The sequence below is a fragment of the Pinus tabuliformis genome, chromosome X, assembly GCF_031772625.1.
Source record: "Pinus tabuliformis cultivar Carrire ecotype Pingquan chromosome X, CPIR1, whole genome shotgun sequence".
In the NCBI taxonomy this organism is placed as follows: Eukaryota; Viridiplantae; Streptophyta; class Pinopsida; order Pinales; family Pinaceae; genus Pinus; species Pinus tabuliformis.
The window spans coordinates 515,322,835-515,611,192 of record NC_142308.1 but is presented as its reverse complement, the minus strand read 5'-3'; the positions used below and the strand labels follow the sequence as shown (position 1 = coordinate 515,611,192).

Genomic DNA, 288,358 nt, shown 5'->3' with positions numbered 1-288,358 from the left:
TAGGTAGGATGGTTTTGTCCATCAAATAGACAAAATACTTCCTTCGCTTTGTCCGCCAAATAGACGAAGCTGAATGGTGTCTCAGACCAATCACATAACCTACAGGGAAACTTATCTTTTCAGCCGGGTTCACCCACCAAATAGACAAGGGTGCATGCCCCCTAAGCTTCGTTACATTCACCAAACTACTCGTGGTAATTAGGTGGATGAAATGAAGGTTGAAGAGACATCGTGGATATAAAAGGACCATTTAGGGATGATGATTGACTTGGAGCTATGCTTGAACCGGGAAATGAAAGCTGGTCAATGGTGACAATTTTGCCTTCATACAGGAAACACATCTTTCGGAAGAGTGTTGAAACAATAGCTTCCATGTTATAAACATAGTCACGTCCAAGGAGTAGATTGTAATCTAACGGTCCTGGGACTATCATCACGTTTAGGTGAACAGTTTTCCATCCTAAAGTTATCGGTAGCTTAGGAAGGATCCCTAATGGTCGATTGGTTCCTTTGTTAAAGCCTGACAAATTCTGTGTAATAGGCATAAGCGATGGCGAACCAAGCACTTTCCAAACAGTTGAGGAAAGGATACTCACTGATGCCCCTTCATCTATGATAGTGTCGAACACGATCATTTTGTAAACTTGTACTATGATCCGGAACGGTACATAAGAAGGAAGGCGGGATCTTGCTAGTCGATTCCAATCAAAGGAGGTGACTAGACTGCTTGGAGGGGGTACCGAATAAATGGTTGAATTAACTCTTTGAGTAGCGGGAACTGGGGGATTCTCTTCCTGTTGTGAAGGAACGGGCGGATTGCCCCCAAGTTCATCAGACTCTGAAGTAACAAAAAGAAGTTGAATGGTATCGTTCTCACTCTCTTCGGGAAGGATATGATATTTTCAAGGTAAAACTAGGTCAACTACCATCTCGACTTGTTGAATTTGGTCCGGTATGGACTCAGAAGATTCACTTTCAGCGATAGGTGTTTCGACCGACGGTTCAGTTAAGTCCGTCGGTTTTTCAACTAGTAAAGGACTTGGGGAGAGTTTCCTGTATCCAACTGGAAGTCACTGTGGTGAAGCAAGATGGTTATGCAAGACTCTTTTGGCCTCACCCAAAAAAGGACAATGGGGAGGGGTATGGTTCCCTTCACATAACTCACATGGTACTTTGACCTTTCCTTTTTGTCCATGGACTTCATTATCACTAGTTGATGGTGTATTATCAACATGATCAGCAAAGGTTGATGACACCTGGTTGTGTGAACGGGGGGACCATTCTCTCAAGATCCGAGGGAGGCACGGACAGTCTCGATGAAAATGGTCTCCTCTACAGATTATGCATGGAAATCTGGGTTTAGGAGCTTTAATGTGCAGATTTTCACCAGCTGATGTATCCAAATATATGGTTGCTTGGTTGCCCCCTTGCTGAATTGACTTCTTCTTCTTCTCCTTACCTTTATTCTTCTTCGTAGCCACCTGGTTATTAGCATCACTACTTTCACCAAGTGAAGAGGAAGAAGGGGAGGGAGAAACAAACAAAGAAGAAGGCGAGGGGTCAACTTTAGTATCAACTGGATGGTAATTCGATTGCTGAGGAATCATGTTATTTTGAACCACAAAGGTAGAGAATAGCCATACTGGTAGGCCAATAGTAAGTCTCGGAAGGGACAAATTGGCCATATGAGGAGCACCAATATTTCCCCAAGAAGTAAAAGGACTAGGATTCCCCTTGAGAGGGATTCCTTGATTGGTGGACTCCATTATCTCGACTTAAGACCAATGAAGGAATAGGGATGTTATTCCAAATTTAATAAATTTTAATGATGCTTTGACCCAACTTTGCTTTCTCAATTTTTAAGATTCAAGTAAAAGCTAAAGATGACACTAGTCTCCTTCGAATTTTAATGAGCCTGAAGTGACAAGTGCTCAGATGGACCTTTTCTTTTAAAGAGTTGAAAAGGAACAAAAGTGACTACTCTGGAGATCTAGACCGAGGGATTACCAAACCAATCGCAAAACTGCAAGATACACCTTGGTGATAAATTAAAGAGAAATTACCAAGGACTTATGTACGGCAGTCAATCTTCCCGAATGTTGTGTTTAGTGCATCGCGATCGATAGGGCGGCAGACACGGCTTCCTATGGATAAAGGATATAAGCCTATTGTGGTCTCCCAATATATACGCGACGGTACGGGGACCACAAGTCCGTGCTAGCACCTGTTGTATCAAGGAGGAGGACTCACCCAACCTTCAATGAAAATGATAGTTACTAGATTTTACGATGCTGAAACACGTCTCTAGCCTAGACCTCTAGATGTGTTGCATTAGGTTCCAAAGTGTTGTTAAGTTCATTGAAATTTATTTTAGAGTTGATCTTGTTTAAAAGTTTGCCTTTCAATGCTTCACCGTGTGATGTAGATTTAAAATTCCTAAATATGAAGTGTACGATGATAAACAATCGTTGTTTATTTTGAGCAATGAAAATCCTAGCTACTAAGGAAAGAAAATTACGATTCTTTCAAACCAAGAGCAAAGAGCATGCAATAAATGCACTTTTCCTAAATCATTTTTCGCACACAGTCTAAATGCAAATGCAAATGCCTGTATTTGTTTTTCATTCCCCTTAATGTGAAAAATTCCAAAAAAGGAAAACTAAGTAGAGCAAAGATCTGAAATATTTTTACTAAAAACGACATTTCGACAATTTCCTTTTCAAAATAGAAAGGAAGACTAAACGACGCTTTTCGATTTCGAATAGAAAATACTTTCGACACTTCAAATATCAACAAATCAAATAAAGTACATGACAAAAAGTTCAATTGGCTATCCAAGGAAGGAAGACTCAACAACACTTCTCTTTTTGACACAAAACAATAGTTACGACACTTTTTGTACCAAAATGACAGATTGATTTAAGCAACTTTTCGACAAAGGATCGTAAATGATAGACAAATACATCAAATATCTGCTAATCCTAATCATTGGAGGCTACTTTATCTGATGCAAGGAGGCTTCAGTAATGAGGTACTGTTCATAAGCAGCCAAACAACTAAATAGAGCTGGAAACAAGGACAAAACCACCAAATTTCAAGAAGGGAAATAGGCTCAGTCAGCCATCGCACCTAGGCTTCACAGAAACTTGGATGCATTGTAGTTTTCAGGCTCGGGAGGTGCGAAGCATATTGGTAGACAGTGACAGACAGTGCGATGGGCCAGGGAGCGCAACTGAGATGGGTTTTGGCTGAAATTTGCAGCTAATTTCAGTAAGTTAAGATAAGCTATGATAGACAGTCAAAAGCAAAGTACAGAGGTATGATCTTGAGAGGTTACTAAGCTACCAAAAGGGCATCTAGAATGTTTGTAAGTCAAATGTTCAATTCATAAACTAAACTGGAGATTGATTGAAGCAGCATTCATCTACTATGCAATTACAGAGCAAGAGCAGTTCGAAGGCTATCTGGCTAACTTCAGGCTCCGTCTATAGTTTATAAAACAAACAACAATAACAAACAAACATCTATTCGCTCCCCAGTGGAGTCGCCATTTTGTTTCTGGGAAAACTAGTGTCTTTTCGATCGACTAGCCCTCTAGGATTGGCAGCTACCCTAGAAACAAACAGTTTAAAGAAATTTGTGATTTCCTCTATGTATAACAGATAAGAGAGAGGCAAAGGAACCAACCTGGATCTTCCGCTTAACTCCTTGCTTGATCTCTCTCCCCCTTGACAAAGCTTGCACCTCCTCTCCTACTTATCCCGCTTAGAGAATACTTGTAGAAACAAAGTAACAAAACACCATCAAAGCATCTTGATCTATTATATCATAAGCATTGCAGAATCAGAAATACAATGAACATACAATGGCATTCACAAATAACAACATTCACAAATACACAATTGTATGGAGGAAAACTCAAAGAAATTTATTAAAATAGAAGGGAGAATTACAACCCAGCTGTCTGATCCAGCATCATCCTCCCAGCATCAAAGCCCTCTTCACCTCATGAAAAGCAAGATCACCCAACAATACAATGCTCTTTCTCAAATACAAACTATCAGCACTTCCTTACAAATTTCCAAATTCCAGCCTCTAGATCTCTCAGATGAGGGATCCATTTATAGATGTATGCAAGGGTGTGAGTCATCTCTGGGTTTTTGATTAGTGTCATTCCACTTGTTGTTTTTGGTTCAAAATCAAGAAGGTGGCCACTAAACCTTTAAATAATTATGAGGCCAATTTCATCTTAAATTTTTATTAATGTAACAAAAAGTAAAAAAATATAAATAGTTTTTTAACTACTCAAACATGAATTCATATACTTAAAAATAATTGACCTACTCAAGATTCATGATGAAAAATCCAACCATAAGATTATTGATGGAGATGGTGATGCTCACATTATTGAGTTAAAAATTAGAGCCTATGCTAAAAGGATTTGATATCATGTTTGAAGTTTAGCATGGTTATAGGAACAAATATATAGAAATCTCACAAATGAAATTGGATATTATATGGTTAAGCCCTTGAAAGGGAGACATCCATGAAGCAAGGGAAAATATTGATTATTCTCACATCTCAATAATTGTAGTATAATGAGAATGCAAGTTCAAATTATAGAACAAATGCTTGCATGCTCGTTATTCACTTATTTGCAGTTCACTAAGCCACATTTCAACTAGCTACATGTAAAATATCAGGACGCTACATGTAAAGCTTCCTACAATGTGGGATCCATCAACAACGTAAGTCAATATTATCTTGATAATTTAAATGTATTGATGACAATTGCAAAGCTAACATTTTGCATAATTAATTATTATCAATGACCAAGTAATTAAATAATATGTGCAAATTATTATGCATCAACATATCTAGGGAACCTTTGATAATGGGGTTGAGAGGTGTGAAAACCTAGTGGAATATCTAGAATCATTCGATAATCCTTTGACAATAAGTAGGTTTTAACCCTGTACAAAAATTACCTGCATACGAATTCTAAAACACAGAAAATAAACAATACGAGAGCATAGCACATAAAACACATATATACAGAGATTTTCCCCTGGATCCCAAAACCGGGACTACCAGCTTGATTTTTCATTATGTTCCTTTCAATGTTACAATACATATTTATACATGTCAAAGCATCTAATACCATGGACTGAAAACCATCATGTACAAAACCATGTGCGAAAATCATGCACAAAACATAGGTAGGTCCACCCAACCTAATATAGGGTCAAAAAAAAAAAAAAATCGGGGCTCTGCCCCGGACCCCATAGAGGGGGGTTACCTGCACCCCTCAAAGCCCCTGTGACCCCCCCGGTACGTAATCTGTGCAATGAAGATGGGGCTCTGCCCCCCTTTAACCCCCCGGTTAACTACGTGGGCTAGTCGTGGAAAGAATATAACACAACCCAACATTCTCCCACTTGTTGTTTTCTTTCCACAGGGGGCCACAAGAGAGCTTAGTAATTTATCCAACCCTGCAACACCCATTATTTCTCTACACCAAGGGAACTTCTTAGAGCTCACATATTTTGTCAATGCATCTGTAGTATTCTTCAAAGTGTCCACCTTTACCAGCAACACCTTTTTGTCTTCTATCATATCCCTTACAAAGTGATACTGAACATCAATGTGCTTTGTCTTTGAATGATATGTAGGGTTCTTTGCCAAGAAAATTACACTTTGGCTATCACAGTCTATCCTTATAGCTCCCTATACTAACCCCATACTTGAACACAATCTCTGCAACCAAATTTCTTCCTTGCTTGCATGAGTGGCTGCCATGTATTCTGCCTTTGTAGTTGATAGTGCCACTACATATTGTTTCTTACTCATCCAAGTGACTACACCTCCAAATAGGTTAAACACATACCCACTTGTAGATTCTTTGATCCAGATCTCTAGCCCAGTCTGCATCAACAAAGCCACAAATATCCAACACTCTGTCCAATCCTGGTATTCCTTGGTAGCACAAACCATAATCACTAGTGCCACGCAAATACCTGAAAACTCGCTTCACTTCTGTCTAGTGCTCCTTCCCTGGTTTTGACATAAACCTGCTCAATACTCCCACTACATGTGCAATGTCTGGTCTAGTACAGACCATTGCATACATCAGGCTACCGATTGCACTTTCATATGGAACATGGGACATGTCCTCTTCCTCTTCTTGTGTCTTGGGACATTGTTCAACAGATAACTTCACACCTACCGGAATAGGAACCTTCACCGGTTTACTATCCTACATATTAAACCTCTGCAGCATTGTTTTGACATACTTCCTCTGGTTTAATCATAGCTTCCTCTTTGTCCGATATCTTTTAATTTCCATGTCTAAAATATAGTTTGCAGCACCAAGATCTTTCATGTCGAATTTGGAGGACAATTGGGTCTTCAAATCCTGGATAATTTCTTTTTCATTTCCAACCAGCAACATATCATCCACATACAAGACCAGAAAAAAAACACAGTCACCAATTAATTTAAAATACACACAGTGATCTGCTTTGCTTCTGGTGAAGCCAAGTCCCCACATAAATGTATCAAATTTCTGACACCACATCCTTGGTGACTGTTTTAACCCATATGGAGACTTCTTTAACTTGCATACTAGATCGCTCTTACCCTTCATCGCAAAGCCTTCAGGTTGCTTCATGTAGATTTCCTCTTCAAGATCCCCGTGAAGAAATGTTGTCTTCACATCCATCTGTTCTACCTCAAAATCAAAAGCAGCAGCAACAGATAAAAGTAATCTAATAGAAGTTACCTTGACAATAGGAGGAAAAATATCACCAAAATCAATTCCCGGCACCTGGGAATAACCTTTTTCTACTAACCGAGATTTGTATTTCTCCACCTTTCCTTCTGCATTTATCTTCTTCTTGAACACCCATTTTCTGCCAATGGGTTTCCTTCTAGCCAGCAACTCCACTAGATCCCAAGCCTCATTTTTGTGCAAAGATTCCATTTCATCAACCATGGCCTCTTTCCAGAGTTTTCCATCCTCTGAATCTACTGCTTCCTTCATAGTTCTGGGATCATCGTCAGTAATAGATAAGGAAAATTTGAATAGAAAGCAGATGGACTATACCTTTCTGGCTGCCTTCTTTCTCGAACTGATCTTTTCACACTGGGAATTTGTGGTTCTTCATCTTCTGATTCCTCATCTATTGTAGAGTCTGATTCTTCCTCCTTAAGTTCAAACTCTATCTTCTCAAGTTCCTTTGGTTGGACTTCATGTTTAATAACATCTTTTACCTCTCTGAACACCACATCTCAGCTATACACACAACCTTCCTTGTTACTGGGTTCCAAAGCTTATAACCCTTTAAACAATCCTTATACCCAATAAAGATGCGCTTTTCAGATTTACTATCCAACTTGGTTCGTTTCTCCTTTGGAACATGTACATATGCATCACATCCAAATACCCTCAGATGTGAAAGAGAGGGTTTCTTACCAGTCCATACCTCCTATGGAGTCTTATCCTCCAACGCTGATGAAGGTGATCTGTTGACCAGGTAACATGTTGTCTCCACCTCCTCTGCCAAAAATTCCTATCCTAACCCGACACCACTGAGCATGCTTCTTGCCCTTTCCATCAACATCTTGTTCATTCTTTCTGCAACTCCATTTTTCTCAGGTGTGTATGGAGTAATCTTCTACCGTGCTATACCACACTTCTTACATAATTCTTCAAATTCCTTACTGAAAAACTCTCCACTGTTATCTGTCCTCAACACCTTTATCTTCTTCTCTGTCTGGTTTTCCACTAGACCCTTGAATTCTTTAAACCTGTCAAAGACTTCAGATTTCTTCTTAAGGAAATATATCCATGTATTCCTTGAGAAGTCATCTATAAATGATACATAGTACACAGACTTACCCAGTGATGGAACCTTCACAGGTCCAAACACATCATTATGCACAAGTTCTAATATCTGTTTTGCCCTCTTACCACCAGAGGGGAAACTCACCAGATTCTACTTCCCATATACACAATTTTCATAGAAATTAAAATCCAGATAGCTATTACTCATACCTTCTACCATAACTTTAGCATGAAGTATTCGAAGGCCCTTCTCTCCAATATGTTCAAGCCTTTGATGCCACGGCATGGTCTTCTCTCCAGAGACCACTAGATTTTCTACTCCACTTTCAGGAACCATAGATTTGTTGCACCCATCAACAACAGTGCTACCTTGCAGCTTGTACAGAGTTCCAATCCAAACTTCCCTTATCAATACCAGTGTTCCCGGAACCATCTTGTAGGTATCCTTCTCGAACACTATTTTTACACCTACATCATCTAGCTTGCTTACAGAAATCAGATTTCTGGTCAATGCAGGAATATGCAGAACACCTGGAAGTGTTCTAACCCTTCCACCTTGCAACTTCAATTTTACTTTTCCGTGACCAACGATTCTAGCCTTCGTATCATCCCCTAAGAAGACATCACCACCATTGTATTTTTCATACTCACAGAACCACTCGCTATGGGGAGTGAAGTGAAGGATGCACCTGAATCAATCAACCATGCCTCATGATCTACATGTGTACTTCAAGAAGCCAAGTACACATCCCCACCTTCATCTGAGGTGGTTTTCACCTCTACAAAAGGAGCATCATCAGATCCCTTTCCTTTATCGGGAGGTTTAGATTTACAGTCCCTTTTGTAGTGCCCTTCCTTTTCGTATTTCCAACACACCACCTTTATAGGTTTTCCTGGAGATTTAGATCTCCCACTCGATGACTTATTTTTGTTTCTGTTCTAGACTGTCCTCGTACAGACAAGGCATCACCATTCTAGCTCTCCATATTTTTCCATCTCATCTCCTCCGTCGGCAAGGATAATACTATTTCATCAAACTGCAAGGAAGTTGTATTGCTACCTATTGCAATAACCAGACTATCCCACGAATCTGGTAGAGAACACAACAAACTGATGCACTTATCTTCATTTGAAATTTTAATATCAACAGATAAATTATAACTGACTTACCACAGTATTAAATGCGTTTAGATGCTCTGTCACCGAGTCTCTATCTTTCATCCTCAGGTTATACAAATTTTTCCTCAGGAACAGTTTATTCACCAGAGACTTAGATTGGTACAAAGTCCCTAACTTGTTCCACAAAACCTTCGTCGTAGCTTCCCCTGATACATTCAACAATACTGAATCTGAGACACATAGTCGTATTGTGCTCTTTACCTTCCGATCCAACTTCTTCCATTCTTCATCGGACACTCCCGTTGGTTTAGTACCCGGATCTACCATGATCCACTGATCTTTATCCACCAACAGATCCTCCATCTTGAGTTTCCACAACTCAAAACTCTGACCATTAAATTTCTCGATCTCTATCTTTCCACTGCTCGCCATCTTCTTTCACCACCAAAATCAATCTCGTAGATCTCCCACTGAACAGGGTCTACCATAGGCCCGAGCGAAACCCCTCAGCAACAAAGGTGTCCCCTTGAAGCCAAAACAGCTGTGATACCAAATGTAGGTTTTAACCCTTTACAGAAATTACCTGCATACGATACTAAAACACAAAAAATAAACAATGCGAGAGCATAACACATAAAACTCATATACACAAATATTTTCCCTTGGATCCCAAAACCAGGACTACCAGCTTGATTTTTCATTATGTTCCTTTCAATGTTACAATACATATTTATACATGCCGAAGCATCCAATACCATGGACCGAAAACCATCGCGTCCAAAACCATGTGCGAAAATCATGCACAAAACCATAGGTAGGTCTGCCCAACCTAATATAGGGTCCAGAAAACAAAATTTTTTGGGGCGCTGCCCCAGACCCCATAGAGGGTGGTTACCTGCATCCCTCAAACCCCTGTGACCCCCACACTACGCAATCGGCGTAATGAAGGGGAGGCTCCGCCCCCCCTCTAACCCCCCGTTTAACTACGTGGGCTAGTCATGGAAAGAATATAACACAACCTAGTAAAATAAACCTCACGAGTGTCAAGAAAAGAGTGGAAATGACCTTGTATAATTAAAGTGGTGCACTAGTACTTCTTTTTCTCTAGTGACTTTCACTAGTTTAGAGAAAAAAATTGTATGAGTTTTAGAACAAAATACATCTAAAATCTAGTATGAAATTAAAAATGAGAAAATTATATGACATTGGATAGAGGATTGAATGATGAATCTACAAGCACCAAGTATGCCACCTTCCATGGAAGAGAGGAAAAAATTTCAACCCTTTGAACATGCAAACCCATTCAAACTTGCAAAAATGGGAAGGTGTTTTGTATTTTAAACACTCAATCAAGGGTTTCTATTATCTCAATAAAAGGATTTCATAAACCCTTAATCAAGATAATATTTTGACTCAAGCCATTAACCATGGTTTCAAACTCTTAGTTGAGGTTTTACCTTAATTGATTTAAATCCCTTGAACTAGAATTTAGATTAACTTGATTGAGGCTTTTAATGATCCTTAATCAAAGCTTAATCTTGACTTAAGCCACTGACCATGGTTTTAGAATCTTGATTAAGGCTTTACCTCGGCCAATATTTTAAGCCATTGGTTAAGGTTTGAAACCTCGATTGAGTACTTACAACTTGATTCAAGATTATTTCTTAATAGAAGGATTGCAAAGGCCATTTCCACTCTCCCATTTTGCCAAAAATTGCGACATTGATTCATGGATTTACCTAACATATTCAATCTCGTAAGTAAGCCTTCCTTCTAGTTTCAAGAAAAAACATATTTGTGAAGATTATTATTAGAATAAAACCCATGAATTCCATAACCTCAAGTAAGGACAGATGTTTATGTAGGAATTTGAGAAGAAATTTACGGAGCTTTTGAGGTATGCCACATATCATAAGGAGGATTGACTATAGGTGAACCATTTAGTAGGTCCAACTCTTCTTTTACAAATATGATCGCAATAGCACATCACCAAACATTAGATATAAAAATAATAATAATAATAATAATAAATAATAAAATAAAATAAATAAAATAAATAAATAATTTAAAAATGTGGAATTGTGAGGAGAAAGCACGACATCAACAAGAATTTTATAAGATGTGGAAAGATAAAAAGAAAAAGAAACAAGAGAAAATAAAAACAGACATCAAGATGTCCTTCCACTTCCAACGAGACAGTTTCCCAACTTAACCAACATACTCAAAGTTGAACACAACCCATAATGTCACCAATAAATAAGCCATGGCCATTATTTTACTTCATATTGGGAGAAAGGAACTATGGTAAGTAATTCTCAAAGTAGATATAGGAACATAATCCTTAGTAATTTGCAAGGAGCACTAATCATTGAGACTATGATAAGAGCACCTAGGATTTAATAATTATTAATTATGGAGCACTAATGAATTGAGGCTACAATAGGGGCACCTAGTGTAGTGTTGTTTTAATCAATCCTAATTGACCAAGACTACAACCATTTAATTGTCAACCCAGGGTAGGTCTTGTTGTTTCAATGGAGTTTGCACTATCTGTGTCGATACACTACAGCCAAGAATGAAAATATAAAACAGTAAAGAATGTCGCTGAATCAATTGCAGAAATTAAATCATTCATGCAAAAATTAAAACACTCTACAAAAATTAAATCACACTTCATGATTACCAGAGCAAGGGCGCGCCACACACTGAACTAATAACTACACCAGCTGGTCAACTACCATACTGCTTAATCAAATCAGTGTAACAACATAACATAATTATGGAACTGAAGCAGATATATTCTACAATTTATACAGCAACAACAGAAAACCATATAAACAATAAAAGAAACAATAATATACAACTACTTCTACTGTTGCAATCCCTGCTAAAGAGGAAGGCCCTTCCTCCCTAGCAAGGGCGCAGGAATGAACACTAGATTAGTTAAAGAATCAAATGAGAAACAGTAATAGCATCATCGTAGTGTCTTCGATATTAAAAATAATTAAAAGTTACAAGATCAAAATAACAGTGCTCTTTATGTCGCCCCAGTACATGAGAGATTAAGTTTCTCTTATAGTTATTACATACCCAAAATTAGGAATAGACCAGTGGTGAGAATCTCATGATTCTCATGCTGATCATAAAATAGAAATCATTATAACATTTTCATAAATACAAATTCTATTCAAATACATTGGTTAAGATCACAACCACTTAGATCTATTACTTTCTAAATAAACAATTCATAACTTATGATAATTGTTGCATGCAATAGTACCCACAACTTTGCCAGCTACGGTGCAACAACATCCTATGGTCAAATGACGGTTTGGGATGTAACAACAATCACTGGGTAACAACATCCTTGTAACGACACCCGAGGTGTAACAACGGTCACCTTTAACAGCATGTGGTGTAACAACAACACTTGTAACAGCATACAGAGTGTAACAACAATCTATAACAACATACAAAGTGTAACAACAATATGTTCCATTCTGCTTTGAGACCGATCAGCATGGATTTTTCACTCCATAACCTCATTCTTGCAAGCAACACCTAAAAAAGAGGAGAGGATCCAAAAGACTTCTCCAATGCTTACCCTAGTTAGCCACAAAAAGGAATATTGCATCGTTATATTCAACAAAAATGGAAAAATAACATGATGGTGAAATAGGTTGTTTATAATAAGGAAAAGGTGATTAACATGTGAAGTTTCATTGGCCTGGAGGGAAAGAGGATCAAAACTGGGGAAAGAAAGTGTAGGAAATAGGTATAAAAACTACACCCAACATCTCCCCCCAACTGAAGCAATTTCATGTCCCCATGCAGAACCTCAGCTTCTCCTGCTATACCTCTAATGCAAGTCTGTAAAATTATAGGCACCAACAGTGTCTTCACCAAGAGCCCTATACCCCTGAGTAGCCATCAGCTGTCATGGCTAGGATTCTTCTTCATAGTCGCACAAGTGGTAATCCGACTGGTATTCTTCCACTGGTAACCAAATCAGAGGAAATTTGAATCTAAGTCTGATCTAGAATGCTCCCAATGTCTGCACCACCCGAGCATATTCAGGTACTTGTGTAACAGCAACCATGAAATTCCTGAACTCAAAAGGATCTCCTTCTTGTAATCCAACACTACAAGCCTCAGTGCACTTAAGGCACCCTGTTAGCGCTCACCTTTTCATTTGTGCATACAAATTGAGGTAAATCCCCACAATCCTTTTTCTATACATGGATGATTGTTCCCTGATTCCTGAGGTACTCAGGGAAAACTTAAACTCATGTCTCAGTTCATAAACCATTCCCAGTTCTTCTCTGATCCACAATGTTGCCCTTTCTTCGTTGGTCTCAGCTGATTTCATGGCCAGATGCCATTCAATTTAGTTTCTCATAAAAGAAAGGAAGGCCTGCAACTAAAAATCCCCCATATAGGAGAAAACACTTGCCACCATCTTTGTACTAACATATTCACACATTATGTTATGCAAAAAAAACTCATGAAGTATGCTCTATTCATCAAAATTACAAGTACAAAAAATTTCGAGAAAAGTACGGGTAGAAGAACCCAAATAAGGTTTGTTTTCAAAGACTTATTTTAACTAAAACAAATAATAACGTTGCCAAAGTAACAATGGATATAATGGGGAAGGCCTCCTGCATCCTAGCAGGTTCAAGGCAAGATCATGAAGCTTTGTCTTATCATTTGTTAGATCTAGAACCTGCCACTGTAACAGCTGCAGATGTTCGTCCTTCTTCTTCATAGCTTCCTTATGTCTCCTCTCTTCCCATTCTCTCTCCCACTTTTCCTTTAACCATTTCTCCCTGAGTGAATCCATCATCTTTTTATGTGCCTTTAGCGAGATCATTCCCTCTTGTAGAGAGAGTGCCTATTGCTTCCATTTCTGTAACTCTGGTATCAACAACGTTCTTTGAGAACACCATTCTTTATCAGGACCTAGTGTTCTCCCACATGCACTAAAAATTGAAGGTGTTACGCTCTTGACCTGCAAGAAATTCCAGAATACCAAATATGCGAAGAAATACAACCCATAACACATAACAAAATGAGAAAAACAAGTATTTGATTATTCAGAGATGAAAGCAATGTTCACTTGCATGTTCAAGGGGGCAACCTCCAGTAGAGTAGAGCTCGATTACAAAATAAGACTCGATATTCCTCAATGGGGAGTCTTTATCCTTTATATAGGATTCATACATACAATACCATGGGTCATTAACATGGTTCTCTCAATACCATCTATCTGATACCCTGGCCCGTTTGCAACTAATTGTGGTCTCTTTCTTAAATGTGGGTCAACCACTTACAATTATTAATACGGGCTTTATTGACTCTTTAACTAACTATAACTATGACTCGACCCTATTACATAAATAAAGGGGTTAGGTTTGATGAATGTAAACTTTGAAACAAGAACTATAAACTCAAAACGGGAACTCTAGCAAAAAAACCCCAAAAAAACATCAAAAACAGTGCTAAAAATGAAAAGTGTGTATACTGGAACGATGATTTTATTTTTTAGGGGTCAATTTTGAACATGTTTTAAAAATGGCAGTGACTACGAAATTTACTACGAAATTTTCATGCAAAATATAGCTTCAAAACGAAAGTGATGATACTGGAACAATGATTTTTTTTAGGGTCAATTTTCAAACTTTTTAAAAAATGCTAGTAAAACCAAATTTTTATGTGCCAAACAAAGTTGTTTATGAGGAAAAAAACACATTAATGTTTCTGGTAGAATATCATTTTTCTTTCTTAAGTATAAATTCAACATGTTTTCAACCATAACATCCTAGATACAAAAGAAATTGAATTTTTTTCAACTATAAAATTAAAAAACCATGACATTATAAACGAATTACATCACTAAATGAATTCAAAAGTCATTATTTGTATATTGAATAAAACATACATTATATCTCTAATTTAATATTGCATTGTAGATATTTTAAACAATAAAAATTATCATAATTAAGACATATAATCCAACAACATAAAAATGTCTCATAACTTCTTATTTAACACCATATGGAAATCATTTATTTTATTTCAAGATACGATGCATACATCAGTTATATAAACTGTCTTAAACAATTATTCAAAATCACTCATATTTTCTTGCACACCATCATAATTCACATCTTCATATGAGTGACTAGATGCTGACGAAGATGTTCCATATTCTTCTCTTTCATCAACTAGTGCCCCATCTGAGTCCACATGCATGCCCAACACTTCAGGTTTCAAAATTCTTCTAGATCTACGACTGGTTTCAACAGACTCCCATCTCAACATTGTTCCTTCTGGTAACAACCTTTTCAGAATCTCTATTGTCTTGAAGTGAAGAGTTCCTCTCTTTGTTAAATTGAAGTCATAAACAAGTATGTCAACATCCTCCAATTTTAATATGTCTGTGCGGCGGCGATTTATATTTGTACCCTTTCTTTTTCTCTTTCTGCCATTTTTTTTGTCAACTACCATCTCTGGCTTATACACACCATTGAATGGGTGTGTATTTGTGGCATACCAATGTACTTCAACACTTGTAACATCCTCATTTTCTGTAAAGACCTTTATAACTTTAGCAACCCAGAATGGATAGCCATTGGGATCTCCATTTGCTAGCACTGCAATCATGCAACCCTCCTTAATATCATGTACTGAACCCCTGTAAAGGTCTTCCATGGCTTCACGTTGTGCACGAGATCTTCTGGAACCAATATACATCTCTCTTTCCTCTGCCTGTGAAGAATTAATAATACCTTGAGATTGTTGCTGTTCAACAATGTTTATTTCCTCATGTTCATTTGACACATTTTGTGGCCAAATAAATGGATTTTTCAAAGGTATATCTTCATTTGTTGTTGTTGAAATGATATCACTTTGATTATTGAAAAATGACTCCCACCAAACTGAATCAGCAATGTCAAAGTACTCATATGTATATCTAATACATTTTTTAATTTCTTCCAGGCAATCAGAATAATTTATATCTCTATTTTGTCTGCGTGCATTCTAAAATTCACCAACTGATTGTAATAACAATATTTTTGATGCAAACATTGGATGATCTGGAATGAACTTCAAAAATTGCAAACCTGATGATGGTGCCCATTCTGCAGTAGTTGAATACTTCTTGCCCCATATTAGTGTTTTGCCATCAATTTTTTTGATACGAAATTGATGTTGGAAGCTAATGTCATTAAGTTGTTCAATGCATTTCCCCTCACCATATGATCCCAGAATAAACCTTCGCATGTCAACAGTTTCTTCCAACACATCAAAAGTAGGCTCTGGCATATATGATTTCTTAAGACAGTCAATTAGTGATGGCAAGTTCCCAACTTGCTTCCTCCTCAATATGACTGAAAAACGACTGAACATCTGATCAATATGGTCATGAGTGTGCCCAACAAGAAGGAAACGAACATTTACCTTTTGAAAAATTCTCAATTCAACAAGCATGTTTAGATATCCAAAAACAACCTGATTTTTGTTTTCACGGCAAGTGTTGTCCAATTGTAGATACAAAACTTCAGGAAGAGTACCAGACCAATGAGAAATCACATCATGAATTATGGTTATGGTCAAATTTGCATCATTATGAATATTTGGAGCTATGAAGTACACCCTTGGCAACATTTTCCCATTGAAGACCATACAACTGACCAAGTGAAACTGAATAAAATTTTCCTCTTGTAAATTTTTGGGTGTGCGAACAAAATGTGGTAAAAGTATTTTCTTCTGGTCCATACCATCAACTATCAAACCCAAATATTTTTTGGATTATCATAACACTTCTTTGGATGCTTCTACAACTTCTTCCTTTCGTTTGTTTGTTGTTTGTGACGATCCTGAAGTTCTTTGACAATTAAATCTACACAACATAAAAGAAATTCAGTAAGAAATATGTTTTCATAGTTGATGACTATACAATTTTAAAAGTTAAAGGTATGAATGCTTACCTCTTTCTGACCCTTCACATTTGTACCTTTTTTATTTAAGAGAAGCACATGTACTGCGAATCCCCATCCTTGTCTTCTTAAGAATACGGACATTGTTGAATTCTTTCTTCCATACTTTCACAAAATATTGATATGTAATAAACTAGCCATGTCCCTCAGCACCTTCTGCATATTCTTTGTATAAGTTGTAGATTTCTCATCTTGAAAAATTATCTGGAATATGTATTGTCTCTCTATTTGGCATACACTCTCCATGCTTTCAAAAGAAATCTTTCATCCATGACATTGCAGTATTTGATAATGGCCCAAATTGTCTTTTATGACGTACTTCTGAATAAAATGTGGGATCCTTTTCCAAATTTTCTTGAATTCTCGAGAGACGAAAATTCCCAATCGAATGAAACATTTTGAAAGCTTTTCTACAGATAAATAAAGTCCCAATATGATAATCATAACCTGACAATGTAGATTGCATGCACCCAACTAAATATGAATTTTGCATGCTTTTATTCATTGAAAAATATCTCTTCCTGCTTTCTAATGAAAATTTGAAATCCATATGTTTCAAGAAATATTTTTGGCAACATTCACTTGAAATGAGAGCACTGATAGAACTTCTTCTCGTCAGATATTCTGCTCTACCCCTTTTATAACTAGAATAGCTTGCATTGATACGAAAAGGTCTGCTCCTACTCCTCAATACAATATTTCTTGGCAACATCTTCATCATTGGATCATCATTTGTATATGGATTTTCATCATCATTAAGAGGAATGTTATCCACACTATGATCAGCTCTGCTTTTCAAATATTGACTTGGAGGATATTCTTCAGCTTCCACTTCTTTAGTGCTACTGTCGTAGTCCTTAGAATTCAGACTGAATGGAAAATCTGATTTGATGTTTAATGGATATTCTTCCTCATGTGCATTGTCAGTGCTACTGTCATAGTCCATAGAATTAGGACTACGTCGAAAATGTGACTATTTACTTATTGAAGATGCTACATCCTATCCTTTTTCATTGCTACCTTTATACTCATTAGAATTAGGACTAAGTGCATCATCCTGTCCTTCATCACTGCTGCTCTCATAGTCCTTAGAATTAGGACTAAGAGGACACAGTGACACTCCATTCTTTTGAAATTCATCATCACACTCTTCATAACTATTGCTCTCATAGTCTGCAGAATTAGGACTAAGTGGACACCGTGACACTCCAATCTTTTGAAATTCATCATCCCACTCTTCATCACTGTTGCTCTCATAGTCCTTAGAATTAGGACTAACTGGACACCGTGACACTCCATACTTTTGAAATTCATCATCATGCTTTTCATCACTACTGCTCTCATAGTCCTTAGAATTAGGACTAAGTGGACACTTTGACACTCCATTATTTTGAAATTCGTTATCATGCTCTTCATCACTGCTGCTCTCATAGTCCTTAGAATTAGGACTAAGTGGACACTGTGACACTCCATTCTTTTGAAATTTTCCATCATGCTCTTCAAAATTGTTGCTCTCATAGTCCTTAGAATTAGGACTAAGTGGACACCGTGACACTCCATTCTTTTGAACTTCACCATCATGCTCTTCAAAACTGCTGCTCTCATAGTCCTCAGAATTAGGACTAAGTGGACATCGTGACACTCCATTCTTTTGAACTTCACCATCATGCTCTTCATCATTGCTGCTTTCATAGTCCTTAGAAGTAGGACTAAGTGGAATCTGTGACTCTTTATTTATTTGAAATTCTCCATCCCCTCTTTCATCAGTGCTGCTCTCATAGTCCTTAGAATCAGGACTAAGTGGAAGAATTGACTTTCTATTCATAGTGGAAGAATTCCTGCTATATTCATCAATATGAATAGAGTTGTTACGCGATGAAGATGTTGATAGTGTATAAATCGAAACTTCACTATCAGAACAATCCATCCCTTTCAAATAGAAGATGTTGAATGATACAAATGGAGAGTCTCCTAAAGATATTATTAGCTTAAAGAATGAAATGTTCCCTCCAAAAAGTTTCGCGAAAATATTTCCCTCCAAACATTTTTGCGAAAATATTTCCCTCCAAAAATTTTGTTAGATTTATTTACCTTCATTATTTTATTCTACAATTTATTGAAAAATGTAAATTAATTTTTTAAATGAAATAAATCATTAAAATTAAAATTGTAAACTACAACTTCTACATTAATTATTTTAATAGTTAAAGTATATAATATTTACTAAACAATTGATTTTTTTATTTTATTTTTATAATATATTCTAAAACAAATTAATCCCACATTCAACCCGTTGTAAAACAATTCTACAATATTCGCTTTATAATATGTTAAAACAAATTATCCCGCATTCAACCCGTTGTAAAACAATTCTACAATATTCGTTTTATAATATTTTGAAACAAATTATCCCACATTAACCATATGGTAAAACATCTCCGTAATTTCACTTATATATTAGAATGTCATTATCACTATTACTCACATCACATCCAGGTTTTCTAAAAATCGTTGAAAGACTCATGAATTTGTGGAGCAACTACATCGCTATCAACAACATATTCAACGAAGAATTCTCGCAATTGAAAAGTAAGTTAATTTTTTTCCTTGAAAATTTTCATATTAAATTAGTTTAATGAAAAAAAAAAAAAAATTGTTTTTTTGTTTTGTTTTTTTTTGTTTTGTTTGTTTTTTTGTTTGTTTGTTTGTTTTGTTTGTTTTTTTTTTTTTTTTTAAATTAATAAGTTTTCTGAGCCAAAATAACAATTACATCCGTCATGAGCATGGTAGGCCCGATTAAACTCAATCGCCCAATACCTGTGGGTGGGCCACCGTGGTGTTGCAGGGTGGGCAGGGAGGTCGGGCGAGCAAGCGAGGTGTGAGGGCGGTAGGGGCTGTGGGGGCGGCCCAGCGGCTCACCCGCCTGTTGCGGGTGAGCTACCAGGGTGGGCACCGCAACCCGACTCGTCCCTACCTCCAACCCCTCCTCCCGACACCCTCACTCCCTTCACCCACACCCCGCGCCCCTTCCCCCTTAACCCCCTCAACGCCACCCTCATCCCTTACCACCAACCCCCCAGACCCCTCACCCCCACAACTCCACCCTCACCACCCCCTTCCACCTCCACGCGCCCACGTCGCCCTCCCCCTCATCCCTCTACACCCACTCGCCCTCCCCCTCATCCCTCTACACCCACCCAACTGCACCCCACATCGACCGCACCACCCACGCCGCCGCCCTCCTCCTCACCCGCTCTCCCCCTCACCTCCTTCCCACCCACGTGTCCTCCCCGTAACTCACCCTCGCCACCCTCTCACCCCCTCACCCGCATGCCTTACACCTCTCCCCTCTCCCGCGCCCCTTCCCTCACCACCCCCTCAACCTCCCCTTCCCCCCTCAACCTCCAGCGCTCATCCCTCCCTCTCTCACCTCCCCTCGCCCCACTGGCGCCTCCACCTCCCCTTCCACTCTCCCTCCCCCAGTGCCCTACCCCCCCGGGGCGCCCTTCCCGCTCCTGCGCCCATCCCTCCCTCACCCCCCTCTCTCACCTCCCTCCACCCCCCGAGCGTCCTCCCCCCTCCCACACCCATCCCTCCCTCACCCCCCTCTCTCACTTCACCCCACCCCATCGGTGCCCCCACACCCAACTCCCCCCCAAGGCGTCCACCTCCTCCCGGGCGCCCGCCCCACACCCAACCCCCCCTCTCCCTCCCCTAGCGCCCTCCCCACGGCGCCCACCCCCTCCCTGCCCAAGCGCCCTCCCCACACCCAACACCCCCCCGGGCGCCCACCCCCTCCCTCACCTGGGCCCCCCCCCCCCCCCCCCACCGGCGCCCTCCCGCCTCCCTCCCTCCCCCGGTGCCCTTCCGCATCCCTCCCTCCCCCAGCCCACGTCCCTGCCTAACCGGCGGCAAGGTGATTCCGGGACGCCCCCGCCCGACCGGTGGCAGGGCGATTCCGAGAATCGCCCTGCCGCTAGTCGGGCGATTCCGGGAATCGCCCTGCCGCTGGTCTGGCGGGGACGCGGGCCGCCGGGGTGGCGCCTGCCTCGGCCGCGCCACCCTGGCGATCCGCGCCCTTGCCCAACAGGCAGCAGGGTGATTCCGCACCACCCCGGCGGCCCACGCCCCCACTCGACCGGCGGCAGGGCGATTCTCGAAATCGCGCTGCCGCCGGTCGGGCCCGGGCGCGTGCCGCCGGGGTGGCGCTGGCCAAGGTCAAGGTGGTGCCTGCCTCGGCCGCGCCACCTTGGCGGCCCCCGCCCCTACCCGACTGGTGGCAAGGTGATTCTGGGAATCACCTTGCCGCTAGTCGAGCGGGCGTGCAAGCCGCCAGGGTGGCGCCTGCCTCAGCCGCGCCACCCCGGTGGCCCGCAGCCCCACCCTACCGGCGGTAGGGCAATTCCTGCAATCGCCCTACCACCGGTCGGTCGGGTGCGCAGGCCGCCAAGGTGGCGCCTGCCTCAGCCGTGCCACCCCGGCGGCCCGCACCCCTGCCCGACCAGCGGCAGGGCGATTCTCGGAATCGCCCGGCCACCAATTGGGCAAGGGCGCGAGCCGCTGGCCGTGGGCAAGCCGTGGGAGGGAGAGAAGGGAGGGTGGAGGGGGATGAGGGACGGGGGACGGGGGAGTGCGTAGGCTAGGGGAGGGAGGGGGCAGGCGCCAGGGGAGGTGTGGGGAGGGCACCGGGGTAGGGAGGGGGCGCGCTCTGGGGGAGGGGATGGGTGTGGGGATGGCGCCGAGGGAGGGATGGGGGGGGCGCCCGGGGGAGGGAGTTGGGTGTGGGGAGGGCGCCCGGGCGCCGGTGGGGGGGCGGGCGCCGAGGGAGGGAGGGGGCGGCGCCCGAGGGGGGGAGATGGGTGTGGAGAGGGCGCCAGCGGAGGGACGGGGCAGGCGCCGGGGGAGGGACGGGGCGAGTGCCCAGGGGAGGATGGGTGTGGGGAGGGCACAGGGGCGCGCGCCCGGGGGAGGGTTAGGTGTGGGGAGGGTGCCGAGGGAGGGGGGGTGGGTTAAGTGTGTGGGGGGGGTGTGCCCGGGGGAGGGAGGGGGGGGAGGGAGGGAGGGAGGGGGAGAGAGTTGGGTGTTGGGAGGGCGCCCGGGTGCCGGGGGAGGAGGTTGGGTGTGGGGAGGACGCCTGGGGGAGGGAGTTGGGTGTGGGGGCGCCGGTGGGGTGGGGGGAGGTGAGAGAGGGGGGTGAGGGAGGGATGGGTGCGGGATGGGGAAGGGCGCCGAGGAAGGGAGAGTGGAAGGGGAGGTGGAGGCGCCGGTTGGGGGTGCCCGGGGGAGGGAGTTGGGTGTGGGTGCGCCGGTGGGGTGCGGGGAGGTGAGAGAGGGGGTGAGGGAGCGATGGGCGCGGGAGGGGGGGAAGGCGCCCGGGGGGTGGGGGAGGTGAGAGAGGGGGGTGAGGGAGGGATGGTCGTAGCAGGGGGAAGGGCGCCCGGGGGGGGTGAGGGGAATAGGGCGCCGGGGGAGGGAGAGTGGAAGGGGAGGTGGAGGCGCCGGTTGGGGGGAGGGGGGAAGGCTATGAGGTTAGGGCGGCGAGAGATGGAGGGGCACAGGTGGGGCGGGGGGAGGTGAGAGAGGGAGGGATGAGCGTTGGAGGTTGAGGGGTGAAGGGGAGGTTGAGGGATGCACCCCTCTCGCCCACACTCACCCAGCCCGCCCGCTGACCCCGCCCGCCCTCACCCGCCCGGCTGCCCACCCCGCCCCGCCGTCCCTCACCCGACCCCCTGCCTGCCGACCGACCCACCCGCCCACCCGTTAGGGGTGGCTGGGCGATTCTGATCATACAAATAAAAAATTTATGATATATTTTCGTTGTTAATTTAAGTTAATATGTTTTTATTATTTACTGATTTATGTGTTTCTATTTTTCAGGAAAATAGCATCAAAGAAAATTTCAGTGAATCTTTCTAGACCAAAGACTCTTAAAGGTGCATCTTCAAGAAACATTGGTGAACGAACTCCACCTGAGCTCTTTCAAGTGCTTCAAGTGATAAGAAGATGATTTCAAACTAAAAGAATTCGAAAGAGGTGAAATTTCCATCAAGAATCTGGTATGTGAAAAAAGAGAAAGAACAAATGTGAATATATATCTATATTTTGATATACCGAATGATAATGGAATTTTTGAGGTGATGGGAAGAGACATAGATATGTGTTCGGTACCGGACACTGAAATTGTTTACATACTTACAAAAGCTCCCAAGTCACATGAAAGGATTAAATACCAACTATCATATTCATTGTATAACACGAGAGAGGTATCTACAAAGTTGTGTAAACAAATCGTAAATGAGATGACACGAAACATCATAAGTATTGTTATTTATATTTGTATTTTGTGTTCTTGAAAGTGTCTCGCTATATTTTTTAACTTTGTTTTTTATTGACATATGATATTTTGTTTGGCAGAATTTTGTTGAAAGTTGTTCAATTAGGTTGGGAGGCATTTATTCATAGAGCATAATATCATGAAAGTTGTCAGCAGTTTTTACTCAGTGTCAGAAGAAGATATGGAAAACAAGAAAAATGTAGTAATTGATGATGCTACAAAACTACATCCAAAAAATCAGAAAAAAAGGCCTCTGGTGGATAAATCTAGCAAGGGTAAACAAGTTACTTTCGACGATGATGAAGTTGAAATTGACAGTGAGCATATGTTGCCATTACTGAAGATGACATTGGAGCTAAGAAGAGTCGTAAAAGACCAAAAGTAACAATGCCCAAGAATAATTCTGTTGGGAATGTTATGACCAAGAAAAGTAAAGTTGAAGATTCTGTAACAGTCATTACCAGCAGTCAAGAACCTAGTGAAACTTCAAAAGAAAGCAGAGAAATCATTACACCAGGATCTGATTTAGAGGATGTCATTATCAAAACAAAACAAAATGTCATTCGAGAGAATTTGACAAAGAGAAACTTAATTGATGGTGGTCGTACATTTCAGCTTAATGTCAGGCAAACCTATAAAGCAAGTGAAGGACAATGTCAATATCAAGTTAGAAAGCCACATCATCTGCATGTTCAAAACTTGAAGACATTGATGAGGTACAATCCATATGCTCATGTGGTTAGTTATGTGCTTCTTGTTGATCCACTTCAAGTTCCCAACAAAGAAGCATTTGATAAGTCAAAATGTTTTGAATACAATTATTATGTGTTTGGGGGGAACCATTCTATAGAAGCTCAAAGACAATTGATGGAAGAATATCCTAATAACCCACGTTTTGAAACAATGAAACGTATCATTTACACTTGTTTATCAGATACAGAAGCAAAGTTAATGGCATGGGATCATAATTCAGATAATGAATATAGGATGTCTATGACTTTCATCCAAAGGGTTAGATTTATTCATAGTGAATTTGAAGAAAAATGTGGTGGGGATAGGATAAATGTTACTGCAGATTTCCGAAAGGAATTTTGTATGCAAATAGGCTATCAAATTGAAGAGAAAACCAATTCAAAAGGTGGAAAAGGCAAAAAAATAGTGATTTATTCAGAGGTGTTGATAACATTTTCCAATTGGCATTTAAAACTAGAGATGTTTGGAAGTTGATTGATGAGATTTTTAGCATGTGGGAAGACATTGCCATTAAAAACCAGAGGGTCAAAAAGTCTAAGCCATTGATATGTAGCAACAGTAAATCAGCTCCTGAAATGAAGCAACTTCCAGACGATATGACTATCACACCTTGGAGGGCGATGCAAGGAGTGAAAGATGAAAAAATTGTCAAAACAATATTATCTCGTGTGAGGTCAGGGGAATTATCATTGGAGGAAATGTCTGAAGAATTTCAAAAGTAAGTTTGTTGAATTATTTTTATTTATTTCTAGATTATAATTATATTTTAAATAAAACATGTTGTTCTTGGTAGTATTTGTTATACATATCATTATATTAACTTTTTGTTACTTTATCTATGCAGTCACAAAGTTTACATGAAAATTCAATAACAAATGGTTAGATTGTTGAATGAAGATAGTTGGGATGATGTTGTACGCAACTATCCAGATTCAAGTTCTACAACAACATTAAAAGCTTTTTATCTTGCATTTAAAAAGGTATCTTTATTTATACATTCATTTTTATTCACCTGTGTACTATTTTTAATTTATAACTTACACATATATTTGTTTATTTTATAAAAGATGAGGAAGGATGATAATGGAGTGCCAGATAGTTTCAAAACCTTTATTGAAAAAATAAAGATCGAAAGACTGAGGAAGCAACGTATTAAGAAAGTTCAATTTGATCCAACTCTTAATCATTTCATTTGGAATGGGTTGGACACTATTCAATATCAAGTAATACAAGGCGATTGTGAAGACATTACTAAACTCATACCTAAAAGGGATTATGCCCTAGTCATTGCAGATATTCCCCATGGTTTCAATATTCCAAACATTGACTATGATAGTGACCCTTATACTTATCAAGCTCTTAGTAAAGTGGTTGCGGGATTTGTAGAAGTCACGTCATCACCATTATGGAGATTTGTGACATTTTATTCAGACACACAATTGGCAATGATATTGTCAAGCTTCAAGGGGAAAACAAATTCAAGGATGCAGCTTACATGGTAAGACATTTAAAATATATATTTGATTAATGTTGAAAAAATTATTTATGTACAAATTAATTGAACTTTTACTATTTCATGTAGTCAAATCTTCTTAACAATGAATATCAACAATTTATAAATGATTGTGAGTTCATTCATATTGATAGTTGGGCAAAAGATGATAACCAGATGTCTATGATTTTTAATCGGGTAGACGGAAAGAGTCATAGCCAAATACTGACTTATGATGCTGTTGTGAGAAAACTAACATATGAAGACAAAGAAGCAAAAGGAGAGATAGTTAACATTTATCAAAAACCACAATTATTGATTAACTATCTTATAGACATTTGTTCAAATGAAGGAGATTAGGTTCTGGATTTATTTTTTGGCTCAGGTAAGTTTTATTATATGGAATTGAATTTCAATATGTTATTTTTTAATTAATATGTCATTGTACTAATTTAGTTCATTATTTCTTTTGTGCTTGATAATTAGGTACAACACTAGCATGTTGCCTTCAAAAATGAAGAAATTGCATTGCAATTGAAAAAGATCCAGTACAGTGCAATTTCATTCAGCAAAGAATTAATGCTCTTCAATTTCTTCCAGATGCAATGCAAGAAATTGGGTTGAATAAAGGGGACTTTAGTGAATCACGTGGGGAAAAAAAGGCAAAGGAACCCGAACCACCATTACATGGAATGTTTGGAAAGACATACATTGGGAGATTCGTAGACATCAAAGATCCATTAGAAAAGAAAAATGAGCAAAAGGAAACAGAAAATATTGTGGAAGAAGACAATGATGAAACTCTAGAGGACGAAGAGTTTGGATTACGTGACATTGTTGATTAAATTTAAGTTATGCTTATAAATCAAGCTTTGCAATGTTTTGACTTTGACATTTTATGAGAAGAATAAACACTCAATTAGGGTTGTTATACGTTCAATATTTGTAATATGTGATTTTCGCATTGATTTTTAAGTTAATCATAATTTTTTGAAGAAAAAAAAAATGATTATTATTATTTTTTTGACATGAAATTCATAAAAATAATAATAATAATAATTTATTATTTAACCATTTTTAGTTAAAATTAGAATATAAAAATTGTGATTTTGACATATCAATTCTAGCAAAAAATTATCAAAACGTGTAGTTTTTTAGTTATATTTATGTTAAAAATGGTTATTTTTATGTCCATTGTTAAAAAATATTGTTTTTTAGAAACAATTATTTCATGTGGATTGAAAAATTAATTAAGGATGTATAAATATGTAGAATATCGAAAATTCTAAATATCGACCTTCTAATTTAAAAATGCAAAACAATAAAAACCTCACTTAAAAAAAAAAATTAAAATAAAAAACAAGAAAATATGAAGAAAATGACCACTTCAAAATTATCAAATTTACAAAATAATTATTTACATTTTATACATTAGAAAATTTAAAGCCAAAAAATAGGTCTTTTAAAAAAAGGGTGTGATGCAGAATACTCACTTTTTTAAATCAACATGAAAATTACTACCATTCTAAAACGTAATGTACATAAAAAAAATTAAAGTGCCAAAAACTATGCTCTAAAAAAAACATGTGTGTTCTGCATCACCCCTTTTCAAAATCAGGTCACTTTTTTGCTATCTCTACGAAACGGGTAACAATATTAGTTCCCGTTTCAAAGTTTACATTGATTTTGGACCCTAACATGCCCTCCCCCATAAAAAGCAGCCTTGTCCTCAACGCTAAAGCTGCGGAAATTGCTGAAGAATAGTGGTTGGTTCCCAAGACGCATCTTCTGGAGAGGTGTCTTTCCACTTTACAAGGACTTTGTTGATCGTGCGGCTGCGCAGATATCGTTCTCGCGTATCGAGGACCTGCTCAGGTTGGAGCCAGAGTGAACCTTCTTCATCCAATTTAGGTATACAGGTTTGAATTTTGTAATTATTCCCCGCCACTTTCTTGAGGCATGTTACATGGAAGACTGGATGGATTTTTGAAGTTGGTGGCAAGACTAGTGTTTAGTCAATTTAGTATGTTCTAAATTGCTACATAAGTTATCAATCCGGGAGTCATAAACTGATGAAGTGTAGTGCATTGTATGTGTTAGACAACCCTTTTCTTACCTCATTGTTTTTAGTTTTATCTTGTTTTGGGGTTTTGTTCTATTGGTCTCCTAAAGTGGTTTAATGCAATGGAAATCCTAATCTGTTGTTACAGCAAAAGTTTAAGAATACTTTTCAAAGATCAAGTGTGGATGTAGAGTTGAAGACAAGGTTTATCCTCTTGCTTCTTGTGATAAGTTCCAAACTTTGAACTTAGGAGATCTTAAACATGTTGTCTACAAAATCAGAATTTGAATGAGAGTGTGAATATGCAGCTATATAAACCAAACTAAAAATGAAGTACTGAAAATGAGATTACTATCTCTACTGTTCATCCTAATTGCAAAATTGAAATCTAATATATTTCTGCAACTTAAATCAAAAAGTAAAGAAACTTGAAACTAATGACTAGTCAATGATTTCATCTATAATCACAACATTTCGCCAATTAACTTCTAAAGTGGGGTTAAGCTAAAGGCTCCAGAAATATTATCATATGGCATGAAGGAAATGACATCTAAATTATCTAATTGCACATTAATGAAAGCAAAGCCAATTACTTCATCTATAATCACAATATTTTGCCAATTAACTTCTAAAACGGGGTTAAGCTAAAGGCTCCGGAAATATCATCATATAGCATGAAAGAAGTGACATCTAAATTATCTAATTTCACACTAATGAAAGCAAAGCCAATTACTTCATCTATAATCACAATATTTCGCCAATTAACTTCTAAAATTAGGTTAAGCTAAAGGCTCCGGAAATATCATCATATAGCATGAAAGATCTAACATCTAAACTATCTTGAACAGTAAACAAATCTCACAAAGTAAAAGCATAAACAACTGAAATTGAAAACTAAGTTTCAGCAGAGGAAGTAAGTCTCAATAACACCACTTGATGCAAAAATTACACTAAGAAGCTCGAGCATAACCAGACTTAAAGACCTATTCTGAAGTGCACCTATCAGTGTTATAAGAAATGTGGGACGCTGCAAAGACATGTACAAGGTTAGAATGATTAAGATCATAAGAAAAACATGAGAAATATACAATTCGAATGAGAGAAAATATACATGAAAACTATACAAAAACAAAAGAAGGACCTCAGCTACCCAGGGGCCCTCTGCACAAGTTTGGACTAGCACATTGTTACTTCAAAACACGCTCAAACAGCCATGTGAAAAACAAAGTTTTGTATTATGAAACAAAGTAATATGTCTCTCGATTACAGAACAGCAAAATAACACTATAACAACAATATTAAGAATGTCATATTTGCCTTGCAAATGCTTATATTTATAGAGAAAATGGATAATTTCATCTCAGAAGAATTTCTTCAACGATAGACACGTGAACAGGTCAAAATCCGAGGATTCAGCCTCTCGGTTGCTATGAGCAGTAAATCTATGCGAGGTGGATGTTGGATTACATTATATAGATGGCATGCAGGTGGTAAAAACGGATCCATGAGTTCAGGAATGGATTCGGGCTTCTTTTACGTGCAGGAACAGAGTTCTAGTTGGAATAGAACTCTCTGTTGACATCCCTTTGACCGAGACCTTTCCTTCCGAATCTGGCTAAGTAAATAGGACCTCATCCACATGTGGACAATTCTTGAGCTACCCATGTGTTTCATTCCTCCTCTTGACACCTATAACCTATAAAACAATGGAAATGGCTGCGAAATTACCAATTAGTTGCAGAAAGTGGCTACATTATGTAGCTGATAAACAAAACCTAGATCAAATAGCACACACAATGATATAATTTGAAAATCACTCAAATACACTCCTGAAATGAACATGTAACAACTTTTGATAGCTTAGGATGCACTGACATGGGAAAATAGAAGAGAAAGGATTTAAGAAAATGCCTGGAAGAGAGGTAGTTTTGGGGCTCAACATACCCCCACTGTGAAGATGTTGCATGTCCTCATGCAAGAAAGATTGTAACTATCCTCCCTTCAATGCATCTACTCTGAAAATTCTGCTAAAACATCCAACCTCTTCTTTTTCTTTCTTGTTGTCACTGTCATTCTAGGCTTCATCATAAGACATCTGTACTTGAGATTGATGAGGGCTCTACTCAACCTCCTATTCTTCTTCTTCAGTTTTCTATTTTTCTTATGCCATAATCCTAAATGCAGCATGGTATTGTCATGGATAACTTTGTCCAATTTGTTTTGCTCTTTTAAGGTTTCATTCTCCCTTTGGATATGTCTGTTTAAGACTTCTAGCTCATAAATTTCTTACTTCAATGACTGAATTAAAGTTTCTTGAGTTGTACCTAGCTGATTGGATGAAGTTCCTTATTCTGCTGTAGTTTTTTGTTGTTCCAATGATTCAATGAAATCATATATCTGCTGCTGGGATTGATCAATTTCTGGAGTTGTTTTCCTTGGATTAGTTTCAAAATCTAACTGAGGAGAAGGAGAATACTGTGGACTTTGATTAGGTGGAGTGTTTTCTGGTGACTAATCTGGAGTTTCACCTCCCAGGTCTATGAATTGAGCTCCTTTAATTTGCGTTTTCTTCAACTTGCCCTTCAATCTAAAGCTTCTTCTTAGACCTCGTGAGATTATGTCTCCCTTTTCTATGATTTGTTTCTCCTTTCCTTTTTGTTTTGCTTTAGTTGACTGTTCTTTAAGATGAACTAATCTTTCAGAAAGCACTTTCTCTTCCTCTGAAGAAGGCTCGGGAGTTTGGTAAATGTCTTCAATTTTCCTCTTTCCTTTCTGTTTTTCTTGTTTCCTAATTTCAGTTAATGTTTCAGAAGGAAATTCTTCTTCACTGTTTTCCTTAGTCACACTAGTAGGAGTATCTTGGATTGTTAAAGTTGTTCTTTTCCTCCTACTTCTCTTTGTTGAACTCCCCTCAGGCACTTCAGGAGGGTCTTGGAAGAAGTTCCTAACTAGGAATTTTTCCCATGTATCTTCCCTCTCTTTCAAATGATTTTCAACTAAGACCTTGATAAGGTCGTGATGGTAGAGATGAGGTTCCACATCATCTATACTTTTTTGCACAGTAGTAGACATTTTTCTCAAACTATTCAACAAGAAGTAAGGGAGGTTGATAGTTTCATTCTCCAAGAAATACATTGATAATCTGATATGATACATATACATGGAGCCATACCTACCCTCGCATGTAATGAATTTATGAATGATCAACAACAGACTACTCCACTTATCTTTTAAGGCTGAGATAGGAATTCCTCGTTTAAAGATTGATATGTCCATACCTAGATTACGAAGAATGACCCTCTAGACCTTTTCATCGAAGTCCTTGTTCTTAAACCATCTCTCTCCTTCTTGGGGAAGCTTTGTAGCTGATGCAATTGATGATTCTGTCACTGGAAATTTGATGTCTCCAATTTCAATTTATGTACCATTGAAAGATCTTGCAAACGTTTTTGTGACCTCCTTGTGATGACCCTTGAACTTCTTAATGAACTGCAACCATCCTACCTTCTTCAATGTGCTCTTAAGCTGTAGGTATCCTTCCATGAATTTAACTCCTTCGGGCTATGTTCTCACTATAAGACCCATTCTTCCTTCTCACTGTGAAGACACCTGTGTAAATGACAATTTTACGGAAGCAGAACGGTTATGTGCACAGAAAATAGAAGAGGGCCGTGGAGAAAATCAGTGGTTACGAAATGGGGAGAGTACTGAGCATGAAATGAAAGAGGGTTTACAGAGTAGAAATCTGTGTAAACAAACAATGACATGAAGACTGTAAAAAAACTGGTGTGCAAGCGTGGAGGCAGAGTGTCACTCGTGAAAATTTGTGGGACTGAATGGAGTTTATGATTTTGAGTTCATAAAAAGGCTGCAGAGTGGAACGTCGGTGGAAGAGAGCCGTATTCAATCATCTCACGTCTACATGATTAGCCATTTTAACAAATGTAATGAGGGTGTACGACTAAGTACGAGTTAAACTTGGAAATAGATTATGAGACTGTTAGGATTAATGCAGAGGATATGGTGGAGTTAAGGCAGCCATCAAGTCAAATCATTACACGTTAAGGAGCTATGATTTACAAACTATACAAATTATGCTTTTGAAATGCTATTTGAAACGGTTTTGTCCATACCTTGGAATCATACCTCTTTCGTTTTGCTAACTTTTAATTGTCTGCCTCTGTAGGTGATTTTCACATGTTGATGTCTTCAAATATCTTCTCCTTCCATACCTGTATCTTGCTTTTATTATTATTATTTTTGGCTAATCACTTGATAGTCACTGCAGAGTAACAGGATTAGTTGTGGAATCAGAATTCAGTTGCGAAATTGAAAAACAACTACGGAAAATGACATTGTGAATAACATATGACTTAGCAAATGAATGGAAATGAAAAATGACTGTATGGATGATACATGGAAAGGTGAATATGAAGAGAAACTGAAAGAAATTTTATTATGGAATGTGGTGGCGAGATGGAGCAAAATGAAATGAAATGGAATGAAACAAATTATGAGTGAAATGAGAGGTTTTTTGGAAAATATAGGGCGTCATAATCTTCTGATTTTCACCCTGTATTTTCTGTATAAGAATGCCAATCAGTGATTGGTTTTCAAGCTTATACATTTTTTTTTTTAGATGATGATGAAAAAAAAAGACTAGGCTAGTGGAGAAGAATGATTCTTCTTCACCAGCCTCATTGCAGAGTTATCTTGAAAGATTTTGATAAACTCTTCCTTTGAGATTGGCTTCTGATAGATCTTCAATCTATGACCATTCACAAGGAGAGGAGTTTGGTGCTCATCAATTGTTCTGATTCTTACTGCTCCATTGCTAAAAACTTTTTCAATCTCATATGGCCCAAGCCAATGAGTCTGAAATTTACCTTGAAAATCTTTGAACTTTGAATCAAATAGCAATGCCCAATCTCCTTCTTGAAACCTTTTGTCCTTGATGTATTTTTCATGCCACTTAGCTCTCTGCTGCTAAACTAGATCAGTTCTTTGAACTGCTTCTTGTCTGATCTCATCTAGTTCATTCAACTGCTCCAGTCTATGGTTTTGAACTTCTGATAGATCCATTCCCAACTAAACTGCCATCTTGAAGGCTTTAACTTGGAACTCAATGGGGAGCAGAACTTCCTTCCCATAAACAAGTTCATAAGGAGTGTGTCTCGTTGTGTTCCTCCATGTAGTTCTATAGGGCCATAAGGCTTTAGGAAACCTTTCTGCCCAATCTCTTCTATGTAGATGCACAGTTTTGGTAATGATTCCTTCAATTAATTTATTTGTGGACTCCACTTGACCATTTGCTTGCGGATGATAAGGAGTGGATTTCTTATGCTTGACCTTGTACTCTTCCATAAGCTTCTCCATTATTTTGGATGTGAATTGAGTTCCCTGATCTGTCATAATTTCCCTTGGAACACCAAAGCAAGTAAAAATATCCTCATAAATAAAATTAACTATTGTATTTTCATTAGCAGAAAATAATGCTTTGGCTTCTACCCATTTAGTGACATAATCAGTACATACCAATATATACTTTTTCTGCTTTGATGGAGGATTAATAGGTCCAATAAAGTTTAAAGCCCATTTTTCAAAGGGTTCGATGAGTACCTGAGGTTGTAATGGCATCTCATTTGAGGGGGTAGGTTTCCCTACCCTTTGGCAGCTGTCACACCTTTTGATATTGTTTTGCATCTTTGAAGAGGGACAGCGAAAAATATCCTAAAGAAAGGATTTTATAAGCTGTCCTCTTGTCAGAAAAGTGTCCACCACACGGTTCATCATGACATGCTTTGAGAATATCAGGCATTTCATCTTCCCTAACACATCTTCTGATCACAAATTCTGGCCCTATTTTATACAATCCGTTATAAATCCATGAATATCTTGAACTATCCTGAATAATCTTTCTTCTTTCTCTACGAAATAAATGTGGAGGTAGTTTCCCTGTAACCAAATAGTTAGCCATATCTGCAAACCAAGGAGTTTTAGTAGTCACTGTAAATAAGTATTCATCAAGAAACTTATCCTCTACAGGAGAGTCTTCTTTGATATTCTGAATCCTAGAAAATAAATCAACAACTGTGTTTTGTTTCCAGGTCTATCTAACACAGTAATATTGAATTCCTGTAAAAGTAGGAGCCATCTTGTAACTCTGCCATTAGTAATAGGTTTGTTCATCAAATATCTAATTGCAGAATGATCAGTATGAATAAAATTTTCATAGCCTGTTATATAATGTCTGAACTTATTAATTGCATGAACAACAACTAAGAACTATTTTTCAGTCACAGTATAATTTATCTCAGTGGGAGTCAAATTTTTACTTGTATAGTAAATGGCATAAGGAATCAAGTCTTTTTGTCCTAGTACAGCTCCTAGAGCTGTATCTGAAGCATCGGTAGAAATATGGAAAGGAAGTTTCCAATTCGGTCCTCTTAAGATAGGTGCTTCAGATATTCTTGTTTTCAAGGCTTCAAATGTTGATTGGCAATCAAGATTCCACTTGAATTCACAGTCTTTTGTAAGCAGTTTGAAGAGTGGAGATGCTATTTTGGTAAAATTTTCTATAAATCTTCTATAATATCCAGTAAATCCTAGAAAACTTCTAACATCTTTTTGACAATTTGGAATAGGTAACTTGGAGATGACTTCAACTTTGGATTTGTCTACTTTAATCCCATCCCCTGAAATATGATGTCCCAAAACAATACCTTCAGTAAACATCATAAAGCATTTTTCATGGCTTAATGAAAGGTTTGTTTCTTTACATCTTTTGAGGACTTTTTCCAAATTTTCCAAGGCTTCTTCAAATGTATTACCATAGACTGTAAAATCATCCATATATACCTCTACACAATCATGGATTAGATCAGAAAAAATTCCTAGTACTGCTCTTTGGAATGTTGCAGGTGCATTACATAATCCAAAAGGAAGCACTCGGTAGGAAAAAGTTCCCCATGGACAAGTAAATGTGGTTTTATCCTGATCTTCAGGTGCTACCTAAATTTGATTATAACCACTAAAACCATCCAAAAATGAAAAGTACTTTTTGCCTGCTAATGTATATAATACTTGATCTATAAAGGGAAAAGGAAATTGATCCTTCAAGGTTTCTTTATTCAGTTCCCTATAATCAATGCACACCATCCATTTACCATTCTTTTTCGGCACTATCACCAAGGGAGAAACCCATTGGCTATCTGAGATTGGGTAAATGAAGTTTACATTGAGTAATTTTTGGAGCTCTTCTTTCACAATCTCCCTAAGATTTGGATTCATCCTTCTCTGAGGTTATTTGATTGGTCTACTGTTTTCCTCAATATAGATATGATGGATGCAAGTCTTAGGGTCAATACCTTTCATATCAGTATACTCCCATGCAAATGCAGCAGAATGTTTTTGTAAGATTTTGGTTAGTTCTTCTTGTTGTAACTTTTCCAAGTTTTTGTTGATATTCAATGTTCTACCTGGAAAAATTTCAACTGCAGAACTGCCAAACTCTTCCATAGAGTAGAGAGACATTTGCCTTGATGACAAATATTCAATATCAGAATCTAACTGAAATTGTGTGTGATCATATTCTGAAGATGTTTCAAAATTTTCTAATGTGTTCAGGATTTGACTATCATTACTAACTTCAGAAAGAGTAAAGATAGGTTGTATAGCATCTTCGTCATCGACCCATTCATTGTCTCCTACTTCTGTAATTGCTTTTGCTGGATGATACAAAGTAAATTTATTTGTTGAATTACCATCAGAAATGTACATGTCACCAGATCTACAACTAATAAAAGCATCAGTTGTGGCTAGCCAAGGTCTTTTTAAGATGAGTGGGTGTCCTCCTAGATTATTCTTGGGAATCAAAATCATGAAATCCAAGGAGACCAAAATATCTTCTAGTACACCATCTGGTTTGATTACTGATCTATCTGCAAGTTGAAGTAAAGTAGGTGTGAAAAGAAGATTAGGAAGTTTAAGCTGTTCCATAGTCTGTCTACGCATAATGTTTATAGCAGCCCCTAAGTCAATCAATGTATTTGGAATTTCCATTCCATTTATGTGTGTTTTGACAATTGGACTTCCTGGATCCACATATTTCTACATGGTAATCTTTCCCATCATGATATCTACTATTTTTCCTACTAGGTGGATTCTTTTTGTGTCTCTTGGTTTCCTACCTGGTATTTTGATACTCAACTCCTTTATTGTTTTTGCTAGAATATGAATTTCTCTAATGGATTGTAGCAAGGGAATCTTGATACAGAAATTCTTTAATTCATCTAGGAAATCATAGTCAGGCAACAAGATTTTTTTTTCCACCCCCCTGTCAATTTGTAATCTCTTAGGAAAAGGGGGTGTAGATGTAGATATAGGTTGCTCAACTATAGGAGTTGTGTGGATTGACATTTTTTGTTTTTTTTTTAATGGTTGGGTTTTGAATGGATGCTTCTTCAAAACTTTTATTGACTTTCAGAGAATCCTCCTCAGAAGCATCTTGCTCTTGAATATCTATAGAAGGTTTTTCCTTTTCTAAAATCCTACCAGATCTAAGTTGAACATCATTAAGATCTAGAGGAACAATCATGTAGGTAGGAAATGGTTGTCCTTCTACCATGTAATCATTTTAAGGGTTTTTGTTGTTGGGATTTGGTAATGGTTGGGCTGGTAGTTGATTTGGCTTCTGTTGAAATGGAAGCAAGAGTTGAGGATTTTGATTTTGTTGAGGAGGTTGTTGTTGTGGAAATGGTAATGAAAGTTGTGGTTGTGGACTTTGTTGTTGGTTTTGTGGGGGAGGATAACTCTGATAAGATGGAGGATATTGATAATATTGAGCAAATCTCCCATAAGGATTTTGTACCCCTTGTGCCCATGATTAATATTGATATTGATTTTGAGGTTGAGGCCAAGATTGTTGCCAAGAATTCCGATTTGGTGAGGGCTGAAAATTCATTGGATTGTTAAATCCTTGATTTTGTTGCCCTTGCCAAGGTCTTCTTGAAACAAAGCAAAGAGGTTCTACAGAATTTGGAACTACTTCCTCCTAAAAGACAGCTTTAAGACCTGGGATTGAAGGACAATCCTTGGTCTCATGACTTTCCGAGCAAATCATACATGTTTCTACAAATTTTTCATCTAAGGGACATTCTCTTAGAGCATGTTTCTTTCTACATTTTGGGCAAAAGATGGCTAAGGCATCAGCTTCTATTTTTTGCTTGTTTTGAATTTTTAGGGTGTCTAGCTGTTCACTAAGGCTCCCTAGAATGTCAGTTTTGAACTCATCAAGCATATTGCCAATTTCTGCCCTACTTATTGTCCCAGTTGCAGATTTGTTTGCTCTAATAAGAGAAGGATCTCTAGGCCCTTTTCTAGTTTTAGATTTTCCTCTTGAGATATGGACACATAGTTTTGCTATGTCACTTAATGGAAGTTGAGAGATGTCTCCCTTCCCTATCATGTTTAAAATAACTATCCATTCATCTCTATTGGCTTTCAATAAAAGGGCTTTCAATGTTTCCTCATCTAAATTGTTCATTTTTTCTCTCTTTAAGTTGTATTGAAACCTCTCAAGCAAATCCTCTAAGTTCTCATCTTCTTTTTGCATCATTTTGAATACCTCATCCTTATGATTGGTAGGCATACAATAATCCAAGTATCTATCCAAAAATCCCTGCCTCATATCATTCCAAGTCCTAATAGATTGAGTGACTAATCCCATAAACCATTTCAAAGCAGCCCCTTTCAATGTTGAAGGGAACAGTTTGAGTTTTTGAGAGTCTTCTAGATAGTCATAGGTTCGGCATAAGACTTCAAACTCAAATAGAAATGTTTCAAGATCCTCACTTCGCAATCCATAAAAGTTTGGGAGGATGGATGGTGAAATGTTTTTCATTGTTGTATGGGTTTCCTCATCTACTATAGGGAATCCAAATGAGTTATCTCCTTCCCTATTTCCTCTACCTCCTCCATTGTTACCTCTACCTCCTCCATCATTTCCTCTACCTCTACCTCTATCTTCCTCTGCCATGATAGTTTCCTCAGAATCTTCTGGCTCTTCTATTAATGGCTGATGAGAGAGAGTTTCTACCTCCTCTTCTTCTCTAGGTAATTCTACTTCTTCAACTGCAATAGGCTCCCCTATGGAGGTGAAGAAGGGTTCTTCTCCTAGGTCAGATTTAGTAGATGGAGTGGGAGAATCTTCTAATTCAGTTGCTGCCCCTTGAATTCCAAGAATCCTAAGGCTGGGAGTATGAGTTTGGGATGGAGGTGTATCTTGTTTATTCCTTGAAGTAGTTGGAGTTGTAAAAATCAAACTTTTGCCCTTAGCTATAAACCTTCCCCTAGAATTTCTTTCTCTATGCATGTCATTTTTTTTTGTTTTTGGTGATTTTAATTGGGCTAATAATTCTTTTTCTAATCCTCCAGATCACACTAGATGCAGGAGGAGAGCATACTCAAGAATCTGATCCTCCAAATCACACTAGGTGCAAAAGGAGAGCATACTCAAGAAATTATTAATTTTCCCCTTTTTTTTTGAATGTAAGAGATAGGCTACCTAGTTCAACTTCCCCGGCAACGGCACCAAAATTTTTAGTCAATTTAGTATGTCCTAAATTGCTACATAAGTTATCAATCTGGGAGTTGTAAACTGATGAAGTGTAGTGCACTGTATGTGATAGACAACCATTTTCTTACCTCATTGTTTTCAGTTTTATCTTGTTTTGCGGTTTTGTTCTGTTGGTATCCTAAAGTGGTTTAATGCAATGGAAATCCTAATATGCTGTTAAAGCAAAATTTTAAGAATACTTTTCAAAGATCAAGTGTGGATGTAGAGTTGAAGACAAGGCTTATCCTCTTGCTTCTTGTGATAATTTCCAAACTTTGAACCTAGGAGATCTTAAACATGTTGTCTACAAAATTAGAACTTGAATGAGAGTGTGAATATGCAACTATATAAACCAAACTAAAAATGAAGTACTGAAAATGAGATTACTATCTCTGTTGTTCATCATAATTTCAAAATTGAAATCTAATAAACTGCTGCAACTTAAACCAAAATGTAAAGAAACTGGAAACTAATGACTAGTCATTGATTTCATCCATAATCACAACATTTTGCCAATTAACTTCTAAAACGGGGTTAAGCTAAAGGCTCCAGAAATATCATCATATGGCATGAAAGAAATGACATCTAAATTATCTAATTGCACACTAATGAAAGCAAAGAAAATTACTTCATCTATAATCACAATATTTCGCCAATTAGCTTCTAAAACGGGGTTAAGCTAAAGGCTCCGGAAATACCATCATATAGCATGAAAGAACTGACATCTAAATTATCTAATTGCACACTAATGAAAGCAAAGCCAATTACTTCATCTATAATCACAATATTTCGCCAATTAACTTCTAAAACGAGGTTAAGCTAAAGGCTCTGGAAATATCATCATATAGCATGAAAGAACTGACATCTAAACTATCTTGAATAGTAAACAAATCTCACAAAGTAAAAGCATAAACAACTGAAATTGAAAACTAAGTTTCAGCAGAGGAAGTAAGTCTCAATAACACCACTTGATGCAAAAATTACACTAAGAAGCTCGAGCATAACCAGACTTAAAGACCTATTCTGAAGTGCACCTATCAGTGTTAGTAAGAAATGTGACAAGCTGCAAAGACATGTACAAGGTTAGAATGATTAAGATCATAAGCAAAACATGAGAAATATACAATTCGAATGAGAGAAAATATACATGAAAACTATACAAAAACAAAAGAAGGACCTCAGCTACGCAGGGGCCCTCTACACAGCTTTGGACTAGCACGCTGTTACTTCAAAACATGCTCAAACAGCCATGTGAAAAACAGAGTTTTGTATTATGAAACAGAGTAATATGTCTCTCGGTTACAGAACAACAAAATAACACTATAACAACAATATTAAGAACGTCCTATTTGCGTTGCAAATGCTTATATTTATAGAGAAAATGGATAACTGTATCTCAGAGGAATTTCTTCAACGATAGACACGTGAACAGGTCAAAATCCGAGGATTCAGCCTCTCGGTTGCCATGAGCAGTAAATCTATGCGAGGTGGATGTTGGATTGCGTTATATAGATGGCATGCAGGTGGAAAAAATAGATCCACGAGTTCAGGACAACTTCAGGCTTCTTTTACATGCAGGAACAGAGTTCTAGTTGGCATAGAACTCTCCATTGACCTCCCTTTGACCGGGACCTTTCCTTCCGAATCTGGCTAAGTAAATAGGACCTCATCCACGTGTGGACAATTCCTGAGCTGCCCATGTGTCTCATTCTTCTTCCTAACACCTGTAACCTATAAAACAATGGAAATGGCTGCAGAATTGCCAGTTAGCTGTGGAAAGTGGCTACATTCCATAGCTAATAAACAAAACCTAGATCAAATAGCACACACAATGATATAATTTGAAAATCACTCAAATACACTCCTAAAATCAACATGTAATAACTTTTGATAGCTTAGGATGCATTGAAATGGGAAAATAGAAGAGAAAGGGTTTAAGAAAATGCTTGGAAGAGAGGTAGTTTTGGGGCTCAACAGCTAGCTTGTAGGCTACTGCTCCAATGCGTTGAAGTATTTGATAAGGTCCGTAGAATTTTGGAGCTAATTTTTGGCAGCCCTTTTCTTTGAGCGATGTTTTCTTATATGGTTGCAGCCGCAGGAATACCTGATCCCCTTCTTGAAATGTGCGCTTTGAACGATGTTGGTCTGCTTGTTGCTTCATGCAATTCTGAGCTTGATGGAGATTATCTTTGAGACGAGCTAACATGGCTGCACGGTTTTGTAGGAGTTGATCCACTGCTTGCACCTTAGAGCATCCAGGGATATAAGAAGTAGGTGAAGGTGGGAGTTGACCATACACTGCTTCATATGGAGTCATCTTGGTGGTTGCATGATAGTTAGTATTATACCACCATTCAACTAGAGGTATCCATTGTACCCATTGATGTTGATTTTCTGAAGTGAAGCACCTTAGGTATGTCTCCAAACATTTGTTGATTGTTTCAATTTGACCATTAGTTTGGGGATGATAGGAAGTACTTAGTTGGAGTTGGGTGCCTTGTAGCTTGAAAGGTTCTTGCCAAAAATTACTGGTGAAAGTCGGGTCACGATCAGACTTAATGGAAGTGGGCATGCCATGCATTTTGAAGATCTGGTCCATGAAAGCTTGAGCCACCAAAGTGGGGGTAAATGGGTGGGGTAGAGCGCAAAAATTAGCATATTTAGAAAGTCTATCCACAACCACCATGATGACTGACTTGTTGCCTGACTTCGGAAGACCAGTAATGAAATCCATAGAAACATCCGTCCAGATTGAGGCAGGGATGGGCAATAGTTGTAAGGTTCCTGGTGACTTGATTGTTTCTCCTTTGTGGCGTTGATACACATCACACTCAGCTACAAAATTAAGAATGTCAGTTCTCATGTCTATCCAAAAGAAAGAACAACAAGTGCAAGCATAAGTCTTCTGAAAGCTTGCATGGCCTGCAGTGGGAGATGAGTGCAACTCTGCCAAAATGCGCGTTTTGAGGATGGATGTTGGTGATATAACTACTCTATCCTTGTAGCGAAGAATCTCATCCTTCCAAGAGTAGCCAACTGAGGAATTAGGATCTGCTCTCAAGTTATTAATGAGTTGGGAGAGAGAGGGATGTGAAAACCATTCCTTGCAGGCTTCTTCAATCCAATCTGGTATGAGAAGAGAGATTGATAGCAAGGTGCTTTCATCTTCAAATTGGTGTGATAAAGCATCCGCTACTACATTGTCACACCCTTTCTTGTAAATTATCTCATAATCATATCCTAGCATCTTGGCCAGCCATTTATTTTGCTGGGGCAAGGATAGACGTTGCTCCAAAAAATATTTGAGGCTTTGATGGTCTGTGCGGATTTGGAAACGTTGCCCCAATAAGTATGGTCATCAAGTATCTACTACATGTAAGATGGCCATCATCTCCTTCTCATAGGTAGATTGTCCCATATGTTTCCCACTCAGTTTTTGGCTAGTGAAAGCCAAGGGTCGACCTTCCTACATTAAGACAACACCAATACTGGTTCCTGAAGTATCACATTCAATCACAAAAGATTTGGTGAAGTCAGGTAGTGCCAATATGGGAGTGGAACACATGACCTATTTGAGAGCCATAAACGCCTATTGTGCTGCATCAGTCCAGAGGAATGAATTTTTCTTGAGAATGTTAGTGAGGGGTCTAGCAATGCAACCATAATTGCAGACAAATTTGCAATAGTAGCCGGTGAGACCCAAGAATCCCCTCAAACTCTTCAAGGTTTTTGGTTGGGGCCAATCTTGCATTGCCTGTATCTTTTTGGGATCCACCCGGACACCTTCACGACCCACAATGTGGCCCAAATACTCGACTTCTTCCATGCCAAAAGAGAACTTGGACAATTTGACAAATAATTTATGATTCCGAAGCAGTTGCAAGAGCAGGTCTACATGCTGAAGATGTTTTTCCCAGGTGAGGTTGTAGATGAGAATGTCATCAAAGAAAACGAGGACAAATTTTCGGAGATATGGTTTTAGCAGGTGATTCATGAGGCTTTGAAAAGTGGATGGGGCATTACAGAGACCAAATGGAATGACCAAGAATTCATAATGGCCTTCATGAGTTCGGAAAACAGTCTTGGGAATGTCTACTTCTTTCATGCGTATTTGGTGATAGCCAGAGCGAAGATCTAGCTTAGTAAAGAATTGAGCACCATGTAGTTCATCCAGCAAATCATCAACAACTGGGATAAGGAATTTTTCTTTGACCGTGAGCTTGTTGAGGGCCCTGAAGTCTAGACACATGCGCCATTCCCCATCTTTCTTGAGCACCATGACCACTGGTGATGAATAAGGACTGATGCTAGGACGAATGACACCGGCTTCAAGGAGTTCCTTGATGATTGTTTCGATTTAATTTTTTTGGGCGAAAGGATATCGATATGGCCACACATTCGGCGGTTGTGCCCCTGGGACCAAAGTGATGTTATGATCATGTTCCCCTCTAGAGGGTGGAAGCTCTTTAGGTTTGTCAAATACCTATTGGTGTTTATTCAAAACCTGTTGCATGTTAGGATGAATATGAATAGTAGTGGGCTCAATGGCCTGGATGGCATTAAACTGGGTGATAACTCCATGATGGCCCTTTTTCAACAACTTTTCCATGCGGTGTGAGCTGACGATAGAAGGAGCACCTGCCTAGAGTCCACGGAGGGTATGCATGTGGTCATTCTGCTTAAAGATCATTTATAACTCCTGGAAATCCATGGTGATTGGGCCTAGTGTGCAAAGCCATTTAGAACCCAAGACAATGTCACAACCACCCATGTTAATCGCAAACATTTGGGTCTTTAGGTGGTAGTCTCCCATCTGAAGTTTGATATTTTCGCAGCAGCCTTCACATTTCATTTTCCCCCCATCAACAATCTGGACTTGGAAATTAGAGACTGCCCTGAAAAAATAATGAATAGCTTCAGCGACTAGCTGATGGATAAAGTTATGAGTGTTGCCACTATCAATCAATACTACTACAAGGCAATGTTTAATAAACCCTCTGATTTTGAGAGTTTGGGGCGCAGAAATGCCCGCCAAAGCATGTAGCGAGATAACTGGTTCCTATGGCGTAGCTAAGAGTTCATTTTCCCACTAGTTTTCCTCAACTTCATCCACTAGCCCCTCAAGGGGTGGGGTTTCCTCAGATGAGTGATGATCAGTAACATCAATTTGAAAGAATTTGGATTCCATGCACTTATGCCCCGAGGAGTATTTTTCATCACAGTAGTAGCACAATCCTTGTTTTCTTCTTTCATCCATTTTTGTTGGAGACACCTTTTGAACCTTAAGTGTTTGGGTAGGGCCCTGAGCTTGGGTGGGGCATCCCTTGGCTATGAAATTTGGACAAGGAGACTAGGCAGCTAAAGCACGTTCCACTTCGATAGCCTTGTTGCAAGCGTCTATCCATGTAGGTGGGTGGTGCATCCGAACATGTGCTTGGATGGCTTCTTTGAGACCACTTATAAAACATTCCAAGTAGAATTCATCTCCTAGACCTTCTGTGTGGATGGCCAATGTCTCAAAGGCTGCAATGTATTCTTTTACTATGCCTGTCTGTCGGAGCTTAGTAAGACAACCCAAAAAATTAGAGTCTCTATCAAAGCGGTCACAAAGAGATTTTGAGAACACCTGCCAAGTTATGTTCCTGGGATAGCATTTCTGTTGCCATTGCCACCATTTCCATCTCTCTTGGTCCAAGTAAAGGGCTCCCACATGTAGTTTAGTTTGATCATCTCAGATATCATTTAGAAGGAAATAGTGTTCCATTTGTGCTACCCATACTGTCGGATTAGAGCCATCAAATTTATACATGTCTAGCTTGGGTGGCAGAGGGTGGGAATGTTGGTGATTTCTATGGAAGTGAATATGATGGCTAGATTCTCCTTCAAGGTCTTCATTAAGACCATGTGTCTCTAGATGCAACCCCGACGTGCTCACTTTGAAAATTTTTCATGAATTTTTGCATCTATTCTGCTAGTTCCTTGAAATAATCCAACTGTTTTTCAAGGCACTCAATCTTCTTGTTGGCCATGGCTTGAGCTTTAGTTTCTACCATACACAGATTTTGGTCACTTGTAGTCACTTTGAAAAGAATTGGGACCGCCCAAAAATTGAAGCTGACAAGTGAATGGTACCATTGTGATCAGCTCGTCGTCCTGATTCTTATGGGCTAAGTCTCTTATAGTCACATTTTTTTTTTTTACTCTGAATGGAGTTTTACTCCCTGCTTATCAATACTCCAGTGGCCAAATTCCAAAAAACTTGATCCTTCCCAATGTCCTGCGAGAATCACCCCAGGCTATAAGAGCCACAAACCTCACTACGCAAATGGTCAGATTTGCCTGCGAAACCCCCAACTATTGAATGTGAGTTGGACTGCGGTGACGACAGAATCCCAACTGCTGATTTGAATGGTACTGTGGCAATAGAACCTTAGACTGGTGGATCTGATTGTTGTGGCGGCGACAGAACCCCAACTGCTAGATCTAATCTGGCAAAGAAGATAATGGGTGATCTTCATAGAGTCGAGGGAACTATGGTCTCAAAGGAGTGTCAGGTGTTACAGATCACAATATACATAAGGGTCCAACAATAGTACTCAGCCCAATCTTTCAGGGCACTAACTAAGGAGGATCAACCGTACCCTTAGTCGTACTACCCGACTACCCTATCGTATGTGTGAGTAATCTCCTCGAGTGTTGTTCTCAGTGTATTGTAGTAGCAAGACGGCCGACGATTTATCTAAGGTGAGGCTTCAGGTGAGCCTAGGGGGCTTCCGATATACCCAGAGTGTACATGGAAGGCAGTCTGTGCGCAGTTCTGTCTAATGCACTACTACTCGAAGGGGTACCCACAGGGGTTACAAGGGAGTCCAACAAGCGTGACCACTTCTTGTATTTCCTGCATGCATGCCTCCCAAATCCGCAGGTTTATGTGCTCAACGACAGATCCTGTGGTTTAAAAACACTAGCACATGTCTCTAGCCTAAAAACAATATGCCAAAAATGGACGTACCACCATCCATGGAAAGTGCTCTGATACCACTTCTTTTTCTCTCTGATCAGCTTCCGCTTCCACTGTTGCTTCTTGTGTAACAACAGTGTCATCCATAGGTTCTTGTGTATCATTTTCCCCTTGGTGATCTTATGTTTCCACTACTAGTTCTTGTGTAATAGTAATGTCAATCACGGGTTCATGTATATTAGCTTCTTCTTTTTCCCCTTGGTTAGCTTCTGTTTCCACTGTTGGTTCTTGTGTAATAGTAGTGTCAACCAAGGGTTCCTATGTATCAGCTACCAAATTACTTTCTGTGGAATGCTCCGTCTCAGCTGTTGGTTCTTGTGTAACAACAACGTATTCAATGGATTTTTGTGCATCAGCTTCCTAGGACTCAGTTTGTGTTTCCCTCGAAATGGTGTCCATTGCACATACTCTATACCCCACTACCACTAGCTCCTTAGCACAGGCCATTCACACAGAAACTAGAACATTTTCCTCCTCGGCCCTATCCACAGCCTCAGCCAAAGTATCTAACCTTGGAGCCCTTGCCTCTACCTTATCCTCTGCTAACTGCTTCCTTAGCTTTTCATTTTCTCTTTCTAAACTTTCAATTTTAAGCAACAAGGATTGGGTCTCATTCTTACCTAGTGAGGAAGGTTCCCCCAGCCGATCCTTCTCTTCATCTCCCTACCTTTCTACCTCCTTGTTCTTCTTAGGCATGGATGGGGACTCTGGGTGCCCACTAACCCTTATTCTTTGTTTTGGCCATTTATCACCAATTGGCTTGTCAACTGGTCTCTTTCCAACCCTTACTTTCGAGGGCTGGGGTTGCTCCTTGGTTTCCGCCAAAGCTTCCTCAGATGTCCCAGTTTACTTCCTGCAGGTAGTCCTAGCCTTCTTTCTCATGAATTCATCCCAGCTCCTGCCCTGGTGACTTAGGACATCTAGCACAATTAGCTTGATGAGGTCGTGGTTTGTGATGCAAGTCTCTGGATGCGCAGCTATCTTCACGGTCACGGCCATATGGCTGATGTTTTTGAGCAAAACGTACAGGAGGTTTATCAACTATTGATGTCAGAGGTGATTTATCAATCGAAAGTGGTAATTGAATACAATTGTTTCCCTTCCCTCACAGGTAATATACTTGATGAGGTAAAGGGAAACATCGGGCCATGGTTGGGAAAGCAACAACCTATCAATCCCCCTTCCTTTCTTCACTAGTCGTTCCTCCCCTTGGAGAAAATCCTCCTTCAAGGAGGGGTCATTAATTTTTCTGTTAAACCACCTTTTACCTTCTGTTCGGAATGTCGTCACACGGGCAATTACCTCTTCTGTAACTTCCAGCTTTAATCCCCTGACTCTGTTTGCTTCCTCTTTAAATTCTTCGCAAATACCATAGCAATTGCCCCGTCTGATCCTTCTAGCTTTTGGACAAACTAAGACTAGCCCACATCTTTAAAAATTTGGCATGCTTTGGAGCATTTTTCCAATGCCTCTGTTGATCTTGGTTCATGTCGAATTTATGCCCCACCCATTGCTACACAATTTCAATGTTGTTCTCCTCTCTTCTTCCCCTTAAGAAGTTCCGAAGAGGTCGGCACAATACTCAGTTGTTCTAGCCCTACAATTGTTCTCCTCCACTTCTATCTAAGAGCTCTGAATGAGGATGCAACGCTTTAGCAGTGGGTAAATGGTAGGGTGATGTAGGCAGGAATTTCAAATCATGATTTTCAATTAGGATTTGTATTGCGCAATAACGTTTCTTTATTAATGCTAAGTTATGGGAGGTATAGTCTAAGGTACAATTCCCTTTTTTGGCATGATCGATCATTAAATGATAATGATTACAAGATCATCATACTTTGGTTGCGGTTTTTAAATGCTCACAGGTCATGCAAAGGTCATGTCATCATGTAATCCCCCTCAGCTTAAATGTGATGGTCAACCTCAGCCGTCAAAAGGGATATTGCGTTAGATTGCCATAATTACTAAATAAAAGAGGATAGCGATATTACCATTTTATGACGTACCTGGTGTGACGTGGAGAGAAGACATTGGTGATGAGGTGCGCAAATTTAATTCCGGCGGTCAAGGCAATTGCTCCTGAATCATGGTGATGCGTGTTGTGTATCACAATAAATAATTTACTTGGATTATTTCTAGAAGTCGTCGGTTGTTACAGATGTAACAGCCAAGACGACTGTTATGTATTATTGGTTTCCACAAAAGATAAAAGAAAATAAAAAAAAACAGTTGTGTAACAGCATTATTGTAGGATATGATTGAAATAACAAATGTTGTTACAGAGTGTGTAACAACCGCCATAGAGTGGTTTTCAACTATTACAGAAATTATCTATTTGTGCCCAAAAAAGGTTTTCACAGCCAGATTGTTTTATTTCCTTATTTTTGTTTATATATATATATATATATATATATATATATATATATATTATAGCAAGTGTAACAACAGTCGACAGAGGTTGGTTTTCAGTTGTTATACTTATTGAAAAACTAGAATTTTTTTGGGTTGTGTTATATTCTTTCCACGACTAGCCCCAGTAGTGAAACCGGGGGGTTAGAGGGGGGGCAAAGCCCCCCTTCGTTGCAATGATGCACAGTGGGAGGGTCACAGGGGGAGTGGAAGCCCCCCTGTATGGGGGGTTTGAAGGGGGCGATTAACCCCCCTCTACACGGTTCAAGGCAGCACCCCAGGGAATTTTTTTTTTTGGACCCATGGTTTTGTGCATGGTTTTCGCACATGGTTTTGGACGCGATGGTTTTCGGTCCATGGTATTAGATGCTTCGGCATGTATATATATGTATTGTAATATTGAAAGGAATATAATGAAAAATCAATCTGGTAGTTCCGGTTTTGGGATCCAGGGGAAAATATCTGTGTATATTTGTTTTATGTGTTATGCTCTTGCTATTGTTTATTTTATGTTTTTAGAATTCGTATGCAGTTAATTTCTGTACGGCGTTAAAACCTACAAATTTTGGCAGCACATGGGGGTTTTCCCCTGCTCCTGTAATCTAGAGATCCAAATTCGTGACAATGTTAACAAATGAATCCCTTGAAACAAGTTTATGATATAACCAAAGACGTTGCCCATTTGCAAGCAATGGTGTCCTCGCACTATCAATGGTAACCAAATTCACAGTCCCATTGTTAAAGACTGCATCTACCACATAGGGACCTAGCCATCTGGTGCATAGCTTACCCTTGAAGACCTTGAATCTTGAATCATATAAGAGAGCCCAATCTCCTTTATGAAATTTCTTCTTCTTGATGAACCTGTCATGCCACTTAGGTCTCTGCGGTTGGATAACCTCTGTTGGTTGGATAATAGCCAGTCGTTTCTCCTCTAATTCATTGAGTTGGTTCAACCTTTGCTTTTGTGTTGTAGCCAAATCCAAATTCACCTGTAATGTTGTTCTCAATGTCTTGATTTTGAACTCAATAAGGAATAAGGGATTCTTACCATACACAAGTTCGTATGGTTAGAACAATGTTGCACGAAGCGGGGGCGAAGCGGGGGCGAAGCGGAAGCGTTTTTTGGAAGCGAGGACGCGGAAGCGTCATTTTCCAAAAATCTAGGAAGCGAAGCGTCCGCGGAAGCGTCTGCTATATATATATATATATATATATATATATATATATATATATATATATATATATATATTTATATATATTTATATTTTTTTGCATTTATACTCAAAACAAACATCCCAAATAGCAAATTAATTGTAGAAGACATGAAAACATGCATATTTTTGCATAAATCAAGATAGATATAACATCCATTGTACATTAATGATTAATTATTCGAGCATCAACCATTTAGATGCATCAACCATCTAGAATCTAGATTCTTCTCCTCTTGTCTAGCCTTTGCCTCTACCTCGATTGTCTAGGGATATTAGTCAACATTGCCCAATTTTGATCAAACTACCTAATTCAAGACTTAAAATATGGTAGAAAAAGCTTAACATGCTCGATCGATGATTTTGACTTGATTGAAAGGTAATTTTTTGCTAAGGGCATGCCACGTGACAAAGGAGTTCAACAATTAACACCACCAACACTAGGGTACATATAGGGCTTGGTGGTCTTGATTAAATGCTAATCGCATACCTTCATACTTGATATAATCTAATGAAATGCCACAATCCCATTGATCTTGAATTCCTGAAAACTGTTAAGTCTGCTGAATTTTGAATAGGATATGAAATTCTATTTTCTCCATATGAAGTCCAATGAGGCTGGAACCACTCTCAAGCATCCTGAGTCATTTCATGGTAATGTTAAAAATTTAAGTAAAATTATGAAAATGAAAAATAAAGGAGAATGTCACTTTTACTTTAAGAATTTAACATTACCATGAGGGAGCATCTGCTATATTTATATTTTTTTTTGCCTTCATTCATCACCCTAACCCAAGGTGGACCCACCCCCAACAAGCAAACTCACCTAAAATTAAAAAAAAAAAAATTGAAAAAAAAACGATTTTCTAAATGCTTTTCCAAAAGCTTTTACAGAAGCGTACGGGAAGCGTACGCTTCCTCCTCCGAAGCACCACACTTCCGATGCCCGAAGTGTCGTACGAAGCGCGCTTCGGAAGCGGCGCTTCCGTACCACGCTTTTGAATTTCTAAGAAGCGGGAAAAATTCGGAAGTGGCGCTTCCGGCCAAGCTTCCTAGGCGCTTTCGTACGGGACGCGCTTCGGGGCTTGGAACCGTGGGGGGGGGGGGTGCTTCGTGCAACATTGGGTGAGAATCTCGTAGTATTCCTCCACATAATTCTATATGCCCGTAGCACTTTTGGAAGTTTATCATCCCAATTCCTTCGATGACTAGCCATAGTCTTGGTAAGAATCCCCTCAATGACTTTGTTGGTGCTTTCCACTTTGTCATTCGCTTGTGGATGATAAGGTGTTGTGATTCTATGATGCATTTTATATTTTTCAACCAAATTTTGGATCATATGGGATGTAAACTGGGACCCTCCATCTGTCACTATCTCCCTGGGTATAAAAAAAGGGATGAAGATGTCTTCAAATAGGAAGTCTGAAATAGCCTGCTCTGTGGCTCTGGTTAGTGCTTTTGCCTCAACCCATTTTGTGACATAGTCAGTGCAGACCAAAATGTAGGATTTCTGTCTAGATGAAGGATTAATTGGTCCCACAAAATCCAAGGCCCATTTCTCAAAAGTTTCTAAGACGATTTGAGGTTGTAACGACATCTCATCTGATTGCAGTGGTTGGCCCATTCTTTGGAAACTATCACATCCTTTCACGAACTTCTTGGCATCCTAAAATATTGTTGGCCAATAATATCCTGTCAAAAGGACTTTGTATCCTGTCTGCTTGTCTGTGAAGTGCCCTCCACAAGGTTCCTCATGACAAGCCTTAAGGATGTCAAAGATCTCATCTTCCCTAACACAATGTCTGATCTGGAAATATGGTCCAGTGTGATAGAGATTCCCATCTATCCAGGTATAGGTAAAACATTTTTGTATGATCTTTCTCTTTTCCTTGGAGGACAAATATTGTGGAAACTTCCCTACAGCAAGATAATTAGCTATATCTGCATACCATGGTGAGTAAGTAGAAATAGCAAAGAGATACTCATCAGGGAAAAAATCCTTAGTATGAATGCAATTGTCATCAATAGTTAACCTAGAAAGGAAATCAGCTATTGCAATATCTTTTCCATGTTTATCGACAATTGTGATATCAAATTCCTGTAACAACAATAACCAGTGTGTAATTATACCATTGGTAATTGGCTTATTCATTAAAAAATGAATGGAAGAGTGGTCAGTGTGTACAAATACTTGATACCCAATGATATAATGTCAAAATTTATTGATGGCATGCACTACTATTAAGAATTCCTTCTTGGTCACTATGTAATTGAGCTCAGCCGGAGTGAAATTATTACCTACGTAATAAATAGCATAAGGTTTCATGTCCTCTAGTTGGTCCAAAACAACACCTACAGAAATATTAGATGCATCTATAGCTATGTGATATGGCAGTTCCCAATTAGGTCCACGTAAAACCGAAGTTGCTAATACACAAAAAGGCCTACTCACACTTTCTTGTTCGCAAAAATTCTACATCTTTCATGAGTAAAGAAAACAATGACGATGCAATTTCTGAAAAATTCTCTATAAACCTTCTATAATACCCTGCGTGTCCCAAGAAACTACGTACCTCTTTTTGCGTCTTGAGAGTTGGAATTTTCATAATTACCTCTATTTTCGCAGGGTCTACCTTGATCTTGTTATCAGAAATGTAGTGTCCTAGCACGATCCCTTCAGTCATCATCATGTGACATTTTTCGGTGCTCAAAGCAACATTAATCTGTACACAACGTTCCAACATTTTTTCTAAATTAGCTAATTCTATTTCAAAAGCATCACCATAAGGTGTAAAATCGTCCATGAAGATTTCAAGGTTGTCATTCAACAAATCTAGAAAAAAAATCCCAGTATTTCCCTCTGAAAAGTTGTTGGTGCATTGAAAAGTCCAAAAAGAAGTACTCTGTATGCGAAAATTCCCCAAGGGAAAGTAAAGGTCGTTTTATCCTGATCCTCTAGGGAAATCTGTATCTGGTTGTAGCCACTAAACCCATCTAAAAATGAAAAAAAAAAATCCCAGAAAGGGTGTCAAGGACCTAATCTATGAATGGTAAAGGAAAATGGTCCTTTTGAGTGGCCTTATTGAGTTCTCTGTAATCCACACAAACTCTCCACTTTCCATTCTTCTTAGGGACAATGACAAGCGGAGACACCCATTGACTGTTAGATATCAGATAAATAAAGTTAGCACTCAGGAGTTTTTGTAATTCTTCCTTCACTACCTCCTTCAGCGTAGGGTTCATGCGGCGTTGCGGTTGTCTAATTGGTTTGCAGCCATATTTCAAATAAATGCGGTGAGTGCACAGGTTGGGATGAATCCCTTTCATATCCATATAGTCCCATGAAAATTCCTTCTTGTATTTTTGTAACAGTTGTAACATCAGTTTGTTTTTCTCAGCAATCAGGTTGAGGTTAACGTTCAGAGACTTTCCTGGTTCTATTTCAGCTCGACTGTTGTCAATATGCAAAGTGGTTCTCATTTGTTAAAATTTTATATCTTCTACCTCCTCTTCCTCCTTTGAATTTTCAATAGAAGTGACAGAAAGTGAGTTACTAATAAATCCATTAATGATATCATCTTTTGTATCATCCTTGAAATATTGGGCTTTTCCTAGAGTCAAGAGCGGTAGGGAAAGATCTGATTTGGGTTCAAATTCATCCCACCGGGGATTGTTCAAATCCATATTTGGTTTTGGGGGCTAAAGATTAATGTTCTTTGTAGCCTAGCCATTTGAGATCATCATAGATCCAGGTCTTCATCCTATAAATGAATCTGCAGTGGCCAGCCAACATCTCCCTAGGATCTAAGGATGTCCCCCCAAGTTGGATTTGGTCTGTAAGATAAGAAAGTTAGTCGAATACCTCCAAGAAGCTATTGTGATTACTATGTCTTCTAATACCCCCTCGGGTTTAACACGGGACCTATCTACTAATTCAAGTACAGTAGGCGTATGTCTAAGCCCATGTAGCCCCAGGGTGGTAAAGAGGTCCTTTGTCATCACATTAATGGCAACCCCAAGATCAATCAATGTATTAGTTATGGGTTGGTCATTAATATAGACAGTAACCGTAGGGTTTCCCGGATCATTATACTTGGTTAGAAGAGGCTGAGCAGTCATTAATTTGGACAATTTCCCCATCACATGTATGGTAGCAGGGTCCTTAGGATTCCTTCCAGGTTTCTTAAGGCACATATCTCGTTCTATTTTGGCATAAATAAGTACTTCCTTAAGATCTTGCAGCAACAGAATTCATACGTGCAGGTTTTGCAACTCCCTAACGAAATTCGATTCAAGTTGTGAGGTCATTCCAGTCTCAGTTAATCTCTGAGGATACAGAGGATTCTAGTCATAGTAGTCGAATCGGCTGCTATAGGTGTGTCATCCTTACCTGAGTTGGTTGTTACAGGAGTAACAGTTCTTCTCGGGTTGGTTGTTACAGACATAACAATTTGCTCTATATCGGTTGTTACAAGTGTAACAACCGCCTCAAGATCTACTGTACCTCCTCTGGAAGGTTCACATTCCTCCTTGATAATGATAAGGGAGTGATTTGGTTTAATTACCTTACCCGACTGTAGTTGAATTTCATTAAGTCCAACAGGAGTGATAAGGTAAGTTTGGAAGGTAGTCAGAGCCTCTATGCTCTGGGCTGCTTTATTATTCAGGTTAGGGTTAGGTTGCACAGGTAGTTGGGGTCACACAGGTGGTGTAGGAACAAGAGTTTGGAAAGGGGGAAATTGTAGTTGTTGTTGCATTGGTAATCCAGGTGGGGCTGTACTCTGGGCATTCCCCCTCCAGTTCTGATTCCAAGGGTATGGTTGAGATGGAGGATATTGAATAGAGGGAGAGGGGACCACTGGTTCCAGGGTGAAGGAAACTGTGCTAGAGAAGGAGCAGAGCATTTCCATGGATATTGTTGAGCGTTATATGCATTATTCCACGATTTAAAAGAAGAAAAGTCTTGGGACATACCTAGAGGTCATGGCATGGTCTCCTATATGCGATGCAATAAGAGGATTGAACTTCTTCACTTGACTCTCTAAGTACTGCTTTCAGTCTGGGAAGCTCGAAACATTGCCCTGTAGAATGTTCCAGCTCACAACTATTGCACAAGCTGATGTTGTTCATTTCACACTCCCTCAAGGGGTGTCTCTTCTGGCAATTCGGACAGAACACAACTAGAGGTATATAAAATTCTCCTTGTGTCTTCTCGATCCATGTTGTCGCTATCTGGGCAGATAGAGTACTGAGGATGTCGGTTTTTAAATTTTCAGATAAATTCCCGATCTTTGCTCTAGTTACTCCTCCACTTGCATATTTTTGTATTCGAGCATAGGCAGATCAGATTGTGCTTCTTCCCTTCGACGATCCTCTAGAGCATCTTAGAAAGAGATTTACAATTTCGTCGAATGGAACCTGAGATATGTCCCCTTTTCCTAATAGATTCAAGGTATCAAGGCAGTCGTCCCTCATTCCTCTTATAAATATGGTCTTCAATATCCCGTGATCTAAATCATTGTGTTTAGACCTATGCAAATTATAGTGAAACCGCTCTACGTAGTCCTCCAAACTCTCATCCTCCTTCTATGTCACCCTGAATACTTCCTCTCTTAATTCCCTGTTTCTTCAATAGTTTGGATACTTTGATAAGAGTGTCTCCTTCATATCGCTTCATGTTCGAATAGAAGTAGAGCCTAACCCCATGAACCATCTCAGGGTTGCTCCTTTTAGAGTAGCAGGAAATAATTTTAATTTATGAGCATCTGAAACATAGTCATAACTCCTACATAAGACATCAAATTCAAATAAGAAGGTGTCAGGGTCTTCTACAGTCATTCCTTGAAAGTATGGTAAGGATGATAAAGGAATATTTTTCATGGGAGCCTCGCCTCTGATATCCCTAATTGGGAACTCAAAGGTGGTGACAGTAGCATCTGTTTTAGTGTTGTTATTATTGTTGTCCCCCATTGTTAACCCTTATAATCCTTGATGTAATAGATGTTCTTCAAATTGTTCTTATGATTGTCTTGCAGGTGAAATTGATGGCTCAGGCGACTTCAAGGCTAGTTGTTTCACTGCGCTGCCTGAATCTGGATATTGATAAACCAATAGGTGCTCTCTTGTTTCAAGTTTTTGATGTCCCCCTTTAATTTCCCCTTGTTCCGCGGTCCTAAGGTTCTGGTTACTAGCTTCCCCCTGTTGTTTCTGGATTGGGTGCTTAATCTTGGGAGTATTTTCGCTAGCTTTAGAATGGTATGGCCCCGATACAGAGGAATCAGATGTTTTTGTCCTTGTTATGGGAGTAACATCTTTTTGTGGCCTTGTTTTCCTTGCGTCCCTTTGAGATTTGACTATTCTTTTTCTACCTTTGAGATCAGTTCATGGATAAATGTTTTCATTCCCAAATGTACACTCTTCCTTTCCTTTTTACGACCTGTTTTTCCTGTGACTAATTAGAGTGGAGGGTATTTTTGGTATTTCTATGATTCCTACAGTTGCACACATGGACCCTATGTGTATTAATTCACACCCTATGTGTCTCAGTCTTCGACAGTGATGAGCCCGCCTAGGTATGTTAGAGTGATTCACGAGTTCTTACCTCTCGTCTTACCGCCCAACAACTGAAGAGCTGAAGACACGCTTTAAGAAAACACCAAAATGCCACACCCTAAGTTCCCTAGTGATCACAACGGTGAGCCCGCCCATGTATGTTAGAGTGATGCGCAAGTTCTTACCTCTCGTCTTACCACCCAGCAATTATGGACTAGGAACACTCTATCATCAAACAAACAACTTGGTTGATTGTATCGTTAACTTCCATCCTTGAAAACGGCACCAAAATGTAGTGTTGTTTCAATCAATACTAATTGACCAAGATTGCAACCATTTAATTGTCAACCCAGGGTAGGTCTTATTGTTTCAATGGAGTTTGCACTATTTGTGCCGATACACTATAACCAAGAATGAAAATAGAAAACAGTAAAGAATGTCATTGAATCAATTGCAGAAATTAAATCATTCATGCAAAAATTAAAACACTACAGAAATGAAATCACACTTCAAGATTAGCATAGCAAGGACGCACCACACACTGAACTAATAACTACACCAGCTTGTCAAGTACCATAGTGCTTAATCAAATAAGTGTAACAACATAACATAATTCTAGAACTGAAGCAGATATATTCTACAATTTATACAGCAACAGCAAAAAACCATACAAACAATAATATACATCTACTTCTACCACTGTAGTCCCTACTAAAGAGGAGGGCCCTTCCTCCCTAGCAGGGGCGCAGGAATGAACACGAGATTAGTTAAAGAATCAAATGAGAAATAGTAAAAGCATCACCGCAGTGTCTTTGATATTGAAAATAATTAAAAGTTACAAGATCAAAATAATTGTTCTCTCTATGTCGTCCTCGTACATGAGATATTAAGTTTCTCTTATAGTTATTACATACCCAAAATCAGGAATAGATCGGTCATGAGAATCTCATGATTCTCATGCTCATCATAAAATAGAAATCGTTATAACATGTTCCTAAATACAAATTTTATTCAAATACATTGGTTAAGATCACAACTGCTTGGATTTGTTGCTTTCTAAATAAACAATTCATAACTTCTGATAGTTTTTGCGTGGAATAATACCCACGACTTTGCCAGCTACGGTGCAACAGCATCCTGCGGTCAAATGACGGTTTGGGATGTAACAACAATCACTAGGTAACAACATCCTTGTAACGACACCCGAGGTGTAACAACGGTCACCTTTAACAACACGTGGTGTAACAACAACACCTGTAACAACATACAGAGTGTAATAGCAATCTGTAATAGCATACAGAGTGTAACAGTAATCTGTAATAGCATACAGAGTGTAACAACAATATGTTCCATCCTGCTCTAAGACCGATCAGTGCAGCTTGTTCACGCCATAACCTCGTTCTCGCAAGCAACACTTGAAAAAGAAGAGAGGATCCAAAAGACTTCTCCAATGCTTACCCCAGTTAGCAACAAAAAGGAATATTGCATCATTATATTCAGCAAAAATAGAAAAATAACACGACGGCAAAATAGGTTGTTTATAATAAGGAAAAGGTGATTAACATGTGAATTTTTGTTGGCCTAGAGGGAAAGAGGATCAAAACTAGGAAAAGAAAGTGTAGGAAATGGGTATAAAAACTACACCCAACACCTAGGATTTAAGATACATTAGAGGAGTTTATTTATACAAGAAATCTCCAATTTAATATTTAAGGAGTATGTTAATATCACGTATAGGTTAAAAGACACATTAGAGTAATTTATGTATACAATGAATTTACAATTTACAAACTGACCTCTCTCGCCATCCAAAGTTTTACAATTCACAGTTTATCCTCTCTAACCTTCTAAGGTTATCTAGATATGGTTTTTGGGTTTTAAGACGAGAATGGAATTTTGAGAAAATGGTAACTATATTTATAGAAACAAATATATCTGGAAAATAGTAAATAGTAACTATATTTATAGAAGCAAGTATATCTAGAAAATGATATTAATATATCTATAATGAAGTGATTTTCATAACTTGATTTAGTATCAATTGAGATTTACTTTTTATTTAATGCATTTATGTGAGCGTGTATACTTTCATTAAAATGAAGTAAAAACACCGATCATTTATCTTTCAAATTTGAAAGAATATACTTGAACTTCAACTTCCCATAAAAGTGCATAATACAATTTACATATAAATTTATGTGCTCAAAAGTTACAAATATATAGTGCAAAGTTGTATTTTAATATATACATCTCAAAAAAATAAAAAGAATATGAAGTTGTATGTGAATTAAATAGAGTTACTCAATTATTTATATAGGATTTTTAAACTTATGAAATTAAAGATTACAATTTTGATTTTATCTGTAGGGAACGATTACACTAAAAAAAAGTAGATATTACTTAAGTATTATAGCTCAATATTTAAATTCTTAAATTTATAAATAAGCATAATTCAATATTATAGCTCAATATTTAAATTCTTAAATTTATAAATAAGCGTAATTCATTTTTTGTAAAAATATATTGGTTAACCAAAAAAAATATACATGAAATTTGATTTAAACATATTTAAATTTATTGAATAAACCATAACAACATTATTGCCAAATGTTTAATATATATTTGATGAGTGCTTGATATTTATATCCAACGTTTATTTCAAATTATAAATATTCCTAAGATCTAAATTTGACATTTTGAATTAATAAAAGAAAACATCAATGTAAAAGATTGCACTTTCCTAAAAGTGTAAAAGTTTAAAAATCTATATAGTTGAATTGTCAAGTATACATGTACAATGAGTTTATCCATACAAAATACAAAATCAAATATTCAATGTTGTGAAACTTTCATACAAAATGCATAATAGTACAAAAAGTCTAAACAACTAAATAATTCAATGTTGTGAAACTTTCGAACAAAATGCATAATAGTACAGAAAGGTCTAAACAACTAAATAATGTTATTAATTTAAGAAAATACAATACAAACAATTTAAAATATTTATTAGTAGACAATAATATCTATTAGTTTTAAATGTAATTTATTTAAGGAGGATTATGTAGCACACTCTTATAATAAGAGGGGGTGAATCAATATAGCACATTTTCTACTTATTTAGACATTCTTGAACCATAATAAAACAATCACATATGAGATCTATCGATTGCAGGATGGAACATAATAATAAGAGAAAACCATAAATTTTCATTTTATAATTATTTATGGGCACTAACCTACTAGAGACACCAATCCACACTAGTACAAACTATGGTAGGCACGAACTTAATTTTACATATCTTTGTAGACATCAATCTGCTAGAGAGACCAATCCCCACTATTGTAAATATTCATAGGCACCAACCTAATAGAGACATCAATCCCAAATGCTAAGAACCAACTTAGCAAGAGACACCAATCCCTTTCTTTGAGAAACAACCATCAATTAAAAATTATATTTAGTGCATATTACTCCTTCAAAAATGATAACATTCACATTACTTTCATCGATTCTACTTGCTACTTCTACCTTCATGAAGTCTACTTGTTTCTTCTTCCTTCATCAAATTTTTTTATTGCTTCTTCTTTCGCTAAGTCTACTCACTATTTCTACCTTCACCATATCTAACCAAAATTTGAATCTCCAAATCAAATTTATGGTAACTCTCCCAAAGCTTGTTATTTTTTTCCTCTTACCAATAACAAACATGTATGACATGCCACATTTCCAATTTTGTAAATATAATTATGAAATTTTACTTGAGGCACTTTTATATCTCTCATCATATATTTGAAAAATTCACAATCTAAAAGTCCCATGAAAGAAGTTACAACGAAAATTTCAAGATGACATTTTTTAAACTAATTTCAAGGCCATTTACAAACCTTGACTTCCACAAGGAACTTCTCCAAAAGTATAGTGAACCAAAGTCTTAAATTTTCACCTGAGGTATAAAGATTTATCAGAGCATTTCACAGTCTGAAATTTCCCATAAAATAAGTTACAGTCAAAATACCAGACTAATCTATTTGATATTGATTTCAGGAGAGTTTGGTAACCCTAACTTCCACTAGGCATATCTCATAAAGTATAATGGACAAATGTATAAAATATTAATCACATTTACCTATATATATCACCTCCATCTCATCAAAATTTAATGATCCAAAACATCCCATAAAATGTTATAACAAAAATTATAAAATAACATATTTAAAACTAATTCCAAGAGCAATAAAAACCCTCACTTTCATAGGGAATATATAAGAAAGTATAATGGAATAATGTCTAATATTTTGACTATATGTACCAAGATATCTTCCCTTCATTTCCTAAAGTTTCACGGTCTAAAACATCCCAGAAAATAAGTTATAGTGAAAACCCCAAAATGGCTTGTTTGAAACAGATTTCACGACCAATCACAAACCCTAATTTCCACATCATATATCTAAAAGTATAGTGAACCAAGATATGAAATTTTAATCATATTTTCTCCTTAATATATTCTCAATATGTTCAAAATTTTACCATTTGAAGCAGCCCAGAAAAAAAGCTATAGCAAAAATGAAAAGATGGTTCGTTCACTCCACAAATTACATTTTGCTCACACACAATTTCCTTCCAATCATTTCTCTTTGTATACATTATCATACTCCATGAAAATACACATCAATTCAAAAGGTCATATAAATTCATTAATTATATAACTAATTCTTGTTGCTATTTCATTTTTCCAAATACCATGCACCTCCTAAGCCATGGGTTTGAAACAACCATTTCACTTGTTGACTTCTCTTTCCCCCCTTTTAAATATTCTTAGATATTTATATATAATACCCATAATATAAGCCCTTTGAAATCAATACTGACAATTTTTCCAACAAGGATAACTAATCTAGTGTGGTCATATTCATCAAATGATCTACTAAGTAGTTAGTGTAGGTATTTACAATTTCTTATATACGTAGTTGCACCATTGAAGCACTAAGTGAAGAAAGGCCTATATCTTTTCCCTTCTCCATCACTCAAGTGATTAGTGTGAGTTTTGACAGCCTTTGGTTTTTCTCAAGATACTATATTCATCATCCTTTCTCGGGTCGAGTAAACAAGTTGTCCCCCCCCCCATCAAAGAGATAGCTTAGGTAAGGTTATCACTTGATTTCTTCCCCTCTCCACCATCAAGGAGCTTTGTTGTTGAGGTAATAGTCTTAATAAACCCAATAAGGTCTTTATCAACTACCCTTCTAACACTAAATAAACCCTACCAATATGATCCTTAGAAACCCTTCTATTTTCAACTTGAAAACCCAAATACACAAATCAAGTTATAGATTCAATGTAAGAGCTAATTGATCCAGTTAGAGAACCTATTAATTTAATTGGTCTCAATGATTAACTTGACCCAATTAAAGAAACAGAATCACCAGTGACATCTTCATATCCAATTGAAAATCCATAAACATAGGCAGTTGACTTTAGTGTCTCACCAATTTTAGAATAAGCATCTTGAGTTCAAATGGTACATCTTCTCACTCTATTGTTTCTCTCTCTATTGCCTTTGCCTTAAATGCCTTAAGTGTTGTTTATAGGAAAGCTTAATCTAGTCCTGATGCCACCTTTACCTTTCAAGCTTAGGTGTTTTCCCCTAAGGCTAGTGATGCCCCTACCTCCATACATTATGCATATGTATTTGGATATCGATACGGAGCATAGTGAAAAGCTGGTATAGGAAGAGATTCCATACGGTATGGAAAATAATGTGCTCTAGTTACTTTTGGATATTCATATCGATCCTTTACTATTCCATTCATCAACAAATGATTCTAAACTTTTGGGATCAACTAGGATTGGCTCAGCTCTTTTGTATATAGTGTTGGTTTTTCATCATCTAGTCATAGGTCTCGGTTTTATGAGAATGTTAGAATCAATTATCTCGTTTATGTTTTCTCACTCATTAATTAAGGTGATGTAATTATACCTACCAAATAAGACCCACTAATACATTGGTGGGAAATAAATATGATAACCAATCATAGTTGTCTTAGGTCTATTGAAAAGTAACTAGGTTCGGTCTTCATAATGACATGTGTAATAGTGATTTTATGTCATTGATGAAAAGAAGAAAAATAAAATTATTATTGTAGTGCTTGTCTCATGGGCTTCATGAGCAAGAGATTTTATTTTTTACTCCCATTGTGATTCCTTAGGACTAGTCATAAAGTCAAATTGAGTCAATGTCATGTATGAAGGACCCTTCTTGGGCATGTTACATCTTGTATGAGTCATTTAATAAGTATGTAAGCCCTCCAAGACCAAGCACAAAACCTCTCCTTGAAGTCGGCTACAAAATGGAGTATATAACCTACTTAATGGACATGTCGGCTCACCTGCACTCATGTTGGCTCATTATGCTGGGAAACAACTATTTATTGGCAGCTTGGATTCCATTCTAGACACATATTTTTGGTCTTGGGTCTGAAGTACAACAGAAAGTGCGAGAAAGAGAATTAGTAGCCTCTCATCCAACGTGGGAAGAAGGAAGGAAATATGAACTAGTTTGGCACTGTTTTTGGTTATTTGTACTCACACATGTGACTGATATTAAGGGCTCTGCAGTAGGGTTTACACAGTCAGCAAAGAAGTCAAGAAGAAGGTCTTCATACCAGCATACATGCTAGCCGAAGTCACAAGATTAAGTCTCCTAGTCAAGCAAAGAAGAGAGTTATCTCCGAACAACCCACATGTGTAAATTGCAAGGGTACTTATAGGACGAGAGTTGCAGATCCGTGGAAGAGATTGAAAATTCCATAAGTACAGATAGTTTGAATTGTGTTGACTATAGAAGGAGGAAAGTGCTACAAGGTTGTTTCAAGAAGGATCTCATCAAGGAAGGTTTGTGGCTTGGTCTTGGAGTGGCAGATAGGTCAAGGGTCTTGGTCTTGGTATTCGTCATTTGGAATCTCTATAAGAAGAATTTGTTTGGTTTTTCCTCTCAATGAATGAGAGGTTTTGGCCCTTGATGATAGCCTATATTTTGTGTCTCTTGTCTCTTTATGGTTTGTGCATTGGTAGATGTTTTATGAAGAAGAAAACTAATAACCTAAGCAAAAGAAGATCCTAATCTAAAGAAGGTAAAAAGAACTCACAAGAAGTTACTAATAGAAGAGAAATCACTTAATCTCTATGCCCTAGATTTCTCAACATGGTTTCAGAACAAGGTGACTAAGTCAAGGAAGGGCATCTTATCAAAGGACACTCAAGGATCAAATCTCAAGGAAGGCATCAAGGCAAATATCATCTTGAAGTCAAAGGAAGCATCATAACCATAGATCAAAGAAGTATTGGGATCATCATCAATAAGGATAAGTCCAAAACCCTACATCTACTCAAAATGTTTTAAATATTATTCATCCTAAGGATTTTAGATCAAAATGTGGTATCATCTCACTCTCTGTGGGATCAAGGATCATTCTTGAAGAAAACTACCTTCGTCAAGGAGAAGTTTTTTTATCCTCTATATCATCATCAACATCAAGGAAGAAGAAAGAAGAAGGAGCATCCTATCAAGTAAGTATATTTATGTCCACATCTAAATCTGTCAAAATGTCCTTTTTCAAGAAAAGCAACAAATTGGTTGGGGCGTCAAACTATTTTTCATGGAAGAAAAGGATAGATCTGAATCTCATTGAAAATGAGGTTATGGAACACGTCAAATGATCTATCACTAATCCAAGAGAGGAATATGTTAAAGCTCTTTCCAAATATATGAAAGGGGAAGTTAGGGCTCAAAGGATTCTCATAGAATCCATCAAGGATCCCCTCATCCCATATGTATCTAAACTCGAAACTTCAAAATAAATCTATGAAAAACTGATAGAGTTGTATTCTATAAGAATTGTTGGAGAAGTCATATCATTAAGGAAAGAACTCTACAAGATGAAGATGTCTAGGGAAGATGGAATAGTCTCATACTTTATGAGGATATATAAGATCTAGGATCAACTACAAGATCTGGGAGAAGTCATGTCTAATAGTGAAATCAATACAGTTGTATTAAATGCACTACCGTAGGAGTGGGGTAATTTTACTTCAATTATTTATGGGAATAAAGAAGCTACTCCATTCGAGGATCTATGGTCACTATGCAAGATTGAAGAATCTATATTAAAGGCCAAATCTGATGTGGGAGCAGGTGAGAAAAATCAAGCTTATGCTGCAATGAAAAAAAGAAAGGGAAAATTTGGAAAGTATGGTTCTTGGAAAAAGAAAAGGAGCATGTATAAAATTCAATTCTATGGGTGTTAGGAATATGGACACTACAAAAGATATTGGCCTGATGTTAAGAAGGGAAAAAAAAGAGGAAGAGAAGAAGCCCATATCGCCAAAGAAGTAGAGGAAGATGAAAAGAAGTCCAAGAAATAGGAAGTAAGAGATCTCTATTACTGAGATAGTATTCCTCACCTAAGTTCCTCTCAAATTCCTAAATCTTTTGTTGTAAGATATGGCTATCATGATTCACTAAATGGGATGCATTTGAAGGCATCATAGAAGCATTGAAAGCAATATCTCAGGACATCATCATAGAGAAGCATGAAATATGGTTAAAATATATGGAAGTCAAGGATATAGCTCTTGGGAATCTCATTGGGAACATTAGTGGCAAGGTCATCTAGTACAAGGTTTATCATACGTCTGTCAAAAGGAAACATATGTTGATGTGGATACTCTAGATCCTCAAGATTCTTTGATAGAATCTTCATCGAAAGGTTCACTGATCATGAGGAAAAGCAAGTGTTTTAGCAAGAATTCCAAACTTGTGGAATTCATGGGATAATGCTATGATGACATAAAAGTGAAGCAGATCAAGGGATTGAAGCTCTTTCAATCAAGGAAGTTGTTGCAGGAAGTCTAGATGACCCAAAGGAAAAATGAGGTACGTATGCTTACATTTGATATTGTGGAAGTCGTGTCATATGATTGCAGGTAACATAGATCAATGCTCTATCTCGAGAGCATAGTCAAAAGAAAGGATCTCCTACCTCAAGGGAATGCAGAAATGCATGGGTCACACAGTCACTAGATGAAATCAACATAATATGTCCTCATATAAAGTATGAGGTGGTTGACAACAATTGAGGAACTCTTATTGGAAGATCCTGGTAATGTTACATGTGAAGAAAAGAAGGAAGATATCATGGAATATGCAACCATGGTAAAGGAAATCAACATCCATAAGACCAATAAGATTTGACTAGGATATCTCCATGAAAGATATGAAGACTCTGATGGAGTTTGAAAAAGACAAAGACCCTTGACAATATATATCATCGGGAGATGTGTCAATATGTATGCAAGATTCTGATGCAAACTAAAAGATGTCATGATGAAAGACCATCACAAAGGTAATGTTGATTTTAGTGTTCATTCCTTTATTTTTTAATATATGGATGGGTTTATGCAGGGCTTCCAAGCGAAGATCTATGTATGTCTTCTACCACCGATGCACATGTAGTAGGATGAAAGATCCTTAAGTAAACATGGCATGAAGAAAGCAGCATGGCATGAAGGAAGGCCAGATATGGACTGATGGATCACTTTCTAATGATGACATCGCTGACTCATGGATGAAAGTGATGAATGATCGATGCACTATGTAGAAGTCCTAAACATGAAGACTCCTAGATAACGATATGAAGTTCATGACATCGTGAAGAGGATTTCTTCAAGTAGTTGGTTGTCCCATTATCTCCACCAAAGGAGCTGTTGTAGGTCCCTAATTAAGAGGGAGCCTGGAAACAAGTTTCTTGGAAGAAACTTGGAAATTCCTAAGCGAATAGGGAGCTTCGGTTCATTCCTTCCATAGGAATGAGTGCATGCCTTTATTAGAATAAATATGACCTCCCTAATTAAGAGGGATAGATAGACACATCATTCTTGTTGACACCTAATCATTTGGATTGGGTGAACACCTGTAAATAATTTAAATAGTAAATAATGGAAAATAAAGATCCATCGGGAGGTGAAGCCCAAGAGTCACTCCCTCATATATATAACCATGAGTAATATTAACGAATAAACACAATTAGTTTTGGAGGAGTTAGCTCCTGGCCTGACATGGTATCAGAGCACAGGCCCCAAATTAGTTTTCTGTAATGTAACTCCTGTCAGATTTCTCTGCCATATTTTTTCCCTCTATTCTTTTCCCTATCCTCTGCGTCTGCGTTATTTTTATTTAATGCAATATTGTTATGCGTTGAACTGTGCATATTGTTGCGCCTCCACGAAGGACTAAACGTTGATGTGAACTATGGGTTCGTGCCTGCCTAGTGAATGTTACCTGAGTTCTATGTTGGCATGGAGGCTATGAGTGTGTGTAAACAATACCACTGGTTCGATGTTGTCGTGGAGACTGTGAGTGTGTGTTTTATTTCAAGATTGTTGAAATGCGGTATCTATGCATTCAATCATGCAATGAATTTTTATGAGTGTACATTTTAATATCGTTGGTATTTTTTTGTGTTATTACTCCTTCCGACACATCGTGGCTATACCATACACCTTCCACCTTCTGGTTCATCACTCCATACCACCGCAGGACCACACAACCGACTCTCCCATATGTTTCCTCTGCTCCATTGTTCAACTCACACCCCTCCTCATTGCGCTATCGTTTCCATACGCGGCCCCTGTTACACAGTCGGCCCTCCCTCCTGCACAGTCGGCGCTGCCTCCCTCCCTCCTGCGCAGTCGGCCCTCCTGCACAATACCGCATCGTTGTTGCTCCATACGCTCCACCATTATAAGACTATGCTATTGTGTGGTTTCACCGAATCACTACATTGTTTAATACCTCCCCTCCGCTCTACTCCCATACGCAGACCTCCAATACATTGTTCCTACGTTGAATGCCCTTCCCCACATATACATATGTTGCCCCTATGTTGAATTCTCCTCCATATACATACACTCCCTACGTTGAATTTCCTTCCCCATTAATACCTCCCCAAATATTCCCTTCCCCATATAACCCTTCCCCCCCCCCATTAATACCTCCATATGTTGCCCCTACGTTGAATTCTCCTCCATATACATACGCTCCCTACGTTGAATTCCCTTCCCCATATAACCCTCCCCCCATTAATACCTCCCCATATATTCCCTTCCCCATATAACCCCAACCCCCACCCCCACCCCCACCCCCCCATTAATACCTCCCCATATAACTGTTCCCCACATAATACCTTTGTCCAAAAATAAAAATAAAAATACACCAGAATAGAAGTGAAATTTTTCACAGTATATTATCAGTAGAGGTGCAATTTCTTATAGTCTATTGGCAGCAGAAGTATTTTTTTACAATACACAAATTTTAAAATGCATTCACTGATATCTATTGTGGGAGTGGTTTTCATCGGGAATGAGAACTATCCTGAGTGGTCTCGGAAGATCAAACACACTCTCATTTTCAATGAGTTGTGGAAAAGAGTTTGTGTAGGAGAAGGAGATAATGAACCGACAAAGCTTACCTCAGACAAGGAATTCTCCATTTGGAAAAACAAGAACAACAAGGTCTATGCCTTAATTGCAGCATCTGTAAATGAAGTGGTGAGTCACCATATTTCACCATTTTCAAATGCTTTTGAAGCCTTACAAAAATTGAAGGAACTCTAGGACTCAAACTCTGCATTTGAAGTTGTCCAATTGATGATTAAATTGTTCAGCCTTGAATTACAAAATGATGATCCTCTTGCTCTTGCATCAGAAGTAAAATCTATTATGCATGATATTAAAGTCACTAATGTTGAACTAGACATTCCTCTGATAGCTTTTTCCAAGGCACTTTATCCCACTTATTCAAATTATCTTGAGCCATTGCAAGAAAATGGAAACCTCAAATAAATTACCTTTGACTCCCTTGTAAATAAATTTGTTGAGAGAGAGAAAGCTTTTGGAAAGAAGACAACTCCTCGGTATTCTGAAGAAGTTGTGTGTCTTACAAATAGAGAGAAGAAACATGTTCAAGATTCTTCCAGAGGAAGAGGTGGTCGAAGAGGAAGAGGAAGAATAAATTTCAGAGGCAAGGGGAGAAAACGCTCTCAAGGAGAAAAGTCTAATCTTAATTGCATACGTTGCAATAGAGATGGATCACATGATGCATCCACATGCAAGTTGCCTTGGGACAGAATTTAGCAGGAAAGAAATCAACCCAAAGGTAAAACCAATGACAAAGAGAAAGGTAAACCACCTGAATCCGCTCACAATGTTGTGCCACATTGTAATATTGGAGTAAATGAAGACTTGTTTAATGCTTCACTTGCTTCTTGGAAAAATGATTGGTTGCTGGATTCAAGAGCAACTTTTCACATGACTTTTAGAAGAGATTTTTTTGAAGAATTTACTGACATTGTTGATGGAGCAGTATATTTTGCAGACAAATCAAAACTCAAGCCATCAGGGCTTGGCACAATCAAGCTCAAATTGCCTCGTCTTCCATACTTTCTTCTGCATGATGTTTTATATCTCCCAAAACCTGAGGAGAAACTTGTTGTCCTTGGTCCACATCTGCCAATAAGGACACTCCATTCATATGTTTTATGGCAAGGTTGAGGTGAGAAAAGCATCAAATCACTCACTTGTCTTGATGGGGAGAGAAGAAGAAAGACTTCTCAAGCTGCAAGGTACCTATGCTCATGCAAAAACTTTCTCATACAGTTCTCATTATGATGAAGGTACATTTCCATCAAGTCTTTTATGGCATGCTAGATTTGGACACTTGAACTATGATAGGCTTCGCTTGTTGAAAAAAAATGGTGTTACTGGTTTGCCTACAATTCCTAGGAAACTTAAGCAATGTGATGCTTGCATTCTAGGAAAGTATAGAAAACAATATTTTCATGATTCACATTCCAACACACATAGAAAACTTGAACTCATTCATTCAGATTTATGTGGTCCAATGCTTGTTCCTTATGCAAATGGAAATAAATATATGATGACATTTATTGATGATTACACTAGAATGTGTTGGGTTTATTTATTGAAGAACAAATCTGATGCTTTTCAAACATTCAAGAACTTTCATACATGGGTTGAAAATGATGTACAATCTCATATTGACTCTATTCGAACTGATAATGGAAAAGAATACACTTCAAATGAATTTGCAAACTATCTTCGCCAACATGGGATCAGACATCAAACAATTGTGCCTTATAATCCCCAATAGAACGGAGTAGCTGAAAGAATGAATAGGACAATCTTAAAGGTACGTTCCATGATGTTTTTCAAGAATATAAAATTGATGTTTTGGGTTGATGCAGTTCTATGTGTTGTATATGTAAAGAAAATATGTTCATCTAATGATATTAGAAGCAAGGCTCCTTATGAAATGTGGTATGGCCACATTCCTTCGGTAAAGCATCCCAAGGTCTTTGGTTCCACCTGTTATGCCTTGATACCAAAGGTACATAGAAACAAACTTGGTACAAGGAGTCGTAAGTGTATCTTCTTGGAGTATTCAAATACCTCCAAAGCTTAGTGCCTCTATGATGAAGTTAATAAAAAGTTTGTTGTATCTAAAGATGTAATCTTTCTTGAATCTTCCAAAGCTGACAATGTTGTTGAGCGGCAACTTGAGCGCTTAGATAGATTCGAACATGCAAAATCATTTCAAGAATTTGATAATCAGATTCCACATCTTGAAGGGGGGATTCCTATACTGGATCAATATGTGGAATCTTCTTCTGAAGCACACTTTCCCCCACATCAAACTCCAACCATTGATGATACTTTGAGGGATGTGATTGACAGAATTGGGAGACTCAATCGTGATTCAGTCCCAACTCAATCAACTGAGCAACCTAGACCATCTCAAAAAGGTCCCCCAAAGTGGCTCACAAAGACACTAGAAAGTGTTCATCATGATGAGGTTGGAAAGACAAGAACAAGAAATTCTACCAGGCAAAATGGAAGTGATGTAGATGATTCTGATTCACCTGTTCATATGGATGTTTCTTATGATTGTAAATTGAATTTGTCTACAGATTTTGAACCAACTTCCTTCAAAGAAGTCACTTCTCATGATGAATGGAAAGAAGCGATGCAAAAAGAGTATGATGCCTTGATAAAGAATAGCACTTGGAAGCTAGTTGATCCTCCATTGGGAACCAAACCAATTGGTTGCAAGTGGGTCTACAAGAACAAGTATAAAGTTGATGGCTCACTTGACAAGCACAAATCCAGGCTTGTGGAAAAATGTTTTGCACAGAAGGAAGGGGTCGATTATGAGGAGACTTTTTCCCCGACAGCAAAATGGGATACCATCCGGACACTCTTTTCCTTAGCAGCTCATAACAATTGGAAAGTCTATCAAATGGATGTAAAAACTGCTTTCTTAAATGGATATCTGAAAGAGAAAGTTTTTATGTCCCAGCCTGAAAGATTTGTTGTGAAGGAACATGAACATAAAGTATGAAAACTTGTGAAATCCTTGTATGGCCTCAAGCAAGCACCGCGAGCTTGGTATGAAAAGTTAACTGGGCATCTTCTAAAACTCAACTTCAAACATTATGATCTTGATGATGCAACTTTGTTTGTCAAGAAAGTTGGCAAAACAGTTGTATATCTTGTGGTATATGTAGATGATATTTTGATGACAGGGAACAATGAGAGCTACATTGCATCCATAAAGAAGGAATTGAGGAAAGGTTTTGAAATTACTGACTTGGGCTATGTTCACTACTATCTTGGTATTGAAGTAACTCAACATCTGAAATCTATATTCCTCTCTCAAAAGAAGTACATTGAAGATATGTTGAACAGGTTTGGCATGGTTGAGTGCAATCCTCTAACTACTCCAATGGAACAAAACATAAGGCTCACATCCATTGAAAAAAAAGAATTTGAGGATGCAACAAAGTATAGACAGCTTGTAGGAAGTCTCAACTACCTGACTACTACCATACCATACATTTCCTTTGTTGTTGGAATGCTCTCCAGGTTTATGCAAAAGCCTTGTGAGGAACATTGGTCTGTTGCAAAAAGAGTTCTAAAGTACTTGAAGGGAACCCAAGACTTTGGACTTAAGCATACACAGGTGGGCGAATTCAGCTTGATTGGATACTCTGATTCAAACTTTGATGGAGACAGAGAAACTGGGGTATCTACTTCAAGTTATGCTATGAGTCTTGGATCAGGAATTGTCTCGTAGAGATCACGCAAACAATAAGTTCCAACAAATTCCATAACAGAGGCAGAATATGTGGCAGTAGCTGAGGCAACAAAAGAAATTGTGTGGCTACGGAAAATTCTAGAAGATTTGCAGGTAAAACAAGTACATTCAACTGCACTCATGATTGCAACACCTCTGCAATAAAGTTGGCCAAGAACCCAAAGTTCTATGATCAAACGAAGCACATCAATACAAAATTGTGGGTCATCTTATTCATGGCTAATAATATGTTCATTAGATTCCTCTCGTCGAGAGGTGTAGGATTGATCTAAAGATCATCCGATTATGATAAGTATTCATGGAGATATGAATTTATTTTGATTATGGAATTATTATCAAGCCGACCTACAATTCATGTAGGCTCAGAAGCCCAACAGTCGCATCTATTCAAACATCAACAGTTGTGTATAAATACAGGAAGACTTTTCCTCATTTGCACTCTCTCATCTCATCACATCTCTCTTTCTCTACTGCGGAGAAAAGGGTCTCTCCCTCACACATGTGAAGCCGGAAGCTACTGAAACTGAAGCTGCAACTGCAGAAGTAAATTTTGGCCTACGTGGACCAGAAGATCTCCTCATCTTAACTGCATTGTAGGTTCATCTGAACCTCATCTGAAAGCCACAACTTTTGGTGGTGGAATCAAGTCAATCCGGCGAACGGTTTGCAAGATATCGACTGCCCTAGTTTGAAGGAAGCTGTTGAAACTGAAGCTGCGACTGCAAAAGAAAAGTTTGCCCTGCGTGGACTAGAATATCTCCTCATCTGAACTGCATTGTAGGTTCATCTGAACCTCCTCTGAAAGCCGTAACTTTTGGTGGTGGAATCAAGTCAATCCGGCGGACGGTTTGCAAGATATTGACTGCCCTAGTTTGAAGGAAGCTGCTAAAACTAAAGTTGCAACTGTAGAAGTGAAGTTTGACCTGCGTGGACCAAACAATCTCCTCATCTGAACTACATTGTAGGTTCATCTGAACCTCCTCTAGAAGCCACAACTTTTGGTGGTGGAATCAAGCCGATCCGACAGTCGGTTTGTGAGATATCGTCTACCCTAGTTTGATGATGAAGCCGCTAATGCTGATGCTACTGATCTAGGGTTTGCTACTGCTGATATAAATCAGATTTATTGTATTATTTCTCTCTGCTGAATTATTGAAGATAAAAGAAGATTTGATCAAAGGGTTTCCCCACACATTGTGGGGTTTGTCCCTGGCTAGCTGCCACATCTAGTGTCTCTTGTCTTGGCTTGTTTTCTGTCAATCGTTTAATGTTCTATCTGCACTTTACTTTATGTACATGTGATTGCTACTCTGTGGAATATAATAAGGAAAATAAGTAAACTATTATAAGCATAGAACATACCATAACTTAACATGGTATCAGAGCTGAGGTGAAGACAAAGCCCGAGTAAGAGCAAGAGCAATCACTGAAGAGAAGATTGGCAAGGCTATCCTAAAAGAACTATGGGGTCCTCAACACTCTTTCCTACCGAAGACAAGCTCCGTGAGAAAGCTGACTATCACGGATGGAAGATGTCTATCGATCTAACCCTAGAATATCAAGGAATGTTGGACCATGTAAGAGGCAATATTGTTGAGCCTCCATCAAATGCATTCGCTGTTGCCTAGAAGAAATGGAAAAACGGAGAAGTCAAAACAAAGAAGATCATCCGGGACTCTATAGACAAGCACTTGGTGGCCTACATCTCTGAACTGGACACCTCCAAGGAAATCTATGATAGACTGGTGAGTTTATTTAAAATTAATGATGCAAATCAAGTTTTGTTTCTTAGAAATAAGCTGAGGTAAATCAAGAAGGGTAAATATGAGAGTATGCAAGCATACTTCTTAAGAATCGTCGAGATCAAGAACGATCTCCTATCTATTGGGGAGACTATTACGGATAGGGAAATGGCACTCACGACTCTTAGAGGATTACCATCTGAATGATACGTGTTCAAGACTACTCTTCTGAACAATAATGTAATTCCTGGTTTCGAGGAATTAATGGCCTGATGCATTCAAGAAGAAACAAGGGTAGAAGAGCAAGAAATGCCCATGCCTAAAGGTCCTCCTACTGCCTTTTCTTCTCATGCTAAGAAAAGAAATAATTCCGAGTCTAAATCGAAAAGAAAGGTTGGACCTAAGGGTGGAAGAAAAGGACAATGTTACATTTGCAATAAAGCAGGTCACTATGCAAGGGAATGCCCTGATAGAAAGGACTCTCACCATGACGATGATCAAAATCCCTCTCATGGTAATCGAAGGGATGGAAAATTCAATAGCAAAGGTAAAAGGAATGTTGGAAATCAAGGAAGAGGACAACCATTCAAGAAGGCTAGAAATTTTAGGATGTATTAAATGCACCTGACCTCCGAAAGAACCTAGTGTCCATCTTGGCAATGGAAGACAAAGGCTACAAGGTAACCTTCAGTGATGGCAAGGTACGTGTATCAAAAAATAATGTTAAATATGCCTTTACTCTTGGGTTTCGTGTTGATTTATTATATCAGGTCGATGAAAGTCAAGTAGCTGTCATGTCTTATGACACATCTCTTTAGTTCGAACTTTGGCATTGGAGGTTTGCCCACCTTCATTACAAAGATCTACCTGATGTAAGACATATGGTAACAAGGATGCTTGAATTCCGAGTAGAAAAAGAAGGTGTATGTTCGGGATGTGCCGAAGGAAATCTCAAAAGGGGACCATTCCCCTCAAGCCTAAGCAAGACCTCCGATATATTACAGTTGGTTCACTCAGGCATTCCTGAGGTTGGCATTAAGAGGGAGACTACTACACATACTCCAGAGCAGAATGGTGTGGCACCGTACGATTGTGGAAGCTGTCTCTATGGGTAGATGATGTAACAATGCCTGATGTGGAAGAACCGATGGATCCTATTTATCCACCTGAGCCTTCCTCTTCCAGGAAGAGGTCTTCATGGCTTAGGGGGATACTTGATGATGCTGAAAGACATGCTGCACCCCGAGGAACCTTTCGTGAACGTAAGAAACCTAACAGGTATCAGGGATACTTGACCATCATGAGCACGACCATACAAAATGAGCCTTCATCATTCTCAGATGCCATCAAGCATCAAGTATGGAAGGATGCTATGACCAAAGAATATGAGTCTATTATGGAGAATGATGTCTGGGAAGTAGTTCCCATACCCCAGGACAAGACAATTGTCACTTCTAAATGGCTTTACAAGATAAAGTTGTAGCAAATGGAAGTACGGAATAGTATAAGGCTCACTTTGTTGCTCGTGCTTTCTCCCAGAACGAAGGTATAGACTATGATGTGATATTTGCACCTGTTGCCAGATATACGACCATCCGCTTGATTAGCCCTTGTGGCTTCACAAGGATGGAACCTACATCAGATGGATGTCAAGACCGTGTTCTTGCACGGTTCGATCAAAGAAGAGGTCTATGTGGAGCAACCCGAAGAATTTGAGATTTATGATTGAAAATCTCATGTATGCAAGTTGAAGAAGGCTCTCTATGCGCTGAAGCAAGCACCCCGAGCCTGGTATGAGAGGATCGATAGCTACTTGATGACGCTGGGATTCACTAGGAGTGAAGCCGATCCTAACCTTTACTTTAAGGTTGAAGATGACAAGCCTCTCATACTGGTGTTGTATGTGGATGACCTCTTTCTAATAGGTGCATACCCTCTCATTCACAAATGTAAGAGGGAGTTGGCTTCTAAATTTGAAATGAAGAACCAAGGACTTGAAGTGTGGTAGAAGCCAAGGGAAATTTTCCTATCTCAAGGAAAATATGTGGTGAAGATTTTGAAAAGATTTGGTATGGTGGACTGCAAGCCTGTGACTACCTCGAGGATCTTAACTTTCAGAAGTTATATGGTAGTGATGTCGGACCAGATTTGGGAAATGCCTGTGAGTTTCAAAGCTCATTCGCGTTGATGTTCTTGGTGAACCTCCATCTGAACATATGTTTTGCAGTTAGCATTGTGAGCTCATATTTGGTTGAGCCTCACTAGATTGGTGCCAAGAATCTTCTGAGATGTCTTCAAGACACAATCTCTCATGGATTGAGATACACTGCCAGAAATATGAAATTGCATGATTATTCAAATGCTGATTAGGCAGGTGGTGTGGAGGATCACTAGAGCACTTTTTAATGTTGTTTCTATTTGGATTCTGCTTCGATATAATGGATGAGCAGGAAGCAAAAGTCGGTTGCCATAAGCACCACCAAGACCGGATACATATCTACGAGTATGATCTCGTATGAAGCTGCCTGGTTGGGGAAGCTCTTCAGTGAGTTGTTTGAACACATACCACTGTGATTCTCTGTAACAACCAGAGGTGGGATTCGATTATTGAGGAATCTCGTATTCGTCGATTGCTCCAGCATATAAACATCATCTAGGATATGGTAAGTCGATGAGCAAGGAGGCTCCATCGCATTAAGATGATGTACAGGTCGATACACCTTGTCAAAGCCCCGAGGAAAGATCTAATATGTGATTTTTCCAAACGACTTGGAGTCGTCAAGAAACCCTTGTACAAAGGTCCTGCATGTTGCATACATTGAGCTCTGGGAGCTCTGAGGGCTTGCGGTTCTTACTGGAGCAACATACAACCACAGGGTGACTCACCCTCCCTTGGTGGTGCACACTGGAATAAGATGATTCACTCTCTTGTGGGACAAGAAGATTCGCTCTCTTGTGGAACAGGATGATTCGCTCTCCTGTGTAGCAAGATGATTAGTTCTCCTGTGAGGCCTGGATTGATGTGTTCTCTATGGCGATTATAGCAGGATTGATGTGTTCTCCTGTGAGGCCTGGATTGATGTGTTCTCCATGGCGATTATAGCAAGATTGATGTGTTCTCATGTGAGGCCTGGATTGATGTGTTCTCCATGGCGGCCTGGATTGATGTGTTCTCCATGGCGATTGTAGCAGGATTGATGTGTTCTCCTGTGAGGACGAGATTGATTAAGTTCTCCTGTCGAGACATCCTACCCATGCAGTCTGGGACTCATGGGAAGTACCTCTCATCTGATCAATGAGCAGGGAAATGAAGTTAGGGACCATAGTAGTACCGATGGACGCATCGTTGTATCTACCGTACTCCCTACGCTAGGATGACCTCCATTGATCTGGGATCAATGATACTGGTCTAGGACCAGTGGTAGGAGTGGTACATTCTATGACACTGACTTCGGGTCGGTTGTTACTAGTCTGGGACCAGTGGTACGCACTCTGACACTGACTTTGAGTCAGTGGAGGATGTTAATAGTCTGGGACCAGTGGTAGGAGTTGTACTCACTATGACGCTGACTTCAGGTTGGTTGAGACTGCTCTGTGACCAGTGGTACATACTCTGAGACTGACTTTGAGTCAGTATGATACATCCTCAATCATTTCTTATTCTTCATAATTCGGACAAAAGCATAGCAGAGTGTAACAAAGCAAAGTCGTACAGATCAGTACAAGGCAGAACAAGACAAAGCAGATCAAGCAGAATCGAGCAGAGCAGGGCAAGGATCAGGCTGTACAGGGCAGTGCATTTGATGGATGAATAGTAGCAACCGACAAACAGATTGCAGATGAAGTTCTCCCTAGTTGAGAGGGAGTGTTAAAATTGGCAACTAGGGCCAAACTTCATGTGGGTCATCTTATTCATGGCTGATAATATGTTCATTAGATTCCTCTCGTCGAGAGGTGTAGGATTGATCTAAATATCATCCGATTCTGATAAGTATTTATGGAGATATGAATTTATTTTGATTATGGAATTATTATCAAGCCGACCTACAACTCATGTAGGCTCAGAAGCCCAACAGTCGCATCTATTCAAACATCAACAATTGTGTATAAATACAAGAGGACTTTTCCTCATTTGGACTCACTCATCTCATCACATCTCTCTCTCTCTCTACTGCGCAGAAAAGAGTCTCTTCTCTACTGCGCAGAAAAGGGTCTCTCCCTCACACATGTGAAGCCGAAAGCTACTGAAACTGAAGCTACAACTGCAGAAGTAAATTTTGACCTACGTGGACCAGAAGATCTCCTCATCTTAATTGTGTTGTAGGTTCATCTGAACCTCCTCTGAAAGCTGCAACTTTTGGTGGTGGAATCAAGTCAATCCGACGAACGGTTTGCAAGATATCGACTGCCCTAGTTTGAAGGAAGCTATTAAAACTGAAGCTACAACTGCAGAAGTAAAGTTTGACCTGCGTGGACCAAATTATCTCCTCATCTGAACTACGTTGTTGGTTCATCTGAACCTCCTCTGAAAGCCGCAACTTTTGGTGGTGGAATCAAGTCAATCCGGCGGACGGTTTGCAAGATATCGACTGCCCTATTTTGAAGGAAGCTGCTGAAACTGAAGCTGCAATTGCAGAAGTGAAGTTTGACCTACGTGGACCAGAAGATCTCCTCATATGAACTGCGTTGTAGGTTCATCTGAACCTCCTCTGGAAGCCGCAACTTTTGGTGGTGGAATCAAGCCGATCCAATGGTCGGTTTGTGAGATATCGTCTGCCCTAATTTGATGATGAAGTCGCTAATATTAATGCTGATGCTGCTGATCTAGAGTTTGCTACTACTGATATAAATCAGATTTATTGTACTATTTCTCTCTACTAAATTATTGAAGATAAAAAAAGATTTGATCAAAGGGTTTCCCCACACATTGTGGGGTTTGTCCCTGGCTAGCCGCCACATCTTGTGTCTCTTGCCTTGGCTTGTTTTCTGTCGATCATTTAATGTTCTATCTGCACTTTACTTTATGTACATGTGATTGCTAATCTGTGGAATATAATAAGAAAAAGAAGTAAACTGTTATAAGCATAGAACATACCATAACTTAACAAAAATACCATATGATTTGACATCATGTTGAGGCCAAGACAATCCATCTACGCCATTGTTCCACTAATGAGCAGATTGCAGACATCTTCACCAAAGCACTTGGAAGAGAAAAATTTGAAAGATTCAAAACGATGCTTGGACTCGCCAACATCCCTTCAGATTAAGGGGGGAAATGTTGGCACCTAATCATTGGGATTGGGTGAACACTTGTAAATAATGTAAATAGTAAATAATGGAAAATAAAGAGCCATCATGAGGTGAAGCTCAAGAGTCACTCCCACATGTATATAACCATGAGTAATCTTAATGAATAAAAACAATTCGTTTTGGAGGAGTTACCTCCTGGCCTGACAATTCTTGTCTTCACTTCGGAAGACAGAATGAAGGATTGGGTAAACATTTGGCATCTGATGCTCTTTGAGGGATGTATTGGGGCATCCAAGATAAGAGTAGTCGTTAAGGACCAATATTCTTTGAGGACTAGGAATCCAAGATAAGAATAGTCCTGGTGGAACACACCCTAAGGACCCGGGTGGGGTATGTTCTGGGAGAGACAATGATGAGGGTGTCTATACATCATTGATCTCGTCGTCATTGTGCTCTGATAATTCATAAAACTGAGTTGTATTTAAAAAGTTACAATCGTTTTCCATTGTTATCTCAAAACCCCAACTACAAAACAAAGATTCACTTAAAAGTAAGCTACTTATTCAAAATATGGTTCTATTTTTGAGTTTCTCCAAGAAAAGATTTTATAAGAAAATTTGATGGTCCTGGTATTGAAGAATTTATAAAAGCATATTAAGTCAAAAACACTCCTTTGGAAACTCATGTAATCGTTTGATTTAAGGAATGATGTTTTCATATGGCGAAAGTTGCCTAACCTTGGGATGATATTGGGCCTTCCAAATAAAACATGTCAAAAATATTTGGACAAGTTGTATTGAGCACTGAAAATACATAAAGAGAAACATAGGAGTTTAAATCCCTACTACAAGTTCTTGGATGTCCTCAACAAGAGGTCATTATTTTTATAAACCCTAGCAGTGAACAAAATTATTATTAATGTTGACTCGGTTAAAATAATGCAAGCCCCCACAAAGCATATCCAAAGCACATGGATTGAGGGTGAGAATGTTCAAAAAATCAAAGATTTGAAGGCCAATCTAGATAAATGTGTTTTGAATTCAAAGCTTCATGCTATAGATATAGGTGTTGTGGATACTATTTTTGGATATTTTTGGATGGATACATTGCATACAATTAGTATTAATGTGTAAAAGAAATTTATGAAGCTTTGTAAAAGGGGGTGCAGGGGCAGGGGAAAATCACATTGCAAGACAACTCTTTTATTAAACAAGAAGATTCCAAGGCAACACATGTAAAAATCATTGTAGGGAAACTCATTGCAATACCTACAAACACATCAAATAAGAAATTTGAGGTTGAATGAAAAGAACCTACAAAAGCACTCAAAGGAGAGTCTCGAATAAAGCATTAAAATGACGAAGAATCTATAAAGCAACATTACTTAAAGGAACCTTTAGGTGAAGAATCAAAGAAAGAAGAACAAATAGCCAAGGTTGCCACATACTACCATTGGCACCACCATGAGAAACAACATTCATCAAAGCAAAATGGTGAGCATCAACATACCTACTATGAGCCTACATGGAACTAGAAATATAGTAGTAAATGGAAGAATAAAAGTAATGAATGAGGATATCAAAATAGCATAGCTGCAACAAAGAACCAAAGGAGTAATCATAGTCAATGTTGAAGTGACAAGGAAGAAGCTAGACACCATGTCCAAATATCACTAGTATGGATGGATGCTCATGTTTGAAACTAGTGGAGTACAATGCTTAACAAATCCACTTATATGACCTACACTCATGTTTCAAGGATAAATCATGTGAAGAAGGATGCAATTGAATGTACCATGGGACGATAATTAATGTAATGTTAGGTACATATGGAGTATAAATAATGTAATGTGGTGATATATGTGGAATAAGACTCAATAATTAGTTATTGTGAATTTATTATTAATTTAATGTGACCATATTCACTGAAAAAAAGTCTACTAAGTAGTTGATAGATAATAAATGTAATTGGCATAGGTCCCTTTGAATACTTGTAAGGGAGTATTTATATACACATGCATATTATTGTATTGAATATGTTGGACATTGTATTGTAACAAACATGATTTGTGGAGTGATTCCTTCCATAAAGAGGAATTGATGATGTTGTCCTACCTTAAGGGTATTCTCTATTTGTTATCGATAGTGTTGACCTACCAAAAAATAGAGAATGCCCTTAACATAATAAAGAAACAAATAAACATCTTAGAAGTAGTGAAATAAAACACCCAGATAAGTGATAAAAGAACAATTTAATAAAATTCTTTAGCAAGGGTGAAGCATGTGATCTAAACAAAAATCAAAACCTTTGTATAAAGATTATATTCAACTAATATGATGCCAAGAATAATGAGAATTGGACTTCAAACAAATAGCATTATATCAAGGTATATGAATTATCAATCGATCTTTAAGATCTTTGGTGCAAGGCTAATTGCCCATGCAAAAGTGCTAGATGGCACTAATCTCTACACCTTTATATGTAACAAATATGTATTCTTATAGTAATTCAAGGCAAAATATTAAGATAAATGTTAAGATGTTAACAAAGTGTACACGGGATCATCTTATAACATACTATGATAAGTGCCAATACATTAAATTTGATATTTTACCAGAGAATACATCAATCAACAAATGGGTCTAGCCATTGAGAATAATAGACTAAGAAGATACATAAGACTTACAACTCTTCACTCTCATGCTGTACCCAAACTCTTTCATAAGGGTAGTGTTGTTGATGCTTCTTTGAAAATTATAATTTATTTCACTTAGCGTTGCTTGATACAGTTACAATAAAGTTGGATTCATAGATTAGATTCAGGTTGTGATATTCTAAAAATAGTCAACTGACCTTTGTCTACCACCCCCAACAAGATCAGAACAAATGGAAATGAAATGTGGCATGTGTCCCATGATTCCACATGCTCGTGTGTCATATCACTAAAAGTTGTCACAGTTTTGACAATTTTAACTTTTCAATATATCATGTTTAGTTCTGCTGGCTTTTTATATTTTTAGAGAAGCATCTTCATTATGCTTGCAATTATGTCAATTGCATTATTTACTAGCATCTCATTACACATTCTCCATGTGGTATTTGGCCTAATATAATAGCCAGATTTTTAGACTATTCTATCTGCATAGCAAATAAATAAATATTTAGTGAATGTGTCATCAGCTTACAAGCTACAACACAATGTCATGTATGACTAGATTTCTACATAAAAATTCAAATGGCTGCAATAATCTTGCAACAGATAACAACCTGTCATGTCGTGGATGAACTTCAAACTTGATTGCAGTCGATAGATAGTAGAAATAGACTTTGGAGATTGTGTAGATACAAATACAAACAAGACAAGAAACGTGTGTTTTCCTCTTGTAGGAAATTTTCAACCCTTCAAATTGAAAAGAATTTTTTGCTTGAATTTATCAAGTGTGGATACATACTACTGAATCACATAGAACCTAAGTCCCCTGACACGGGGATTCGGGACACGTAGGATTCGAGATTCGTGGTGTCGGATTCGGACACGTTGACCCCCTGGAACAGGACACGTAGGATTCGTTATATATTATTTTATTATATATATATATATATATAGATATATATATATATATATATATTAAAAATTAGATATTTCTTACACAAATTTTAATTAATGATACAAATTTATTGATTTCAAATATAGATCTTCATCTATAGCTATTAGCATGCATAGTACATACAAAATTCAAATACATGTCAATCTATTATCTATTTCTTATGCTTGGCCCTCTTGCCACCACGAGAAATGTCTAATTTTTTAGTCTTGTTGGAAAATCAGGATCTTTGTCATTAATATCACCCTCTAAGCATTAATATCCAGAGGTATCTTTGTCATTACCTCTGTATCTGTATAGGGATCTTTGTCATTAATATCACCCTTTAAGCATTAACATAAGATAGAACAAGCAAAACATGTCAAGTCAAGATTTTGTTTGAGTGATGCGTACATTTTTAGGAGGGTCATGAGACAGGAGTTCGACAACCAATGTCACTAACATCAAGGTACATAGAGGGATTGGTGCTCTTGATTAAATACGAGTTCCATACCCTAATACATGACAAAATTCAATGGAAACATTGCAATCCCCCAATCCTAAAATCCTGAAAAACTGATAAGTCTGCTGGATTTTGAATGAAATCTAAAATTCTATTTTCTCCATATGAAATCCAATGAGGCTGGAACCACTCTCAAACATCCTGAGTCATTTCATGGTAATGTTAAAAATTTAAGTAAAAGGATACTAGGGCCTAGACTTGATCATTAAGCTGCCAAAACGCTTGCCAAATGAAAATATGCGTGGTTGTAATGACCAAATGCAGCCTTTTCATACCCGTGCAGGTCACTTTTGCTGCCTAACGAATCCTGAAAAACAGGACACGCTGCCAAAATTGTGACACGACCTCGGGTTCGACGAGTCAGGGAAGGACACGACATGTCATGGTTTTTGGACACGAATCAGGGCAGAATCGCGTCGGACACGCTGGATTCGCGATTCGTGGGGCCTATCGGACGAATCCGGTTATCTAGCATAGAACACTTCTACATATGATGAAGAAAACATTAGAATTTCGCAATATTTGTCCATAGTGTTCTACTGCAATAATGAAACATATCTATAGACATTGGACAAATGAACTTGGAAATCAGGACCTTTACCTTTATTTAACTTTTTGAAGCTTGTCTCACAGCAGGCACCTCACAAAGAAGTTAACTGGGAATAAAATTAAGGATGAAATATGGGGACCAACTATACCTGAATTCAGATTCAGCTGCATACATACTTTACTGGAAACTGAATTCTTGTTTCCAAGAAGATCTTCATGTCATCATATTTGTCACTACCATGTATCTTGCGCAATATAACAGGATCTAAAGAAGAGTGAGGATATTTGAAAAGGAAGAAAAAAAAGTCATGAGAGTTGACACCTACTACCAAGGAGTGACAGGAAAAATCCATAACTCTTCAAATGATGGATTCCACACATGCAACTGAGAAACATTTCCATTAGATATTTTCTCCACCATAAACAACTGTACTAACTAGTAACATGCTGTTCGTCTTCAAGAGGAATGGTTGGGCGCCAGGTTGTACCACTGGGGTCATCCATCAGGGCAATGCCCAAAACAGCTAGTTTTCTCCTGATTCTGTCTGACTCTGAATAGTTTTTAGCATCCCTTGCATCTGCCCTTTCTTTTATGGTTTGCAGCACTTCATCTTCAGTAAGCCCGGCCCTTTTTAATGCCTTGCTTTTCAATTGCAACAATACCTATTGGTTCAATGTGTAAAAACTCGTAAGAGAAAATATGCCTTCTTTGAATAATGTTTTGTACTACTTGGAACTTGCCTCTCAGGAACTCTTTTTAAGCTGATTACATTTAATGACATACTAACATGCTAACTATTTCAATATACCTCTGAATAGCTTGGAGACAATAGCCCGAGATCACTCAATATATCCCTGATTTTCACCTCCAAGGCATCCAAAGATTCCATTCTTAACTTTTTTTTACGACCCTGCACAAGTACCACAAATATTTGGATCATGTTTGAAAAAGATAGATCATTGTGGTATCAAAAAAAAATTAATAACAGAGAAGGAAAACATAGCTTTATGAATTACATTTGAGGACTACTAAGAATATGCTTTAAAGATTTGATTGACTTGTATCCATATTTACATATGTGCAATGAATAGGAAATATTCTCCAAGAATATTCGTTTCAGATATCTCATAAGGGAAGCATACTATCTTTATCTAGCATCGCCTAGAAATCAATTAATGTTAGTATGCATAACTGCATAAAACATGAAAATGAATGTGAACCTGGCGAGTAAACATTATATCGTTCATAATCTTCAATGGTTCTGATAGTGCATCCAAAGCCATGGCTATATGCAAATCATTTGACATTGACGATGCAAAAGCATTTTGTATCCTGTTAATGCAGTCTTCGATATCTTTTGGGATAGGTTGAGCAATGCTTTGCCTGACATGCCCAGACAAGCATCCTTCACAGTCCTTCAAAGTCTGCAACTAAGTTAGGTGCACAGTAAGTAAAGTAAATTGGAAGGAAACCATATGAATGACAAATGTAACTTGATAAACGCTACATAAGAAATTCAAACAAAAGAAGTATAACAGATTCTCACACCTGGTAGATATAAAAAAGGCGTTCCGATGCATTCTCTAACTGAGATTTTGAGTAGTTAAGTTGAGAACGGTAGTGTGTGCCACTTAAAAATAGTCGCAAAGCCAACGGATGATAGGATTCTAGGACCTGTAATTCATGCCTTTTTTTTGTGAACAAAACGTTCTTTTGCAATGAAAACTAACTGGTAGCTGATCATAAATATGCACAAGTATGTTCTAGCAATTGGCCTAAAGAGACAAGAATCTCCAAACATATTAATGGCAAAAGATATATCTGTATGAACAATGCTTCTTACCTCACGAATTGTGAAAAAGTTGCCCAAAGATTTAGACATTTTCTCAGCGTCAACTGTTACAAAGCCATTATGAATCCAGTAATGTATATTGCTGTCATTACAAGCAGCACAGCTCTGAGCTATCTCATTTTCATGGTGTGGAAATATAAGATCCACCCCTCCACCATGAATATCAAAACAGTAACCCAAATGTGCAGCACTCATTGCACTGCACTCGATATGCCAGCCCGGTCGACCAGGACCCCAGGGGCTATCCCAAAAAGGCTCACTAGGCTTTGCACTCTGAAATTACAAAGAAACTTAAAATTTATGCACTCGATGACAAATGCGGCAAACTGAATTGATTTTCAGTAATTTTAATCCGAAAAAAAAAGTTAAGCAAATAAACCTCGGTCTTTAACCTCCTCGCATCCACTCACTTTCCATAGAGCAAAGTCCGCAGGATTTTTCTTCCGTGAATCCACTGCAATTCGCTCCCCTGCACGATTGTCATCCAATTTGCGTCCAGACAAACAACCATACTTCGGATATTTGTCAACAGAGAAGTACACATCACCGTTCTCAACCACATATGCATAGCCGTTTCTTAGAATCTGTCATGGCAGATATATAAAGCATTTTATCATTTAAAACTGACGCTCAAGCTTCAAACACTGTTTAAACTTTAAACTTTAGCCATTACTACCTATAATCGCACAATTATCATCCTTTCCCACACATGCTAACTGAAATAGTCATCCATATTCTGAGTAGGTGTCCCAAAATCTATTAGTCAAAATATCTTTTAATAAAGTAATTTAGGTCATGATGGTTAATTATGTGAAATCAAGTCTTAACAAATTTAGTATTGTTGGATGCTATTTCATGTTAATTTTTATTCGGCTACATTGTTCTCTGCTGTAGATAATTGCATTAAAAACTTTTCAACATTTTACATTGCATTCACCCCATAACATCATATCATCATCAACAATTATATAGAGAGAAAAATAACATCAGTAATGCAGTAGAACAGTAAGGAACAACAGCAGGAAAGCATGCACAATAGAGACACAAGGATTTAGGCCAGAGACCAGGGCAAAACCCCACAAGGAGGAAAACCCAACCAGATTCTTCTTCTATTAGATATTCACCAATTGTTCAGCTGAGATAAAAAGTACATCCATAATGAGATACATCATTCATATCAGGTCTTCAAGGCCAATCCAAGTCAGTTCACAACTTCGTTTGTGAACTGAACGATATAGAGATTTGTTGTCATATCACTATTTACTAGAAACATACATCAGAGATACATTGCCTGTCTCTGCCATACACAAGGTTTCTGCCATCACTGCCATGTCAAAGGCTAGGTTATTCTTGTCAACAAGATCTCAACCATCAGAAGTACTGTCATCAAGAAGCATTGCCATTAGGGGTACTACATGTATCATAGACACTGCCATATCAAACAAGATCATTGCCTTATCAACTAAGGTTACTGCCATCAAGTATACTGCCATATGTGCAAGGTTACAGCCATCATATAAGTCATTTCATCAAGATAGCAAGGTCATTATCACATATTTCATAACAAGATCACTGTTGCAGAACATATACATTACTGTCATATATATAAGTAGATCACATTCCAGCATCAAAATTACTGTTGAGGTCATATAGATCATTGTCCTAATGTCACTTCCATGTACCATGATCAATCATCATGAATAATACTGTTATTCATTGTTGCATAAGAGTTAGGTCATCACTGTAGAACACTCTGCCATAATATCATTACCACTACCCTAATGTCATGAGGGTTTCCAGATCTCACTGTAATGTCAAATTCGAGCCTCTCTGATATACATAAGCAATTCAAAAGGGGATGCCACAGGGTTATTGTAAGATCCATGCCATAGAAACATATTGATGTGAGTCATACCACACAGGAACATTACGTGCTACTGATTGCAAGTCACTACACAGAGTATAGCAAGTAGAGCAAAATCCATATTGCAGATACCGCAGAGATATAATATATCGAGACATAGAAAACAGAGATATATGTAGATCATATGCCACTCATAAATGTTGCGAGCCACAGAACTATGTTTACAATCCACACAAAGGATGAGCCACAAAATACTTGATCTGAGCCACTGAAAGAATATACAAGCCACTGACTGAACGAGGCATACACAATGCAGTCCATAGAAAAGTCAGTGAGCCATGAATATTGAACCTCTGAAAATAGTGATGTCGTTGTGCATTATAGTGTGCCTCATACAGTTATGCGATCCAATGTGAAATGTAGCGAGCCAGAGAAAATAAATCCCGGAGATGTGTGCTACATGTCATTGAGCGAGGCATTGTGTGATGTAATAATCCCACACATGAAATACGAGCCACTATGCGAGTCTTAAAACAACACGAGCCAAAAAATATAATATGTGTGCCTCTGAGATAGTTATCAAATATAATTTGTGTGCCTCTGAGATAGTCAACGAGCCAAATACAGAATGTAATTTGTGTGCCTCTAAGATATTTAACGAACCAAAATACAAAATATAATTTGTGTGCCTCTGAGGTAGTCTATACGAACCACAGAAGTGTGTTTTGTGCCACTTGGGATGATGCAAACCTCCTTTATATAGATTCTCCCTAGACCGAATGGCTGTGACCCTTATTGGAACCAACTTAAAATATTTGGAGGGAAATCAAAATTCAAATTTTCTTTTAATATTTTGCCACATTAATAATAATCAAATTCAAATTTGCTTCTAATAAATATATTTGCCAATGTCCTGAATTGAATTCTTCTTTGGGCAGAATGGGCTTTCCTTTTGTTGAGAAATCTAGGGCATGAAGAGTTAAAAGATTTCTCCGCTTGATAATTGCTTGTGATGTACTTTTACTTCTTAACTTATAGTCTTTTCTTCGTTATGTTATTATTGTGTTCTTTTCATCAAGACAGTGATCAATATGCACAATAAAAGATAGTGACACAGTATGTAGGCTTGTCAGCCAGGGCCAAAACCTCTCACCTCTTCAGAGGAAAACCCGATCAAAATTCTTCTTCTAGATCTTCAATTGATGAGTACCAAGACCATGACAAAGACCCTTGACTCTAATATCCTCCCAAGAACCTTGTCACTAACCTTGATGTTTTGTCTCTTCCCTTTCTTGACTTTCTGCTTGATCTCGAACTGCTCTCCTCAACTCCTTCTAGAGAAACTCAATCTCTATACTTCACACTGCTTCTTCGACTTCTCCTAGAGAAACTTGGTCTCTATGATTTCACTAGCTGCCTCTAGAGAATCTCGGTCTCTAGATCTATATCCTAGAACAAGTATCCAGAAGAATCCTTCCTTCATTGCTCCAGAAGACACCTCCTTCGTTGCCCCAGAAGAAACCTTTCTTCGTTATGCCCAGAGGAAACTTTTCCTTATCACTTTTTCGCACTTCTTCTTGACCTCTTCTTCACACTTATGTTTCACCTCTTCTTCACAGTTCTGCTTGATCGAATGCAAGTCGAGTTACTTGCCTCTAAGTGAGGCCGAGTGTGGCTATATATATACACCTCCACACATGTCCTTTAGGCCGACATTATCACTTGTAATTAGGCCGACTTCTTCTAGCAGTTCCTTCCACCGATGTAGGCCGACTTGAAGAGAATAAGTGACAAGGTCTTGGAGGATACTTTACATATACAAATTTGACCTTTTACAAAGTGTAACAAGACTTCATTACATGACAATGACTCTATCATTTTATGACTAGATGAAAAATAATTCCTAAAGACTCTCAATGGGAGTCTTGACTCAAAAACAAAACCTCTTACTCATGAAACCCATCAAGCAAGTCAATATAATAATTTTATTTTTCTTCTTTACATCTCATCACATAAAATCATAATTACATGTCATTATGAAGACCAAACCTAGTTACACTTTTCAACACCTTTAGGGCAATAAGGTTTCTCATGGGAAATTCGTTCGATAGCTGCCCAATTTTCAACATTTCAAAGTTCCAGACCTACATTGTAGTGTGGTAAATCACCCAGGTGTCTAGATTTTGTATATCATAGTTTGAGAACAATTACTTTCATCAAGCTAACAATCAGCCCCAACCTATAAAAGCATTCCCCAACTGTTTCAGAAGAGGAATGGGAGATGATGGGTAAAACAGTAAATTATGCAAAAATCCAAAGCAAATAAAGATAAAAATTGAAGCACCTTTTCAAATATAAGATCTAGATCATGAAGAAACCAAAAAGATTGACAGAACAATTTCTTGAATGCCAAAGGTTAGTAGTTGTTGAATCCCGTGATTTAAAAACTTTGGCTTTAACCTAGCAATATATATGTAAGTTACCAAGAAACAAATATGGAAATGGATCCAGATTCAGAGCCAGACATGGATCCACCAAATTTTTGAAAATCCAAGATCCAGATATGGTGGAGAAACGCCACGTATAAAAAGTACGATAATATTTTTTAATTTTTTGGAAAACATATTCAAAGTTAAAAAATAAAACCATCCATGAATCACAACATTAGAACCGAAATCATTAGATAGTTTATAAATCTAAAGATTGAAATCATGATGCATCATAATGCAAAAAGGATAACTGTAAATATAAAATTAAGTGTCTCATCAATGGTCACCTAAGTCACCTAACATGGGGACACGGGACACGCTGGAAACACAAATTTGAGTGTTCCACACAGGCACGTAGACCCCACGGAATAGGACACATAGAACACATCATATATATATATATATATATATATATATATATATATATATATATATATATATATATATTACCCCCCGGAATAGGACACATAGAACACATCATATTCATATATATATATATATATATATATATATATATTAAAAATTAATGCTAAATAGATATTTCTTACACATTCTCATTCATGATACAAATTCAGACATAGATCTAGATTCTACATCGTAAATTTAAAATTTGTAAGTTGTACAATGTAACATTATGCATACAAATACAATTGTGAGTTGTTACAGATTCATCAATGATCCAATAGGAGAAAGACAAGAAACTGCAGTTTTTTCATTAAGTCATCAAAATCAAAATGTGTTACGTAGGTAGTAGAAATGCTAATGGAAAATAGAAAATGAAAATACAAAACAACAAGGTAGTAGGTAGCTCATCAATCATCATCATCATCATCATCAAAATCAGCGTCACTGTCATGGTCACCACTGCTCTCCTCTATTGCATCCTCCTCCTCTATATCCAATGTAACCTCTACATCTGTTGGTGTGAAGGATGACACCTCAAGAGTATCACCATCATCAAAAGTGACAGGCTCTAGCACTAGGTCATTAAGATCCAAGTTGGCCAATGTCAACTCAACATTGTTGTCCAAACCCATATCATCAAGAAAGACACCTCACATCTTTGTCTTTCCCTTCAACCACTCATCCCTCTGCCTATAAATAAGACAAAAGTTGGTGTGCACATACACCATTGTCTCTGCCCTAGACTGTTCAAGCTCGCTCTTCTTGACACTATACAAATTCCAATATGTGTTCCAATTCCTCTCACAACAAGAGGATGAAGTCACCTGAGAAATGAGCCTCATGGCTAACTACTATAAAGGAGGGCTTGTTGCCCCATGAGTTACCCACCAAGAATAGGGCTTCTTGGCACCCCTATCTCTAATCACATCATAGCCTGCAAATCGCCCAGTGCCAATGGAAAACTCTGCAAAGGCATCCTCCACCTCATCAAGGGATGCTCTGTCCTGAAATATTTGCCTCAATGCATCCTTACTCCCATATGAAATTTCACCATCTATGTGAGAAGGGAATTTGCAGGAAGGTCCACCATTCAACCACTCATGGTTGTAGTATTTCAAGTTCAATGAGTGAACCAAACAATGCAAAGGTGTGCAATTCTTGTCCCATCTTTTGACAAGAATATCCTGTATGGTGGTGAAGAAGGTCTCTGATGATGTCTCATACTCAGGGCACTCACTCTATAAAATAATGGTCCTCACAAACTCAATCATGGAATCCCATCCCTCATAAACCTCTCCTAGGATGGGTTAGTCTGTGTCTGCAAATCGTAGCAAAGCAATGATAGCGTCCATGATCTTAATAGTGAGATCTACCCTCTCCCACCAAGCATCATCTAACACTCTGTCCTTGACTCTTTTTGAGGCTGCTTGATTTGTCTTTGTCCAAAAAGACCAAAACTCTAAAATAACCATGGCCCCAAGAGCGATCTTGACCTCCCTCAACCTCTTCAACATGATGAATGAAGAGGCAAACCGTGTATTTGCAATCTTCAACAGTGATAGATGGGTGCACTCCTTCTACATTGTGAGGCCATTTGTATGATTTTGTACAAAGTTGCGGATATGTCGTGCATCCTCAATAATACTTCCAATCCAAGGCACAGCAGGACCAATATTTTTAAGTGCTAAATTCAAGGAATGGACAATGCAAGGTGTCCAAAATACATGTGGATATTTAGCTTCCGTAATCATGCCAGTAGCCTTGCAAACAGGTGCATTGTCTATAATTATTTGCACACAAGAATCAACACCTACATCTTCAATAACTTTAATGAAAAACTTACCAATATATTGGGCATCTTTGTATTGTCCAAGTGCATCCACTGATTTCAAGAAAACTGGTCCATTCAAGAAAGACACTGGGAAGATGATGAGTGGGTGGCTTGCTAGATCTGTTCATCCATAAAAAACAATACTAAACCCACATGTTGGCCATGCTAATCTAATATGCTCAAGAATTTTGTCCACTTCTTTATTTGCCTTAGTCAATAATGTGGTTCTAAGATTTTCTGACCGAGGAGGCACATACCCTGATGGAGCCCCTTCAATTAGAGCTCAACACATCTCAAGAAATAAAGGTAAGCATGCAACATCAAAGGATATGAAAATTACATAGAAAAATAATGCAATGGTGATATCAAGCTCTTCCCGTCGTCCTTTCTGAAAAATATTGTCCATTGGACCAAGTGCCACTGCCTTTCTTTTTGCTGCTTGACCCACACCCCCACCAAAACTCTCAAATGGAAATTTGTTGTTGCTTTTCCTCAAGAATGGAAGGGGGTCATCATTCTTGTTTTTCTTAGATGATATAGCCATCCTTGCCACACCAACATTGGCCTCTTTTTCCATTTCTTTCCTCTTAGCTAAAGACACATGTGTACATGCTTCAATTCCACAACCTGGTAAGGCCAACAAATGAGCTTTCACACGGTAATAAGTGCTCTTGAAATGATTGTTGCAATAGTTGCATTTCCAAGCAACATTGCCTCCTCCCTTCAACTTGTTTCCTAGCCCTTGATCTCTTGTGACATACTTCCACAAGGGATATTTGTTTTCTTGAGCCTGCTATCTTTCTAAATTTACTTTGCCCTCAACATTTGAAGATGTTGTTGCATCCCCACTTGCAATAGAGGGACCACTTGCAGACCATGATTAAATTGGAACAAGAGGGGCATTCTTCCCCTTCCTTTGCCCCTTCCCTGCTACCCTTGATTGAGCCATGAATGTTGTAAAAAAATATAGAAAAAATACACAAACTTGTAAAAAAAATGGACATGCAAACTGTTGCAGCAAAAATGCAAAAAAAATAGAAGCAAAATGCACTAACCTGTTGCTTGAATCACCTCCAAAATGCTCTCAAACCCTTTGCTAGTCACTCCCACACACCCACAGCAAGAGAGACACTCAAGAATGAGTGAAAATTTTCCCAAATTAGGCTTTAAAGGCAGTGCGACGCATTTTTCAAAGGGACACGTGTCCTGAAATTGGGATTCGCGTGACCTTAGAATCTGACCCGTGTGCCCATCAAATCCCACGTGCCAAGACACGCTAGACACGTGAATTAGACACGTGTCCTAGAGAATCGTGTTCGATTCGTGGGATTCGGGCCAAGAGGGGGGGAGGACGAATCCAGTTTCTTATATGGTCACTATATTAATATGATGATGTAGAGTAGGTCTAATTACATATCCAAAAATGGGTCTGCTCACCATTTGAATATTTGAACTCTACATCATGATCAACCTGTCACCTTCCTTCAAATTTTCCTTAAAATCTAAAAATTCCCAACTAGTTACAATGGAAATTAATATTGTACATTGTTTGAGAACATGCTATAGTTTATGTAACATATTATTCTAAGAGATTTCTTCACCTAGAATTGGATGGGATTGATCAAATTAAATTATTAAGGGCACTGAAATCCTTTGTACATTATATATTATTATCTATGTATTGTCTCAACTTTCCTACTAGCATTATCAAAAATTGAAAATTAAAATTTTGATATGTCAAACATTTCCAGCTAGCATTAGCATTTGCCATACAACCTATAGGTAGTTAATAACCTATACAACTATATATAACTAAAAATATATAGAATATTCACTTTTTAGAGTTTCAAACAAGTGGCAAATAACCTTAACAAAAAAAAAAACTCTAATGTTATTTGCTTGGGATTCAGCATGTGTGGGCTAGTTGGCATAGGATCCATTTCATTAGCATATGATCCATTTCTAAGTTCAAAGGATCCGTTTATGTGGTGGATCCTACGTGGATCTACATGGATCTATATTCATATCCATATTTGAAATGCGAATATGCAAATCTAACATCAAGACCCCATGGATCTGGTAACGTAGCAATATATATCATGATGATTAAACCTATTGTGAATTGGATAATGTAGGTTGTAAAAAATTCAAAAATGTGATATTTAACAACCCTAAGATGTTAGCCTGTGGGGGACAACTTAATTGGCGATCGTTCTGTTATGAAGTATTATGTAAACAACGAGATTCAAGATTTGAATCCCCCATGGGTCAAGCCAACAAAATAAAAAGAAATTTAAGCCCACGGGGGGCAACCATTAGGGGAGTTTAAGGTAAAAAATGGGCCTCAAAACAAAAAATGTACTAACAAAATTAACTTTAAAATAACCAATCCTATAAAGATGATGATGTCATCCAAAGGGGAAATTTTTTACCGAAGAAAAATCATAATTTTATTCAACCTGAAATTCAAGAAACAAAGTTACATTTTGCGGATGCCTGTAGGCATTCTTGTAGATCAGCGTTTCGACTGATGCCCCAAAAAATTAAAAGAAAAATTAAAATTACGTGGCAAGTCAATATCTGGCAACAACCCAAAACCATCCAGAGAGAAAAAACTGGGACTAAGAGAAAATGCTTAGTCACCCTTTCTACCCTTCTTCTTATCTACTTTCCACCATCCTCCTTGATCAGAAGTGGATGTTACAATGATTAGTTGGTTGTCTATTGTTTTTTCCGAATGTTCTTTATCTGAGTCTGAGCTCTCAGAGGAATAAGGACGTTTGGATCCTCCGACTTCCTTCTCCTTCTAGATTTCTTGATCAAGATTTCCTTCCGCAGCTGGATTGTGCGACCTTGCTGCCACCATTCATTCCTGATTGATTCCTTCGCTTGAAGGGGGGGCTTGTGGATTTGAGTTATCCTCGGTTATGGGATCCTCTTCCTCTTCTTGATCAGGTTGTTCCACTGGGAAATGCCATCCCTTAGGCTTCTTGACTAGTTGCTTTTTCTTCCTAGGATCTTTCTTTGTCAAAGGACATGCGTTTTGTAAATGTCTAGTTTGTAGACAAGAACGATAGGAGAATGTCATATTCTCATAATCTAAGAACTTAGTCCAGCACTAGTTGTTGTGTGTCAGAAGAATATGATCTGGGAGTCCTTTGATGAGGTCTACCTCTACACAAATTTGGGCAATCCCAAGGGGAAAATATTTTGGAGGGAAAAGAAGAAAACTACTTCTTTTAATTGTATTTTCGGCTTGTCTCCACATATGTTTACTCAAATATAGAGTGTAGACACCCATTGGATGAGGAATTAAATTCCACATCCAACACGTACCCACTCTGCATACATTTAAGTATACCCACATCGAACAAAATTGAAAATACAGAGAAAAACATGTATTTTCAATATGCTTTTTTAACGTATTTTCAGTTTTTTCCGATGTGGGTATACTCAAAAGTATGCAGAGTGGGTACGTGTTGGATGCAGAATTTAATTCCTCATCCAACATGTGTCTACTCTCGACATAAATACAATAAAAAAATATTTCCCTTTCTTTTCTTTTTTTAATTCATACCTCTTATTTTAGTATTTTAACTATTATTTTGTTTTGCATAGGAGGCCCATTTTAGACCTCAAAATTCCCCTAATGTCAATTGGTGATCATTGTGTTATGAAGTATTATGTAAATTGTGAGATTCAAAGTTCAAACCCCCCTGTGCATGTTTACCCCATAAAATATTTAAAAAAAACCCTTGAGATGTTATGATGCAAGAGGAGTCATTGAAAGGATATCCATGACTAAAGAGGTAGACACAACCAAGAAGTGAGCTAATGCAATCCAGTTGTGTGCTAAAGAAATTCAATGCTACAAAAAGAGGCAAATAAGTTTGTTGACCACTCTGTGTCAATGACCCCATAGCAGTACACCCCCCTTTTTGCAAAAGGGATATTGCCTGATCGATGTGTCAGTGCCATCCAGTTATCATCATTAGCCTGATCATCGTGTTATAATGTAAACCCATTTTGCATATATATGATGTAAATAATCTCAGCAGAACCGTGACATGTATGTAACAACCTAGGTAAATCTACCTTTCTAGTGATGATCTCCATTCTAGGAGGTTTTTTGTCTCACTGATCCATTCTCGGATGGTCGGCAAAGTTTTCCCCTCGAGTCTTACCCCAAAGCTGGAATGGATTTTGTCACTAGGATCTTAGGCGAGTATTAGTGTTCTAGATCGAGTCTATGTAAAAGTGCTTTGGTAATAATCGTAATTATTTGGTTAGGTTATTTTATTACAAATTGTTTGATCTGCTGGATTATATTTGTGTCGCAGAATGGGTAGTCTGTGAGGGTCTTTTACAAATGGGTTTTCCCCCTTATGATGTAAAAAATATGAAAATCATGATGTAAAGTGCAATGAGGGTTGGAAAAAAAATTTAGCCCCTCATAGGTTAATTAATTAAATTTTTTGGCTAAAAATTAATTAAAATCCTAAGCCATAAATTTAATTAATTCTAGGTCCTAGGTAAATATAAATTCTCCAAGGCAAAATTCGTCAGTCCTAAAAAAATTAAATTTTAAAAGGTCCCAGGACTAAGGTAAATTAATTATTTTGATAAATTTTAAACCTTTGATCCCTGGGGGTTAAGTCAAAGCAATGTGGAAAAAGTCAAAGTCAGGATTAAATCAGCAAGGGTCTAAAAGTTGAAAAACTCGTTAAAGTCGGGAGTTTTTTAAAAAGTCGGCAAAATTAAAAAAACACAAAAATATTCATTTTTTTTAATTTTTTTTAGCATCTAGAGTATCCACAACATCAAATAAATGCATTTCCACATAAACATGTAAAGAAAGCTAATATATAATATGTATATGAAGTCTAGTGCTACATCACATATCAAAATAATGAATCAACTCCTGAATCTTGAGTCTTGTCTGAGTCTCAACTCTCAAGAGTCAAAATATCAACAAAAAATATAATAAATGTATATCATGAGTCATCTACATGTCATAAAGTAATTAGTCGCCAAGATCTTCTACCCCTTTTACGGGAATAGGGAATGGCTTTGCCTTTTCCTCTAGAGGAAGAAGGCCAAGCCCCTAGAAATACAAATGGATTCAGTCGTCCTCTAGAAGCTGATAAAAGGGGTAAAAACAACAAAAAAATGTCTTTTTCAGCGTTTTCAGCCTCTTATCCGTGGCGTGAGAGAGATGGCCGAATTTTTCGGTCCACTCCGGATAAATCGGGATTAATTCGATTAAATCGCGATTTTTTCGGCAATGAAAAGGTCTGGAAAAAGTTGGCCGATTTAATCATTTCGCTGAAAAAATCGGATTTTGGGATTTAATCCCGACTTTTTCCACACTAAGCAAAGTCAGATTTTGGGGGAAATTAACTCAAAAATTATTTTTTTGAGTTAATTAAAATGTATTTAAATAAAAATTTCGAATTTCCTCAGAATTTAAATATTTCGATGAGATTAAAAGAAATTTTAATCTTCATCAACGGTGGAGATTGCTTTGACGAGGATTACTCAAACTAGACGTTGGAGGATTTATCTTTAAATAGGAAGTTATTTGTCAGTCGATCGATCTGATCTTGGAGTCGTGTGTTTAGCAAGAAGCTCTGGTGTAGTCTTTTTTCTGGATAATAAAAGAAAGACTTTGGGGTTAAATTCTGTTGGTTTTACTCTTCATGGGAATACTGTAAGATGTGTTATTTTCATTCATAATTTTTTCTAAAGCCATTGATGATAGCTTCTGAAGAGTGATTTGAGTACAAGTATCTTGTTCAGTCATCGGGGTTTGAATAATAATTCCAATTTTGAAGGTAATAGCAAGTATCTCTATTTGTCTATAAGTTTTATTATTATTTTCTCACTCTATTTTTAATGGCTGGATCGAGTTTTGCAGGAAAATCTTGATTTAGATCCTCGGGTGTTAGGGTCATTTTTCAGTTGGACCAGCCAACTCCTGATCTGTGTTTCCTGAAGAGCCCAGCGAAATTAATCCCGAGCTTATCATAAGATTTTTTGGTTGTATTGATGCATGAGGGTTTCGAGTTAGCACTTCCTTTAAAATTTAAAAAAAATAAAATTGTGTGACATAATGATAGATCTGGCTACTTAAAGCCTTCAGCTTGTAATTATTTTAATTATTTAAATGTTTTTTGGGGTTTTTTATCATTGTATATATCGTTTCTGGGTATTGTCATTTGTAGCTCCAGATCTGAAGGAAGATTTTCGTTTGAAGCCAAATCTAGGCCCTGAAGGGTAAGATTTGGCCTCAATATCACTTTGCAGGGATATTATTCAAATTTTTTACAGTCCAAGGGTTTTAAAATTCTTAGATCTGAAAAATTTTATAAGGCTTTCAAGGATAAATCTAAAGCAAAAGGATACATCATTTTAAATCAAAATTTTCTAAAAAAAAAAATTAACTTTTTGGGCTACCATTTCTCTGCTACCTAGGGTTTTTTATTTGCTACAAATTTCGAAATTTTTTTTAGAAAAACCCCTTATTTCTTCATCAAATCTGCAACCTCTTCTCCCTCTGCGTTTTTCTCCATTATCGAGCTCTCCATACTCTGCCATCAACCCCTCTCGAGCTCTATTCCACCTGCAATCGAGCTCGATTTTTCCATTAACTCCTTCCCTCTGATCCGTAGCTCTTCCTCACCAACCCGCAACCTCTTTTCCTTCAGTTTTTTGAACCCTCGCTCCTGCAAATCGCTTCTCTATCACGTTGTTTGTCCGCGTCTTCTTCATCACCTGTGTCACCTATCCTCTCAACCTACAAACCCGCGAATCCTCCTTGCTCGATCTGCACCCTTTCTCCTTGTGTTGCATTACTCCCATCAAACCTGCGTCCTCTTCTCCCACATATCCTTTAGCTGCAGTCACATTCTTCTTTGTGGCTTCCATCCCTCACCTCATCGCTGCCATACCTTCCTGCTCGCAATCCCTCCCTCCTTGTGTTGCCTTACTACCTACATCAAATCCATCTGTCGTCGAACTCCTCTCCTCTCCTCGTCGTCGCCAGACTTGCACTCACCAACATTCCACTTTACTTTTTCTTTTCTTTTTTCATTTTTGTTTTGTTGTTTGGATATGCAATAGGTTTAGGTTTAGCGACTAATTTTTTTTTTAAGTTTGCTTTTATTTTATTTCGACTTTCAAATTCAATAAAACTCAAAAATTAAAATTTATATCTTTTTATTTATATTTATATTTTTTTTACTTTGCATCTTTTTATGACACTTTGGTGTTGTTTAAAGCATTCAAAAATATTTAAAAAGAACATTAAAAATCTAAAAATAAATTGGTGACTTTGGAATTGCAAATGAAATAAATCAAAAGGAGAATTTAATTTAAATTTAAATAAGTTCTTTTGATTTTTACTTTTGGTCACATTAAAAAACATTTGTCACATTAAACTTTGCTTCATAAGCTTAGCACATTAAAAATTTACCTAAGGGATAATTAAATTGTAATCTAAAGTTCCTTGGTGTCTTTTTGTGTGCTAAGTGTAAAATTTTAAATTTTGTGGTAGTGATTTCTCTATTGTCAAGTGTGATTAATGTTTTAGAATCATATCTAAAGATTGACTATAGGAGAAAGATAAATTCTAGATCTAGGTTATTGAAGAAAATCATTTTAAATCTAGAATCATTGCTTAGCAGTTAATTTTCATAATTCTTCAAGGTATTTAATTGCTAGAATATATTGCATGATAAAGTTTTGGGCATTTACATTTAATCGTTCATGATCGTCACATTTATAAATTGCTCTAGATAACTTTTTTTTTCTAGTTTATGGTTAACTAAATATAAGGCACAGGTCTAAAATCATTTTTATCTTGTGGTTGTGTCTTATTTTATTAGATCTATCCATTTCGGTTAACCAGGACTCGTTTACATTCGTCAAATTGTTTATCTTTAAGTCTCCTAGAGGCTGTGTTCCACAGGCTCTCCTCATTCATTCACCTTAGGGAATACCCCCCTTGACTTGTCTAGGAGAGAGTCTAAATGGAGTGAGTAAGGATTAGAGTGACAACCCTTACTCTGAGCGTTGTCACGGTGCCTAGACACTTTGTGTGACAACATTTTTTGGCATTGTTGTTGGGGACAAAGTTTTTTTTTCCTTGGTCCTCTCAATCCCTTCTCATCATTTGATCCTTTCATCTTCACCCATTCATCTTCATCTCATTTTCATCATATCATCTTTTGTGTCTAAGTTAGATTTCTGTCTGGGTGGTGTCTCCACTTCCTTCATCTTCTACACGGGCGTGTACTAGAAGGAACCCAAGCAGCTTGGCTAATCCTGCTCCAAATCTTGAAAGGGCTCTCAGAACTGTATTATGCAAGCTCTCTTCTCGTAGACTCCTTGACAATCTCGGCCAGGAAGCTCTCTGCAACATCCATTCATTCTTCTTGAATCCTCCTGTTCCAAACATCATGGATATCTATGAGCCTCTTAACTTTGCTAACATCCAGGGTTACCCCCATAACCTTCCTAATATTAGTATAGACCAATGTTGCTTGGGAGCGGGAGTGGGAGCGGGGAGCGAAAGCAAAAACGGGAGCGGGAGCGACCATTTTCAGAAGCTCCCGGTTTGGGAGCGAATCCGGGAGCGATTTTTTAAAAATATATATATATTTTATATTTTTTAATTTTTGATACATATATGTCAACAAAAACATGTAGAATGATGAATTAGACATAAAAAACATAGATTGATCATTGAAGCATATCACATCAATCATCTAGAAATTATAATCGTCATCAACCATGTCCACAAGTTAGTAAAATACATATTACAACTGCAACATATTGAGTCTCATGAATCATGATTCATCAAATTCAATCTTAAAGTTTCAACTTCAAGCTTTCAAAATTGAAAATTCAATAACATTTATCATCATTGATCACCAAAGTTGTACTTGTAAGCTAAGTTTAACCATTACAAGAAGTAATATCTAAGATATTTCTAAGTCCTAACTTCTAACTGTTAACATGATATGAAATGTTATAAATTTATAAAATGAAACATGAATAATGAAATGAAATGAAACAACTTTAGTCTTTCACGAAGCATCATATTCATAATTCACAATCATTACCAATGAGTTATAATTGCCAAGGCCCAACTTCAAACTTCAAATTTTCATTGTCACAGTGATATATTGTTTACAAAAAATATCGTTATGATATGAAAGAGTCAAGGGTCAAGAGTCAAGGACTCAAAACTCAACAGTTATGAAAATTAAAGTCTAATAGAAACTAAAAAAGACAAGTAAACTGTAAATCTACATGTGGCCCTTGCCACGAGAGTCTCCAGGAGTATAAGCAGGTCGTGGTGGTCTTCTAGGAGTCTCCCGCACAGACCGACGACCAGAACTAGAACCTCCACGTGAGGGTGTAGATGGAGGTGGCAATAGCAAAGGAACAAGACTCGGACCTCAAGCACTGCTACTGGATGGTGGAGGTGGAGGTGGAGGTGGCATGGTTGCTTCATCTTCATCCCTTACAAGTTCCTCTTCCAGTTCTTCAATATGTACAATGCCATCCTCCAAATTGTCATCCTCTGGGTGATTGTCCCAAATTTTATATGTGGGATCCTCATAAGCCCGATCACAGTAATGACTCAATAACCTCAAGTTGTAGTGCACATAAACCAAGCTTTCTGCTCGGTTTTCATTGAGTCTATTTCTTTTCACATTATGTATGTAGCTATAGGTGCTCCAACACCTCTCTGCAGAAGAAGTATTTACAACCTGTGAAAGAACTTTTTTTGCCAATTTTGGCAAAAGTCCGTGGCCGCCATATGTTTCCCACCATGTGAGAGTATCAAATCTATCTCTGTCGTCCATTGCATGGAAGTTACCATACAAACCAGTGCCACTGAAGTATCTGCCTATTTCAAAGCGCACAGCGGCACATTCCTCCCTGTCAGGTACCAACTTTTCTAATGCTTCCAAATATCCTTTAGTTACCTCTGGATCTAAATGGGGTTTGGTACTAACCCCACCCCCTGCTGCGGGTTGGCCCAACCAAGATGTAGAGTAGTATTTTGGCGTAAGGATATACACCAAGCAATGTAGTGGAAGATTAAGCCTATTCCACCGTTCACACAGACAATCATGAATCAGTTTGTACAAGTTGGGATCTCTATTATGAACAATATCTTTTATTTCCCCCAACATGGTATCCATTTGCTCATACACCTCGCCAATCACTGATTTGTCTGTATCTGCGAACCGAATCATGTGATAAATTGGCTTGGTGAAATCCAATACCTGCCTCACACTTGTCCAAAACTGCCCATCAAGAGCAGCCTCCTCCACCATTTCAAAACCTCCCATGTCAGCTACATTTGTAGCCCTTTCCTTTAATACCTTCCAATGTGGACTTGATACCATGCTAGCTAATGCCTCTCTTACCTTCAAAAGGCGCCTGAAGGTGAGGTAATAGCTACCAAATTTGGTCTTCGCAATCTTCAACAACTCCAATCTCGAGTGACTGCGGAAAAGGCCATGGGTATTGCTATGATTTGTAATAAATTTTATCATTTGTTTGCCTTTCTTGTACAAATCACCAATCCATTGGTATTGTTCATTTTTGTTCTTGACAATATCATGCAACAGAAAGGTTCAATGTGTGAACCAAACATCCAGACCAAAATATGTTGGGTTATTTATCCTCAATAATTGCTCCCGCAGCCTTACAATTAGGAGCATTATCAGTGATGACTTGGATGACATTGTATGGGCCAATACGCTCAATTGTTTCAAGTAATGCTTTTGCAATGTTGATGGCGGTCTTGAACTTGTCTGAGTAATCATGTGCAGTTAGAAAGATGGGACCACTAACAAACACAGCAAGAACACTTATCAATGGCTTGCCTTTTACATTTGTCCATCCATCAGATACAATGGACACCCCATGGTCAGTCCAAGAACTTGTCATTCTATTCAAAGAATGTGATATTTTTGCTTTTTCATGATCAAGGCCAACGGTCCTTGCCTTGTCATACCCAGGGCTCTTGTATCCTTTAGGGGCATCATTTATGGCAGAAACCATTTCGTGCCAATAAGGTGAGCGAAGAACATTGAATGGTATCCCACATGCATAGAGAAACCTGTAAACCTTTGAATCCACATCATTCCTACACCCCTCATCAAGGAAATCTGATATGGTTCTACGCCTTAAAGATGATGACCCTGTGCCTCCATATCCACTGCCTTGGGAGGATGCTGAAGGAGTTCTTTGTGATTGTGAGCTTGGTTCAAAGAAACCCCTTGATTTTTTCGATCTGTATTGGGCTTCCTCCTCTTCCCTTATGTATTTGGCTCTATCCGCTGCTGACACCGCTGTACAAGTTTTGATTCCTATTTGTTTGTCTCCAATGTCCATCCCATGGCCTTTTCCCGCAGAGGTGTCTTCTAGCACGGGTGTATGAACCTGTGTAATCAGTGTTGCAATGGGGGCAATGAGATTTAGTGGTTCCACCCCCTCTCCCTGTTTCAGCCCTCTTAACATATTTCCACAATGGAGTTTGGTCTTGTTTAGTTTTTTGAGGGTCATGTTCACCCTCCTCCAGCTCCTCCTCACCGGGGTTTTCACCAATTTGACTTTCTCCAGCTTCTTCATCCCCCTCTTCAGTTTGGCCCGTCAGTTTCCTACTCTCCAGCACCATAATAACCATAAAAGGGACCAGGAAGAGGAAAATGCCAAGAAATATAGACAGGTCCATGGTGTTTGATGTTTGTAGGGTTTTGATTCTTGCATCTGCAAATTAATTCAATTTATTGGGATTAATTAATTTAATTTAAATTCATGATTTTTAAACTCAATAAACTAAATTAAATTAACTAAATTACTACCTAACTAAATTAAAATAACTAAACTAACTAAATTACTAAGTTACTTACCTCTGCAGGCTTGCTCCTCGCTCCTCGGCACTTGCTCCTCGCTCCTCGGCACTTGCTCCTCGCTCCTCAGCACTTGCTCCTCACTCATTTGCTCTTGCTCTTGCTCAATGAAGTGATAATGAAATTTTTTTAGGCCATTGGGCTTTTAAAACAAACAAAAAAAAAAAAATTCGATTTTTTTTGGCGTCCGCGGAAATTTTTTCCGCCTGATCGCTCTCGGCGCCCGTCGAAATGCTCCCGGAGCGATTTTTTAATGCCCGAGAGCGATCGGGGCTCCCGATCGCTCTCGGGCGTTAAAAATCGCTCCGGGAGCGATGGAGCGATCGCTCCCTGCAACGCTCCCGAAAATGGCAGGGAGCGCAAATTTTTTTCGAGAGCGCGCTCCCGAGCCGCTCCCGCCCGGAACGCGATTCAGGAGCGGGTTCGGGGGGGGCACTCCCCCGCAACTATGGTATAGACAAGTTACCCGCTTTCCAAGGAAATAATGCAATCACTGTTAAAAATCATTTATATGCTTTTCATACTTGGTGGGCTAAATTCGCTAATGCTCATAATTATGAGGATGTGCAAATGAAACGCTTCGTCTTGACCCTTGAGCAGGATGCTATGGATTGGTTTAGGGATAGGCCTGATCATAGCATTGATTCATTTAATTTCCTCCTTAATGCTTTTAGAGAGAAACTTGGTGATAAGAAAGAAGATCAATTTCTAGCAAAAGCTATTAGCATCATTAAAAAGAAAGAAAATGAGACGTGTGAAGAATTTAATAAAAGGTTTAATGGTATGCTTAAAGAGATATCTATTGATTACAAACCAACTGAAAAAATGCTTCTAGAATATTATCTCGATGCTTTCAATCCTGACACTTCTTATGAGCTTAGGAGGTCCAAGCCTGGTGACTACAAGGCTTGTCAAATCACAGCTGAAGAGCTGGAAAAAGATAAGAAGGCTTCTGGCAAATCTGAAATTCCTGGGTTTGATAGATCTGCTGTTAAATTAAAAGAACCTAAAGGAAAGGAAAAAGAAGCCGAAGAAGAACCTATGCAAAAATTGCTTAAGAAATTGGAAAATATGGAGTTAAATCAAGCTAGGATGATTGTTGATCATGCTAAGGAAATAACCACATTACAATCTAGGTTGATTCAAATGGAAAGAGCTCAAATGCAAAATCATCAACCTAGGGGTCAGAATAATAATAATAATCGAAATAATTGGCAGAAGAAAGGTCAGTCTAGTGAGCAGAGGCCTCCTCACCCTCTTGAAACGAATAATCTTGTGGAGGAGACCCCGCCTTATTGTAGAGCATGTGATAAGCTTCAAGAAGAAGCCACTTGTCCTGTTGTCAAGAGAATCATGCATCATGAGATGCTTGGGACAAGCAACCAAATAAATGTGGTTGGTAAAGAATATCATTTATTGCAGGAAAATTGGGAAGAGGTTAAGGGAAATAGTCAACCCATCAGACCTTTCGCGTCTTCATATAGTATCAATAATTTTGGTCAAGAAACTGATGTCTTAGTTAAACTCTTTGGTGAGAAACCTCCGCCTAAGCGAATCCTTGAAATCGCTAAGGACAAGGGGTTATCTTATCAAAGGAGAAATCAAAATGATAATCTGGTTAATTCTCGAGTTCTTAACTTTAGGTCAGCTTCTAGCATGAATATTGATTTAGGAAGTTGGTTTAATAACTCTAAAGTTTTGGTCACCATCGCTGAAATATTAAAGATCCCCTCCCAAAGGACTAAGTTATTGAATGCTATTAGTGGCACCCAGATAAATGTGGCTCAAGAAGAACCTCCTAAGGCTTTCTATCAAGATGCTCCCATATACTTGCAGAGTATGGATTCTGATAATAAAGAACACTCTCTGTTCTTCATTGCTTTGCTTGTGAACAATTATCGCTTATATAACTGCATGCTTGACTCTGGTGCTTCCACTTGTGTGATGACTAAAAGAGTCATGGAACAGCTTAACTTAAGGATATCTAGGCCTTACTATAACATATGTGCCATGGATTCGAAGAAAATTGAAGTTCATGGGTTGATTAAGGACTTACAAGTCCATCTGTCTATCTACCCTGATATCATGATTGTCATGGACATAGTTGTGGTTGATGTGCCTGATGCTTGGGGTATGTTGTTGTCTAGGAAATGGGCCTCTGATTTAGGAGGAAGCATACAAATGAACTGGTCATATGCTATGATTCCTTCCCCTAATGGTCAAATATATCTTAAATTAAATAGAGAGCCTGAAAGGAGATTCCATGTGTAAGATCCTAAAAGTCCCCACAACGAAATCATAAGTGAACAACCTAGCCTTGGGAATCATGCTATCTTGTCTAATTCTATCGTTCCCTTGGAGGCCAAGGTTGAAGAAAAAGTGGATAATTTAAAAGATAAGGTTTGGAATTTATACTTTGATGGTGCAGCATCTAGGCATGGTAAAGGTGAGGGAATTGTCTTAAAATCTCCCCTTCGTCATATTTTCAAATTTGCCTATCAGTTAGAATTTGAAGCGACCAACAATGTGGTTGAATATGAAGCCTTGTTGTTGGGTATTGAATTGGCAAAAGCTTTGAAAGTTAAACTACTAAGTATCAAGGGTGATTCAGATTTAGTTATCATGCAAATTAAAAATAAATTTACATGTAAAAATCAGAGATTAAAAAATTATAGAAACGTTGTGTGGGATACCATGGAGTATTTTGATGCCATTAACCTTGAAGCTATCCCAAGGGAGCAAAATAGTTTGGCTGATGAGTTAGTTGTTGCTGCTTCCACCATGCAATTATCTGATAATTTAATTGAAGATAAAATTAAGATGGAAATTATTTTTAGACCTTTTGTCCCAGATAATTCTGAGCATTGGCAGGTCTTTGATGATAAAAGACAAATTATTCACTTCTTAGACAATTTGGATGAGTTTCAGGGTTTTCAAGTAAATTCTAAGGAGGATGGACCTAATAACAATGAAGATATTTTAAATCTTGCTCCTCGGAATGTTGTTGCTCTTGAGCAACACTTTGACCAGCATGATGTTGTTAAGAAAGAGGAAAATAAAATTGATCCTGGAGAGTTTGTTGAAGTAAACATTGGTACATCTAAAGTTCCTAGAATTATTAAAATTGGTAAAGGTACTAATGATGATGAAAGAAAGAAATTAATAAATTTACTTCACGAGTATAGGGATGTTTTAGCTTTTTCTTATGATGAATTAAAAGGCTATAGGGAAGATGTTATGGAACATACTATTCCCTTAAAAGATGAAAATGCTAAGCCATTTCGTCAGAAACTTAGACAAATAAATCCTAAATTGGCTCCCTTAGTCCAAAAGGAACTCACAAAGATGCTTGTTGCTGGCATTATTGCTCAAACTAGGCATTCTACATGGTGCTCAAATTTGGTGATCGTTAGGAAAAAAACGGTACAATTGTGTGTCGATTTTAGAAACCTTAATTTAGCTTGTAAAAAGGATAATTACCCTTTGCCTAATATGGAGACCATGTTGCAAAGAGTGACGGGATCCAAGATGATGTCATTGTTAGATGGTTTTTTCGGGTATAATCAAGTCTAGGTAAAAAAGGAGGATCGACATAAAACAACTTTCACCACACCATGGGGAACATTTGAATACATAAGAATGCCTTTCGATTTAACGAAAGTTGGGGCTACTTTCCAAAGGGCTATGGACTATGCTTTTAAGAATTTAATTGGAAAATTCATTGAAATATATCAAGATGACCTCACTATTTTTTCTAAGAATTGTATTGATCATATAAGTCATCTTAGGCAAGTTTTTGACAAATGTAGGGAGTTTGGCATTTCCTTAAATCCTACTAAATCTATCTTTGGGGTAACTGAAGGGAAGTTACTTGGTCACATAATTTCAAAGGATGGGATCAAGGTTGATCCTAAAAGGGTTGAGGCAATTCAAAAGATTCCTCTGCCCTATAATCTAAAATCCCTCCAGTCCTTCCTAGGAAAGATAAATTTCCTTAGAAGATTTATTCCGAATTACGCAGAATTAGCAAAGCCTATTCAAAGTCTTCTGAAAAAAGACGCAAAATTTCTGTGGAAAGAAGACAGTAGAAAGGCTTTTCAAGAAATAAAGAATGCTATAGCCAAAGCTCCTGTTTTAATCAGTCCCGATTATTCCAAGGATTTCATGATTTTCTCTTTTGCTTCTGAGGATACCATTGTTGGTGTCTTACTTTAGAAAAATAAAGATTGGCAAAAACAACATACTGTTTTCCTGAGTAGAGCGCTCCAGAATTCTGAATTTAATTACACTACCATGGAAAAGCAAGCTTATGCCTTAGTTAAATCTCTTAAGCATTCCAGGACATAAGGAAGGAAACAAGATTCAGGAGTTGATTCATTAGTTAAATCTCTTAATCAACTAGAAGAAGCAAGGAAACAAGCACAAGGAGCTGAGAAGGTGATGGAAGCTTTGACATTCATAGAAGGACAAGTTGATGAAGCAGAAAAGGAGAGAAACACCATGATATGCCAACTAGAAGAAAAGGATGATGACATCACCAAGTTAAAATCAGAAATCACTTTGCTTAAGGCCCAATCATGTGAAGCAACCAAGATGAAGGAAGAAATGGAGATCATTCTATCAAAGAAGGATGAAGAATGCAAGAAAATGAAGGAAGAAATTGTCTTTCTTAAAAAGGAAGTTGACTTGCTGAATAAGAACTTGAAAAGTTCTCAAACCCTAGATGACATCCTAAGTCATCAAAGGTCTCCCCTTGATAAATCAGGTCTTGGTTATGCAGGTGAATCCTCAAGCAAGAATGATAATGCTTCAAACAACAAGGATGTGAGGAAGCCTGGAAGAAATGTTGATGCTCCCAGCAAAGGCAAGAGTCAAATTGACATTGGAAGAAATCCTACTCCAAGAAGAAATGCAGATGGTGTCAAGGATGCAAGAAGCAATGGTTATCATCAAAGGATCTCAAGGCAGAAAGACTTCAAAAGTACATCAAGGAAATCTCCATCTCCCAGGTACCAAAGTATATTTCTTGGTTATTGTTATGCTTGTACAAACTTTGGACACATGGCAAAAGATTGTAGGGCTTATAATGGTCCCCATCAATCTCCGAGAAGCAATTTCACAAGAAGAAGTCATGAATTCTTATTCATGAACAACATAGAGTGCTTCAAGTGTCATAACATTGGACATATGGCACGTGATTGTAACTTGACTTGGGCTCCTACACAAGCTAGAACCATGCCAGAGAAGAAAGTTACACAAGTATGGAGAAGGAAGCAAATACAATCCGAAACTCTCTTGAACTCTCCAACCAACAACACATGTTGTTGACCCGATCTTCGATATTCCAAGTATTTGATGGGGAGGCTCTACTAAAAAGAAGACCATGCATACAATTAGGGGGAGCTTACGATGATTAAGCACTCTTGCAAAAGCTATCCGTGAATGGGGCCTATGAAATCCTTGATGAGCCACATGGACAATCATCCTTTGATAGATCGTCTCTCAGGAGCATTTCCTTTGAAGAACATGATCCCTTATTCATCCATGAACTACTATTAAAGATCTTTCATGAGCTAGAGGAGGTCGTTCAGACAGGGGGAGTTGGTTCATCACATGAAGCAATTTAAGCACATCTATCATGGACCACATTGTTAGAAAGAAGAGCATCGTGACAAAGGAAGTAACATACCTACGAAGAACTACTATTCGTAAATAAAATACGCAGCTTGAAGGGGGGAGTACTTGGGCACCCCGTTTGCCATTGATGTCAAAGGGGGAGAGAATGTTGAAAAGGCAAGAATATTGCCATCAATGACAAAGGGGGAGATTGTTAATCTAGGTTGTCATTGATGTCAATATGGCATTGACGTAGATGTCAATATTCTTGAGATGTCTGGTTCTAGATGATGATGTCAAGACTCTTGTTTGACAATGATACCATGAATGAAGATGTCAAGCCACTAAGAAGAAGTATTGTCCTAGATGCCTATTGTTCATAATGTCCTAGATGTCCTTGAGCTAACCATGAAAACACTATAACCTCTTGTATCCTTGCTCTTGATGAAGAAGCCCTAGAAATCATGATGATGTCCTTACTCTTGATGAAGAAGTCCTTATTGATGCTCATAGTGACTCTTGATGTAGAAGCTCTCCTTGTGATGATCTAATGACATATGGCTAATAACATATCACTGCACTATCATGGCTAATAACATATCATGATGACAACACTCCTACATGATGACTCTATGATCCTATGACAAAGCCATGAAAAAGACATGTTGTCCCAAACAATGGAGAAGCCCTAATGACCTTGCTGTTTTGCACTAAAAATTTCAAGAGCAGTCACAAAGAAACATATTTTTTGACACCTTGGAGGCATCCTTTCACATTGGCTCCTACACCATCTTGAAGAAGATTTTTCCCCTTTCTAATGAGCTCTCACTTGCCCTCAAACTCCTAGTAGTTGAAGATAAAATGATTTTTTAAGATTGAGAAATATATATTTTTATTGTAAGTCGACCTGAGTTAACGTACATATGTCGGCTCTCATTCCTCAACAGTGACATCTTCTCTTTAAAGGACGAAATCAATATAAATAAGTTTCAGACTTCATTTCTTAGAATCAGATTTCGGTGATCAATTAAAAGAACTACAGAAGAAGAGAAAAAAAAGCAAAGGAGGACAGAAAAGGCAAAGACGTTGTAAGGAGGTCGAGGAGAATAAAAGAGATCATTGTTTGGGTGTTTTGGGCAAATTCTATTAAAATTTAAAAGTTCTATATTCCATTGCAGCTCGGATTCTGGACAGAACAAAGACCTATTCACATCTCGTGAACAGTTAGAAGATAAGGGAATTAAGGAACAATGATAGCGTGAAGAGGACAAGCATTTGTTGTGACAGTTAAGGAGCTGTGCTACTTCGGACCTGTGCAGGGTACTCAACAAACTTCGCTTGACTGTGCCTCTCTGTTCTCGGACTTGCTATGATAAATTTCCTTCTGGAGCTCGGACTTCACCTTACCTTAGTCACTTGTGCAGACCTGTATATACATTACAATGACAGTCATATTTGTCTTCGCTTGAATTGATAGCTCATATATGTGAGGATCTGTGCTACAATCACTGGTGGAGCCTCAGTGCTATATTTCAGATCTGTGATATTTCAAACTTAAGGAAAGAAGGGTCAGATCTGAACTTGTGGGGGGGTTAGCCTTTGAAGGCTCGAACCTATAACAAAGAACCTGTGGCATCCTTGACAGTCACAACAACTTGGTGTAACATGGTGCAAGAATTTTGATGCTACAGTAAAGTGTTTATGAAGAAGGGTGATGGTGCAGAATAAGGCAGATTGGTAAAGTGAAGTATTGGAATAGTTTGAATAGTGGTCTGGTGCAGCATGGTGCAAGAATATTGTTGTTGAATAGATGGTGCAAAATTGGTGAGTTGTGGTGAAGAAGTGTTGGTGAAGTACTGGTGACATGTGGTGCAAAACATTGATGCAGAATTGATGAAGAAGTATGGTGCAAAATAGATGGTGTAGTATGGTGCAGATTGGGTAATGAAGAATGGGACAATGGTGTAGTGTGGTGCAAGGATTGTCATTGCTAAAGTCTTGGTGCAACATGGTGCATTGGGCAGTGTGATATTTTGAACAGTGGTTTGATGCAGTGAAGGATTATTGCTCATAGGAAGATTGAAGCTTGGGTCTGAAGTTTATTGACCTGTGAAAAGAACAGTCACCTAGAACCTGTGATGTGTGGATGAGTAAGACTTGAAGAAGCCTTGTAAACATCCTTGGAGACATAATGTTGTGCTGAAGTCATCATGAAGTAAACTTGGGGGATTTGATTGGGTACCATGAAGAACAATGGTGACACCTTCTATATGGCAGGGTTGTCATTGATGATCTAAAGTGGAAGACTACAGTGAAGCTGAAGATTGACAGGGCTTGGTGAAGAAGATTTTGGGAGCTGTGAGTTACTACCAAACATATCTTGACGAAGTATTGCAGGGGGTTGGAGCCCAAGAGGTTGGAACCTCCAAAAGACAAGGTTGGTGCCTTGGAGGATAGGGTTGGAGCCCTAGAGGATCGGTGTCCTCAAGAAACCAGGTTGAAGCCTGTACTAGAGAAGGGTTGGTGCCCTAGGGATTTGGAGCCTCTAAAGTCAAGGTTGGTGCCTTCGATAAGATAGGGTCGATGCCATAGAGGTCGGAGCCTCACAAAAGTCCAAGTTGGTGCTTGGAAATAGGTTGGAGCCTGGGAGATTGAAGATCTATGTCTTCATCTAGGGTTGGAGCCCTATATACATTATACATGATTTATTGTGAAAAAGAAATTAATAAAAGCATTTATTCTTATTGTTCATTTTGTGTTCTAATTATAAGAGATCTAACTAGTGAAAGTAACAATTGAAAAGGAATATGGATTCACCCCCCCTCTTAGTATTTTCAATAGAAAAAGGGTGCAGATCAAACGAGGAGGAGCTATGGGTTTGTAGGTTGAGAGAAGAGGCGATGCAGGTGATGAAGAAGACGTGAACAGGCGGCGTGAGAGAGTAGTGATTTGCAGGAGCGAGGGTTCGAAAAACTGAAGGAAAAGAGGTTGCGGGTTGGTGAGGAAGAGCTACGGATCAAAGGGAAGGAGTTAATGGAAAATCGAGCTCGACTGCAGGTGGAATGGAGCTTGAGAGGGGTTGATGGCAGTGTATGGAGAGCTCAATAATGGAGAAAAATGCAAAGGGAGAAGAAGTTGCAGATTCGATGGAGGAATAAGTGGTTTTCTAAAAAAAAATCGAAATTTGTAGCTAATCAAAAACCCCAAGCAGTAAAGAAATGGTAGCCTAGAAACTTAAAATTTTTTTTAGAAAAATTTGATTTAAAATGATGTGTCCTTTTGCTGTAGATTTATCCTTGAAATCCTTATAAAAATTTCCAAATCTAAGAATTTTAAAACCCTTGGACTGCAAAAAATTTGAATAATATCCCTGCAAAGTGATATTGAGGCTAGATCTTACCCTCCAGGGCCTAGATCTGGCTTCAAACAAAAATCTTCCTTCAGATCTACAGTTGCAAATGACAATAACACCCAGAAACGATATATACAATGATATAAAACCCCAAAAACTAGTTAAATAATTACAATAATTACAGGTTGAAGGCTCTAAGTAGCCAGATCTATCATTATGTCACACAGATTTTTTTTTTGTAATTTTAAAGGAGTTGCTAACTCGAAACCCTCATGCATCAATAAAAAAGAAATCTTATGATAAGCCCGGGATTAATTTAGTTGGGCTCTTTAGGAAGCACAAATTGGGAGTTGGATGGTCCAACTGAAAACTTCCCCTAACACCTGAGGATCTAAATCAAGATTTCCCTGCAAAACTCCATCCAGCCATTAAAAATATAGCGAGAATATAATAATAAAACTTAGACAAATAGAGATACCTGTTATTACGTTCAAAATGTGACTGAGCAAGATACCTATACTCAAAGCACTCTTCAGAAGCTATCATCAATGGCTTTAAGAAAAATTATGCATGAAAATAACACATCTTACAGTATTCCCATGAAGAGTAAAACCAGCGGAATTTAACCCCAAAGTCTTTCTTTTATTATCCAGAAAAAAGATTACACCAGAGCTTCTTGCTAAACACACGACTCCAAGATCAGATGGATCGACTGACAAATGAATTCCTATTTAAAGATAAATCCTCCAACGGCTAGTTCGATTGATCGTCGTCAAAGCAATCTCCGTCGTTGATGAAGATTAAAATTTCTTTTAATCTCATTCATCAAAATATTTAAATTTTGAGGAAATTCGAAATTTTTATTTAAATTCATTTTAATTAACTCAAAAATAGAATTTTTTAGTTAATTTCAATGTGGAAAAAGTCGAAGTAGGGATTAATTTGGCAAGGGTCCAAAAGTTGAAAAACTCGTCAAAGTTGGGAGTCTTTTGAAAAAGTTTGCAAAAAGTCGGCAAAATTAAAAAAACACAAAATTATTCATTTTTATTTTATTTTTTTTAACATCTAGAGTATCCACAACATCAAATAAATGCATTTTTACATAAACATGTAAAGAAAGCTAATATATAATATGTATATGAAGTCTAGTGCTACATCACATATCAAAATAGTGATTCAACTCCTGAATTTTGGGTCCTATCTGAGTCTCAACTCTCAAGAGTCAAAATATCAACAAAAAATATAATAAATGTATATCATGAGTCATCTAAAAGTCATCAAGTAATCAGTCACTGAGATCCTCTTCCCCTTTTTATTTTTGTTTCCGCTAATTGTATTAAGAAATAAGTCATGCATTTATTCAGTAGATTGTAATCTGCTTGGGTAATAAGGTGTTAGGCGGTAGGTCCAATGAAAATTAACAGTGAGTATCACAGTAGATGTGAAAATTAACGCTTGATGACTCCAAGCTGCTTATTTTCTGAGAAAACAGTAGATGTCAGATTACTAACCTAGCCTTGGCATCTATTATTCAAAAACTCTTGGAAGTAAAATCCACTTCTGATACATAACCTTTCCCCACATTTATAGGGAGTTCACCACTAAAGAAGATTCCCTTTCAAAACGTGCTCTCATTGCAGGAAGGATCTTTGTTGTCACAAGATTTCACAGGTACTTTGTCCCTGTCTAAAAAATGGGTTCTTTTTTGAGGCACTGGTTTTGTTTTTTTTGGACAGGTTGTTGCTATTTGATCTTCATGACCTCCTCTTTGTTGTTTCTTCTGGAAGCATTCAACAACTGTAACAATGTTTTTGATGGTGTGGGGTTCTTTCTACGGAAGACTGTTGTATGCCTGTCCTTTTGGTACTTTTGTAATCTTTTGAAGGGGCAGTGGCTTTTAGAGTTTGGATCACTGAAAGCCTGGAGGCTTAGCCAATGTATGCTTTCTAACTAGAAATATGAAGTATAAAGATTTGGTTTTCCTTGGAAAACAAAAACATATCTTAACCTCAAAACTAACAGATTACAAATGAGACTGTTATGCTCGCAAGAAGTATGACAAACAATACAATGCAATAACTTGAAAATGCATGGATGGAAGCTTCAATTGACAGTTTTTTCACCTTTGCGGCCTCTTTATCCGCGGCCTGGGAAGGGAGGCGGACTTTTTGGGTCGACTCCCGATTAAATCAGGAGTATAAGGAAAAAATCGGGATTTTTTCCTTTGTGAAAAAGTCGCCAAAAAGTTGGGGGATTAAATCGTTTAGTTCAAAAAATCGCGTTTTTAGGATTAAATCGGGATTTTTTGCAGACTTTTTCCACACTGGTTAAATTCCCCCAAAAATTGACTTTGACTTAACCCCCAGAAATCAAAGGTTTAAAATTTATCAAAATAATTAATTTACCTTAGTCCTGAGACCTTTTAAAATTTGATTTTTTAGGACCGATGAATTTTACCTTTGGAGAATTTAAATTTATCTAGATCCTAGAATTAATTAAATTTCTGGTTTAGGATTTTAATTAATTTTAGGCCAGAGAATTTAATTAATTAACCTATGAGGGGATAAATTATTTTTCCAACACTCAGGACACTTTACATTATGATTTTCATATTTTTTACATCATAAGAGGGAAAACCGATTTGTAAAGACCTTCACAGACTACCCATTTATGCGACACAAATATAATCCAACAAACCAAACAATTTGTAATAAAATAACCTAACCAAATAGTTAGGATTATTACCAAATCACTTTTATATAGACTCGATCTAGAACACTAGGACTCGCCTAAGATCCTAGCGACAAAATCCATTCTAGCTTTGGGGTAAGTCTAGAGGGTAATACTCTGCTGACCATCCGAAAATGGATCGGTGAGACAGAAAACCACCTAGAATGGAGATCATCACTAGAAAGGTAGGTTTACCTAGATTGTCACATACATGACACAGTTCTGCTAAAATTATTTACATCACATACATGCAGAATGGATTTACATTATAACACGATGATCACGCTGATGATGATAATTGGACGGCACGGACACAACTATCAGGTGATATCCCTTTTGCAAAAAGCGAGGTGTCCTGCTATGGGATCGTTGACACAGAGTGGTCAACATTTCGCTCTACTTGGGGACACGTTGCTGCACCGGAGGAATGTGAGAATCCACAATCTGTATCCACGCAACACACAAGATAACATAAGTAACGTCCATCCAAAAATCATCATATAATATTAAACACATGAAAGATATAAGCTCTTCATTTATTAACTAGTCTATTAACATGAAAAACATAAATTTGACATAACTACAAAATGAAATGCTAAAATGAAAGGATGTAGGGTTAGGAATATAATACAAAGGATGCCTAGTGGCATCAAATTTACTCTCCGAAGTACAACTTGAGCATTTGGCCATTCGCGGGTAAATCCAGTGGTTCGCCTTCCAACGTGCTCAAATGGAATGAGTTGGGTCCAATAATGCCTCGAATGATGTATGGTCCCAGCCACAAACTGTCAAATTTGTTATGCATTCTTGTTTTTTCATTCTTTCGGTCCCACAATAAGACCATATCTCCAACTTGCAAAGATCTTGGACGAGATTTTTTGTCAAAGCTTTTCTTAATGTTAGATTGATTCTTATACATATTATCAAAAGCCTTCCTATGAGTTTCATCCAACGCTACAAGTTGATCCTTGCATAAGAGATTTAACTAAGGCATAAGCTTGCTTTTCCATGAACTCATAGGTAAAGCAATCAGTTTGAGTTAATATAGCTTTGACAACGGAATGTGGGACGAAAGCTATGACTTTGGAGAGTTAATTGTATAAAAGATTGCATGAAACTCATAGCAAGGCTTTTGATAATATGTATAAGAATCAATCTAACATTAAGAAAAGCTTTGACAAAAAATCTCGTCCTAGATCTTTGCAAGTTGGAGATATGGTCTTATTGTGGGACCGAAAGAATGAAAAAACAAGAAAGTATAACAAATTTGACAGTTTGTGGTTGGGACCATACATCATTCGAGGCATTATTGGACCCAACTCGTTCCATTTGAGCACGTTGGAAGGCGAACCACTGGATTTACCCGCGAATGGCCAAATGCTCAAGTTGTACTTCAAAGAGTAAACTTGATGTCACCGGGCATCCTTTGTATTGTATTCCTAACCCTACACCCTTTCATTTCAGCGTTTCATTTTGTAGTTATGTCAGAGTTATGTTAATCATGTTACTAGACTAGTTAATAAATGAAGAGCTTATATCTTTCATATTTTTAATATTATATGATGATTTTTGGATGGACGCTACTTATGTTATCTTGTGTGTTGCATGGATACAGATTCTGGATTCTCACATTCCTCTGGTGCAGCAACGTGTCCCCAAGTAGAGCCAAATGTTGACCACTCTGTGTCAACGATCCCATCGCAGTACACCCCCTTTTTGCAAAAGTGATATCGCCTGATCGATGTGTCCATGTCGTCCAATTATCATCATCAGCGTGATCATCGTGTTATAATGTAAACCCATTCTGCATGTATGTGATGTAAATAATCTCAACAGAACTGTGTCATGTATGTAACAACCTAGGTAAACCTATCTTTCTAGTGACGATCTCCATTCTAGGAGGTTTTTTGTCTCGCCGATCTATTCTCGGATGGTCGGCAAAATATTCCTCTCTAGACTTACCCCAAAGCTGGAATGGATTTTGTCGCTAGGATCTTAGGCGAGTCCTAGTGTTCTAGATCGAGTCTATATAAAAGTGATTTGGTAATAATCCTAACTATTTGGTTAGGTTATTTTATTACAAATTGTTTGGTCTGTTGGATTATATTTGTGTCGCATAAATGGGTAGTCTGTGAGGGTCTTTTACAAATGGGTTTTCCCCCTTATGATGTAAAAAATATGAAAATCATGATGTAAAATGTCCTGAGGGTTGGAAAAATAATTTATCCCCTCTTAGGTTAATTAATTAAATTTTCTGGCCAAAAATTAATTAAAATCCTAAACTAGAAATTTAATTAATTCTAGGTCCTAGGTAAATTTAAATTCTCCAAAGACAAAATTCATTGGTCCTAAAAAATCAAATTTTAAAAGGTCTCGGGACTAAGGTAAATTAATTATTTTGATAAATTTTAAACCTTTGATTTATGGGAGTTAAGTCAAAGTCAAATTTTTTGGGAAATTAACTGAAAAATTCTATTTTTGAATTAATTAAAATGCATTTAAAAAAAATTCGAATTTCCTCAAAATTTAAATATTTCGATGAATGAGATTAAAAGCAATTTTAATCTTCATCAACAACGGTGATCATTTTGACGACGATCACTCGAACTAGATGTTGGACGATTTATCTTTAAATAGGAAGTCATTTGTCAGTCAATCCATCCGATCTTGGAGTCGTGTGTTTAGCAATAAGCTCTGGTGTAATCTTTTTTTTGGATAATAAAAGAAAGACTTTGGGGTTAAATTCTGTTGGTGTTACTCTTCATGGGAACACTGTAAGATGTGTTATTTTCATGCATAATTTTTCCTAAAGCCATTGATGATAGCTTCTGAAGAGTGCTTTGAGTACAGGTATCTTACTCAGTCACTGGGGTTTGAATAATAATTTAAATTTTGAACGTAATAACAGATATCTCTATTTGTCTAAGTTTATTATTATTTTCTCGCTAAATTTTTAATGGTTGGATCGAGTTTTGCAAGGAAATCTTGATTTAGATCCTCAGGCGTTAGGAGAAGTTTTCAGTTGGACCAACCAACTCCCAATTTGTGTTTCCTGAAGAGCCCAGCTAAATTAATCCTGGGCTTATCATAAGATTTTTTTTATTGATGCATGAGGGTTTCGAGTTAGCAACTCCTTTAAAATTACAAAAAAAATATTCAGTGTGACATAATGATATATCTGGCTACTTCAGCCTGTGATTATTGTAATTATTTAACTGGTTTTTGGGGTTTTATATCATTGTATATATCCTTTTTGGGTGTTATTGTCATTTGCAACTGTAGATCTGAAGGAAGATTTTTGTTTGAAGCCAGATCTAGGCCCTGGAGGGTAAGATCTAGCCTCAATATCACTTTGCAACGATATTATTTAAATTTTTTGCAGTCCAATGGTTTTAAAATTTTTAGATCTGGAAATTTTTATAAGGATTTCAAGGATAAATCTAAAGCAAAAGGATACATCATTTTAAATCAAAATTTTCTAAAAAAAAAATTAAGTTTCTAGGCTACCATTTCTCTGTTGCCTAGGGTTTTGATTTGCTGCAAATTTCGAAAAAAAAATTAGAAAACCACTTATTCCTCCATCGAATCTGCAACTTCTTCACCCTCTGCATTTTTCTCCATTACCGAGCTCTCCATTGACTGCGATCAACCCCTCTCGAGCTCCATTCCACCTGCATTCGAGCTCGATTTTCCATTAACTCCTTCCCTCTAATCCGTAGCTCTTCCTCACCAACCCGCAACCTCTTTTCCTTCAATTTTTCAAACCCTCGCTCCTGCAAATCGCTGCTCTCTCACGCCTGTTCGCGTTTTCTTCATCACCTGCGTCGCCTCTCCTCTCAACCGGCAAACCCGCAACTCCTCGATCGATCTACACCCCTTCTCTATTGAAAATACTAAGAGGAGGGGTGAATCAGTATTCCTTTTCAATTGTTACTTTTACTAGTTAGATCACTTATAATTAGAACACAAAATGAACAATAAGAATAGATTGCCTTGGTCAGGAATCTAGTCCATGGCATTGCGGTGCCTAAACTGTTGAGAGAGCAATGGATAGATTGCCCTGGTCAGGAATCTAGTCCATGGCATTGTGGTGCCTAAAGTTCTTCATGGTTCATATAATTGAGATCTTCCTTGTACTTGTATATAATGAATACCTCCTTAGTTAAGAGGGGGTGTTGGAAAATGTAACTAGGTTCGGTCTTCATTAAATGTATTTGAGTCATGTAATGTACTTGTCAAAAGAATAAAGAAAAGAATTATTATTATTATTATTATGACTTATTAAAGCATGGGTTTCATGCTTGGGTCATAATGTTTTAGGTCAAAGTCCCCATTGAGGACTTCTAGGATTTATTCTGAATTAATAGAGTCATTGTACTTTTAGAAGGACCCTTCTTGGGCTTTTGAATCATGTAAAAAGGTTAAGTATTGAGTCAAATATGAATTATGTTGCCTCCACACCAAGTCGGCGTTAAGATAATCAAGTCGGCCTCAAAGAGGGCTATTTGACCTCACCAAAGGACTATAAATGAAGCAGTTTGAATTCCATTTGAAACACACTCACAACAAGCTAGTTCAATATCTCTTGAAGTTGGGAAAAGTGTGAAGTGTTGAAAAGAAGGAGAAAGGAGTGTGAGTTTGGTCTAAGAGAAGGAAGTTAGAAAAAGCGAAATTTTGGTGCATCTATCTCTCTCTCTCTCGTGCCCTGGTTTGGAAGATCGAAGTTCTCTAGTTGATGTTGTAGCCTGTTGCAGCTGCTATAGGTTGAAGTTGTTGGTGCTGGAAGTTGCTACCTCAAGCAGTTGTATTGGGCCAAGAACGAAGTCTCTAAGTGAAGATCGAAGTCTTTCAGTGAAGATCGAAGTCTCCAAAGCTAGGTCGAAGTTACTAAGTCGAAGAAAGTGTTGCTACCGCTGCTGCTGCCAGGTCAAGTAGGATCATTTGCAAGAGAAGAAGAAGGTTGAGTGGAGGAAAGTTTGTCAAGGTCTAGATCTTGTAATATCTCAGAAAAACTATTGAAGGAAGAATTACTGACTGGGTTTTCCCCTAGAGGGCTTTGGCCTTGGTTGTGAGCCTTTATCTGGTGTCCATTGATTTATGTGCTATTGTTTGGTAATTGCTTAATGAACTAAAAGAAAGAAGATATAAAGAAACATAATAAGAAATCAAGAACATCACAAGTAATTATCAAGTATAAGAAAATATTTCTACCTTTCTGATTTTCTAGCACTTTCAATCCCAAAAAGATGTCTCCAATGTAAAAATCAATCTCCAATATAAAGATGCTCCACAAAGATCACATTTTTACCGAGTAGAGAAATAGACAAGGCCTCTGAGGAGGTTGAATTCACATGTGTGATGATGAAAAGAAGAACTTGAGGGATCCTCTATTTATATGAGGTCTATGCCCGCACTTTTACAAATAATTAAACCTACAAGCCCTAAAACAAGTTTGACTTTGATTTTTTGACAAGACAAGGGGTTACAACCCAACCCCATAGCTCAAAACAATAAAGTAATGCCATAAATGTCCACACGTGGGCTGATAGCCTCCAAAAGCATGACATCATCTCCATTTTGAGCAATAAATTCCACAAGGTGTGGAATGGGCTAAGGAGATGCCCCATCATCATAATCAACTCCAAATCCTAAGGGGAAGCCTCAAGAAGTGCCTCAAAATGCCTCCATGTCCAAAAACCATGCTCTAGGTGCCCTACGTCACCCTCTCAAGGGCTAGATGGGTGACATGGCACTATTTCTCTCTAGCATTGAGGCTCCAAGAATGAGTTCAAGTCCTCCCTTGCCATTCCGGGGATGACCATCATCATCTAAGCTTCAAACAAAATAATGCTAATCAAACAGTGTCAAGGCCAGCCTAGGGGCATCTTGGGTCCGCTAGGTACAATATTAAGTAAATCCAACACCAAGCAAGAGAAGCTCAACGTTTCAACATGTATTGGTACTCTGGGGTGTTAATCATCATATGAACCATCAAAGTGTCAAACGCTCTACTCTAGAGGAGTAACACTACATCTGCAAGGTCATCATTACTCTCTAGAATGTGCAAAATGGCCGACACATGATGTCTAGTGGAGTGATGTAATGTGCCCTCAAAGGCCTTTGTTGCGATGTGAAGAACCACCCAGTAAAACTATCTCAATATGAATCATAGTGGACCATACTTAATTGCAAGGTTGTGGGGGAGTGCTCCCTGCCTCGAATCTGGTCCTAAAGTGCGCTCCGGGCGGGAGCACATCGGAGCAAGCCAGAAGTGCGCTCCCACAAAACAAAATTTGCTCCTTGACTTTCTTCGCCAAAAAAAATGACAAAGATGTTCCAAACCCAAAGTTTTTCAAAGAAACAAGAGTTTTTGAGTGGGGCAACCTAATATTCAAGCCTATGGCCCTAGTGTTGATATGCAATTCATGGTAATATTAAATTCTTAAAGTAAAAGTGACATTCTCCTTTATTTTTCATTTTCATCATTTTACTTAAATTTTTGACATTACCATAAAATGACTCAGATTCTAACCTCATTGGATTTCATATGGAGAAAGTAGAATTTTGGATCTCACTCAAAATCCAGCAGACTTATCAGTTTTTCAAGATTTCGAGATTAGGGGGATTGCAATGTTTCCATTGGATTTTGTCATGTACTAGGGTATGGAACTTGTATTTAATCAAGAGCACCACGCCCTCTCTGTACCTTGATGTTAGTGACATTGACCATCGAACTCCTCTATCACGACCCTACTAAAAATGTACCCATCACTCAAACAAAATCTTGACTTGACATGCTACATTTTTTCTATCTTATGTTAATGCCTAGAGGGTGATATTAATGACAAAGATCCCAAGATAGGCAATGATTTTGATGATATGTAGGTTTATTGTAGCATGATTTTTTTGGATGCTAGAGGCCATCTAGAGCCCATTTGTTGATGTATTTTTTATTCAATGATGGATTGCACTCGATGCTATTTTGATTATGTGCACCCTTACATGCTATATAAATGAGAATTTGTAACTTGTAGACATGTGGTTGATGAAGATTATAACATCTAGATGATTGATGTTATATGGTTTAATCCATGTTTTATATTTTTTATATCTAATTCATCATTCTACATGCTTTTGTTGACATATATGCTTCAAAATATATAAAAATATATATTATATAAAATTTTGCTCCCGACCAGGGAGCTTTTGAAAATGTCGCTCCCCGCTCCTGCTCCGAGGCAATCTTGCTTAATTGTTAAGGGCATAATAACACTTCAAACTGAGATCATCTTCAAATATCTAACTAGACCAAGTCCCATAAAAATGTTCCCTACTTGTGTTAGGGATAGCTAGATAGTCAACCCTATTAGGTGTTTCCAACCCCTAAGGGGAGGTGACATGTATTAGCCTCTACGTCAACCCTTCAATCCATAATTTCTTGTGATAGTAGTGGGAATGGAGGGGAAGGACTTCGGGGCAAGGTGCCATGGCCATGTGACTAGCTGATGGAGATCCATCATCCTAAGTGTATAGATGTAAGGAGGGAGCAAATTTTGGAGGGATGAGTTACCCCTTTCTTCAGCCAACTTTTTCCACCCCTTTGGTGTGCCTTTTACTTCTTTTTTTATAATGTTTTGAATGGGAGCATAGTTTAGGAGCCCAAGCTTGCTTTTAATGATTTAGCATTTATTCACCCCTTAATGATGAGTCAGTTTCTCACTCATCAAGATTGGGACATTCAAGAGTTCCTTTATTTATGTGATGGAGCATCAAATGCACAAGGAACTAGGTGATGGCTAATGAGGAGGGTAGAGCTCAAGCTAGGATTTTTCCCATGCACTAATCATTGTCCAACCCATCTTTTGCATTTTAACTTTTTTTTCCTTTCATCGTGGTCATTTTATGCTTTTAATATTCTTTTAGATGCATCAACTCCAAGGCAATGTTTTCGGCCCAAATTGAAGGATGAGGATAAGAGGGCACCAATCCCAATGAACCAATGACCACAAGCCTGAAGAATAGAGATGAAATTTGGGGAAGGATGGAAAGTGGTAAGTATGGAATATCATGGACACGTTACTTCAATTCAAGTCTCTCAAGTAGTAGTACTCCTATAACCTTAAGGCCTTAGAGGAGGTTCCACTAGACTACTGTCAAAAAATACCTCCCTAGTGAAGTGAGAGAACAAGGTCATAGTCAAGATTGGTCAATCATCAAAATTACCCATTAATCCATGTTAGAATGCCCAAAACATTAAATACAAGCACATGATAACAAGATGGTTAAAGTACTTGCCGAATGATGACCAACCTTCCTTCAAGAGGTATCTCGAATGGTGAGAGGTGTCTAACCAGTGCAAATGGTGGAGGATCATGGCATGATATCATGTATTGAGCAATCTATGGCTGTCCAAAGGAAAAGAAATTATACTATGGGATTACCCACATTTGAGTGGGTAACAGGGCCCAATCACACTAGAAAAAGGGAAAGCTTTGGAAACAGCAATGTCCATATAAACAAAACACTAGCCAATGTCTAGAAAGCATTTATTAGGCATTTACATATCATGGAAGTAATAGATAGCCATGCAGGCACTTCAGTACATGAAAAATCAATCATCAAAGCACTTAAGAGTTTTGAGGGATAGAAGAATGGAAGATTTTTGATACCTAATATGTTGATTTGGGGTAGCATCAGATGTGCTCTAGCCACAAAATTTGGTGGAGAGGTTGGGGCACATGAGATCTCCAATACCCAGAAAGGGTTTGGGCAGATCCTAAACAGTTCAGGAGATATTAAAATAATTAATATTTTTAATGGAGTCCCTAAGTCTAAACTTAGGGAAATTAAAATATTAATGTGAATTAATATGAAACTGTGTTAGAATGGTCCAAAAAACATGGATCAAGCCAGATCTAATCTTAGCTATTGGTGAGGGACTTAATCTTGGCAGTTGATATGTCAATGAGAAAAGTATAAGAGGGGGCTTGAGGGTCACTTGGAGAGTACACCAAAGTGATCAATCATTCTATTCTCTAGAGCAGGGTTTGCTAAGAGAGATAGAATTAGTGATCGGGAGATGCAGCTGAGGGGCATTTGAGTACAGAGAGGCAGAGATAGTGCCGGGAGAGCAGCGCAGTAGCCGGGGAGAGTGACGTAGAGCCAGCCAGGGCTCACGCAAAGGCAGCTGGGAGCTACGCAGAGCCTCAGAGAGGCCAGCGTTGTTGACGCAGAGGGCTAGAGGGCTGACGCAAGGCCTCCTAAGGCTGACGCAGACCAATCTGGGGTGATGCAGGACCAACGCTGGGAAGAGAGGGGCTGACGCAGTCCAGAGAGAGGCTGACGTTGGGGTTTCTGGGGCAGATTTGTGCTGAGTAGTTGCCGGAAGGTTTATCCGGGGTTTCAACCAAGAGATTTGTCAAAAACTGAGAGGTATTACTGCCAAGGAAATTCTCTGTTGGGTAGGCCAGTTTCAGCACCCAGATTGTACTCTGATATTGCTTAATAAGAAAACCCTCAGATAGCTGCACCGGTTTTCCCACATTGGGTTTTTTCGGGGACATTAGTCCAAAAATAATGGTGTCATATGGTGTGATTGTTTCTGTTTCCTTTAGTTGCTGATCTGTAATATGTTGAGCATGCATTAGTGTTTATTTTCAGTATTTACATTGTAAATAACTTGTTAAGTAAAATAACAAGTAGGTAGGAATAAATTAGATAAAGTGCATGGAGGGTTTCTAACTAAGTAAACTTAGAAACTTAACATAATAGAGTACCCCATGTCCATAGATTACAAAGTCAATGCCATTTCCATGAATTTACCATTATCTATAAAAGGATGTAGGAAGAAGACTATTTTTAATATGGCAATTTGCAACAAGTACCTAGCTTGGGGAGTTATCTAGCATAGAAGAGCCTTCTCTTGCCCCACAAGTACAGTGACCTTTCTTATCGAAATACAAATAAATCGAATAGATTGGGGTAATTTTTAAAGGGCATCTGACCATTCCAAGACCTCTGCCAAAGGATTTTACACAACTCGAAAGTATGACCCATGTTGAAGACCAAATTGAATCTGATTATTGACGATAAGTTTAAACAAGAAAGATGCAAGAATTGATCAGCCATTTTTCCACTAAATATTTACTAGCTATGTGTAGCAAATCATGACAATATTGATTTCATTATTTACCATGAATAATTTAGATTATATTCGTGATCTTTGGTGGGTCCAATTCTCAATTATAGCCACGCTCACTAATAAACAACAACTTATTAGATTAAAAACATGTAAGAAATTAACTACAAAATGAATATAAAACATATGCCCCGTATACCTGTTGAATCATTTCTATGATTTGGTCGATGTGGTCAGTTACACGAGGTTCTACAGAAGGAGGAAGACAATTTAGCTCAGCCATGTCAACTTGGAACTCCTTGCAAAATCGGTTGCTCAAACTTAATGGATTTTCTCCCAAATCATTTGCTCTAGCAACTATCTGGTAAAGTTTTACAACTCTACAAATCAGATCACCTTTAATTCCTTAATTTTGTAAAAAAAAAAAATGCAGTATTTTGTAGAACAACATATACAATAAACAGAGAAACAACTTTCAGTTGGAGTTAAAGCAGATGAACTTCAATACAACTATCCCATGTATTCAGTTCATATTTTGTCTCTGATATGTTAATGACCTGAAAGAATAGAAAATACCCTAATGCATTAGTTGTCAAATCCAATTTTACATAAACAATCAAAATTTAAAACCTCGTGTGATCAGGTGCTTTTTGAAACCCCAAAAGTCATACTCCCAGATCTTATAATGAAATTATCATTCCAAAATCACTACTGAAGTGACTTCACTGGACCATTTTTTTCAATTTATAGTTGTCAAAGATATGTTCATTTTGTCAATAGTGTGCGGGGTTACGAAGACAGAATCTATTTAGATCACAAACATAAAGAGGAGACCAAATGAAACCAAAAATTCCAATCCAAAAGCCTGCAGTAAAAAGAGGAAAAACAGCACTAAAGAAGTGCGCTAGGGCTGAACCAAAAGTGCACTACTGATGAGATGCACAAATGCACATAAAAGAGAAAATATGGCAACCACAAGAGAACACCAAAGAAGTAGAGTGCATCTAATTTAAAGTTTAAACACTTTATATTAGAGAGCCTTAGCTCAATGATTTAATACATGATTTACAAATGAGGTTCAAGTTGGGTCTTTACACACAACTCAAGTAGGACATCCTCCCAACAAGGGTTATGAGGCCACATAAGTAGGTGCACTCCCCAAGAGGTATATTGAGCCTATAATATTGAAGTTGACTAAGTTGGCCTTAACCACACATACTAATACAATAAGTGAATATAATATGGCCTTAGCAATGATTACAAGTACACTATAAATACATACGAATGGCTCTACCCCATGTACAAGTTACACCAATAATTCCAACGCCACCTTTTGAGCTGAACAAGGGACCATGTACAGAAGTTATTACAACACAACATTTACTTCCACCCTTAATGCTAACCAAGGGGCCACATCACCATCCCTGAACTCCATGTAGCCCACACCAACACAACTCCACAACTTAGTGAAGATGGACTCTAGTCTTAGCATAGTGAAGTCAATGTCAATAAGTTGGACTATCGAAAGCAAACAAGAGTATAGCATCCAAAGTAAGCCAACATTGCAAAGAGAGATATCCACTGTAACATGCTAATCAGCTGAAGGTACAAACTATGGCTCAAGTTGTCCCCAACACTAAAGCTGCGGAAAATAGTACGCCCAATAAATATGAAAATCATAATGTCGAAGGAAGAGATAAACTAAATTACATTGAGAATCATCTGTATAATCATCCATAGAAAATAGTAGGACAAATCCTGCAACCTATGAATAGACACTCAACCAAAGAAGCTGAGAAAGTACTTAGCTCCCCAAAAAGAATAAATGGTCATTGGCCTTAAAATATCACTACTAACCAACTCTAACAATTGAGAGGCAAGCCTTGTATCACAATAAAACAAAAAATCCACTAGAAAACCACCAACCCCTAGAATATCAACAATTTTCATTAAGACAATTGGGACTGCACATCACTTGTCCGGAATCTTCTCTCTGATTGGACAGGGATACATTATTAAATTTGTATGTAAAAGAACTCATTAAGTGCGACCTTGAGGCACCCCTGTAGCAAACTGTTATAGTCTGAAGTCTGCAGACTTCAGAGGTCTTGGTTTAACCGTACCTGTGCTACAGAAATTGCACATCTAGAAGGGCACATGACCTCAAATGTTTCATTGATGTGATGGCTTATGGTGGGTATTTGGTCCAGATGATGCTGTCAACTTTGAAACAAGTCAACTAAAGGAGGATGGCAGGATGAAGCAGCGGCTGTTTGTGTTTAGATTCTTGGACAAACGGTTGTGATTGCCAACATTGGAGATACAAAGGTTGTGATTGCCAACATTGGAGATACAAAGGTTGTGCTTGCAAGGCCAATTACTAATGATCCGAAGAGTTCAAGAAATTCCAGTTGCCCTTTGAAAGCAATTGCTGTAACCAGGGAACATAAAGCAATTTATCATCAGAGCGAATGTGTACAGGTCCAGGGCTGATCTGTAATAAGCAATGGAGGGGTGACCTGACCTGGAATGCAGTCTGGTCTACCTTCATACCTGCAGCAGCATGTAATACTGGTGAAATAAAGGCAACCTTTGAGGGTGACCTAGCTTTGGGCAGGATAGGCACATATCTCCACAAAACATGCCTCTTCTTATTTAGCAGAGTGACTTGTTGATGATTCTCAACTTGTTGTCATGGATCTTACCACATCTTCATCAGGTCTTGGTGCACCCATGGGTACCTTTTCAAGCTCTTCTTCTAGACAATGTCTAAGGACTTATGGTCCTACTTATTCAAACAACTCTTTTCCTATTCCAAAATACCCTTCAACCTTCCCTCCTTTGACGATGATATATGGTCTAGTGATAAGCCTTCTTTTGATGAGCAGTCCAACAATGATCTCTCTTGAAATGCACAGCATAGTGATGGTCCCTCTCTAAATGTGTAGCATAGTAATGAGCCCTTTGCTGATGGTGATCCCTTTCCTTCCCGTGATATATAGATCAATGATTAAAGATTTTGCTTGGAATTGTCAATGTTAGATAATGATGATGAATCATGATAATGGCATTGATTCTACTACATCATTTGTCATATACCCACTTTTGATTTTTCATTTGAGGGGATTAATGGAGTTTACTGGGGAGGTGCTAAGCATAGCACAATTTTGTAATCTGGGCAATGGAGACATTTTTGGCATATGGGACTTAGGAGAAATAGAAACTTATAGCTCTAGTGGAATGTGACAGCCACAAGAGAAGGAAATTCAACCCAATGGAGCGATTCGCACTAGTGAGAAGTGAGAAAGAGAGGAAGGGGTGTGAATTAGTGGGAAGTGGGGACCACCAAGGGAGAAAGGTCCAACAATTATAAATAGAGCTTCGAGACCTCCATTTGGTACTTTTGATCATTTGACAATTTAACTTTAGTTCTCTTGAGCTGCTTAGCCAAGACAAACCGTGTTGTTCAACACATGGAATTCCCACTTGGGAATTCCACCCATTTCGGAGCACATCGAGTGTCTCCCTAGTAAGGCAATTGGGGAGTGTTTATTTCTGGTAGCATCGGATGTGCTCTAGCCATGACAATTGGTGGCGAGGCTAAAGCACATGAGATCTCCAAGACCCAGAAATGGTTTGGGGAAATTCCACCCGGTTAAAGAGATATTAAAATAATTAATATTTTTAATGGAGTTCCTAAGTTTAAACTTAGGAAAATTAAAATATTAATGGGCATTAATATAAAACTAGGTGGGAATGTTCTAAATGACATGGATCAAGCCAAATCTAATCTTAGACGTTGATTAGAGACTTAATCTCAGCGATTGAAGAGTCAACAGGAAAAGTATAAGAGGAGGCTTGAGTGTCAGTTGAAGATACACCAAGATTGATCAGTCAGTTCGATTTTCTAGAGCGGGGTTTGCTGAGAAAATTCAAACAAGTGATCTGAGTTGCAGCGAGGGGCAGTGAGTACAGAGCAGAGATGCAAAGATAATGCTTGAGGGTCAGCGTAGTGACAAAGAGGCTACGCAGAGGCAACAAGAGCCACACAGAGGCAGCTAGAGACTGCGCAAAAAGCCAAAGAGCTAACGCACAGAGGCAGAAGGCTAACACAGAGGGTTCTAGAGCTATGTAGAGGCTAGCAGGGCTGACACAAAGCCTTAGAGAAACGCCGGAAGGATTTTCGTGGGGCAAACTAGTGCTGAGAAGTTAAATATCTGTCTCCGAGAAGAGGTATTATTGCTGTGTAAAAATCTATGTTGCGTGAGCCAGTTTGGCACCCAAGTTGTACTCAAGAAATCTGCATAATAATAAAACCCTCAGAACAGCTGCACCGGTTTTCCCGCATTGGGTTTTTCCAAGGACGATTGTCCAAAAATAACGGTGTCCCTTGTGTGTATGTCTAGTATTTCAGTTGTTGATCTGTATATGAGTTAGGGTTGCATTTGTGTTTATTTTTAGCATTTACACGTATAAGAGTTAAGGTTGCATTTGTGTTTATTTTAAGTATTTATATGTATAAATAACTTGTTAAGGAATAAACAAGTAGGTGAAATAAGCTAGATAATGCACTAGGGATTTCTGATGTGTTAGATTCAGAAATTTCAACATGGTATCATAGAGTTGCAGATCAAAGGAGGACTAAAGGCACCAACAATATCGGAAATTTGCAGCAATAGCAGCTGTCCCGAGAGACAAAGTTGCTCCTAAGCAGAAGGCAGCAGAGAAGGAGTGACGCAGAGGGCCTGCGTCATCATTTCAAGCCAGAGAGGGTCAGCGCAGAGGCAGAGAGAGGTAGAAGAGGCTCACGAAGAGCCATGTCATCCTACTCAGCCAGGTAGGCTTGACGCAGTTGGCCAGAGGAGTGATTCAGCCTTTGCCGGGATTGCACAGAGCTGGAAGGCTCAGTTTCTTCAGTTGTCGGGGCCTAGGGAGCTGTGGGCAGATTGTGGATTGGGAAGTTGGTGGGGTGTTGTTTCTGTCGGAGCAAAACAGTACCTAACAAGACAAAACCAAGGTAGAGGGAGTCACTGCCTTGACGGATTTCTAGCCAAGAAATCCAGATCCGAGTTGCAGTTGCAAAGAGGATTGGAGAGGAGCAGTTCGATAGTTGGCGGGAAGATTTCCAGTAGGGAAATCAGGACTTAGAGGGAGATTTCCAAGAGGGAAGTCGAATCTCAGAGGGAGTCCAGAAGAAGGAGCGGAGATGGCAGTAAACAGACTGACGAATCAGGACAGGTTGGATGGGGCTTCCAACTTTGTCATCTGGAAGGCTAGGATCCTGTCAGTCCTGGATAGACATTGCATCAAGGGCTTTGCCTTGAGAACCGTGGCTATCCCAATAGACCCAACTGATAATGAGAAGTATGAGGATGCAATGGCGAGGGCAAAGTGCATAATCCTTGATGGGGTCAAGGATCATGTCGTACCACATATTGCCGAAAAAAAACACAGCAAAGGAGATGTGGGATACTTTGACGACATTGTATCAGGGCACTTTCGTGCAGCAGAAGATGCTATTAGAGAATCAGTTGCGGTCGTATCAAATGCAAAAGGGGGAGCAGATAGATCTATACCTCCTCAGATTGCAAGAGATTCGGGACCAACTTACTTCCATAGGGGCCACGCTGGATCAGGAGTTCATGGTGAGGACCACCCTGAATGCAGTCTCTGAGGAGTGGGAGACATTTGTCCAAGGCATTTCAGGCAAAGCTACTCATCTAGGATGGGAATAGATGTGGGCAGCTCTTCACCAAGAAGAGATCAGACGGTTGACCAAGGCAGGGAGTAGCAGCAAAGGAGGTCGAATCAAGAAAGAGGAGGAGGAGGATGTGGCTCTAGCATTTGCGAGACAGCAAGGGAAGAGGAAGAAGAAGGATATCTCCAAGGAGAAGTGCTTCCATTGTGGGGAGCTGGGTCATTATGCATCCCATTGTCCCAGGAAGAAAAACAAAGGAGAGGCTTCCGACTCCAAGGCAGTGTCGGCTAAGGCAGAGAAAGAAGTAGAGACTGATGACGATTGTGCCATGAGTGCTCATGCACCTCTAGAGAAGAGGTGGGGAGACATCGAGCTGTAGTCAGGAAGACTACAGAAGATGAGGGGCAAGATCCTTGAGGTACCCAAACTCTTGGATCATATCCGGCTATAGGAGCCCCAAATGACACTAGCAGGATGACGGATGTCGGTAGAAGCAAGATGCGATGGAGCGACAAGGCAGTGCTAGAGTGCAGAGGTCTGTAGTAGTACAGTGGGGGTTGCAACAGTGCGAGAGGCACAAAGGTGGTTGCAGTAGTGCGAGAGGCACAGTGGAGGTTGCAACATAGCAAGAGGCACAGATGTAGTTGCAGCAACGCAGAGGCAGCAAAGGGAGCACCGGATAGCAACAAAGGTAGCTTCAGCATCAGGAGGCTTCCGCACTGACAAGGATGTCAGTAATTGGGTAGATCAGTTACTTACTTCTCGGTAACTGAGTTGTAGTGCAGCAATTAGCAGTGGCAGTGCTATGGGCAGCATGATGCAGCATTTGAGAGATTTGCAGCGCAAATGCAGTGTTGGGAGGAAGGACCAGCAACAGCACGAATGCAAAGGGAGTTGCAGTACAGATGTAGTAGTGGCAATGGCAGAGCCATGGGCAGCAGTACAGGAAGCAACAGTGCAATGGATGTTGGGCAGCAGGCCAAGCATCAGCACAGGTACCAGTGTGGAAGGATCAGTGTGATGTTCAGTAGTGGAGAATTACTAGAGCACATTCCTTGCTAAGAGGGAGTGTTGATTTGTGGTAGCATCGGATGTGCTCTAGCCATGAAAATTGGTGGAGAGGCTAAAGCACATGAGATCTCCAAGACCCAGAAATGGTTTGGGGAAATTCCACCCGATTAGAGCGATATTAAATTAATTAATATTTTTAATGGAGTCCCTAAGTCTAAACTTAGGAAAATTAAAATATTAATGGGTATTAATATAAAACTGGGTGATGCCCATGGGGCTTTGGATTGACGGTGAATGGGTGTGCTGTTAAGGCACTCCTTGCGATAGGTCACCCGTTCGAATCCCCCGTGGGTACGTAGGTTAGTCTTAACTAGAAAAAAAAATATAAAACTGAGTGAGAATGTTCTAACTGACATGGATCAAGCCAAATCTAATCTTAGTCGTTGATTAGGACTTAATCTCGGCTGTTGAAGAGTCAATAGGAAAAGTATAAGAGGAGGCTTGAGGGTCAGTTGGAGATACACCAAGATTGATCAGTCAGTTCGATTTTCTAGAGCGGGGTTTGCTGAGAAAATTTGAATAAGTGATCTGAGTTGCAGCAAGGGGCAGTGAGTACATGGCAAAGAGGCAGAGATAGTGCCTGAGAGTCAGCGCAGTGACAGAGAGGCTACGCAAAGGCAGCAGGAGCCACGCAAAGGCAGCTAGAGAATGTACAGAAGCTGAGGGGCCTGCGTGGGTGACGCAGAAGGCCAGAGAGTTGACGCAGAGAGGCATAAGGCTGAAGCAAAGGATTCTAGAGCTACGCAAAGGCTAGCAAGGTTGACGTAGAGCCTTGGAGAAGCGCCGGAAGGATTTTCGTGGGGCAGACTAGTGCTGAGGCGCCAAATATCTGTTTCCGAAAAGAGGTATTACTATCGTGTAAAAATCTATGTTGGGTAAGCCAATTTGGCACCCTAGTTGTACTCAAGATTCTGCATAATAATAAAACCCTCAGAACTGCTACATCGGTTTTCCTGCATTGGGTTTTTCTGAGGACGATTGTCCAAAAATAACGGTGTCCCTTGTGTGTTTGTCTAGTATTTTAGTTGTTGATCTGTATATGAGTTAAGGTTGCATTTATGTTTATTTTCAGTATTTATATTTATAAATAACTTGTTAAGGAATAAACAAGTAGGTGAAATAACCCAGATAATGCAGTAGGGATTTCTGATGTGTTAGATTCAGAAATTTCAACAGGGAGCTCAGTTCAGAGTTTCCATTGAGCACATTTATAGCCATTTCCTTCAGCTGGAGTGAGTTTTCCTTGGATGCAAGAGAGAAATTTGTGGCTCTTGGGAGGGCCAGCAAAAAAGGGAATTTGTGCCAGCCAATTAGCAGAGAATCCTTCCACAAAGAGGGTTGGAGTTCCTTCTCAATTTGCAAGTCTGTTGGTGAGTGGTTTGGGAAGCTGATCTGAATTGGATCCTTAAACCCTCTTAAAGTTACCCAAACTCTATAAAGAAACTCATGCCAAAGTTCAAAGTCTTGTAGATATCGAGCTTATCAGAAATAACCTCTGAATAATGGTAATTTGCAACCAACACGGAGCAACGAGGACCTTCGGTCAAAGCGCTTGACCGTTGGCCCATGGAGACTGTGCATTGGCGCAAAAATGGTAGTTGGGAAAGCGCTAAAACCGACAGGCGGGTCCCACGCTCAAAACCGGCAGAATATCGGAGGCATTTCAGGCGGTAAGCGGGTTTGGCCGAGGACCCAACGATTCCATACACTGAGTGACGCGTGTTCGGCGGGGAGAGAGAAAAACCGCTTACATCGCAGACTAACAGTCGAGCAACTCAACCGCGCGATATAAGCGAAGACCGTAGGATCTAGGGGTCCCAGATCAACGACGGAGGTTCCACCCGATGGATGACCAGACCCGAGGGAGAAATAAGCTACGGCGCATAAAGATTTGAAGTCCAACGGGGACGATGAGTTGGCAGAGATTCGTGTTTCGCGGGCATTCTTGGAGTAAACGGAAATAACGGCCGTTTCAAATGATCGAGTGTTTCTGGTGAACCTGACACTTATCCATTACGGAATAGGTGGCCACTTCCCTGTGAGGTGTGATGCAGTGACTGTAACAGCCGAAAGAAGGGATTCAAACGGACAGAGGCAGGGAACGAGAGAGCTGAAAGCAGAAACAAACAGTCAGGAAGCAGATGGCTTAAAGCCACAGACTAACAGAGATAGAGAGGGGGGAACAGAAGAAGAGAGGAGAGCAAACAGCGAGAAAAAGCTGAATGCGCAGAGAGTCTTTGGAGTCACTCAGAGGTCGAGTGAAAATCCAGAGAGCTCAATTGACAGCAGCATATTGTTGTTGAAGTTGCTTGGAGGTCAAGCGACTCACAGAGGCATGCAAAGGCCGAGAGAAAGAGCTTAGAGAAGCCAGAGCAGAGAGCCGCGAGCCATAGCCAGAGCCAAGAGCCAGAGCGAGCGCCAGAAGCGAGAGCTGAGAGCCAGAACCAGAGCCCACGCCAAAGAGCCAGAGCTAGAGTCAGAGCCAAGAGCCAGAGCCAGAGCCAAGAGCCAGAGCTAGAAAGCCGAAGAGCTCCAAGAGCCAAGGGATAAGATGGTGTTCTAAGCCCAATGTTCCTGTGTAAAACATTGGAGTTGAGTGTGGAACTTGTAAAAGAACTGTTGCCATAATCCCAGGGAGCCTAGTCGAGTTGACTAGAGCTCAAGGAGACATAGCCCAAGATATCAGGGTGAACTCCATATTATATTGTTGTCTTATGTGTTTGTTTTTACTGTTGCTTTAACTACTGTTATATGCATTTATATATCAGTTTAAGCACATTCCCATATCAGCACAAACAACAAATTTTAAAGTAAATAATCAGCTGAAAACAAATACAAGCATACACCCATATTTTCAAGCATTTCTTAATTCCGCATTGGTTAATCATTAAGACTTGGGAAAATTTAAAGCTTTGGAAGTGGGAGAGGTTCTTGTAAGTTAGACAAGAATCCTGAGAGCCCCATTTTCAGATCAGGTGGTATCAGAGCTTAAAATTGATTAACCCCACCTTCAAAGAAGGATGTATCAGAATGCTTGATTGACAGAGCAAAGATTGCTTGTCCAAAAGGTGTTTGGGCAATCAGAGATTGATTGTATGCTTGTTTGCAGACTGACTATTGATTGAGTTTGCAAAGGTGAAGGGAAAGTTATTGATAGCTCAGTCCAAGAAGGGCAAGAAGGAAGAAGGGCTGAAGGCATTCTTCTTATCCCCAAAAGACCTCAAAGCAACCCTTGAAGCACAAGAGGTTTGTTGCAAAAGGTTGCTTGAGTAAGCTCTTTATTAATCTTGTTTGAAGTTCTTTTGTTCATTGGCATAATGACAAATTCTACAAGTGAGTCCTCAAATTCTTCTTTCTTCACAAGAGCCTTTCATGAAGATATGAAGCAAGAATTGTCCACCATGATGGATATGGTGAGAGAAATGTATGAGGATGGTAGGAAGAGAAACCTACTTAGAGAGCAGTTGAATTCTGTGGAGGAAGAGAAGCGGTTGCTTTCTGACAAATTGCAGGAAATGGAGAGGCGACTTCATATTGCAAATATGAACCTGAAAAGGATGCATGAGTTGGAATCACAACTCTTTGTTGCCAAAGAAGCCTTGGTCAAGTATCAGCTTGAAGAAGAGGTAAACCATTCCTGTTTGTCTTCAAATTCTTCTAAGAATGTTTATATTGGTTCTTTTGAAAAACATACCAGAGGCATAGGTTCCAAGCTAATGTCCAAGATGGGCTATGAAGGAAAAGGATTGGGCAAACATGCACAAGGTATTGTTGAGCCAATAATGGTTGAGGAAAGGCCTAAGTATTTGGGTCTTGGCTATGGACAGTCTTATGGAGAGAGTTCCAAAGCTGCCATGAAGTCCATTGAAACAGTTCCCAAAAGGAGTTTCATTGCAGGTCCTCTACCTCAGAAGTGTGAAGATTGTATTCAGGAGGAATGCAATAGCTCGAAACATCATTCACAGGATGCAGGTGTTTAGAAGCACACACTTGAACTAGAGAGTTGTGGAAACTCTGACAGCCTTGAAGAAAGTGACGGTGTTCCAAAGGGAGCCACTTCTTCATTTGCTTCACCTACTCATGAAGGCAATAAAGGTGAAAGAGGCAAGTATAAATCTGGTTCTAAACACATTCCTTTTGATTTTGTAAAGCATGGAAAAAGAATTGCATGTTCCTTTTGTGGTTTGGATAACCATTATGTTTCTAGATGTTGGAAGAGGATGGCCACATACAGGAAACTTTTGAAGGAAAAGAAGCAAGCAGCCAAAGGTCCACAGGACAAGGCAAATCATGTTGTCAAAAGGATGCACATGTGTTGCACTTACTGCCATAAGCAAGGGCATCTTACTGAAAGGTGTTGGACTTTGAATCCAGCACTGCTTCCACCAAAGCTAAAGGAGAAGGTGGAAAAAGAAAATGGCAGGGATGGAAATAAAGATTCCATGATTGATGTGTTTCAGGATGATTCACATATTGATACTGATGTGCAAACTAAGGAGGGACCTTTGGAATGGATTGGTAAGAAATGGTTAGAATTCTTATCCAATTAAGACTGCATGTCCTTTGATGCATCTGTTTGCATTTCTTTGTGGAATAAATGCAAGTTGCAAGATCTTACCAAAATGGTAAATGGAAAGAGGTTGAGTAGGAAACTCACTTTATTGCTGCAACAATATGTTCATTTCAGCTTCGAAAGTACAGTGTACTTAAGCAAAAGTTGATAGATGGAATGTGTGCATGAGCATGAGATGCATGTAATGTTGGCTTGGGAGAAGTTAACTTGGTCTCCAAAATGGAGATAATGATGAAGTGTTTCATCTTTTGGAAAAGAGTCCTAAAGGTCTTTTTCTATATGCTTGACTTGAAGGGTCATTTGTTTTAAAGGCATGTTTTATTGGCTTGTTATCCAGTCAATCATTTGTATGCAGATATAAGACAAGGAAGGGTTCAAAAGATGTGAAATATGTTTCTTTGTTGAAGTAGGAGTTAGTCCATCCAGTTGTTGTCTGTATACCTGTTGTTGTTAACAATTGTTGTTGGCAGCTTTTCAAACAGGTACAAATGAAAGTTTTGTGGAGCAGATGTACTTCACATTCGTTTGAGCCACCTTGGATCAAGGATCAAGGCAAAGAAGTTCAAACTACCTTCTGTAAACTTCACAGCAGAAGTTCTGCATGAAGTCAAGGAGGAAAATAGTTCTTCCCAAGACGACCAACCCATCCAAGAAGGGAAGTGGTTAGAGATTGTGGTTCAGAGGCACTATGCAAAGGCAAGTGTAGGGAGGCTGAAAGAAGAGGGTGTTGTTACTCTCATTACTGCTCAGATCAGTATATCAGTCTTTTGGTGGACCAAAATTTCTTTTAGTGGGAAGGCGTGATCCGAATTGGATCCTTAAACCCTCTTAAAGTTACCCAAACTCTATAAAGAAACTCATGCCGAAGTTCAAAGTCTTGTAGATATCGAGCTTATCAGAAATAACCTCTGAATAATGGTAATTTGCAGCCAACACGGAGCAACGAGGACCTTCAGTCAAAGCGCTTGACCGTTGGCCCATGGAGTTTTCAGGAGTTCCGAGGCAATGACACACATCAGCAACAGCGCAAAGGAAGGGAGTGTGTATTTTTGGGCAGTCAGGAATCACGCAGAGGGAGTTTGAGACCAGCAGGGATCACACAGCTTGCCGAGAGGTGAGGGAGCTGAGGTAGCAGTGTTGGACAAGCATTTTCGCTGGAGCTTTCAGCCATCTGAGCCAGCATTCCAGCAATTCACATTTCTAGGCGTAGAGACGACGCAAAGGCCACACAACAAAATTTTGTGGTGCTTGGAGAGCAGCTGGGTCGGGCCAAGAGTTCATTCGGGGAGTTAGGGGTTGGATAGCAAGGGTAAACCCAACATTTTGGAGGAGTTTTCAGGTGGATTTGCAGCCAGTTTCTAGCAGGTCGAATTTGGTAGCCATAGCTGGGGTGAGGCTCCAAGGGGGTCAAAAAACCAAAGTCTAAACCAACGAAAATATTTTCTGGGTTTTGTCCAAGGAGTCTGAGGTTAGAAGGATATAATTTTTTGGGCGGTTTTAGTACCCATTCTAGCCATTCGAACTTCAGTAGAGCATCAAATTTTTGGGTAGCGCAGTGCAAATTGGTGCAACAGTTGGGCAGCCTTCAGCTCAGCCCTTTTCCTACCTGGGTTTGGTCTTGCTTGTCCATTGAGACAAGCCCAGGTGCACCATTCCATCATCTATTGTATTTGGCTTGCAGAAAATTAATAAAATGGCTCAGAAGTTCTCCATTTACAGTTTTTATATGGGTGTTTGTTGAACATTTCGTTTTTGTATTTTGTTGCGTAGAATATTTGTTGTTATCACTTGTATTTCCTATTTAGGATCATTACAGGTTATTTCGGGTTCCTTGTGAGGATGCTCTAGTTAATTTCCTGGAATTTTCTTAGCAGTGTACAAGCCCGAAACACCAATTCCTTTCCAACCAGCAGTAGCAGAAATTACCGGACCAGCGCAGAGACTTGAGAGAGCAGTTTCCAGCACTTGGACAACTCCATTTTCACTTGGGACTTGACTAGCTTGTTGTAGCAAGCCAAGGTTCCTCTTCTTCATTTATATGTAACTTGTTTTCTCAGTTAATAAAATGGCTCAGCTCTTGGTACAGTTTCTAGTGCAATTTGTCATTATGTTGGTGTGTTAGTTTTATGGTTACATGTTTATGCTTTATTTGTTGTTATCACTTAATATTTCCCACTATGAATATTACATCATTGTTATCTTTGCCCAACTGAGCTATTTCCACTCTTACCGCCACTGAATTTCTTGCTCATTCTTCTCAGTAATCAAAGTCACCCCCATCACGGGCCCTTATCTCAACAAGCCTTCCTCTAAATAATAAAAATGAGTTTGCATCGTCAAATACCCTTTTTAGAACAATTAATCCCAAAATTGATCATGAAAGCTTTCTTCATAAGCAATATGGCTTCTAATGACCCTGACTCAACATTATCAAGGGATGGTATGGTGATCACTGATATTCAATCATAGCCTATGGATGTAGTTTCATTTCTATAGCTCCTTGTTCAACTTATGTGGGGGGTGTTCGAGATATTTTTGTTAATCTACACTTGTGTCCACATGCCAGCCCACTATGTGGGTAGTTACAGACCTTTATAGGCCAACTTGAGGGTAGTTGTGGGTTGTTGCACCCATTTTGACACTTTATTATATTTTAGGGTAAGATCAGCCTAGTTTCCTCCTTGGAGCTAGCTATTTAACCCTAGTGGAATGGTATAAATAAAACACCTACCTCATTTGTAAGATCATCTCATTCAAGTGAGTTTATTCATTCTTTTGCCTAAAGGCACCTATACCCTACTTGTGTTTTGGATTCTCTATAAGTGTTATGTATTCATCATTAAGATGTTGGTCTATTTCAGCTTGTTTATCTTATTGGATTAGGGTTTGTTGGAGAGTCCAAAGCAGATATTTTACTTCGTGATTTCTAACACAAACAATAAACAAAACTCCAACAAGAGCAGCTAGAGACAGCAGAAGTGGACCACTAAGGAGAGACAAACAACAAACAAAATCAGACTGGAAAAATAAGTAGGAAGAACCCAAGAATTTGGTAGAATTCTTTTTTAACCATGCATTAGAAAGTAGTCAAGAGGCTACCAAGTGTGTCGAGGTCAAATAGCAAACAGCAGCCAAAGACAATAGAAGTGGGCCAAAAAGGACAGACTAACAACAGACAAAATTGGAATGGAAAATAAGTATGAAAACCTAAGATTTTTGTTAGGATATTCCGATACATAGGAAATAGTTAAGTATAACTTGGTCTAGTGTAGCGTTAGGTAAAGTGTGTTTCTTTACTATGTACTTTTGTAACTTACAATCCGACGGTCACGATATGTTCTAGACATGAAGTGATCTAGTGGTTCATTCTCTCCTCGGTATTACTAACACTTTATTCTTCGCTTAACACCCGATTGGTCCATGATCTCTATTCAAAGAGCATGGAGGGTCATTTGTAGGGTGAAGCTTATGTAAATTTTTTTTTTTTACATTAATAAATTGCCTGAAGTGGCCGTGTTGGCTCAGGTCGTGGACTATTTCCCTCTTTGAGGGTTTTAACCATGTCAAGAGTACTGTTGTATTGATCTGTGATCAGTTTGTGAGCGTGTCCTTTGGTGTTCTATCTGAGGAACTTACCCTATAAATTCCTACATGGTATCAGAGCTATTTGAGGGCCGCATCCGTTGGTGATCCAAATCCGAAGCCAGTACAAGTGCATTCGACTCTCGTTTCCTAGATCTACTGTTTCTGACTGCTTTCGAGCCGAGAGGACTGCTCTATTGTGTTAGGAGCATCTGTTCCAGTGAGGAACCACTTTCATTTCACGCGAAAAGGTTTCTGGTAGCCCTAGATACGTCATTTTTAAGATCTGGAGGTATATAGTCTTTATTTGCAGTTTTAGTTATTCATCTCTCTATTTATTTCGGTTTATTTATCTCTCCGTTTTTTTTATTACCGAATCCATACCTTTCATTTCTGCGTGTGCTCTTTTCCTTGCGACTCTGTGCGATCTAGGCAAATAAAAAACAGAAAGGAAGGATTTTTCTCACGCGTATGCTCTTTACCGCCGCGCCTTAGTGAGATCTCGAAAAATCAGAAACATTAAGGAAAATATTTAATTTATGGCGAAAGATAACTTCAAGTCATAAGGTTTGGTTTTTTGTATGTCCTTGTTAGGTTGTGTGGTTTTTTGTTTTGTGGGCAAAAAAGCATTTTCAAGTAAGCATGCACCTCAAAGCTTCAGTGACTAAAAAAAAACCCTTCCTCTTTTCCAAAAATTACTAACCTTTTAAACTAGCTCACTTGGTCCAAAGTTACTTTATGAGAATAGAGGTCTTGAGTTCAAGTCTTTCTTTTTGTTGAGTTACTTTTTCAAAAAGCACATCTAACTTATGTTTTAAAGTTACTTTATGTAAAAGTGTTCTCACCCATTATAAAAGTGAGTCACTTATAATTCTAAAGTCTCTTTATCTTTTATTTAAGTTACAATTTAGTGGGTAGCTCATAAAGTACCATTGTAAAAGTGACTTTCACTTATTTATAAAAGTGGATCACATAAAATCTTTTTTTTTAAGTGAGCTAATTAGATTAAGTTTGGAAAGGGGGGGGGGTTTTTTTAAATATAGCATTATCATTCACTTCTGCACAATCATGCACTTCATCGGCATCTTCAACAACTTTTCTACAAAAAGCCATAACTTCTTCATCTGGAAGCCGTTCTTTTTAATCGGCCCAATTTTTCAAGATCTTTCTATCGGAACACTTAGTTTTAGCATCTAGAGCTTCAGTTTCTGTTAAAATGGAAAGTTCATGCCAAGTTATTCTTGACAGCACCAACTACTTCCAATGGTGGTCCTACATTGTGGATTTACTTAGAAATAAAGGTCTTTACAGAATACTAAATAGCCTCAAGCCAAGAAACTAAACCTAAAGATAGCGATAAAGCAGTCAAATGAGAAAATAGGTAAGATCAAGCACGTGGGTTGATAGGGATGTCTATTTCTCTAGACCTTAGATTCCATATCACAGAACTTGATACCCCTAATGAAGCAATGAAACAGCTCACTAAAGTTTTTGGAATTAAAAATGAAATTAGAGCCCATCAACTCGAAAATGAGTTGCTTACGTTGGACCCCAATAATTCTTCTTCCATTAAAGATTTTTTGTCCAAGTTCAAGACCCTTAGACTTCTCTTGGAAAGTGTTAAGGTTAAGAAAGAAGATGGTAGCCTTATCTATTCCATTCTTGCTAAGTTGGGACCAGCCTACTCTGTGTTTGTTTCCACCTTCCATTCTATTAGAGAAGCCTTTATTTCTCAAGGACAAGACTACAAGTCCCCCTCTTTTGATGCCTTTTGAGATTCTTTAATAAGAGAACAAGAAAAACTCTTGCATCTTGGTCTTCTTAATCTTGGAAACTCTTCTAAGAAAGCCTTAGCCGCCCAACAACAACCAAATTCAAAGAATCCTAAGAAGCAGTATCCTAAAAAGAATGGTCCTAAACCAAACAAGCATCCTAAGCAATTTTAGTCTCAAAATGAAAAATCAATTCAACAAAATGATAAGGAAAATAAAAACAAAGGGAGAAGACTAATAGACATTGCAACTTTTGTAATCGAGATGGCCACTTAGAATCCAAATGCTTTAAGAAGATGGAAGCCTTGGAAGCAGCAATAAAGAAGCATAACATCCACTTGGAGCACTCTTCAACTTCAACTCCATCTTTAGGAATAGCACTTTCTGCATGTGGTTGTCAAACATCTCGGTCTATTTATGCAATAAATGTATCTTCTTCGTCTCATTCTCATGAGTGGCTCATTGATTCTGGAGCATCATATCACATGGCCAAAAACAAAGCCATGTTTTCTTCTTTAAATGATTATCACACCAAAAATATATATGTTGGTGATGATAATCTCTTAGTGTTGTAGGGACTGGAACTGTTCATCTAGACAATAATCAATTTAATGATGTATTATGTGTTCCAACCTTATCCTGCAACCTTCTATCTGTATATCAGATAACTCATTCAGGTGAAGGTAAAACCATTGAATTTTCACCTCACGATGTTGTAATTAAGGACCTAAGAGATCCTAAACAGATTTTAGCTATTGGCATTGCTGATGATTCTACAAGGTTGTATAAGTTTAACAACTTTGGGTCATCAACTCTTCCCTCGATATTTGTTGCTCATAATGATGAAGTGAGCAAACTTTGGCATGAGCGATTTGGTCACTTAAACTATCACTCCCTTCAAAATCTATGTAAAGAAAATATGGTGACAGGTCTTCCTATGGTATCTTGCAGAGATGGTGTTTGTTCCGAATGTGTACTCGAAAAACATCATCGATATAGTTTTGAAAAACGTGCCTCTTGGCATGCCTCAGCCCCTTTACAACTTGTGCATAGTGATTTATGTGGTCCACTTCCAGTTGTTTCATTCTCTGGCTACAAGTATTTCTTAACTTTCATTGATGATTTCTCCAGACGCACTTGGGTATACTTCTTAAAACTCAAGAGTGAAGTATTTAACATGTTCTTGGCCTTTAAGGCCTTTGTTGAAAAACAATCTGGACATCAAATTCTTAAGCTAAGATCTAATAATGGCAGAGAATATGTTAACAACAAATTCATCAACTTTTGCACTAGGCATGGAATTCAAATGCAACATACTGCTCCATATACTCCACAATAAAATGGTGTAGCTGAAAGGAAGAATCGCACCTTAAAAGAAAATGGCTAATTGTATGCTTCAATCTAAAGGACTTAGTCTTAATTTTTGGGCGGAAGCAATTAACTGTGCAAATTACATAGTAAATCGCACTCCTCCTAAGGTTTTAAAGAATATCACTCCAGAAGAAGCAAGGAGCTCAATTAAACCAGATGTCAGTCACTTTCGTGTTTTTGGAAGTGAAGCATGGGCCCATATTCCAGATGAGAAACATAAAGCCTTAGAACCTAAGAGTGAAAAATGTATTTTTTTGGATATTCTGAAGATGTCAAAGGATATAGACTTCTTTCACCTAAATCCAAAAATGTTATCATTAGAAGAGATGTAAAGTTTGTTGAAAATATATCGGCCTACGAGCCTAGTTCGACGGATGTGCCACCTCTCTCTATCCCTTCTACTTCTAAAAATATTTCTTCTTCAGATGATGACAGCGAGGATGAAAATCCTCCCCCACCTTCTTGGGATCCTCCTTTAGCTCCTCAGCTTCCAAAATGGGTCCGCGCTACTCGAGATGCAGTAGGTGCTCTTGCAGGTGATCCTACAGATCAACGTCGCACTCGTTCTCAATTTGATAGAGCCTCTTCTTTACTGGCTCAAGCTCCAGCGAATTATGATCCTGACACCTTTGCAGAAGCTTCAGGCCATCCAGATTGGGACGCAGCTATGAATGAAGAATATCGTTCATTATTGGAAAATGGTACATGGGATCTTGTTCCTCTTCCAAAGGGATGAAAAATTGTTAGATGCAAATGGGTTTACAGAACCAAGTTTAGAACAGATGGAAAGGTTGATAAACATAAAGCTCGTCTTGTTGCTAAGTGTTTTTCACAAGTTGAAGGCATTAACTATACTGAAACCTTCTCCCCTATTGCTAAAATGAACTCTATCTGCCTTGTTCTTTCCCTTGCTGCCTCTTTCAAATGGGAAGTGCATCAGATGGATATTAAAACTGCCTTTTTGCATAGGGACTTGCATGAAGAAATCTATATGGAACAACCTCCTCGCTTTATACAAACAGACTCCAGCCTTGTATGTCGGCTTAAGAAATCCCTTTATGGTCTCAAGCAAGCCCCTTGGGCTTGGTATGCCAAAATTTATAGCTTTCTTTTAGGTAATAGCTTTCCTAAGTGTCATTCTGACAATACTGTCTACACCAAGAAAGTGGGTTAAGTCTCTTATCATTCTTGTTCTTTATGTTGATGATCTTATCCTTACTGGTAGTGATCCCAATCTTATAAACCATGTGAAGTCCAGCCTTAAAAAGTAGTTTGAAATGAGAGACTTAGGACACTTGCATTATTTTCTTGGCCTTCAAGTCTTGCAATCCAAGGAAGGTATTTCTCTTTCCCAGTCCAAGTATGCCTATGATCTTCTACACCACTTTCACATGGAAGACTGTAAGCCATCCCCTTCTCCCTTTCAGCTGGAGCCAAACTTTTAGCCACTTGTACTTCCCCTGAAGTTGATGCTACCTTATACCATCAGCTTGTAGGAAAGCTTTTGTATCTAACCCATACTCGTCCTGACCTTTCCTTTGTTGTTGGCCTTATTGCTCGGTTTATGCAAAACCCACATGAAAGTCATTGGAAAGCAGCTAAAAGAATACTTCATTATGTTCGAGGTACAATTCAATTTGGGATTCATTACAGTGCAGAAGCATCTCCTCTATTAGTTGGTTTCACTAATTCCAATTGGGCTAATGACCCTGATGATCGGAAGTCTACTGCAGGTTATCTCTTCACTCTTGGTTCTGGACCTATTACATGGGCTTGCAAGAAACAAAGTGCCATTTCTCTTTCTTTAGCAGAAGCAGAGTATCGTGGCATCGTAGAAGCTAGTAAAGAAGCCCTGTGGCTTTGTCAAATCCTGTCAGATTTTGGCTTTCAGCAGCAGTATCCGACTACACTTTGGTGTGATAATCAAAGTGCCATTCAACTATGCAAAGATCCAGTCCAACATCAGCACAGCAAACACATTGAACTACACATGCACTTCATTAGAAAGCTCATTCATGACCATGTTCTTGAACTGCAATATTGTTCAACCGATGATCAAGTTGCAGACATCTTCACAAAGGCTCTCACAGAGGCGAAGTTTACTAAATTTCGATTTATGTTTGGAGTTCAGGAAGTTGTCACTAAGGGGGGATAGGCTCTAATGCCTCCTTCCTTCTCCTATTGTGTCATATTTGTACATCCTTCAATCCTATCCCAAACTGTTCTTAAGGGGGGATGTTAGGATATTCCGACACATAGGAAATAGTTAAGTATAACTTGGTCTAGTGTAGAGTTAGGTAAAGTGTGTTTCTTTACTATGTACTTGTGTAACTTACAATCTGACGGTCGCGATATGTTCTAGACATGAAGTGATCCGACGGTTCATTCTCTCAGGGTATTACCGACACTTGATCCGTGGCTTAACACCCAATTCGTCCATGATCTCTATTTAAAGAGCATGGAGGGTCATTTGTAGGGTGACCGTTCATGAGAGAAGCTTATGTAAATTTTCTTTCTTTTACATTAATAAATTGCTTGAAGTGGCCACGTTGGCTCAGGCCGTGGACTGTTTCCCTCTTGGAGGGTTTTAACCACGTCAAGAATACTGGTGTATTGATCTATGATCTATTTGCGAGCAGTGTCCTTTGGTGTTCTATCTGAGGAACTTACCCTGTAAATTCCTACAATTTTGATAGAATTTATTTTTAACCACGTAACAGAAAGTAATCAGGAGGCTACCAAGTGTTGTAGAGTGAAATAGTGTTGAGTGTAAAAGCCCTGTCCTTTAGGGTAAAAGCCCTTTCCTTTTTGTCAATTAAACCAATGTATGGATGTTTTCCTAGTCATTGAGATGACTAGGTCAATCAATGCTTGCATATAAATATTGCAGAGATAAGCCAAAGATAGTTATGCTCTATGTTGTTGGATTGAGTTTACTGTCAAGGGAGAAGTGGATTATTGGAAGATTGTAGTAAAACTGAGATAAGTATTGCCATCATTTGAGAGCACGTTTTTCCCTCAATCTTGGGGTTTTTCCCACTATAAACCCTAAGTCTTGATAGTGATGTACTCTATGTTTTACTTCACACAAGTATCTAATGAATGAATAGTTCTATTTACTACTATATGTTGATGAGTTTGTGCCATGCCATGCCATGGTAATCTAATGACAGTAGTTTATTTATGATAGCTAGTTTGTTTCTTGTTATTGTGACGATAATGTTGATGATTAGATTATATTTACAAAATGCTTAATCATTAAGGCTTGTTTGTTTCTTGTTATTGTGATGATAATGTTGATGATTAGATTATATTTACAAAATGCTAGATCATTAAGGCTTGATGACCATTGTTGACTTTAGCAGCCAACACAGGTCTTGGCACATTTGTATAAATATTTGTACATACATCTTGTTAGCTCCCTTAGATCTTTAATAACCTATCGAATAGGATTCTGCCTTGTAGTTCTTCTCTAAGCTAGGCAGATGGGATTTCTCAATCTCTGAATCCTTGTTGATTGTACTATCAAGTATTTTCCCCATTTAGATGATTAACAAAACAACGTTCGTGCTCCATCTTTGTCTCAATTGTGAATGTTAGATAGCATAGTTAAGTTTCGGCATCTTCATGGTGTCTTAGAACTCTGAGATCTCTCGGATTTTTAGTTGTCCTACACACCAACACATCCTGGATTCTTTGTGCAGATCACATGACACTAAGAACTTGTATAGGCAGAATGCTAAGAAATCAACCACTTTGTTGGCGGCTTCCTTATAATGTTGATCACAATATAACACTGATGCAAATATGACACCTATTTCATATGAAGATCTTCCTGAATTTTTTATTGTGAAATAACTGTAGACGCTGGTTATATGCTAGAATGGCCTCTTTACCAAGATGATGTTTGTGAAAATTCCGAAACCCGAAATCCTCTTGCAGCAACTGGAAATAATTCTCCTAATCGTTAAATTAATTTTTAACAATTTATTTAATAGTTGCTATAGCAAAATACTGAATCAATCACACTACAACCTACACAAATAAAATGCGGAAGAAATAAATGTTGGAAGAAATACTAGCATACACATAAAATGATAGTTATTTTTGGACCAATGTCCCCAAAAAAACCCAACTTGGGAAAACGGTGCAGCAGCTGAGGGTTTTATTATTATGCAGCAGTGAAATAATCTGGATACAATTGGATGCTGAAACTGGCAATCCTATAGAGAAAAACTGGCAAGAAAAATCTAGTGAGGAAATCTCCTCACTCCACAGGAAAATCTGGGCTCTGACCTCAGCTCAAATTGAGTCATCCAAACTGGCTCTGCGCAGCTACTACGTCTCCCTAACACAGTCCCTTTTGCACTCAGTTCGAACCAACTTCTCCTCAAGTCGTCTGGTCTACTAATGTCTGGGAAAATGTCTCTCCTGGCCTCTAAAACTTTTGTCCAGCTTCTAGCACTGAAACTTGCTTTTCCCCAGCAGATACGAAATTGCCTCTAGAGGCTATTGCGTTGCTCTATGTCAGCCTCACTGTGGCTCACTTGCCTCTCTGCAAATGCACTCACCGGAACTGGAATCCTTCCTCCGGCTTCACTGTCCCTACCCCTCTCTCACTGCTTCAATCTCACTGGCTCTCTCTCCAGCAACTCACGCTGCTACTCTGGAAATTGATCTGCTCATGAAATCAAACTGCTGAAGTCATTTCTCCAAGCCCCATCGAATTCTTCTTATAATCCTTTGTTGAGACTTCAACGGCCAAGATTAGATCTTAATTGATGGCTAGGATTAACTTGAAGTCGATACGTGTGAGTTTCTAGAACATTCACACCTTAAATTAATTAATTCTGATTAAATAGTCATATTCCCTAAGTTTAAACTTGGGAAATATTTTTAAAAGCTGACTAATAATATAATTAAGTCATTTCTAGACATAATTTCCAGAAACGATTTCTGGGTTTTGGAGATCTCATGTATTCTAGCATCTCCACAAAAATTTCAAGGCTAGAACACATCCGATGCTATAAAAACTAACAATGTTGCCACTACTTGAGTTCCTATGCTAGGGTGTAGAATTCCATCACATGTACTGTAATTGAGTTTGGCATGCAAAAGAGTCATTTAAAGTTAAGCAACTAGATGTCTTCTTGCTTACTTGAGAACAATGCCTACAGTGAATTATTAAATGTCAAATTTCAATATCTACCTTAAAAGGTTTTTTTGATGTTAGGACTGCCAACCTCTATTGTGTTGGAGACTTTGATGATAAGCACGTCATCCTGAGTTGACAAAGCTCTATAAGCTGTAATATTTTTTTGCATTCAATATATTGAATAAAAAGCAGCTTGAAACTATAGAGAGATTAAGATGTCTGGCTAACCCTTCTACAGTCAAAACTTTTAGTGCTTATAATTCTCTTTGTTTCTCCTCTATAAATGTAACCTGCATGAATGCACCTGTTGTCGCGCGGATTGGCACGACAACGCTCAGACCGGGGGCTGTCACTCTGATCCCCGATCCCTCCGTTTAAGCCTGTCTCCCGCGGCTAAGGGGGGTAGTCCCTGTGAGATGATCAGACCAACTGGCGACCAGTTGGTTGGGAGACACGAGATACGATATAAAAAGGACTCGATGGATTTGATTAATTGAGCAGACCAGTGCCTTAAGAGACTTGATGTAGAAACGATTACTTTTTAAATGATATAGAAACATGGACCATGAACAGCAACCATCTATCATCAGCTAAATCACATGACCAAAACGATATTCAGCAATTGAAAACTTCGAAAAGATAAATGCTTAAAACCACCACGAGAATCGTAAATTATTAACCAGAGATCATATTTCGTATCTCAAACTTGAAAATTTAGCATCTCAGCATAAAACCTACAACGCGAAAGCTCCTGAGACTAGCAAAAATAATTTCCCACGAAATTTTTATTTGTTCAAAATTTTTTAAATCTTTTTTCAATCAATTTTTTTTTTTTTTTTTCAATATTAGAAATCTAAAAAAATTTAAAATTCTAAAACTAAAATAAATTTAAAACTAAACTATATAAAAAAAAATATAAACCAAAACCTAAACCTTTTTATTTTTATTTTTTATATTATAAAAGTCAAAAAGGAAAAAAAATCTAAAACTAAATTCTAACCATTAAAAATAAAACTAAAAATATATTTTTTCATTTTTTTATTTTTTATTTTTATTCTAAAATCAAAAATAAAGCAAAAATTTAAAATCTAATTAAAGTTAAATCTAAAAAATCTAAAATCTATATACTATACAAATTTCTAAACTAAACTAAAGAAAAATAAATTGAAATTAAAATCTAACTAAACTTAAAACTAAGGACTAATATATACATCAAAATTCTAAAAATCTAAAATCGTAACCTACCTTAAAACAAAAAAAACAAAGGGTCGAATTTTTTTTATTTTTTGTTTGTTTGAAAACTGATACAACGCAAATCAAAAAAGGGTCGAGCTGCCAGTCTGAAATACGTAACCCTAGACCACGTAAATAAAAGAAAATCGAATGGTGGAAGGCAATACCTGGCCCGGCGGATGATCTCGTGCTACCTTCCTCACGACGCTTACAGAAACTTTGACTGCGGACAAATGAAAATCGTATCGTTTGCTGGAATGATGCCCACGCTGTCACTTCGGACGGAAACTGTAACCTTAGACCAGGGGTTAACCACGCAATCGAAAGGCGGAAAGCTTAATACGATCGCAGTGACAGGACTATAGCCGAAAAAAAATCAATGCGTTTACCTGTAATACATTTACCTGCGGATGCTGCTTCGAAATGCTTCGATTGGGATTAGTTTTCTCACCTGGCGTATCCAAAACGAAATCTTAACTGAGCGTGATTTACCCTCTGCGTGATGGCTGAGAGCGAGAGTCTTTTTGATGCGTTTTCCAATTCGCGGCTTCGAGTAGCTGGCCAGCAATCGAACTTGGAGATGGACGAGAATATGAATGATACGCTGCGGTGAAAACAGCTGCAGAATGGTAAACGAAAACCGCTGATAGGATTGATAAGCTGCCGGACGATGCGTTGTTTCCCCACGTTATATCATCCCGAAACTTGCTCTCTGTACGTGGGTAATCAAAGCCTGAAAAATTTATGCTTGTCTGCGTGAATGAAAACCAGCGGCAGCCACGCTCTTTCCCCACGATTTTTAAAACCTTCTACGCCCAACGCTTACAGATCTGCAAGCCTGAGGACATTGAGTTGAAGGCCTGCAGCTAAAATCGTTTTTTATTTCAGGCTTACGTTTCATGCATGGCACCCGCTTGCAGAAAGATGAAATTTTGAAGCAGATTTGTGCCAGAAGGTTGACACCTGCAGAGTATGTCCACCACGAAAGACAATTCAGTCCTCACTGTTTTATGCAGGCAGAAAATTGCAAAGCCTTAAAGCAAAAACTCTTCAAAATTTACCTAAAATCACAAAAAAAAATTTGAAACCCTAATGAAAACTGCATAGAACAAAAATTTAAAACCCTACTGAAAAAATTTGAAACCCTAGAACAGCTGATCAATTTACAGAATTGGCCCCTTAACAGCCAGATTTAGCAGTAAGCACGGAAAACATTTTAAAGAACGGAAATTTCAGATCGTCACTGTGAAGAACTTCATAAAATCTCTCATGCAAACTTAAAAAAAAAATAAACCGAATGATTAACCCAGGGCCGAAATCAGCTGGGCTCTGCAAAGAAAAGCCTGTGGGAGTCGGCTGGTTCAGCCCAGAACTTCCCCAAACGCCCACAAATACCCTTCACCTAAAGATTTCCTGCACACCTCAAGCAAACATCAGTAAAGAGGGCAAGAAATGCTGCTAGATTTCAAGAAATAATGGAGATACCTGCCATTATTCCAGAAACCCTACAACATTCAAACCCTAGCACGTGAGCAAGATACCTGTACTCACAATACTCTGAAAACCAGCTATTATTAACTGCTGAAAACTGAAATATGCAGAAAAAACAAACATCTCACAGCAATTCCAGAGAGTAACACCAGCCAGTTTTGAACCCCAAAGTCTTTTTATTAACCAGAAAATCAGATTACAAGAGAGCTTTTTCAGTCCAGACTCACAGATCAGATGATCTCAAATGACTCCTAGCACCCTATATAAAGGAAATGATCCCAACGGCTAGTTCGAGTGATCCATGTAGAAATGATCTCGACCGTTGATGAGGATCAAGACATCTCTTGATCTCATCCGTCGATTTATTCACTTAAAATATTATTATTTTATTAGTTAGGGTTTTTTGCTTTATTTTTTAATTTTTATTATTTATTTTTTTTTTTATTATTTCTATTGATTTTCTAATTTTTTAATTCATTTTAAAATGGATCATCGAACTAAGCCTTCGGAAACATCACCTAGGACCTAGGACTTAGGACTCAGGAAGGGATTTAAAACATTTTCAACCCTCAAGACACATTACATCATGACTTTTATAATTTACATCTCAAGGGGACAAGCCCACTTAATACAGACCCTCATAAATCACCCAGCTCTGCGACACAACGATAATCTAGCAGATCAACACACTAGGATTCTCCTAAAGTTCTAATGACAAAATCAATCCCGGCTTTGGGGTCAGGTTTGAAGGAAAACTCTGCCGATCTGTGGATCGGTGAGACGAAAAACCTTCCGGGACGTAGATTATCATCAGAAAGCTAGGTCCACCTAGGCAAATTACATACATGACTCATGTCTGCTAAGATTATTTACAATTAATACATGCAGACTGGGTTTACAATCAAAAAGATCAAGCTGCTGATGATGGCAGGATGGCACAGACATGCTGATCAGGTGCTGCTTCTCTCTGTCAAGAAAAACGGGGTGCACTGCATGGGTAGTTGACCAGTAGAGGTCAACATCTGGCTCTACTTGGGGACACGTTGCTGCTTGCAGGAATGTGAGAATCCAGAATCTGCATCCATACAACACAAAAATAAGTAGCGTCCATCCAAAAATCAGCATATACGTTAAGCACAATAAAGATAAAAGCTCTTCATTTATTAACTATCTAAAGCAGAAACGAAAATGCGGAAAAAACAAGGAGTAGGGTTAGAAATACGATACAAAGGATGCCCTACGGCATCAGATGTTTTCAATATAGTGCATACTGAGCATTTGCCTGCTTTCAGGCAAATCTGTCGGCTGCTTGTCGGATGTGCCATGTCCAATTTTGCATATGGTAGGACTCTTTCCTATCCGAGAATCAAGCTGCTCGCGGCCGTCTGATGCGTCAAATCTTCTTGTTCTTATTTTCTTGCGCTTTTTCTTTCTGGCAGGTCGAATTACTGATGACCTGGAACTTTTTGTTTCGAAACTATCAGATGAAGTGTGTAAGATGTGCATGCTAAGTCTTTTTGTGTCTTGCATCTGATTTTTATCGTTTTTAAGCTTATCTAGATCACCTTCAATTATCCACCTAATGACCTCCTCATAGTAAGATGGAACTTGTTGCGGCAAATGAGAAGGCTCCTGGTTTCTCTTATCATCTGACCATTGTTGAATCTTTTGAACTTGTATTCTAATGGCATCCATCTGACTAGAGCATTCATCCCTTATAGCACTGATTTGCATGGCATGGTGTTCTTGCATGTGTTTTATCACTTTATCATTCTTTTCCTCTATGTCCATCAAGCAATGTTGCATGAAATTTATTTCTTCTTTATGATTCGCTTGCATGTCAGCCAACTGATTGTTATGATTGAATGTCATAGAGTCAATTTCCCTATCATGATCAGCTTTCATGGTCACCATATTCTCCTCTAAGACTGACATCTTGCTTTGCATGCTTCTAATTTCTGTTTCATATTTAATTTTCATGGCCTCAATTTCCTTAGCATGCTGATTTTGTGTAACCTCCAACTCCCTATTACGTTTTTCCAGGTGGGTGGCTAAAGTTTTAACATCATTGATAAGACTAGTTTGATTGCTTTCCATGTTTCTTACCAGCATCATTAGATCTTGTATAATTTGCTTTTGTTCTTCCCTTTCACTATTATTTGTCCCTGATTTTTCACTATCATGAACTGCAATATTTCCGGTGGATGACACATTCTGACATGATGAATCGTCTTGGGATCTTTCAGCTGGACCTCTTATCAAATTATTTTTATTCTGTTGCACAATTTTAGAGGCAGAAGGCAAGCTGTTTGGATAACCATATCTATCTTCAAAAGCATTTACAATGTCATTTAAAGAAGTAAAAGAATCCTTAGGAAAATTGTTAAACCAATTCAAAGCATCATCTTTTAAAGAAAGGACAAATAGACGCATTTTGATATCACCATAACTAAACTGAGGGGATCTGCAATATATGATCATGATGCGAATAAACAAGTCTAGATGCCTTTTAGCAGCGATTGGATCACCATCTGAAAAAATAGGTAATTCAGGAATGGCCTCCTCCGAAAGATCATGGAGACGGTGAGTAAAACGACATGGTTTAAATGAATAATCCATGATGAACAATAAGGGATCAGATGGATGATAGAACTAGCTCTTTGCTCAAGAAAATCAAAAGATGAAAGAAGTGGAGTCGCCACTTGAACAATAAAACTGATTCTAAGATCCAAGAAGTAATCAACAAACAGATATGCGGGAGGCTTCTTGTCTGGGAATAATAAGAAAATGGAGTCGCCACCCAAACAAGAAACACATCGAAGAAATAAGGCAATAAAAAAAAATCCAAATGATAACCTCAAACGCCGAATCTGCCAGCTCAAATGAGAAATAAGAAGATGAGAAGATGAATGTCGATGAAACCCCGAGGACAGAAAAACTCTATCCCCGGCAACGGCGCCAAAAAATGTTGTCGCGCGGATTGGCACGACAACGCTCAGACCGGGGGCTGTCACTCTGATCCCCGATCCCTCCGTTTAAGCCTGTCTCCCGCGGCTAAGGGGGGTAGTCCCTGTGAGATGATGAGACCAACTGGCGACCAGTTGGTTGGGAGACACGAGATACGATATAAAAAGGACTCGATGGATTTGATTAATTGAGCAGACCAGTGCCTTAAGAGACTTGATGTAGAAACGATTACTTTTTAAATGATATAGAAACATGGACCATGAACAGCAACCATCTATCATCGGCTAAATCACATGACCAAAACGATATTCAACAATTGAAAACTTCGAAAAGATAAATGCTTAAAACCACCACGAGAATCGTAAATTATTAACCAGATATCATATTCCGTATCTCAAACTTGAAAATTTAGCATCTCAGCATAAAACCTACAACGCGAAAGCTCCTGAGACTGGCAAAAATAATTTCCCACAAAATTTTTATTTGTTCAAAAATTTTTAAATCTTTTTTCAATCAATTTTTTTTTTTTTTTTTCAATATTAGAAATCTAAAAAATTTTAAAATTCTAAAACTAAAATAAATTTAAAACTAAACTATATAAAAAAAAATATAAACCAAAAGCTAAACCTTTTTATTTTTATTTTTTATATTATAAAAGTCAAAAAGGAAAAAAAATCTAAAACTAAATTCTAACCATTAAAAATAAAACTAAAAATATATTTTGTCATTTTTTTATTTTTTATTTTTATTCTAAAATAAAAAATAAAACAAAAATTTAAAATCTAATTAAAGTTAAATCTAAAAAATCTAAACTCTATATACTATACAAATTTCTAAACTAAACTAAAAAAAAATAAATTGAAATTAAAATCTAACTAAACTTAAAACTAATATACATCAAAATTCCTAAAATCTAAAATCGTAACCTATCTTAAAACAAAAACAAAGGGTCGAATTTTTTTTATTTTTTGTTTGTTTGAAAACTGATACAACGCAAATCAAAAAAGGGTCGAGCTGCCAGTCTGAAATACGTAACCCTAGACCACATAAACAGAAGAAAATCGAATGGTGGAAGGCAATACCTGGCCCGGCGGATGATCTCGTGCTACTTTCCTCACGACGCTTACAGAAACTTTGACTGCGGACAAATGAAAATCGTGTCGTTTGCTGGAATGATGCCCACGCTGTCACTTCGGACGGAAACTGTAACCTTAGACCAAGGGTTAACCACGCAATCGAAAGGCGGAAAGCTTAATACGATCGCAGTGACAGGACTATAGCCGAAAAAAAATCAATGCGTTTACCTGTAATACATTTACCTGCGGATGCTGCTTCGAAATGCTTCGATTGGGATTAGTTTTCTCACCTGGCGTATCCAAAACGAAATCTTAACTGAGCGTGATTTACCCTCTGCGTGATGGCTGAGAGCGAGAGTCTTTTTGATGCGTTTTCCAATTCGCGGCTTCGAGTAGCTGGCCAGCAATCGAACTTGGAGATGGACGAGAATATGAATGATACGCTGCGGTGAAAACAGCTGCAGAATGGTAAACGAAAACCGCTGATAGGATTGATAAGCTGCCGGACGATGCGTTGTTTCCCCACGTTATATCATCCCGAAACTTGCTCTCTGTACGTGGGTAATCAAAGCCTGAAAAGTTTATGCATGTCTACGTGAATGAAAACCAGCAGCAGCCACGCTCTTTCCCCACGATTTTTAAAACCTTCTACGCCCAACGCTTACAGATCTGCAAACCTGAGGACATTGAGCTGCAGCTAAAATCGTTTTTTATTTCAGGCTTACGTTTCATGCATGGCACCCGCTTGCAGAAAGATGAAATTTTGAAGCAAATTTGTGCCAGAAGGTTGACACCTGCAGAGTATGTCCACCACAAAAGACAAGTCAGTCCTCACTGTTTTATGCAGGCAGAAAATTGCAAAGCCTTAAAGCAAAAATTCTTCAAAATTTACCTAAAATCACAAAAAAAAATTTGAAACCCTAATGAAAACTGCATAGAACGATAATTTAAAACCCTACTGAAAAAAAATTTGAAACCCTAGAACCGCTGATCAATTTACAGATTTGGCCCCTTAACAGCCAGATTCAGCAGTAAGCACGGAAAACATTTTAAAGAACGGAAATTTCAGATCGTCACTGTGAAGAACTTCAGAAAATCTCTCATGCAAACTTAAAAAAATTAAACCGAATGATTAACCCAGGGCCGAAATCAGCTGGGCTCTGCAAAGAAAAGCCTGTGGGAGTCGGCTGGTTCAGCCCAGAACTTCCCCAAACGCCCACAAATACCCTTCACCTAAAGATTTCCTGCACACCTCAAGCAAACATCAGTAAAGAGGGCAAGAAATGCTGCTAGATTTCAAGAAATAATGGAGATACCTGCCATTATTCCAGAAACCCTACAACATTCAAACCCTAGCACGTGAGCAAGATACCTGTACTCACAATACTCTGAAAACCAGCTATTATTAACTGCTGAAAACTGAAATATGCAGAAAAAACAAACATCTCACAGCAATTCCAGAGAGTAACACCAGCGAGTTTTGAACCCCAAAGTCTTTTTATTAACCAGAAAATCAGATTACAAGAGAGCTTTTTCAGTCCAGACTCACAGATCAGATGATCTCAAATGACTCCTAGCACCCTATATAAAGGAAATGATCCCAACGGCTAGTTCGAGTGATCCATGTAGAAATGATCTCGACCGTTGATGAGGATCAAGATATCTCTTGATCTCATCTGTCGATTTATTCACTTAAAATATTATTATTTTATTAGTTAGGGTTTTTTGCTTTATTTTTTAATTTTTATTATTTATTTTTTTTTTTTTTATTATTTTTATTGATTTTTTAATTTTTTAATTCATTTTAAAATGGATCATCGAACTAAGCCTTCGGAAACATCACCTAGGACCTAGGACTTAGGACTCAGGAGGGGATTTAAAACATTTTCAACCCTCAAGACACATTACATCATGACTTTTATAATTTACATCTCAAGGGGACAAGCCCACTTAATACAGACCCTCATAAATCACCCAGCTCTGCGACACAACGATAATCTAGCAGATCAACACACTAGGATTCTCCTAAAGTTCTAATGACAAAATCAATCCCGGCTTTGGGGTCAGGTTTGAAGGAAAACTCTGCCGATCCGTGGATCGATGAGACGAAAAACCTTCCGGGACGTAGATTATCATCAGAAAGCTAGGTCCACCTAGGCAAATTACATACATGACTCATGTCTGCTAAGATTATTTACAATTAATACATGCAGACTGGGTTTACAATCAAAAAGATCAAGCTGCTGATGATGGCAGGATGGCACGGACATGCTGATCAGGTGCTGCTTCTCTCTGTCAAGAAAAACGGGGTGCACTGCATGGGTAGTTGACCAGTAGAGGTCAACAGCACCAATAGATGAAGGTAATTTAACGTGACTACTGCTTTAAACAATCTGATCACAAGAACTTTCCTGGTAAATACAATCAAGTTTAGCTTTTTGCTTAAATTTCTGCCCATAGTATTTTTGAGTCTGGCATTTGACTGTATCACCTTTGCAGTATCTTTTACATTGACCTTAGCTAAGAAATCTTCCAACTGAGAAATGGGTACAGTGCATTTGGAGCGACAATCAACTTATTCTATAGTTATACCGTTCCACTCGATGGCAGCATCCTAAATTCTTTAAAGTTTTGTTTGAGCTTCCCAGTTTAGCACTGAAACACAATATCTGCAACCTCTGAAATTTTATTCCATTTTTTTTAAATCTTGAAACTTTGGTTCAACAGTGAAGCCAACATCTTAGTCTGATTTTGGAAGATCGTTAAGCTCAATTTGTAGACCACTGCATAATGTTGCTTCCTATTGTGTATATTTACTGGTGTCACAGAAGCTGCAATGTAATTATGTTCTCCAAACAGGTCCCCAGTGAAACAGCAACTGACCCTGTGAAAGACTGCAAGCAGTAAATGGAATGATACAAGGTCGGCCATTAGAGGGCAAAACTACACAGAAATTGGTAAGAACAGAATATTAGAGAGTATGAAAATAGTAGACCACATCTGAGAGAAAAAAATATGGCAAACGCTGAACATTAGATGCAAGCAGAACTAAACATTGGTAGCAGAAAGGCCCTTTAATCCTTGAACAGTATATGCTAAATGTAAGAAGAAAAAACTTCTCCAGAAGAGGACATTTAATCTGGGATGAATGATAACGAAGTCAGGTTTAAATAAAGAAAAACGGTGCAACAGATTTAAAAAGAGAAAACCAGTTGCAGAACAACGAAAATCTGTGACTGATTACTGCAACACTCCATACCCTAGATCAATCTCTACTCTTTAGGAAATTGTGACTGAAGGACACAATCCATGCCCGAGCTCTGCAATAGAAAGTTTTAATCATCTTGCCCCAGATCATGGCAATGATTGCTAACAGAAAGAGCTGGTTAGAAGAAATCCAAAAAGAGATTAAAGATTTTCTGAAATAAAGACAAGCAAACATGCTTCTGGTGCTTGCAAGTATTATTTACCCCTGAATTTTCCCCTTATAAATTTAGAGGGTTAACAACTGTTGCCCACCATTTTGAGGGTCATATCCCTAGGAGAAAAAAATTCTCCAAGATGGTCCTCAGCCGGCAGCCAGCACTGAGCAGCCCCTTGCAGCCACTAACTAGCTCGTTGTGCCACTTCTCCGCCACCTAAGCCAGCCATGTGGTCCCTCACCCATCTGTCATGATTGTATGTTTGAAGGTGGGCCTCCCGAACCTAAAGGTATGCCTTGTCATTTGGTAATTGAGTATTGTAGTTTGCTTATCATGGACACTTTTGGGCATGGATTAATGGGAGGATTCGGTGGAAAGAATGGGCTAGGTCTGTGCTCTTATCCCCTAGACCCCTTTTGGATATTAACCTTCGATTCTAGTCCCATGGGATCTCTTTTACTGACCATTTGGCTTTAAGGATGGTATTTCACGGGAAACCTTGATTTTGGTTGTGTGGTCTCGCTCCCTCATCCACATATATTACCCCCCTTTCCACTCATTATTACCCCATTCATCATTTCTCCCATCTGGGTCCACATTCCTCCACTGGGTCCACATAAGGCTAGCTCTCCCCTTGCCCACACCTTGGATCAGGCTTGAAATGATGCCCCGGAGGTTGATGCAACTAAAAAAAAAAATCAAAAGATGGTCGGGACAAACACATTTAGCAAGTGGGCAAAAGCCAATACATGAGCTCTACCCCATCATCATGGCCATCACCCTGGTTCCTACAGGTTCTATGGGCCTCCTTCATCAAATAGGAACCCATGATTGCCCCAACCCTTGGTGCGCAATGCACTGGCCCACCTTAAAAGGGGGTATGCACTGCTACATCTCATACATCATGCTCTTACCCCTTGAGCCCCAAGCAGTTAATCAAAGAAAAATCATAAAAAGGCAAAAGGCATATAAAGAAAGGTGGAAAAATCAAGGCTAGGGCACCTCATGTACCACGATTGCCCCTCCTATGCATTATAAACCCAAGTGTGAGCTTCCCTTTTATTAGCTACCCTTGCACCCCAACATGTGGACCGCCGCCCAAGGCTGCCCCTTCTCATCCCCTACTCCACTCACCTTTTTTTTTCACATACCACCACCTTTTAAAGGATGTACCTTGAACACATTAACCCCTTTAGAAGTAGAAACCACCTAATAGGATACTTGGTTAACCCCATTTGGAGTTTGGAGACATTAGCACATCCCAAATCCCATTATGGAAGGGCAAGCCATTGTGAAGTCCCCACCTGTGGTCCATAGTTTGTAAGCTCTTTTACTCGATTTCTTTGATGACTTGTTGCTCTGGAAGGCTAGGGGATGCATTGGATCTTATGCAGGATTGTCAATGGTCTCCATCTTGGGTTTGGTCTCCTTATACGGGGTCCCAACCCTTCAGAGGGATACATTGGCACATGTAGGGTGTGTGTTGAGAGCCATGGGCCTCCACAGTAGTAGACAACACTCCATGGATCCCTAAGGATTTTCATAGATTGCTTGAGGTTCACCTATTGGACGAGGAAGATGCACCCAGTTCACCTTTTCCCATCTAGCCCCATAGATGTACCATGCATTTGGCAGCTGACCTAGGACTTGTAGGATGATGTGGCATCACCTACACCATCATCAGATTCCTTATAGATGATCTACAAGCATCTTTGACTTATGAAAATTCCTAGATCTAACAATCTCAGGAATCCTACTGCAACGAGCTAAATCTACTTCACCTAGATCATAAATTACATTATAAACTTATTTCAGATTTCTTCTTGAAATATTGAAGTAAATTACTAAAGCAGCCTACACCAAATTAAATATGATTCTGAAACATAGAAACTGAGCAAGGAAATACAAACACATATGACACCATTATTTTTGGACAAAAGTCCGCGGAAAAACCCAATGCGTGAAAACCAGTGCAGTAGCTCTGAGGGTTTTTTATTATTTAGTAGCAAATTCTGAATACATCTCTGAATACCTCACAAGGTTATTTAGTTACAGAGAGAAATACTGGCAAAAAGAATTGTGAAGTTACCTCACACTATCACTGGAAATCCTGACTGATCCAGCCCCAAACTGATTACCCCCGGCTTTTTTGGTTGCCTCTGCACAGTATCTACATCAACCTAGCGTCAAGCTCTCTGGGGACTGCATCACTCCTCTGGCTAGTCGATTTGCTACACAGGAGATTCGATTTCTTCCTCCCGGTCTCACACCCCGGCTCCCGGCTTCTGAAACTCGAATTCCCTCTGCAAATTTCGGACTCCTCACTGGCTTATGCGCTGCCTCTGCGTGCCTTTGCGTCAACCCCTTTGACTCAGCGTTTCCACTACTGGATTACTCTCTACCTCTCTCTGTTGATGATTCTCCAATTGAAAAAATCTCTCTCTGGAAGCTATCCCTGCCTCTCTGCTGCAATAAATCTTCTCAATCGAATTTTCCTCCTAAGAACTTCTCACTTCAGAAAATCAATTTCTTGACCTCTTTTGGTGTATTTTCCAAATGACCCTCAAGCCCCTTCTTATATCTTCTTGTTGAACAACCAACCGCCTAGATTAACTCCTAATCAAAGGCTCAGATCGTTTTGACTTGATCTCCGTCTTTTTCTAAAAGTTACACCCACAATTAGATTAATACCCATTAATATTTTAATATTCTTAAGTTTAGACATAGGAACTCCATTAAAAATATTAATTATTTTAATAAAATCGTCTCTAGGTGGAATTTCCCAAAACGGTTTCTGGGTTCTTTGGAATGCATGTGCCCAAGCCCCCCTGCAAAATTTGAGGCCAAGAGCACATCTGATGCTACCCCAAATCAACACGACTCATTTGGAGACCCATGAGGTTATTATCATTGTTTTACGAAACGGCCGGGTTGACTCCGAAACGGTCGTTTCGATCCGGGTTGAACAAAAAAATTTCAAAACGGCCCATTGACCCGGCTCGGTGACCGGGTCAGCTATGACCCGGCCGAGTCAGCCAATGACTCGGCCGGGTCATAGCTGACCCGGTCAACCCGGCCGGGTCACGTCAAAAAACGGCCGTACCGATTGGAACCGGCTGGGCAGCGATTTCACTTAAAAAAAATTACTTTTTTGCTGATTTGGAGCTGATTTAGTTAGGGTTTGTGGACATGAAAAGGTTTATGTGATTAGTTAAATGCATTTGGGGTCCATTTCCCCCTCCCAAACTCTATTTAAGACAGCCAAATGCTCTCATTTCACTCACAGCAGTCTTATGCATTTGAGTGAGAGTCTTCTTTGAGAGTTAGTGAGCAGTTCTTGAGCTTGTTTTGGAGCAGCAGTGAGGAGTCTTGGAGGAGCATTGTAGCTGGAGTGAGGAGCTTCTTGGGCAGCCATTTGGAGCAGCATTGAGGAGCTGATTTTTGGAGCAAGTTTGAGGAGGCAGTTTGTGCCTGGAGGTATTTTTTTCCACCTCTATAAATCTGTTTTTACTTATTAAATTTTAGGTGCATATAAAGATAGCTTAGAGAGTGTTTTTAGTCAAATAAATGAACATTGAATCAATTTTTATTTTTATTTTTCATTTTCAGATTGTTTTCCTAGTCAAAAAATGGCACCTAGAGCAAAAGATGCTGCTTGGGCATATGTTGAAATGGTTGATGATGAGATGTGTTGCAAGTTTTGCCATAGGAAAATTAAGTCAGGTCCTGGGGGGATTCATAGGCTGAAACAACACTTGGCAGGGATTAAAGGCAATATTACTGCATGTAAATCCCCCGAAATTGGGGAGATTAGAAAGACTTTGTTGGAAAGCTTTGAAAAATTTCAAGAAGAAAAGACTAGGCAAAAAGAGATACAGGCTGAAATTGGGAGGAAGAGGGAGATACAAAAAATGATGGCTGCCAACCCCCACTATGAGTTTGAGGGTTCTTCCTCTATCCCTCACACTGATGCATCAAACCCTTTCCGTTATGTTCCTCCCTCTTTTGCTTCTGTTCAAGATAAGGGAAAGGGTAGAATGAAGGGTGATGGGACTATCAAAAGTTTTTTCACTCACTCAGGCTCCTCTCCATCAGATGCACATGGTCCTGAAGTTAGTAAAGGTCTTTCTCAGCCCACTTTAGATGACCATTGGAAGAAAGAATTGAGGGAGACTGCTTGTGACTACATAGCTAGATGGTGGTATGATGCTGATATCCCCTTTAATGCTGCTCGTTCACCATATTATGAGCCTATGTTTGAGGCCATACATGCTGCTGGAAAAGGCTTCAAAGGCCCTATTATGCAAGAGCTAAGGGGGTTTCGTTTGCAGAAAGAAATTACATCAATTAATGAGTATTTGCAAGATTTCAAGGAATCATGGGCAAGAACAGGGTGTACCATCATGTCAGATGGATGGACTGATCAAAGAAACCGTACCATCATAAACTTTCTTGTCTTCTGCCCACAGGGAACCATGTTTTTAAAATCAGTTGATGCATCTGATAAGGTAAAAGATGGCCACTTGTTGTTTCAGCTATTGGATGAGGTTATTCAGGGTGTGGGGGTGGCTAATGTTGTTCAAATCATCACAGACAATGCCTCTAACTATGTTCTTGCTGGTAGACTGTTAGAGGAAAAACACAAGACCATCTTTTGGACCCCATGCGCTGCACATTGCATAGACCTCATGCTTGAGGATATTGGGAAATTAGATTGGGTCAGAAACACTGTAGATAATGCCAAAAGCATAACAAAATTTATCTACAATCATACATTGGTTTTGAGTATCATGAGGAAACACACTGGAGGCAAGGATATTATTAGGCCTGCCATCACTAGATTTGCTACACATTTTTTGACATTGCAATCTATGCTTTCCCAACATAGAAACTTGCAAAAGATGTTTTCCAGTGATGATTGGAATAATAGCAGTTGGTCTAACAAACCAGAAGGCAGAGAATTGAGAAGGAAAGTCCATGCTGAAACTTTTTGGAGAAAGGCAACAGAGATTGTGAAGGTTGCTGAGCCACTAGTTAAGGTGTTGCGGTTGGTGGATGGGGAAAGGTTGGCTATGGGCTTCATTTATGAGGCTATGGATCAAGCAAAGGAGCAAATAAAGGCAGCATACAAGGATAGAGTGGCAAAGTATGGGCCCATTTGGGCAATCATTGATGAAAGATGGAACAATCAACTCCATCGCCCTATACATGCAGCTGGGTATTTTTTGAACCCACGGTATCATTATAAAGCTAAGGAGTCAGGAGCTTTGAGGGGGGAGGTCAGAGATGGACTGGTTGATTGCATTGAGCGCATGGTCCCATCGGAGTCTGATCAGCTACTGATACATCAGCAGGTCACATCCTTCAGCAATGCAACAGGTACCTTTGGGAAGAACCTAGCAAAGATTGCAAGAGAAGCAGATGAGCCAGGTAAACAAAAATTTCAATTTTCAATTTCTCAATTTCAAGTTAGATATAATTTGTAATTTTGTTGAGCTTCAGCCTTCATCTAACTCATAATTCATTACACTCCTATGTTTTTTGCAGCACAATGGTGGGAGGCCTTTGGTGGCCAGTGCCCTGAATTGCAAAGGTTTGCAATTCGTATTTTGAGTCAAACTTGCAGTGCATCTGGGTGTGAGCGCAATTGGTCTGTCTTTGAGAGGATTCACACAAAGAAGAGAAACCGTTTGGAGCAAAAACGGTTGAATGATCTAGTTTTTGTCCAATACAACCTTCGGCTCAGACGGAACCAATTGCTGAACAAAAGACCTGATTCAGATCCCATTGTGTTGGAAGACATTGATCCAACATCAGATTGGGTAGTGGAGAGTCGTCTACCAGAGTTTGATCCTGATGAGGATCTTGATGAAATTGATGTTGGAGATCCACTGCAACGTGTTCAGTTGAATGCAGATCCCAATCCACCAGCCTCAGTCTCACAGCCAGCTAGTAGGACTCCAGTTGTAGGTGCTTCGCCTTCCTCTGCTCAGCCACGACAGAAGCGCAGCCGCATTTGTACTCTATCTCAGCTTGCATCTGCTTCACAGCCTAGTGGTACTGGTACTGGCACCACTTCTACAGTTGCAGTTGGAGACGATGATGATGAGGAGGAGCCATGGGGCTCCTTGTCTGGCTCTGATGATGATGATCCAGAGATTGGTCGAGATGATCTTGGCTCCTCTGGCAGTAGCCAGTAGCTACTAGCCTCCTTGGTTATTTGTATTTTGTTTTGACTCTTGAGTCTTTGATCATGTATGACACAGACAGACTACAGTTGACTATGTATTTACTATTGCCATTGGGTACACCGTACCATTTTGATATAATGGATTGGTTCATGAGCCTACTTTGATCATATGTTGTCTTCCATGTATATTATAATGTTGTGTGTTTGGAAACTTGAATGAAAATCTTTAAAATTATGTTTAAAATATTTAAAATTATGTTTTTTTATAAAAAAAATAAATATTTAATGTATTTTTTACAACGACCGAGTCATTGAAATCGAGCCGGCCGAGTCATTGCCGTTTCCGTTTCCGTTTCCGAGTCGATCCTCGGCCGAGTCCGAATCCGAGTCCGTTTTGTAAAACATTGGTTATTATTGTGCCCCCACACCCACTGGGAGCACCATAGTTTTATTATTTGGAGAAATGTGAAAATTTCTGAATCTACACATCAGAAATCCTTCTTGAATCACTAGTTTATCATCTCCTACTTGTTATTACATTCAACAAGTTATTTAATTTATAACAGTGATGAAAAACACTACTGCAGACTACACAGACATACAGATCATAAACTGAAACAATAGATGAGACAAACACACAAGGGACACCGTTATGTTTGGACAACACGTCTCCGGAAAAACCCAATGCAGGAAAACGGTGCAGCAGATAGGGGGTTTGTATTATTAAGCAAGTAGACTCTAAGTACAACCGGTTGCCTCTCACCGGCTAACCTTTTAGAGAAATCTCGGCAGCAAGAAATACTACGAGGGTTTACCTCGTTCTCCAAGTCACAACTGATCCACTAAGTGGCCTAACTCTAGCAAACACTGTGAAATCCTAGCGCAATCACTGTTTGGCCTAGCGTCTTGCCTCTAGGAGACTACGTCAGTCGTTCTGCTGGATCGATTTGCTGCAGGAAGACTATTGTTCAGCCCTCCCAACTCAGAACCTCGCTTCTCCAGCAAAATCTCGAACTTCTGAAGAATACCCTGCACTGCCACTGCAAGAGACCCTCTTGGCTTGCGTCAACACTGCGTGAGCCCCTTCTTGGGCTACGTAGGCCTCTGCGTTGCCTCTCCGATGCTATTACTGCCTCTCTGCCTGGTACTCTTTGGCTCGGAATTCCTTTTTGATCCAAATCTCTGCTTTTGCCCATCTCACTGCAACTCAGGTAATTCGATTTTCTCAGCAAATGTCGCCCCAAAAAAATCGAACTAACTAATCACTTGGTGTATCTCAAACTAACTCTCAAGCCTCCTCTTATACTTTTCCTGTTGATGAATCAACGGCCGAGATTAAGTTCCTAATCAATGGCTAAGATTAAAACAGACTTGATCCTCGTCTCTTAGAAGCTTCTCACGCATATTTTTATTAATACCTATTAATATTTTCATTTTCCTAAGTTTACACTTAGGAACCCCATTAAAAATATTAATTATTTTAATAACTCACAATCCGGGTGGAATTTCTCCAAACAATTTATGGATCTTGGAGATCTTATGTATTTTAGCCCCTCCACAAAATTTCGGAGCTAGAGCACATCCGATGCTACCCAAAATCAACAAGAACAAGGGGCCAACCCCTTGTCCGTCACTTTTGAGGGTCCTTTTCTTCATTATGGCACCTATGGACCTCATCAGGCCTCTTGGAGGGCCCTATCATTCGAGCTCTTAAGAGGTTTATTATTTCATTTGTGAGCTAGTTTGGTGGGTCTGTCACCAAAAATTAGGTTATTAGCACATTATTTTATTTTTGGGTGTTATGTAGGCCTAAAAAACTAATTTGAACTCCTCATTAGTGTATAAATACAAGTGAGATGAGTTCGTTTTTCTCATCATCACTTTGGATTGGATCTTTTCTCTCTCTTGAGAATTTCGCTCGCACTTTTTCTTGGAGGATGAACTAGAGCTTTATGGATGAATTTTGATGTTTGGATTTGGTTTATCTTATATTGGAGCTTCTCTGTTGTCAAATTGTGGATGGTTGGATATGTTCTATTACATGTAAGTACATGCTTTTAATGTTATTCTTCTTTTACTTTGTCATATACATTGGATTGGGATTTTCACTATATTTAAGGTTAATTGTTGCATGCATTTACTGCTTAAATTGTGGAATTTTGTCTCTATATAGCATCTCTCAATGTATGGGCCATGTAATTTGAATGAAATTTCCTAGGGATAATTCTATCAATGAATTCATCTTGATAAGCCATCTCCTTTTGCAAGTCGAAGTATAAAAGTTGTAAGGTTGCTTCCCTTTGCCCTAGAAGGCTAGCGAGGTAGTCTTTAGAACTCCTTAAGTAAGAAACGGAGTCCTCATTCATATTTATCATAGACTCCATTCTCCCAAGACTAAGGCACTGATCTACCAAGAGGTGGTCACCCAAAATCAATTATTTTTCACCTTTTCCTAGGTCTAGCCAGGTTGGGTCACCTAGGGCATCATTTTTCCGACAAAATAGCCCTCCAAAAAGTTCCATCTCCTACTATCCCCAACGTTGGCGTCTCGTCAGGGCCTCCAATTTTGAAGCCATTAGGAGGTGGAGTTGTGAGAAAATCCAAACTCTAGCTCTGAGGTCAAACTTTGCCCTAGTATCCCCAAGGCTAGTGCCTCATAGGATCAAATCAACACCTTTAAGTGAAAATCCTTTCTTTGATCCTTTCCCCCTTCCGTCTGGGTTAAGAATATCGTTGGTTGATAAACTCTTACCTCCTAACCTAGGTTGGGTCCACTTGGTCCCGTGTGGTCCCATTCCTTTGGAAGACAATTCTTCAAGAACCATCCGGGATACCAATTTCAATAAGGATTTCAAGGATTGGGAAACTCTCTCATAAGTCATATTCCCTAAGCCTAACCCTCAAATCCTCCCATCCTTCTCCTAGAAGACATTGTACCTTGCTTAGAAAGCAAGCAAACTCCATTCTTCAACCTCCTCTGGAAAGGGATTATTTGGGTCAGGGATCCCTTTTAGGTCCCTTACTAGTATGAGCAGTAACAAGAACCAACACATTTGATTCAGCTAGAGGTTCACAGATTGATACAAATACAGGCTAGGGAAGGTTCCTAGGATGACTAGTCACAGGATTGATTCAGTGATGATTGAGACATTTTTTTCACAATTTTGAGAGAGTTGCTATTTTCAGCAAGTTCCTTACTTTCTAGGAGAGGGAGTTCCAGGGATGGTACAACAATATGGATCACATATTCAAAGTCCTTATGAACTCAAGGTTCTAGTGAGGCCTTTCCAAGCAGCATGCATAGCATTTACTATTTCGGAGGCTCGCATGTCAGAGATAATAATATATTTCGAATCTTTGTGAGATTCTAAATCCAATGAGCTGCTTAAAGGCGACATACAAGCACTTTCTATATTTAGCAGTTCTTGCATGTTGATTCTGATCGCAAATTTGGATTTCTTACAAAAAGATAAATCCAATGAGTATATACTTACATGTGATTCTAAGCACTTTTTATTCTTAGCAATGATTGTATGTCAAGTCTGATTACACATCTATGTTTCCCACTGTGTCTTGAATCCAATGGTGTTGTTCTCATCCAAATTTGAGAATTTTCTACTTTTAGCAATCAAAGTCGGGCACTAGTGATTACATATTCGGACTCCCGACTAAGTTTTGACTCTGGTGGTGGTGGTTTCAGCTAATTCTGAGAACTCTCTATTTTAGCAGTCTCAAAGTGGCAGTGCCGACAACAGATCCTAGATCCCCATTAGATTTCGAGACTGAGTATAATATTGTGGACATGCAAACATATTATTATTTTTAGTAGTGCCTATTTTTAGACATGTCTATTTTTAGAATCATGAGGTGGCAGTCTGAGGGGTGGTCACGTGGCAACAGTTAAGGTTGCATGTGTGGCTTAGAATTGGATGTGTCATTTTTTTTGCTAAATCAAGAGACAGACCTTCTTTTCACTTAGGAAAAAATTACAGATTGTATACCGGATACAACAAACTCCCACAAAGGGAGAGTGAAAACACAGAGGCTCAGACTCCCACAAAGGGAGAGTGAAAAAACTCCAAGATCCGACAAAACCTCCAAAACACAAACAGGAACCAAGTCAGGACTGCCCTGGAACCAAAAGCGGGCAAGTGGAAACAAAGTCCGCTCCCCAAAACCCACCGAAGATCTGACTCCTAGCGATCCAGCGGTCAAAAAAGAACCCGCGTAGAGGCCAATCCCGCGGTAAAACCCCAAGTAGCACAATCAACGCTGACCGTTGATCTGATACTTCAGATCCAACGGCTGGTATCCATATCGCGCGACTTAAAAGCCCGCAAAATAACGCGCGATGAAGGCGGTTTACTTTTCCCAACCTCCGCCACGTGTTGCATCCTGAGTGGAATCGCTAGCTTTTGGAAAAAACCGACTTTGGTTTAGATAGCGCCCGATGTGGGTGGTAAACCACTGGTGGTTTTGTCCTGTCGGGCCCACTAACATGCACACCAAAAGGTGGTCGTAGATCTGCCTTCTCCGGATCTGACGGCCACAAAACAAATCGGACCTCACAACCGCTCGTGTAATACCCAGCAAAGAAGGCGGTAAACCCTGTTCTCCCCCCTCCACGCGTCATAAGCTGAATGGCATAGCTTTTCATCCGAGAAAACCTTAGAGGGCGCCCGGAGCAGGTGGTATATCTCAAGCAGTTTTTGACCCCGGTAATATCTTCCTTTGACCTCCGCCGCCTTGTACGAGGAAAACCAGGCCAGAAGGATGGCCTCCTACATGGAATGTCACCTGGAATCCCTTCTCCTATGAGCAGATAACTACTGTCTCGATTTCTGCCTTTGTTTCTAGAAGCACCCTTAGAGAACCAACAGTGCAAATCCTCTGAAAGACTGTCTGAAGTGAACTTATTCATCGTTGACATGAGATAAGATTCTGTCTCTTGAATTTTCCTGAAACTGTTGTCTGTCACTGAGGGCCCAGGATGAGCATTCCTTCTTCATCCTGTCATCTGTTACCTCCTCCCACCAGCAGCACAAGTCGTTATGTTTGTTTCAAACCCCCTCATTGGCAAGCCAATCTGCAACTTTGTTGGCTTCCCTGCGGACATGCACCAGCCTAAGAGTTCGTAACACCCTTAGGTGTGATTGGATTCTTTGGTAGACTTGCAGAAGCCACCAGTGGCCTAAGATTTTCTCAGGTGCAGTGCCAGCATTAACCCTCTTCACCGAATTTATGACTAATTCCGAGTCAACCTCAATGATGACATTGTGAATGTTGTGCTTGAGCAATATTTCCAAGCATAGTTCCATCGCCATGAGCTCAGCCATATTGTTGGTTGCTTTTCCTAGATAACTATGGAAGATGACCAAAATGTTTCCTTCCTCATCCCTCAAGACCCCTCCATAACCTGCTTCACCCGGATTTCCTTTAGAGGCCCCATCAATGTTAAATTTTAAAAAACCATGAGAAGGGGGATGCCAGGAAGCTTTTCCAGCAGAGGTATTCTTGTTGATCTGCATAGAACACTGAGGGAGATGGACCTTAAGCTTTAACTTTTCCAGGATTCTGGCCTCTCTTTGTCCTATGAGTTTTCCAGTATCAGCACCTCCTAGGATATGCACAGACTCTTTGAGTTGTTTAAGGATTAGCTTTAGAATGTTGCTCACTGGGCTTGCCTTATCCTTGAAAATCCTGTTATTGCGCTCCTTCCAAACATTCCAGATTAAGAACCCTGGGGTCAGCGCCCAGGTGGAGGTTATTATCTCATTCTCCGAAAAAAAATTCCTCCAGTTTATCAATGTAGCAATGATGTCATTTACATTTCTGTCTGTCTGCTCAAAGACATCACCAACCCAGTGCCAAAGTATTGTGGTGAATGAGCATCTGTTCAGGAGATGATTGGTGGTTTCTTCCTGTTGTCCACATAGGTGACATCTTGAGGGGCCAACAAAGCCTCTTTTCCTTAGGTTATCCCATGTCAGAATCTTGCCCTGTAGAACCAGCCACTTGAATAGTTTGACTTTCATCCAATGAGGATTATCCCAAAGTTCTTTCCACTTTTTATCAGTGTTTGGATAGTTAAGTCCTGTGTCTATCCTTTTGGCCTCCTTAAGGGTGAAGAGACATGTCTTATTCTTTCCCCATCTTAATTGATCTTCCAAGGTTGAGGTTAAGATTTGCCTCTTTTCCAAAAGATCGTTAAGGGCTATAGCTTGAGTATGCATCCTGCCCCTTTCTCTGTAATCTGGAAGTTTCCATATTCTCCATTTCTCATTGTTCCTTGAGTGATCCCAATAGTCCCTTACCTTCCTTAAACCTTTGTTGATGGTATCTATGTGAATGTCTGCTAAATCTTCACTGCAGAGATTTTCCTCCTGCTGCCAATTGTCCTCCCAGAACCAGGCAAGATTTCCATTTCTGATCTCCCAGAAACTATGATTTTGGACTAGGGCCCTGTTCTCCCAAGCTCTATTCCAAATTGAAGAACCTTTTACTTGTCCTGTCATTCTTATGAGGTTCTTCTCCTGCCAATCTCTTGCATACTTTTGCTTCCATAGTTTTGCCCAGGGGGCTTGAATTTCCTTTAGCCATCTCCACCAGATTTTGGCTCCTAGCACTCTGTTAAGAATTCCTGGGTCATGAAGACCCAAGCCACCATGGGATTTTGGTTTGCATACCCTGTCCCATGCCACTAGGGCCCATTTCTTCTTTTCTTCACCTTTCCCCCAGAGAAAGTCTCTTTGAATGTTTCTTATATTAGTAATTACACCAATTGGTGCCGGAATGGCTGATAGCATATAGATAGGGATACTTTGGAGGATAGCCTTAGTTAGAATCAGCCTCCCTGCTAGATTTAGGGCTCTATTTGTCCATTTGCTAATCTTATCTTTTAGCTTATTTAGAACAGGCTCCCAGATTTCCTTGTGTAACGGTTTGTCAGTGAGGGGAACTCCCAGGTACTTCACGGGCAATGACTCTCTTTGAAAGCCCAAAATCCTGGAAAGATTTCTCTGAATCGAAATATTTGTGTTGAAAAAGAAAATCTTTGATTTAGTGAGACTTACCTCTATGCCTGCTGCCATGGCAAACTCACTCAGAATCTGCTTAAATGCTCTGGCTTCCTTGACTGTGGGTGTGCCTTGAAGCATAGTGTCATCTACAAATTGCTGATGTGTCACCGTGTCCCCACCTTGAGTGAGTCTCAGACCCTGAATTCTTCCTTCCTCCTTAGCAGCTCTGATTGCTCTTCCTAACCCTTCCATCATTAGAATGAAAAGGAAAGGAGAGAGAGGATCCCCTTGCCTGAGTCCTCTCGTAGGCTTGAAGGTTTTGGAGGGAGAGCCATTGAGAAGAATTGAATAGCTGGCAGTGGTAACTAGCGCCATGACCCACTTAATCCAATTGTGATCAAAGCCATAGGCTTTTAGAACTACTCTTATGTACGACCAGCTAAGTTTATCATAGGCCTTTTCTATGTCCAACTGAATTATCATCCCTGCCTGTTTATTGGTATTGAGTGAATGAACCACTTCATGTGCTTGAATTATGTTATTAAGAATTTGTCTTCCTTCCACATAGCCCGTTTGCTCCTCTGACACTAGGGTAGGGAGGAGTGGTTTGAGACGGTTGGCAATTACTTTGGATATTATTTTATACACCACATTGCATAAAGCTATAGGTCTAAATCTGTCTAAAGAGGTGGCCCTTTCCTGTTTGGGGATTAAGGCTATGAAAGATTCATTGAGCGCCTTCAAGACCGTCTTAAATCTCTGCAAGTCTTCCATAACTTCCAGAATATCTTGTTTTACTATCCTCCAACAAGCTTTGAAAAAGTCCACATTGAAGCCATCCAGGGCAGGTGCTTTCCCATTGTGCATCTCTGTAATGACTTCCTCAATCTCTTCCTCTGTTACTGGTCTGTTGCGATTATAATTGTCATCTCTAGAAACCAATTTAGGAATGTATTGAGTAAATTTTTTCGTAAACTGATATCCATCTTCCGAGGTTTCATCTGCAATACTCTGAAAATGCTGGACTAGAACCTCTTCCATCTCTTCATGAGTGTTTCTTTCTATTCCATGTTGATCTGTGAGTTTCACAATTCTATTGTTGTTTCTGTGAGCTATGGTGGATCTATGGAAGAATTTGGTGTTTCTCTCCCCTTCCTTAATCCATTGTACTCTGGATTTTTGTCTCCAGAATATTTCCTCTTGTAGACATCTGTTTTCCCAATCATGCTGGAGTGACTCTGCCATCTCTTTCCTTTCATCTGTATAACCTTCTATGATAAGAATTTGGTTTATTTCCTTTAGTTTCTTTTCCACATCTCCTTTAGCTTTGAAGATATTGCCAAATTCCTTTTTATTCCACTCTTTGAGCCTGCCTTTAATGTGCTTGAGCCTACTGTGTAGAAGGAACATCTTTGTACCTTGAAGGGGTAGCTCTTCCTTCCACCATTTTTCAATGTTTGTGAGGAAATTTGAGTGTGTGAGCCAAGCATTCTCAAACCTGAATGGGGATTTCCTCGATTTACCAAATAGAGAAGCTTCCAATTGGATAGGCCAGTGGTCTGAACCTCCAAAAGGTAGGATGAGTGCATTCAGGCTACTTCCCATGAGAAGAAGTTCCTCTGAGATAATGAATCTGTCTAATTTTGAGGCTACTTGGGTAGGGCCGCCCCTTTTGTTATTCCAAGTGAAGATTCCATTGCTGGTTTCCATGTCAACCAATTTCATATTGGTGATGAAGTTCTGGAAGGCAACTGAATCCCTACCAAGAGTTCTAGTACCTCCTTTCTTCTCCGTGAGTGATTTTGTCATGTTAAAATCACCTCCTAGAATCTAGGGTAGAGTTGGGTATCTTTTCTTCATATCCTCCAGAGTGGTGAGGAGTCGAAGTTTGTCCTCCATTGGCTGAGGACCGTAGACATTGGTGATCATGTAACATTGCCTATCACCCACCGGTTGGAAAATCAAAGAGAGGTGATGTTTGGAAGCCTCCGCATCAATCACACCAAATTTCTGTGGATCCCATAGAGTGAGAATGCCACCAGCAGATTTATTTGCTTTAACTTCAAGGTATTCATATCTATTTAACCATTTGCTATGTTTTTCTCTGATCTTCTCCACTGAGCATTTTGTTTCCTGTATGAATACTATGTCAAGTTTTTCCTCTTTGATTCTGTTACCTAGACTCCTCTGTTTTCTCCTACTCCCTAGTCCTCTAATGTTCCAAGTTGTGTTTTTCATTAAGGTGGGGATTTAAAGGAGTAACTGGAAAGATCTTTCATCCTTCCTGAGTCAATCATGAGTGTGCCACACTCCAGCAGTGGTTTTTTCTGTCTTTTTCTTCCCCTCCTCTTTCCTGGATTTTTTGTTAATTTTCCTGTTATTAATCCTATTGAGGAAGTCCCTTTATTTTCCTGGTTATCATGTCCTCTTTTGACTCCTGCAACTGTTTGATGTGACTTGTTAAGGAATAGCTGTTGTACCTTGTCAACGTCCTCCTGAGGTATGGAGTTTATTCCCAGGTTTCCTCCTTGTTCAAGAAACTTTTCCAGCTCTAGGTTCTCCCTTTCCAGGATCTCCTGTAAGTCTTGGTCCTCTGTGCCACTTTCACTTTGAGTCGTATCATGGTCTTTTTCTATTTCCATGTTACTCAAAGGGTCCGTCATGTGTTCATTATGTTCCTGAGTGAACTCCATGCTGGTCTCTTTTCCTTTCCCCCTTGCTGTCTGATTCTCTATCCTCTTTTGATCACCTCCATCTATATTTTCTTCTCCTAAGATCTCAAAACTGTTGTGCTCTCTTGTTTTGTTATCCTTCTTAGTAGGGTTCTTTTGTGTCTTCCTTCCCCCTCCTTTTCCTTTTCCTCCGACTTTGGTGAAACTTGTCTGATCTTTCCTTTTACTGGTGTTTAGATCTTCCTCCCTTCTATTAAGAGGACAGTCTCTAGATAGGTGCCCATGTTCATGACATTTGTGACATCTAAACGGGATATGTTCATAGTCAACTGTTTGAACCCATTCCTCGTCATAGACTTCTAGAATGACCTCATCTGGAAGGGCTCCTGATAGGTCCATCTCCACACAGATCCGAGCATAGGAGGTATATTTTCCTCGTAGAGTTGCCTCTGAAATCTTTAAGAAATGACCTAATTTATTGCCTATAGCTTTTAAAGATTCTGGCATCCAGTAATCTAAAGGTAAGGAGTAGAGTCTAATCCATACCGGTACCGAAGTGAAGGTTTCTCGTTCTGGCACAAAGTTCATCGTCCATGGCCGCATATAGAGTCTAGCAGCTGCAAAGAAGTATGGTCCTCCTTCAAAAATCCTGTCTCTGTCCTCCATGTTCGTGAATACCACTGTAAAAAAACACTTAGATCCGAGATGTATATTTAACTCCTCCTTTGATTTCCAGTTGTATTTTATCCAAGTCTACAACGTTTTCTTTGACGGCCAGATACCCATAAATTTGCATATGATGGCATAGTTTGCCATGTGATCCCTATGCTCTTGCAGAGCTAGATCGTTTAAAATAACCCGCAGTTTAGTTTTGGTCTTGGGTTTACAGGGCCCCATCTTGGTTCTGTTCCCTATATCCTGACCTCTGTCTTCTGCTTTCTCCTCCTATCGGTTCTCTTCGTGGGTCCCTTGTTCTACATGGGTTTTGCTGCCCTCCGCCTTCTTAGTCTCTATGTTTTTTGTCTTGTCCTCCAAAGGTTGTGGAGGCTTGTTCTTATTCCCTGCTTGCAACCACGTTACTGTAGGAGGGAGTGGAGCTCCCTCCTCCCTGTGCTTCCATGGGTCCCTATTACCCTCTGCCACACTCTTAGTTGAACCCTAGAGCCTTGATCGTGCCCCTCTTCCTCTCTGCCTCCGCATGAAGGTAACAATCGAATTGGATGAGTCATTAGTGACATGGCACTTGAGCAAATTTATTTTCCCTCCTAATATTTTCTCTTCCCGTGTGTTTTCCCTTCCCTAAAATCTCTCCTAATTTCCCTCCACTTGTTCCCCTAATTTTTCTCCTCCATTATCTCACATTTTCCTAGAAATTCTCCCTATTTTTCCTCCACAAATTCAACCTCTTAACTCAAGTGGCAAAAAGGGAAAATTAAAAAGGGTAAAAAGGTTTTTAACTCAAGATTGCCATGCAAGAGAGAAACTAGGCCACTCGAATTTCTTGGCCAAAAAAGAAGGCTCACTAAATTCTAAAGTTGGAAATTTAAAAAAAAAGGAAAAATAAGGTGCCTCAAATTGCTAAGGAGGACAAATTGCCTAAAAAGGGAAAAGCACTCAAGTTTAAGTGCCAAGTTTATCAAGAGCTAATGTTTATCTCATGTTAACTCTGAGAAAGGGTTAGTTAACTCAATTTTTTCTCCACTCAAGTGAACTAAGACTCAATAATAGCCATTCAACCTCTCCTAATCTTAGGTCGAATTAGTCAAGGAATTATTATTTAAGGAAGTGGAAGGCCATCCTTCAAGGCGGAATTGTCTCAAGGAAGAACAAGCGCCTCACTCTCTTCTCTCTCTCTCTTTCTCTTCTCTTGTATCATTGTCTCAAGTATTGTAATAGTCATCTTGGTACAACCAACCTTTTGGCCATTATGAAATAAAACTCAGTTTTGATCCACTCACTTTGGTTTGTTTTGATTCAATGTATCTTGCATAAGTTACTAAGTGTTCTTAGCTATGGCCTATTTGTTTGGGCAATTTTCCACTTAAATACATTGTCTTTCTTATTTTATATTTCCATATTAGAGGCTGATTTGTGAAGGACCATTCCACATACTTAATTTACGAATTTTCACATAATTGATTGGCCGCTAGATTGTTGGTCAAACAACCTTAACCTTGCCATATTTTGAGTCTTTTATTGCAGATTTACAGGATAGAACAGTAGGTACAATCATTACAGACACCTCTCTAAGGTTGGCAAGCACCAGCCCAAACAGGGAGGAGGATTTGCCAATTACACATAGGGTAGATTTTTCTATATATTCGCTGATTTTAAAAGTTTATATCAGCTCCAAGGGCATAAAAATTAGTCCTAACAAGTACCAATTAAAAAGACTTAAGCTTATATAGATTATCTAAGATTGGGATCAAGAAAGGTCCTTTAGATACCCAGTACTCCCTAGTTAAAAGGAATTACCCATTTGCACACATAGATTACATGACCTTGAATTAGTTTGCCAGTATAGAGTCTAGACAATTACTCAATATCACTTTTTAATCAGCTAGTGGATGTATATAACAGAGTCAAATATTTCTGAAAAGTGACCTGATATGAAGGTGATGAAGTGATGCTACCATAAACACCTTTATTGATGTGCATTGGTATCGATCAATTCATAGGGATGACATCCATCTCAACTAATGCTACTATGACTATACAGTACCCTGTGAACGGTATTTTGAAGGCATTTTTTAAAATGTTTGCACCAGAATGGATTCTGTTATATTAAATATAAGTGTCAGGCACTAAAGATCTCAAGAAACGGTAAATTTTTTCAAATGTTACACAAGTATTCACTAAAAGGAGGCAAAGGTGTGAAGATTATTGCGAATTGGCTTGACCCAACAAGTTGACTTAATTCACAGATTTGTCATCTGTGTTTTTTTAAATAAAACAGTTTCCGAAAGTGTAGCTTCATTCATCCACTGACTGAAAAAGAACCTTTTTTCTCACGTACCAAAAAGGCACAATCCAACTTATAGTTGAGAGCATATGCAGTAAAACTTCCTCTTAATTGAATGAAGTCAACATATTTTACAGTGCCTACCGTCTAACCTGCCAGTCCATTCTGTCCACTCAATTCAATTGAGTCCTGGCAAGCTATTCTCTGTTCATGGAGTGTTTTGGACATCCTTTTATGTAAAAGCAAACACTGATCCATTGAATAAACTGAGGCATCAACTGTGGTAGTACCTCAAATATCTTAGGAAAGCTTTTTTTATTTTTTGTGGTTTCGTACAATGATACCAAGTTCATTTATAGAAGAAATCATTGTCAAGGTAATATATAATTGGTAATCTAATGACCACCCACAGGTACGTATGGGTAATGAGAATGAACCCAATATTGAATGTCATAAATGTTTTAACCAGCAAATTTAATCCGAAGTATATTGTCACAGTATAAACCATCTTCATTCAAGAAATTAAACATGACTATTTGACAGTTTTCTTTGAAGCCCTCGTAATTAAAATTACAGAGACTGACCTTGTCATCAATATCTGTAAAATTCCGAACGTACTTCACTTCATATCCTAAATGCTGTAAGTATCTGCCAGATAAATAAAGCCATCTTAGAGAAACATTTGGCACATGTCAACCTTTTCCATGTTTTAACCTAGAGCTGCTTCCCACAAACCATTTAGTTAAAGGTTAGTAGTTCAACTTTGTTCAAACTTATATCTGTTACTGTTCTTTTTGTCTTACATATACAGAGAATATTTACGTCAGCAAAACAAAAAGCAGAAGGGCATATACAGTGGAGCTTATATCATCTTCCTTAAATAAAATTGGAATATGCTACAGCATCTAGAGACTTTGCATCGTTAATAACCAGAGAACCATGGACCAACCACTGCATGCATACTTCATCCATCCACATGGTATAGAAAGAAGACAAAGAACTGACATCATTATCAAAAACAGACCTACAGTGTATCTTCCAAAGGGTATACAGGGGAGAAACACAGACAACATCAAATACCAAAGAAAGAGAAGCAAATCAAATAGTTGCAATCAGTGTTATGAAAACCAGACCAGAACCGGTTGAACCGGCCAGACCAGCCGTTTTCAAGCCCTAACCAGTTCAACCAGTGGCACAGAAGCAGAAAAGGTTGGTTCAATGTTGATTTTTGTAGCTCGGGCAGGTACTTCTGCACAGAGTCCAGACCTGTTAGAAAATCAAAAAGGCAGAAAGATTCTCTTATATTCATAATTACTTGTGATATTCTTCTAGTCTTATTAACTTCTCATTATGTTCCTTTTTTATCCTCTTTTCATCAAGCAATCATCAAATCAAAACATGAAGATCAACGACACAAGATATAGGCACTCAGCCAGGGCTAAAAATCCTCTATAGGGGAAAACCCAGTCAAACTCTTCCACTATCAAATTCAAATTGAGATAGACAAAGACCTTAGACCAGACCAAATGACCTTCCTCCTCCACCAAGTCAGCCCTCAAACTGTCCTTCCAAACTTCAAAGATCAACTGCAACAATACTGCATCAAAGACAGAATTTCGGCCCTACTGCTTCAGAATTTCGGCCCAGCTTCAAGTCTGCAACTTTGGCCCTCCTGCAGCTTCAGCTCCTTCACACGTGTGAGACAAAGAGAGAGAAAATTTGACTTCTTTTGCTTGACAAAGACTTCCTTCTCCTTTGCTAGGTTTTCCTCCTTCTTCCTTGAATTTTGCACCCTTTTACTGCTTCCAGCTACTGCAAATCGAACTACTTGGTTGGTGCTCCAAATGAGGTCGAATAGCTGCCAATATATAGTGAATCTGTGAGGTCGAATTCCCTTGATGAGGCCAACTTGGTGGAGGAGGCCTAAATGACCTAATTTACATTAAAATAAATTCCTTTCTTGACTGATAAAGACCAAGGGTCTTTTACATATTGCCAAGGACAAGGACTCTTGACACAAAACCTAGAAGCCTACAATGGAGGATTGACCTAAAAATTATTGACCCAAGCATGAAACCCATGCTTTAATAATAATAACTCAATTTCTTTTACAATAAAATTTATTTTTCTTTCTTTTGACAAATATATTACATCATGACTCAAATACAATTATGAAGACCGACACTAGTTACATTCTTCAACACTCCCTCTTAACTAGGGAGGTTTTCATAATTAAATATATACAGAGGTACATGGAAGAACTCAAAACGATATGCTCTATGAAGAGCCTCGGCACAGGTAGTGCTACAGATTAGATACCTGACCAGGGTGCTCTAATCGGGTGGGACTAAGGTGTACTCAAGCTTTGACCACTCTAGGTACCATCAGGCTTTTAAGCTCTAACATTAACCCTAGAATATAGGTGCATATCCAAGGTTGAAGCTCCAAGACCAACGCCACCCTCACTACTTCAGGATCTAAACATCAACACATCGGCCGGCCAAATGTCCTCCCAGGCATCATCTTGTCGCCACAAGATGCTTTATCTCTCCTAATCAGATATATCTACCAATCCAAGCATGCTTCAAACATTCAACCTTTTTATGGAGAGATCCTGCATAATCACAACCCCAATAAGTAATAAAATTTCAATATATATACAAGGAAACACAAACCTTCGAGGTCCTCAATCATTCTGATGCTACTTATGTCATCATCAAGTTATCCAAATTCAACTTATCAAAAGCTTTTCTTCTTTAATTTCTTCAGTAGCACCAAATACAGCCTCAGTTACTCAATCAAGTCTTTTGTTTGTAACTCCATGAATCACAAACATCCATCTGTAGTACTTTCATTCATTCTTTGGTTTCATCCTTTCTTCAAAGTATTCATTATGATTTTCATAATCCTCCCTTTTAAGTGGGGAGATATATCCTTTCTTCTATCCAAGCCCCCTCTCAACTCAACAACTTCCTTCTTTTATAACATTGGAGAGACTACAATCTTTAAAGGCTTCATTTTTTTCTCATGGCATCAAGGTCATCTTGATCATCATCATTCTTATAGCTTCCTTCATCATGCCCATCATCATTATAATCTTCAATTACGAACGTCTTCAACATCTTGAAGATTATGTACCTACAAAACTTTAGTGGCAAATCCAACCAAATACAAATATATAGAAGCATGAAGTCAATCATATCAAAGTCATGTCATTACAATGGAAGCATCAAAACATTCAAGCTTTGGACATTAAATACCTAAACCTAGTTAGGTTCATAATCAGAAAGGGTTACATCTTTTTACATACTAGACTTCAACTTCTTGCTAGGGTTTTGTTATAAATCCTAGACTCCATCTTCGAGACATAAGCCTTAGATATCAGCAGTTCAATCAAATAACAATCATAGTACTATACATCTAAGATTTCAACAATATGCTTTTAGAATTACATGTCAAACTCTACTAGGGTTTGTTGCAAACCCTAGATTCTATCATCAAAACTAGATTATATCACTAATCGAAAACAATATACTTCTAGGGTTTCATTATCATGCCCTAGAATATCTATCTCTACCCTAGATTTCATCAACAATCAAGATAGCACACTTGCATATACATATCTAGGGTTTCATATATAACCTAGACACTAACAGCAAACCCTAAAGGACGGGTTTTTAACATGACATTATCAAAACCCTAAACTTCCAAAGAATAGGATTTCATTATATGCTCTAGATTTTTATCAACAACCCCTAAGTAGACTAGGGTTTCATTATTAACATTGACATGCCCTTAGCATCAAGAGGCTTAGGGTTTTACAATGAATCCTAAAGGTTAAGGTTTCACAAGAATGATCAAATGACAAGAGACAGTATAACAAGGGTAGATTCAATCTAATGATTAATCACCCTAACAAAAATCTTTATGATTCAAAACCCTAGACATAAAGATGTTAGTAATGTAAAGCAAATTTCAAAAGAGAATGATCATACCTTTTGTATGAAGAAAACCTTATAACAAAACTTGTAGTTTAAGACATACCTTGAGTTGTTCTTTAACAAACCTTGTAGGACATTAATTCTTGAAGGGCTTCCTTTGCAACAGAACTTCTTTCATGATTCAAGTCTTTCCTTTGAAGTCTCCTCCATAACCTTTGTGTATTCTGCAAGCTTTCCTACCAAGGAAAATATAAAGAAAAGGTTATTAGTATACAATACAAACAAATCTCGATGTGAGGAGGAAACCAAACATGAAAACTGAAACAAAGAACAATATACTTATCTTTTGGAAAAATGGGCTCCCTCTTAATCCAATCTTTCTGAGGGATACCTGCAACTTATCAAAACAATTCAAAAAGTTCTAACAAGATATAATAGATCTACAAACTCTAAAAATAAAAACATAAAAGAAAACATTGCAAAACTTAAAGTAGAAGGATATGCAAGGGATAGTATCCCTAAGAGACTTTAGCAAATAAACCTTTAACTTTGGATTCTTCAGTCTTGTTTTTCTTGGGTGAAGCTTCATAGACAATATTTGCATGTTCTCTTTCTTTCTACTTATTCCTTGGATTTTTGAGAGATTGACTTTTGTAGTGTCCCATCTTATGACAATTGTAGCATTTAATCTTAGATAGATCAACCTGCTTCTTTGGTCCTTTGAACTTCTTGTATACTCCTTTCTTCTTGTGATGAGCAAAGTAGGCATTTGAAGTGTTGTTTTCTTCAACTTCCTTTTTGTCACTTACTAATGAGATGCAGACTAATTCCTTATGCAAAAGAGCTCCAAGGTTTTGGTAGACCTAGTAGTGCATCAATCATGGGAGAATCTCCCAACCTAGGATAGTTTGTGGGATGACTTCGCCCAAGACTCATGAGGAGGCTCTACATGGCAACCAATGTTTTTAAAACCGGAACCGGTGACCGGACCGGTCCACCTAATGAACCGGTTTACCGACCGGAACCAGTCTAACCGGGACTGGTTTGGTCTAAACGAACCGGTTTTAGAAAAATACATTAAATAATTATTTTTTAATGAAAAAAACTATTTTTAAGATTTAAAACCATGATTCCAAGCCAATAGAGACAAAATATGCAAAGATTGCTCATTTATATACCATGTAAAGGTGAATATATCAAAATGGCACCGAGTGCAATACATATTATCGACAAAATACATAAGCAATGAGGCTCTAAATGGCCTCTAGAGTGCAAAAACAAAGCCTACAAACTATGGGGCCAGTGGCCTACTACAAGACTTCAGTCTAGACTCTACATATATGATATAGTAAATACTATAATAGTGATCAACATTATCACTTGAAGTTGAAACTTCTCATGAGTCTCAGTCATCATGATCAAACTCAGTTGGTTGAGTCTCGACTCCCAAACTTTGCAGTCACAAACTTCTCTATTGGTTCAGTGACTTGAGTCTCAAACTTCTGAAGGTATTCTGCCCTAATATGCCCTATTATTTCATTTGGTGCTCCACATGGCTTTACATGGCCTCCTATCCCAGCCAAGTGTTGCTTGAACCTATTAATACCCCCTCCTTGAATGGATTTTTGGCAATATTTGCAGATCATTTTGCCATCAATCATATCACAATGAGCCCATGCAATATCTCTGGCTTTTGGAGGCATGATGACTCCCTGGATGGTAGATCATAGAAGTGAGAAGTTTATAACACAAAAAAATCAATTCATGGGCAACAGTCAAATAAGGAATTTTCAAGTGCAAATCCTTACCTGGAAATGCAAACTAGCTTCCTTAGCCTCCTCTTGAAGATGGCAACTCCACTGACAGCTACACACTATCTCCAAAATAGCTCCAACTCCAACTCCAAGATGACTACTTCAGCAAAAACTCAACACTCTCCAAGCTCACAAACAAACTCACAAACACTTCAAATCAGTTGTGTGAGACAAATGAGAGTGAGAGGGGCCTCTTATAGCTTGGAGAGGGTGTTTTTGGAGGGAAAACACCCTTAGTTCCCCCCCAAAACCCCAAAACCACAGTTAGAAATCCGTTTTTTGCAAGTTATGGTGGGCATGCCTAAAACCAGCCAGTTTAGGACGGAACCGGCCGGTTTGTATCCGGCCGGTTTTCACCGGTTAGGGCCAAAAATTGGAGAAACTGCCTTCCAAACCGGGTTTTTTGGCCGGTTCGGACCGGCCAGCTTGCTAACCGGCCGGTTTGACCGGTAACCGGTTTTTGAAAACGGTTTTTAAAACACTGATGGCAACCAGGCAAAAGATGAAAGGGATGAGGAGAATGTTGCTATTTCAAGTCGTGTAAGAAAGGGCAAGGGGGCTACCAAATTGAACAAAGGAGGGGGAGGATCCTCTCATGACAAGGAAGAAGGACATGAGCAAATTCAAGTGCTTTACGTGTCACAAGAAAAGACATTATGCGAGTCGATGTCCAACCAGAAAGAAATACAAAGGAAAAGCACAGGTTGTAGCATCAGTAGAGATTGGAGATTTTGCTGCAAAATTTGAGTTCTCATTGATGTCTATGTGTCTTTCTAGCACTGATGTTAGGAGTTCCCAGTTTGTGGATAGTGATGATGGTTCGTGGATAGTGGAGCTCTCACATATGACGGGAATGAGGGATGTGTTCCTTAATGTTTCAGAGACGAATTCAGACATGCATGTGAAAGTTAGTATGAGTACCATACATGCAATGAAAAGGGTTGGAACAGCGTTATTCCAAGTTTCCAACTAGAATCAAGAGGATCTTTGGAGCTGGCAGATGTGTTGTATGTCCCAAAGTTGACTACAAACTTGCTCTCAGTCTCAACTCTGGAGGACAAAGGGTATGATCATGATGTTGAGTTCTAAAAAGGACAAGTATTCATATGTTCAAAGGGCGCTAACCAGGACACAGAAGTCAGGCTTGGTGTCAAGAAGGGTAAGTTGTACAGCTTGCAGGGCCAGCCTGTAAGTAGATCCAAGGGGATCTTGGATCGAGGATCGATGTTAGTGATAGAGATTAAGCGAGAGGCTCTGAAGATTGAGTTGAGATTGGGTACTCAGTCTTGTAAGCTAGAAGATGGGCATGAGGCCTCTTCCATATTTGTTAGGACCAATTGGTATGAGCTAACATTGATGGATGTTGAGGAACAGTCTCCTAGGAGCACGGTTGGGACAAACATCTCTTCAAATCAGATTCTGAGGCAAGTAGAAAGGAAGTCTTCCAGTTCAAATGGAGCAACTACAATAGCGGATGATGTGTTGGGATTGGAGATAGATCCAAGTGGAGGAGTTACTTCCAGAAGTACCTCCCTCACTAAGAGGAAGCGTTTGTAGCTCGGGCAAGTACTTCTGCACAAGCCTTGTGTCTAGGTGTGCAGAAGTCGCCCACATTCTCCTTAGTACACTTTCTCTAGGTTGAGCAAGTTGTTGATGTAACTTACCTAAGTCTAACTTAGAAAAAAGAACATATTATTATGTTGGCTTATTGAGCTAAAGAAACTTAGCAAAAGCAAAGTAAATTACTTTAGTGGATATGTTTTAATCGCAATCGTTGATCTCAAGTGAGGCGGGATCTAATCTCGACTATCAATCACTTTGGCGATTAGGGTTAGGGATTTAGTTCAATGTAGAATTATAAAAGAAAGGCTAGGAAGATGGGAAAGGCACACCACAGCAACACAAGATTGAGAGAGATATCTCAATGAGTGGGTGTTGGATCCAAGGGAGTGTAGAGAGGCTAGAGATCTAGATCTATAGGAGAGATCGAGCACCGATATAGGGTAGATTTGTTGCACCAGATCCAGATTATTGTATCAGTATTTTCTCAGGTAGGCCATTATCCCATGATGGGAGCCCACGTAAGTTTGGATGTGTTAATGAAAAACTTGTTGGGAAGAAATGTGTGTGTATCATTGTGATTGAAATCATTATATTTGTTTCTATTGAATATTTTGTTAGGAACCTAGTTGTGTGTTTATTTGGTAATTTTTTGCTACCATTCAATACCGAACCAGATGGTTCTATTCAATGTTACTAAATACTTGCGGAACGCAAATTTTTTTAAACAATAATTTATGAGTGGGGATGCCTAATATTTAGGATGTTTGAGAGTGGTTACAACCTCAATGGATTTCATATGGAGAAAGTAGAATTTTTTATCAAACTCAAAATCCAACAGACAACAGTTTTCAAAATTTCAAGATTGTGGGGATTGCAACATTTTTATTGAATTTTGTCATGTACAAGGGGATGGAACTGTTGAAATATGTAACTAGGATTGTTATTCATGATGTCTTATGTAATAATGATTTTTATGTATTTGAAGTAAAGAGAAAAAGAAAAATTATTATTGTAATTTTGTAGCATGGGTTTCATGCTCAAGGTTAAGTTATTTATAAGTCATGCACTCATTGTGTGCATCTAGGGCTTTGTCATGAAGTCAAGAAGTCAAAGAAGTCATTGTAATACATAAATACCTTATTGGGCATCATGTATCAAGTCAAAAGAATTTAGTTGAGTCAAACTATGTCTAAAGACCCTCCAAGATCAAGTTAGCCTAACAGTCAACAAGTCGACCTACAAGAGATTTCAAGTCAGCGTACAAGAGATGTCAAGTCGGCTTATTTAGGGCTTCCTAGAATCCTATATATAAGAAGCATTCGACCTCATTTGAGAAGCATCCAAGAAGTTCGATCAAGGTAAGAAGAAGATATAAAAGACAAGCGAAGAAAAGGAGAAACAAAGGAAGGAAGAGTGAAGCATTTAAGGACTGTTTTGGGCCACCTTCATCTCACAAGTGTGAGTAAACTAGGGCATCTTTTGTAGTAGCAAGACTGAATATGCAGTCACTATAGAAGGCTGAAATTTGGGGTTCAAAAGAATCAATTTGATAGTCGAGTTACTAAGGAAGAAATAGCTCCCCATGCGAAGGAAGGAAGAGCCATTTCTCACCATATTTTCTCACACGTGTGAAGCTAGGGTTTATGCAATGGAGACCAAAAATTGCAAACCTAAAGTAGTGACCAAAAAACTAAGGAAGAGGCGGAAATCTGAAGTATTGAAGTAGTTTGACATGGGTTGACTTTGTGAAGGACAAGTTGATCAAAGGAGTGGTTGACTTGTTCTTGGAGGGGTCTTTGTCAAGGGTTTTAGGTCTTGGAATTCGTCATTTGAAGATTTTATAAGAAGAGAAGAATTCTTGTGGGTTTTTCTCTCAAGAGGAGAGGTTTTGGCCCTGGCTAGCAACCTATATTTTGTGTCCTCTTGTTCTTTTGATCTTCATAGTTTGGTAGTTGTTTGATGATAAGAACACTATAATAATCAAGTAAAGAAGAAGCTAACTACAAAGTACATCAAGTTAAGTAAAATAACATCACAAGCAGTTATCAAAGTAAGAGAAATCACCCTAATCTAGTTGCCCTTGATTTCTCAACATGGTATCAGAGATAAGGTGACAAGAAGAAGAGGCAGCTTGAAGATCACTCCATTGAAGAAGGATACATAAGGGTCGAGCACACTAAGAAGCATCAAGAAGAACTATCCATCTCATCACAAGGATCATAACATCTAGAAGGATCAACATTTTGAAGAAGAAGACCTCAAGGACCCTACTTCTCAAGGAAAGAAGGACTTAACACATTTGAAGCATCTTGAGAAGTCTCAACATTCTACTTTCTACATCCAAAGGAAGCAAGAAGAAGCACTTCATCATCAAAGGAATCAAAGTAATTTCCCTCACATTGAAGAAAGGATAACATCTCAAAAAGAAGATCATCTCCCCCCAACTTGAAGAAGAAGCATTGTCTTTTGAGGAAAGAAGATCATCAAAAAAGCAATCATCATCAAGGAGGCATCTTCAATTGTCAACAACAAATGAGTAGTGGAAGTCAACATCATCAAGAAGGCATCAAGTTGAAGATATCATCATCAAAGGAGCACCTTCACTTGACAAGTAAGTACCCTATATTTTATAGCTCAATCTACAATGACTTCTTTCTACAAGGAGAACAACAAACTTGTTGGGTCATCGAATTACCTTGCATGGAAGAAGAGAATAGATTTGATCCTCATAGAGAATGAAGTTGGTGAATATGTCAACGACTCAATCACCAAACCTCCTCAAGGGAAATCTCAAGCACTATCAAAGTATATGAAAGGAGAAATAAGAGCTCAAAGAATCCTTACTGAGTCAATCAAGGATTTTCTCATTCCTTATGTAGCAAAGTTGAAGACATCGAAAGAGATCTATGAAAAACTGGTGGAATTGTTCTCTGTAAACACTACAGGAGAAATTATATCGTTAAGTATCAAACTTTACAAGATGAAGGTATCAAAGAAAGAAGGGGTATCCTCATACCTTATCAAGGTATCTCAAATAAGAGATCAACTACAAGAGCTAGGAGAAGTAATGTCTGATCAAGAAATGACCACCATTGTGCTCAATGCACTACCTGATGAATGGGGCAACTTTGTATCAAGTATCTATGGAAAGAAGGAAACTACCCCATTCAATGATATATGGTCATTATGCAAAATTCAAGAAACAAGGTTGAAGGCAAAGAACGACGTTGGATCAAGAGAGCAAACTCAAGCATATGCAGTTATGGCAAGGAAGAAAGGAAAGTCTCAAAAAGATTTCAAAAGAAAATCGACATGTCTAAGATTCAATGTTATGAATGTAATGAATATGGGCATTTCAAAAGGAATTGTCCTAAACTCAAGAAGGACAACAAGAAGAGAAAAGAAAGAAATGAAGCATGTGTCACCAAAGAAGTAGAAGAAGTCAAAGAAGGAAGAAGTGAAAGACCTTTACTATGACTGAGATAACATCATATACTTAGTTCTTTTCAATTTGTAGAAAATAGCAGTCATGATGGAAAGCATCACAAGTATGTGTTATGCAACCAGCTCACAAAAATATAGATCAACAACTTAAAAAGTATCCTCTTCGTGGGGGAAACCTCCTTTACATTACATAAATGAACAATTCTTGGATGATACAAATCAGTGTTGATAATATCGGTATCGGGAAAATATCGGCGAGGGTCCGGAAAATATCTTATCGGCAATATCGGCGCAAATATCGGCAAAATATCGGCAAGCATAAAAAATGCATAATATATTCATTTTTTTCAGATTTCTAAACATATAAAGCAATAACAACATGAACTAAACACATTGGCACATAAGTATGAAGAAGGCATTGATATATATGATGTCAAATAGAAATGATACATCAAACTTCAAAGGCAATACCAAATCCTGCTGATCCCTGATAATTTTCCAATCAAGGACTCAAACAAAATAACATCACATATCCTACTGATCCCTGATAGTGATAAATTGATAATTGTCCAATCAAGGACTCAAACAAAACAACATCACATATATAAAACTTTAAAAGTATTTCATCATCATGAGTTATAAACTTATATGTAGCAAAAGTTGCAAAACAAATAAAACTAGCAGCTATCTATCTGAGACCATTGGCCTCTCCCTAGCAGCTTTCTTTCTGTCTTGTTCAGCAATTGCTTCACGAGCTTTTTGTATAACCTCTGCACTAGAAACCATACAAGGCATCACATCTGCATCATATGCAGAGAGTTTAGCCAGATGGTATTTCAATCGTGTAATCCCTCCTGACATCTTGGTCCCACACAAGTTGCATGATATATATGCCTGATTTGCCCCACCAACAGCCTCCCCATACTCCCAAAATGGGTCGACTTATAAAAATGTATATATAATAACTAACAAATTTCAAAAATACAATTTAATGAAATAAAATAATTAAGCTAATATTAATATTAATATAAACATTTAACTTAAAACTTTAAAATAAATATATATTTTAAAATTTTAAAATAAATAATATTTTATATTATTATTGGATATAAAAATTCAAATCATAATATAATCATTGGTTACTAACTAAAAACTATTTAATGAAGCTATAAAGGTTATGTCAATTAATGAAGGAGACACTAGTTAAAAAAATTTAAGGTTAATGGATTATTTTAGAAACACAATATTACCTGATTTTTATGAAAATATATGAATAATTAGTAAAAAAAATACGGATAATTAGTAAATTAATGTTAATGAATTAATTTAGAAACACAATATTATCTGAAATTTTATGTGAAAATATATGAGAAACTAGATGCCCAAAGAGTTTGAATCCCACACATAATGGATTATCACAAGCCCTGGTCAATAGATGTTGTAAGAGATTTGATTTTGTAGAGACGTCCTCATTACATTACCGTGGGCAATCGAGAAGTTAGGGCCCGTGGATTTTTGCACCTCTCCTCAAATGAAATGAAAGAATTACTACTGTCCATTGTTTTCTCCGATTTGAAGGACGATAGCGACGGCAAATTAAATACGAGAAAAAGGGAAAACAAACCATTCCGGATAATAGTTCTAAGATTTCTCAACAGGTTGAGTGAATGCGACCCTATGAGGAGCCTGCCAGGTGCCACGCGTCGTACGAAACGAAGCGCGTTTATCCTGACTTGGACCAGTCCAGCGTGGCAACATTTTACTTTTGGAGCTGTGAAACTCATGTGATTTGCTGAGCCTCTTGTCACGTTTTGCCAGTTCGGTTTCTGAGCATCGAAAACTCAAAAACCATTTTATAAGTCGATACAACCTAACCGGCGATATTTACCCTCGTCTCGCGATATTTACTAAAATATCGCCGAAATTTCGGAATTCTCGCGCGAAATTCAAAACATGAAAATATCGCGATTTTTCGAGGGCGATATTTCGGCTCGCCGAAAATATCGCGATATTTGCGAATATCGCCGATATTTCGGCGATATTATCAACACTGATACAAATGATAAGACCTCTTTTGTATATATAGGAGTCTAAGTGGTCACAATATAATCAGAGCCTACATAACAATAATAATGTAAGGGCACAGCAATAACAATAGTGGGTTTCTATGGAGCACAACAATAACAATATGGGGGCTACATGGGCACAACAATAATAATAAGGGGAATACACTAATATTATAGGGACCTAACATGCCCCTCTTCTTCAAAAAAGTGTTGTCCTCAACGCTTGAGTAGTTCTAGATGCTTCTGTATAAAATTCTCATCCTCCCATGTGGAATCTTCAACGGGTAAGTTCTTCCACTTAATGAGATACTCTAAAATTGATCGCTTTCGTAGTTGTCGGGTTCTTGTTTCTGTGATTGCTTCAAGCTCAAATATGATTTTTCCTTCTTCGTCAAGTTCTAGCAACACTGTTTGAACTGGAAGCTTGTCACCGATAACCTTCTTTAAGCATGAAACATGGAAAATTGGGTGTACTCGAGAAGGTGCAGGCAGCACTAATTTGTATGCCATAGTACCAATCTTTTGCAACACCTTATAAAGACCGTAATACTTGGGTGATAATTTATTATCCTTCTTAGCTTGCTTGAGAGACATTTGTTTGTATGGTTGTAGCTGTAAAAATACCCAGTCACCTACATCAAAACTTCTTTCATTGCGATGTTGATTTGCCTGTTGTTTCATTCGATTTTGCGCCAGAGTGAGGTTATCCTTTAAAAGTTGGAGAACTTGTTGTTGATGCTCGATGTGATCTTCCACTACTTGAACCTTAGAATTTTCTCTTAAAGATGATGTGATGGATGGTGGATGATATCCATAAAGTGTCATAAATGGGGTCATTTTTGTTGCAGTATGGAAGGAAGTGTTATACCACCATTTAGCTAGAGGTAACCACTTGACCCATTGTGTCCGTTTATCATATACAAAGCAACGAAGATATTCTTCCAAACATGTGTTCACTATCTCAATTTGCCCATCAGATTGAGGATGATAAGATGAGCTATGACCTAATTGAGTACCAACTTACCAAGACAAGAAAATAATTTCGTCCAAAAATTTCCAGTGAAAATGGGATCTCTATCACTTACTATAATCTTTTGATTTCCATGAAGCTTTTGAATTGTTTCCATAAATGCAGTAGCAATTGTACTAGCTTTAAAAGGATGAAACAATGCACAAAAGTGTGCGCACTTGGTAAGTTTATCAACTACCACCATGATGACACTCTTTCCTTCAGACTTGGGTAAACCTGTGATAAAATCCATTGAGACCTCCTCCCAACGCTGACTTGGAATGGCTAAAGGTTGTAACAAACTCGGGGTCTTAATTGTCTCAACTTTATTTTGTTGGCAAACCAAACATTATGCCACAAACTTCTGAATATCAAATTTAAGGCCATCCCAAAAAAAAATCCTTCTTGACCCTATGGTAAGTTTTTAAAAATCTTGAGTGCCCTCCTAAGGGAGAGGTGTGCAATTCCAAAAGAATCTTTTGTTTGAGTTGGGAATTCTTACAAATATATAAGCGATCTTTGTACCATAATGAATCATTTTTCCAACTAAATGTATCAGATGTATTGGGATCTTGCTGCAACTTTTGAATGAGTGACCACACCTCTTCATCATTCTTCCATTCATCCCTTACTTCGGTTATCCACTCAGGTTGGATAATAGAAATGGCACAAAGCAATGCTTCCACATCCTCATCCTTTCTTGAGAGTACATATGCAACAACATTTTGCTTCCCTTTTTTGTAGATGATTTCAAAGTCATAACCCAACATCTTTGTCACCCATTTTTGCTGCTCTTCTGAAGATAATCTTTGTTCCAAAAAGTATTTAAAACTATCATGATCTGTTTCTACCTTAAAGTTTCTTCCCATTAGGTAAGGCTGCCATTGCTTTAGCGCATGTAGTATTGCCAACATTTCCTTCTCATAAATAGGTTTGTGTAAATACTTTCCTTTGATTGGACAACTTTCAAAAGCAATGGGTCTTCCTTCTTGCATTAAAACGGCACCAATTCCACTTCCTAAAGCATCACATTCGACAATAAAAGTTTTTGTGAAGTTTGGAGTAGCTAAGACCGGTGCTTGGCACATTGCGTCTTTAGGATGTTCAAAGGCCTTTGTTGCTTCTCGAGTCCAAGAAAATGCATCTTTCTTCAGTAATGATGTTAGAGGTGCCGCTATTCTCCCATAATTCTTAACAAACTTGCGATAATACCCTGTCAACCAGAGAAATCCTCGAAGATGCTTTATGGTTGTGAGGATTTTCCATTTCTTAATCGCTTTAATTTTGTTAGGGTCTACCTTAACACCCTCATGAACTAGGAAATTTTAAAATACTAAAATAAAAATAGCTAAAGCCTAATAGTGAACAATGGCTTCCTCGAGCCATGTCATTAGCATCCATGGCATCAGCATCACTTAGATCTTCAGTTAGCATGCTCTCCAGGTAGGAATCACTCTCATCTTGAGGCTCCTACTCATCCATAGCAACTGGAGGTAGCTCAATAAGGCCATCTGGTTGTATCTCCTCATCCACACACATAGCATCATCCATATATTGGTCCCATATCTTGAAAGGACCCTCCTTGTACCTGGGTATTTTCGAGATATGGAACGAAGTGTGCTATGAATGTACATTAAGTTCTCTGCCTTTTTTGAGCCCAACCTATTTCTCTTCACTGAATAGATAAAGGCATAAGTACTCCAATTCCTCTCACGAGATGAAGAACTAGCTACCTAGAATATTAGGGGAAGCCCATTAAATTAATTAAAAATTTAAAAATAAAAACTAAATGAAAATTTAAAAATTAATATAGAATTTTAATTGAGAAGTTTCAAATAAGATGAAGAACTCCAAACTAGCTACCTGTCCAAGTAACCATATGGAAAATTGTTGCAACTCAGGAGAATCAACACCATGAAGCCACCACCAATCAATTGGATCTTTCTTCTTGTGTCTATCTGCCAAAGATGCATGTAAACCAAAGATACCTCAGCCATGTGAAAATTGGGCAAACTGAGATCATATGTCAGAGGCATCTTCTGTACTACCCTAAAAAATTTTGACAGCGATCAAGAATCCTTTGAACACCTCTCTATCTTGGGAAGGAGGCCTCCTTCTTATTGTAGGATCATACCATTTTGGATTAACTGCATAAATTGCCATATGAAGAGGGGTGTTCAGTTTATTCCAACACCCATGTATAAAATCTTTCGGTTGTGGCTATAAAGTAGGATCCTTCCTATCTGTGACGGTTTGGATCCTCTCACACATGGAATCCAGTTCTCATAAATCTCACCTAAACATGGACCATCTGCATCTGCATAGCGGATCGTATCACAAATTGGTTCTATAATTTCCACAACAAATTTGGCATCAACCCAAAAATGATCATCCAAAATCAACCTCTTCACCTCCAAAGCTACATCTGAGGTAGATAACCTCCACTAGTCCCACATGTCACTAACAATTGTGGCAAATAAAGCCTCCTTCATCTCCACAAGTTGTCTACGTAAAATGTACTAAGTTGCAAATCTAGTATTTGTTGGTTTAAGAAGCTCCATTTTGGCATGCTTGTGGTAAATGGCTTGTGATTGATGATGGTTGCATATAAACATTTGAATTTTGCAGCCATTTTCAATTAATACTTGAATCCATTCAATTTTCCCAATGTCCTTCAATGCATTATTCAAAAAATGCACTGCACATGGTGTCCAAAAAATATGTATAGGTACATCAAGGACAATTAAATTAATTAATAAATCAAAATGTTTATTGTTTAAAATTAGAAAACAAATCAAATTTGTACTCAATTAAAAACCTAATTCATGTAATTTAAATGTAAAATAAATCAAACTTGAAAGTTGAAAGTTGAAACTTGTCACTTACTTGTACTACTTCTGAACCATTGCCCTTGTTGCTTTGCACACTAGAGTTGCATCAGTAATAACTTGAACAACATTGGATGGCCCCACCTCTGCAATGGCATCACATAATTGGTCTTTCAAGAACATAGTGTTCTTTTCTTGACCAGAATAATCAATGGCCCTGAGACAATAAGGAACAGACAGGGAAGAGACAATGATATTTATCAATGGAAGATTCCTACAATCAGTCCATCCATCCATGAAAATTAAGCATCCATTTACACTCCAAGATGTCTTCAAGGGTGCCATTGCCTTCTCAAGACGGACTTTCTCCTTATCCACCAACATAATTTGGAGCTTCTCATAACCAGGAGCTTTATACTCTGGAGGTCCATCATTAATAGCACGAACCATTTGTTCAAAATAGGGGGAACAAGTTGCATTGAAGGAAATGCCACATGCAAGAAAAAATCTTGCTATTGCAAGATCAAAACCCTCCCTACCTTTCACATCAAACATGTCATAAAAGCTACCAGAAGGTTACTTGGGATCAGGAGTGAACACGGGGAGCGGGAGCGACATTTTCAGAAGCTCCCAGTTTGAGAGCGATTCGGCAAGCGATTTTTTATATAATAAATATTTTTTTATATTTTGATGCATATATGTCAACAAAAGCATGTAGAATGATGAATTAGATATAAAAAGCATAAGAACATACATTGAACCATATAACATCAATCATCTAGAAGTTATAATCTTCATCAACCACGTCCACAAGTTAGTAACATACAACATATTGAGTCTCATGATTCATCAATCTTATAGTTTCAAGCTTTCAAAATTCAATATATAACATTTATCATAATTGATCACCAAAGTTGTACTTGTAAGCTAAGTGTAACCATTACAACAAAGAATATCTAACATGAAATGAAATGAAACAACTTTCAACTTTCACGAAGCATCACATTCATAATTCATTATCAATGAGTTATAATTGCCAACTTCAAACTTAAATTGTCATATATTGTTTACAAAAAAAATATCATAATAAATATGAAAGAGTCAACAGTTATAAAAACCACTAGAAACTAGAAAACACAAGTAAATCTATTATCTATTGCTAATTCTTGGGCCTCTTACCACAAGAAATGTCTAATTTCTAAGCAATTCATGGTACTATTGGTGGTCTTCTAGGAGTCTCCTCCCACACAGTCGCACAACCAGAACCAGAAGGCACATGCCCTCCACATGAGGATGTAGATGGAAGTGGCAGCAGCAAAGGAAAAGATGTTGGAACTCAAGCACTGGCACTACTACTGGATGGCGAGGGTGGCATGGTTGTTGTTGCTTCATCATCATCTCTCAAAATTTCTGCTTCCAATTCTTCAAGATATATAGTGCCATCCTCCAAATTATCGTCCTTAAGGTGGTTGTCCCAAATTTTATATGTTGGATCCTCACAAGACGGATCACAATAATGACTCAACAACCTCAAGTTGTAGTGCACGTAAACCAAGATTTTTGCCCGGTTTTCATTGAGTCTGTTTCTTCTCACATTATGTATGAAATTGTAGGTCCTCCAACACCTCTCTACAGAAGAAGTATTTACAACCTGTGAGAGATTTTTTTGCCAATTTTGGCAAAAGTCCCATGCCGCCATATGCTTCCCACCATCTAAGAGCATCAAATTTGTCTCTATCTTACATTGCATGCAAAGAACCAAACAAACGAGTGCAACTAAAGTATTTGCGTAATTCAAGATGCAGATTAGCACATTCCTCCTTGTCAGGTACCAACTTGTCTAATGCTTCCATATATCCTTTAGATACCTCTGGATCTGTATGGGGTTTGATCATGTTGATCTAAAGATGATCTGAGGTTGTCATTGATGTCAACCCAAGAAGCACCAAGGATGACCCTGAACTTCCATGGCACATTGGGCATCATCATTCATGGTTTCTCATCTCATAACCATTATAGGAATACTCTACTCAAAAATATATTTCTATCAGTATATAGCTCTCCTCGTAATTCCTCATGGTTTGTAAGTTATTCAAGATTGAAGTTAGTAACCCCAATTAGTGGGCTAAAACCCCATGGGGTTGTGGCATGTCATTTATCATTGAATTTGGTCATTGAATAGTCAATAATTAATAATTTTTTAAACTCCTAAAATCCCTCCAACATTCTCTATAACAATGTTTTAAGACTCCGACTCCGACTCCGACTCGGTCGAGGATCGACTCCGACCCGACTCCGAAACGGTAATGACTCGGCCGGCTCGATTTCAATGACTCGGTCGTTGTAAAAAATACATTAAATATTTATTTTTTTATAAAAAAACATAATTTTAAAGATTTTAAACATAATTTTAAAGATTTTCATTCATGTTTCCAAACACACAGCATTATAATATAGATGGAAGACAACATATGATCAAAGTAGGCTCATAAACCAATCCATTATATCAAAATGGTACCCAATGGAAATACATAGTCAACTGTCATACATGATCGAAGATTCAAAACAAAAAACACATAACCAAGGAGGCTAGAAATGGCCTCTACAACAAAAGTAAACTGTGACGGTGACCAGACTCCAGTACTAGTACTACAGTACTACTGGGCCACTAGCTAGTAGCTACTGTCAGAGGAGCCAAGATCATGTCGATCAATCTCTGGATCATCATCATCAGAGTCAGACAGGGGGCCCCATGGCTCCTCCTCATCATCATCATCCCCAACTACAACTGTAGAAGTGGTACCACTAGCAGGCTGTGCAACTGCAGCAGATGCAAGCTGAGATAGAGTAGATATGCGGTTGCGCTTCTGTCGTGGCTGAGCAGAGGAAGCACCTACAACTGGAGTCCTTGCTGGCTGTGAGACTGAGGCTGGTGGATTGGGATCTGCATTCAACTGAATAGGCTGAAGTTGAACAACATGTTCAAGTTCAACTGATGTCTCCAGATCTAAATCTAAATCAAGATCCTCATCAGGATCAAACTCTGCTGGACAACTCTCCACTACCCAATCTGATGTTGGATCAATGTCTTCCAACACAATGGGATCTGAATCAGGTCTTTTGTTCAGCAAATGGTTTCGTCTGAGTCGAAGGTTGTATTGGACAAAAACTAGATCATTTAACCGTTTTTTATCCAAACGGTTTCTCTTCTTTGTGTGAATCCTCTCAAAGACAGCCCAATTGCGCTCACACCCAGATGCACTGCAAGTTTGACTCAAAATACGAATTGCAAACTTTTGCAATTCAGGACAATGGCCACCAAAGGCCTCCCACCATTGTGCTGCAAAAAACATAGGAGTCTAATGAGTTAGCTCAACAAAATTACAAATTATATCTAACTTTCAAATTATAAACGATTTAACAAACTTTAAAAAAAAAAGTAAAACTATTAAGAATTTGAAAATTGAAATTTTTGTTTACCTGGCTCATCTGCTTCTCTTGCAATCTTTGCTAGGTTCTTCCCAAAGGTACCTGTTGCATTGCTGAAGATATTGGCCTGTCGGTGTATCTCCAGCTGATCAGACTCCAATGGGATCATGCGTTCAATGCAATCAACCAGTCCATCTCTGACCTCCCCCCTCAAAGCTCCTGACTCCTTAGCTTTATAATGATACCATGGGTTCAAAAAATACCCAACTGCATGTATAGGGCGATGGCGTTGATTGTTCCATCTTTCATCAATGATTGCCCAAATGGGCCCATACTTTGCCACTCTATCCTTGTATACCGTCTTTATTTGCTCCTTTGCTTGATCCATAGCCTCATAAATGAAACCCATAGCCAACCTTTCCCCATCCACCAACCGCAACACCTTAACTAGTGGCTCAGCAAGCTTCACAATCTCTGCTGCCTTTCTCCAAAAAGTTTCTTCATGGACTTTCCTTTTCAATTCTTTGCCTTCTGGTTTGTTAGACCAATTGCTTTGATTCCATTCATCACTGGAAAACATCTTTTGCAAGTTTCTATGTTGGGAAAGCATAGATTGCAATGTCAAAAAATGTGTAGCGAATCTAGTGATGGTAGGCCTAATAATATCCTTGCCCCTAGTGTGTTTCCTCATGAGGCTCAAAACCAATGTATAATTGTAGATAAATTTTGTTATGCTTTTGGCATGATCTATAGTGTTTTTGACCCAATCTAATTTTCTAATATCCTCAAGCATGAGGTCTATGCAATGTGCAGCGCATGGGGTCCAAAAGATGGTCTTGTGTTTTTCCTCTAACAGTTTACCAGCAAGAACATAGTTAGAGGCATTATCTGTGATGATTTGAACAACATTAGCCACCCCCACCTCCTCAACAACCTGATCCAATAGCTGAAACAACAAGTGGCCATCTTTTATCTTATTAGATGCATCAACTGATTTTAAAAACATGGTTCCCTGTGGGCAGAAGACAAGAAAGTTTATGATGGTACGGTTTCTTTGATCAGTCCATCCATTTGACATGATGGTACACCCTGTTCTTGCCCATGAGTCCCCGAACTCTTGCAAATACTCATTAATGGATTGAATTTCTTTCTGCAAACGAAACCCCCTTAGCTCATGCATAGTAGGGCCTTTGAAGCCTTTTCCAGCAGCATGTATGGCATCAAACATAGGCTCATAATATGGTGAACGAGCAGCATTAAAGGGGATATCAGCATCATACCACCATCTAGCTATATAATCACAAGCAGTCTCCCTCAATTCTTTCTTCCAATGGTCATCTAAAGTGGGCTGCATTTGAGTTTTACTAACTTCAGGACCATGTGCATCTGATGGAGAGGAGGGAGTGAAATAACTTTTGATAGTCACATCACCCTTTTTCAAATTCATTCTACCCTTTCCCTTATCTTGAACAGAACCAAAAGAGGGAGGAACATATCGGAAAGGGTTGGATGCCTCAGTTTGAGGGATAGAGGAAGAACCCTCAAAATCATAGTGGGGGTTGGTAGCCATCATTTTTTGTATCTCCCTCTTCTTCCCAATTTCAGCCTGCATGTCTTTTTGCCTAGCCTTATCTTCTTTAAATTTCTCAAAGTTGGCCAACAAATTCTTTCTAATCTCCCCAATTTCTGGTGAGGTACATGGGGTAATTTGGCCTCTAATCCCTGCCAAGTGTTGTTTCAGCCTATTAATGCCCCCAGGACCTTCCTTAATTTTCCTATGGAAAAATTTGCATTGCATTTGACTATCAACCATTTCAACATATGCCCAAGCAGGATCTCTTGCTCTAGGTGCCATTTTTTGACTAGGAAATGAAAGCAAACAATCTGAAAATGACAAAAACAAAAACAAAAAAAACATTGATTCAATGTTCATTTATTTGACAAAAAACACTCTCTAAGCTTTCTAGATATGCACCTAAAATTTACTAAGCAAAAACAGATTTATAGAGGTGGAAAAAAATACCTCCAGGCACAAACTGCCTCCTCAAGCTTGCTCCAAGAATCAGCTCCTCAATGCTGCTCCAAATGGCTGCCCAAGAAGCTCCTCACTCCAGCTACAATGCTCCTCCAAGACTCCTCACTGCTGCTCCAAAACAAGCTCAAGAACTGCTCACTAACTCTCAAAGAAGACTCTCACTCAAATGCATAAGACTGCTGTGAGTGAATGAGAGCACTTGGGTGTGTTAAATAGGGTTTGGGAGGGGGAAATGGACCCCAAAAATCATTTAGCATATTCATATAACTGTTTGGGGTCCAAACCAAACAAAAAACAATTAAAAAATCCATTAAAAAAATATATTTTTTGCTGTTTACGTGTGCCTGGGCCATTCCTTTGTGACTCGGCCGAGTCATATCGGAAACGGTCGGGTTGGCCGAGTCACCCATGACTCGGCCGAGTCATTGAATGACTCGGCCAAGTCATGGGTGACTCGGCCAACCGGACCGTTTCCATGGCCGGGTCACTCTCCTTGCTGGCGAAACGGATCAACCCGGCCGTTTCGGTTTCGAAACGGCCGTTTCTTAAAACAGGGCTCTATAGAAGCCCCTCTCAACTCTATAAAAAGAAATCTCATATATCCTCCAAAAGTAGTGATCGTGGCATTTTCACTATAACTTTATTTATGTGAAGTCTTAGATGTTGAAATTAAAACCCATTTGAGCCGAAATCCTGATGAACGTCGTGACCAAATTTCAAATCTTGGTTCGCTATATTTTCAGAGATATGATCTGTGGAAGTTAGGGTTTTGCAGGTTCTCGAATTTCATCTCAAAGAGGTGACCTTGAGAAAATCATCATAACTCTCTCTGAGAAACGGATTGGAATTCTGTAAGAAGTGGCGGATAGTGCACGGACTGTAGTTTTTTGTGTATCAATTTCAGAGCCGAAGGAGGAAACAGTGACACGTGGCACGTCGTACAAGTTCGCTCTACTGAACTAGTCCATAATTAAGTCACTGTGAGAGATTGGGCATAACTTTGCCTTGAAGAATCCAAATCGAGTCAGAGCTGTGGCATTGGAAAGAAAACTCAGAGAGTTACTACAGGACTGAAGATCACATATTGGGGATCTGAAATCATAGAGATACATCAGATTCAATATCGTGCTCCTAGAAGGCAAGAAAAAAAACTAGATCAAGTGCAGTATAGGGGTGCAAAGGACCAGATTTTCTAGAGCAATAAAGAGCAAGGAGCAGCAAAATGACGCAGCAGAGGTAAGCTCTAGGTAAGTATCTTTTGTATATGCATGTTCATCTCTTAATGGCATTAGGTTCTTTGTATTCTAAATTGTTGTTTTTGTTTAGCACTAACATATGCTCTGCAAGATGAGGTAAGTTTTGCTATTATAATGTCATGGGTATTTCCTTGAAGACTTTTTGCAGGTATTATATATTCATCAAGAGAAGACTCAATGCATAATCTAATGTTCTGAAGAGTGAGAAAGGGTAGCATGACAAGATCAGCAATCAAGGTGCAGAACAGCAGCAAGAAGTTCACCACATGAAGTCTTCAAGTGGGCAGCACTGCATACAGTCATTGTAAAAGTATCATTGTACAGAGTCATTGTAAAAGCATCATTGTAAAAGTTGTACAAGTGTCTATCTGCCAAGAGTTGAAGAGGCAGTGTTGGGAGGTCTAGGATCATCATTAGGTGGTTGTATCATAGTTGGGGTTATGGTCTAGTGTGTTTTCTTCTTCTACATCATTCTATATCATTGTAAAGTGGACCATTTTCCCTGGTACGAGAGTCCATTCTTCTTTTATTCTTCTATAGGGTGGTAGGGTGGTGCTAGGCTGGTGCATGAAGTCACCAACAGGTTCAAGCATGTGAAAACTTCAGGGTGGTAGGGTGGTGCTAGGGTGAATTGTAGCTCATTGGGTGTTGGGGCATCCGTTAAGTTGACTACAGAAGAATCTCGGGTGTTGGAGCGTCCAACCAGTGGGAGCTAGAGAAGAATGTTTTTCTAGATTCTAGGAAGTTGGAACTTTCTTTTCAATTGGAGTTGAAGATTAAAGAATTATTAGAAAAGCGTTCAGGTGGTTTTTGTCCCGGAGGGGGTTTCCACCTTAAAAACTGTGTGCATTTGTGTTCCTTTTGTTTACTGCTATCATTGTACAAACACTGATAATAATTGAAGATTAACTATGCTCTAAAAGATTAATAATAATACTAGTTGAAAGGAATATTGATTCACCCCCCTCCCCAAGTATTTCCAACAGATCCTAACCCCACCCCCAGGTGCAGGTTGGCCCAACCAAGACGGAGAGTAGTATTTTGGCATAAGGATATACGCCAAGGCATGTAGTGGAACATTAAGTTTATTTCGCCGTGTACACACACAATTGTGAATTAGTGTATACAAGTTGGGATCATCTCCTTGAACAATATCTTTTATTTGCCCCAACATGGTATCCATCTGCTCATACACCTCCCAGTCACTAGTTTATCTGTATCTGCAAAACAAATCATGCTATAAATGGGCTTGGTGAATTGCAATACTTGCCTCACACGTGCCCAAAACAGACCATCAAGAGCGGTCACCTCCACCTGTTCAAAACCTTGCTTGTCAGCTGCATTTGTAGCCCTGTGCTCTAATACCTGCCAGTGTGGACTTGATACCATGCTAGCCAATGACTCTCTTACCTTCAAAAGGCTTCTGAAGGTGAGGTAATAGCTAGCAAATCTAGTCTTCGCAATCTTCAACAACTCCAATCTCGAGTGACTGCGGAAAAGAGCATGGGTATTGCTATGATTTGTAATAATTTTTATCATTTGTTTGCCTCTCTTGTACAAATCCCCAATCCATTTGTATTGTTGGTTTTTGTTCTTAATAATATCATGCATCAAAAGGTTCATTGTGTGAACCAAACACCCAGACCAAAATATGTTGGTGTATTTATCCTCAATAACTGCTCCCGCTACCTTACAATTAGCAGCATTATCAGTGATGACTTGGATGACAGTGTATGGCCCAATATGTTTAATTGTTTCAAGTAATGGTTTTGCAAAGTTGATGTCGATCTTGAACTTCTCTGAGTAATCATATGCTGAAAGGAAGATGGCACTACTAATTAGTGTTGCACACATCGCGATCGGGATTTAATCGGCGCCGGGAAAAAAGCGGAAAAAATCGTTAAAATCGGGAAAAAATCGGAAAAAAGCGGGAAAAAATCGTTTTGGCACAAAAATATTCATTTTTTTTCAATTTTTTTAATATCTAAACCATCTACAACATAAAATAAATACATTGACACATAAATATGATAAAAAAACTAATATATAAGATGTTTAATATCATTTCTAGCGCTAAAATCACACATAACATTGAATCATGTCCTGAATAGTAAGTCCCAACTCAGCCTCAAAATATCAACAAAAAATATGATAATGTATCTCATCATGTCATAATGTCATATACAATAAAATGAAAGTCTAATCCTATTGATTTCCTCTGCCCCTCTTGCGAGAAAATGCCACAGCTTTCCCTTTCCCTCTAGATGTAGATGCTGGTGCCCGTGCAGGTGGAAATGGCAGTGGAGTCTGATGTGATCTAGACGTTGAAGAACTAGAAGTAGGAGCTATAGGAGGTAGACCACGTCCTCTACTGGTGGCAGGGGTAGCCCGGGCAGGTGGTGTCACCTGGAAACATTACAATCTCCCAATCCTGAAATCCTGAAAAACTGATAAGTCTGCTGGATTTTAATTGAAATCTAAAATTCTACTTTCTCCATATGAAATCCAATGAGGCTGGAACCACTCTCAAACATCCTGAGTCATTTCATGGTAATGTTAAAAATTTAAGTAAAAGGATGAAAATGAAGATTAAGGAGAATGTCACTTTTACTTTAAGAATTTAACATTACCATGAATAGCATATCCATACTAGGGCCTAGACTTGATCATTAAGCTACCCCACTCAAAAATTATTTGTTTCTTTCAAAAAACATTGCATGAAAAAACCCAAAAAAAGTTATAAAACTATGCTGTCCTGAGCCCCCACGATTTTTTCGTTAAAAATCGCGCTTTTTTCGAAAAAATCGCGATTTTTTGAAAAAAGCGCGATTTTTTCAGTAAAAATCGGCAAAAAAAAAGTAGGCGATTTTTTCGTATAAAAATCGCGATTTGATCGGCAAGATGAAAAAATCGCGATTTTCCGATAAAATCGCGATTTTATCGCGATTTTAACAACACTGCTACTAATAGACACAGCAAGAACACTTATCAATGGCTTGCCTTTTACATTTGTCCATCCATCAGATACAATGGACACCCCATGCTCAGTCCAACAATTTGTCATTCTACTCAAAGAATGTGATATTTTTTTTGTCATGATCAATTCCAACGGTTCTAGCCTTGTCATACCCGGGCTCTTGTATCCTTTGGGGGCATCATTTATGGTAAAAACCATTTCAAGACAATAAGGTGAGCGAAGAACATTGAATGGTATCCCACATGCATAGAGAAACCGATAAATTTTTTAATCCACATCATTCCTACACCCTTTGTCAAGGAAATCTGATATGGTTATACTCCTTAAAGAGATGTTTGTTCCTGTGCCTCCATATCCACTGCCATGGGAGGACGCTGAAGGAGTTTTTTGTGCATGTGATTGTGAGCTATGTTCAAAGAAACCCTTTCATTTTTTAGATTTGTATTGGGCTTCCTCCTCTTCCCTTATGTATTTGGCTCTATCTATTGCTGACACATTTACACAAGTTTTGATTCCTATTGGTTTATCTCCATCCCATGGCCTTTTCCCAAAGAGGTGCCTTCTGGCATGGGTGTATGAACCTGTGTAAGTTTTGTTGCAATGGGGGCATGTAAATTTAGTGGTTCCACCCCCTTTCCCTCCTTCAGGCCTAGAAACATATTTCCACAATGGGGTTTGGTCTTGTTTATTTTTTGGGGCCTCATCATGTCCACTCTCTTCCTCCTCACCAAGGTACTCCTCTCCAGGGTTTTCATCAAATCCACTATAACCCACTTCTTCATCATGATCAACCCTCCTACTCTCCAACACCATAATAACCAAAAAAGGAACCAACAAGAAGAAAATGCCAAGCCATATAGCCATGATGTTTCAAGTTTTGAGTCTGCCAAAAAATGGAGGAATGGGAATGGGAAATAGAGATTTTTTTTTTTATTTAGCAATGAACATAAAAAAAAAAAAAACCAAAAACAAAAATGCTAGATTAGAGTGTAAATCCTACCTCTTTGGCCTTCAATCCCAACTCCAATCTCCCTTGCAAGTTCCTCTCTCTTGCTCTCTCCAATGGATGAATAATGGGAGAGGAGAGGTTCTTTTTTGTTGAAGAAAGTGTAACTAGGTTCGGTATTTACAAATGTAATTTTGATCTTTGTACTTGTCAAGAAAAAGAAATATTATTTTTGTAAATTATAGGAATGAGTTTCTTGCTCATTCCATAGATCTAGGAAAGTCAAAGAGTCAAAGACATGTAAAGAGCTCTTCTTCATATATATAATGTACATTAGTCAACCTAGTGTCTAGAACAGCCCCTCAAGACAAGCACAATCCTCTTGAAGAAGGTAGCAAGCAAAACAGTCATGTTAGCCTGCAAAAATGAATTAAATAGCTAAAAGAAGTCATGTCGGCTCACATATAAAGACACAGCTCTTTGTTGGTTCATGTCGGTTTAATATGGAGGGCTAACCACTATATATACCCTGCTGGGGTCACCACAGAAAAGACAATTCGTATACCTCTGAAACTTCGGATGGTGCGAGAATCTCAGTCAACCACAGGACTACAGAACTTCAGATTACTCTGCAATTTCGGATGGTACAGTAAGTACAGATCTCAGATGGCATAGTGAATCTCAGACTAGTCTGCAACTTCGGATGGGTGCATAAGGTACAGGATCTCAGTGATGAGGTACAGGATCTCGGTGCTGAGGTATATGATCTCGGTGATGAAGTATTGTATCTCGGTGCAAGTAATAAGTGTCTCGGCCTCCTTATAATCACAGTTTCAATACTGAAACACAGTCATACAAGAATGCAGTCACACAGTCTTGAGGAAGATCACACACTACTCGGTATAACAACAATGATAAGGATCTCGGTGGTCCTATAGGAATACTCTCAATATACATACATAAACCTTGTTGTTATCTCGTGAAAGTGCAGAGATGATCACAGTGTTACAACAATAATGATCTCCATGATCACAGTGTTACAACAATAATGATCTCCATGATAACTTTGATAATGCAGCAGTAGAAAGACCTCGGTGACGCAGTGATGAAGCAAGCAATGGTGCAATTGTAAGGACCCATGTGGAATCATGATGATGATCTCGATAAAGCAGTAATGATGATGTTGATCTCAACAGTAAAGAAGAGGATTCGTGTCTTGGTCTTGGAGTGGTCTAGTGGGTCAAGGTTCATGGTCTTCGTGTTCATCAATTGGAATCTCTATAAGAAGAATTATGTGTGGCTTTTCCTCTCCAAGAGGGAGAGGTTTTGGCCTTGGCAGAATGCCAACATCTTGTGTTCTTGTCTCTTTGTTCTTTGGTAGCTATTTGATGAAATAAGAAACACACACTCTAATAATATCAAAGAGAAGATTGTGCTAATAAGAAAATTAAAATGCCTCACAAATAGTTATCAAGTCAAGAAGAATCTCATTAACTACATGTGCCCTAGATTCTTCAACATGGAATCAGAGCTAAGGTGTTGAAGTCAAAGGAAGGGCAACAAAAAGAGACATACAAGGATCAGTTTTCAAGAAGGGCATCAAAGCAAGTTGTAGGGCTCTAACAAAATTGTAGGATCAGTCTACAACAACAGTCTACATCAGCAAGGGTTTTTGCCTAAGCAATCAAGGAGAAAGTCTACAACAGCAAGAGCCTTTATGTTCACAGTCATCATCAAAAGACCACCAAGACCCTCATCAAATTGTCTACAAAGTAAGGAAGCTCAAAGACCTCAAAAACGAAGATTACATCATCTCGAAGAAAGTCGAAGTCCTAGAAGCAGTCTTGATCTAAACTACAAAAGAAGGCAAATTGAAGGCAATAAGGCATGGACATCTTCAAAGGATCATCTTCGTGCCCTAGAAGAAGACCATCCGAGGAAGCAACAAATCATCCTCATCAAAAGAGAGCAACCTTGTCTATTGAAAGGCTTTCTCACTTAAAAGAAGATCGTCCAAGAAGAAGCCCTCATACATCTTCATCAACATGATCTAGGTAAAGATTTCATCTTCACATGACAAGTAAGTATCTTTTCATTCTATAATTAAGTTTGGATAAATGATTTCATGATTGCAAGGACATCTATAAGTTGGATGGGTCATCAAGATTCCTTGCATGAAGGAGGAGGATAGTCATAGTCCTCTAAGAAAATGAAGTCATTAAGCATATCAATACGTCTCCTCTAAATTTATGGAAAGGGATGCTTATGAAAGATCCCCTCACATAGCAATATTGGAGACATCAAAGTGATGTAGATGATAAACTCATTGTCTGAAGGTGCAATAAAGAAGGTCACATGAAATCTGATCTTCATGAAAGTAAAGGTATCAAAAGATGTATGATATCTTCATAAGATCCCATCTACAAGATCTAGGAAGGAATATAATCATCATCGTTCTAATTGATAAGCAATGTAACAATGGTCCATGAACAAGAAGGTTACCTCATTCAACAATTTGTGGTCTCTATGCTAGATAGAGAAAGGCAAGTTGATGGAAAAAATATTGAAGGTTAAAAGAACTCAAACATGTGCAAAAAGGAAAGACAAGTTTGGTCCTCAAGTAGACCGAATAAGTATAACTAAGATTCAATGCTATGGAAAGTTTATAGAAAGAAGCTCATATCATTGGAAAGATGGAGGAAGCTAAAGAAAGGGACCAAGGAAAGAGGGAGTAACAAATCTCTCCTATGAGTAAGATGTTATCCCTCACAAAAGGATCCTATCATAAGCTCCTAAATCTTGTGTTATAGATATGACCAAGATAATAAGATGCATCATGGCATCATGGAAGCATTAGAAACAAGAGCTCGTGACATCACCATGGGAATCATGAAGGACAAAACCCATGGCAAACAAACATGAAGAATATAGCTCTTGGGAACCTCAGTGGACATTGAAGAAAAGGAAGGAGTCATCTGGGACAAGGCTCATCATACATCAAGTCAAAAAGGAAACATCTGCCAGTTGGGGATATACAAGATCCTCAAAATTCTCTGATGCATCGAAGGGTTCACTAATCTAAAGAGGAAGCAAGTGTTTCAACAAGAATTCCAACTTATGGGATCCATGAGATAATGATGTGATGACATGAAGCAGATCAAGGGATTGAAGATCTCTTCAATCAAGGAAGTTGTTGGAAGAAGCCTCATTGACCTGAAGGTAAAATAAGGTATGTATGCTTATGCTTAATATTATAATGACATGTCACATGGTTGCAAGTAACATGGATCATTACTTCTATCTTGAGAAGCATGATCAAGAGAAAAAGGATCTCCTCCTCTGAAAGGATGCGGGAAGGCATAAGTCACACCAGATGAAATCAACTTAATATGTCCTCATATGAAGTATGAGGTAGTTGACTACAATAAAGAAACTCTGATTGAAAGCTCCTAGGAATGGAATGTGTGAGGAAGGAAGAGATCGTGAGATATGCAACACTAATAAAGGTGATCAACATCCAAAAGACCAAGAAGACATGACTAGGAAATCTCCCGGAAAGATATGAAGACTCTGATGGAAAAGATGAAGACCCTTAACAATGGATATCTTTGGGAGATGTGTCAACATGAATGCAGGACGCTGATACCTATAGGAAGATGTCATGATGAAGAGACATCTAGTAAGGTACGATTTAGTTTAATGTTATGTTTTGATTTCTTGAATAGTATCTGGATGAGTGCATGCAAGGCTACTGGAACAAGAATTGTAAGTACAAGTACAACTGGCATTCATGTGGTGGATGAAAATTCCTAAAAGAAGCATGATGGGAAAGAAGTAGCTACATGACGAAGGTTCCAAATATGTATCAAGAAGGCCACTTTCCATGAAGAAAGGAATGACATGACAAACCAAGAAGGAAAGTGATCGATGGCTGATGCTCTACAAGGGAGAAGCTCAACTGAACTCTATGAAATCAAGGAAAGATGTTGATCAAGCAGCTGAAGGACCCACGAAGAAGAAGTTGATGATGAAAAAAAGAGTCCCTTGTTAAGAAGGAGCTCTGACATGTCCCTGATCAAGAGGGAGCTTGGATTAGAGCACCCCTGATTAAAAAGGAGTGACAGTTGTCTTTTTCTATTTCATGTGTCATGCACTAGACCAGGACTAACAGTCGTAAGTCTAGGTGAAGGCCATTGGAAATGAGGACACATGATAGACACAACATTCTTGTCTTCATCTGGGAAGAAAGAATGGGAGGATTGGGTAATCATCTGGCATCCGATGCTCTTTGAGGATGTGTAGGGCATCCAAGATAAGAGTAGGCAAGAGGACCGATATTCTTTGAGGGTTGGGAACCCAAGATAAGAATAGTCCTAGAAGGTCATACTCAGTGAACACCCGGGTGGGTATGTACCTTGAGAGACAATGATGAAGGTGTCTATAATCATTGGTCTCACCAGCATTGTAGCTCATGGTCTCGTGGAGAGATGGAGTTGTTAGTCAAGGCCTTGCACTGTGACAATGTTGGTTACTATGATGCTATACAAATGGGTTACCAATCTGATTCTTCTTATGAGAAATTCTTCAAATTGAGAATGACCAAGTACCATTATAAATACCTCCCTAGTTAAGAAGGGATGTTGAAGAAAGTGTAACTAGGTTCAGTATTTACAAATGTAATTTTGATCTTTGTACTTATCAAGAAAAAGAAATATTATTTTTGTAAATTATAAGAATGAGTTTCTTGCTCATTCCATAGGTCTAGGAAAGTCAAAGAGTCAAAGACATGTGTAAAGAGCTCTTCTTGAGCATATATGTAATGCATATGAGTCAACCTAGTGTCTAGAACAAGCCTCCAAGACAAGCACAATCCTCTTGAAGAAGGCAGCAAGAAAAACAGCCATGTCGGCTCACATATAAAGACACACCTCTTCGTTGGTTCATGTCGGCTTAATATGGAGGGCTAACCACTATATATACCCCGTTGGGGTCACCACAGAAAATACAATTCTTATACCTCTAAAACTTCGGATGGTGCAGGTACTCGGTCAACCACACGACTACAGAACTTCGGATTACTCTGCAATTTCGAATGGTACAGTAAGTACAGATCTCGGATGGCACAATGAATCTCAGAATAGTCTGCAACTTTGAATGGGTGCAGGAAGACAGAATCTCGGACTAGTCTGCAACTTCAAATGGGTGCATAAGGTATAGGATCTCAGTGATGAGGTATAGGATCTCGGTGATGAGGTACAGGTTCTTGGTGATGAAGTATTGTATCTCGGTGCAAGTAATAAGTGTCTCGGCCTCCTTATAATCACAATTTCAATACTAAAACGCAGTCAACAAGAATGCAGTCACACAGTGTTGAGGAAGATCACACACTACTCGGTATAACAGCAATGATAAGGATCACGGTGGTCCTACAAGAATACTCTCAATATACAAACATAAACCTTGTTGTTATCTCGTGAAAGTGCAGAGATGATCACAATGTTACAGCAATAATGATCTCCATGATCACAATGTTATAGCAATAATGATCTCCATGATAACTTTGATAATGCAGCAGTAGAAAGACCTCGGTGATGCAGTGATGAAGCAAGCAATGGTGCAATTGTAAGGACCCCTATGGAATCATGATGATGATCTCGATAAAGCAGTAATGATGATGTTGATCTCAACAGTAAAGAAGAGGATTGGTGTCTTGTTCTTGGAGTGGCCTAGTGGGTCAAGGTTCATGGTCTTTGTGTTTGTCAATTGGAATCTCTATAAGAAGAATTATGTGCAGGTTTTCCTTCAAGAGGGAGAGGTTTTGGCCCAGGCAGAATGCCAACATCTTGTGTTCTTGTCTCTTTGTTCTTTGGTAGCTATTTGATGAAATAAGAAACACACACTCTAATAATATCAAAGAGAAGAATGTGCTAATAAGAAAATTAAAATGCCTCACAAATAGTTATCAAGTCAAGAAGAATCTCATTAACTACATGTGCCCTAGATTCTTCAACATTCTTATCCTTTTCCCCCTCCCCTTCCCTCCCTTTCCTCTCCCTCTCCGTCGTCGACCGTCACCTCCCTCTCTCTCGGTCGCGCGGCCTTTTCCGGCGCCGACGGAAGTGTTTTTAAAGAGGGGGAGTGGTCAAGAGCGATCGCTCCCCGACCGCTCCCCCTCTTAAAATCGCTCTCGGAGCGAAGGGGAGAGGTCAAGGAGCGATCGCTCCCGACCGCTCCCCTAATCGCTCCCTCAAAAACAAGGAGCGAAATTTTTTTAAAGGTTGCGCACTCCCAAAATTGCTCCCCCTTCGGGAGCGATTTCGAGAGTGCGCCCTCGAGTAGCTCCCAAGCGGAGCACAAATTGGGAGCGGATTTTTGGGGGGGAATGCTCCCCTGCAAATCTGGGCCACCAAGTTTAGGCTTCTTGCGTGCTTGACTAGTAGTGCTTTTTGATGCTCTAGATGACACAGACACATGCTCATCACCAACTTGAACTTCATCATCAGATGGTAATTCTTCCTCATTGGAGTCATCATTTTCATCAACAATGCGACATGGCCTAGAGATTGCCTTGCCTATCTTACAAACAGCCTTTTGTTTCTCTCTTTGTGCACTAGGGAGTCTAGTGGGATCATTTGGGTCTCCAGTGCAAGCATCAACACCCTTCCTTGGTATTTGCATAAAATGAGCTTTAACTCTGGTATAGCTCCCTTTCCATTCAAGCTGACAGAAATTGCATTTTATTGTCGTTGTTCCCTCAGCACCCTTTGGAGGTTTTTTCCTATCCACATATTTCCAAAGTGGATATTGTGGATTTGATAAAGACATTTTTTATTTTGCAAATTTTGGAAGACAATTCGAATCTGTTTAACAAAGTTCAAAGTAAAATTTATGTTAATAGAGGTTAAACAGTTAATGCCAAATGGACAACACGAAGCTACATTTATGGTACAAGTAGTAGGCTACTAGAAAGTTAAAGAAAACAACCAAACAAAAATCTGCAAGAGAACATGCAAAGAGTCCACAAATAGTTGAGATGGAGATGTAAAAAATTGTAAGAAAGTTGGAGAGAAAGGTATGAAAAATTAAAATTGAAATGTATAATATGAATAGAGAAAAGCCTGACCACAAATAAAAGAAAAAGCAAAATTTGAAAGCAGAATATTGTTAATGAGAGACTAAGCTAGATTTTATGTGAAAACCCCACAAGCAAACAAAAAAACGTTAAAAGGTTATATAACAGGGAAAAGTAGCACACTTTTTTGGACCCGACTGTTTTTTATACAAGTCAAAATAGGATTGCATCAACATATTCATTGTTCAGTCTTGAGAAGATTGTACATATTTGGTAAATTGTAAGAATTAAAATTTCACAGAAGTTAGGTAAAATATGAAGCTTCAAAGCACGAGGAAATTCTACAAATTCTGCACAGTAATAAGTATTCTGTTTAAGCTTTAAACATTGAAATTCTCTCCAAATTCACCACTGGTAGATGAAAGAAACAAGGAGATATACAAGGCATTGCCCCTTTAAGTGAAGAAATTAACTGAAACAAGTAAAACATGTAGAGTTTGTTTCACAAGTTTTTATCATCAGAGTTTGAAGCACGATAACTTGACCTTCTAAATTTTTGTAAAAGAAGATGATGTAGATGGGTCTATAAAGGAGATGCAGCATTAGACTGCCTTACTCCATCTTACTCCTAAGGGTTCAAACTTCAATCAGTCTGATGCAACAAGCAGACCAGCAAACCAACTAACTCTGATAATGTGTAAAAACAGGATGTGATAATGTGTAAAAAGTTAAAACAGGAACAAAAATTACTCACCAGTGAACTCTATGGAGGAAACCTGCTAACGTTTAGGAAGTCGCGAAAGCTCTCCTACCACAAAAAGTTGAGTCCCTGGCACTTGCTAATGTTTAAGTCCCAGCACATACACCAGCCCAACATCGGCGTCTCTGCCCTATGCATACAAATGCCTCCCCTCCTGTCGAAAGCTCGTACTCTACCGCCGTCCAGGGGTGAACAAAGTCGTCGAACAGTCCCGACTCCCTGCCCATATGAATGCCTCCCCTGCTCGTCCTCTGCCGTCGTCGAAGGGTGAATGAAGCAGTCTAAGGGTGAATGAGAAAATCATAAAATGAAAGGCTAAATCAAATCGGCTTAGCTTTAGGTTTTACATTTCAATAATTTTTTTAATTTTAAGTTTTAACTTTTTATTAATTTTAATTTTTAAATTTCAATAAAAAAAAAAAATTATTTAAATTTTTAGTCTAAAATCGGTCAGCACGAACCCAAAGAACCCGAATTTGGGGTTCTAAGTACCCATCATCGAGAGGTTCGTCATACCCGTCAAGGCAAAAGAATCCAATTTTTTTGGAGAACCCAGTTCTTATGGTTTCTTCTTAGAAGCACTCATACCCGAATCCAGTACTTGGGGATGAGAACCCGAGACGGGTTCGAAAACCCCACCCCTGGGTTCGCGAACCCATGCAACATAGGTGTATGTACACTCTAGATTGGTGCCCTAGGGGTGGGGGAATCTAGGACAGCAAAGATATATCAATTTATTCCTTCCTAAACTTCAGATCTGCGACAAAATCTGTGTTTTCTACAAGCTAAAAACTTGTTGCAAAGATTTCGGGTTAAATCACCACTAGATGAAAACCCAAAAAATCATTTCAGCTTACAAATAAACCTTCTGGCTAGAATATGTCCTGAATAGCCCTAGAACAATGATATAAACTTGCAAAAACTAATCTGGAAACTATACACTGGTTTATGTGATAGATACTTACTTGGAAGTGTCTCATGTGCTTGGAAAATTGTCAGATCTGTTGTATAGTTTGATGTAAATTAATGCAGATCTGCAAAAACACTTGATATACCTTGTGATATATAGAGATATATCTTTTCCTCAAATAAAGTATAGAATTTTAGCTCAAAACCCCAAGAATTAACAAGCTATCTCAAGATAAAAATCTAGTAAAGCAAGCTAATTAATACTTTTGTATTTCTATTTTATAAGCAGTAAAAAGAAAAGAATTTGAGTCTTTTAAATAAGTTGGTTGTTGTAAATGAGACTTTATCTTCTCACTTGCTAGGTCGTGAATCAAAACTTCCTCTAAGTGATCCTTGCAATTTGGACAATAAATAATGTTAAATTATGGTCTATGCTTAGAGCAGTCTACTTATTTTTTTCTTATTATCCACAGATTAGCAATCACACACATTAAGTAAAACGCAGATAGAACATTAAATGATCAACAGAAAACAAGCCAAGACAAGAGACACAAGATGTGGCAGCTAGCCAAAGACAAACCCCAATGCGGGGAAACCCTTTGATCAAATCTTCTTTTATCTTCAATAGTTCAGCAGAGAGAAATAGTACAAAACAGTGATGCGGGGGAGCGCCCCCCCCCCCTTCGAACCCGCTCCCGAAGCGCGCTCCGGGCGGGAGCGGCTCGGGAGCGGGTCGGGAGCGCGCTCCCCAAATCGCTCCCGGACGGGAGCGATTTTCGGGAGCGCGCTCCCGTAAAAAAATTTGCGCTCCCTGGTCTGTGAGGAAGCGCTTCAGGGAGCGATCGCTCCCGCGCTCCCGGAGCGCTTTTTAATGCCCGGGAGCGATCGGGGAGCGATCGCTCCCTGATCGCTCCCGGGCATTAAAAAACGCTCCGGGAGCGAATTTTAGTGAACCGGGAGCGGTTCGGCGGAAAAAAATTCCGCGGACCCGAAAAAAACAAAAAATTTAACTAATTTTTTTGGGTTTATAAGCCCAATGGGCCAAAACAAAATCATTTCAATGAGATTGAGCTTGAGTTTGAGAGCAAAGGAGCAAGGAGCAAGAGCTGAGGAGCAAGGAGCCAGAGCTGAGGAGCGAGGAGCAAGTGCCAAGGAGCGAGGAGCAAGCTTGCAGAGGTAAGTAACTTAATCATTTAGTTAGTTTAGTTGGTTAGGTAGTTAGTTTGTTTAGTTTAATTTACCTGTTTGAGTTTAAAGATCATTAATTTAAATTAAATTAATAAATTAAATGAATTAATCCCAATAAACTAAATTAATTTGCAGATTCAAGACTCAAACCCTACAAACATCAAACACGATGGACCTGGGGATTTTTATTGGCATTTTCCTCTTCCTGGTCCCTTTTCTGGTTATTATGGTGGTGGAGAGTAGGAAACGGAGGGGGCCTGAAACTGAAGAGGTGGATGAAGAAGCCGGAGGAAGTCAAATAGGTGAAAACCCCAGTGAGGAGGATGTGGAGGGTGAACATGAGGGTCAAAAAACTAAACAAGACCAAACTCCATTGTGGAAATATGTTCAGAGGCCTGAAACAGGGAAAGGGGGTGGAACCACTAAATTTCATTGCCCCCATTGCAACAATGATTTCACAGGCTCATACACCCGTTTGAGAAGACACCTTTGCGGGAAAAGGGCATGGGATGGAGAGAAACAAATAGGAATCAGAACTTGCGACGCGGTGTCAACAACAGATAGAGCCAAATACATAAAGGAAGAGGAGGACGCCCAATACAAAGCAAAAAGATCAAGGGGTTTCTTTGAAAGCTCACAAAGAACTCCTTCAGCATCCTCCCAAGGCAGTGGATATGGACATGGAGGCTCAGGGTCATCATCTTTACGCCGTAGAACCATATCAGATTTCCTTGATGAGGGGTGTAGGAATGATGTGGATTCAAAAATTTACAGGTTCCTCTATGCAAATGGGATACCATTCAATGTTCTACGCTCACCTTATTGGCACGAAATGGTTTCTGCCATAAATGATGCCCCTAAAGGATACAAGAGCCCTGGGTATGACAAGGCAAGAACTGTTGGCCTTGATCATGAAAAAGCAAAAATATCACAATCTTTGAATAAAAAGACAAGTTCTTGGACTGACAATGGGGTGTCCATTGTATCTGATGGATGGACAAATGTAAAAGGCAAGCCATTGATAAGTGTTCTTGCTGTGTCCCGAAGTGGTCCCATTTTTCTAGCTGCACATGATTACTCAGACAAGTTCAAGACCGCTATCAACATTGCAGAAGCATTGCTTGAAACAATTGAGCGTATTGGCCCATACAATGTCATCCAAGTCATCACTGATAATGCTCCTAATTGTAAGGCAGCGGGAGCAATTATTGAGGATAGATACCCGAACATATTTTGGTCTGGATGTTTGGTTCACACATTGAACCTTCTGTTGCATGATATTGTCAAAAACAAAAATGAACAATACCAATGGATTGGTGATTTGTACAAGAGAGGAAAAAAAATGATAAAATTTATTACAAATCATAGCAATACCCATGGCCTTTTCCGCAGTCACTCGAGATTGGAGTTGCTGAAGATTGCGAGGACTAGATTTGGTAGCTATTACCTCACCTTCAGGCGCCTTTTGAAGGTAAGAGAGGGTTTAGCTAGCATGGTATCAAGTCCAAATTGGCAGGTGTTAAAGGAAAGGGCTACAAATGTAGCTGACATTGCAGGTTTTGAAACGGTGGAGGAGGCCGCTCTTGATGGGCAGTTTTGGACAACTGTGAGACAGGTATTGGATTTCACCAAGCCAATTTATAACATGATTCGGTTTGCAGATACAGACAAACCAGTGATTGGCGAGGTGTATGAGCAAATGGATACCATGTTGGGGGAAATAAAAGACATTGTTAATAACAGAGATCCCGACTTGTACAATCTGATTCACGATTGTGTGTGTGAACGATGGAAAAGGCTTAACCTTCCACTACATTGCTTGGCGTATATCCTTACGCCAAAATACTACTCAGATTCTTGGTTGGGCAAACCTGCAGCAGGGGGTGGTGTTAGGACCAAACCCCATTTAGATCGAGAGGTAACTAAAGGATATCTGGATGCATTAGAAAAGTTGGTGCCTGACAGGGAGGAATGTGCAGCTGTGCGCCTTGAAATAGGCAGATACTTCACTGGCAGTGGTTTGTATGGTAACTTCCATGCAATGGACGACAAAGATAAATTTGATTCTCTCACATGGTGGGAAACATATGGCGGCGACGGACTTTTGCGAAAATTGGCATTGAAAGTTCTTGCACAGGTTGTAAATTCTTCTTCTGCAGAGAGGTGTTGGAGCACCTACAGTTATATACATAATGTGAAAAGAAACAGGCTCAACGAAAACCGAGCAGAAAGCTTGGTTTATGTGCACTACAATTTGAGGTTGTTGAGCCATTACTGTGATCGGGCTAATGAAGATCCCACATATAAAATTTGGGACAATCACCCTGAGGACGACAATTTGGAGGATGGCATTGTACATATGGAAGAACTAGAAGATGAGCTTGTACGGGATGAAGCTGAAGCAGCTGCAGCAGCCATGCCACCTCCACCTCCACCATCCAGTAGCAGTTCTCGGGGCCCGAGTCTTGTTCCATTGCTGTCGCCACCTCCATCGACACCCTCGCGTGGAGGCTCTAGTTCTGGTCGTCGGTCTGGGCGGGAGACTCCTAGAAGACCGCCAAGACCTACTTATACTCCTGGAGACTCTCGTGGCAAGGGCCACTTGTAGATTTACAGTTTACTTGTCTTTTTTAGTTTCTATTAGACTTGTCACTTTAGTTTTCATAACTGTTCAGTGTTGAGTTTTGAGTCCTTGACTCTTGACTCTTGACTCTTTCATATCATTATGACATTATGATATTTTTTGTAAACATTATATCACTGTGACAATGAAAATTTGAAGTTTGAAGTTGGGCCTTGGCAATTATAACTCATTGGTAATGATTGTGAATTATGAATATGATGCTTTGTGAAAGACTAAAGTTGTTTCATTTCATCTCATTATTCATGTTTCATTTTATAAATTTTTAACATTTCATATCATGTTAACAGTTAGAAGTTAGGACTTAGAAATATCTTCGATATTACTTCTTGTAATGGTTAAACTTGGCTTACAAGTACAACTTGTTACTTTGGTGATCAATGATGATAAATGTTATTGAATTGAATGTTATTTTAATTTATTATTTTACTAAGGTTGATGACGATTATAATTTCTAGATGATTGATGTGATATGGTTCAATGATCAATTTATGTTTTTTTATGTTTTTTATGTCTATTTCATCATTCTACATGTTTTTGTTGACATATATGTATCAAAAATTAAAAAATATAAAAAATATATATATTTTTAAAAAATCGCTCCGGGATTCGCTCCCAAACCGGGAGCTTCTGAAAATGGTCGCTCCCGCTCCCGCTCCCGCTCCCAAGTAACACTGGTACAAAATCTGAATTTTGTAATTTTATGTTGTAATGCTTAAAAAAAACTTAACCAGATATTTAGCCTAAACAGAATATGAAATCTACATGAACCTGCTTTAAAGTTTAACCAAAATTCATATATCAAATTAATTGATTTGATGAGAAGTACCTACCTAGGTTCCTGTGGATGAAGAGGCTTCAGAATTGCTCCCGCTCTCGCTCCCGTTACCAAAAGACCATAACCTCCCAGCCAAACTGGGTACAACCTAGGTACTCAGTCCAAAATGCTTCTCAATTGTTGCAATCTGTTCCCCCGTGCCCAAAAACTTCAGAACAAACAAGGCTCAGCGTTTACTATCAATAACCTTGTGTTACAAATTTTCCTCCTCTCAACTGTGCTTCCTACAACTGCCCCAATTTTTCCCCCTCTCTCAAGATTTCCTTCCTTCTTTTAAATCTCCGTCCACCGCCTCGCTCCCATCTCCGTGTCATTATTTTGATACGTGTAATTTTATAAAAGAAAATCTTATTTGATTTGGTGATTTTATTCGAATATGAAAATTTGATTTGATAAAGTTTATTTATTATTTTAATGAATTAATTTAATTTATTTAATTTATAGTTCTAATTAATTAATTTTATTAATTTCATAAATTTTAATTTACAAATTAAAATTTAACATTAAAACTAACATTTTTTGTTCGTTTGAGGATTTATCATATAGATAGTGCGTTACATACAGGTCCATGCATACGTAGCTATTGTATGGAGGTCTCGTATGTATGCCAATACTTGTATTTTATTTATAGTTATAGGTGGGTCATTACATATATTAGTAGCAGCAAACCCTAGATCAGCAAAGTCAAACTAGATGAAATTGATCTCTAAAATACTTGATCAATTTCCGGTCAACTTGTCCTCGAACAGCCTGAAGAAACAGCCTTTGAACAGCCCCAAAAGTTCAGTCAATTTGCAGATTTCTGAAGTCAACTGCAGCCCTAAACTAGGGCAGTCAACACCAATCAAACCAGAGATCAGATCACCTCGATTTTCGTGCCAAAAATTGTGGCCTGCCTAGGAGAGGCAACCACACCCAATCCGCACTTCTGAATGGTCAACGTTGGTCAAAGAGATGACCTGCTGTCCTAGTGTCCTTCTTTCTGCATCTTCCTTGCCCTAGGACGTCTTCCTTTCAGCCACACGTGTGAGAGAGAGAGAGGCTCCTTTTATGCGTAGGAAAGAGAGAGAGAAAATAAGTGAATGAATTTTGTCCAAATGAGGAGGAGGCTCCTTGTATTTATATGCAAACATTGAGTGTGAATAGATGTGATTGTTGAGCTTTTGAGCCTACATAAGTTTGTTGGCCGACCTTGACAATTTGTCCCTAATCAAAATAAATTCATATCTCCATAAATATATATAGGAATCGGATGATCTTTAGATCAATCCTACACCTCTCGATGAGAGGAATCTAGGAAAAATATCAAAAGCCATAAATAAGGTGATCCACATGCAGTTTTTGGCCCTAGTTGCCAATTTTAACACTCCCTCTCAACTAGGGAGAACTTCATCTGCAATCCATCGGACCGTCGCTGCTATCCATCCATCAAATGCACTGTCCTGTACAGCTTGACCCTGCTCTGCTTTGCTCGAACTATGAAGAAGAAGAAATGATCGAGGATGTATCATACCACCCTCCACTGACCCGAAGTCAGTGTCAGAGTGTGAAACACTCTCACTGATCCCAGATCAGTATCATTGATCCCAGATCAATGCAGGTCATCCTAGCATAGGGAGTACGGTAGATACAGTGATGCGTCCATCGATAGTACTACTATAGTCCCTATCCTCATTTCCTTGCTCATTGATCAAATGAGAGGTACTTCCCATGAGTCCCAGACTGCATGGGTAGGATGCCTCGACAGGAGAACTAATCATCCTGTCCACAGGAGAACGAATCATCCTGTCCAGTGGATGCCACGGAGAACTAATCATCCTGGCCTATAGGAGAACTAATCATCCTGCTCCACAATCGCCACGGAGAACGAATCATCCTGGCCCACAGGAGAACTAATCATCCTGTTCCACAGTCACCACGAGGTGTCACAGGGGAAGGTTGAAACTTTACCCTGTACATAGTGCACCACCAGGGGATGGTGAGTCGCCCTGTGGTCACATGTCGCTCCAAAAAGTACCCTGCGCCCCCTGGAGCTCCCAAAGCTCAATACATCATACTCGACCCTCATAAGAGGGTCTCTGAACGACACCAAGTCGTTCTCGGAAAGTCAGGAATTTGACCTTTCGTAGGGGCTTTGTCAAAATGTCAGCGACCTGTTCATCTGTATCGATATGTTGGAACCTTATTGCTCCTCGTTGCACCATATCTCGAATATAATGGTACCTGATATCGATATGCTTGGAGCGATCATGAAATACGGGATTCTCTGATAAACGAATCCCACTCTGGTTGTCACACAGGATCACGATGGTATCCAATGTAAATCCAAACAACTCAATGAAGAGCTTTTACAACCAGACTGCCTCACAAGAGGCCATGCTAGCAGCTATGTACTCTGCGTCGGCGGTGCTTAAAGCCACCGACTTCTCCTTCCTGCTCATCCAGGATATCGAGACAGATCCCAAAGAGAAACAGCACCTGAAAGTGCCCTTTCGGTCCACCACACTGCCTGCCCAATCAGCATCAGTATACCCAAGTAGTCTCACATTTCTGGCAGTGTATCTCAACCCATGAGTGAGTGCCACGAAGATATCTCAACATATTCTTGGCACCAATCAAATGTGAGTGGTGAGGCTCAACCATATGTTGGCTCAATGTGTTGACTGCAAAGCATATATCGGGACGGGAGTTCACCAAGAACATTAATGCTCCGATGAGTTGACGATACTAGGTAGCATTTCGTAAAACAGGTCCGACAGCACTACCGCTTAACTTCTTGAAGTCAAGCTCCATCAGGGTAGTTACGGGCTTGTAGTCCACCATGCCGAATCTCTCCAATATCTTCACCACATATTTTCCTTGAGATAGGAAAATCTCCCCTAGTTTCTGCCAGACTTCCAAACCTAAGAAATAATGCATAAGTCCTAGGTCTTTCATCTCGAACTCAAAACCCAGCGTCCTCTTACATTCGTGAATGAGAGGGTCTGCACCTATTAGAAAGAGGTCGTCAACATATAGTACCAGTATGAGATGCTTGTCATCTATAACCTTAAAGTAAAGGTTAGGGTCGGCTTCACTCCTAGTGAATCCTAGCTTCATCAAGCAGCTATCGATCCTTTCATACCATGCTCGAGGTGCTTGCTTTAGTCCATAGAGGGCCTTCTTTAACCTGCACACATGAGATTCTCGATCATAAATCTCAAATCCTTCGGGTTGCTCCACATAGACCTCCTCTTTGATCGAACCATGTAAGAACGCAGTCTTGACATCCATCTGATGTAGGTTCCATCCTTGTGAAGCAGCAAGGGCTATGATCGAGCAAATGGCGGTATATCGGGCAACAGGTGCAAATATCTCGTCATAGTCTATACCTTCCTTCTGGGAGAAGCCACAAGCGACAAAATGAGCCTTATACTTTTCCGCACTTCCATCAACGACATGCTTTATCTTGTAAAGCTATTTTGAAGTGACAACTGCTTTGTCCTAGGGTCTAGGGACCACATCCCAAACATCGTTTTTCATAATGGACTCATATTCCTCGGTCATAGCATCCTTCCATACTTGATGCTTGACAGCGTCTATGAATGACGAAGGCTCATTTTGGATGATCGTGCTCATGATGGTTAGGTATCCCTGATACCTGTTCAATTTCTTACTTTCACGGAAGGTTCCTCTGGGTGCAATGTGTCCTTCAGCATCATCAAGTGTCCCCCTAAGCTATGAAGGCCTCTTCCTAGAAGAGGAAGGCTCTTGCAAAGGAGGATCATAGGATCCATAGGTTCTTCCACATAAGGCATCGTCTCATCTTCCTTTTCCTTCGGTTCCCTAGCGTCAGCTTCTTTAGATCCCCTTAAAGTAGGAAAATTGTCTACTTTGCTAAGAGCCATATCTTCATCAAAGGTGACATCATGACTAATCTCGACTTCCATTTGACCAGCTACATAGATTCTATAGCCCTTAGTATTTTCACTATAGCCCACGAAGATTCCTTTCTTTCCAGATGCACCCAATTTATTCCTTGTCTCTTTCGGCACGTGAAAATATAAAGGGCTTCCAAAAATTCTAAAATGAGATACATCAGGTTTCTTACCGGTGAACATTTCTTCGAGAGTCTTGGAACCCAATGCTTGATGAGGGCATCGGTTTTGTACATATATGATGGTATTTGCAGCTTCGGCCCATAAAAACTTTGGAAGTCTTTGATCATGGAGCATAGCACAGACAGCTTCCAAAATTGTACAATTCTTCCTTTCTGCCACACCATTCTGCTCAGGAGTATATGGTGTAGTAGTCTCCCTCTTAATGCCAGCCTCTTTGCAAAAGTCATGAAACTCATTGGATTCATATTCAGTCCCATTATCAGTCCTTAAGGTCTTGATCTTCTTTTCGGTTTGATTCTCGATCAAGGATTTGAAGTGCCGAAACCAGGAGAACACTTCATCTTTCTTTTTCAAAAAGTATATCCAAGTCTTGCGAGAATAATCATCTGTAAAAGTGAGGTAATATAAATATCCTCCCAAGGAGTTCACAGGCATCATACCGGATATGTCTAAGTGAACCAACTGCAATATATCGGAGGTCTTGCTTTGGCTTGAGGGGAATGGTCCCCTTTTGAGCTTTCTTTCGGCACATCCTGGACATACACCTTGTTTCTCTAATCTGAACTCGGGCATCCCGGTCACCATTTTCCTTACATTGGGTAGTGCTTTATAATGAAGGTGAGCAAACCTCCGATGCCATAGTTCGGACTGAAGAGATGTGTCACAAGACATGACACCCAGCGAACTTCCTCCAACCTGATATAATGAATCAACTCGAAACCCAGGAGTAAAATCATCTTTAAAGTTCTTTTTCCATACACGTACCTTGCCATCGTTGAAGGCCACCTTGTAGCCTTTGTCTTCCATTGTCGAAATGGACACCAGGTTCTTTTTCAGATCAAGCACATATAATACATCTTGTAAGTGGATGGTATTACCCTGATTCAATTGAAGAGTGACATTTCCTACACCTTTCACGGGATATTTTGAATTATCTCCAAGAACAATTTCCAGGTTGGTTTGCTTCTCTATCAGATTATAGAGAGCTTCTTTGTAACCAGTGAAGTGCCTTGAGGCACCACTATCAATAAGCCAATTTCCCGGCGAGTCCGGGGGAGCAGTAGTAGATAGAATCGCTGGTAAATAATATTCATCTTGCTTATTGTTAACAGTGTTAGATTCATACCTGGAATTTCTTGCCTTCTTGAATGGTTGTCCTCTTCCTTGATTTCCGGCACTTCTTTTACCTCTACCATTTGACCTGCCATTCCTTTGATTGCCTTGAGAGGGATTTTGATCATCGTCTCGGTGTGAGTCCCTTTTATTAGGGCACTCCCTTGCATAGTGACCAGTTTTATTGCAATTGTAACATCGTCCTTTTCTTCCACCCTTTGGTCCAGCCTTTCCTTTGAATTTAGCCCCGGAATTGTTTCTTCTTTTAGTATGAGAAGAAAAGGCAGAGGGATGACCTTTAAGTATGGGCATTTCTTGCTCTTCCATCCTCATTTCTTCTTGAATGCATCTAGCCATTAATTCCTCAAATCCAAGAATTACATTATTGTTGAGAAGAGTAGTCCTGACTATATATCATTCAGAAGGTAGTCCTCCAAGAGTTGTGAGTGTCATTTCCCTGTCAGGAATTACTTCCCCAATAGATAGGAGATCGTTCTTGATCTCGGTGATCTTTAAGAAATATGCTTGCATACTCTCATCTTTGCCCTTCTTAATTTCCTTCAGCTTATTTCTAAGAAACAAGACTTGATTTGCATCATTAACTTTAAATAAACTCACCAGTCTATCGTAGATTTCCTTGGAGATGTTCAGCTCGGAAACATAGGCTACCAAGCGCTTGTCGATAGAGTCCCGGATGATCTTCCTTGCTTTGACTTCTCCCTTGGTCCATTTGTTCCTAGCAGCAACGGATGCATTTGTTGGAGGCTCAACAATTTTGCCTCTCACATGGTCCAACACTTCCTGTTCTTCTAATGTTAGATCGAGATTCCATCCGTCACAGTCAGACTTCTCACGAAGTTTGTCTTCAGCAGGGAAGTGTGTTGAGGACCCCATGATTTATTTCAGATAGCCTTGCCAACCTTCTCTTCGGTGATTGCTCTTGCTCTTGCTCTTACTTGGGCTTTGTCTTCACCTCAGCTTCGATACCAAGTTAAATTATGGTATGTTTTATGCATAGAGCAGTTTACATATTTTTCTTCTTATTATCCACAGATTAGCAATCACATATACATTAAGTAAAATGTAGATAGAACATTAAATGATCAACAGTAAACAAGCCAAGACAAAAGACACAAGATGTGGCGTCTAGCCAGGGACAAACCCCAATGCGGGGAAACCCTTTGATCAAATCTTCTTTTATCTTCAATAGTTCAGCAGAGAGAAATAGTACAAAATCTGAATTCTGTAATTTTATATCAGCAGCAGCGAACCCTAGATCAACAAAGTCAAACTTGGTCAAACTAGTTGAAATTGACCTCTAAAATACTTGGTCAATTTCCGGTCAACTTGTCCTCGAACAACCTGAAGAAACAGCCCTTGAACAGCCCCAAAAGTTCAGTCAATTTGCAAATTTCTGAAGTCAAATGCAGCCCTAAACTAGGGCAGTCAAGACCGGTCAAACCAGAGGTCAGATCACCTCGATTTTCGTTACAAAAATCGCGGCCTGCCTAGGAGAGGCAACCACACCCAATCCGCACTTCTGAATGATCAACGCTTGGTCAACGCTGGTCAAAGAGATGACCTGCAGTCCTAGTGTCCTTCTTTCTGTGTCTTTCTTGCCCTAGGACGTCTTCCTTTCAGCCACATGTGTGAGAGAGAGAGAGGCTCCTTTTATGCATAGGAGAGAGAGAGAGAAGATGAGTGAATGAAGTTTGTCCAAATGAGGAGGAGGCTCCTTGTATTTATATGCAAACGTTGAGTGTGAATAGACATGACTGTTAGGCTTTTGAGCCTACATAAGTTTGTTGGCCGACCTTGACAATTTGTCCATAATCAAAATAAATTCATATCTCCATAAATATATATCGGAATCGGATGATCGTTAAATCAATCCTACACCTCTCGATGAGAGGAATCTAGGAAAAATATTAGAAGCCATAAATAAGGTGATCCACATGGAGTTTGGCCCTAGTTGCCAATTTTAACAAGTAAGCTTAGAGTCGAGAAGACTAATCACACCCACTTTGTCCAACAAAGGTCCACAGGTTCCCAATCTCAACTAGGAGCAATTTGTAGCGAAATGGCTCCAATCTTTGGGTTAACTATGGGGTTGGTTGAAATATTCACCTAATTGAAGATATCCCCTATAACGATTTATTCAACCACTTGAATACCATAACACCAACCTCCAACGGAGGGTATAACAAAAGCTAGCGCTCTGGCTATCCCTTGCATGCGACTCAGTAGCCCTTCTATAGATCAACCCTCCAACTATTATGTAACCTGAATCTATTTGTGTCTATCTTATTAAGTACAATTACCACAAGTACTAAAAAGATGAAAAATAGAAAAAAATGACCTACACAAAACACAATGTTTGCAAATGGAAAAGTTCTATTATGGCATAAAATGATCTCACATTTCAACAACCACCAAAATGAACATCATTCCTAAGCATCATATGGGCATTATTAGTAGTCTGTAGTAAAACAATGTCAGTGCCAGAACGCCAATAACCAACTGATAAAAACATAAGAGAAGTGCCCCCTAAATTTATGCCATTTTTTATTCATCAATAAGAAATACACATGACTGTCTAGATCAAAAACCGCATATACACACAACTGTCGTTCATAAGATCCGCGTATAGAATATAAAATCCTGATTTTTCATAGCTACAGCTCCCCCTGAACATGTCATTTCTGTTTTTGTTCACTATTACTTCATCAGATGTAATGTCAATAATACACATCATCAAAAGAAATTTAAAACAAAATCGAGAACCATCATCAAGATACTGTAGGAATTTACAGGGTAGTTCCTCAGAAAGAACACCAAAAGGACACCGCTCACAACCAGATCACAGATCAATACACCAGTATTTTTGACGTGGTTAAAACCCTCAAAGAGGGAAACAGTCCACGGCCTGAGCCAACGCGGCCACTTCAGGCAATTTATTAATCAAAGAATGAAAATTTACATAAGCTTCTCTCATGCACGGATTACCCTACAAATGACCCTCCATGCGCTTTAAATAGAATTCATGGACCAATCGGGTGTCAAGCCACGGATCAAGTGTCGGTAATACCGAGGAGAGAATGAACCGTCGGATTGTAAGTTACAAAATGTACAACGGTAAAGAAACACACTTTACCTAACTCTACACTAGACCAAGTTGTACTTAACTATTTCCTATGTGTCGGAATATCCTAACATCCCCCCTTAAGAACAACTTGGGATAGGATTGAAGGATTTACAAATATGACACAATAGGAGAAGGAAGGAGGCACTAGAGCCTATCCCCCCTTAGTGACAACTTCCTGAACTCCAACCATAAATCGAAGTTTAGTGAACTTCGCCTCTGTGAGAGCCTTTGTGAAAATGTCTGCAACTTGATCATCTGTTGAACAATATTGCACTTCAAGAACATGGTCGTGAATGAGCTTTCTGATGAAGTGCATGTGCAGTTCAATGTGTTTGCTGCGCTGATGTTGGACTGGATCTTTGCATAGCTGAATGGCACTTTGATTATCACACCAAAGTGTAGTCGGATGCTGCTGCTGAAAGCCAAACTCTGACAGAATCTGACGAAGCCACAAGGCTTCCTTACTAGCTTCTACGGCACCACGATACTCTGCTTCTGCTGACGAAAGAGAAATGGCAACCTGTTTCTTACAAGCCCATGTAATAGGTCCTGAACCAAGAGTGAAGACATAACCGGCAGTAGACTTCCGATCATCAGGGTCACCAGCGCAATCAGAATCAGTGAAACCAACCAATAGAGGAGATGCTTCGGCACTGTAATGAATCCCAAACTGAACTGTACCTCGAACATAACGAAGTATTCTTTTAGCTGCTTTCCAATGACTTTCACGGGGGTTTTGCATGAACCGAGCAACAAGGCCAACAGCAAAGGAAAGGTCAGGACGAGTATGGGTTAGATACAAAAGTTTTCCTACAGTTGACGGTATAAGGTAGCATCAACTTCAGGAGAAGTACAAGTGACTGAAAGTTTGACTCCAGACTGAAAGGGAGAAGGGGCTGGCTTACAGTCTTCCATGTGAAAATGACGTAGAATATCACAAGCATACTTGGACTGGGAAAGGGAAATACCCTCCTTGGATTGCAAGACTTGAAGACCGAGAAAATAGTGTAAGTGTCCTAAGTCTGTCATTTCAAATTTCCTTTTAAGGCTAGACTTCACATGGTTTATAAGGTTGGGATCACTACCAGTAAGGATAAGATCATCAACATAAAGAACAAGGATGATAAGAGAGTTGCCCACTTTCTTGCTATAGACAGTATTGTCAGAATGACACCTAGAAAAGCCAGATTCTAAAAGAAAGCTATCCATTTTGGCATACCAAGCCCGAGGAGCTTGCTTGAGACCATAAAGGGATTTCTTAAGTCGACATACAAGGCTGGAGTCTGTTTGTATGAAGCCAATGGGTTGTTCCATATAGATTTCTTCATGCAAGTCCCCATGCAAGAAGGCAGATTTAACATCCATCTGATGGACTTCCCATTTGAAAGAGGCAGCAAGGGAAAGAACAAGGCGGATAGAGTTCATTTTGGCAACAGGGGAGAAGGTTTCAGTGTAGTCAATGCCTTCAACCTGTGAAAAACCTTTAGCAACAAGACGAGCTTTGTGTTTATCAACTTTCCCATCTGGTCCATACTTGGTTCTGTAAACCCATTTGCATCTAACAAGTTTTCGTCCCTTTGGTAGAGGAACAAGATCCCATGTATCGTTTGCCAATAATGAATGATATTCTTCATTCATAGCTGCTTCCCAATCTGGATGGCCTGAAGCTTCTGCAAAGGTGTCAGGATCATAATTTACTGGAGCTTGAGCCAGTAAAGAAGAGGCTCTCTCGAACTGAGAACGTGTGCGTCGCTGATCTGTAGGATCACCGGCAAGATCACCTGCTGCATCTCGAGTAGCACGAACCCATTTTGGAAGCTCAAGAGCTGAAGGAGGATCCTGAGATGGTGGGGGAGGATTGTCATCCTCACTTTCATCATCTGAAGAAGAAATGTTTTCAAAAGTAGAAGAGATAGGGAGAGGTGGCACAACCGCCGGACTAGGCTCGCAGGCCGATATATTTTCATCAAATTTTACATCTCTTCTAATGATAACATTTTTGGACTTAAATGGAATAAGTCTATAGCCTTTGACATCTTCAGAATATCCAACAAAAGTACATTTTTCACTCTTAGGTTCTAAAGCTTTATGCTTTTCATCTGGAATATGGGCCCACGCTTCACTTCCAAAAACACGAAAGTGACTTACATCTGGTTTGATTGAGCTCCATGCTTCTTCTGGAGTGATATTCTTTAAAGCCTTAGTAGGAGTGCGATTTATTATGTAATTTGCACAGTTAATTGCTTCTGCCCAAAAACTAAGACCAAGTCCTTTAGATTGTAGCATACAATTAGCCATTTCCTTTAAGGTGCGATTCTTTCTTTCAGCTACACCATTTTGTTGTGGAGTATATGGAACAGTATGTTGCATTTGAATTCCATTCTCAGTGCAATAGTTGATGAATGTGTTTTTAACATATTCTCCGCCATTATCAGATCTTAACTTAAGAATTTGATGTCCAGATTGTTTTTCAACAAAGGCCTTGAAGGCCAAAAAAGTGTTAAATACTTCACTCTTGAGTTTTAAGAAGTATACCCAAGTGCGTCTGGAGAAATCATCAATGAAAGTTAAGAAATACTTGCAGCCAGAGAATGACACAACTGGAAGTGGACCACATAAATCACTATGCACAAGCTGTAAAGGGGCTGAGGCGTGCCAAGAGGCACGTTTTTCAAAACTGTCCCGATGATGTTTTCCGAGTACACATCCAGAACAAACACCATCTCTGCAAGATACCATAGGAAGACCTGTCACCATATTTTCTTTACATAGATGCTGAAGGGAGCGATAGTTTAAGTGACCAAATCGCTCATGCCAAAGTTTGCTCACTTCATCGTTATGAGCAACAAATACTGAGGGAAGATTTGATGACCCAAAGTTGTGAAACTTATACAACCTTGTGGAATCATCAGCAATGCCAGTAGCCAAAATCTGTTTAGGATCTCTTAAGTCCTTGATTACAACATCATGAGGTGAAAATTCAACGATTTTACCTTCACCTGAATGAGTTATCTGATATACAGATAGAAGGTTGCAGGATAAGGTTGGAACACATAATACATCATTAAACTGACCATTGTCTAGATGAACAGTTCCAGTCCCTACAACATTAAGAGATCTATCATCACCAACATATATATTTTTGGTGTTACAATCATTTAAAGAAGAAAACATGGCTTTGTTTTTGGCCATGTGATAAGAAGCTCCAGAATCAATGAGCCACTCATGAGAATGAGAAGAAGAAGATACATTTAATGCATAGCCAGACCGAGATGCTTGACAACCACATGCAGAAAGTGCCATTCCTGAAGATGAAGTTGAAGTTGAAGATTGCCCCAAATGGATGTTATGCTTCTTCATTGTTGCTTCCAAGGCTTCCATCTTCTTAAAGCATTTTGATTCTAAGTGGCCATCTCGATTACAAAAATTGCAATGTCTATCAGTCTTCTTCCTTTGTTTTTATTTGTCTTATCATTTTGTTGAAATGATTTTTCATTTTGGGGCTGAAATTGCTTAGGACCCTTGTTTGGTTTAGGACCATTCTTTTTAGGATATGACTTCTTGGGATTCTTTGAATTTGGTTGCTGCTGGGCGGCTAATGCTTTCTTGGAAGAGTTTCCAAGATTAAGAAGACCAAGGTGTAAGAGTTTTTCTTGTTCTCTTATTAAAAAATCACAAAAAGAGTCAAAGGAAGGGGGCTTGTAGTCTGTTCCTTGAGAAATGAAGGCTTCTCTTGTAGAATGGAAGGTGGAAACAAACACAAAGTAGGCTGGTCCCAACTTTGTAAGAATGGAATAGATAAGGTTACTATCTTCTTTCTTAACTTTAACACCTTCCAAAAGATATCTAAGGGTCTTGAACTTGGACAAGAAATCTTCAATGCAAGAAAAATTATTAGGGTCCAATGTAAGCAACTCATTTTCAAGTTGATGGGCTCTAATTTCATTTTTAATCCCAAAAATTTTATTGATTTGTTTCATTGCTTCATCAGGAGAATCAATTTCTGCAATATGGAATCTAAGATCTGGAGAAATAGACATCCCTATCAATCCACGTGCTTGATCTTGCCTAGTTTCCCATTTAGCAGCCTTATCTTCATCCTTCGGTTTCTTTTCTTGGCCTGAGGCTATTCTGAAGAGACCTTTACTTCTAAGTAAATCCTCAATGTAAGCCAACCATTGGAAGTAGTTGGTGCTGTCAAGGGTAACTTGGTATTGACTTTCCATTTCAATGGAAACTAAAGGTAAAGATGCTGAAAATAAGTGTTCCAATGGATAGATCTCGAAAAATTAGGCTGGTTTAAAAAAAACGGCTCTGAAAACGGCTTCCGGATGAAGAAGTTATGGCTTTTTGAAAAAAAGTTGTTGAAGTTGCCGACGAAGTGCGGGAATGTGCGGAAATGAAAAAGTCCGCCCCCACAAAATGGAGACTTGAACCCAAGACCTCTACTCTCTTAAAATAGCTTTGAACCAATTGATCTATACAAAAAATTTGAGAGAGAGAGAGAGAGAGAGGGGGGGTGCTTTGGGTTGCGTGCTTGCCTTGAGAAAGCTCTTTTTCCCTACAAAACACAAAACACAAAACCCAACACGGACATGCAAAGAAAACGAACCTTATGGCTCGAAGTTAGCTTTAGCCGAAAAACTAAATATTTTCAAAAATGAACCTTGCAGCTCAAAGTTAGCTTTGGCCGGAAACTAAATATTTTTCTCAATGTTTCTGATTTTCCGAAATCACCGTAAGGCGCAGGGAAAAGAGAATACGCATGAGAAAAATCCTTCCTTTCTGTTTCTGATTTGCCCAGATCGCACAGAGTCGCAGGGCAAAGAGCATACGCAGAAATGAAAGGTATAGATCCAGTAATAAAAAGGCTAAATAAACCGAAACCGAAATAAACAGAGAGAAAATAATAGTAAACTGCAAATAAACACTGTATACCTCCAGATCTTAAAAATGACGCAGCTAGGGCTACCGGAAACCTTTTCGCGTGAAACGAAAGGGGTTCCTCACTGGAACAGATGCTCCGAACACAACAGAGCAGTCCTATCGGCCCGAAAGCAGTCAGAAACAGTAGATCTAGGAAACGACAGTCGGATGCAGTGCTACCGGCTTCAGATTTGGATCACCAACGGATGCGGCCCTCAAATAGCTCTGATACCATGTAGGAATTTACAGGGTAAGTTCCTCAGAAAGAACACCAAAAGGACACCGCTCACAACCAGATCACAGATCAATACACCAGTATTTTTGACGTGGTTAAAACCCTCAAAGAGGGAAACAGTCCACGGCCTGAGCCAATGCGGCCACTTCAGGCAATTTATTAATCAAAGAATGAAAATTTACATAAGCTTCTCTCATGCACGGATTACCCTACAAATGACCCTCCATGCACTTTAAATAGAATTCATGGACCAATCGGGTGTCAAGCCACGGATCAAGTGTCGGTAATACCGAGGAGAGAATGAACCGTCGGATCACTACATATCGTGACCGTCGGATTGTAAGTTACAAAATGTACAACGGTAAAGAAACACACTTTACCTAACTCTACACTAGACCAAGTTGTACTTAACTATTTCCTATGTGTCGGAATATCCTAACAGATACACATGCATAGCTCCCCTTGAGATCATACATCACTGATCCTATGGACCCGATAATCATTACCTGCTCTTCATGAGGTTATGTACCTCATTTACTTCTGCAGTCACTATTAGAAGTATGCTTTAAGAGCAATGGACCGCAGTAGTGACAATCTTCCCTACGTCTATGATTAATGTTTCTTCTTCCTCCAAATTTGCTTGCAATTTCTAGTCATGTGCTCGTACTTGTGTAACTTATCCCATCTTTTGCTTCCATTCCAAATGCTTGACCTACAATCAATGACCTTATGTCCAAATGAGTTACAAGAGAAACAATATCCACGAAATCATCCTTTAAGCCTAGGGATTGATCTTGACTTTGATCTAGGGGATTTTCTCTCAAATGTGTGACTTGATTCAGTTTTCTTATGACAAACTTCATGCTGGTTGTACTTATCATTACATTGCTTTTCCTTTTCTTGAAGTTATTTTGCTAAGACCTTTGTTCTTCTATTGGTTACTTCCAACTGCATCCTTAGCATGCTTATTTCCTTGACCATACTACTTTCTTTTATTTCCAATTCTTTGTTTGCATTTCTGAGTCTATCAATTTCATTTAATGTTTCCATTAAGTCATCTTCTTCACAACTATCTGATTCACTAATTGATTGACCTTCAAGAGCCATAAGTACTTGATAATAACTGTTATAATCTGAATCTGAATTTTCTTGATCATCAGATGTGCATTGACTATCTTCATTAGAATAAAAGCTTTTCTTGGTAGAAAACTTCTTTTTGGTATTTTTCTTGTCAACATTCTTTCCATTCTCTTTCTTATCGTGATTTTCTTTATATGGACATTTGGATTCATAGTGACCTACTCTTCCACAAGTAAAGGGAAGCTTACCTTTGAATTTACCAATTCTCATTTGCAACTTTCTCACGAAATTTGCTTCTTCCTCATCTGAAATGTAGCTTGTATCTTTAGGCTTTTCCTTTTCTTTCCCTTTATATGTGGCTTTGAAGGTTGCTTCTCTCATACTTGATGAACCCCCTTTTCTCATCTCAAAAGTTGTCAGGATCCCATGGAGTTGTTTAAGAGTAAGGTTCTTCAAATCTTGCATTTCTTCAATGGCGGAGACTTTGGAATCGAACTTTAGAGTTAGCGATCTCAAAATATTTTCAACAATAGTAGCATCATTTATTTCGTCAATCTCATCTACTCTAAGGAAAAAGCTTGCAATACTTTCATCATCATGCATTCTAAGAGTCTCATACTGAATTCTAAACGTTTGAAGTTTAGTGCTTTTTACCTTAGTGTCACCTTCATAGTTTTGAACAAGCTTATCCCATATTGCCTTTGCGGTGTTTAGCTGCATGACTTTCACAAACTCAGACTCAACCAAACTTCCCAAGATAGCATTTACAGCCTTTGCATTGGTCTCATATTGTTTCTTCCTTGCATTATCTGTGGGAATGGAGCTTGGATATTGATATCCGCCTTCAACAATTGCCCATACATCAGCTCCTAGTGCCTGTAAATATGCTCTCATTTTGACTTTCCAAAATACAAAGTTAGTTCCATTAAACAAAGGTGGCTTGTCAGAAATACTCCTTGACTGCTCGTCTTGATGGATCTCCCTTCAAGCGATCAAGCTTCTTCTAAGAGACCTGCTCTAATACCAATTGTTAGGAAAAACACTGGGGGGTGGGGGGGTGAATCAGTGTTTTTAACTAACATTAACTTTTCATTTTCTTATTCTGAATTATGTACGCTATTGTTCTTAATGCAACCAACATATGTATGCGACTTTAGTGAAAGCAAACAGCGTATATCTAGTTAACCAATTCTTCATAAGTTCCATCAAATCTTTATCTTTAACCAGTGCATTATTAATTTCATCAGACATATAATATGCAATAAAGAGCAGAATAAACCATCACATATAAGCAAAATTAACAACACATGAGAACACCAAGATTTTAGGTGGAAACCCAATGTGGGAGAAAACAACCGTTGTTGTCGTCTTTGTCTTCTTTCTTATTATATAAAGAAAATCTTCTTACTATCTTGTACTAGCGCAGACTCTTACCAGCACGCAGGCACCCACCTGCAGGAGGCTACAACCTCCACTCGTTCTGTAGCACCCACTGGAAGGGAGCTCCAACCCCCTGATATCGTTTACCGACTCCTCCGGGAAGGGAGCACCTACCCCCTAAACAAATTTACCAGTTACCACTAGAAGGAAGCTCTGACTCCCTAACTGAAGGCTTCAACCCTCAGCACCTCTTATGGACCACGTTTCATAATATTTCATATTGGATACATCTGACTCAAAACATCAAATCTTGTAGGCCACCTTTCATCATATTTTTACACTAGACCCACTTCCAACATTAAGCCCAATACCAAACTGAATATTGAATTTGAACTTCAATTACAGAACCAATTGAATCGCTGTATCATTAGCAAACCAATCACTGAATTGAATCTCAATCAACCATTGCAACTAAACCAATCCATAATAGATATAAATCATCATAACCAAATCATACCAATCACAACCATACACTGTTAGTCATCACAAAAACCAAGTGTTGTCACTGCAAACCCTGATTAGAATTACTTCAGAATGTATACGCTATTGTTTTGAAGCATACCCTCGTATATACGCACTTCCTCTATATCACACCTACATACCCTCGTAAATATGCGCTTCCTCTGTATCACACCTTCATACAGATCTCAAATGACTAATTACTGAATCATGAATCACTGCAACACTAAATTAACCAATGAACCAATTACAGATTACTAAACCAATCACAGATCATTGTAGCATCATTACTAACCAATATTCCAATCATGAATCCCAATCACCACTATCAGACACAGATCATCAAGATAGAACATTATTGACAGACAGCAACAAACATAGCAGAACTCATCAAATGTCATCATCAAACCACACTGCAAAACCCTAGAACATATACGTGTGAAAATTCTTGAATCTAACACATCAAAAACCCGTACTGCAATTACTGGTTTACAATCTCCTACTTGTTCTTTACATTAACAAGTTATTTAATTGCATAAACATCGAAGTAAACACTATTGCAGCCTTTACAAATATACAGATCATGCACTGAAGTAAATAAAAACAATAACACAAGGAACACCATTATTTTTGGACAATCGTCCCCAGAAAAACCCAATTCCGGAAAACCGGTGCAGCATATAGAGGGTTTGTATTATTAAGTAGATTTCGTGAATACAACTAGGGTGCCAGAAATGGCTCGCCTAACAGAGAATATCCTCGGCAATATTACCTCTATCCAGAGAGGGATATTCCGGCAAATCAACAACCAAATGATCAAACCCCATAGCGACTCTCACTGTTCCCTATGCTGGACAGCGAAAGTTGCTCCAAGCACTGCTCAGGAACTGCGTCACTCCTCCAGGAGCTGCATCACCCTATCCTGGCTCAAAATCTGTTGATCTGCTCCCAGTCTGCCCCACAGAATCTCCCCAGCGTTGCCTCTAAAGCCCTCTATGACTTCTGCGTCAACCTCTACGGCTTCTGCATCAGCCTCTACAGCCCTCTGCATCCTCTGCGTCAGCTCCTACGACCTCTGCATCAGCCCTTCTAGGGCCTGCGCTGTCTCTCTCGGCACTTTACTGCCTCTCTGCTATGTATTCTTCAGCCTCAGATGGAAATCCCTTGCTGAACTGCCCCTCACTACAACTGATCACTTGCTCGATTTCCTCAGCAAACCTCGCCCCAAAAAATTGAACTGACTAATCTCTCTTGGTGTGTCTCCAACTGACCCTCAAGCCGCCTCTTATACTTTTCTTGTCGACAATTCAACGACCGAGATTAAGTCCCTAATCAACAGCTAAGATTAGAAATGGCTTAATCCTCATCACTTAGAAATTTCTCACCCATTTTATATTAATACACATTAATATTTTTATTTTCCTAAGTTTAGATTTAGGAACCCATTAAAAATATTAATTTTTTTAATATCTTTTCATCCGGTGGAATTTCTCCAAACGATTTTTGGGTCTTGGAGATCTCATGTGCCTTAGCCTCTCCACCAAATTTCATGGCTAGAGCACATCCGATGCTACCCAAAATCAACACTCCCTCTTAGCGAGGAATGTGCTCTAGCAATGCTTCACCATAGAAGCATCACACTAATCCTCCGCATCGGTCCTCTGTGCTAATGCTTGGCCTGCTGCCCCATAGCCACTGCACCGCTACTTCCTGTACTATTGCCCATGACACTGCCACTAGCACTGCTACATCTATACTGCAACTCCCTCTCAAAATGCTGCCTCATGCTACCCATAGCACTACCACTGCTAACTGTTGCACTACAACTCAGTTACCGAGAAGTAAGTAACTGACTCCACCCAAACACTAACATCCTGGTCAATCTGGAAGCCTCGTGATGTTGAAGCTATCTCTGCTGCTATCCTGTGCTCCCTATGTTGCCACTGCGCAACTGCAACCTCTTTTGTGCCTCTCGCACTGCTGCAACATCCACTGTGCTGCTACAGACTTCTACACTCTAGCACTACCTCGCCGTTCCATCACACCTTGCCCCACCCGACACCTGTCATCATGCTACTGTCTTTAAGGGCTCCCATAGCCGAATGTGTCCCGAGAGTTTGGGCACCTCAAGGATCCTGCCCCCTGTAGCCTCCCGACTACAGCTCCATGTCTCCCCACCTCTTCTCTAGAGGCGCATGAGCACTCATGGCACAATCATCATCAGTCTCAACATCCTTCATTCACCTTTGCTGGAGCAGCCTTTGAGCCGGAAGCTTCTCCCTTGCCTTTCTTCCTGAGGCACTAAGAGGCATAATGTCCCAGCTCCCCACAATTGAAGCACTTGACCTTGGAGATGTCTTTCTTCTTCCTCTTCTGTACCCCCTGTTGTCTCGCTGATGCAAGAGTTGCATCCTCCTCCTCCTTGATTCGAACTCCCTTACCGCTACTCCCCGCCTTGGTCAATCTCCTGAGCTCTTCCTGTCGAAGAGCTGCCCACATCTCCTCCCAACTGGGGAGAGTTGCTCTGCCCAAAATGCTTTGGACAAATGTCTCCCACTCCTTGGAGACTGCATTCAGGGCAATCCTGACCATGAACTCTAGATCCGGTGTAGACCCCACGGAAGTAAGTTGGTCGCGAATTCCTTGCAACCTGAGAAGGAATGGATCTATCTCCTCTCCTTTCTGCATCTGATATGACCTCAGTTGATTCTCCAATAACATCTTTCGCTGCACGAAAGAGCCCTGGTATAAGGTGGTCAAGTCTGCCACATCTCCCTTGTTGTGTTCTTCTCAACAATATGTGGTATTACATGATCCTTGACCTCATCTAGCATCATGCATTTCGCCTTTGCCTAGGCCTCCTCATACTTCTCATTTGCATTAGAATCAACTGGGACAGCTACTGTTCTTAAGGCATAGTCCTTGATGCGACGTTTATCCAGGATTGTCAGGATCTTGGCCTTCTAGATGACAAAATTGGAAGCCCCGTCCAATCTATCATGATCCCTCAATCCATTCATTGCCATCTCTGCTCCTCTTCTCTAGACTCCCTCTGAGTCTGGATTTCCCTCTCGAAAATCCTCCGGCCAACTGTCGAATCACTCCTCTCCAATCCTCCTTTGTTGCTACAACCCAAATCTAGATTTCTTGGCTAGAAATCTGTCGAGGTAGTGCTTCCCTCTACCTTGGTTCAGTCTCCTTAGACATTGTTCTGCCCTGACGAAACAGCGTCCCACCAGCTCCTCAAATCGAAATCTGCTCAGCTCCCTTAGCCCCGGCAACTGAAGAATCTAAGCCCTTCTGGCTCTGTGCAATCACAGTGAGAGCTGGATCAGCTCCTCCTGGCCACTGCGTCAATCCTTCTTGGCTCAAAAAGATGACTTGGCACTGCGTAAGTTTGATCTCCCTCCCTCTGCCTCTGCGCTGGCCTGGACAGTTGGCGCAGCTACTGCGTGGACTCCTCCCAGCCACTCCGTCTTCCTTTCCTAGCTCAGAATGTTGACCCAGGCATTGCGTGAGCCTCTATGTCACACTCTCTGCACTGGGCCACTCCTCTCGCCTATTCAGCTCTAGAACAGCGTTGTCTCTCGGGACAGCTGTCTCTCTGCTGCAATTTCTCAGATTTTCTCAGTTGGTGTCTTCAGTCGCCTCTGATCTACAATCGCTCTGATACCATGTGAAAATTCTTGAATCTAACACATCAAAAACCCCTACTACAATTACTGGTTTACAATCTCCTACTTGTTCTTTACATTAAAAAGTTATTTAATTGCATAAACATCGAAGTAAACACTATTGCAGCGTTCACAAATATACAGATCATGCACTGAAGTAAATAGAAACAATAACACAAAGGACACCGTTATTTTTGGACAATCGCCCCCGGGAAAACCCAATTCCGGAAAACGGGTGCAGCATATAGAGGGTTTGTATTATTAAGCAGAATTCATGAATACAACTAGGGTGCCAAAAATGGCTCACCCAACAAAGAATATCCTCGGCAATAGTACCTCTATCCGGAGACAGATATTCCGGCAAATCAGCAACTGGATGATCAAACCCCAAAGCGACTTCGACTATTCCCTATGCTAGACAGCGAAAGCTGCTCCAATCACTGCTCAGGACCTACGTCACTCCTCCAGGAGTTGCGCCACCCTATCCCAGCTCAGAATATGTTGATTTGCTCCTAGTCTGCCCCACAGAATCTCCCCAGCGCTGCCTCTGAAGCCCTCTACGACTTCTGTGTCAGCCTCTACGGCTTCTGCGTCAGCCTCTACGGCCCTCTGTGTCAGCCTCTATGCCCCTCTACGTCCTCTGCTTCAGCTCCTACGGTCTCTGCATCATCCCTTTTAGGGCCTGCGCTATCTGTCCCGGCACTTTACTGCCTCTCTGCTATGTATTCTTCAGCCTCGGATGGAAATTCCTCGTTGAACTACCCCTCACTGCAACTAATCACTTGCTCGATTTCCTCAGCAAACCTCGCCCCAGAAAATCGAACTGATTGATCTCTCTTGGTGTGTCTCCAACTGACCCTCAAGCCTCCTCTTATACTTTTCCTGTTGATGATTCAACGGCCAAGATTAAGTCCCTAATCAACGGCTAAAATTAGAACTAGCTTGATCCTCATCACTTAGAACTTTCTCACCCATTTTATATTAATACACATTAATATTTTTATTTTCCTAAGTTTAGACTTAGGAACCCATTAAAAATATTAATTATTTTAATATCTCTTCATCCAGATGGAATTTCTCCAAACAATTTATGGGTCTTGGAGATCTCATGTGCCTTAGCCTCTCCACCAAATTTCATGGCTAGAGCACATCCGATGCTACCCAAAATCAACACTACGTGACATCCATGAAGTATATCAGCATATGTATGCGACTACCATGCATAACACCCATGTACAAATGTCAACATACTGAAGACCATATCTTAGAATATATACATGACCCTATAGAGATATATTCGCGTATGTACACAACCATCCAAAGACAAACCTGCGTACAAATCTAAACATTTTCACTGCCAACATAACTTCACTCTCCGCAACCTTTATTGTCAAAACTACATGCTTCTGAATAATTCATTTAGATCACAGCATCATTATAATCACAAATCCATCATTATTAGCTACTTAGACATTTGCAATAAGTAAATCAATCAAGCATATATGTCAACATACTTCAGATCTGAGTCTTCTCCTTGCTCCCTGGTGCACACATGTTTTAGATCGAATCACACATGAATAACTCATCACATATGCACATAACACCTTGATCTCCATCTCCCTATAGCTTCTAGCCTTAGCCAATACCTTAGGTAAATCCCTTGGTAATGTCATTAGTATTCTTTGACGGGATCAAAAAAGCGTTGTCGCTCAAATTACTATGGGCCAATACCATGGTAATGACCTCTCGTATCCAGAATTCCATGGTTCGGATTTTGTATGCGACTTGGACCTGCGTATGTACGCGACCATTTTTCATAGGAACCACATATACTTTCTTGAACTTCACCTTTATCATCCATTTGTCTTTGAACTGTCATTTCTCTGTCCATGTCCTTTGTAGTATCTATACCAAACTGCATGAGATCATATTATCACAATGTTGACATCAAGTACATCTTTATCAATCAGGTTGCCATCAAGGACAACACATTAGCCATAATGCCAATAGCCTTGACTTTCCTTTTCAACTATTTAACCAAGGCATAACATGCTTTTGCTATTAATTTTTTGCCCAAGTACATTTCTGATCTAAATGCATCATGTTCTTCCTTCAACTCCCTCTGAAGATATGAGTCATCTTTTGAGATAGTTGATTGCAAAATGTTTATAAAAATTTCATCCACAGTAAGTATACTTCTTTTTCCAAGCTACCAATTAATTGACTTCTTTGACCAAAACTTACTTCTTCAAACTTCTTTGAAGGTGATGTCCATGAAATGTAGGATGATGAGATTCCTCCTTTGTGATAAGAGTAACCTCATTTATGTTGCTTTTATATTGTTCTTCATTAAATAGACTTTTGCTATGTTCCTTTGAATCTTCAAATGCTAAACTTTGGTAGTATCACTAGACTTGGTGCTTAAAACAAAATATCATGCTGGAGAGACTTCTATGATGTTGCATAATGACCTTGACTCTGCTATTGTTCTATTTCTATTGTGAATCTTGTAGTTCTTGCTTGCTAGATGACTGCTTCTAAATCTTCATGATGAAACTAACTGCTTCAGTGACAGTAGAATATATGTGATCGTGGAACAATGTGTAGACAACTTTTTGATGACCCAAGCTCTTCTAAACTATATGTTTCCTTCATGACTTTAATCTTGTGAATTTCAAGAGAAACTTCCATCCTTCTTATGTAACTACAACTGCATGTTTCTTCTAGAATTTTATGCAGGCTCTATTTCTTCCAATCCTCTATGCTCCTTCAATGATTTAATAATTTGTGAACCCTAAGAATCTTCTATACTTCCAATGTAACTGCAACTGCAACTCTAATAGCTATCTTCTAAGAAGAAATGAAAACAAACTACTTGTAAACCTGGTATTTGTTAATTTCTTCAACAGTAGAGGTCCTTGATGTATTCAATCTTCGGTTTCTTCTCGTCTTCATCTTCTGTGAGCTTCACTTCTCTCTTTCCTCTTGTTGTTCTTCTTGTTCTTAGGATCTTTGGGACAATCTCTTTTATAATGTCCATATTCATTACAACCAAAGCATTGTACTTTAGACATGTCTCGGTTTCCATGTGGCTAATTGTTGTTGGTGTTATTGTATCTACGACGAGGTTCAAATCTTCCAAACTTCTTCCTTGATCTAATAGTAAAAGCTTGAGCATTTTCATTATTGGGTTTGATGTCATCCTTGGCTTTTAACCTTGCTTCTTCTAGAACACATTGTGCCCAAAGTTCTTCAAATGTTGGAGTTTCTTTTCTTGCATAGATGTTACTTACAAAACCACTCCAATCTAGAGGTAGAGCATTGAGTACAGAAGTGATTAATTCAGAATCATATATGACTTCTCCAAGCCCTTGAAGTTGATCTTTCAATTTTGAGATTTTCATAAGGTACGAGGCCACATCTTCATCTTTTGATATCCTTGTTCTATAAAGTTGATTTCTTAAAGAGATTTTATGACCTGTAGTATTGACAGAATATAATCTCACCAATTTGTCATAAACTTCTTTGGATGTGGATAAATTTGAAACAAAGGGGATAAGATGATCTTTGATAGACTCAAAGAGAATCCTTTGAGCCCTAACTTCTCCCTTATTGTACTTGGTCACTTCTTGAGAATAGTCTTTGTCTGGTTCTGGAACTTTGCGTAGAACGAAACCCATGACTTCGTTTTCTAAGAGAATCAAATCAATTCTCTTTTTTCAAGCCTTGAAATTAGAGGCTCCATCAAGCTTGTTTCCTTCCTTATAGATAGATGCCAATTGACTAGGAAGTTGAGACCATAGTTGCAGGAACCCCCCCCCAAGGATCTGGAGGCAAAACCGCGTCCCGTACGGATCCGCCACCGATCCTTCAGCGGAACCGCAAATCCAAAAATCAGATCAGTGGTTCCACCTTTTTTTGGCTATTCCTAGAAAATTAGATTCGTGGGAGCCCGATCTGCAGTTCGTGTTACCCAATCCGCGGATCAGGAAAGGATTGGGTGCGGATCTATTAAGGTTCATGCGTGTATCCACCGCGGATCCGAGAGAAGGTGGACGGTTCACACGGTTCCGCGAGGCTTTTTTGTTTTTTTTTTTTTTTGGAAATTTCGAACTGTTATGTGAGGAACTACACTTTCCGAAAACTCCCAAAGTGCCCCTTGATGCTCCCTAGACACTTCCTAGATGCTCCCTAATGGTAATGTTAAATTCTTAAAGTAAAAGTGACATTCTCCTTTATCTTTCATTTCCATCATTTTACTTAAATTTTTAACATTACCATGAAATGACTCAAGAGCAATTTATTTCAATTTTCATAGTTAGCTCAATATCTTTTCCAGGTTAGCAATCACATCAACATTAAAGTAAACTGCAGATAGAACATAAACATAAATCGCAGAAGACAAGCCAACACAAGAGGACACAGGATGTGGCGCTAGCCAGGGACAAACCCCAATGTGGGGAAACCCTTGATCAATTCTTCTTATATGTTCTTCAATAGTTCAACAGAGAGAGAGATAGATAGTACGTTTACAACAAAAGTCAACACTTTGACTTATCTAGATAAGAGCATAGATCATCTCTAAAAAGATAATACATGAGATCAGTTTAAGACATGTTGCTTCAACTAATTCTCCAAGGTGAATCCTTCACCTATCGTTGTGCTGCATTTCGTCATCATGCTGCACCTCACCGTGATGCACCACGCTGCACCCATCATCACTATGCTGCATCTCATCATGCTTCATTAATCATGACTGTACCCATCACTGTACTGCATTATGTGCCATTGCTGCACCATGTTGCCATACTGACCTATGTGCTGGCTGCATCTTGCTTGCTTGTTGTCCCTAGCATGCTTGTTGTCCTTTGCATGCTTGCTGTTGCATGCTAGTTGTCCCTTGCATGCTAGCTGTAACATTGCATGCTTGGTGTATTTGCTGCTAAGTACCATACAACTGTCCCAATGTTAGTTAGTTGCCCCTTGCATGTTGCTCTCCTTCAGAGACAGATGTTGTGGTTGTTCCGGCACTTCCTGTTGTTCCTGGCAGTTCCGGCAGTTCCGACAATTTCGGCTGTTCCCGACAGTTCCGGCAGTTCCAACAATTCCGGTTGTTCCCAACAGTTTCGGCTTCTGCCCTCTGCGTCAGCTTTCCCGCCTGTTCCGACAATTCCCAGCCGTTCCGACTATTCCCGGCAATTCCGACAATTCCGACTTTTCCCCACAGTTCTGTCAGTTCCGACTTCTGCCCTCTGCGTCAGCTTTCCTGGCTGTTCCGGTTGTTCCGGTTGTTCCCGGCAGTTCCGGCAATTCCGACTATTCCTGAAAATTCCCGGCAGTTCTGGCAATTCCAGCTATTCCCGGCAGTTCCGGCAATTCCGGCAATTCCCAACCGTTCCGGCAATTCCGACAATTCCGGCAGTTCTGACAATTCCAGCTATTCCCAGCAATTTCGGTAGTTCCGACAGTTCCCAATAGTTCCGGCTTCTGCCCTCTAGATTAGGGCAGCGTTATCCCTTAGGATCTCTCCTCCTACTAAAACCCAAAGACAAGTAGAGAGGAAGAGATCCCAAGTGTGTTGAAAATGACTTGAAGGCCACCTCTATCTATACAAAAACGTTGAGCACAAGTGGGGTTTATTTGGTTACTGGCCGACCTTGACGAATTGTCCCATAACACAAATAAATTCATATCTCCATGAATACTTATCGGAATTGGATGATCTTTAGATCAATCCTACACCTCTCGATGAGAGGGATCCAAGAAAAATATCAGCTTCCATTAATAAGATGACCCACATGGAGTTTGTCCCTAGTTGCCAATTTTAACACTCCCTCTCAACTAGGGAGAACTCCATCCGCTGATCCATATGTCCGACTGTACTATCTCTACCATCAGTGCCCTGCACTGCTCTGCTCTGTTGAACCATGAAGAAGAAGAATTGATCGAGAATGTCTCATACCATTCTCTACTGACCCGAAGTTAGTTTCATCTAAAAAGAGTGTGTCACATCACTCTTACTGGCCCGAAGTCAATTTTATTGATCCCAAATCAATATCACAAGAGAGTGTCTCAAACCACTCATACTGATCCCAGATCAGTGGAGGTCATCTTAGCATAGGGAGTACGGTAGATACATCGATACATCCATCGATAGTACTACTATGGTCCCTAACCCCATTTCCCTGCTCATTGATCAGATGAGAGGTACTTCCCATGAGTCCCAGACTGCATGGGTAGGATGCCTCGACAGGAGAACTAATCATCCTGTCCACAGGAGAACGAATCATCCTACCCAAAAGTCGCCATGGGAGAACTAATTATCTCGGCCCACAGGAGAATTAATCACCCTGTTTCACAGTTGCCACGGGAGAACTAATCATCTCGGTCCATAGGAGAACTAATCATCCTGTTTCACAGTTGCCACATGAGAACTAATCATCCCGGCCCACATAAGAACTAATCATCTTGTTTCACAGTTGCCACGGGAGAACTAATCATCCCGACCCACAAGAGAACTAATCATCCTGTTTCACAGTTGCCACAGAAGAACTAATCATCTCGACCCACAGGAGAACTAATCATCTTGTTTCACAATTGCCACGGGAGAACTAATCATCCCGGCCCACAGGAGAACTAATCATCATGTTCCACAATTTCCACGGGAGAACTAATCATCCTGGCCCACAGGAGAACTAATCATCCTGTTCCACAATTTCCACGGGAGAACTAATCATCCTGTTCCACAGTCGCTGCGGGGTATCGCAAGGGAAGGTTGAACCTGTCATCCTGTACATAGCGCACCACCAGGGGAGGGTGAGTCGCCCTGTGGTTGTATGTTGCTCCAGTAAGTACCCCAAGCCCCCGAGAGCTCCCAGAGCTCAATGCAAGCAAAATGCAAGACCCTTATAAGAAGGTCTCTCAACGACTCCAAGTCGTTCGGGAAAGTCACAGATTTGACCTTTCCCCGGGGCTTTGACAAAATGTCTGCGACCTGTACATCAGTGTCAATGCGATGGAGCCTCCTCGCTCATCGACTTACCATATCCCAGATAAGGCAGTATCTGATGTCTATCTGCTGGAGCAATCATCGAATACGAGATTCCTCAATAATCGAATCCCCCCTCTAGTTGTCACAGAGAATCATAGTGGTATTCATCATGTGTACAAACAACTCGCTGAAGAGCTTCCACAACTAGGCAGCTTCATACGAGATCATACTCGTAGCTATGTATTTGGTCTCGGCGGTGCTTATAGCAACCGACTTCTGCTTCCTTCTTATCCATGATATCGAAGCAGAACCCAAAGGGAACCAGCACTGAGAAGTGCTCTAGTGATCCTCTACACTGCCTGCCCAGTCAACATTCGAATAATCGTGCAGCTTCATATTTCCGGCAGTGTATATCAATCCATGAGAGATTGTGCCCCAAAGATATCTCAGAAGATTCTTACCACCAATCCAGTGAAGCTCAACCAAATATGAGCTCACCATGCTAACTGCAAAACATATGTCCGGACGAAAGTTCACCAAGAACATCAATGCAAATGAGTTTATGGAACTCAGAGGCATTTCCCAAATCTGGTCCGGCATCATCACCATATAACTTCTGAAAGTTAAGATCCTCGAGGTAGTCACGGGCTTGCAGTTTACCATTCCACATCTGGAATCCAACTCCCTCTTACTTTTGCAAGTGAGAGGGTCTGCACCTGTTTGAAATAGGTCATCCTCAGAAGGTGCTGGCATGAGAGGTCTATCATCCACAACCTTCAAACAATGGTTTGGATCGGCTTCACTCTTAGTGAACTTAGTGAATGTCAGCTTCATCTGACAGCTATCAATCCTCTCATACTACGCCCGGGGAATTTTGCTTCAAGCCATAGAGGGCTTTCTTCCACCTGCATACGTGAGATTCCTGATCATGAATCTCAAACCCCTCGGGTTGTTCCAAACCTGTGGACCTGCTACATGAGGGCAATTGTCCGCTTGTAAGATTTTCCTTCGGTACATCTCAGACATGTACTTTCATGCTATTTTTGAATTCAAGCATCCCTGTCACCATCTGACTCACAGACCTTCGGTGCTATGTGTCAATGGACATGGTCCCCAATGGACTTCCTGCAACTTGATACAACCCTGAACTCAAAAACATCTTTGAAAATTCTATTTTCAAACATGTACCTTTCCATCGATGAGTGCCACCCTATAACCTTTGACTTCCATTGCCGAAATGGACACCAGGTTCTTCTTGCGATCAGGTACATAAAAGAGATTCTGTAAATGAATCAAGTTACCCTCATTCAATTGAGGGGTAACATTCCCTACACCCTTTCCGGGATAGGTGGCATCGGCTCCAAGTATAATCCCACGATTGTTTCCATCTCTACCAAATTAGAGAGTGCACCCTACTATCCGATGAAGTGCCTTGAAGCACTACAATCAATAAGCCAGATTCCCAAAGAATCTGAAGGAGAGGGCCAATACAAGATAACGCTTCATTATCTTATCAAAAACAACATTTGATTCTTCATACCTGGTGTTCCTTGTTTTCTTTGAAGAGTCGGCCATTTCCTTGATGACCTAAAATACCTGTCATTCCTTTGATCATTGAAGATGTCCCTGGAATGATTGTTATCTTCATCAAGAGATGTGTCTCTGCCATTCGGACACTCCTTCGCATAAAGGGCGAACTTATTGCAACCAAGGCATCTACCTTTCCTTCCACCCTTAGATCCGGACTTCCCAATGAAGTGATCTTTAGGTAGGCCATCAAAAACTTCCGCTGCGCCATTCTGATAATATTCTCTGCTTCAACTTCACCCTCGGTGAATTTAAAGAGGGATGAGGAATCCACTGATCTTTTTGTCCTTTCCCAACTGTCTTCGGTGATTGCTCTTTCACTCTTGCTTGGGCTTTGTCTTCACCTCAGCTCCGATACCATGTTAAGTTTAAGTATGTTCTATGCTTAGAGCAATTTATTTCAATTTTCATAGTTAGCTCAATATCTTTTCTAGATTAGCAATCACATCAGCATTAAAGTAAACTACAGATGGAACATAAACATAAATCGCATAAGACAAGCCAAGACAAGAGGACACAAGATGTGGCGCTAGCCAAGAACAAACCCCAATGTAGGGAAACCCTTGATCAATTCTTCTTATATGTTCTTCAATAGTTCAGCAGAGAGAGAGAGAGATAGTAAGTTTACAACAAAAGTCAACACTTTGACTTATCTAGATAAGAGCATAGATCATCTCTAAGAAGATGATACATGAGATCAGTTGAAGACATGCTGCTTCAACTGATTCTCCAAGGTGACTCCTTCACCTATCGTTGTGTTGCATTTCGTCATCATGTTGCACCTCACCGTGCTGCACCATGCTGCACCCATCATCACTATGCTGCATCTCATCATGTTTCATTAATCATGACTGTACCCATCACTGTACTGCATTATGTGCCATTGCTGCACCATGTTGCCATACTGACCTATGTGCTGGTTGCATCTTGCTTGCTTGTTGTCCCTAGCTTGCTTGTTGTCCTTTGCATGCTTGTTGTTGCATGCTAGCTATCCCTTGCATGCTAGTTGTAACATTGCATGCTTGGTGTATTTGCTGTTAAGTACCATACAATTGTCCCAATGTTAGTTAGTTGTCCCTTGCATGCTGCTCTCCTTCAGAGATAGATGATGTGGTTGTTCCAGCAATTCTGGTTGTTCCCGGAAGTTCCGAAAATTCCGGCTGTTCCCGGCAATTCCGGCTGTTCCCGGCAATTCCGGCTGTTCCCGGCAATTCCGGCTTCTGCCCTCTGCGTCAGCTTTCCCGCCTGTTCCAGTAGTTCCCAGCAGTTCCGGCAGTTTCGGCAATTCCAGCTGTTCCCGGCAGTACCAGCTATTCCTGGCAGTTTCGGCAGTTCCGACAGTTCCGGCTTTTCCCGGCAGTTCTGGTAGTTTCGGCTTCTGCCCTCTACGTCAGCTTTCCCAGCTGTTCCGGCAGTTCCTGCTATTCCCGACAATTCCGACTATTCCCGATAGTTCCCAGCAGTTTTGACAATTCCGGCTCTTCCTGGTAGTTCCGGCTTTTCCCGGCAATTCCAACTATTCCCGGCAGTTCCGACAATTCCGGCAAATTCCGCCTATTCCCGACAGTTCCAGCAGTTCTGGCAATTATGGCTATTCCCGGCAATTTCGGCAGTTCCCGGTAGTTCCGGCTTCTGCCCTCTAGATTAGGGCAGCGTTATCCCTTAGGATCTCTCCTACTAAAACCCTCCCAAGTGTGTTGAAAATGACTTGAAGGCCACCTCTATTTATACTAAAAAGTTGAGCACAAGTGGGGTTTATTTGGTTGCTGGCCGACCTTGACGAATTGTCCCATAGCACAAATAAATTCATATCTCCATGAATACTTATCGGAATCGGATGATATCTAGATCAATCCTACACCTCTCGATGAGAGGGATCCAAGAAAAATATCAGCTTCCATTAATAAGATGACCCACATGGAGTTTGGCCCTAGTTGCCAATTTTAACAGCTTTTAACCTTACTTTTTCTAGAACACATTGTGCCCAAAGTTCTTCAAATGTTGGAGTTTCATTTCTTGCATAGATGCTACTTACAAAACCACTCCAATCTAGAGGTAGAGCATTGAATACAGAAGTGATTAATTCAGAATCATGTATGACTTCTCCAAGCCCTTGAAGTTGATCTTTCAATTTTGAGATTTTCATAAGGTACAAGGCCACATCTTCATCTGCTGATATCCTTGTTCTATAAAGTTGATTTCTTAAAGAGATTTTATGACCTGTAGTATTAACGGAATATAATCTCGCCAATTTGTCATAAACTTCTTTGGATGTGGATAAATTTGAAACAAAGGGGATAAGATGATCTTTGATAGACTCAAAGAGAATCCTTTGAGCCCTAACTTCTCCCTTATTGTACTTGGTCACTTCTTGAGAATTGTCCTTGTCTGGTTCTGGAACTTTGCCTAGAATGAAACCCATGACTTCGTTTTCTAAGAGAATCAAATCAATTCTCTTTTTTCAAGCCTTGAAATTAGAGGCTCCATCAAGCTTGTTGCCTTCCTTATAGCTAGATGCCATTTGACTAGGAGGTTGAGACCATAGTTGCAGGAACCGCCCCCCAAGGATCTAGAGACAGAACCGCGTCCCGTACGGATCCGCCACCGATCCTTTGGCGGAACCGCAAATCCAAAAATCAAATCAGTGGTTCCACCTTTTTTTGGCTATTCCTGGAAAATTAGATTCGTGGGAGCCCGATCTGCGGTTCGTGTTGCCCAATCCGTGGATCAGGAAAGGATTTGGTACGGATCCGTTGAGGTTCATGCGTGTATCCACCGCGGACCTGAGAGAAGGTGGACGGTTCACACGGTTCCACGGGACTTTTTTTATTTTATTTTTTTTGGAAATTTCGAATTGTTATGTGAGGAACTACACTTTCCGAAAACTCCCAAGGTGCCCCTTGATGTTCCCTAGACACTTCCTAGATGCTCCCTAATGGTAATGTTAAATTCTTAAAGTAAAAGTGACATTCTCCTTTATCTTTCATTTCCATCATTTTACTTAAATTTTTAACATTACCATGAAATGACTCAAGATGTTTGAGAGTGGTTCCAACCTCATCAGAGTTCATATGGAGAAAATAGAATTTCATATCCCATTCAAAATTCCATAGACTTAACAGTTTTCAGGTTCAATGGGATTGTGGCGTTTCATTGAATTAAATCATGTATGAGGGCATGTGATTGGCATTTAATCAAGAGCACCAAGCCCTATATGTACCCCAATGTTGGTGTTGTTGATTGTTGAACTCTTTTGTCACAGCCTTAGCAATTATGTACGCTTCACTCAAGTCAAAATCATGGATTAGGCATGTTAAGCTTTCTCTACCATATTATAAGGTTTGGATTACGTTGTTTGATCAAAATTAGGCAATGTTGACTAATATCCCTATAGAATTGAATTAGAGGCGAAGGCTAGACAAAAGAAGAGGAATCTAGATCCTAGATGGTTTATGCTGGAATAATTAATCAGTAATATACAATGGATGCCATATCTATCTAGATTTATGTAAAAATAAGCATGTTTTCGTGTCTTCTACAACTAATTTGGTATTTTGGATGTTTTTTTAATATAAATGCAAAAGAATATAAATATGTATATAGTAGACGCTTTGCTTCCTAGATTTTTGGGAAATGACGCGTCCATGTCCCCTCTTCATGCAAAGTTGGTTGAGACATAGAATGTAGTGAAGTACTTATTTGTAAAAAGACGGTAGGTTGTTATAAGAGTGCTCCAAGAATGTTGGTGATGCTTCCAAGAGTCTCCAAAGATGTTCTTTGAGTGATAGTTGCAAAGTGATGCCTTCAAGCATGGTTACTATAATAATGCCTTCAAGTTGCTATGATGACTTCTTTAATGATGGATGATAAATGAACAAGAGCTTGTCAATGTTTTCAAGAGCCTTCAATGATATCTTCAAGAGAGAAAGATAGTTGTTACAATGATCTTCTTCAAAGGTGAGTGATGACTGCTACAATGATGATGGTCCTTGGCTCTTGCAAATAGTGTCCTCCAATGTAGCTGATGTAAGTGTGTCTTAAGAGTGAGATGACTATTGTAGAAGTATCTTCAAATATGCCATCAAAAAGTGATCTTCGATATGCCCTTCCTTCACCTTAGCTGTAATAACATGTTGAAAAACCAAGAGTACTACTAGATAATGATTGATTCTCTTAACTTGATAATTACTTGTGAATGTTTGTTGGCTTTTGTTAGGTCCCTATAATACTAGTGATTCTCCCATTACTATTGTCATTGTAGCCCTTATTGTTATTATTGTGTCCCTATTGTCCCCATATTGTTATTAGTGTGCCCCATAGAAGCCCACTATTGTTATTGTTGTGCTCTTATATTATTATTGTTATGTCGGCTTTGATTATATTGTGACCCCTTAGACTCCTATATATAAAAAGGAGGTTTAGTCATTTGTATCATCCAAGAATTGTTCATTTCTGTAATGTAAAGGAGGTTGCCCCCTCGAAGAGGCTGATTTTGAAGTCGTTGATCTATCTTTTCTATCTTTTTGTGAGCTGGTTCATAACATTTGGTATCAGAGCTTTGGATTCTAGGGTTTCGCTGCTCCAAACAAGTCATCGTGGCATTTTCACTATAACTTTTTTCTATGACATTTCAGAAGCTGAAAAAAAAACCATTTGAGTCGAAATCGCGATGATCCTCGGGTCCGAATTTCAAATCTTGTCTCACTATATTTTCGGAGATATGATCTAAGGAAGTTAGGGTTTTTGCAAGCTCCCGAATTACATCCCAAACAGGTGACCTTGGGAAAATCGTCATAACTTTCTCTCTGAGTATCAGATTGAAATTTTGTAAGAAGTTACAGAAATAGGACAGACTGTAGTTTTCTGTGCATCATTTTCAGGTCCGAAGGTTGAAACAGTGACACGTGGCACTTCATACAAGTTCGCTCTACTGAAAAAGTGTATAATCAGGTCATCTTGGGAGATTGGGCATAACTCTTTCTTGGAGAATCCAATTTCGATCAGACTAGTGGCGTTGGAAAGAGGACTCAGAGGGCTACCACAATTCGCAATTTCAGACCTTGGAGATCCAAAATTTCAAAGATACATCAGATTCAATATCGAGCTCCTACAAAGTGAAAAAAGGTGTGTAGTTTTTTTTAAATTTTGCATAAGTTTGGTTTGAAAAATTAGTTTGAAGGAATTCAAAGGGCATAGTGAAGCATAATTATCATTAATTGATGCCCCGAAGAAAGAAAATGGAAACACCTAGTAAGCAACCTAAAAGCTCTAGCATGACTCATGAAGAAGAGGAAGAAATGCAACATGATATATCAAAATTACAAGACCAAGTGCAACAAAATTCACTCTCACAAAAAGTAACAGAAACTAAGATGGATGGTTTAAAGAAAGGTGTGGAAGCTAAGATGGATGGCATGGAAGATAAGATGGATGGTTTAAAGAAAGGCATTCAAGCTAAGATAAATGACGTGTAACCTAAGATGGATGGTTTAAAGAAAGACGTGGAAGCTAAGATGAAAAGCAAAATGGAAGATTTGAAGACAGATTTAACAAAGTTGCTACAAGAAATGTTTACTAATGGTGAAAGGGTAGTAAAGGAAACTCATGATGAGAATAAAATAAATGTTAATCATGATTTCATAGACTCTAACGTTGGATTGAAGACCCACCATGTTCCAAAAATCGATATGAGGAACTTTGATGGCAAGGATCCCGTAACATGGATACTACAGATGGAGCAATATATCGATCTCTATAATGTGCAAAACACACAAAAGGTACGCATTGCAACTTTATATTTGGAACCAAATCAGTTTGTATGGTATCGATGGCTTTGATCTCGTAAACAAATTGTCACTTGAGCAATTTTTACAGAAGAAATGATAGCACATTATGATGATACAAAAAGCAACACCTTTTTTAACCAATTGATAACTCTCAAACAAAAGGGTTCAATGATGGAGCACATTGAGGACTTCCAAAAATTGAATATAAACGTAAAAAATATTCCAGATGAGCATAGGATTGATGTGTTCATAGGGACTTTTAAGGATAACATCCAACATGAGGTTCGCCTTTGGGAACCTGATTCATTGGAGAAGGCATTCAGGTTGGCAAGAAAAATGGAAAGCAAAATTATGGCAACAAGGAAGCCTACCACTCACAACTATAAAGATGGAAGTGTTGTTGCCCCTAGCCTTCCACAACCTACAAGGTTGACACCACAACAATTGAAAGAAAAAAGAGAAAAAGGGCTTTGTTACAGTTGTGATAACAAATACACTAAAGGTTATAAGTGTGTTGAGAATAAATTATTTTACATAAATTGTGAAGAGGAGGAAGAAAAGGAACAAGAAATGTCAAAAGAAGAGGATATACACCAAGAACAAACCCTAGAGAAAAAAGAAATGAATCCGACCATATCTTGTAATGCATTGGCTGGAATTATCGCTCCTCAAACTATCAAGATAGAAGGAAATATCAAGAAGAAAAAGGTAATAGTGTTCATTGTAAGATAGCCAAGGAATTGAATTGCTTCCTATATCCGGCACCAAAGTGTCAAGTGATGGTTGCAAGTGGAGGAACCATAAATTTCTTTGGAAAGTGCCATAATATCAAGCTATCCATGGGAGAATATGTATTGAATAGCCCAATGCTTTCCATTCCAATGGGCGGTGTTGATGTTGTACTAGAAGTCTAATGGCTACAATCCTTGGGTACCATAGCCTTTAATTTTCAAGAACTTTTTATGAAATTTTGTTCGGAAGGAAAGGAAGTTGAATTAAGGGATATCGCAGGGAAACCAGGAAAGATAATCAACTCTAACGGAATGACAAAGCTTCTAAAGAAAGAACAACGAGGTGTAATTGCATAATTATTTTCGCTAAAGGTTCCCACATCGAAATCATCTATTTCTCAATATCTCCAAATAGTCTTAGACAATCATTCCAAGGTATTTGAGACTCCCAAAAGCCTCCCACCTATTCGTGATCATGATCATGCTATTCATTTGATTCCAGGAAGTGTTCCTCCATACATCAGGCCTTACAAATATCCCTATGCCCAAAAGAGTGAAATTGAACGTATGGTTGCAGAAATGCTAGAGGCTGGTATAATTCAACCTAGTCAAAGTTTTTTCTCTGCTCTAGTAGTATTGGTGCACGAGAAGGATGGATCATGGCAAATGTGTCCAGATTATAGGGAGCTCAACAAGCTCACTATTAAACATAAATTTCCCATTCCTGTCATTGATGAATTATTGGATGAATTGCATGGATCAATTTACTTCACCAAGTTAGATCTCTGTTCAGGATATCATCAAATTAGAATGAAAACTGAAGACATTCCGAAAACAACATTTAGAACTCATGAGGATCATTATGAATTTTTGGTCATGCCTTTTGGCCTTACCAATGCACCTTCTACATTTCAAGGTTTGATGAATTTCATTTTCAAACCTTTCCTTAGAAAAGTTGTGTTAGTATTTTTTGATGATATACTAATCTACAACAAGTCTTGGAAGAATCATGTTCAACATGTTGACAGGGTGCTCAAAGTATTGGAGGAGAAACAGTTATATGCAAAAAACTCCAAATGTTTCTTTGGAGTACAAGAGGTGGAATATATGGGTCATATTGTATCTCATGAAGGTGTTAAGGTAGACCCTAGCAAAATTAAAGCCATAAAGGAATGGAAAATCCCCACATCCATAAAGCATCTGCGAGGATTTCTCGGGTTGACAGGGTATTATGGCAAGTTTGTTTAGAATTCTGGGAGAATAGCAGCACCGCTAACAACATTATTGAAGAAAGATGCATTTTCATGGATTCCCGAAACAACAAAGGCCTTTGAACATCTTAAAGAGGCAATGTGACAAGCACCGGTCTTAGCTAGGTCGGTCTTCACAAAAACCTTTATTGTGGAATGTGATGCCTCAAGAAATGGAATTGGTGTTGTTTTAATGCAAGAAGAAAGACCCATTGCTTTCGAAAGTCGTCCAATCAAAGGAAAGTATTTACACAAAGTTATTTATCATAAGGAAATGTTGGCAATACTACATGCACTTAAGAAATGGTGACACAACCTAATGGGAAAACACTTCAAAGTAAAAACGGATCATGATAGTCTTAAATACTTTTTAGAACAAAGATTATCTTCAGAAGAGCAACAAAAATGGGTCACAAAGATGTTGGGTTATGACTTTGAAATCATCTACAAAAAAGGAAGCAAAATGTTGTCGCAGATGCACTCTCGAGAAAGGATGAGGATGTGAAAGCATTGCTTTGCGCCATTGTTAAAATTGGCAACTAGGGCCAAACTCCATGTGGATCACCTTATTTGTGGCTTTTGATATTTTTCTTAGATTCCTCTCATCGAGAGGTGTAGGATTGATCTACAAATCATCCGATTCCGATAAGTATTTATGGAGATATGAATTTATTTTGATTATGGACAAATTGTCAAGGTCGGCCAGCAAACTTATGTAAGCTCAGAAGCCAACCAGTCACATCTATTCAACCTCAACGTTTGCATATAAATACAAGGAGCATTCTCCTCATTTGGACAATTCAATTCACTCGTCTTTTCTCTCTCTCTCTCCTACACATAAAAGGAGCCTCTCTCTCTCTCACACGTGTGGCTGAAAGGAAAACGTCCTAGGGCAAGGAAGACGCAGAAGGAAGGATGCTAGAATAGCAGGTCATCTCTTTGACCAACGTTGACCAAGCGTTGACCTTCCAGAAGTGCGGATTGGGTGTGGTTGCCTCTCCTAGGCAGGCCGTAATTTTTGGCACGAAAACCGAGGTGATCTGACCTCTGGTTTGACTGGCGTTGACTGCCCTAGTTTAGGGCTGCAGTTAACTTCATAAATCTGCAAATTGACTGTACTTTTGGGGTTGTTCAAGGGTTGTTTCTTCAGGCTGTTCAAGGACAAGTTGACCGGAAATTGACCAAGCATTTTAGAGGTCAATTTCAACTAGTTTGACCAAGTTTGACTTTGTTGATCTAGGGTTTGCTGCTGCTGATATAAAATTACAGAATTCAGATTTTGTACTATTTCTCTCTGTTGAACTATTGAAGATAAAAGAAGATTTGATCAAAGGGTTTCCCCGCATTGGGGTTTGTCCCTGGCTAGCCGCCACATCTTGTGTCTCTTGTCTTGGCTTGTTTTCTGTTGATCATTTAATGTTCTATCTGCACTTTACTTAATGTATATGTGATTGCTAATCTGTGGCTAATAAGAAGAAAAATAAGTAAATTGCTCTAAGCATAGAACATACCATAATTTAACATGGTATCAGAGCTGAGGTGAAGACAAAGCCCAAGCAAAAGCAAGAGCAAGAGCAATCACCGAAGAGAAGGTTGGCAAGGCTATCTTAAAGATATCATGGGATCCTCAACACACTTCCCTGCTGAAGACAAACTCCGTGAGAAGTCTAACTATCACGGATGGAAGATGTCTCTCGATCTAACATTAGAAGAGCAGGAAGTGTTGGACCATGTGCGAGGTGGGATTGTTGAGCCTCCATCAAATACATCCGCTGCTGCAAGGAACAAATGGACCAAGGGAGAAGTCAAAGTAAGGAAGATCATCTGGGACTCTATCGACAAGCGCCTGGTGGCCTATGTTTCCGAGCTGAACACCTCCAAGAAAATCTACAATAGATTGGTGAGTTTATTTAAAGTTAATGATGCAAATCAAGTCTTCTTTCTTAGAAATAAGCTTAAGGAAATTAAGAAGGGCAAAGATGAGGGTATGCAAGCATATTTCTTAACGATCTCCTATCTATTGGGGAAGTAATTCCTGACAGGGAAATGACACTCACAACTCTTGGAGGACTACCATCTGAATGGTATATATTCAAGACTACTCTTCTCAACAATAACGTAATTCCTGGATTTGAGGAATTAATGGCCAGATGCATTCAAGAAGAAACAAGGATGGAAGAGCAAGAAATCCCCATACTTAAAGGTCATCCCTCTGCCTTTTCTTCTCAAGCTAAAAGAAGAAACAATTCCGGGGCTAAATTCAAAGGAAAGGCTGGACCAAAGGGTGGAAGAAAAGGACGATGTTACAATTGCAATAAAACTGGTCACTATGCAAGAGAGTGCCCTGATAAAAGGGAAGCACACAGACGATGATCAAAATCCCTCTCAAGGCAATCAAAGGAATGGCAGGTCAAATGGCAGAGATAAAAGAAGTGTCGGAAATCAAGGAAGAGGACAACCATTCAAGAAGGCAAGAAATTCCAGGTATGAATCTAACATTGTTAACAATAAGCAAGATGAATATTATCTACCAGCTACTCTATCTACTACTGCTCCCCCGGACTCACTGGGAAATTGGCTTATTGATAGTGGTGCCTCAAGGCACTTCACTGTTTACAAAGAAGCTCTCTATAATCTGATAGAGAAGGAAACCAACCTGGAAATTGTAATTGGAGATAATTCAAAATATCCCGTGAAAGGCGTAGGAAATGTCACTCTTCAATTGAATCAGGGTAATACCATCCACTTACAAGATGTATTATATGTACCTGATCTCAAAAAGAACCTGGTGTCCATTTCGGCAATGGAAGACAAAGGCTACAAGGTGGCTTTCAACGATGGTAGGTACGTGTATGGAAAAAGAACTTTAAAGATGCTTTTACTCTTGGGTTTCGAGTTGATTCATTATATCAGGTCAATGGAAGTCCGTTGGGTGTCATGTCTTGTGACACATCTCTTCAGTGCGAACTATGGCATCGGAGGTTTGCTCACCTTCATTATAAAGCTCTACCCAATGTAAGAAAAATGGTGACCGGGATGCCCGAGTTCAGATTAGAGCAAGAAGGTGTATGTCCAGGATGTGCCGAAGGAAAGCTCAAAAGGGGACCATTCCCCTCAAGCCAAAGCAAGACCTCCGATATATTGCAGTTGGTTCACTCAGACATATCCGGTATGATGCCTGTGAACTCCTTGGGAGGATATTTATATTACCTCACTTTTACAGATGATTATTCTCGCAAGACTTGGATATACTTCTTGAAAAGGAAGGATAAAGTGTTCCCCTGGTTTTGGCACTTCAAAGCCTTGATCGAGAATCAAACTGAAAAGAAGATCAAGATCTTAAGGACTGATAATGGGATTGAATATGAATCCAATGAGTTTCATGACTTTTGCAAAGAGACTGGCATTAAGAGGGAGACTACTACACCATATACTCCTCAGCAGAATGGTGTGGCGGAAATGAAGAATTGTACAATTGTGGATGTTGTCCGTGCTATGCTCCATGATCAAAGACTTCCAAAGCTTCTATGGGCCGAAGCTGCAAATACCGTCGTATATGTACAAAACCGATGCCCTCATCAAGCATTGGGTTCCAGGACTCCCGAAGAAATGTTCACCAGTAAGAAACCAAACGTATCTCATTTTAGAATTTTTGGAAGCCCTGCATATTTTCATGTGCCTAAAGAGAAAAGGAATAAATTGGGTGCATCTGGAAATAAAGGAATCTTCGTGGGCTATAGCGAAAATACTAAGGGCTATAGAATCTATGTAGTTGGTCAAAGGGAAGTCGAGATTAGTCATGATGTCACCTTTGACGAAGATATGGCTCTTAGCAAAGTAGACAATCTTCCTACTTTAAGGGGATCTAAAGAAGCTGACACCGGGGAACCGAAGGAAAAGGAAGATGAGACGATGCCCGATGTGGAAGAACCTATGGATCCTATTGATCCTCCTCTGCAAGAGCCTTCCTCTTCTAGGAAGAGGCCTTCATGGCTTAGGGGGACACTTGATGATGCTAAAGGACACATTGCACCCAGAGGAACCTTCCGTGAAAGTAAGAAGCCGAACAGGTATCAGGGATACCTGACCATCATGAGCACGATCATCCAAAATGAGCCTTCGTCATTCACAGATGCTGTCAAGCATCAAGTATGGAAGGATGCTATGACCGAGGAATATGAGTCCATTATGAAAAACGATGTTTGGGATGTGGTCCCTAGACCCCAGGACAAAGCAGTTGTCACTTCAAAATGGCTTTACAAGATAAAGCATGCAGTTGATGGAAGTGCGGAAAAGTATAAGGCTCGTTTTGTCGCTCATGGCTTCTCCCAAAAGGAAGGTATAGACTATGACAAGATATTTGCACCTGTTGCCCGATATACCACCATCCACTCGATCATAGCCCTTGCTGCTTCGCAAGGATGGAACCTACATCAGATGGATGTCAAGACTGCGTTCTTACATGGTTCGATCAAAGAAGAGGTCTATGTGGAGCAACCCAAAGAATTTGAGATTTATGATCGAGAATCTCATGTGTGCAGGTTGAAGAAGGCCCTCTATGGGCTAAAGCAAGCACCCCGAGCATGGTATGAGAGGATCGATAGCTACTTGATGAAGCTGGGATTCACTAGGAGTGAAGCCGACCCTAACCTTTACTTTAAGGTTATAGATGACAAGCCTCTCATACTGGTGCTATATGTTGACGACCTCTTTCTAACAGGTGCAGACCCTCTCATTCACGAATGTAAGAGGGAGTTGGCTTCTAAGTTCGAGATGAAAGACCTAGGACTTATGCACTATTTCCTAGGACTGGAAGTCTGGCAGAAACCAGGGGAGATTTTCCTATCTCAAGGAAAATATGTGGTGAAGATATTGGAGAGATTCGACATGGTGGACTGCAAGCCCATAACTACCCCGATGGAGCTTGACTTCAAGAAGTTAAGCGGTAGTGCTGCCGGACCTGTTTTACGAAATGCTACCGAGTATCGTCAACTCGTCGGAGCATTAATGTTCTTGGTGAACTCCCGTCTAGATATATGCTTTGTAATCAACACATTGAGTCAACATATGATTGAGCTTCACCACTCACATTGGATTGGTGCCAAGAATCTGTTGAGATATCTTCGTGACACAATCACTCATGGGTTGAGATACACTGCCGAAGATGTGAGACTACTTGGGTATAATGATGTTGATTGGGTAGGCAGTGTGGTGGACCGAAAGAACAAGAATCTGTTGAGATATCTTCGTGACACAATCACTCATGGGTTGAGATACACTGCCGAAGATGTGAGACTACTTGGGTATAATGATGCTGATTGGGTAGGCAGTGTGGTGGACCGAAAGAGCACTTCCGGGTGTTGTTTCTCTTTGGGATCTGCCTCAATATCCTGGATGAGCAGGAAGCAGAAGTCGGTGGCTTTAAGCACCGCCGAGGTAGAGTACATTGCTACTAGCATGGCCTCCTATGAGGCAATCTGGTTGCAAAAGCTCTTCAGTGAGCTGTTTGGATTTACATTGGATACCACCGTGATCCTGTGTGACAACCAGAGCGGGATTCGTTTATCAGAGAATCTCGTATTTCATGATCGCTCCAAGCATATCGATATCAGGTACCACTATATTCGAGATATGGTGCAGCGAGGAGCAATAAGGCTCCAACATATTGATACAGATGAACAGGTCGCCGACATTTTGACAAAGCCCCTAGGAAAGGTCAAATTCCTGACTTTCCGAGAACAACTTGGTGTCGTTCAGAGACCCTCTTATGAGAGTCGAGTATGATGTATTGAGCTTTGGGAGCTCCAGGGGGGTGCGGGGTACTTCTTGGAGTGACATTTGACCACAGAGCGACTCACCATCCCCTGGTGGTGCACTATGTACAGGGTAAAGGTTCAACCTTCCCCTGTGACACCCCGTGGCGACTATGGAACAGGATGATTAGTTCTCCTATGGGCCAGGATGATTCATTCTCTATGGCGATTATGGAGCAGGATGATTAGTTCTCCTGTAGGCCAAGATGATTAGTTCTCCGTGGCATCCACTGGACAAGATGATTCGTTCTCCTGTACACAGGATGATTAGTTCTCCTGTCGAGGCATCCTATCCATGTAGTCTAGGACTCATGGGAAGTACCTCTCATCTGATCAATGAGCAGGGAAATGAGGATAGGGATCATAGTAGTACTATCGATGGACGCATCGTTGTATCTACCGTACTCCCTATGCTAGGATGACCTCCATTGATCTGAGATCAATGATACTAATCCGGGATCAATGAGAGTGGTTCACACTCTGAGACTGACTTCGGGTTAGTGGAGGATGGTATGATACATCCTCGATCATTACTTCTTCTTCATAGTTCAAACAAAGCAGAGCAGAGCAGAGTGGGGTCAAGTTGTACAGGACAGTGCATTTGATGGATGGATAGCAGCGACGGTCTTGATAGATTGCAGATGAAGTTCTCCCTAGTTGAGAGGGAGTGTTAAAATTGGCAACTAGGGCCAAACTCCATGTGGATCACCTTATTTATGGCTTTTGGTATTTTTCCTAGATTCCTCTCACCGAGAGGTGTAGGATTCATCTAAAGATCATCCGATTCCGATAAGTATTTATGGAGATATGAGTTTATTTTGATTATGGATAAATTGTCAAGGTCGGCCAACAAACTTATGTAGGCTCAAAAGCCCAACAGTCACGTCTATTCAACCTCAACGTTTGCATATAAATACAAGGAGCATTCTCCTCATTTGGACAATTCAATTCACTCATATTCTCTCTCTCTCTCCTACACATAAAAGGAGCCTCTCTCTCTCTCAGACGTGTGGCTGAAAGGAAGACATCCTAGGGCAAGGAAGACGCAGAAAGAAGAACGCTAGGACAGCAGGTCATCTCTTTTGACCAGCGTTGACCTTCCAGAAGTGCAGATTGGGTATGGTTGCCTCTCCTAGGCAGGCCGCAATTTTTGGCACGAAAACCGAGGTGATCTGACCTCTGGTTTGACCGATGTTGACTGCCCTAGTTTAGGGCTGCAGTTGACTTCAGAATTCTGTAAACTGACTGTACTTTTGGGGCTGTTCAAGGGTTGTTTCTTCAGGCTGTTCAAGGACAAGTTGACCGGAAATTGACCAAGCATTTTAGAGGTCAATTTCAACTAGTATGACCAAGTTTGACTTTGCTGATCTAGGGTTTACTGCTGCTGATATAAAATTACAGAATTCAGATTTTGTACTATTACTCTCTGCTAAACTATTGAAGATAAAAGAATATTTGATCAAATGGTTTCCCCGCATTGGGGTTTGTCCCTGGCTAGATGCCACATCTTGTGTCTCTTGTCTTAGCTTGTTTTCTGTTGATCATTTAATGTTCTATCTGCACTTTACTTAATGTATATGTGATTGCTAATCTGTGGCTAATAAGAAGAAAAATAAGTAAACTGCTCTAAGCATAGAACATACCATAATTTAACAACTATTTCTATTATCCAACCAGATTGGATAAGCGAAGCAAGGGATGAATGGAAGAATGACGAAGAAGTGTGGGCACTCATTCAAAAGATACAACAAGATCCCAGTACATCTGATACATTTGGCTAGAAAAATGATTCGTTATGGTACAAAGATCGCTTATACCTATGTAAGAATTTCCAACTCAAACAAAAGACTCTTATGGAATTGCACACTTCTCCCTTAGGAGGGCACTCAGGATTTTTAAAAACTTACCACAGGGTTAAGAAGGAATTTTTTTGGATGGCCTTAAATCGGATATTCAAAATTTTGTGGCAGAATGTTTGCTTTGCAAACAAAATAAAGTTGAAACAATTAAGACTCCAGGTCTATTACAACCTTTATCCATTCCAAGCCAACGTTGGGAGGAGGTTTCAATGGATTTTATCACAAGTTTACCCAAGTCCGAAGGAAAGAGTGTCATCATGGTGGTAGTTGACAGACTTACCAAGTATGCACACTTTTGTGCATTATCTCATCCATTTAAAGTCAATACAGTTTCTATTGCATTTATGGAAACAATTCAAAAGCTATAGGGAAACCCAAAGATTATTGTAAGTGACAGAGATCCCATTTTCACTGGAAATTTTTGGACAAAATTATTTTCTTGTCTCGGTACTCAATTAGCTCATAGCTCATCTTATCATCCTCAATCTGATGGGAAAACTGAGATAGTAAACAAATGTTTGGAAGGATATCTTCGTTGCTTTGTCTTTGATAAACAGACACAATGGGTCAAATGGTTGCCTCTAGCTGAATGGTGGTATAACACTTCCTTCCATGCTGCAAAAATGACCCCATTTATGGCACTTTATGGATATCATCCACCATCCATCACATCATATTTAAGAGAAAATTCTAAGGTTCAAGCAGTGGAAGATCACATTGAGCATCAACAACAAGTTCTCCAACTCTTAAAGGATAACCTCACTTTAGCGCAAAATAGAATGAAACAACAAGCAGATCAACATTGCAAGAAGTTTTGATGTAAGTGACTGGGTATTCCTACGGCTACAACCATATAAACAAATGCCCCTCAAGCAAGCTAAGAAGGATAATAAATTATCACCAAATTATTATGGTCAATACAAGGTGTTGCAAAAGATTGATACTATGGCATACAAATTGGAGCTTCCTGCAACTTCCCGAGTGCACCCAGTTTTCCATGTTTCATGTTTAAAGAAGGTTATAGGTGACAAGCTCCCAGTTCAAACAATATTGACAGAACTTGACGAGGAAGGAAAAATCATATTGGAACGTGAAGCAGTCACAGAAACAAGAACTCGAGAGCTACGAAATCGATCAATTTTGAAGCATCTCATCAAGTGGAAGAACTTACCCGCTGAAGATTCCACATGGGAGGATGAGAATTTTATACAGAAGCATCCAGAACTACTCAAGCGTTGAGGACAACACTTTTTTGAAGGAGAGGGGCATGTTAGGTCCCTATAATACTAGTGATTCCCCCATTACTATTGTCATTGTAGCCCTTATTGTTATTATTGTGTCCCTATTGTCCCCATATTGTTATTAGTGTGCCCCATAGAAGCCCAGTATTGTTATTGTTGTGCCCTTATATTACTATTGTTATGCCAACTTTGATTATATTGTGATCCCTTAGACTCCTATATATAGAAAGGAGGTTTAGTCATTTGTATCGTCCAAGAATTGTTCATTTGTGTAATGTAGAGGAGGTTGCCCCCTCGAAGAGGCTGATTTTGAAGTCGTTGATCTACATTTTCTATCTTTTTGTGAGCTAGTTCATAACAGCTTCTTATTAGATTTATATTATCTTCATCAAGCAATTACCAAAAATGTACAAAACATGAAGATCACAAAGAGACAAAGGACACAAAATTAGACTCCAAGCCACGGTAAAACCCCTCAAAGGGGAAAACCCAAGAAATCCTCTTCCTATAGAATTAGATCAAAGTGAGATATCTAAAACCCAAGACCAAGACCAAGACTGCCACAAAATCCCAAGTCATCCCTCCTCCAAGTCTCCTTAACAAGTCAAAGTCAACAAAATTCAATGTTGGACAAATCTCTGAAAATTTTGGTCAAATAGCAGAAAAGTTCAGTCCTGCAATAAAGGCCGAATTTCAGCCCTATAACAGCGCTGAAAAATATCAAAGAAATGGCACGTGTGAACAAATTTGGGTAGAAAACTCGGATTTCTCTCTCCTTTGACTTTCATTGATTTTCTTCTTCTTCTTGCACAAATTTCGATGTGTTGGATGAGTGAGTGAATGAGGTCGAACTGCCTTGTATTTATACATGTCCAGGAGGTTGAATAGCTGCCTCTTTAGGCCAACTTGTCCAGGGAGGGTCGACTTGGTCTCTAGATGACATTTTGACTCTTTTGACACAAGATAAAATATTTTTTTTTCTTACTATTGAAATTCCAAGATGTTGGGTCTAGGATAGAATCTTAGAATCTCTGACGCTACAAAACCAAGAATCTCAACAGAACTACTTTTCACAGCAGAACAATATAAACCAGTAAATCACACATGCACAAGTATAGACAACTTTTTACAAAATATTGTACAAATTTGTACAACCCAATCTTCGTTATATTAAACCAATTTGAATAATACAACAGCCTATGGAATACAAGATACAATGACAATCATGTTGCAAACTCTATGTCGTATCTTGTCCTGTCGGACCTTCACTTTCATTTTGCTCTCTAGCTGCCCCTTAGTTCATCAAACAACACATAGAGTCTCCAGGAGGGTTGCCACCTATCACTGCTGCAAGTCGCTTCTACTACAATGAACACGGGTTCATCTAATCTACTCTCTAGGTTGGCCAATACCTGAGCTCCAATCTGCCTTCTAGTATCCTCTTTCGTCCATCAAAGAGCTACACATAGGCTCCAATCTTCACCCAATCACGCAACAATCAATGTCCTTCTTGTATGTTGCTCTAGGGCTACTTTGGGTAGTCAATACACTGCCCTCCACCAGTCCAATGGATGCAGCAATCAGTGTCCTTCTTGTATGTTGCTCTAGGGCTACTTTGTGTAGCCAATACACTGCCCTCCACCAGTCCAATGGCACCCAACACTTCACTGCAAGATATGCTCCTAGTTGAGGTCTCCAACTACCCAAATCAACCTCAACATATGGCACTTACAAGCTGCAACAACTGTCCACACTAGGACACGATCCCCAACATCAAATCAAACCCCAAACACATCATAACAACCCTTTGTTTTAGAACTGTTCTTCTACAATACAAATTTGGTCCTAGTTACGGCTGATAACACCCTGATGCAACCCCTTATCCTACCTTCCAGAGCTACTCCAAGGTCGTTGTCTTGTTGTCCCTTGCTCCTTGTGTTTAGGTCTACCTTCTAGGATGAGTCTAGGCTTAGATTAGGCCTCCCAGCCCTCTCCAAACTACCCAAAACTCCTCCAGATCTCTGTGGCACCCTACAACATCCCTTAACACTCTTTAGTTAGGCCTTTAGGCCCCCTAAAATGAGACTAATCTTTGCGGCCCTCAAACAAAGGTACCCTACGGCCAATCCACACTTCAAACAGCCCTTATTTCCCCCCTCTATAATGCGGCCTACTCCTGCAATTATCTCAGACCTATGATGAAGGTAAACCATGCAAAAAACAGCCCTTAAACCTCCACGTCTTGCCCTCCTTTGCCTACAGCCAGCTCAGAGATGTTATGATGATGACTTGATGTTCTTAGATGCTCTAAATGAGCCTCACATACCTTCTATTTATACACATAAGAAGGGTCAACGAATAGACATGTCTTTTGGACAAATCATTTCAAGCCTACATGACTTGAATGCCCAAAAACCCATTGTCAACTTCAAAAATTCATAACTACATTTTTACAACTCGGAATCGGATGATTTTCGATGCATCAGATTGTCTCGACGAGTATTATCATCCTCATCCATCACATGTCGAAATGTGTCCATGGTTTTGGCCCAAATCACGATGGGTGCAAAACCCCAACCTTGGGTTCCAAGCCCACAAGTGACTCTTGTGGTGCTCCACCCTCCAAACCCCAAACCCTAGGGCTTGGAGTACCTCCCAAGCTACTCAAAAATCAACACTCCCTCTTAGCGAGGAAGGTACTTCCAAGACTAGGAAGTAACTCATCATCATCATCACTGCTCGCAACACTCGCCCAACTCTTGGCGCTCACCACTACAACAATCCTTGTAGCATGAACTACGCCTCTTGGAAGTGTCGTTGTCATTGGAAGCATCCTGCTTCTTCTTCTTCTCTTGTATCGCTTTCCAATCCCTCCATGATTCCTTCTTGGCAGATGTGGAAGCACCCTCCCCACTAACCACGCACTCTTCTTGGGCTGCAAAGTCTCCCTGAGAACCTGTGATCTCCTGCTACAACTCGACTCCCTCTGAGCCTCTAGAATTTGGACCTTCTCTGGAACCTAAACCTACCCCTCTAAAGCCTGCACCTGCAACTGCCTCTCTAGAACCTGCAACTACTCCTTCCCATGATCCATAGGCTTGCCCGTCAACCTGTATAGACCATGCTCTCTAACTCCAAGTACAATACCTATGGATCTAGAGCCTCTGGGCCTAAGTCTTGCCTTCCCATCCTGGAACAAGACCTCAAACCCCTTCTTCTCGATCATCAAGATGGACATCACGCTATATCTGAGTCCTGGTACAAACAATACATCTTGGACCCGCATCACCCATCCTGTCTCCATCCTAAATGGCACAACTCTCGATCCTCGGATCTCCTTCTAACTCTTGTCGCCCAACACCATGTGCAACTTCGAGTCCCATTCAGCTAGAGTCTCAAAAACCTCCTGTGACCCTGTCATATGTTTTGACGCACCATTGTCCACGTACCATCCATCCTCATTGATAGTACCCTGCAAGGAATAAGAGATCATAGCAAAGTCCTCCTCCTCCAATCTCCTAGTGAGAGCATCTATCTCAACAGAAGTGGTAACACCGACGACCTGCTTCCCTTTCTTCTTCTCGTCATCTCCCTTCTTCTTCATCGAACATCTCGATGAAAAATGACACATCTTGCCACAGTTGAAACACTTGACTTTACTCAAGTCCTCCTTCTGCTTACCCTTCATTCGTGTTGCAAGTGCCATGTCATCACTTGAAGCCCTCTTCTTCGGATGAAGATCCTCGTCTCGCAACTCTTCTTGAATGAAGTCGTCCCACAGTCTATTCCAGTCTGGCAACTTCTCTCTTGCAACGATCCCTTTGATGAAGGGCTTCCATTCCTCGATGAACCCTTTCAAGGTGATCCTCACCGTATCATTCTCTGAAATAGTCACACTGATGGCAACAAGGTCATCTTTGACCTGAGACAATCTCATCAGATACAAAGTCACTCCTTCACCCTGTATCATCTTGGTGGACTTCAACTTATCTTCCAATACCAATACCCGGTCTAAAGAGCCATCCACATCTCATGTGCAGTGTTCTTCCAGAACAAATGAGGTATTAGGGGATCCTTCACACCATCAAGGATGATCAATCTCGCCCTCGTATCCAAATCCTTGTACACTTCCAACTCCTTTGGGTCAGTTGGCTTCTTGATGGCTTTCTCGGCAAACTCCCAGATCCTGTTGACCTGCAAGACCAACTTGATCCTTTCCTTCCATGGACTATAGTTGGACAACCCCTCCAACCTGTCCTCATACCAAATACCAGCCTGCAACTTTGACATTGTCACCTACAATGTGATCAACTTCGTTGTGCACAACTCTGATTCACTGTCTTCCAAAGTAGCTCAAACACGCTCTGATACCATGTTGAATTTCCACGATCTTGGGTCTAGGATAGAATCTTAGAATCTCTGACACTACCAAACCAAGAATCTCAACAGAACTACTTTGCACAACGGAACAATATAAAGCAGTAAATCACACATGCACAAGTATAGACAACTTTTTACAAAATATTGTACAAATATGTACAACCCAATCTTCGTTATATTAAACCAATCTGAATAATACAACAGTCTATGGAATACAAGATACAATGACAATCATGTTGCAGACTCTATGTTGTATCTTGTCTTGTCGGTCCTTCGCTTCCGTTCTGCTCTCTAGCTGCCCCTTAGTCCATCAAAGGACAACACATAGAGTCTCCAAGAGGGTTGCCACCTATCACTGTTGCAAGTTGCTTCTGCTACAATGAACACAAGTTGATCCAATCTACTCTCTAGGCTGGCCAATACCTGAGCTCCAATCTACCTTCTAGTAGCCTCTTTCGTCCATCAAAGAGCTACACATAGGCTCCAATCTTCACCCAATCACACAACAATCAATGTCCTTCTTGTATGCTGCTCTAGGGCTACTTTGGGTAGCCAACACGCTGCCCTCCACCAGTCCAATGGCACCCAACACTTCACTGCAAGATCTGCTCCTAGTTGAGGTCTCCAACTACCCAAATCAACCTCAACACATCACACTTACAAGCTGCAACAATTGTCCACACTAGGACACGATCCCCAACATCAAACCCCAAACACATCATAACATACCTCTGTTTTAGGACTATTCTTCTGCAATACAAATCTAGTCCTGGTTAGGGCTGATAACACCCTGATGCAACCCCTTATCCTACCTTCTAGACCTCCTCCAAGGCTGCGTCATGTTGTCCCTTGTTCCTTGTGTTTAGGTTTGCATTCTAGGATGAGTCTATGCTTAGATTAGGCCTCCCAACCCTCTCCAAACTGCCCAGAAATCCTCCACATCTCTACGGTACCCTACAACAACCCTTAACACTCTTCAATTAGGTTTTTCGACCCCTAAAATGACACTAATCTCTACGACCCTCAAACAGAGGTACCCTACAGCCAATTCGCACCTCAAACAACCCTTATTTCCCCTCTCTGTAATGCGGCCTGCTCCTGCAATTATCTCGGATCTGTGATGAAAGTAAACCATGCCCAAAACTGCCCTTAAACTTCCACGTCTTGCCCTCCTTTGCCTGCGACCAGCTCAAAGATGTTATGATGATGACTTGATGTTCTTGGATGCTCTAAATGAACCTCACATACCTTCTATTTATACACATAAGAAGGGTCAAAGAATAGACACTTATTTTGGACAAATCACTTCAAGCCTACATGACTTGAATGCCCAAAAACCCATTGTCAACTTCAAAAATTCATAACTCCATTTCTACAACTCGGAATCAAATGATTTTCGATGTGTCGGATTCGTCTCAACGAGTAATATCATCCTCATCCATCACATGTCAAAATGTGTCCATGGTTTTGGCCCAAATCACAATGGGTGCAAAACCCTAACGTTGGCTTCCAAGCCCACAAGTGACTCTTGTGGTGCTCCACACTCCAAACCCCAAACCCTAGGGCTTGGAGTACCTCCCAAGCTACTCAAAAATCAACACTTACAACAAGTCCAAATGGGACTTTGACTCAATTACATTTCTTTGACTCGTAATAAATTTTATTTTTGACTCAGTTGACCCTATAAGCATGAAGAACATGCTTTGACTAGAAATAAATAGTAATAATGAATATAATAAATACATCAATAGTACATTTAAATTACATTATGAAGACCGACACTAGTTACATTTTGATGGAGATTTCCAGAAGAGAACTGTGTAATTGATTTAGTCCGTCCAACGTTTTGGATGGTTACTCCGTCCATCATGAGAGACAAGATAGAACGCATTGAGGAGTTATCACAAGCTGCACCAAGAAAGTAGGTCGATAGGTTTGGCATGAGTGCCAGGTAAACCGCAGGGTGACCAGAAGTGAACGTGATGGAGTAGGTGACAGTCACGAGGATTGTTAGGGCAACTATCAATAGCCGAGTCAAGTAAGCATTTTAGTCGAGTGTCAAAGGGTGTTGGGCCAGTGTTAGCAGCTACCAATAGCCCAGATCGAGCATAACAAGGCTACGAAGGAGAGTCGTGGACAAGTTTGGAACCTATCGGCCCAACAAGCCACTAACAAGAGATGTGGAGCAGCACGACAGGGCGGCTGAGAGCTCCACAGTCACAACAAACAATAACACAAGCCAAGAAGTGGTTGTTGGTTGGGAGTCTGGCGACAGATAGAGACGAGTGAAGACAGGCTCACAATCGCTGGCAGACCACCAAGGTTTGAGTATCGGGTCAGCTGAATCGGCAAAACCAAAACACAGGCGTGAGTTGGTTGGACACACTGCAACGCAGCATTACAACAGCCTACAGCACCACTCGATGGGATCTTGGCTGACAGCTGACAGACAAACTAGCAAGGGTTGCAGGTTGCCAGGAGTCGTTGCCATTAGTTGAGGGCAGCTAAAAAACTTAGACATACGAGACGCAAACGAGACAGAGGAACGCTTAGAAACCAGTCGCAGTAGAGGAGTGGGTTGTCAAGAAGTCGTGAATTCAAACGATCGACGTGGGCGAACATTGTGAGTGTCAGAGAGGTGGTGTCGAGCCGCCACAACTGACAAAACTCTGCATCATACCGCCAACCAAGGGACATCCAGCATTAGCAAGGGTCGACGCAATGAGTAACCTGTCAAGATAGGTCTTGCACGCAAGGGATATAGAATACCGACCAAGAAAATTGTGCGCAGGCGAGAAGGGCTCGGCAAGTGACGGCAGTAGGTGACTTGGCAGCGAGATTATGAGGCAATCGTCACAAGGTGTTGTCGGGGCAGTGCGAGGAGGCTGATAGAAAAGGCCGACCAACCACAAAGAAAGTGTTGAAACAGCGACGACGACAACCAGCCGCCAAGTCGTTTGGGGTTGTTGTAGTCGAGACAAATGGATGAAGTCCACAGTCGAGAGCATGAGGAGCTCGGGATAGTTGTAGATCAGAGTCGAGATTGTTGGCAGAGTTGCGAGAGACAACACGTGAGGATATGTGAATGGGGTGTCAAGGTCATGCGTGAGGAGCAGAGTGCAATCGAGCTATGGGTGGGCTAGTCACATAGAGAGCTACAAGGTCCCGTGAAGGTGGTGCCGCAAAGTAGTGTGAAGGATTGTGTCGTGGGAAAATTACCATGATGTGCATGATCGAGTGACTATTGGTTGTACAGGGCAGCAAGGAGTTGTTGGGCAGAGGATCTACCACGACAGACCATGAGTGGAGGTGTTGGCAAGGTTCAACCAACTGTGCAGGTACAAAGGATAGTGCCATTAGCCAACAGGATTGGTGAAGGTCAACCCTAAGAGGGAGAGAGGGAAATCGTAACAGTCGGGGGATTGGCAGCAGATTTCATGGGTGTCTCAAAGGACCAAGATAGACCTATAGTAGTGCTAGAAGGACTTAGCACAAGATCGATGTTAGTGACAGAGATTGAGCAGGAGGCTCTAAAGACTAAGTTGATACTGGGGACTTATTATTCTAATCTACAAGATGGGCGGGAGGCCTCTTCCATATCTGTCAGAACTAATTGGTATGAGTTAACATTGATGGATGTTGAAGAATAGGATCCTAGGAGCATGGTTGGGAGAAAGGTTTTCAAATCAGATTCCGAAGCAAGTAGCAAGGAAGTCTTCTAGTTCAGGGGGAACAACGATAGCAACGGATGACATGGTGAGATTGGAGACAAATCGAGGTGGAGGAGGTTCTTCTAGAAGTACATCCCTCGCTAAGTAGGAGTATTGAAATTTGTAGCTCAAGCAAGTACTTCTGCACAATCCTTATGTCTAGGCATGCAGAAGTCACCCACATCTCGTTAGAACACTTGCTCTAGGTTGAGCAAGTTGCTAATGTAACTTAGCCAAAGTTTAACTTGGGAAAAAACACATATTAATATGTTGGCTTATTGAGTTAATAAAACTTTGGAAAAGTAATGTAGTTTACTTCAGTGAGTAAGTTTTAATCTTAGTTGTTGATATCAAGTGAGGCGAGATCTGATCTTTGACGTTAATCACTTTGAGATTAGGGTTAAGGTTAGTGTTAGGGTTAGGGTTTTGGCTCAATGTAAAGTTATAATAGCAAGGTTAGGAAGAGGGAGAAGACACACACTATAGCAACACTAGCCTCGGGAGGAGGAGTGTGATACTCCAATGTTACTCCAATGTGTCGAGCCCGAAGAAGGTGCAAGGAGCAATTAGAGAGACAGATCCAAATCAGCCCAGGAAGATCAAAAGACAAATCTAGGGCTTGATGAGGAGGATAACTCCAGGTTTATTGTTGTATATGTAATTCCTTAGTTGGGCCATTATCAAGGATGGGAGCCCAAGGAGGTTTTGAGTTTTATTAATGACGAACTGATTTGTTGGGCAGAAATCTGTGTCCCAAGTGTCAATGTCGAAAGTGGCCCTTGACAGTTGTAGTATGTACCAAGTGGCACTCAAAGTTGTCTTTGGAAAATCTAAATTTTACCCAAATTGGTTTAATGAAATGAAATTTTAACATCCACAAGACTAGTTATAATCTATGGGACCACTAGCTTCCCTACTTTTTGCCTTTTGCAATTCAATCCTATTATTATTCAAATTAATGATGAGCTGGCCCAACCTTCTAACAATTTCTTCACTAAAAAGACAATGCCAAGGAACCAATGTTAACATATTGTTGTAACTATCTCTGATGTCTCTGAAAGCATCACATTCCAAAATGAAATGTTTTTCCGATTCCACTGCCTCAGAAGTGCAAAAAGTACACACCCGCTCTTCCCAAGCTTCTTTAGGTCTTTTCCACTGACCTGTTTTGCACCGTAATTGATGCGAGTTAGTTCTTAATTGAGCAATAAGAATCTTTGCTCTCCATGGAATGTTATCTCCAATGTACTCTTTTTGTTGGAGATCACATGTGGGGTTAAATTCTTGAACATAGTACTTCTTCTTTCTACCCAACTCTTTTCCCCATATATACTTACGAAACTTCTCCATAACATAACTCTTTAAATCCTTGCTATTTGTGGGACATGCATTGATGTAAATATTCCATTTTTGCATCCATTTGTTGTTTTGTCTCATCCATGATTTCTTTCTTTCACTCATTCTTTCATTGAAGATAACTTTAGGTCATCTACCTTCTCCCATTTGCTCAATTCTCTGAAGATACCTTATGAGACGCACCATAGCAATTGCTTCGATGGAAGTTGCTCCTGTTTCACTCAACATTATCTCATAAGAAACCGAACTTTTGATTTTAAACTTGTTCATGATCAAGCGTTTTTGGATTTTCTCAATTTGCTTCCATTTTGAGACAGGGATGTTGCTAGCCCACAATTCATACCCATATAATATCACTGGCCAAACTAGGAGCCCAAAAAGCACTTCAATTGTTTTGCAATCCCATAGCTCTGCCTCTCTACACCTATTTTGAAGAGCATATAGTGCTTTCCACCCTCCTAAAACTATTTTCTTTTTGCAGTGCTCCCAATTAAGCTTGTTGTTGAAATCAATCCCGAGGTACTTGTATTCATTTACTTCTTCAAGAATGTTGCCAAAGAAGAACATATGTTGACTCTACTTCTTTTTATTTGAAAAAATCATTATTTTGGTCTCGCTAGTATTGACTTGCATCCCCACTGCTTTACAAAAATGCTCAAGGGCATATATGTGCGTCTGCAATCCCTGGGTCGATTTAGCAATCAATACAAGGTCATCAACATATAAAAGAAGCTTTATCACAAACTCCCCCAACCAAACACCATACCCAGCTTGCAGATTTGGCTACTCTTCCAATTTATCAATATATAAACCAAAAAGAGTAGGGGATAAAGGGCAGCCTTGCTTGACTCTGATGTCACTTCTAAAGCTCTCAGAAATGCCCGCTGAAGTTCTAATTTTGACTTTCACCTCTTCATAAAGCCTATGGACAGCAACTCTATACTGTAAAGGAATTTCAAGTTCTTATATTCTACTCCACAACTTATCTCTAGGCACTATGTAAAATGCCTTTTAGAAGTCAACAAAGCAGTAAAATACTTCTTCTTTGCCCTCCCAAACCTTTTCAATAATGTATCTCAACGTGATACCATGATCTACTGTAGAATGCTTCAACCTAAAACCTGCTTGCCCTTTTGCCCTCTTTTCTTTGACTTCTGCCCACTGACTGATTCTATTTTCCACCATGCTGCTGAAGAGCTTTACAAACAAAGGATTGATCAAGATAAGCAATTTGGTTAAAGATAAGGTTAAGAAAGAAAATGACTCGATTTTTTTGTTTTATGCTGTTCCTTTAAGCACCTGGGGAGATTTCTTTATCTAGCTTTAACTGATCCACGGGCCAACATAATTTACATAAATTAGCCGTCTGTACTTGGTGGCTCTCTAAACAAAAACAAAGGCACTAAACAGCAGAGCTAATCTTAATTCATCTATCATGTGAGAAACGCCCTATCATGGATAAGCTAAGGAAAAACCTTAACTAATCCATATACTGTGGTTCAGCGGTGAGGTGGGGGCGAATAAGCAGTTTGCGATAAGCGCAAGTTTCAAGTGAATTTGACAAAGGGGGCATGTTAGGCTACCTACCAAGTTTCAACTCCCTGAAACACCAAGAATAAGCAGTTGGGGATAATGCAAGATTCAATTCCCTGAAACACCGGGAACAAGCAGTGGGGTCAAATGCAAGTCTCGCTGAATTTGACGGAATATAACAGTGTTGACACCCTTAACGGCCATTTTGCCCAACCAAAACGTCAGCTTGTGGTGTTTCACTTGAGTTTAAGGGAAGCATTTTCAAAATCAAAAATTAACTAAAGTGACGGTGGGAAGCAGACTCAGCCAACGCATTACTAAATAAATAAATTAGCAATAGCATTCATAAATGTTTAATAAAAGGCGAAGTGAGCCCAAAGCTTACCGATAGAGAATGTCGAATGTAACATAAACTCGAGCATGGCCAATATGACTGTAATCATAAGCAGTAACTCCGCAAACGTACATGCTCACTTTTCCGGGCTCTCTGGGCTTAAATAACTCTTTCTTCTTACTCATAGTATTGAATATATACAAATCCGTTTCCGCAATTTTCTTATTGTTTTCTCCAGAAACCCCACTGCCGGCACTAGAAGACTCTAACCTCGAATCCACACAAAATCCTCTGTTTTTCATGCCTGCGAGTGATTTGATCCCGAGGAAACTATGCGTCCTTAATTTTAAAATTGGTCGCAAATGGGAAGTCGGTGAAGTCTTGAGAGAGCGAAGGCCAGAGGTTCTGAAAGAAAATGAGATCCAGAATGCGGTGGCCCTTGGTTTCCCAGAAAATGAATGGAGGAAATGACGTATTATCGGTATTGATTTGACTCTCAGTATTGGGTGAGATGCTCCCAGATTCATTTCAACTGTATGTATGTATAAGTTGCGAGCCGCCTAAATAGGATGTGCACTAGGCATATAAGGCGGAGCAAGGTGTTTCTGTGAGGACTCCGCCACTATCGGAAATCTCTGGCTTCCGCTGCGTGTAAATACCCTGCGGCTTTTATCATGAAATGCATTATCGTTCATTTAAATTGGTCTATCCCTGTTGTAAAATTTGGATTTTCATTGTTTTTCAATAACCAAACGTCTCATGGACAATGGAACCAAGAGGAGCTTTGTGTAGGTGCGTGTGCGAAACACCGTTTCCATCAAGTCACATATTTTAGTTTTTCAAAATAACTTATTTTATTATAAAATAAAATTGGTTTTGAGGTGTAAACATTTTTAGAATGAAACTAAGTTAGTGTATAAAAAATCTAGAAGGGCCTGAAATATGCTTTAAAATTAGTTTTGTTTGGCTAAGAGCTTGTTTTCCTCGAACATAAGTAAACAGGGCAATGGTCCAAGACTCAAAGGCATATGGTAGGAGTGAAAGCCTACCCTTTATATACCATCAGCGAGTAATTCCAAGGGGCATGGATTTACTTGAATAACAGTGATGAGTCAACGTGCATTCGCCAATAGCAACCATGATGTATGTCCCCACCCTTGGTTTGACAATTGAGTTATAATAGGTTTTCCCACTATTAAAAAAATAAAAAATAATATATAGAGATAAATAGATATATAATTATAATAGAGATTAAAAAAATAAATTACAAAATATATTATTTAAAATGTTTTTATCATAATAAATCTTAAATTTAAAAAATAAATTCTATAATTTATTATTTTTAAGAAAAAAATTTACTTGAAATGAAAGCACGAAAAACCTTGAAGTACTTCTCCACACTTCGTGGATTCTAAACCTGATAAACCATCAACCCTGATTATGAGGTCTCCCCAAGGGATTCAAAGATAGTCGAACTCGCGATCAACAACAACTAGCAACAATAACAAAGAACTTTAGGTCTAGCTCTATAACACTTAAGCTAACCCTTGAGGTTATTGTTTTTAAGATACTATTTGATAAAGTAATAGTTTATCAGTCAAGTCCTACTAGCACAATCGGTTGAGAATGGGCCTAGTTAGTAAGGCGACCCAGGATCAAACCTCGCAGAGGTTGTTGTGCTTGTGCTAGTCGGAGGAGACATGCTAAAATCTAGTTAGCTTAGGGTTGGTGTGACCCAGGCCGGATGCGATCCCCTGGTGATTTTGACGGCTTAGATGCCCCTGCATCGATATTTCTCAAGCCATGGGTCAAGCCTGGAGGAACACAAACAACTTGACAAAAAAAAACAAAAAAATAGTTTATCACAGTTTTTATACCATTATAAATTCATCTTCACCTCAAATTTATTAAGTATCAAATGTTTCCAAACATTTTATAGATTTGGAGCGAAGATGGATTTATGTTTGTTCTCTCTCTATATATATATATATACACACACGTGTAGTCTAACTTATAAACGAAATGGGAGAAACATAGACAATTTGACAAACAAACAAAAAAATAGTTTATCATGGTTTTTATACCATTATAAATTCATCTACACCTCAAATTTATTAAGTATCAAATGTTTCCAAACATTTTATAGATCTAGGGCGAAGATGGATTTATGTTTGCTCTCTCTCTCTCTCTCTCTCTCTCTCTCTCTCTGTCTGTATATATATATATATACACACACACACACACGTAGTCTAACTTATAGACGAAATTGCCTTTTTCACGACCATTTTTCTTGTTAATTTTAATCAAAATCCAAGAGAGAATTTTAAAAACTTGAGTTTAAATTGTTTAATTTGCATAATTCAAGTGTCCCAAAAGTTGTCAAAGATGTTGAATCCATTTATGAATTCAAAAATGTATTTTAAATAACAAAAATCTAGAAATTCTATTGTCGGATTTTGGTGAATTCAAGTGAAAAAGACTATATTTTGTCTATAAGTTAGACTACCCTATATATATATATATATAAGAGGCGAGACTAGTGGAATCTATCTTAAGGTTGCCTACTCTTCAAGCCTTGTCACAATGAACTAAACATGTCCCTTGGAATTGAACGAGGGTGGATGGGAGAACAAACCGTGCTCCCAACTACTAGAGTTATTAACCATATTATTCTTACTATTATTTGTTAATATTATTATTAAACTTTAGCAATAAAATCATCATGTGGATGTTGATCCCTTGTCCCACAAGCACAACCATATAAATTAAATTATTGGTAAATGCCTCCCCGGATGGGGTGACTAGAGTCGAAAGGAGGGGAGGGGGGAGGAGGAGGTGTGTTACCACTGAGCCCCCATGCCCAATAGGCAGGGGAACATGACAACATGCCCCTACCAAATGTTATCAATGTGCAGATGAACCATATAAGACTATCGTTTTCACGACCATTTTTCTTGTTAATTTTAATCGAAATCCAACAGAGAATTTTAAAAACTTGAGTTTAAATTGTTTAATTTGCATAATTCGAATGCCCCAAAAGTTTTCAAGGGTGTTGAATCCATTTATGCATTCAAAAAAATATTTTAAATAACCAAAAATCTAGGAATTCTATTATCAGATTTTGGTGAATTCAGGTGAAAAAAGACTATGTTTTGTCTATAAGTTAAATTACATACACACACACACACACATATATAAACTTTAAGTTGAATATAGAAGAAATTACACATCTCTTTTATTTTAAATAACACACCAATAAAATATTTTAACCATAAGAAATTTATTGTTTTTAATTGCTTTATATACCAATGTTATATATTAACGGATTCACATTGGTTTTTTCTCAAGGAATAGCACATCTTCTTTATTTTAAACCACACTTAGTTCGAGGCAAGACTAGTAGAATCTATCTCAAGGTTGCCTACTCTTCAAGCCTTGTCACAATGAACTAAACATGTCCCTTATAATTGAACGAGGGTGGATGGGAGAACAAAGCGTGCTCCCAACTACTAGAGCTATTAATCATATTATTGTTACTATTATTTGTTAATGTTATTATTAAACTTTAGCAATAAAATCATCATGTGGATGTTGATCCCTTGTCCCACAAGGATAACCATATAAATTAAATTATTAGTAAATGCCTCCCCGGATGGGGTGACTATAGTGGAAAGGAGGGGGGAGGGAAGGAGGAGGAGGGGTGCTACCACTGAGCCCCCCATGCCCAATAGGAAAGGGAACATGACAACATGCCCCTACCAAATGTTATCAATATGTAGACAAATTGTATAAGACTATCGTCTTGTGGAATGAAAAACAGGGTAATTGTAATGTCCCATAATAATAATAATAATAAATACTATAATATAATATTAGAATATAAGCAAATAAATAATAAACAAAAAAAGGATAATAATAGTAAATAAATAATAAAGAAATATAATAATAACAAATGAATAACAATACTAGAGTTCTAAATAAGTATATATAAAAGTAAAATTATAAAATAGTAACAAAAAGTAAAGCTAACAATAACAAAAAGTAAAATAAAATAAGAAAGAGTTAACTAAGAGAACTATAAAAATAGTAAAAATAAGTAAATCTATCAAAAAATAAAAATGACTAACATAAGAAATAAATAAATTAAGAGAAAATTTAACTTAAGTAAAACTTAAAATAAAAGTTGCATGTTGACACATGGAATGTGTGCATGCATTCCCTTTCCAATGTTTGGTCTATTTAATAAACGATAAGGAAGATAAGAGATCATTCCATCATCCATTCTCTTGGGATAAAAGTGTGTTGAGACAAATGATTCCCTAGCAATAGTACATTGAAAGAGATTGAAGGAAAACATGGTATTCAGAGAAAAAAACATCATACAAAAAAAATTCATGGTATTCAAAAAAAAAAAAATTATCATTAATAGGGGAAAGAGATTGAAGAAAAAGATTGAGGAAAACTTGACGACGGGCTCTAGGATGTGTAAAAGGGAAAACCCTAATAATCATTAGCAAGAGATTTACCCTAGTTGTAAATCATTAGTTTAGGAGTTGAAAAACACTCCCTACCTAACTCCTGTATTGCGGGGTAATCATATGCTCAAGGAAGCTAGTCCAGAAGGACAAGGCTGGTTTGATTAAATTAATCAGGATAAAATTCATTAGTTTGAGGGGAGTGAGATCACTGAATCCATAGGCTGAACTGAATATTGCAAGGACGTCAGTTTCAAGCCTAAAGAGTGGATTAGTCATTGTTGTTTTGCTTATGAGTTCACTAGGAAACCATCTATATGTAGGATGTAATACTCCTGAAAAGCATCAAGTCCTTCGGCATCAATGATGCCATGAATAACTACATATTACATATCAGTTAAAATGCATGCAGTGTCAAACAAAAGCTTCAACCGGCCTTTGCACTTGACATTAATAACTGAATAACCTTTCTCGACACAGTTATGTAGAGTCACGACAAGCCTGAGTTGATCACTCCTAAAAACATAGATTATAATCTTAGGGAAGGTCGATATTTTTGCATTCTAGAGCAAAGTTTATCAGTCACATTGTATTCCTAGAGGTTGAGATTTCTATCTGACCTGTTGTCTCTCTTAGGACAAATTGGGACTCACAAGTGAGTCAATCTTAAACTGCAACAAGTGATTCAAAGGAGTCATTTTCCTTGGTGATCAAGTTTAATCACAACATCAAGGGCCGAGTTTAGCGACGTGGAGTGGGCCGAACCCAATAATTGACCAGGACCGGATCGTTGAGTCAAAGGGACCGAGAGCCAAGTTTTAATTGCCTAGGAGTGCAGCGTTATATAATTCCTCGAGATTGCATTATGAATCGCTACGTCTAGGAGTCGTGATCCCAAGAGGGTTGCAGTGTATTTGTGAGTGGCCAAATTGTGTGCAAAACCAAGGCCGGGAACACATAGAAAGTAATACATTCAATAATAAATATAATCTGATAAATTACAAGAATTAATTATAAAAATTTCATTATAACAAAGTAAAAATAAAATTAAAATTAAAATATGCAGATGGCCAGCTTACCAACTTGATAGCCCACCTATACCATATTTATTACACACTTTTCACTTCTCTGTAAATCAATCCTGATGATGAGTCTTGGTCTAGACTCGAAACGTCGACAAATAAAAGATGAACATTGTGGAATATCCGAATTCAGTCTCTCAAGGACTAATATATCTATAATTTGATCTAGGATCAATCAAAATAAAAACAACTTGACCACAAAGCTTACCTTCCATCTCGATAATGGATGCCTGGTGGTCTGCATACTTGTTATCAACTGATGCATATATATGGGGAATGCTCTGACCTACATCCCCAATTATCTGCGCCTCTTGAGCACTATGTAGAAATTTCACCGTGGATTAAACTGATAATGCAATGTAACTAAAGCAATATACTTAATCTACTTCTACAATCAAACTTGCGGAAGCTTAATCGATTTTTGAGCAAGATCAAATACAGCACATATAACAGATGAAGAAGAAATCAATCACACATGAACACAAAAGAATACTCTGGGGAAAGCCTCAGCTAAAAACCCTGATCTCTATATTATCATACAAGTGGAAATATCTCAAGATTACACAAAGCTTTAGCTCACAAGATATCCAGCTCTCAGTACAATCCCTCACTGCTTCTCATAGACAGAATAGACAACACATATGCCTTCCTTCAGTCCTCCAAGCCTCCTATTTCCTTGCAAAGTTTCTCTTGGGTTCTCCAGCTGCCACCTGTGTGAATTCTCCTCTCACACACAACATTGTCCTTAGACTAAACTACGCAATCCTGAAGGAGATTATTCCTTCTACATGGATGAGTTTCCTTTATAGGAAAACTCATGCAACTGATAGTACAATGTCCTTGTCTTTAATCTCAATTGGGTCTTTCTCAGAATAGACATGCATGAGTTATTCATGAGAGAATCTTCAGTTATCTGGAGTACATTAGTTTGATGCATGCATGCATTAACTGACTGAACTCACAATTAGTTCCTCAAACAGTTTGGAACTAATTTAACTGGACTTAACTTAGTTAACTGAGCTAACTAATTACAACTCAATTATAACTCATCCATATCTCCTTAATTAAGAGATAATCTCCTCAATTTAAGGAATCACTATTGCATGACTTCACAAAGACTTCTAGCTTGAATTTCTCCAACTAGTTAATCCATAATGAATTAATTAATTAATTTCCAAGCAGCTGGTGAGACTAAATTCGAATTTTAATTCAAGGAAAAATTAAAAAATGGAATAATCTGAATGTTATTTTTAGCATTTCTTGTTTCTATTCTCAACACTCCCTCTCAACAAGAAAGGAATTCAACTCGATCCCGATCGTGAACCTTTGGAATGTTATGCATGCAACACTTCTCTCTAGTGTTGTTGCTCCAGCAACTCCATAAACAAAAAAAACATCCAACCTGAATCAGTATGATGCATCTATCATCAAAGTCTCTGACTTCTATTGCCTCTGTCAACTGAAAACTTTGCGCTTCTGCTGACTCTGCCTTTCTGCACTGTTGTCAATCCTTCTCTGGCTCTTAAGTATTTGACTGCTCTAGCCTCTGTCACTTTGATCTCTGACTGCATCAATCCCACTGATTCCTCCCACTACTATGTACTTTTGGGCTCCCGTAGCAAGGTACGATCCATGAGATAAAACCTCTCAATGGATCCTGCCCAATTTCAGCCTTCATGGGACTATCACTTCACATCGCCCCACCTCACACCTGGAGGTATGGCTGCATGTGATCCCTCTTCTGACCCTAATTGTGGCTCCTCCAAAATTGTCTGAGACTTCTTCTGGGACTGCATGTTGAGAGGTAATTTAGTCTCCCTCTCAACCACCAAGTCTCTAACAGTTGCCTTGCTCCTCAAGGCTTTGCATGCATCTTGAACCTCAAGAGCATAAAAGTTTTTGACTCGTGAACCAATCTGCTTCACTTGTCTCGTGGTGATGTGTCTAAGGAAAACCTTTCCCTTACTGAAGACAACATCATAGCCTTTGACCTCCATCATCGTGATCGATACCAAGTTTTTTTTCAGTTCAGGAACATACTTCACATCAGTCAGGGTGATGTGAGCTCCATGCTCCCTCTGAAAAGCAACCATGCCCACTCTTGAAACACTATACTTTTCATCATTACCCATCTCTATGCGCATCTGGAGGTCTTTCTCCTCCAAGGTACTGAACAAACTCTTATCACCGGTCATGTGGAATGAGGCTCCACTATCAAGAAACCAACCACAACCCATCATCGATGAAACCATGCATGCGATGAGGGTAAAATCCAATTCAAACTGAGAGGCCAATGCCTCACCTTCAGATCCTTCCAAGGATCCCTTCTTGGATTTCTTCAATGGAAAATTAGTTGCATAATGGCCCACCTCATGACAATTAAAGCATCTCACTTTAGATTTGTCAATCTTCTTCCCTCCATGAGAAGAACTCGATTTCGGATGAGAATCCTTCTCCTTCCCTTTCCTTGCCTTACTCGCTAAGGTGAAATTTTCTTCGTCCTCCTTGGATGAAGAACCATCTCTAGTGCTCCTCCTGATCTCCTCCTGCATCAGATCCGACCACAGTCGTTCCCAATCTAGCAGTTTCTCTCTTCCATTAACTGAGTCCTGGTAGCTATGCCAGCTCTTAGGAAGATCGAGGAGAGCAAGACTCACCATATCATCATCAGTTGTCGTGATTCCTACACTTCCAAGCTCATCTCTGCATGTGGTGAGCTTGTTCAAATATGTAGAGATCATGTTGCCCTTTTCACACTTGATTTTCCGAAGCTTGTCCTTCAGCACCAACTTCCTCTGGTTGTTGTTGTTCTGATATAGATCCTTCAATGTTTTCCACATTGAAAATGGTGTCTCCTTCCCATGGAGACTCGAGACAATATGGTCTCGAACTCCTTCCATAAGAATCCTCCTCGCTCTAGCCACACATTTCTTCCATTCCACCCATTCTGTAGCATTAGCTGCTATTGGCTTGGGGACTTCTTGATCAATGAACTCCTTCAAACCATTGTCCTCTAATACTGCTTCCATGCCATCCTTCCAGGCTATGTAATTCAAGCTGCCATCCAGGGCATACTTGAGTCTCAAACCATTGAACGCCATTGGTGAACTTTGAGATGTGATAAGAATTCGATTTCTATAATCAAGAACTGCAAACTTCGAACTTCTCCCTTCACAGTATACTATTCTTTGCTTTGATCACCTTTGCTCCGATACCATGTAGAAATTTCTACAAATCAGCTAGCTCTGATATCATGTAGAAATTTCTACAAATCAACTAGCTCTGATACCATGTAAAAATTTCACTGTAGATTAAACTGATAATGCAATGTAACTAAAGCAATATACTTAATCTACTTCTACAATCAAACTTGTGGAAGCTTAATTGATTTTTGAGCAAGATCAAATAGAACACATATAACAGATGAAGAAGAAATCAATCACACATGAACATAGAAGAATACTCTGGGGAAAGCCTCAGCTAAAAACCCCGATCTTTGTATTATCATACAAGTGGAAATATCTCAGGATTACACAAAGCTTTAGCTCACAAGCTATCCAGCTCTTAGTACAATCTCTCACTGCTACTCATAGATAGAATAGACAACACATATGCCTTCCTTCAATCCTCTAAGCCTCCTATTTCCTTGCGCAGTTTCTCCTGGGTCCTCCAGCTGCCACCTGTGTGAATTCTCCTCTCGCACACAACACTGTCCTTAGACTAAACTGCGTAATCATGAAGGAGGTTGTTCCTTCTGCATGGATGAGTTTCCTTGATCCAAACTTAAACAATAACGCAACAAATTACAGAGATAACCATAAACATAGACATGGAGCGGAAATAATACTTCATTTCATTAATGTAAAATACTGAAATATGCTTACAAACAGTAATGGAAATAAACTAGCTAGGGCAATGGTAGCTTATCTCTGAGAAGAGATGTGGTGGCTACATGCCTCTGAACTGTGTTACAATGAGGCTCGAAGGCCTATTTATTGTTGAGAAACAATGGAAAACCCTTAACATTCCAAAACCTAACCCTAGAAGATGAAACGCCAAACTGTAGGCCCCGTTTGGGTAAATTGGTACACCAACTTCCCGGGGTCGTAACTTTGGCATACGATCTCCGTTTGACACATACAATAGCTCGTTAGAAAGATCTATCCAAGCACTACCACTTTGGGAGGCAACATCGGTCCATGGACAATGTTGCCCTAGATTTCCCAAAAAACGTCGTTTAGGGCCTCAAAACGGCTCCGGAAGTTCAGGACCCGAAAAACTGCTAAAAATAGTAGGTTGTGCTACAATTAAGGAAGCTGAAAATGTTGAGAGAAACAATGGTGGGGGTCCAGGTGGACCACCAATATCCACCTGGATCATTCCTCCCCCCTTAGGAAGCAATGGTCCCCATTGCGTTGAGTTCCTCCATGAGATGAGGAAACGTTTGCTGAACTTGTTCCTTGGTGAGCCACTTGCCCTGGTGAAGGAGTTGGCCTGCTTTGACAACTCAATACAGTTGGATATTCTGTTGGCGAGTGTTCTTGATCTGTGTGTCCATGATCCGATCAGTTGTAGCTTGTTCCATGTAATCTGGATTTAATTATGTGGGTGTGAGCTATTTTGCAATGTCGGATGTGTCTAGCAATGGTGGAAAGTATGGCCGAAGGCGGTCCACATTGAACACTGGGTGCAGGCCAAGGAATGGGGGAATGCTAAGCTCAAATGCATTGTCTCCCACAGCCTTAGTAATGGTGTAAGGACCATATCAGAGTGGTCTCAGTTTCCGATAAGCTCCAGTAAAGCATTCCTTTTGCAAATGCAATGAGACTTTGTCGCCCACCTGAAACTTGTGTGGCACCCGATGTTGATCATGTCGCTGCTTGTACTTGGCGTTTGATTTCTCCAGAATGTCATGGACCTGCTGGCGAATATGTTGGATGCGCTCAATGAAGCTGGTGGCCTTATCTGTTTCGAACTGGCCATGAACTGAATTTATGTGAGTAGCTGCAAGTGGCATGGCCACATCAATGGGGCATAGTGGCTGGAATCCCAAACCCACCTGAAAAGGGATATGGCTAGTGGAGCTGTGAAGAGCTCGGTTGTAGCTGTGCTGAACATAGGGGAGGCTCTCATCCCATGTGCGTGGATGCTTTGAGTTATACATGCGCAGAATGTGCACAATCATCCTATTGACAACCTCTGTCTGGCCATCAGTTTGAGGATGGAAGGCTATGGACTTCGTGAGTTTGGTGTCCAGCATTGACTAGAGACTGGACCAAAATGTGCTGAGGAACCGACTGTCCCGATCTGAGATGATAGACTGTGGGATCCCAAAGTGCACCCACACTCGTTCAAAGAAGAGTTTCGCAGTGGCTTCTGCTGTGATACTCTTCTTGTAGGCCTCCATAATGGCCATCATCGAGAACCTGTCGACGACCACAAAAACACAGTCATTTCCATGCTTAGTGGAAGGAAGGCCTGACATGTAATCCATGGAGATGGATTCCCAAGGTCGACTAGGGGTAGGAAACGGGGTATAGAGGTCGTGCTTCTTGATGGTCGGTTTGGCAATGGCATAGGCAGTACATGATCTGATGTACTTCCCAACATCCTGTCGAAGATTCGGCCAATAGAAATAATTTTGCAGTACTGCCACTGTTTTCTCAACCACGAAATGCCCAGCAGCACGACTGTAGTGTGCTTCCCAAATCATCTTGGCACGCTCGCTTGAAGGAACACAAAGGTGACCCAGGTGGCATAACAGGGCATCCTGGAGGTGAAAATTTGGAACATGCCGACCCTCCAAGAGTGTCTGGTATGTGTGGCTGAATTCTGGGTCGCTTTTGTAGAGAAGTGGCCAATCAGAAGTCTCGTGCCCACAAGAGTTGAGCACGGTGGTTAACGCCATGATCGGTGGTCGACTGAGGCAATCTGCAACATTATTGGTGCTGCCCTTCTTATACTTGATATTCAAGTGGAACTGTTGCAGGTATGTAGACCACTTCTGATGGCGATCATTCTGTAATTTCCCTTGGGTCTGTATGAACTGCAGGGGTCGGTGGTATGTGTGGATGACCTTTTCCTTCCCCAAAATGTAATGCTTCCATTGTTGGCAGGCTTGCACAATGGAATACATCTCTTTATCATAGGTGGGGTACTTCCGGACTGTGTCTGAAAGTGTTTCACTATGATATGCCACTGGATGTCCATGTTGAGTAAGGACTGCCTCAATCGCATAGTCAGAGGCATCTGTCTCGACCTCAAATGGTTGTTGTAAATCTGGTAACGCGAGCACTGGTGCCGTGCAGAGGCGATCCTTCAACTCTATGAATGCCTTCTGTTGAGATTCAGACCAAAAGAATTTTGCTTTCACTCCTCCCTTGGTGACTTGACTCAAGGGCAAAGTAATATGAGAAAACCCCAACACGAACCTACGGTAGAAGTTGGCAAGACCTAGAAAGCTGCGGAGCTCTGTTAGAGTGGTTGGAGATGGCCAATCCCGAATGACTTCGATCTTGGCTGGATCCACATGCACCCCCTGTTCATCAATGATGTATCCAGATACTAAACCTGGGTCATGCCAAAAGTGCATTTCTCCAAATTGGCACATAGCTTGTGTTGCCGCAGTGTTTGGAGAACCTGTCGGATGTGGTGGAGGTGCTCTTCCCAACTCTGGCTAAAGATCAGAATGTCATCCAAGTATACTACTACAAATGAGTTGGTGAATGGCCGCAAGATGTCATCCATTAGCCTCATGAAGGTGGCAGGAGCATTCGTCAATCCGAAAGGCATAACCAACCATTCGAAAAGGCCCTCCTTGGATTTGAAGGTAGTCTTCCACAGAGGGTTCGATTGGTACCTGGTGCTATCCTGACTTCAAATCGATCTTGCTGAAATATTTTGCCCCCTTTAGTTGGTCCAGGAGGTCATCAATCCGCGGGATCGGGTACCTATTATGGACAATGATCTTGTTCAGCGCCCGATAGTCAATACAGAGTCTCCACGTCCCATCCTTCTTCTGTACCAACACGATCGGGCTCCCACAAGGCGATGAACTCGGACGGATGTGACCTTTCCACAAGAGCTCCTGAATCTGCCTCTTGATTTCATCTTTCTCCAGAACGGAGCGCCGATAAATTGGTCCATTGGGTAGCAGCGCACCTGGGGTCAGATCGATGGAGTGCTTGACCTGACAGTGTAGAGGAACCCTTGTGGGGGAGGTGAAGATGTCCCCGTACTCCTCCACGACCTTGTCCATCTGTAGTTTTCGTACGGAGGGGCCCTGTCTGGAGGCCGCAACCACCGTCTTCTTCTTTCCTTGAGGGCGTATCATCAGGAAAACAAATTTCCCGGTTTTGGAAATGAGCTTACTGCATTGTTTTGCAGTAATCAAAGAGATGGCGGTAGGTGGTGCTACCTCTGGTATCCTGTACAACTTATTTCCTAATGTAATAATAACAGCACGGGGCCTTGATTCATACACAGCATGTCGCTTCCACAAGTATGGTTGTCCTAATAATACATCACAAACTTCAAGGGGAGCAATGTCACACAATACCTCATCCGTGAAGGGCTTGATGTTGTATGGAAGGCGACACCGCTGGCTCACGCAAAGATCTCGTCCTTGGTGAAGCCACCCGATGGTGTACGGTTGTGGATGTGCTGTGGTCGGTAAGCCCAACCGCTTCACGACCTCTGCCGAAATGAGGTTCTTTTGGCTCCCGCTATCAACAATGAACTGTGGTGCGGAGCCCTTTACCCACATCTGGGAGTGGAAGAGACGCTCCTCCTCCTCTGAATCTTTGGTGTCATTTTTCTAGATCTTGGTGGTAGCAACAGTGGCGTTGGGATCCGCATCAATGATCTGCTTCCCTTTGTCATTCCCCTTGTGGGGTTCTGACTCAGAGTCGAAACATGCATCTGATTCTGAAACCTTTAGCTTAGCCACCAGTGACTGCTTGGCCCGACACTCACTTGTGTTGTGAGTGGAGCTCTTATGGAACTCACACCATTTTCCCGTGTCCTTTTTTGGCTTCGCGGCGCTTTTCTTTTCTTGCAACTTCGGCGGGTTGTCTTGGGCTGCCCCGCCTTGGCTTTGTCCTTTGTTCTGTGGTTTAGGGGCACCTTTCCCCTGCTTTGGATTCGCAGATCCAAAGTCTCGCTTCTTTTGTTTAAACTTCTGCTCGACCTTGACGACATATTGGTATGCTGTGCCGAGCGAGGAGATGTTCAGGAATTGTATTTCTTCCTGGATGTACTTGTGCAAGTAGCTGCGGTATTTGAGTATCAAATGCTGCTCCGAATCCTTGATACCCAACTTTGTGCGAAGAGTATGGAAAAGATTGGTGAACTCCGGCACGTCTTGGTCCCTTCCCTGCCGCAACGTGGTCCACTTTATGTATTCATCCTCATAGCTTCCGACAGGGTAGTACTGCTCATTGATGGCATCCCAGAATGAATTCCAGGTGGGTGCGGCTCAAAATAGTGAGCCAGTACTTTCATCCTTCTGCTCGCAGTAGGTTTCCCACCAGTCATTGACGTGGGGGGCTGCTTTGAGAAGAGCGAAAACAATC

General features: G+C 39.4%; 2 protein-coding genes across 3 annotated transcripts; one reads left to right on the top strand and one right to left on the bottom strand.

Annotated features, from left to right (window-relative positions):
* Positions 1–82,330: 82,330 nt before the first annotated feature.
* Positions 82,331–274,974, bottom strand: LOC149140943 (Cysteinyl-tRNA synthetase, class Ia family protein). Of its 2 annotated transcripts, XM_089447210.1 has the most exons (9): positions 274,280–274,971; positions 177,354–177,417; positions 124,715–124,876; positions 84,565–84,738; positions 84,146–84,427; positions 83,851–83,976; positions 83,523–83,726; positions 83,111–83,212; positions 82,331–82,964 (listed from the first exon to the last, which is right to left on the bottom strand). In XM_089447210.1, exons 1-9 carry the CDS (start codon positions 274,753–274,755, stop codon positions 82,734–82,736), a joined length of 1,821 nt encoding a protein of 606 aa, XP_089303336.1. In that variant the 5' UTR covers positions 274,756–274,971; the 3' UTR covers positions 82,331–82,733. The 2 variants fall into 2 exon arrangements, with proteins under 2 accessions (XP_089303336.1, XP_089303337.1); XM_089447211.1 differs by lacking the exon at positions 124,715–124,876 and having other exon boundaries at positions 274,280–274,974.
* LOC149140944 (uncharacterized) lies at positions 149,473–164,367 on the top strand. Its single transcript, XM_089448445.1, has 3 exons — positions 149,473–149,579; positions 162,860–163,356; positions 163,474–164,367. Exons 1-3 carry the CDS (start codon positions 149,473–149,475, stop codon positions 164,124–164,126), a joined length of 1,257 nt encoding a protein of 418 aa, XP_089304571.1. The 3' UTR covers positions 164,127–164,367.
* Positions 274,975–288,358: the final 13,384 nt, after the last annotated feature.

Bases quoted from the DNA above. Each gene is read 5' to 3' on its own strand.
- LOC149140944 (XM_089448445.1), top strand. From the start codon at position 149,473: ATGGCTGAGAGCGAGAGTCTTTTTGATGCGTTTTCCAATTCGCGGCTT. The intron at 149,580-162,859 runs GTGAAAACAGCT...GAATAATAGCAG, and splicing joins AATATGAATGATACGCTGCG to TTGGTCTAACAAACCAGAAG. The intron at 163,357-163,473 runs GTAAACAAAAAT...TGTTTTTTGCAG, and splicing joins AAGAGAAGCAGATGAGCCAG to CACAATGGTGGGAGGCCTTT.
- LOC149140943 (XM_089447210.1), bottom strand. From the start codon at position 274,755: ATGAATCTGGGAGCATCTCACCCAATACTGAGAGTCAAATCAATACCG. The intron at 84,428-84,564 runs GTGAGTGGATGC...TTGTAATTTCAG, and splicing joins CGGACTTTGCTCTATGGAAA to AGTGCAAAGCCTAGTGAGCC. The intron at 82,965-83,110 runs GTATATTGAAAT...TTGAACCAATAG, and splicing joins TGTCTCCAAGCTATTCAGAG to GTATTGTTGCAATTGAAAAG.